Source organism: Sciurus carolinensis, chromosome 2, assembly GCF_902686445.1.
Source record: "Sciurus carolinensis chromosome 2, mSciCar1.2, whole genome shotgun sequence".
NCBI lineage: Eukaryota > Metazoa > Chordata > Mammalia > Rodentia > Sciuridae > Sciurus > Sciurus carolinensis.
This window is the reverse complement of record NC_062214.1, coordinates 14,967,317-15,252,557: the sequence shown is the minus strand read 5'-3', so window position 1 is coordinate 15,252,557 and position 285,241 is coordinate 14,967,317. Positions and strand designations below refer to the sequence as shown.

Sequence of the window (285,241 nt, the reverse complement as noted above, 5' to 3'; positions counted from 1 at the left end):
GGCTGAACACTGCCTCCCGCTAGCTCCTGCCACTCAGCAGTCCCCGCGGGAGTTTTTACCGCAGGAGGTGACAGCTCTGCTCACCTAGGCAGGAGCCAAGTGGGACTGCATGGCCAGCAGCCCCAGAGCTGCTTGGCTTCTCTCGTAGGGAGAGATCCTGGGTGGTTCAGATGACATCCTTGGCTAAGTTTTCACCTTTGCACCCCAAGCTTTTATTCGTGTAGGTAAATTCCTTGAGGTTCGAGTACTGGGTCAAGGGCAAGAGCATTTAAAATTCTTATAGATGCTGCTGCCACACTAAAAAGTATTCTGAGCCTGGTGCCCTGGTTCACGCCTGTCCTTCCAGAGGCTGGGGAGGCCGAGGTGGGAGGATCGCAAGTTCGAGGACAGCCACAGCATCTTAGCCAGGCCCTGTCTCAAAACGAAAAAATAAAAAGGGCCGGGGATGTGGCTCAGTGGTAGAGCACCTCGGGTTCAATCCCACTACTGCAAAAATAAATAGATAAATAAATAAATTTTTAAAAAGTATTTTCTATTAGAAGGTAATGTTCTGCTAGGATCGCAGCAAGCCTCACTCCCACCCCGGGTGGGTGGACAGGTGCTGTGGTCCCGGGGCAGGAAGTTGGTCGAGTCGGAGGAAGAGGGCTGCTGCGGGGATGGGTGGGTTGCTTTGCAGAAAGGATTCTGGGGCTGGAGTACTTCAATCAGGACGGCAGGGGACAGTGCCTTCTTCCACACCCGCAGACACCTGCTTCCCATTCGTTTTCTCCTGTGGGCCTCATTGGTCGCTGGATAAGAGGGGACATCCAGGGCGAGGCCAGTGTGCACTCCCTTAAAATCTGCACCTTGTTCCAGCCCTGGTAAAACCACAGCCCTTACTGAGGAGGAAGTAAGACTCGGGCAGTGGCCCCGATCATCCACGGTTCCCCAGCAGGTCTGCAGGGTCTGAGGCTGGGTCTGCTCCCAGGTGACTCCCGTGGAGTGTGAAGGAGGCAAGGCAGGCAGGGACGCTGGGGGGAGAGGGCAGCCGGAGCCTGAGGTGGGGGCTCTGGAGGAGGTCAGGACGTAGTTATGTGATCGCGGCTGCCTGCATTTCAGGCCACCTTTAGGGCGTCTGTAAAATGGGTGGGTAGATTTAGATCAGGGGTCACCAAAGAAATGCCATCCGGGGACCCGGAGACGTGCACGCAGACCTGGCTAGTACGTGGATCTGACATTTCGTGGAAGATGGGGCCTGTGGCACTGGGAGGGGGGCATGGCAGAGCCTGGGCACCAGAGAGAGGAAGCCCCTGCTGGCAGGGCAGGATCTACTTACGCCAGGGGCTGGATTCCAGGAGGGGAGGCAGGGCCAGCGTTGCCAGCACTTCTCAGGAGAAGGTGGTGACTGATTTTCCTGCCAAAGATGTCGGGTTGTCCAAGGTTGGCCATTAGGGGCATTATTGGGCCTCCCAAATGCTCAACCTCTTGCCATCTTCCAGATCAAAGATTCCTAACCTTTCTGAGCTACGGACATCCTGAGCACTTACGTAAGATAAGATACATTACGTTACAAAGGATTCCCAATCATATGGAAAGACAGTTATCAAATAGGAATGATGGAGCAATGTGTCTTTTTATTAATATAGTAAATAACAAGAGCCAGGGACAGCGCCAATGAGCATCGTTTGGGATCAGGGATGAGTGTCAACGATCTCTCAGATAGCCGCAGCGACTGTGATACGATATGAAAATATCCGTGACTTCTAGACAAAGTCAAGGGCCCCGCTCCCGGGACTGTGGTTGGCGAGCTGACATTCACAGACAAGGAAATGCTGAATCTCAGCCAGATGTTCCTGGAGGGACGGATGTAACACGTTTTTTTCTTCCTTCAAGTTTACTGATCTCACCTGCCAAGGTCCCTGGTCATTGTTGGGGATCCGGGTGAGCCGGGAACCCAGGATGCTTCGACAAAGGAAGGTGCTCATGACCCGTGCACCCTCCATGGCTGAAACGGGGGGCAGTGGAAGCCGGTCCCCAATACAGGCCCTGGCAAGAGCAGCCGACCTGAGGCCGGAGGAGGGGGCCTGCCACTTCCTCCCTGTGGCTGGTGAGTCACACACCGTCCTTTCTCAGGAAGACCAAATATAAACAGCTGGGGATTATCTTGAGGACAAGATGTTTGTTTACTTTGTAAAATTGCAGACAAGGCAAAACGCTGAGGCTGCCACTGCAATTAATAATAATTTAGGTCAATTTCTCCCGAGCGAAGCTGCAGCTTCTCCCGTGTGAGAGACCAGGAGCAATCTTCTCCTTGTTTCCTGTCCGGGTAACATTACATTGATTATTTCCTCTTAGTCATAGATATTTTTTATTTCTTTTATCCTCCCAGATTATACAGGCAGTACATGCTTATTGTAAACATTTTGAAACACTACAGAATGTCAAATCCCCCCATTTCAATTTATTCCCAGAGAGAACCCCTAGGAGATGAGGCTACCCTTGGCCCCTTTCTCGTAAGATGTCAAAAAATGCTACGTGTCTTTGCCTCTGTCTCCTCAAGTAGGATTGAGTTTCAGAAGGGGAGATCCTGTGCCTTATTAATCTTTTTTTTGGGGGGGGGGATAGTTGTGAATATATACAATATCTTTATTTTGTTTATTTATTTTATCTTATTTTTTATAACTTTTCTATTTATTTATTTTTATGTGGTGCTGAGGATCAAACCTAGTGCCACACCCGTGCTAGGCAAGCGCTCTACCACTGAGCCACAACTCCAGCCCTCTTTATGAATCTTTATGCACCTAATACCTTACCCAACAATTGATACACAGTAGGATTCAATATGTACATTTGCTACATTACTGACTGTGTGAATTTATTTTCAAAGATGTAGCATAAGCACCGTGGTACATCTACTAAACACCACTTCATTGTTGCAGTAGCTGAGAACTAAGTTGTAGGGACGTGATGAACTTCTTTAAGGACCATCGGGGGGACTTGCTTGTTTCCAATTTCCAATCAGCCTTATATAACACACATGTCTTTGCATACCTCTTTAGGTAACTTTAGACTCAGAGAAAGATGTTGCCCAATGGCCCTTTCTGTAGGTTGTGCCAAATGGCAGCCAAATTACAATCTGTCATCAGAAATTTCTCTGGTGCTCTTTCACTAGCATTGAACGTTTATTTGGCAAAATGTAAGCACACTTTATGCAACAAAAATTAAATTCACTTAGAATATAGCAAAAGTGCTTCCATAATGCCACTAACACTTCTGACAGGATTCTTGTTCTTTTGGATATTTTAAAAGGTAATGTGGAAATAATTTTGAGCTTACAGAAAAGTTGCTAGAACAATACAAAGAACTTTCACAGGCCACATTTGAATTCCCAAATTGTTTACGTTTTGTGACATTTCTCTCTTCTTCTTCTTCTGAATCTTTGGAGGGCAAGGGCAGACATAACGCCGCCATCTCTGAGCACTGCTGTGTGCATTTCCCCAAACCACGTCCCTTCTCTACATAAACCCCTGCAACCCTCCAAACGGAGAAATCAACATCGGTGCAGATACCACCATCCGATCCCCAGCCCCGCTCCAGTTGTCCCAATGATGGGTCCAGAATCTTCTCCAAGAAGATGGGTAACCTTAGTTCTGAAGTGTTTTCAGTCTCCTCCGTTCCCACCTCTTGCCGACCCTCCACAGCCTTGAAGGGTGTGGGCTGCACATTCCCCAGCTCGACCCTCAGACCTTCCTCTGGTGTTTCCTCCTGTCCCGCTTCCTGCGGGGAGGACCCTGGGAGCGGCGCTGTCCTCCAGTGCGTTATCTAGGAGCGCAGCATGGCGACCCCCCACCCGAGGTGTTAGCCCTGACCACCTGGTCTCCCCGTCTTAGACTCACCAGTTCCCTTTTGTAATTGACCGATGCGTCACAGGCAGGTTTTCTGAGGTGACGCTGAAGTCCTGTTCTTGTTAAGCCTCCTCCAGGGGTGACTCCTGAAGGAGGAACCACTTCTGTGATGGGCGCCAAGTGACCAATTTCTACTCCCATCCCCACTCCCACACTTATTAGTTAATATTCTACTCAAGGGAAAGCACGTGTATGGGTGGCTGCTTGAGAATCCCTGTCTACCATGTCTGTCTGGATGCTCAGGTTGTCCCCAGTTTGGCTGATGGGAGGCCCTCCAAGAGCACAGCGGCTCCTATGTCCTCTACCATGACTCCATCATTCATGGGTCATGTCCTCCTTTTCTGGCACCATGATACACTGTAAGTTCATCTTCTCATCTTGCATTTTCTGTCTTGGCCTAGAAATGAGTCATTTCTTTGAAGAACTTAGATTCATCTTCATGGAGAATGATATTTAAAACCAGTATGCTCATTGCACCTGGGGTGTTATTGCTTCCAGGTATGTGCTTGTGTGTGTGCATGTGTGTGTACACACGTCCTCATACATTCATCTATAAATTGTACCTATATCTTTATCTTTCTATATATTACGTAACCATGAGTTCATGCCCGTGCCTCCAATGCTTCCAATGCTGATCCAGCCCCTTAGAGCTCACATATATGTACACACACGCACACACACACACACACACACACATTCATGTATTTATATGAAATCTCTCTATGTACACATGTGTATATATATATATATATTTGTAAATATCTTCTTAGGCAGCAGGCATCTTATCTCTCATTACCGTCAAGTAGGAACTTATTTGCATGACCTAGCCCATCCCCCAGGCTGGTCTGCTGTCTTATCACCACCTCGACTTCCTCTTGCCAGCCTGCACCTCTGGTTCCAGTGACAGTGCCACACCTCCATGCAGCCCTCAAACCCTCCTCACCACCCAGCTCCCTCCATCATCAGACCCACAGGCCCTGTACTTATGATCAACTTATTTCTAGAATTTTCCATTTAATATTTTGGGACCATGGTTGAAGCATACTGTAATATGAATTCTGTAATCAATTGTGAGGTTGAGAATCTCTCAGGTTATTTCTTATTCAGTGACTTGTTCACTTACTTGGCCCATTTTTCTATGGAGTTCAGTCATTTCTTATTGATAGGAAAGTGCTCTTTGTATAATAGAGGCCTTGGATCTTGGTCACATGCTATAGTTTGCTTTTTAATTGTGCCTATAATCTTCATTACCATTTTACAAAGTTCACAGATACACTGGGGGTGTAGTTCAGGGGCAGAGCTCTTGCTGAGCACATGAGAGGCCCTGGGTTTGATCTCCAGCACCCCCAAAATTACATGATAAGCTCTTTTTAGAGCTTTATCTTCCCCAATTTTTATTTAAAAATACCTTCCCCAGCATTGTGGTTATTTTGAATAGATAAATCACTAAGCTCTCTAGAATGTATTTTAGTATGAAGAACAGGTTTGGGATCTCCCCCTCCTCCAACTGGCTAGACAGTTATCTCAACATTTTTTTTTTTAAATAATCTGTCATTTTCTGGTCAATTCAAACAGTGCCTTTATTATCAAGTAAACTTCAGTGTATATTTGGATTTAATTTGGATCCTCCATTGCATTTCACTCATTGGTCCATCTCTTTAGGCAACGGTCTGTGGTGCTGATTAGTCTGGTTTTACAACACATCTGTTTGTTTTTGTTTGTTTGTTTGGTACTGGGGATTGAACCCAGGGGCACTTAACCACTGAGCTACATCCCTAGCCCTTTATATATATATATATATATATATATATATATATTTTTTTTTTTTTTTTTTTTTTTTTTTTTTTGAGACAGGGTCTTACTAAGGGCCTTCCTAAGTTGCTGAGGCTGGCTTTGAACTTGCAATCCTCCTGCCTTGGCCTCCTGAGCCACTGAGATTCCAGGCACTTACTTGCCACTGTGCCCAGCACAGCATGTCTCAATACCTGACAAAGCAAATCCCCCTACATTTTTCTTTTTAAAGAATTTTTACAGCTTTCTACATTTATTTTTCCTGGCAAAAATTTAGAATTATTTTACTGAGATTTCCCCCCAAAATGGTTTTGAGGTTTTAATTTGGATTGCATTGAATTTTAGATTATTTTGAAGAGAAATTTATATTTTTTATGATATTAGACGTACCTAGAAGATACCTATCACTATGCATGCAAGTTGTTTGTTAGACTTTATGTCCTTGAGTGGTTTTTATATTTCTCTGGACGGTAGGTTCTGTACATTTCTTGTTAAGTTTGTGCCTAAGTACTTGTTTTGGTCGCTATTAGAAAATGTCTTTTTCCATCATATTTCCTAACGAGGATTATTCATCCAGGTGGAAATACACTGTGAGGAGGTGCGAACTGATGGTTAAACCTATGGGCTTTGGAACAGGACAACCTGTCATTCACAAGCTGTTTGACAATGGCCAGGTGAATTCACTTTTCTGAACCCTAGTTTTCTCATTTTTAACACAAAGATAAAAATAGTACCTATTTCATGGAAATGTCCCTAGTACCTGGTAAATCCTTAACAAATATTAACTACAGTTTAAAATTCACTAGTGGGATGGGAGCTGGAGGGTGTTAGCAATTTGAACCCTGACATAAATTTGTGGCCACAGACTTTGGAAGAGAGAACATATCGGTTAACAGTTATTCAGGCTACAACTGTTTAAGCCTATGAATTTCCTTCTGAATACAGCTTTAGCTGCTTAAGTTGATTTCTTCTTTGAGCCAGGGATTGGGAGGGAGAAAGTGTCTCAATTTCTATTTTCTGGTTTGCCTTTACTATTAATTTAGGTTTTTATCATATCAAGGTCAGAGGTTGTGAACAATAGAATGTCCTTGTTCTTGATGTGGGAGTTTAATATATCAGATACACATATCCAATCAATTTTATTAATTATAATATTTACATTATCTACATCCTTCCTTATTTCACTGTTGAAAATGGAGAAGGGAGATTAGTTTCTACTCTTGAGTTTTTTACTGATTTTATGTTGTATTTCTCTGGAGTTTTTGCTTTATGTATTTTTTGGGGGTGGAGTACCAGGGATTGAACTCAGGGGCACTCAGTCACTGAGCCACATCCCCAGCCCTAGTTTGTATTTTATTTAGAGACAGAGTCTCACTGAGTTGCTTAACACCTCACTTTGGCTGAGGCTGGCTTTGAACTCATGATCCTCTTGCCTCAGCCTCCTGAGTTGCTGGGATTAAAGGCGTGCACTGCTTCATGTATTTTTGAGGCTACGTTATCTAGAACACAGAGTGTCATGACAATTATTCTTATTGTGTTTTATATCCTTTATCATTATGGGCGATACTTTGTTTCATTTAAGAATTTTTGGTTTCAAGTCAACCTTGCCCAAGGTCAGTATGGTAGATCCTGATCTTTCAGTTTGAAATTACCCGGCAGCTCCTTCAAAATCATTTTATTCCCAGTTCCTTTCCTGTCCTTTTCCTTCCCTCCCTCTCCCTCCTGCCCCTAATACTATCAACAAGTTATTTTCTAAAAAGACATGTTTAAATCTTTCTTTTAAGAAACAAAAGAGCGTCTGACAGAACATAGCAGCAACTCTCCACGGGAGAAGTTACAGCCTCTGTGGGTTCAGACTTCTTCCTTGTCCCAATTTTGCTATGATCTGAGATTTTTATTCTAGTCCACCATAGGTATTTTACTGTTTCTTTTTACATAATATGGATTTTCTTTTAGGAATTATGATTTTGAGTTAAAATTGAGCTTCACAGTTATCAAGGATTATTTTTACATCGAGAAGCCTCTAAGACTCACTTTTTGCTCCTGCTTTAAATAGCCTCCCCATTCTCTCTTTGTTTTGAACCATCTTTTGGTTATCTGAGTTCTGCAGTAACACACACACACACACACACACACACTTTTTAAAAGAGAACTGTTGGGCTGGGGTTGTGGCTCAGTGATAGAGCGCTTGCCTAGCATGTGTGTGCCTAGCACTGGGTTCCATGCTCAGCACTGCAAATAAATAAATAAATAACTGTCCATTGATAACTTCAAAAAACAAATTAAATTAAATTTTAAAAAGACCTGCTGATGGAGCCCAGAGTCCTGAATGCATGTGAAGGTGGACTTCAGTGGCGTGAAGGGAAGTCACACCTAGACTCCCTCAAGCTTGGCAGATATTACTCCTCAGGTCTTCTGACGTCGAACATCAGTGTGGCAAATGAAGGAGGACAGTGAGACGCTCTCCCTCTGGTTGGTGACTCGTGTTCCTGGGCAGGAGTTTTTACGATTCCTTCTCGGGTCCATGAAACCGAAACCGCTTCGTCAGAACCTATCTGATTTTCGTCTCTCTGATGTTTTCTGAATGCCATTTACTTTTTAACTCTTCATATTTGTTTTTTTTTTTCCTTTAGTTTATACTGGGTTATTTTGTATGATGGATTTTTTTAAAGATACTCCTCTAAGATACTTTCTTTTCAGACGTCTATAATCCCGGTGGCTCAGGGGGCTGAGGCAGGAGGATCACGAGTTCAAAACCAGCCTCAGCCAAAGTGAGGCATTAAGCAACTCAGTGAGACTCTGTCTCTAAATAAAACACAAAATAGGGCTGGGGATGTGGCTCAGTGGTCAAGAGCCCGGAGTTCAACCTCTGGTACCCCCCAAAAGACACTTCTCTCCTTTGGGGGTTCGTTTTCCTGCCACGGGCTCTGACCTCACTGGGTCTCATCTGTTGGATGAGCCCGGGGTGGTTTTGCTCCAGTCATAATGTCTTACCTGGGCTCTGGCACCCTCTCGTCTCCTGTTGAACTGCCACCTGGTCTTCAGTGTCTTCGAGACAATTGTGCATTTATGGTCTGCTGTTTCCTGTTTCCTAGGCCATGCCTTTTCCCCAAACGGACTCTTTTTGGCTCTTCTTTTCCATAACGGACTCTATCTTCTGCCTGATCTCTTTCTTCCTTTTCCTCACAGGTTTTGTTTGAAAATTCCTGTGGCTTCGATGTGACTTTGTCATTGCTGTGTTTATCTCTGGAGCGAGGCGATTTTATCAGAGTCTGTAGTTTGCCCAACACAGAACACCAGAGTCTCCCCGTTCCCTTCCCCGTCTACCTGCTTCTCTGTGCCCCTGTGACGTTGGGCTGCAAGTCTGCTCTCTGTGGGGCCTCAGGCATCGGTAGTGAGTGAAACTTAAACCCGCAGCCCTGCAGGGAAGCTGGGCACCCATATGTGCGGGTGGTGCAGGAGGGACACTTAGTCTGGGTGGGTCTGTCAGGATTTGGCCAATTAGCTTCTTCTTAGAGTGAGGGAGGATCTTCTAAACCAGCGATTCTCATCTGGGGGCAGTTCTGCCTGGACATTTGCAAAAGCTGGAGACATCTCCAGTTGGCCTGGTCGGGAAGGCTGTTCCTGGCACCCAAGGGTGGAAGCTGGGTGCTGTTAAACATTCCACACTGTGCAGGACGGCCCCCGACAACAGAGACTGCTCTGGTCCAAAGTGTTAACAGAGAGGCTAAGAAGCTCAGCTCTGGATCTCCATTCCCTAGCCTCTCTTTTGCACTGGGCATTCTCCCTGTCTCTGCCCACCAAATGGAGTGATGTCCATTTGAATTCCATTCTGAAGTCTTTCTGGATTTCATTTATCCAACATTTTACTGACACAGAAATGATCCATAATCAATGATCAGAGCCTACTTCCAATTTGGTCCAAACTGTCCTCTTTCAGGAAGATAGTTTGTAAACTTTGACCCATGTAGTGGATCCTGCCTAAGTCTGTTTCTGCTGCTATAACAAAATACCTGAGAACTGGGTAATGATAAAGAACAAAAATTTATTAGATGAAGTCATGGGTATTTAATATCTGGTGAGGGTCTTCTTGCTGCATCCTAGGGTGGGAGGCACAAGAGGACATAGGGAGGAGCACAGTGGGAGCTGGAAGGGCCAAAGGAACACTGCCACTTCTTCAGGCCCAGTTACCAGGGTACTAGCCCATTCCAAGGGTGGAGCCCTTGTGACTTAATTAGCAACAAAGACTCTGCCTCCTGTCACCCAAATATGAATTTTGGAGGGACACACACCTTCCAAGTATAGGGGGCCCACCCTAGTTTTAGGTCTGCTCTAGTATTCTTGGTAGTTTTAAACTTATTTGTATTTATTTTGTCATTCCATTCAGTGTGGGGAGAAGGACATTTGGAAAGCTGGCATCTACCTTACCATCTGTCCTTGGAGGTTTCAGATCATTTTAAAGAAAAATCTCACAAAATAATTGAGTCATTTCAATTTCATATTTCAGAAGTGGCTGTAATTCCGATTTGGGGCACATTTGCCAATCAGTTTTTCCTGTGCATTATCTCATTTAATTCGCTGGCAACAGTGAATAGGTATTATTAGACCCATCTCATGGTGACTTTCACTCACCCGTGGTGGGTGAGCTGATGTGGTTTAGATCTGTTCAACACTATATTTTGTGTCTTTTCTACCGCACTGTTCTCCTTTCCAGCAAATGAAATAATAACCTCCTTGTATCCCGGAGAGTGTATTTGTCAGAGAAATTGAATTCTGTAAGACGTTGCTCACCATATCTATTCTACCTAAGGGCATATTTAATTGAACTTAATTGTAACAACTACCCAGGGTTTTAAATTGTTATTATTTTTTTTTCTATCTTGCTGTTAAGCAACTCCAAAATCTCACCATCATTAAAAGCAGGTGTTAATAGAAGTGCAATTACAAATGAATTGGTTTTCTCCTCTGCCTATTGGAAATGGAAGAAATCTAACCGTGCTATAGACTTCCCACTGTTTGATTTCTCAGCTTGTAAGTGTTTTCTGTTCTTCTGCGAGATGGACCACTTCATTGTGCAGAGGACGGAACGCTGTGATCCTCAGAGTGGTTGTGTGACCCATCACAAGTCACTTAACTTCCCTGAGCTTCACCCCTCTGCTTGGAATGGAAAGTATAGAGTCACAGACTCTTCCTACCTTAAAGTTTGCAAGTTCCTGAAATCAAAATCTGAGAATTGACCCCAGGCATAATTCTAGCCTCCGGAGCTCCTGGACTATTGGATGACCCTGTACAAGTTTCTCGATTTGCCCCTCTTTCAAATAACCTTATTACATAAACGCAGTGGTTTTCAAACTGTCTTCAAGGGACCCTAGGAACCTTGGAGGAGGAAACAGAAAGACCAAGCATGTGCTTCACACATTTGCAAACAATGTTCCATTGGTAACAAACAAAAAAAATTGTTCTGAGATATTCCTTCCCACCCAGCCTCCCCTGGGTGAACCCTATTAGAAACTTACTCCTTTAAGGCATTCTTTTGGTTTGATATTGAATGGAAGTCAACAGAATTAGGTGTCCTACCTCATTTAACATAAGGTACTGGACATTTTTTTTTTTTTACTGGTGCAAAGGGTTATGGATATCAGTGTGACCCAGGGATATAATACAATGTATCACATATATGTGTGTATACACACACACACACAGAATTCTGATATGATTCTGAAGCTACCTATACTTACAGGTGGAGTGTGGAGTGCTAACCATGCTTGTCTGAGGCAACTACAAGTCCTGAATAGTCCTATTCAAAGATGGAGAAAGAGAGAGAGAGAGAGAGACTTTTCAAGAAAAAAAAAAAAAAAAAAGAGGAAATGAACCCAGCTGCAGATGAAGAATATGTTTTTGAAAAATTGAACCCATAAAACAGACGAAAATTTTGGACAAATTTACATTCCACTTTTGGTAGAATGAGAAAAGAAACATCAAAGAAAAAGTGATGAAGAGTGAGATCCCAGAACAACCATCTCCAGTGAGGCTGGCGACATACGCCGCCCCCTGGCTCCGGCCCATCCCTCGAGTAGGCTTGCAGGTGAGCTCAGGGTGTTCAGCGCAGCACTGATATTATTAGGAAGAAAACAGGAAGCAGCCTAAATGCCTATCAGTAGGGGGTTGGACAAGTAAATTTAAAACATTCTTACACTAGAACGCTCTATTAAAGCAAATGAACTAGATCTACTTGGAAAAGGTAAACAATTCTTAAAAGCTCATGTTGAGTAAAGCTGTGTTACAAAAAGACACGTAGGCTAGGCATTATTTTATGCAAATACCAAGAGCCTACCCAGTAATGCTGTGTTCTCTGTGATCATACAAAATGCAGCAAAAGTTCTAGAACATGGGTAAGACCTGTCACCCTTCAAGCATGCTAGTGACAGCAGCCACCCTTGGGGATTGGGATGAACCTGGCTCCAGTTATACCTACCTATTATGTTTAGTCTTTTTAAAAGGGTTCTGTAAAAGAGAGTAAGAAACAAGGACAAACTGAAGCGAATGTGGCCAAAATGTAACATTTGCTGAACCCTGGCGATAGATTTGTCAGTATGGTTCTGCAATATTAATCTCTGATACGTTCTGGGTGGTTGTAATACTTTTGAATTTAAAAGAGAAATTATTGAGGGGTTGGAAAGGTTCTGCATCTTGATCATGGTGTTCGATACATGAATATGAACATCAGCCACATTCATCCAACTGCGTACTTGAAACGGGCACCGTGTATCATATATAAATTGTAGTAAAGTTGATTCTAGAAGAGAGAATTAAGGGAGATACGGGTCAGCTTCGGTGCTGGTATCTCCTCTGGCACCTGGTTCTGGATGGAAGTCGGGGGAGGGAAGAGATACCACACACTAGGTCAGGCTGGAGGATCTGGGCTGCCCAGACCCTCAGGGCAAAGGGGTCACCCTTTGCTCTGCGGGGAGAGTAGACCTAGTCTTCCTCTCAAGGTTTGCAGAGTCTTGATTCAGAGCCAGGGGGTGGGGCAGAGCTGTCGCCTCCTCAGAGTTCATCATGTTCTCTGGCACCTCAATGTTCTCTCCATTTAATTTTTCAGAAGCACCAACAAATCAGAAAAGAAGTCTGCCCTGAAATTGCTATTTGGATGAACGTGACATTTGTAGGCCAGCGACAGGAGGTGGAGGAACCATGTGTTTGCAGCACACAGCCCCCCGGTTCCCAAAAGATGTGCACACTTGCAGGGGGAGAGCGGTTGCCTGGGTGGAAAAATACAGCTCCGTAGCCAGCCTCTCGCCCAGGCGAGGAGGGAGGAGGGACAAGGGAAGACAGGCAGCCAAGCCAACCTATAACACCCTGCTATTGCCAGCCCACCCTCTCCTCCGACCCTGCAAATATATATTGTCACCCCCAATTTAGAGATGAGGAAACGGGCTCAGAAAGGGAATGTGTTACTTTGCCAAGGACACAAAGCTGAGAACTAGCAAAGTTGGATTTGATCAGATCTGTTTGATGTCAAATTCCTGATTTTAGGCTTATAGCAAAGAGAAGGAGCTCAGTCAATGTTTCCTTATCCTTAGCTTTCTGTTCCTTTATTTTATTTTATTTTTTTCCTTCCTGAAGTTCAGAGAGACCAGGAGATGTGTTAAAATGTATCGAGCTGTTTGGGGGCAGAGCCAGGACGAGCCAGGGTACTAATTGGGTGGTGATGCTGGGGAAGATGGGACAGTCCAGGACATGTGGCAAGTTTGTGTCCTGGGTGTCGTGTGCAGGGATAAGGAGACCTCACGGGAGATGGAGCTGTCACTGGGAAGGGGTGGGAGGTTGCTGTATAGGAGGTGACTTTGCAACAACCCACAGAGCAGTCCTGAGGGAGCGGGGTGTCTGGCTCTAGACTTGCAGAGAGAGGCAGGTTAGAAAGATGGGGATCCCTCTAAAAGTGATCTAGTCGTTCCTGGACTTTCTTCTCAGGTTTAGGGTGAGCCCTTAATGCATGGACATGGGGCAAGCAGTAATCGTGCATGTGCGCGCGCGCGTGTGTTTGTGTGTGTGTGTCTTAGAGAAAGACTTGGAGGACTACAAAACCATCAGAAAACATTGGTTACTGCAAGGTAGGGTTGGAAGGTGAGAGAGACTATTACCTTTCTATTTTAAAACATTTTCAACAGATAAAACATATAAGTGACTAAATCACCATGTTAAATAATACTTGACCTTGCTGATGGCCAGTGGAATGAAAAAAGTCAAAGTGAGACATTAGTTCTTGCATATCAGACTGGAAAAAATTACAGTTTATAATATTCAATATGGTAAGGGTGTCGGGAAAGATGCACTATTTTAAGACATTTTTTAGAGGGTAACTTGAAGACTGGATCTTGTAACTTAAAATACCATTTGGGGCAGAAATGGTGTGGACAACATAGGTTAGTTAGTCTTTGTGTATTTTGTTTTCACTAAAGAAATACTTCAAATTCTTTTGAGATCACTTATGAACAAACTCAAGATCAGACTTTATTTTGCATTAGGATTGCCTTCACTTTTTCTGTACTCCTATGTTTTGCCGAAAATGCTGATTTTCTCCACTGCCTTATCAAGAGCTAGACTTGACCAAGTGTATCAGCATTATAATATAAATACACAGAGCTTGGGGGCTTCGAGTTCCTGTCAAGGTGACCTTGTAGCCCATGTCAATGGCTCATCCTCAACTTCTTCTCTGGAAAAAACACAGTAATGGGAGGAAACATGAATATGAAGAATCAGGAACTGTTTGAAGCCCCTGGGTGGTCTGAAGGCAGCTTCGAGCTGGAGGGTGTGTGTGTGTGTGTGTGTGTGTGTGTGTGTGTGTGTGTGTGTTCACACGTATGCACATTCTCGTGCAGGCTGGAGGGTAAGGGAGGGGGTGACCAAAGGCTGTGGTGGGAAGGTGGGTTAGAGCAGTGACTCTCAGTCCTGCTGCACATCAAGTATCATTGGAAGTTTTTTAAAAATATTCACACCAGATAACAATGATGTGTAGCAGAATGTCCTTGTTCCTAGGAGATTCATGTTCAAGTACTAGATGTTTGCAACTTACTTTCAAATGCTCCAGCTAAACAAACACCCACAAACAGAGAGAGAGAGAGAGAGAGAGAGAGAGAGAGAGAGAGAGAGAGAGAGAGAGAGAGAGAGAAACGGGGAGAGGGAGACTGAGAGGGAGGAAGGGAGAGGGAGAGGTAGAGGGAGGAGAGGGACGGGGAGAGAGAGCTGGAGGGAGGGAGGGAGTTGGAGGGAGAGAGAGCTAGACAGAGAATAAGCAAATCAGGTAACTTCTGGTGCATACAGGTAACAACTAGGGAAGTGTTCATTGAACTATAAGTCTGTCTTGCATGTTTCTTTCTTTTTTCTTTTTTCCCCTAAATACAATGTGGAGAAAATCAATATTCACCTCCAGTCCTCAACCCAGGTATTGTGATTTTCTTCGTCTGTGATGGACTGGGATTCTAAAAATGCTGCAAATGTAATTCTAATGCAGAACCAGCATTAAAACCCATTGGGTTGGTGGGAAATTTAAAAGCTTTGCTCTTACTGCTCCTCCTGAAATGTCCTGATTCCACCTTCGACTTTCACTTCGACATAGAAATCGGAAGCAAGGGCCCAGGTCTCCAGTGTTGGTAGGGTTCGTGCAGGAGAGCTGGGTCCTCTGCTGGGCGAGGAATTGATGCACAATGAAATACCAGTGACTCGTGGGTTACAATGCAGATAAGAGGAGCAGTGAACTTGTTCTGTGGTGTGTGAGCTTCCAGCCCAGAAGCTTACTTATCCCTCTACTTAGCTGATGCCAACTGAAGGGACACAGATGGGAGCCGGGCCCTTGGAAGTTCACACACATCACCAGACAAAGCAGCTGATACCATTGTGGGAAGATGAACTCACAGACTAACCCACCTGGATACCCAAAAGTACCTCACTTGTGAAGAAAAACAAGAAGCTGAAACATCCAACCCAAGGCAGAGTTATTGAGAGGTGGGTCCATAATTTAAAATAAACATTATAAAAATAAGGAAATAGGGAAGAACCTTGAAGCATGAAGAAGAACTAAGTGGAAATATTAAGTGTAAAAGCATAATAGTTGAGGTAAAGAATACAAGCGATGGGTGCCTGGCAGAGTGGACCAGCTGAAGAACAAATTAATGAAATGGAGGACTTGACTGAGGAATTCTCCCAAGGGGCGGCAGGAAATGATGACAAGGCAGAAAAATATCTGTTTTTAAAATGCTCTGAAATATGGAAGATAGGCACAGAAGTGCCAGTATTCAGAAAATAAGACCCTGGGACAAGAGCAAAATGGAGAAGATGAAATATTTGAAGAAGCAGTGAAGATTCAATTTTCTTAAAATTGAAGACAGGAGTCTGACTCATAAAGGCTTTACAGAACACCCAACGAAAGAAATAGGGAAAACCCTACACTTCCATTAAAGTAAAACCTAAGGACATCGAAGACAAATTCCAAGTATTTTTGGAGATAAAGCAGATGACCAACAAAGAAGAATCACTAACATCAAGAAGAGGGTACAAGTAATACAGAGAACAAGGGGTACTAGATATAAAAACTGTCAAGTTCAAGAAATAAATAAGGGTCAGAAAATTTGCATCTGGCTCTTAAATTAGTGGTAACCAACGTGAGAACAAATATGTAACTTTTGAACCAGCAAAAGAAAATTCTCTCTATCCAAAAGAAAGAGGAAAAAAGGAGAGAAAAATAAAACAAGAAGTCCCTATAAGTGTAAATTGTGAGATACATTCTAATATAACAATAATTGCAATCAAAGCAAATGAAGTAGACTCAATCTTTAAGACACTACCCATTAAATTACTGAGTCGATATGATTTATTTTTGAAAAAAATGAAACATAACTGTTTAACAATACAAAAAGGCAAAGAACATTGGAAAAAACAAAGACTGGATTCCATTCAAATAGCAAAAGAGACCTAGCCAAGTGTGATGGTGCCTGTAATCCCAGCTATGAAGGAGGCTGAGGCAGGAGGATTGCAAGTTTGAGGCCAGCCTGGGCAAGTTAGTGAGACACTGCCTCAAGATAAAAAATAAAGGGGCTGGGGATGTAGCTCAGTGATGGAGCCCTTGCCCAGCGTGCAAGAGGCCCTGGATTCAACACCCCTTACCTAAAAGACAGAGGTGGGCAGAGAGACACCTAGGTTGGCCATTCTGACATGCAACAAAATACCATCTAGTGTAAAAATATCATAATGAACACTGCAAAAAACTGATAGGAATAAAAGAAAATATAGTCAAACATGTGCACCTAAAATATGCTAAAAATCTGTGATGCAACAATAGGAAGATCCACGGGAAGCTTTGGTAGCTGTCAGCTCCTGTATGGCTGGCTGCTTCTGGGTAATTTCTCTGCTTTTCTTATCTTTTCATACCTGTTTTGCAGCTCTTTGTCTTTTGCTCTGATTCCTGGAGGCTTCGTCCTCTCTGTCTTCCAAGACTGTTGCTAACTTTCAAGCATTTCTCCTACCATATTTTTAACTTTAAGAGCACGTTTTTGGTCACAGAATATTGCTTTTCCTGAAATAGAATCCTGTTCCTATTTCGTGTTTGCAATAATACTTCATCCCTTTGAGGAAACTAATACTTTTTTAAAAGAGATCTTCCTCTCCCTGAGTCCTGTTTCTCTTGACAGCAGTGTCTTGGTTCTAATTACTGCGGTGAACACACACATGTTAGCGTCCAGTTCTGGGGTTGGATGTGGTGCCCTGAGCTGCAGGCCCGGCCTTGGAGGGACCCTCTCCTTCTGGAGTCTCTCGCGAACATTCACTCCCTTGCCTTGCCAGCCTGTAGAGACCACCTGCTCTCTGGGCCTCAGAGCCCCTTCCCGGCACCTTCAAAGCCGAAACCTCCCATCTCTTACTCTGCTATAGTTGCCACATCCCCCCTAGACCATGGCTCAGGAAAGTTCTTGGCATCTAAGCATGCACACGATTAGCTGGAGATCACCCGGATAATCCTGGGTAATCTCACTTCAAAGTCAGCTCATTAGCGACCTCAATGGCCTTCCCAACAGTAAGCCTGCGAAAGCTCCATGGTACTTGGGGTTAAGACCAGGACGTTTGGGGGGGCCATTTTTCTGCCTACCATTTTCTGTTTTGTGTTCTGATTTTCACGTGGGGTTTTCCTCCGGTGTCTGATCGCGGCGAGTCATTCACACATCCGTGAGAAGGTGGAACTGAAGAGGGTATTGGAAGCTCTGAACGGGCGTGGAGCTAATCCAAGGGCTGCAGTGGGCACTGGGCTGACTTCTTCCTTGGGTGATCCCATGTCAGTATCTTGGGGTCTTTCCCGTTGTGCTGGAACATTCCTTAGAGAAGACTTTTCAGTCTTCTGCCTGGAGGAAGAAGGCCTGACCCCCCAGCGGATGTGGACTGAACAGGGGAGAGGCTTCGGGACTTCAAGATCAAGGACATGCACCTTTACTTGATTCTCTTGTGTCCCTCAACGATGTCTGCTGTCCTTTGTGCAGGGACTTTGTGTCTGCTGCCTGCGCATGAAGACCTGGGAGGGAGGGGATGGGGCAGGGGTGCCCAATTGTCTCGCAAACAGATTTTCAAGCGATCCTTGAATCCCCACTGAGGTTTCCAGAAACACTGGATAACAGTTGGTGAGTTCTTTGGGGGCTGTTTAGTGTGTGTTCAGTGGGTTCTGGGATTTACCCTCTTAGGGGTTAGAACTCAGCTTCTTTTGTGCCAGCTGCTTATCAGCCTCCAAATTTTTGTTGTGGCTTTTTCTGCTGTTGGTCTGTTATTGTGCCTCTGTATTGTCAATCCCTTTGCTGTTGCTTTAATGGGGCTTCTGAAGGGCCACTTCCCCCCATATTTGTTGATCCCACGGTGCAAAACAGAGCTAGACAAGTGCCTCGTCCCACCGTGGGGGCCCCTTCCTGATTCACAATTTTCCATTTTGGGGTGGACCAACCATATCCAAGAGACACGGAGCAAAAGGAAAAGTTTGGAACCACAGGCTATCTTGAAGGCCACTAGTGTCCCTCCCCAACAGGCTGTTGATGAAGTTGTCCTGTGACTCTGGAAAATAGCTCCAGAGTGACCTCTCCCAGCCCCGGATTCTGCTTCAGGCTTTGGAACAACAGTGTGTACAGGTGTACGCACCAGCCTGCACACGTGTACACACCGGCACACACACATGTACACACACACACACGTCCTCCTCCTCGGCAGTGACCCCTCAGCAGTATTAAGGGTCCAGATCAGTAACCCAGAACATGGGCACCTCCATCTGGTCTCTGAGAATACATTCCAAAATTCTGACCCATTTAAATAGAAAACAAACTTCAGGACATGTTGAAATAGATGCTTATTTATAACTTTTCTAGGAATAAGTTCATCACACATACAATTTTGTCATAGATCATATTATAAAAATTGAGTTTACTGCTGCTTTCCCGCTCCTGTTTCAGCCAGTGATCTCGCTCACATCCGTCACCTGCATTGGACATCGTGTCACGACTTTGTCACGGTGGAGCCACTTGTTGGACTCGGGGGGCAGCACAGCATCTTCACTTCCATCTGGGGCACCGAGCTCCGGCTGCATGCCAATCTCCATCTTTCGCTATTGCAGACATTTCTAATCCAAGCCAGGGCCCCACTGTGTCAGGATGGGGTTGGGGGTTCCATTTGTCCTGGTGGGGTGTGAACACAGTTTTCAGGCACCCGTTTCCAGTATCGATTTTAAAGGGAGCTTTCAAAGGCTTGTTTACAAAGACGTCTGACCCTGTCGGTGGTGAGGTGGTCCCTTCGGCAATAATTACTAAATCTGTGTCAAACTTCTTTGCCTTCTTTATTTACTGGCTCTGGCAGGTGACATCCCCAATCATCACAAACCAGCATTGATTGAGGTCATTTCAGCCTGAGGTTTCTTCCCCAAACAAGAGTTTTGCTCAAAAAAAAAAAAAAAAAAAAAAAAAAAGAAATCCAGAGTGCATTTCTGTGGGGTGAGAGATTTCTGTAAGGACTCAAATTCAGGGCAGTGCTTTTCCAAAAGTAAGATTTTAGAATCTACCCTATCTGGGGTTAACTCCACAAAAGACGGTTTCATTGCTCACTGTCGGCCCCTCGTTGTCGTGATTTTTCTCTTTGTTTTTGGTGCTGGGAGCTGAACCCAGGGACACTTTAGCACTAAGCTCCCAGTCCTTTTTATTTTTTGAGACAGGGTCTTGCTAAGTTGCTGAGGCTGGCCTTGAACTTGCAATCCTCCTGCCTCGGCCTCCCCCGTGACTGGGATCCAGGCCTGCACCACCAAGCCCGGCTCATCATGACCTTCTCATTTCTGGGTCCAGTGGGCTCCAAGAACGTCACTCACCCACTGCTGCCTCTAGGTTTTCTTCCTCCGGTCTTGACGTGTGTGTTGATCTCTAGTTTATACATTTGTCTGGCAGCTCAACCCTTCAGATGGACCATGACATGGAATACGGAAGTGCTGATTGAAGCCTCCCGCAACCTCTTCCTGCCTCAGTTTACCCTACCTCAGCTGCTTGCTCAGCCCTCCCCCTTGCTGCTCAGGCTGAGACCCCTGAGAGCCATTCCAGATTCTGGAGTCTTCTCTTTCCCTCATCAATCCCCACCCACCGTTCATCCCAACCTCTGTGAAATCTCTCTTCAAAATTTGCCATTCATTTGATCCTCGGCCACTCTTCCCAGCCTAGTTGTGCGTCTCTTCCTCTCTGTACTTGTTTCTCTCTCTGTCTCTCTGTCTCTCTGTCTCTCTCTGCTGGGAGAAGCTGCACGGCTCACCTCCCTGTGTTCCACTTTGGACCCCACCCGGATTGTTCACACTACAGCCGAGAGATACTTTTAAAACCTAAATCCTCGGCTCCAATCTGTCCAGTGGCTTCTCCTCACAGGTAGAGTAAAATCCAAAGTCCTCACAGCGCCCACGGCAGGGCCTCTCAGTCTTCTGATGGCCAACACGACCACCAGGGGATTTGTCAAACCCTGATTCCAAACGTCCGTGACTTCGCATGGAGCACCGGGTGAGGCTGGTGCTGCTGGCCCACAGAGCGCGCTCAGATCAGCGATGGCCTTGAGCCAGTCGATCTGGCCCTGCCTCTCTGATTTCACTCCTGCCACCGTCCCTCCTCCACTCATACCGGGCACGCTCCTTCCTTGAAAACGCCAAGCCTACCTTCTTCACACTTCCTAGTGTGAGTCCCTCTTTCTGGAACACTCTCCCTGCAGCTGCCCCCGGGACTCTCCACCACTCCATTGAGGTGTCTCCTCCCGAGCTCCAGGTCCCCAGCACCCACAGCAGGCTCTCGGTGGCCCTGGTTCTGTGTCCTTCTCGGCAGCACTTGCCATCCCGAGACAGCCTCTCTGGGGTAAGTATGTGCTTGTGACTTACAGGGTCCTTACCCGTCCACAGTCTGCATGCCCACCCCAACGTGGGCTGCTCCAGGCAGAGGCTGGGCGTGGTTCACCCTTGCTCAGACCCAGCGCCAAGCCTGGGCTGCATACGGATGTGTGGAATGAATGAGCGGACACTCACCTTCCCTGGGAACCCCGTTCTCCTGGGGCGTGATCGGTTGTCCACACTCCACCTCCTCCCTCGTATTTTCGTCCTTTAGTCCCTGCATCTTGACACCTCAACACGGATGATATGCTGGGCTCTTTTCTCACTTCTGTACTTCGTTCCTTCTGACACAGTTTAAAGTTCTGCTGTGGCGTTATTCATGTCTTACCTCATAAGTTCCTCACAGTAAAACGAATCTCAACCAGACTTCTGTTCATCCCATCATACTGTGTTATCACATAGGTTCCACGTGTATTTTTTTAAAACTTTGGCCTTAACCTTTTCTTTTAATAAAATGATTTTTTTTAGAAGATTGTGTGTGTGTGTGTGTGTGTGTGTGTGTGTGTGTGTATGTAATGTGGCAGAAGGTTGAACTTGAACTTGTGTCCACAGGGAGCACCAAGGCAAAGGATAGGAGAATTATTGGTCCAGGGCATTTAAGGAACCCTGTTCCATCATTAGTGGCTGAGCTAACCAAGCAGACACGTTGGTGATGATGTGTAACAAGGACTATAGACTTCACAGAATGGCAAATTCTGTGTCCTCCAAATTTTTGTGTTGGAAACTTAATCCCCAAATGTGTATGTTGACCATATTTGGAGTTGGAGCCTTTGGGAGGTACCTAGGATTAGACAAGGTCATGGGGGTGGGTCTCCATGGGATTAGTGGCTTATAAGGCCTGAGCTAGCCTGTCCCCTGTCTTGCATATGCTCGCTTGGCCTTCTGCCATGTATGTCACAGATGAAGACCTTGCCAGATGTCACCACCATGCTCTTGGATTTCCCAGACACCAGAACTATAAGAAATAAATCTCTGAACTTACTGGTTCAGAACTTACTGGCTTTGAACTCACTGGTAAATTACTGGTTCTGTGGTATTCTGGTATAGTAACAGCAAACAATAATTTAGAAAAGACACTAAACAAAGTGTCTGAAGGGGCAAAAAAAATGTCATTTCCAGAATTGCCACATCATTATTTAAAAGGTCCACTTTTTAACAACAATGACAAAAATACAAGACATACAAAATGTGAGATTATGACCCATAAATAGAAAAAAAATAAAAATAAAAAAGGCAATCAGTAAAAACTTCTCTGAGGAAGCCCAGATGTTGGACTTATTAGACAAAGACTTTAAGTTGGCTATTTAATATATACTGAAAAAAACAAGGGAATCATATTTAAGGAACTAAGAGTCTGAGAATGCTGCTTCACCAATTATAGAATATCAATAAAGAGAATTTATAAAAGAGAACCAAAGGAAATTCTGGAGTTGAAGTAATAATTCCTGGAACAAGACATTCACTTAGAGAAGCTCACTAGAAGACTGGAACAGGCAGAAGACAGAAGAATCAGTAATTTTGATAACAGGCCAAGTGAGATGGGCTGGGGAACAGAAAGAAAAAAAATAAAGAAAAATGAACCAATACGTACAAGGCATTATCAAGAATATGAAGATATGCATAATGGGAGTCCTCAGAGTTGGGTGGGGAGAGAAGGGGAGGAGAAACTCTAGAGTAAATGGTGACCCAAACTTCCCAAAGTTGATGAAAAGCATTCATCTACATATCCAAGAAGCTCAACAAATTCCAAGTAGGATAAAGTTGAAAAGATCCACACCTAGACACATCCTAGTCACACTGTTGAGAGGCAAAGTCAAAGCAAGTATCCTCAAAGCAGAAAGAGAGAAGTGACTCATCACATATACGGGATCTACAATGAGCTGAACAGCTGGCTTTTCACCAGAAATCATGAGGGGTGGAAAGCAGTAGACTGGCCTATTCAGAGCACTGAGAAACAGAGACTGTCAGCAAAGAATTCTATACCCAGGAAAACTGTCCTTTAAAATGAAGGAGACATTAAGACATTTCCAGAAAAACAAAACCTGAGACCATTTGTCTCTAGAAGATTTGCTCTACAAGAAGTACTAAAAGATGTTCATTTCTTTAGGACACTAGACAGAAACTCAAATCCACAAAAAGAAATGCAAAGCACCAATAAAGGTAACTACATAGGTAAATACAAAAGGCAATATATGTTGATTTTTCATTGTGACTCTTTTTTCCCTCTTATTTGTTTTAAAATACAACTTCATGCAGCAAAAATTATAAATCTGTGTTGATAATCATAGAGTGTATAAAGATGTAATTTGTATGACAAAAATAGCACAGAGATTGGGGGAGCAATGTAGCTATATAGGGAAACAGTTTTTGTATACAATTGAAATTGAAATGGAATTCATCCAAGTTGGATTATTGTAAATGAAGAGGCTCACTATAATCCTCAGGGAAACCGTTAAGAAAATAACTATACATATATAAAGAAATAACAAGGAACTACTAGAAAATATATGTTTAGCACAAAAGAAGGCAAAAATGAAGGAACAGGAGAATATGAAGCTGCATGTGGTGGTGCACACCTATAATCCCAGCAATTTGGGAGGCTGAGGCAGGAGGTTTGCAAGTTCAAAGCCAGCCTCAACTGGGGGTGTAGCTCTGTGGTAAGGCATCCATGGATTCAATCTCCAGTACCACAAAAACTTCTTTTAAAAAGATATATGATACATATAAAAAACAAACAGTATAATGGCAGATATAAATCCTAACTTATTGGTAATTATATAAGATAACATGATCTAAATAAAAAACTTCTATGCTTCAATGACCACAATCAAGAAAGTGAAAGACAATGCATAGAATGGAAGAAAAGTTTGCAAATCATACATCTGAAAAGGGAGTTATATCTAGAATATATAAAGAACAGCTATAGTTCAGCAGTTAAAAGACAAACCACCCAATTTAAAACTTGTTTGAAGGATCTAAATAGATATTTCTCCAAAGGAGATATACAAATGGCAATTAAAACCTAAAAAGATGCTTGACATCATTAACTATTGGGGAAATGCAAATCAAAACAACAATGATATAGTATTTCAGATTTACTAGAATGTTTCAAATAAAATTGATAGACAATAATAAAAGTTGGTGAGAATCTGGAAAAACTGACTTCTTTTTTTTTTTTTTTTCCTTTTGGGTGCTGGGAATCAAACCCAGGGCCTTGTGCTTACAAGGCAAGCACTCTACCAACTGAGCTATCTCCCCAGCCCCAAAAAACTGACTTCTGGTAGGATTTTAAAATGGTGCAGCTGCTTTGAAAAACAGTCTGGAAGTTCCTAATAAGGTTAAACATAGAGTTACCATATGACCCAGCAATTAATTCCACTCCTAGGTATGTACCCATCCCTGCTCCCACCCAAATAGAAAAACTAGGTCCACACAAAAAACCTTGTACATGAATGTTTATAGCAACATTCATAGTAGCCAAAAGAGAAAATCACTCAAATAACTATTTACTGATGAGTGGATGAACAAAATATGGTATATCCAAACATGGAATATTATTCAACCTTAAAAAGGAATGATTTACTAATGCATACTACCACATGGAAGAAACTTGAAAGCATTATACTAAACGAAAGAATCCAGACAAAAGTCACATGTATGATATCATTTGTACACAAGGTCTGGAAAGGTCCCAAAGGGGAGCTCTTGGTCCCTTTATTAGGGTTCTCCAGAAAAACAAAACCAATTAGATATTGATATTGATATTGACATGGATGTAAAGAGGGAGATAGATTTATAGATACAGAGAGCGATCAGCCCACCACCCAACCTGCCGTTTTTTATACCCTTTGGGATCTTTATCTTCCCACTTACTAGTTAGGATCTTGTATTATCAGCTTCTTGTTGCTGTAACAAACACCTGAGAAATACTTAGAAAGGGAAAGTTTTTTTGGCTCACAGTTTCAGAGGTTTCAGTCAGTTGGCTCCATTGCTTTGGGCCTGAGGTGAGGCGGAACATCATGGTGGAAGGGGAGGGTGTGGCAGAGCGAAGGTGCTTTTCCCAGGGCATCCAGGAAGCATGGGGGTGGGGGAGGACAAGATAGAGTCCCTAAGAACACGTCTCCAGCGACCTACTTCCTCCAGCCACGCCCCACCTGCCTGGTTTCCACCACCCACCCCCGGTGCACGCAGCTATCAATGGATCAACCCAGTGATGGGTCCAGAGACCTCAAGAGCCAATCATCCCCCAAGACCCACTTCTGAACATTGCTGCATTGATGACCAAGCATTTATCATACAAGTCTTGAGGGACATTTCATATCCAAATCATAACAGATCCCATAACAAGGATCACCTAATCCCTCCTGGCTGGGAGATTAGAGAGAGAATATGTATAAAGCCATTGAACTCAGAACTGGCCAGTCTGGGGACTGAGGATGTCTCGGAATAGGACTCGCAGACAGCTGCTGAGATGGAGAAGCTGAGACGCCAAGGTCTGTGAGCAGTGTGGCCAACCTGTGGCCTCCCAACCCTGACGGCACCTGCCCAGCTCATACTAAAATCCAGTATTATAACTGCTCCAAGACCTTTGTTGATTCCCCATTGCATTCTGAACGGGAGCCTATGTTTTAGTCTAATGTTTAGGTCTTTCTAGAATACAATCTCAACTTACCTGTCCAGTCTTCTGAGCAATATTCCCACAGCTCTTCTGGCCCTTTCCTGGGACACTAGATGGAATATTCCAGCAAACCCAGACTTCTTCTTCAGGTATCTAACATGCCACTCAGCAAGACACAGCTGATAGCATGGTCCTGGGTTGCAGGGAGACCTGGCCAAGAAGGCCAGCCCCACCACCAACTAGCTGGATGACTCTGGGAAGGTCACTTCAACTTGCAGGGTCTTGGTTTCCTTATGCGTCAAAACGAGGAATGAGCCCATCTGTCTCACATTTCATTTCATGTGATTTTCTTGCTTCACAGAATGGTCTTCCTTTGAATTTTCTTCTTTTTATCTGCTCCAATCATTTGAAGGTACATGGACAGACCGAGGCAAGTGATGGGAATGTGAGGTTAAGGGACTAATTCTATAAAATGGGCCACGGTGCTGACCCCCACATGTTTTCTTTTCCAAAAAAGCAACTTACCTGCAGCCGTGCCTGGTTTAAGTGGACAGGATATGTCACCTTCCTCAGCAAACCAACTGTTATCTGCAGGAGAAATGCAGGCCCCAAATAATGTTGATAAGAGGAACCTGAGTTTTTCTGAAGGGGGAGACTTTCGTGACCCTTTTCACAGACCAGATCCTGAAACTCAGAGAGATAAGGAACATTCCTCATAACCATAAAATCTGTTAAGAATTTATGGTTAAGAATCCAATTAGAACTGGTCAGCTTGGTCCAAGGTGACCTAGAATTGTCATGACCATGGGGACCTGAAAATCTGATGTCATGCTGCTGTAGGAAGTCAAGAGGTGGAGCAGGGTGGGACTCTCAGAAAACTTCTCTGGGATTCCCAATAAAACAAGGGAGGAACACTGTCCTCCTCTCTGAGAGACCCACTTTGTCCCTTGAGAGTGTCCCCTTTCCCTTTTCCTATCCCTTCAATAAACTCAAGCCTGTCACTCTGAGCAACACGTCTGAAATCTGTCTGACTTGATCCCAAGAATCAGGGTTTGAAGGGGGAGGGTCTTCGTGCTGCCTCAGTTTCCCAGGAGGCCCCAGCCCTGTAGCCATGAGTGGAGAGAGTATGTGACGAGCTTCAGAGAACCAATTTTGCTTTGCACAGCATTCCCTTCTAGGGGGAAGAGGATTCCTCTCTATTTCCGGCCTTTCATTCTGTGGGCTGTCAATCATTGAGGTTTACTTTCCTGGGCACACAGGTGGGGACACGGGTGGGAACTTTCCGACTGGGGTAAAAGGATGGAGGGTAGCCTCTTTCAGATGGAAGAGCTTGGAAGAGGCGTGGCAGAGAGTCCAGGTGTCCAGGTGGCGCAGAAGGCCAGTGTGTAAGAATGAAGCCTAGAGAGGGGCCCCGAAGATTTAGCTTTGCCTTCTCCTGATTTCTACCGCCAAATGTGGCCTTTCCCACGTGAAGCAAGCCCACCCACTGGTTAGCCTTTTTGCCAGAGATGAGTGGATTCAGGTAGGTTTCTGATCCTTTCGTGAAGTCCCTTGATTGCTTCACAGGTGGGAGTTTGGGGGACGTCAGGTAAGATCACTTTTTTCTTCCATTCTTTCCCCACCTCACACCGGATTTAAATTTTACTCTGCATCTGACTCTTCCCTGCCCTGCCAGATCCAAGGAACTGTGATGCAGGGAAGTAATCATCCTCCTGGGTCTTCCTGCCAAGCTGGGGCTCAGTCAGTGTTCAAGGACGTGTTGATTAACTCAGGGCTCAGGCAACACCCGCAGGGCATGGAGGGCCTTGCCTGAGCCAGGCTCCCTGGGAGCCGAGGTACTCAGGAAATATCAGTGTGGTTGCTGGGACTTCCACCAGCTTCCAGAGGGCTAAGTTTGGACATTTACAAAATACAGTGGCTAAACCCCTTCATTTCCACTCACAAAACACCAAATCCAAGTTTCTGAACGTCGAACCGAAGAATCTGCATGTTTTTCAAATATTCGGCTGATTCCAACGTGGCCGGAATGGGTGAATCTTCGGGCTGAGTCTTTTATGATGCTCTGAGTCTTTTATGATGTTCTGAGTTAATGGTCTTCAGACTCCTGAGCGGAGCAGCGTGGGGAAAGTTAGGACCAAAACAAGCCAGTGAGCTTAGTTCTTATGATAATGGTCACAAAGGTCTCATAATTACAGGACAACACAAGTATCCCCTAATTAGCGTCTGCTGTTCTGTTCCCGGGGGTCAATTGTTCTGCAACAATGGCCGTGCTGAGCCCTGGACCACCAGCATCCCACATCCCGCTCACCCCCTCCACATTCCAATCTCATGAGAGAAGAGCCCCAGGTCCTGGGAGCATTAACCCTCTCCTGCCAAGGCCCCAAGGACCAGTGCTCAGAGGGTGGATTGAGAGGCACAGGATCTGAGGCTGGGCATCCAGGGGGAGGTGGGAGAAAGAATTATGGAGTGAATGAATATTTGGGGCAGCTTGCAATTTGCGTTTAAGACTGTATTTCTCGCTCAGACCTCAGACCTAACCAAGCGTAACTTATGGGGTGGAAGCACAGCCCTCCCCCACCCCCTCCCCGCCTCCCCTGGGGATTCTGATTGTACTAGGATTTGAGAGGCACTGACCGATCCTTACCTCTTTCAGGCCCAAGAGTTGGCTAAAAGGGCAAGGGACTCCATCCTGACATGTATCCATCACAACCTCTCACAATAGCGTTTGCCTTCTCAGTGGGATTATGAGTGACCCAGCCCAGGAGGCAGCATGGTGTGGTGACAAGAACATGCATTTGGTCCTAAAACCTGTGTCAGTCGTGGCTGCCTGTCACTAGCTGTGTGATCTTAGGATCTTTTCATCCCTGCGCTGCAGATTCCCGGCTATGAATAAGGATAAGAATACCCATCCCTGTTATTGGGCTATTCAGATTTTCCCTTTTTTTTTTTTTTTTCTTTTTACAACATTCTTGGACTGAGAGTTTAGAATTCAGTTTTGACCCATGACTCATGCCTCAGAGGTACGTGAATATCACCATGGGGCTTTGACAAAATGAAGACCTAAGTCCATCGAGCTGGAATCCATGAGGGCACAGCTCAGGAATGTGGTATTTGCAGAAAAGTCTCCAGGTCTTCCTCCTGCACACTGTTTGTTCAAACCCATCCGAGAGGCCTGGAAGGACTTGAACGTGTTTTTTAAAATGTGTGATTTTGTGGAAGCATCCGTTTAAATTGTACACACAGATACACTGGAGGGGGTCAGTTATTGGGGAGTGAGCCTAGTCAAGTGCCCGGTACATGTCTGTCTGTCTCCTTTCTGAGGTTCAGAAGGGCTTTACTTGTATCATCTTATTTGATCCTAAATTTGCATCACTAGTCTGTGTCACTGTGCTGACCTCCAGGCCCATACCTCTGGCTAGCTACAGGATCTCTCTCTGCTTGGACAGGATAGACATGCATTCGGGACAGTGTACTTGTCCCATTTGAGCTCTTGATCTCTCCCTGAATCTGCTCCATCCAAACCCATAATGGCAACTTTCTTAATGGCAATTCAGGGCCTTAAAGTTTCTTGGGCAGTTCGAAGCTATCCTTAACTTTTATCTTTCTCACACACCTTTTATTCTGTTCATGAGCAAATGCCATTAACTCTACCCTCGTGAGATACTCAGAATCCAAGAATTTCTAACCATACTATGGCTACCGCTCTATCCAAAGCCACTGTGCTCTCTCCTGAATCACTGCCATACTATCTAAGTAATGTCCCTACTTCCACCATTGACCTATTTTAGTCAAATGTCAGCATAACAAGAGTCCTTCCTGGAACGCCCCACTTCAATGCAGCCCTCTTACCCGATCCATTTCCGCTTAATTTTTTCTTTTCAGTACATGCTACTAGGTCTTATAATTTGTTTCCTTATTTATCTATCTATCTATTTATTTATTTTTGTTATTTGTCTCTTTGAAGAATGGAGGTTCATATAAGGCATGGTTTTTGTCTGTTTTTAAAAGTGCTGGCTCCCCAAGTGTTTAAAAATAGTAGATGGCAGTCTTTCTCTCATATATATATATATTTTTTTTTAAATGGTATATATGGTATATGTATCTACACACACATTCATATACATAAAATATATCCTCATGACATCTTGATATCATTTTCTTCATTTTACAGATATGGAAATGGGACTCAGAAGGCACCCGCTCCCCCCAGGTCAAAGGTGAGTGTTGAACCCAGGCCGGAACTGGTCAGAGGTCATTTTCCCACAGGTGGAGGAAGGGCCACATTTTACAATCTACCACAATGTCCTGCTCAAGGTAACGCTCAGGCTTATATTCCAAATCAAGACTGCTCTACTCGTTGATCAGCTGGGAAGCTGAACCTTATGATCTTTTAAGAGATGGGGTCTCAGGGCTGGGGTGTGGCTCAGTGGTAGAGCATTGGCCTTGGCCTAGTATGCTAAGAAAAAAAAAAAAAAAAGACCAGGAAATGGTCTTTATGAAGAAACAGTGAATCTCAATGGAAGGAAATAAAATAGGACTTTAATAAATGTAGGCACATCTTGGATAGGAAGATTTAGTATGGTAAGCATGCCCATTCTTCTTAGATTAGACTTTAACTCAATGTAATTCTATAAAAACACTCCACTAGAATCAATGGGAACTTAACAAAATTATCATAAATTGTAAACAATGGAGTGGGTATGAAGGAAAATAATGGAAACTTCCTGAAAAACAACCTCCAGTACCATTTGCCCTACCTGTTTACCAAAATACACTGTGAAGTGTGAAACCAAGTGGAGCAACAATGAAAGGGGACTCAGAATGTAGATCGTACCCCAGGACACATCGTCAGGCACGTGGTGTTTCATATTCGAGGAGGAGATGATGAATTATTCATAAATTGTATCTAAATTGGCTAGCTATTTGGATCAAAGGTGAGGCTAGAAACTGCCCAGTCTTCCTCCAAAATAAACTTCAGAGAGATCAAAGATGAAAAGAAAAAGAAAGAAAAAAGGTGATTCATACAATGTAGAAGAAAACAAAAGAATATTTTAGTAATCTTTAGGACAGTGAAAGGAAAAGATGGACAGATTTTGGTGGGCAAAAAGAGAAAAGTTCTATGGAGAAAAGAAACCATAAAGTTAAAAGATACTTACTATTATGGAAGAAAAAATTTAAATATGTATGAAAGCTTAATATCATTAATTTCTTTTATACCAGGAATTGAATCCAAGGGTACTTAACCACTGAACCACACTCCCAGCCCTTTTTATTTTATTTTATTTTGAGACAGGTTCTCACTAAGTTGCTTAGGGCCTCACTAAGTTGCTAAGGTTGGTTTTGAACTTGTGATCCCCCTGCCTCAGCCTCCTGAGCCACGGGGATGATAGGCATGCACCAGCACACCCAGCCTCACTAATATTAATTTTGGGGTAGGGGTGAAGTCCAGGCTAAGTGAATACTTCGGTGGAGAGAGGAAGAGTTTTAGCCTTGTCCCCTCCCCCAGTCCCCAGCTACCCCCAGCTGTTCCCCTCCCTGCCCCCACCCCCACTAGGCCAGGCTGGCTTCCTCAGTACCAGGGACGGAACCCCCCACCACTCCTCCACCAGATGGCCCACCCTGGACCCTCCCGTCCCCCCTCTGCCCCAGGCAGCTAGAACGCAGGACCAGGGTCCAGGTGCCGAGGCTGAGGGAGTCTCCCTCCAGGTCCCAGAGCTGCTACTTCGCTTGTCCAGATCCAGGGAAGGGTCCCTCACGTCCTTATTTTCAGGAAGTAATACGACGTGTGAAAGTGCACCTTGACTTCTCTGGTTCATTCCTTCACCAGGCCCTGGGAATACTGTCCACACGCGTATGTTTGCAAGTTTGAAGGCAACGTGAGAAAGCTTGGGTTTAAAATGGGAAACCACAAATAACGGCTTTCCCTGCCAACTCTAATCCGCTGCCTTTCAGCAAGGTCAGAGAAACCCAGGGTGTGGGTTTCCTACATTTACTGAGCCTGCCTTGGACCAGGCACCGTGCCAGGCGCCCGGGTTCGGTGCTGACGATGGCATGCATTCATTAAGCTAATATGAGGCCTGAACGCAGGGCACAGAGCATCCAAAATGAAATTACCTTCAGACTAACACGGCCTATATGGAAGCTGCTGAAATCTGTTGCCTTTTTGGTGTTTGATTTTTTTGGTGCTGTGCCAAAAAAGGGCGTGTGTGCTGGTGGTGGTGGTAGTGGTGGTGGTGGGGTCTTATTGTACATGCAGCTATTTCATCTGCTATCCGTTTGTAAGAATCCCTTTGAATTTTTTTATGGAAAAGATGTTTTGGGCTGGGCCCCGCTTCAGGACAAAGGGAAATGTAACAAATAGAGCAGAGTTGATAGTGTTTATAAATATGTTCACAGATCTATACTTTATAACAGAGTTGCTGAGCAATAATGGAAGAATCCCTGACGCAGCAGGGCCAGCCAGGCCAAGCCCCGCCCCTAGGGCCTGGGCAATAAAAGCCCCTCCTCTGGGCTGTCATTGAAAGAATGGCCCAGCCTGATGGCCATGGGCCACTCTCCGTGCTTGGGAACAAAATTGTGATGTGCCTTGCTATACTGGTTTTCTGGAATCGTACAGAAATCTCCATGGTGTTCTGGAGAATCATTTAAGCCTAGGGGACCAAATGAACCATCCCAAGACCAGGAACCCAGGTCCTGGTTCTAGGCCTGACTTCATCCTGTGTGACCTTGACCTTGCTCTTTGAACCTATTTGCTCATCTGTAAAAGAGGAAGAATAAGCTCCACATCCCAACACTACATGAGGGTCGAGTGTAGCCACCAGTGGGGGAGACGGTCACTATGTCTGACACCCACCCCCCACTCCCACAAACACAAGTCATCTCCAGGTTCCAGTTAGGAACTCAGGCAAAGCCAAGAACTGAATTCAGAGTCCACTGGTGGCTGTGCATGTGCTGGGTCATTGCCACCGTGTGGGCCCTGAGGTCCCATCTTCCTCCTTCCTGTCACCTCCTATGTTGGTACACCAAAAATCTGTGCTGCCCCTTAAATGGTGCAAAGTCATTCTGAGAAGCTGTCTTCCAGCCCAGGACTACATTTCCCAGCCTTCCTTGCATCTAATTAGCCATGTGACTAGTTCTCATCGAGGGAAGGGGAGCAGAAGGGATGTGTCACTCCTGGGCTGGGTTTATATGAAGCAGCTCAGGTTTCTCAACTCTCCTGGCCTTTACCTTCCTGTTGGATGCAGAGGGCTACAAGGCCCCAAAGGACATTAGCACCTGATAGAGGACCTGGATCCCTGAATCTTCACATGGAGGAAAGCTGTCAATCAACAAGGCACATCTAGATTGGCATCTTCAGTGAACAGGAAAAGACTTCTATTTTGAGGGTAAGTCACTGCAATGTGGGGTTTATTTGTTATAGCAGCTAATGCTACCCTGACAGATATACACTGTCCATGTACTCATGTACTCACCTTCCCTGGCACAGGTGCCCCTGCTTCCCTCCTTTTCAAGCCTCTCAGGCATTCACAGATGACATCCACACAGATCTGGGGAAATTGGATCAATGATGTTATCAATTTTGTCATTGTTTGAAAAAATTTTTTAAGAATTTTTTGTAGTTGTAGATGGACAGCAAGTCTTGATTTCGTTTGTTTATTTACATGTGGTGCTAAGGATGGAGCCCAGTGCCTCCCATGTGCTAGGCAAGTGCTCTGCCGCTGAGCTGCAGCCCCAGCCCTTGAACAAATATTTAGAGCTCATTACTATGTGCAAAGAGCCGGGCCAGGCGCCCGCAACACAGCACCTATTCCACCGACCCTTCCCAGAGGAGGTGATGGTCTGGTTGTCTCCTCAAGTCCAGCTGCTGAGCTCAGACATGAGGCCATCACTCTGCCACCTCGGGATGCAGCTCACCCTGGCTTCCTGGTCCTGGACCTCCTCTTCTCCAAAGACCAGCTCCTCCTCACTGCAGAGTACACACCCTAGACGTTGTCACCCCTCAGGACTGCTACTCCCCCGCCTTTAATGACAAAGTCCACCTTGAAGCCCCTCACCATGACATCTTCAGTCTTCTCACCTGGGGACCTGGGTCTCCCATGGAGACCTCCCAAATCAGAAGCCCCTCTCTTTAACGGCCTGCCCCCCACACCCCGCCTTCCCTTCTTCCTTAATCTAGGACACCCTGAAGCCGGAGGGTTTCCGGTGCTCCTTTGCAAACGCCCTCAGCCTTTGGTGCAGAAGCTTGGAGCACCTGGTGAACGGTGGGCTACCTCTGCAGCCATCCCTGGAAACGCCTAATTGTTCTCCAGGGCCTGCTTATTTATCCTGACTCTTGTCTTGCCTCCCTTTGAACTTGGCAACAAACACACACACACGCACACACTGCCATAAACTTGGACTGAGGACACTACTGTACCAGGGAACAGATATATGGGTTACTTATGCCTTTGGAAGTATACCTTGCTTCCTCTTTATCTAGAAAGATTCAGGGCTTGGCCCAAACAGCACAGGCTAGATTTCAGTTCTATTCACTCTTTTATATAGTAAACAACCCATACAACTGTGCATGGTTGACTTGGCTTGGAGTTCCTAAGCCTAGCTTACGGGATCCTTCTCTGACTCGCCTCTCCAGCTATGTCCAAGACCATCTCTCCCTTGCCCTGTATCCCCTACTAATAGACAGCATCATGGGGAGCCCTGCACATAGCAGACCACTTCATACCACCCTGCCTTTTCTCTTGCTGGGTCACTAGACTAAAGCCCTCTTCTCTGCTCGGCCAGCTCCTGGTCATTCTTGTGACTTTGTTGCCAGTGTCCACATCTTGGAAGTTCTACTGGGTGCCTTCTTGCCTCCTGTAGCTCCCGGGTACCCCCCCTTGCCACTCATTGCCCTCCATGATAGCATCTGCCTGCACATCTGTCTCAAGAGAGTCCTCCTCAGGCAGGGACCTCTCTGTCAACTTGGCAGCTTGCCTCAGGTCTGGACCTGCAAACAGGACAGGAGGGAATGGGGCGGAGGAGGAAAACGGCTCAACCTCAGATTGCTTGATAGGATGCAGAGTCCATCCCAAGAGACGCGCTTCCGCATGGTGGGCGGGGTGGACAGACGCTTTCTGGTGCACAGATCGTGCCCAGTGCTGTGCTGGCCCCTGGGGCACAGTGAACAAGACAGACCCTGCTCTGGCTGTCTTAGCTTTCACATCCATCGTGGGATCAGAAAGAGAAGTGGGAAATGATGATGCTGGTGGGAGAAGGGACACAGGAGAGGGATACAGGACCTAAACGGACCTCGCCTGGCAGGATTCGGGGTGGAGGCCCATGACTCTGAGGGCTGAGGGAGGCCATGGCTGCAGCCGAGGCCTGAGGGCAGCTCCCCACGCACCTGTGCCTCAGAGAACCTAGGCACAGAGATCAGGCTGCTGGACTCCTGGCCTGCGCTCGTGGAAGAGACAGGCCACGGTTTAATGAAACTGGGTACATGGGGTACCTGACCGTAGCACAGACCCCTCGGGCACAGAGACCCCTACAGAGCCAGGGGTGGCTGGGACACCTTTCTGGGACAGGGCTTGGTCTTGATTGCTATTTTGTTTTTCATTTTGGTACCATGGATTGAACCCAGGGACACTTAACCACTGAGACCCACCCCCGGCCTTGATTGAAGCAGGGTACTTAACCACTGGCCCTTTTCCTTTTCTTTCCCTTTTTTAAATTTTGAGATAGGGTCTTGCTAAGTTGCTTAGGGCCTCGTTCAATTGTGGAGGCTGGCTTTGAACTTGTGATCCTCCTGCCTCAGCCTCCTGAGCTGCTGGGGTTACAGGTGTGAGCCACTGTGCCTGGTTTGACTGCTAAAATTTGAAGAATCCATCAGCTCACCTGCTGCTGCTAGAGTTACCATTTTAATATGGGAATTTAGGAGATTCCATTAAGATTGGGAGCCTCATCCCTCTTCCAGGGAGGCCTTGCAGTCGGTGTTTTTCTTTGCAAGAGAGCGAGTGGGGCCCTGTGCAGGGGTTTTTGTAGAGCAAGTAGCAAAGAGAGAAGAAAAAACAACTTTGATTCAAAGATGCCAATAATAGGGGGCTCCTTTTCCCAGTCTCCCTGTGGAAGGTCGTCAACAGTACAGGAATAATCGGGCCAGAAACTGGCCTGCTCAGGCAGAGGGACGTGTGTGCCTTTGTTAGGATGGGCTGAATAGGATGTCCCTGCACCCAGACCTGGCCTCCCAGCGAACAAAGGGCCCCTTTGTCACTCTGGGCAAAGAGTGCTGCTGAGGTTGCCACAGCAACTCAGGGACACAGACTTAACGTGCAAGTGACATTTCAGATGGGAAATGGGCATTCAAAAATTCAAATTTCTTTTTGGAGAGTGGTTTCCTTCTCTGAATGTTTTAAGGGAGCCACGTAACAAATGAAAGAAAAAATAAATAAGCCAATACACACGTCGCCGGGCCAACAAAGGGTCTTGCTTTTCAGCACGCTGGTCCCTCCTCTCTGCCTGAGGAAGTTGGGGGGACAGCCTTGCTGGAGGTGACACTGCAGGCCTGGGTGAGTGGCAGTAATTTAGAATAAGTTACCTTGAGCCTAAAGGTAATTGGACACCATGAAATAGTTTGAAAAAAAAAATCATCTGGAATTTCACCCTCTGGACACAGGATACCTCTTCCTTGGCTCTGTCTCTGTGTTCACCAGCGCGGCTGGATGACCCCCTGCGCGCCGGGCCCAGGGCTGGGAGTGGCACCAAAGGCACTGGGTTCTCGCTGTCCAAGGCGGAGGGTGTGCAGCTTCCCGTCCGCTTAAGTCTCCGGGGCCTGTGCTAAGGGATGGGCAGTTGCCCATCAGAGGCAATGACCCACCCTGCGCAGAGCGAGGTGAGCAGGGCCCGAGGGAGGAGGGGAGAGAGGGACCCGGGATCCGCCACCAACCCAGCCTTGGTGCTTGGTTGCTTCTTGCTGTTTGAAATGAGGGAGGAAGGGAGGGAAGGAAGGAAGACAGGGCGGAAGGGCTCTCTCCGCATTCTTTTAAAGGGGAAAGCATGGTCAATGGCAGGATGCAGGCAAAAGTGGCGGGCACAGATACGGTCACACAATCGCCACCGTCACACACCATGTTGTCCCTTAAACTTATCACGACAGCTTAATAAACAGCGTTGAAAGAATATCGCGGGGAACGCTTGTCTGTCCACCACCTGGACTCCAGCCTCTGGACACGTCACCTGCTGCTTTATCACCTATGTCTCCACCAGTCAAAAGCTGTCTTATTTGGGGGTTACATTTCAAATTTCAAACATCTTTTCACTCCCCTGAACATATATTGGTGTGGGTGTCAGAGTTTTTACATTTCCTTTTGATTTGAAATTTACAGGCAGCGAAATTTTACCTGTGCCTTCGCTGAATCTTGACAAATGCTACCACCTGAGTAACCCAAACTTCCTCAAGACGTAGAACATTAAGATCACCCCAGAAAGTTTCTTCATGCTCCTTTCTGATTAGACCTACCCCCGACTACACACCCTAACCAAAGCATTTTTCTGTTCTCTCCCCCAATTTGTTCTTTGGTCACCAGGGTCTATACTGTCCCAGGCAGTGGGCATGAGACCCCACGTGTTATAGTGTGTAAGTGCCTGGAGCATTTTCTGGTTTGAATCTCAGGGCCAGCATTTTCTTAGGAGAGTCACCTAACCTCTCTGAGCTTCTCTTTCTTGACCTGTAGACTGGGGACAGTGACATTAGCACCCAACTCACGGGTTTGTGGGGTGGGTTCTCTGAAACAGTCCAAGCCAAGTTCTTGGTACATACTAAGTGCTCAATAAACATTTGTCTCAAGGGAGGCCACAACTGGGTAGCTGGTCAACACTCCCTTTCCTTCCTCATACTCGTTAACTAAACTGCTGTCTCTTGTCCAACTTTAACCCTTAAAAACCCCATTTTACTGAATGATTTTGGATTGGGAAATTTAGGCAGTTACAGAATGATTTGCCAAGGCCCAGAGGAGACTTGGAAGGGAGTGGACGGAGAGTCATATATCTTTTATTTTTGCGTTTTTGTCCTGATGTTCCCCCTAAGGTGCACCTGTTTGCAAAGCCACCAGCTGTTGGAGGTTGGTTATTACAGGTGGGGCTTTGCTGAACGTTCTCTTCCAGGTGAGAAGTAGCAGCCAACCACATCTTCATTCTCCTTTGCCTAAGCTGGTGCATCCCTGAGGTCCCTGCAGGTGATGGAACCTATGGGGTCAGTGCGGTGTCTGAGAACAAAGTGGAATAGCGTTACCCTTAGAAGGGGTGGCAGACAGTCTCAGTGGAGGTGAAGGAGACTTAGACTCCCGAATCCCGAGTCCAGACAGCCCGTCCCTGCTCAGAGCTGAACCAGCCACTGATGAGCCCAAGGGCAAGGCCAGTGCACCATCTCCTTCCCCTGCCGAGCTCCTGCTCATCCTGCAGTGCCAGCTCAGTGCCACCTCCCCCAGGAAGCCCTACTCTGTGTCCCATTCTGCCCTGCTCTCAGTTCTGTCATGTTGATCGGCTGTATTTAGTTGACTATTTACTGGCCTGTCTGCTACTCAGCTATAAACACAGATTGGGTCCCTGTCAGTTAATTTCTTGTCCTAGCGTGTGCTCAAACACATTTTTCATATCTTAACTGAACAAATACTGGCCAAACACTTTCTAAGTCCAGGTAAGTGACACATATTATCTTGGTTTTTTTTAAAGGCATTCATTTCTAAAATCCTCTTAGAGTAGAAAATATGGAGAGAAGAGAATATAAAAAATAGAAATATAGAATAAAATATGGCCTAATGACACAGAGAGATTTTGAGTATGATTGGTTAAGGAAATAAGAAAAAAAAAAAAAAACCAGAGATAATAAGAACATTAGAGTTTTTAAAATCGTAAAATAGGCCAGGTGCAGTGCCACACTCTTGTAACCTAAGCTATTTGGGAGGCTAAAGCAGAAGAATTGAAAGTTCAAGGCCACCTGGGTAACCTGTGAGACTCTGTCTCAAAACATATGGAAAAGGGATTGTGGATGTAGCTTCCCTAGCACATGCAATGCCCTGGGTTTAATCCCCAGTAATCCACCCTCCAAAAAAACCAAACAAAACACAAGGTAATATTAAAAACACTTTTGCACCAATACATTTGAAAGTTAAGGGAAATTAAAAACTCTTGATAGAAGTATAATTTACCAAAATATACTTAATAAAAATATGAGACATATTAATTAAATTATAATTTAAGAAGTTGAATTGTTATCAAAGTTATTCAACTCTTGAGACAAAATCAGTATAATACACTTTTTTTTTTTTTTTTTTTAAATATAGTGCTGGGGATCAGATCCAGAACCTTGTACGTGGTAAGCAAGTGCTCTATCACTGAGCCACATTCCTAGTCTGTAAAACTAGTGTATTCTTGATATATGATTTTGTCAATAACAGCAAAAAAGAATATTGGATCAATTTTGTCCATTAATATAGATGCCAATGAAATGTAGCAGTGTATTTAAAAATAAATTATTGTCAAATAGAAGTCTCAAGAATTATCTCAGGAATTCAAGGATGGCTCAATGTGAAAGTATATGATTGTACTATTAGTGTACTATATAATATTAATTGGTTAAAAGCTAAAACCTGGATGATAATTTCAGATTACAAAAAATTTATAAACAATAATTAATTCATTCCAAAACAAATCTCTTAGCAGACTAGGAATAAATAGAAATTTTATTACTTGATAGAACATCACCAGGCACTTACAATTAGCCTCTTCCTTAATGGCTAAATGATGAAATATAAGAAGTATCTTCATTAAAGTAAGAAACAGAAATCAATGCCAGAAATCAGTACTATTTAACACTGATTCTAGAGGTGCTGGACAATGTAATAAGACAAGATAAATATTAATAATGATGCACTGTAGCCTTAAAGATTGCTAAGAGAGTAATCTGAAATGCTCTCACTACAAAAAAGTGATAATAATGTGAGGTATGCTAATTAATTTAGCTCAATTTAATTATTTCACAATTTATACATGTATCAAAACATCACATTGTACACTATAAGTATATACATTTTTTCTTGTCAATTTTACTTTTTTAATAAAGTTGAGAGTTGGGGAAGAAAAGACAAAGAAGTGACAAGATGGTTAGAAGGGAAGAGCATAAGTTTTGTCTGTCTCTCTTTCTGGCAATACTATGATCTTCTCTACAGAAAATAAAAGAGGATCTACAAAAAATAAAGTATTAGGACAAATAATAGACCTTGGTAAGTTTTCTGGATACAAGATAAACATCTAAAACTTTAATAGTATTCTTATACGTTAAGATAAATAGATATGTTTTTCATCAAATATTTCACTTCTCCCCAACTTAATTTAATAATATAATTCTAATGAAAACACTAACAAGCTTTTCTCTTTATCTTAAGTAAACCTGAAATTTATATGAAAGGTCAGAGTGATGCAGTGAGGTCCAGCGGCTATGAGTGGAGAACTTACGGCCAAACTAACTAGTTGCAAATCCCATTGCTCCGTGTACTAACTTTATTCTAGCCTCTGCCACATGCTAACTATAGGTAAGTTACTTGGCTGCTCTGTGCCTTGGTTTCCTCATTGGGAAAATCAGTATAATAGTAGTGCCTACCTCATGGAATTGTTTTCAAGATTGAAAGAGGGAATAGATAGACGACCAGTGCTTAGCAGAGTACCTCACAAACATCTGGCATTCAGTAGTGCTTAGTTGTTAGTAGTGCTTCTTTTTATTTCCCTGTAGATAGCAACACATGAGAATTCCTATTTCTTTTCTGAGTGTGATCCATTCACATTTAACTTTTCAAATCCCTCTCCCTACATAACTAGCACATAGTAATACACAGGTAAGCATCATCATCCAGCTTTGCAGAAGCAGAAACAGGCTCAAAGAGGTATAGTGACTTGGTTGAAGTCAAATAGAGAGTTGAGCAGAGCTCAGGACTTGAATCCAGAGTCTCTGACGTCTCATCTAGTGTTCTCCTCTTAGGGGCCTGTAATTTGATCTGTCCAGCAGGTACTGTGAGTGAAAGTCACTGGCTAACTTGGACAATTGTCAGAAATAATAGGTTGGAGCTATATTGGCCTGGATGGGGGTATAATAGTCAAGGTCCCAGCAATGCCCAACTACTGTCCTCAGACATCAGCACAGACTTCAACCACATTCCTGAAGAAGACGCAGGTGTGCACGCACACAGAGCAGGTGTCTAGGTAAAGCAGAGTTCTGCTCTGTGATCACGGAGAGCTGAGTCTGTGACGCCTACTGGTGCTCTGCCCACATGCCCACAAACCTCACCATTCCCTGCATGCAGATCCAATTTCTTTTCAATTTTTAAATTTTTTATTTGTTCTAATTGGCTATACATGACAGTAGAATGCGTTTTGACACACTGTACACAAATGGAGCATAACCTCTCATTCCTCTGGCTGTACATGGTGCTGAGTCACACCAGTAGTGTAGTCATACGTGTATGTAGGGTAATAATGTCTGTCTCATTCTACTGTCCTGCCCATCCCCATCGTCCCACTCCTCCCCGCACTCCCCTCTGCACAATCCAAAGTTCCTTCATTCTTCCCTACCCCACCCCATAACTGCGGATCAGCATCTGCTTATCAGAGAAAATATTCGGCCTTTGTGTTTTAGGGATTGGCTTATTTCACTTAGCGTGATATTCTCTAGTTCCATCCATTTACCTGCAAATGCCATAATTTCATTTTCCTTTAAGGCTGAGTAATATTCCATTGTGGTATATGTACCACATTTTCTTTATCCATTCATCTGTTGAAGGGCAGCTATGTTGGTCCCATAGCTTAGCTATAGTGAATTCAGCTGCTATAAACATTGATGTGGTACAGCCCCAATTTCTGACTGCTGATTCCTGCGTCTCTTTGCCTCAGGGATTTCTCTGGTTGCCAGAGCCCATCTGCCTACCAGGATGAACTTCCTGGCAATGGATGCTCTGTGAGGAGTTGGTGAGTAAGGACCCCAATTCCTTACCCCTCAAGAGGGATAACTGAGGACTGTGTTCTACCTCACATTCCAGAACTTCCCAGAGGAGTTAGGCTCTGACTGCTCACAGTGGTTGTTTTATTGAAAATTGCCCTTCCGTGACTGTTCTTTCCTTTCTCATTTTCCTCTACCTGTGTGTCCTGGGATCACTCTTCAGTAAACTACTCACGGTAGCATCCTGGCCTCAGGATCAGCTTTTGGAGGGCCCTAACCAAGAAAGTTGAGCTCTCCCCAGTACATCTCCATTGTCTGCACCTCAATCCAGCTTAACATACCCCACCACACCTAATCCGAGTCAGATCTTATGCACATTGACTATGGGAAGGAAGAGACGGAGACAGGTGCTGAACTTGGCTCTACCCACTTTTTTCTGTGTCCTGGAATCTGAACAATCCAGGAGCTACTTCTTCCTGAGAGAGTATGTGTAGCTAATAGGGTCCTCAAAAACTCTACCTCCCCTAAAGGTGGGCATGAGGCATCTCTGTTGTGTTAGCCCCTGTGTTTGTCACTAGGGACCCCAAGATGGGGGAGCCATTGTCCCCACCTGGAGACACTCATAGGGCACATGTGTTATAACAGTTTGGTGAAGTTGACACTCATAGTTCTGTGTGCAAACAGCTATTGGAAAAGTACATTAGAGCAGTCGAGTTGGGGTCTCTGAGAAGTCTTCACCAAAGAAGTGTACTTGAACTAGGCCTTAAAGAAAGAGGTAAGATTCTATAAAAGAGGTGTGGATCTGGATAGTTGTTTATTATTATCAGGCAAGTTGTTTATTATTTCTAGAAATTGACCCTCACACTCTGGGTTACTATCCACCTGCCCCAGTCACCCCTGGGTCAGGTACCAGACACCTGGGGATAGTCCCTAACCCAAGATCTACTGAACTCATTCATATTAGCCAATCCTGAATCTGCTTAGACTACCTGCCAGTGCCTTCCTGCCAAAACCACGATAAACTCTCTTACCCACAATTCTCCCTTCTTTCTATCTCCTAGCTAACCCATGTGGCCTCCCGTGGATGGTATCTCCACTCCTTTGGGGACCCTGAGTACCAAGCAATCTTTTCCTTGGCAATCATCTCCTGATCTGTTAACTTTACCACATCCAAATAATAATAAACATAGTAAAACACATCTCTTTCTTAATGTTTTTATCAGTGCATTATAGCTGCACATAATAGGGGGTTCATTCTGACACAATCACACATGCATGGAATGTAATTGGTTTCGTATCAGTCCCGGGATCTCCTCCCTCTCTCCCTCCCTTCTCTACTGCACTGGCCTTCCTCTCGGTTATTACTTTTATAAATCAGTACTCCATAGGTATATACAGAGATGGGATTCACCCTGGTATATTCACGTCTCTATTTTGATTGTCACCTATTAGAAGCTGAAAGCTGGAAGATGCATGAGCAGGTGCCTGGGTCTCCACGCTGGGTTGCTGCAGGCAGGGCACAGCCACGTGGCCTGTGTCAACCTGTGCACTGTGGCAGGACTGAGGTGAAGGGGAGGAGGAGGGCTCAGGCCACTCCCATTCTGAAGACGGCACGTGATGCCAAGCTGTGGCAATTCTTTAAGGGAACCAAGTCATCAGCTTTCTATCTGATCAGCTGCCAACATGAAAGGACAAGGCCAGGTCTTGGGGCCTGTATGGCTTCCCTTTGGACTTTACCACTAGACTCTCCAGATGCTTCTCCCTTCCTGAGGAGAGGACAGAGGTGACCAGCAGGGTTAATGGCTGCTGTTGCTGGCATGCTCCGGGGAAGCCCAGTGTCTGTAGCAGCTCACTCCTTGCTCCTGGGCCCTGGACTCTGGCAGACATCCTTTCCCAGCTCTGGCCAGAGCTGGCGAGACCAGGACTCCAAGGCAGTGCTCCAGGAGAGAGTCCCAGGCTTAGCTAGAGTTCTGGCTCTGCTATCACTCTGGGGAATTGGGCATTCCTCACTGGTCCCTTCTCATCTGTAAAGTGTCACAGCAGCCTTATTTTCTGACCCAGAGGGTCTTTGTGAAGATCAACCTCCTCAACCCGCAACAGAGGTATCTACAAAAAAGCCAAAGAAAATGAAACAGAAACAAAAGTACAGCAAGCACTGTGATTAATGGTGCAATAGTATTCCTTCTGAGATCAGGTAAGAGACAGGATGGCCAGTATCACCCTTTCCATATTACACTGGTGATACTAGCCAGTGAAACAAGGCAAGGAAAGAAATGAAATGCATAAGGATTGAAAAGGGAAAGCAAACTCTCATTTTTCCAGATGAGATAGAAAAATGGTTTGTTTTTTTAAAAATTCAGAAAATCTACAGATAATTTATTAGAATTAATAAGTTTAGTGATTTTGCTAGGTACAAGGACATGCTTTAAAAATCTATTTCTACTAAATTCCAGATCTATATTGATGAGTAACAAGTCACTCCAAAATTTTGTGGCTTGAAATAACAGTAAGCACTTATTATCTCTCATGGTCTCTGTACATTTTGGATTGAAGAAGGGCTGAGCTGCAGATTTCAGATTTTTTTCACGTGGTTGTAGAGAAGCAATGGTCAGAACTGAAACAGCAGGGGTCAGCTCAGCCAGGGACCAACAAGGAATCTTCCTCTCCTCATTTAGTTTCAAGATCTCTACTTATGGTTTCTCTGTGTGGGTTAGTTTGGAATGCTTTAAAACCTGGCAGCCTAAGACCTCTTATACAGTGGCTTAGGTCTCTAAAGACAAAGGTGACAAGAGAGGGAGCATATATCAGCTTCTATGCCTGGACTCAGAAGTCACACAGCATCACTCTGCCACACTTTGTAAAACACCTTCACTAACACCAATGCTTTTCAAGGGCAAGGTTATTAGATGCCACCCCTTGGGAGCAGTGTCAAGGATCTGTGGACTTGTAAAACCATGACACTGTACGGGCAACAAACAGAACATAAAATAAGGAAATTATTTGTAATAGCACCAAAACCATAAAATATCCAGGTCCAAATCTAATAAAAGATGTGGAAGATTGCTACATGCAAACTCCACAAAACATTGTTGAACTTTTTAAAAAATCCTGAAATAAATGGCACAACATACCATGTTCATGAATAAGAAAAATTCATACTGAAAATGTCAGTTTTCTCCAAGTTGATTTTTAGATTCAATGTGATATCAATCAAAATCCTAGTAATATTGCGTGTGTAAAAAAAAGAGCTGGTTTTAACATTTCTATAAATGGTTAGTAACCAACAGTCTTAAAGAACAAAGTGGGTGAACTTATTCTATGGGACATTAAGACATTACAAAGATGCAGTAATCCAGACAATGTGATAATGGCAAAAGGAGAGAGAAATAGGCTAATAGAACAAGATAGAGAATTCTGAAGGGGTCTCATGCATATATGGACTACTTGATTTATGACAAAGCCCTGCAGAGAAATGTGTGTGTGTGTGTGTGTGTTCTTTTTAACAAGTAGTGCTGGGTCAGTCCTGTAACCAGATGGAATAAAAAGAGAGGGGTCAGTGGGAAATTCCTTTTGATAAGGTGTGGCACCGTATTTCCAGAAACAATGCTGACATTTATTTAGAAGTTTTTTCCTTTCCGAGCTGTAATTTCCCTCCGTTGTTCCCCAACCTTCGGTGAAAGGCTGTTTCCCACACCTAGCTTGTGTTCCTGGGTTTTTATGGTCACAAATAGTGAATCAAGCAGCGGTTGGGAAAGAAGTTTCAAGTGGTCAGGAGGCTCAAGTAGCACTTGAGTTCTCCCACCACGGGAGAATCCACTTCTGGCTGACTTCAGCCTCCGGGCCCTTCCCAGGCAGGGATCATGCCAGGGCGGGATGGGAGATGCTGAGGGGCAGTGTGTGGAGCAGCGAGTGGCAGGTGAGGGAGTAGACCGCAGGTGTAGACGATTCTCTGATACAACTGCCTCTCGAAGGTCTAAAACATTGTGAGAAATTAGGGGCTTTTTATTTTTAGAGGGAGGGAGCCCGTTTCACAGTCACCTCTGGGGCCTACAATCAGAGCCCTTCTGTTTCCTTCCTTTTCTCACCCAGGAGACCGTGAATGGGGCAGACTCCTGACCTTGACTCTGAGCTTCGAACTCTAGGCCATTCCTAGAGCCCTTGCCCTCCCCATTATCAAAGGGCGTGGGGTTCCTCCCCCTTCATCAAGTGCTTTCGGTTCTGGCTCCCTTGGGGTCAGTGAATCCCACCCGGCAGGAGCTCCGTTACTGATGCCGAAAGTCCGTGCCTCAGTTTCCCCACAAGTAAAATCAAAGTTTAAGCCCACCGATTTCCCTTGGGGACCCCTCTCGCGGTAACTCAGGTCAGCGGGGCCAGGAGGGAGGGCTTCCTAAGATCAGCCTCCGGCGCCGGTCCGCGTCCCCAGACAGAGCAGCGCTCATCTCCGAAAGTGTTCCCGACTCTGCCTTCCTCCCCTGTCCCCCACGCCGCGTGGGGGGTGGCGCCGCCCCAGATATTTAGGGCGGAGATTGTCCCACTTCTGGAGAGGGGTGTCGTGCCGGCTTCTCCTTCCCGTCACCCTCGGTGGAGAAAGGCGGGACGGGGAAGGGCCGCTTGGACAGGCGCGCAACCCTCGCGGACCCTCAGGGGCCGAGAGCCGGGCGGGGAACCCGCGGCCGCCCGTCCTGGAGGAGGGACCTCCGGGCCGCGGGCCGGGCCCCCTGCCCTCGGCTGCGCCTGAGGCCGGAACAATAGCGCGTGCGGGCGGGGCGGGGCGGGGGCGGGGCGCTCCGCCGGGCGCCGCCCCCGGCCCGCCCCCGCGCTCGCACACCCGCTCGCACCCGTCTCCCACCGCCGCCCGCCCAGGCACTGCCCGCGGGAGCCGCCGCCGCGCCCGCCATGGACGTCCGCCTGTACCCCTCGGCGCCCGCGGTGGGCGCGCGGCCCGGGGCCGAGCCCGCCGGCCTGGCGCACCTGGACTACTACCACTGCGGCAAGGTAGGCGGGGTGCGGGTGCGCGGGCCGGGCGGGCTCGGCCCGCCCGCGCCTTCGGACCCCGGCCAGGGCCCGAGAGTCCCGGGTCGGAGCGCTGGGCGGCAGTCACCTGGTGGTTCGCGAGGCGGGCACTTTGGGACGCACACGGGGGGACACACACACTTCGACCCCGCCGACGGGCACGTGCCGCTCACACTGATACCCTCGCGGCCACATACACGCCCTGAGTTGTTGGGATCACAGGCAGAAGTCACCCCGACAGCCATCCGCACGACGACACAGTGTCTCTCACTCACCTCCGTCTCCCGACAGCCGCACATTCATTCACAAGCAGACACACAGTGACCTGCTGTCACAGACAGCCATGAACTGCTTGCACTGTCTTACCGTCCCACACAAGTCACCCTGACAAGTCATTTATACACAGCGACACTCAGCCACTCGCCCACGTACATTGTCAAGCCGCCACATGCAGGTCACCCATCAACACACTACGATGCCACACACCGTTACATGCCCCCATCCGCTGTCACACCCAGTCACAACTGGGGACAGTCACACAAAGAAGTCGCTTCGACAGTCACAAGCTCACAGTATGACTCACATAAGCGCACACTTGTCACACACAGCCACCCCCGAACGGTGAACCTCAGACAGATCACACTGACGTCGGTACAGTCACACGGAGTCACACCCAGGGACAGCCACAGGCTCCGCACTGCCCTTAACTCCCACCCCCACACCTTGGTCATCTACACTCGGGCGCCGGGGTTTAACTTCACCGCGCCACCGCGCACTAATTGGGCCATTTACTAATTGGCCATCACTGCCCGGCGGGGCCTCGGATTCCGAGTTGCAATGGCCAGTCGAGGCCTGTACCCTCTCGGGAACTGAGAGCAGGGTCCCCGCAGACGGGGGCTGCAGTGGGGGGCAACCCTTCCCCATTTTTTCAAAATCGCCGCCCCCACCCCAGCCAGATTTCTTATGCTCGGCGCTAGGGCGCGTCCCTGCGCTCAGGAAGCTTGCTTGTCCTGATCCCCCGACCCCTGAGGCGTCCGATCCCCGCTTCCCCGCTGAGCTCAGCCGGAACGTTTAGGGACAGCCGCGCGGTCCGTGTCCTCCTCTCTTGCGGTGGAGGGAACTTTCAAACTTAGTTGGGAAGCCAGACCATCTGTGCGTCCGCGGGTCGGTGCGTTGGTCCAGGGCCCGCTACAGCAGAGCGAGGCTTTTCGTCACTCGGAGCCCGGATTGAACAGCGCGCGTGGGTTCCCCCGCTGCCCAGGCGCGGATGCGCGGGTTCCACGGCGCTGCGTGGTGAGTGCGCGTCGGGTGGCTAGATCCGCCTCTCGGGATCTGTCCCCTTCCCCACAGGCTTTTCGTCTAGCCCCTGGCCATGGGGATGCTGCGGGAGGGGGCCGTCCGGCTTGGATCTCGGGGCCTCCTGAGCTGGGCCTCTCCAAGTGCGTCTTCAGGCCCTAGGGGAACCGCTTCTGGCACAGCTTTCTTCATTTCGCCCAGGGCGGCGGACCGGGGGCTGGACAGGAAGGATTTGGGCCACCACACCGACCTGGGACGTCCTGGGGCGGTGGTGGGCAGCAAGCGAGTTCTTGCTAAGGGTAGGAGTGATTATCTTTTGTCCGGTGACGGGGAAGTTAGCAACCGGAGAGGGGGATGGTATCCTGAAGATAAGGCAGGTTCGTGAGCTGCTTTCAGCCTGATGGAGGGAAAACATTAGAAGTAGCAAGTGGAGTTTTCAGGAGGAGGAAGGTTGGGTGTGGGGGCAGCTGGTCTGTCTTCTGCCTTTGGCTTTGCTGTTTTAGAACATGAAGTGGGCAAGGTAGATTCCAGCCTCTGCTTTGGATGCCTGAGTGGAGATTAGTACCCTAAAGTCTGGGTGGGTGGGTGGGTGGGGTCTTAGACAAGAGTGCTCCCTTTGGGGGTGGTGTTTTCTTTAAGCCACACCAGGCTGGGGTGGCCCCAATTATAGGCCTTTGGGAGGCAGGACACTCCTGAGGCCCCCCGATTTATCCGGAGACTCTGTAAACCTCTGACTCAGCACCAGGACCAATGTGAAATTGTGCAGGGGGCGGGGCTGGGGTAGTTATGAGAAGTGCGTGATTCTGGTTTCTATTTGTAATCTAGGGCCCCAGGCCCGTAGCTAAGGATGTGTCCAAAGTGGAGGGCCACCAGGATGTATGAAAGGAAGATCTGACCATGTGCTTGGATGTAAGACCTGCTACTCAGTCCTTCAGGCTAAGGCAGGGGAGGGCACTTGACTCAGCAGGGTCCCAGCATTGGTAGCAGATCCCTAGTGGGCTGTGATCTTAAGTGGTGGTGGTTGGGGGGTAGGGGACCACTGTGACCAGGAGCGCTCCTTTTCTGGCACTGGAAGCCAATAGGGGTTGGGGAGAGAAAGGCCCAGGTGCCACTCTTACAACTGGTCACTATCAGAGCTGGAGGGGAAACTGAGGCCCAAGGTGCAGCAGTGATGGGCACTTTGCACCTATAGGCTGCGCAGCAGAGCCAGGACACAGCCCACACAGTGGGGACTCTGTCCCTGGAGCCAAGACAAGAGGCTTGTTCCTCGGGGGACCCAGGCCTTAGGAACACAAGGACAAGCATTTACCCAAGTGATGCCAGACAATCAAAGGGCAGATGACCTGGAAGGGCCCTTGGCGACCGTCCCCTTGGAGACCATCCCCTTGGTGACTGTCCCCTTAGCAATTCTCTACACAGTTTCCCAGCCTCTTTAAACCAAAGTCATGAGCAGTGGTTGTTCTTTTGGTGTCTTTTGTTTGAGAAAATACACAATGTCTAAAAGCTGCTGTGGTTTCATTTTTGCTTTGGAATAGTTGTGTGTTTTATTAATCGCAACATTAGCAAGTCTTAGGAAAATAGCTTACCAGCTACGAGGCACGCACATTACTTCTTTAGTGTAACAGTGCTTGGTGAGCATAGGGGCTTGTGGCCCTGTGGCCCCCAGGATCTGGTGGCACCTCATCCTGGCAGCCTCTGATCTCCTTCTTCTTTGCTTCACAGAGGGGAAACTGAGTCATGGAGTGGCATCCTCACAAACAGAGAGCACAGCTGAGTCCTGAACCTAGGTTTCTTGACTCCCAGCCAGACACTGTCTGGCCTCCTTGGGAGCCTGTGTGTCAGGGTTTGGGGTTGGGAGCCTGTGACTTCCTTCCTAGAGTAACGGTGGGTTCCTTTCATTCAGGTTTTTGCCTAGGTGCTCTGCCAGGCTGGGGGGAGGGGGTCACTGGAAACTCCCCGCTCAACTCTGTCTGACTTGTGTGCACTGGCCATTGGAATTAGGTGAACCTGAGCTCACATCTCCATTTGTGACTTCATGACCTAGGGCAAATGATTTTTAGCTCATTTTTTTTACTGAATGTGGTTTAGAACAGTAAAATACAGATTTCAAGGGCTTGGGTCCATGAGTTTTGGTGAATGTAAACACCCACATAACTACCACTCCAATCTAGATGTAGAACATTGTCCATCCCCCCAGAGAGCCCCCTAATGCCCCTTCTGAATCAGCACGCCCATCCCCACTTCCAGCAGTGGCTTCTTATCTGACTTCTATTACCGATGCTTTATTTAAGTTCAATTTAGTTATATAACTATAATTAAATTCTAGCACTTCATATGCAGAATAAACATCTTTCTGTCTGGCTTCCTATGTTGTATCTATAGTTTATTCTGTTTTATTACTAAGTACTATTATATGGTACACATGTATCACAATCCATGATGGATATTTGGATTTATTTCCTGATTGGGGCTACTATAAATAAAGCTGCTATGAACATTCTTATACAAGTCTTTTTGTGGGTGGGGCAAATTATTTTAATCACTGAGCATAGGTATCTACTTGAGAACATGACCTGCCGCTGAGGTTCAGGGAGGTCCTGCAGGTGATACAGGCTAGGACAATTCTTGGCACCTACAAACTGCTAATTAGATAACAATGCTATTAACCATCTGGGACCGAGTCCAGCAGGAGGCTTAGCATCTCTGTTCTAAGCATCCTTCATTCCTGGACTAAACCTCCTTCAAGGCCAGCCTGAGTACCACTTTCCCCGTGCCATGCTCCATGGCCACCAACCTTCTCTTTTTCTAGGTACCCGTAAGAACTGGTACTGTATGGGTTGTGGCTTGTTCTATCATCCATCATTCAACTGACAAATCTTTATCGATTGCTTCTTTGTGCTGGCAGTCGATGCCACAACAATGAACTAAAGTGACTCGACTTGCTGCCCTCAGAAGAGTCACATCACTGTGGGAAGTTTTAAATGTGTGGATGAAGTATATGGTATTATAACTGACGGTGATACAATTTTGGAGAAATATGAAGCAGGAAAGAAGGTTGGGGGAGTCACAACCTGGGGCTGGTTTGTAATTTCAAATAGGGAGATCCGGGAGGGCCTTCCGATCTAGGCCAGCGTCCCGCAGAAGAATGTGCACATTTGGAATCATCTAGCAAGCTTGAAAAAACAGATTCTTGGGCTCTACCTCTAGAGATTCTGATTCATTCGGTCTGGGGTGGGACCCTGAGAATTTGCATGTCTGGTGAGCCTCCAGGCACTGCTTCTGCTGGTCCAAGGGCCACACTTGATGTATCTGTGGCTTGGTGGGTTGTGTGTGGTTTTCTTGTGGGCTCCTGGCAGGCACTGTGCACAGTGTCTGGCACGGTGCCTGCCCATGGTTGCTCATGTGCTGCCGGGTGCGTGGTTCCCCTCTTCCCCCACAGCACCCTGGGTACACCGCTGTGTCAGGATGGGGATCTGGTCAAACCTGTTAGCAAAGGATTGGAGTCTCCTTTTGACAGAAATCCTTGAAGTGGGGTTGTTGTTTCCGCCTCACCTGAACTGGAACTATGTGTGGCCTGCACAGCATCCGTGGGGGAAGGTTCCCAAACTTTTCATCTGTAAGCGACAGGTGCCTGCAGGGGGCTGGGTCCTGTGGAAGTAGCCTTGACCTGGGTGGGCTGTGAGCTGAGCTGGCTAGAACGAGGGGCCTCTGGAAGGATGCCTGCATCTCTGTTGGGAAGCTTTTTTAGCTTCCATCTGAACACATACCCAGGAGGGTCCTGCAGGAGCGTGCTTTGATATGTCAGCAGCAGCCCCGGCCAGTCTCTGCTTACCTCTACCTGCTGGGCATGTCAGGGTTCTCCTCTGGGTGTGCAGAGGGAAGCAAATCAGTGACTGTCAACCTTGCACCACAGTGTGGCAGGTGGTAGTGACAGAAAGGCTGGGATGTCTTTCTTAACTGGCGTTGGTGCACTCGGAGGGCGAGGAGGATGCTTTCCGAGGAGTGAATTGCTCAGCTCTTCATTCCCATAATGCAATACCTGAGACAGACTCACTTTATGAAGAAGAGCTCACAGTTTTAGAGGCTGAAAGTCGGAAGGACACAGTTCAGGATCTGAGGATCCCCTCTTGGTCTGCATCACCTCGTGGCACTGACATGGAAACAGAGACGGGGGTGGGGGCAGGCTTGCTGTTGTTATGATGAACTCTCATGGAAACTACCAAGGGGTCCCAGAGGACAACTCATGCCTGCAGTGACTGAGGACCACCCACTGGGCTCTGCTCTTGAAGGTTTCCACCACCTCCCCATACTGCCCCCGCCCCGGGACCAAGCCTCCAATCACACCCCTGGGGTGAGGTGGGGGCACAATTAAGCCATTTCCAAACCACAGCCAGGAGGTGGGCATCTTACGCAGGAGAAGGCAGGAGCCCCTGTCTCTGCCTTTGCTTTTGTACAGGCAAAACTCTTATCTGAGGTTTTATTGCCTCTGGTTTAGCTACTTGCCATCAATCCTGGTCTGGAAAAATTAGATGAAAAATTCCAGAAATAAACTATAAGTTAAAAATAACTTTGATTACAGTATATCTTTATAGTTATTCTAGCTTATTATTAGCTATTATTGTTAGTGTTTTACTCTGCCAGGTTGACAAACTAAATTTTAACATAGGTCTGTATAGGAAGAACCGTATATATAGGGCTTGGTACAGCCTGGGATTCTTGGCATGTATCCCCCTCAGAGCTAGTCTGGCACATAGGTGCTCAACAGGTATTTGCTGAATGAATGAACAAATGAATGAGTGACTTTGGGCTGGCCAGTTGTCCCCTGTGCTTGAGCACTTAGCTTCTGTTTGGCTCCTGTATTCTGAAGACTTTGTGGTGAGCACACAGAGTCCAGGGCAGGGTGGGACTGAGAGTCTTTGGGGACTGGCCATTCCCGAGGGGCTCCCCAGAGGAGGCCAGAGGGCAGAGCCCCACAGGCAGAGCAGCCAGCAGGGTATAAGAGCTGCAGGTCTCTCCCCACCCTTCCCCTCCTGTCCCCGGGATCCCAGGCTGTGTGGCTGTCTGCCCCTTGTGATCCCTTGGGGCGATCTGTTTTGCTTCTCTGCTTTCCTGCAGCTGGTCTCAGGAAACCAGGGCAGGTGGGTTTGGAACCAGCAGACCTGTGATTGAGCGCGGCCGTTATTCAAGTGCTTCGGTGTCCTCATGGGCAAGATGAGCAAGTCAGCTCCTCACCCATGGAGTTGTTCCGAGGACTATACAGCCCGGGGGCCCCAGCAGGCAGGAAGCGCTCTCCCTTCCATTCACAAAGAGCAGCAAGAGTTGAAATGTGAGAGGACCCTGTTGTTCCGCGGGGAGGGGCTGCCGGAGGCCTGGCCGTCCCCTCCCGCTGTGGCCCTGCCCAGCCCTGTGAGTGACAGACCTGCTTTCCTAACCTTGGGCCCTTCCCTCCACAGAGAGGAGAGAAAGTGGGTTTTGGACGCAGAGAATCGGTTCCCGTGACAGCTGCATCATTCGCTGGCTTGGGCTGGTGACTGTGCATGTCATTTAGCCACTGTGGGTCTCAGTTTTCTTGTGTGTACCAGGGAGAGTCCCCTCGGGAGCAGCAGGTGCTGGGCTCACAGGCTGCTGCACTTGGGACTTCTCTGGGGCCGAGATTACTGGCCCTGGCAGCTGCCTGCAGTCAGTGCCTGGATGGTGCAAGAGTCAAAGGCCAGGCAACCTCCTTGGCAGCCTCCTTGCCTCCTCTGGGTCAACTCTGAAGAGCTGGATGGCTTTCTCAGCAGTCACCTGCAGGGCCAGCCCCTCCCTCTGCCCAGTTGTGCTCCCCTCATTCCCTTCCCAAGCATCCCAACTTTCCCCCTTCTGTGAGCAGCACTCCATCTCAGAGTGCATTTGCAGGGTACCCAAAGAAAGACTGTCCCCAATGCTGGAGAAGGCCACCTGACTGAGCCCCGGCTGCGGGCCCCAGGCCAAGGCAGGCACACCCTTCCGCTTCTATTCTGGAACTGGGTGGTCCCTCGGTGCCACCCCACCCGTTAGCCGTGCGGGTTTCCAGCCCTCCGGACCTCGGCAGTCAGAACTCTGGCCGGCAATCTGTGTTCAGCTGCCCTCTGGTGCTCCCGTCCGACCAGTGTTTGAAAAGCCAAGTGCTCCTGGGATCAAACACAAGTCATTAAACTTTCCCCTCAGCAGCAGACCAAGAGAGTCACGGAGAGCAGTGTCAATCAGCAAGGGAAACCTGTCCTGCGAGCTGTGCTCCTAGGCACCTCCCTACTGAGACCCTGCAGACTGGGGGCTGCGTGCATGATGAGCCTCCCCTCCTGGGCTGGCACAGCCCCAAACCACCTCTCCAGTGGCTGTGCCCTCTGCGTGGGACACCCTGCCACCACCGTATGCACCTGCCTGGTGTTTTCCGGAAGACTCTGCCTTGGACGTCTTCCCCCACATGCGGGCGCTATCATTGCTCCCAGCCATTTTAGGTCTGATTATTCCTCTGCATTTTGAGCCCTAGGCTGCAGGTCCACCTAGGCTTTCATCCGGTGACTGAAACATTTTCCTGTTGAGTCACTGAGCTTTCAAGTTGGAGCTCAATCCCCAGCACTTTGCACACAGTAGGCACTCAATAAAAACCTGTTGAACCTCTAAGAGACCCAGCCGTAAACAGGTCGTTAAACAGGCCATTAAACCACACTCTTACTGCTCTTTCTAGCAGGCACCAGAATTCCCAGTTGTACAGTAGCAAGTTCTAAGCATCAGGGTAATTGATCAAAATTTATTATCCTGTGTTATACAACATCTTTTCACTAAAATATAAAATTACAATTTACCATGACTCATTAAGTTAATAATTACCTACCATATGTTTTTGCTGCTGCTCCCAAGCCATGCTGAAAAGTCTCCCTGTAGGCTTGGGTCCGTGTAAGTAAGAGGACTGTCAACCACGTGGATATGGTGACGGAGCCTTGGGACTGAGATGCTGGACAGAGCGCAGCCCCAAAGCTCTGCCACTGCTTCCCCCACCCTCTGCGGTGCGCCTGCGCCACACTTAGAGATCATTGGTCTCCTCCAGGGCAGCGTCTGGGGCATTTTGGTAGTCACCCTGTCCCACACGCCCCCTTGCCTTTACTCTTGAGGCACTATCTCTTCTGGGACTAAGGGGTTCCCAGCGGGGCCTCCTGCCTCAGATTTCAACTTCAGACATCATTTGCCCGTAAGATGCCTTCACATTACAACTAATTCAAACGTGCTTATCTCGGAGTTGGGCCTGATTTGCAGGAATGATTTAGAAACTTGTTAGAAATGAATCTGACTTGGCAGTATAACCCAGGGTCAATCTCATGCATATATTTTATTGTTCCATTGTGCTATGTTTTGACTTGAACTGAACTTCGCAGTGTCTTAGGTGGACCCCAGGCCTTGTTGCTCAATTATGCTGCAGGTATTTACTGAGTGCCCACTGGGTGTTAAGTTATGTCAGGTGCCCCCCTGCCATGTTTTCTCCCTTCTCTATATCCACTTGAGATGTAAGTTAATTTTTATGCAAAGTCCGTGGATTTGCATATGACTGAGTTTGATAAAGGTGCTTAGGTTTGTATCCTGTCACTTATAAGCTATGTGACTTTGGGCCTGTTGCTTAGCCTCTCTGAGCCCTACTTGGTTCACAACCACACTTGAACCTCAGGTTGTTGGTGAGCATCTGGGAGATGAAGTCAGTCATCCCTTTTTTCACTCTTGCTCCTGAGTGCTGTTCAGATCCTGGTTCCTCCAAAGAACAGCGAATGCAGGTTCCATCCTGGGATTTTATGTCTGTTTTAAATTACAGAATCCAGGGGACTTTTTGGTTGAGGAAAGTCTGTTTCCTCTCCTGTAGCAGTTCCCTTTTTCTGACTGCAGGAGGCTTTAAGGATCAAGTATACATTTAGACTCACAGAACCAACACAGATGACCCTTGGCACCACCTCTGGAAGCCTTTGGAGAGGGGTGGCAGCCTGCCAGGGGGGCACAGAAACAGCCCCTCTCTGCAGTGGTCCCTGGCGTGGCCAGGACCAGGAGCTCTCCTCTGTGCTGCCCAACCCCCATCTGGTTCAGGGCAGAGGATGGGCCCCCAGTAGGTGGTCCGAATCCCCCCCTGGCTTGGAACCCCCACAGCACATCTCTCCAGACAAGTCCCTGGGCTTCGCTGCAAGGGCCCCCAGTGACATGGCGGGGACGAGGTTGCTGCACCCAGGACTCTAAAGCGTGGCTTTCCTGGAAGATGCTTAGGACACACATGCATCTCCTCCCTGTCCAGCTGCCTCTTGCTGTGGGGGTCATTTCTGCCCTGAGCAGAGTGCCTCCCAGGGGCTTCACGGCCTCCTTTCCAGGTCCCCAGGGGAGTGGGGCTGGACTGTCAAGGAGGGAGGGACTGTCTTCCAAGGAGGAGCCAGGTGTGGCTGACCCTGCACACTGGCGGCAGTCTGGTCCCCAGGAGGGGCACACGTGGTGTCTCTTGGAAGGACGGCTGAGTCCTCAGTGTGCCTCGTGATCTGCCACAGGCCCTGTGCACGTTTTCCACTGGTCTGTAACATACTCCCTTCCTCCCCTCGCCCCTCTCTCTCTGGCCAAGAGATATGCCTATCACATTGACTCATTCAGCCATCAGCAGAGCACCCACTGCCCATGGTGCCCAGAGGTCAGTGCCAGACCTGGATCAGGGGTTCAGTCCTGGTTCTGGCCCAGAGGAGCCAAGCTGATTAGAGAGATGGACAACCTTGCCTCCATCCCCAGCCTCCCGGCCATCTGCCTGGACCCACCGAGGGCCTTGGCCTGCTGCTTCTTGCCTGGAGTGTTGTCAGCTTCATTCTTCATGTGACTGGCTCCTGCTCATCGTCTGGTCTCAGCTCGATCCCCACATTCTCAGACTCTGACCCCTTGATGCGTTACCTTCCCTACTCTTGATCTTTGGTCTAGGGTATTTTTTTTTTTTTTTTCATGGCATAAGAGATCTGTGAGATTGCTTGATAGTTCTCCCTTCAGGATGGTAGACTTAAAAACCTCTGGGCTGGTGTTTGTTCTGTTCTTCCCGGATTAGGTCCCCTGTGCCTAGGGCCTGCTGTGGAATGGTGCTCAGTAGAAGGTTGTTGGAAGACTGAATGAATGTGGCAGATTCTGTTCTCCAGAGCTGCGACCATAACATATCCCAGGTTGTGTTTCCAAGAAAAACCCAGCCACCCTCTCTGGGCCTCACATACCTTGTCTGTACATTGTTACCAGGAGGATGGGACACATCAGGTGAGGGACACAGTGTTCAGGTCTTACAAGGCTGGCGAATGCGAATCTTGCAGCAATAGGCCAGGAGCGTCTCCATCAGAGCCCAGGGGGGACAGTTGGAATCAAGAGCTTGGGTGTTGGAAATCCTGGTCCTTGTGATTTTGAATCAGTTCTTGACTTTCTGGAGCAAAGGCCAGCAGCCCCTGTTTTGAACACTTCCGTCTCTGTGCTGGGATGACCTGACCTTCGGGAGGGAGGCTTCACTCCCGTTGCTTGGGCTGGGACACCGGGCACACACGCCTGGCCTTCAGAGATAACGCAATCTCTCTCCAGCCCCTGAGAATGCTTCTGTTGACCAAGCAGGACTTTGGGGGTGGCTTCTCTCCTGAAGTGATCACCCTCCTCTCTTTTTGTGTGTGTGTTTGGTACCACTGATTGAACTCAGGGGCACTTCGCCACTGAGCCACATCCCCAGCCCTATTTTGTATTTGATTTAGAGACAGGGTCTCACTGAGTTGCTCAGTACCTTGCCATTGCTGAGGCTGGCTTTGAACTCTAGATCCTCATGCCTCAGCCTCCCGAACTGCTGGGATTACAGGTGTGCACCACCCCTCCCTTTTAATTTAACTGTAGATTCTAAACACCATGTTACCTGCCCAAATGTGTAGGAAATGGGGAGAGATCACCTGCTCTTGGCGGCTGTGCAGATTTGGGAATGCTGTTGGCCTGGGAGCTCTCCTTGAACATGTCCCCTCACCCCGGCCCACCTGGTCTTTTTCTTTTCCCTTGCAACAGCGTGTCATTGACCTGTTCCTGTGTGTCTTGGTCACCGCCCTCCCTTTTTCCCTCTCTCCCCCGTGAGGATGTGGCCTTCAGGAGGGGCTCTCTGTTGGGTGCTCCGCCCCAGCACCTCTGTGGCCCTGCCCCCGTGTTGGCATTCCAGATCCATGGCAGTCTCCTGCGGACACCTCTCAGGTTTCTGCTCCAGGGCCACCCCTCCAGGAGGCCTCTGCTGCTGTCCTGACCCCGCTAGCTTCCTAAAGCTGTGGGCTCCCCGGGAGCTGGGCTGCACCATGTCCCCAATCTGGGAGTGGGGCTTCACTCGGGGCAGCTGGGAGCTGTGGATGTTTGTTGCAATTTAGAACAATCTTTGCTGCGGTTTTGTTGGGGGAAATTGGACGAGGGACAAGAGCAGATCCAGGACAGCAGTTGGGGGGTGACTTCTGTGGTCTAGGAGAGAGTCCATGTTGGCTTGTGGCCGCACTCTCCAACATGAGAGCCACTAGCCACATGTGGCTGTTTCCATTTAAAATATGATAAAGTAAAATTTCATTCTGTGGCCACATGAGCCACATTTCAAGTGCTCTGTAGCCACGCTTGGGTAGCTGGTCTGGGGCAGGGCTGGTACAGAGAATTTCCATCGTGCAGAAAGTTCGGTTGGTCCACCCTGGCGGGTGTGAATGGAGCGGAGCAGGGGAGATGGGAGGAGGTAGAATGTGGGGATCTGGGGATGGGAGGGATGAGGTGTGTGACAGAGGGATGGATGTCAAAGATAAGACCAGGTTGTTGACTGTGGCCAACATAGAATTCCTGAGTCAAAAGAGCGAGCATTTTTGTGGTTCCCCATTCATGTCGGCTTGTCATTTTCCCAAAACGGTCAACCACAGTCACCAGTAGCCTAAACTTAGGTGCCCATTTTTCATGCCCTCCTCATTATCGTTTGAAAAATCTTGGTTGTGTTTCTGGCTCTTGCCACAACTGCCTTCATTTAGGGTCCAGCATGTGGACCGTGAGGTCTTTGTGATCAGGGAATTATATGTATATTAATGCAGATTCAGTGGACAGAGTTATGTTTGCCATTGTGCCAGGATCTCAGGCTTCTTAAATGCCTTTGGTAATATCTCCAATCGGACGGCAAATAGAAAACAGGAAAGTTAGTAATAAAAAATGAATCAGGGCGATTAGCAAAAGGTGAGCCGCTTCCCTCCTCGGGCGACAGGCAGAGTTGACTGAGCTTTGCAGGGTGCCTCCTGTCCAAACAGGATTACTGCAGCCTCCGGGGCTGGCCCTGGGGTCTGCTCAGCACATAGGACTTGGTTATTGCATTTAGTTTTGCAAAGGTCATGGGTATCCCCTCGGATGGGGGGCTCACACCCTGGGGGTCTCTGAAGAGGGGTTGCTGCCCTCCCCCACCCTCTGACTCAGGGAGGGCCAGAGGCTTCTTCCTCTAGCAGAGACATCTGTGGGCCTGGCTTCCCTCCTCTGCTCCAGGGTCCTGGGGAATGTAGTCACCCATATTTCTAGCATCTGCCCTCGGGGTGCTTTTGGGGACCCCTTCCTGGCTATCTGGTGGGGGCCTGAGTTCCCTTCAAGAAGGAAGAAGAGGCAGAGGCTTTAATTGACAAATGCCAACGCTGGGACTAGTTCCTCTGTCATCAAAAAGAAACAGAATTTTGGTGGCCAAGTAAGGCACGCGGGGTTTGAGCTCAAGCCACCTGTAGCTTTGGGATGCACACGTGCCCAGAGCAAAGGGCCATGTAGACCCCTGCTGGTGGTCAGGTGGTTCACAGCCACATGAAGAGGCTCGGCTCTGCAGTTGCTGACGGGTAGGGTAATGTCTTAGTCTCTGCAGGCTGATAACAAAACCCCGAGATCAGGTGACTTTTAACAACAGAAAGGTATTAGTGTTCTGGAGGCTGGAAGGTGAGATCAAGGGCCAGCAGATTAGGCGCTGGCAAGGCCCACCTTGATGAAGACAGCACCTTCTCACTCCGCCTCCTGTGGTGAAGGGCCAACTGGGGTCTCTGTGAGGGTGCTGATCCCAGTGACGGTATTCTGCCCCATGACCTACTCAGCTCAGCACCCTCAGAATCTCAACACGGGAATCTGGGGGACACAAGCACTCCGACGACAGCGGATAACATCCATGTGATTTATACGATTGCCACGACAGATGGGAAGGTTTGGGTGATACTTAGTTCACTAGTCACCACAGCAGCCTGGTAACCAGCCTAAACCAGGACTTCTCAAACTTCAATGTGCACGTGCTTATGGGGTCTTGTTAAAATGCAGATTCTGATGCAGTAGTTCAGGGCGGGGCAGAGACTCTGCCTTTTTGGAAGGGTCTAGTTGATGCGGGGTGAGGCCCTGACTGAGCACCAGTGTGCGTGTGTGCGTGTGTGTGTGCATGTGTGTGTGCACGTGTGTGTGCACGTGTGTGCGTGTGTGTGCATGTGTGTGCATGTGTGTGCATGTGTGTGCGTGTGTGTGTGCATGTGTGTGTGCATGTGTGTGTCTGTGTGTGCGTGGGTGTGCGTATGTGTGTGTGCATGTGTGCATGCGTGTGTGTGCATGTGCATGTGTGTGCGCATGTGTGTGTGCATGTGTGTGTGTGTGTCTGTGCGCGCGTGTGTGTGCGCGCGTGGGTGTCTGTGCATGTGTGTGCATGTGTGTGTGCATGTGTGTGTGCGTGTGTGTATGTGTGTGTGTCTGTGTGCGTGCGTGTGTGCATGTGTGCGTGTATGTGTGCATGCGTGTGTGTGCATGTGTGTGTGTGTCTGTGTGTGCATGTGTGTGTGCGTGCACGCGTGTGTGCATGTGTGCATGTGTGTGTGTGCATGTGCGTGTGTGTGCGTGGGCGTGTCAGGCAGAAACGCCTGTGTGCAGAGCCCCAGTCCGGGATTCCTGTGAGGGGCTCGGTGGGCGTGCTCTCAGGAGAGCGGGGGAGCGGCTCAGGCCTGGGAGAGAGCGAGGACGTGGCCTCCCCTGCAGCCCTGCTTCAGCCTGGTCCTGGGGAGCCCCGGAGCAGGAATGATGCCCAGCGCGGGTCCCATCTCGAGGCCAGGGTGGGGCCTTTTGTGGCCCCCATGCCAGTCATTGGCCAAGGGCTGCAGGAGGAGGGTAGGAGGAGGTGACAGGCTCAGGGCAGTTCCCCAGGGGACAGGCACCTGGGGACATTGGTTTCACAGCCATGGGGGGATGGCGACAGCCTGGAGGGCAGGTCTGGGTGGGACCCCTCAGCACCCACAGTGTCTGCCTGACAGTGGCCTGAGGAACGTGGGCTGGGCCAGGCCCTTGGTGGCCTGGGTGGCCTCTTCTCTGTGGGCACTGCTGTGTTGGAGCTCAGGAGGCTTTGGTCACAGTTGGAGCTTGGTCCTGTCCTTGTCCTTAGGCTGTCATGGAACCTGACAGGAGGGGTGGGTGGGGGTCTGCACAGGATGAGGGGCAGACAGAGGACGGGGAGGGGACAGCCATTTGTTGGATGTCCTCGGATGGATGTTTCATGTGTGATTTATTTGCTGGGTACACACCCCTTGTAACGCGCTGTCCTCTCCACCGTGCAGAGGGGAGCCGAGACCCCAGAGGGGAGGGGACTGGGCCACGGGCACGATGGGACCAGGGTCCACGCTGCTTGCTGGGAACAACCCTTCTCCTCCTGCAGGGGTGGGGAGGGGCAGCCCTGCCGGCGAGGCGGGTGGGAGGGCGTGGATCCAGGCTTCAGGGCTGGGATCCTGCAGTGGGAGCTGTGTGCTCGGAGGTCGTCCAGGGTCGCCCCCTGCTCGGCGGCCCCTTCCTGCCCCGCCTCTGCCGTCTTCCCCGCGCTCTGTCCCCCTGGACTCAGACCTCTTCCTTCCCCTGCGTCTGGGTGTGCGTGTGCGTGTGTCTGGGTGTGTGCTGGGTGGGTGGAGCCCCCTGGACCCATCCATGTGGCACACCTGGGGAAGGTGGGCATCTGCTTTCTCAGAAGGTGCCTTGCAGGACAGAGGCCCTGAACCAAGCTGCTGTCCAGGCTCCTGACTGACCCCCTTCTGTCCCCCTCCATCCTGCCCCATGGTGTGTGCTGGTGCGTTGGAGGTGAATGAGGAAGGGTCACAGATACTTGTTCCAAATGGAGACACACGTGGCCCTGCGTGTGCGAGACCCTGGGGGCCAGGATTCAGTCTGCGTGTCTGCAGGGGTGCGCTGTCTCCCACCTCTGTGGGCTTTTCTCTCCCAGTCGAAGCTGACCATGCCCTGCACTCTCCTGTCTCTTCCAGGCAAACCTCTCATGCAGGGTGTTATGTAAGCTGCAGTCACAACTTGGTACTTGGTGCACGATGCTGATACTAAACAGGAGATGGTAGCTGCCACGCTGGGTGGAGTGGGGGAGGGCGCTATTTATTGAATATCCACTGTGCACCAGGGGAGGGTGCTATTTATTGAATACCTACTGTGCACCAGGCAGTGGATGTCCTTTGCACACTATCTTATTCAACCCCCACCGTAGCTCTACAAGTTATGCATTATTGTCACAGACCTGATACCTGAAGCTCAGAGAGGTTAAGAAACTCTCCCAAGGTCACGCAACCTGCAAGGAGCAGACCAGGTTATGCTCCTGGATCTGCTTAGCTCTGAGGTCTGGGCTTCATTCTGCACCATGTCCTCACACGTGCAGGGTCTGCAGCTTCTTTTCACGGATCCTTTCTCAGATGTTCCCCACTGAGCGGTCTTGGGATGGGATGCGCTCTTCCTGCCTCAGAGACAGGCAGAGCTGGGCAGACATGAGCACAGCCCTGTCCAGGTCAAGCCAGGCTCCTGGGCTACTAGGTCGCAAGCCCAGGGACCTGCCCCTCCCTGCCTCTGTTCTTTGCCAGGTCCCCAGAGGCTTCTGTTGTTTTCAGCTTGACGTTGCGTAGACCAGGCACGTGCTCTTGGCTGTGGGCGCATCGTGGCAAATGTTCTTCTCTGAGTTCCTGCAGTTGTGGATTGCTGTCTAACATGCCACTCAAAATTAGTGGCTTAAAACAGCAACAATTTGGCTGAGCTCGTGGTTCTGTGGGTTGGCCGGGAGGTTTTCTGGCTGAGCTGATTGATCTCTGCAGGTGCGTCCCGCCTCTGGGAGCTGGTGGCCCAGGGTGCCCTGGCTCACGTGGCTGGCGGTGTGGCTTGGCTCTCTGGCAGCCTCGCTCTCCAGAAGGCCAGCTCGGGCATGTGCACCAGGGACTCCCAGGCTTCCTGGCGAGCAGGAGGGAGCAGGTCCCAGCGCACCAGCATTTTCAAGCTTCTACACATGTCACATGTGCTGCCGTCCTAGGGGCCAAAGTCCCCTGGCTGAGCCCAGACTCCAGGCTTGAAGAGGAGGATTCCCTTTCTCACGAGAGGAGCCCTTTCATCCCAGGGCAGAGGACGTGCGTGCAGGGTGGAGGATTCGCGCTCATCTTTGTGATCGACCCCAGCTGCCCCACTCTTTCAGACCATAAGCTCGTTGAACCCCTCTTCTGTGGCAGGCACCCCATTCTGTGGCGGGTGAACAAGACAAACCCAGGGCTGTACTTGGCGACCTCTAGACCCGCCAGTGAACAGTCACATGACGAAAGCCATAATGGAAGCAGGACGGTGTGATGAAGGCCAGCTGCACGGGCTGGGGGATGGGCGGGAGGACTTCTCTGATTCTTAAGGGGAGGCTGCAGGAAGACGGGGGCTTCCAGGTGGTGAGGACAAGGGAAAGCACTCCAGTCAGGGAGCAGCACGTGCAAAGACCCTGTGGCACATTTGAACACCCAATGAAGTGCTGGTCCCAGCAGCCCGGAGCTGAGAAAGGGGCTTTTGCCTCCCAGATGCCCCGAGCAGCTGTGTGTGATGCGGCAAGGTGGCTGGGGAGGCCTTCCCTCATTGTGGGCGGCTTGGTGGGGCAGCTGCTCACGTGCGGCCCCTGGAAACCCCTGTGGAAGAGGGCTTCACACATTGCAGCGGACATCACTGCACAGGGGCAGCTTGGGCAAGGGCCCCGAGGGAGCGGAGGGGGTCGGGTGCACAGGGACGAGGAGGACAGTGATTGAGATATGTGGGCCAGGCCTTGGGCTAGGGGCGTGGATTTAGTTGTCGGACAGCAACCATGAACGGAGAAGGACGGGGTCAGATCTGGTGGGAGACCCGTGGCAAGGGCACCCAGCAGGAACGCCTGGGCACTCACCTCCCCAGCCAAACCTGTGCCCAGCCCTAAGCCAGCCTCTGGTGCCTGTGTGCCAGGCTGGGAGGGGGTACCCGAGCATGGGATCCCCCGGAGCTGCCTGCTGCCTCCCCTGGGCTCCCACACTTTTAAAAGGGTCTCTCTCGGGATATCGGGGATATAGCTTTGCAGAAGGCCAGGGTCAGTGAGAGCCAGACTCATGATCCTACATGACCCAGAACGGATCAGAAGAAGGAGAACAGTCCGACACGTCTGTGTTCGAATCCCCGCTTCTCACTTACGTCACATGAGACTCCGGGCAAGTTGCTGCCCAGCCCAAGCCTTGGTTTTCTCAGCTGGAAATGGGGCTGGTCTTGTGTTTCCCAGGGCAAGTGAGGAGGAGCCTGGGGCCTGAGTGGTTGCCAGCGCCTTTGCCCGTGTGCACAGCAGCTCCTGCCCGTGTGCAGCCGAGGACAATGTGGGGACCCTGTGACTGCACAGTGAGTGGAGCAGACCCTCCTCCCAGGCCCCAGATGTCAGTGACGCTGTCTTCCCAGAATAAGCAGAAACCATGGAAACCGGGATGTGTCACCGGGCCAGGCCCTGCCCAGTGATGGCAGGAGAAGGGCCTGTCACCCGGTGGGCCACTCCGAGTGCAGCCGCGGGCTCACAAGGCCCTGCCTTCCCACCGAGGCAGGACGGAGAAGTGGTGGAGAAGTCGTTCCGACCGGCCACCCTGCTTGTTGCTTTGGTTTAGATTTTAGACTTGTCCTGAGATAGGATGAGACAGGTCACCTCCCTCCCTGTCATCTCCTGACCCACGTGCTGGAAGGAGTGGCCAGGATGCTGCAGGCGGCGCCCCGAGCAGGACGCATCTACCCTGGGGGAGGGCGGCGCTGACACCCACCCGACAGCCTGGGCCCGTCCCGGGGTTCAGCTAGCGAGGGGCAGGCGGGACCTGATCTCTCCTCAGCCCCAGACTCGGCCTGCACTGCCCCTGGCGGGGGGCTCCCAGGGGGCAGCCGCTCCCAGCACGTCCACGGTGGGGCCGTGAAGACCGAGGGGCCAGCCCTTGTGTTTCTGCTTCCTGGCCTCCGGGAACAGCGCGGGCAGGAACAAACTCCTGCCTCGGCCCCCGGACCGTCCATTGTCTTGCTTTGGTGCAAGTTGAGGGTTGGGCTTTGCCTTCTGTGTCTGGAAGACTCATGTCGAAGCTCCAGCCGGGCAGGCTCCCATATCTTGGAACCTCAGTGTCCTTACCTATAAAATGAGGGAGTCTGTGGCTCAATGGACGGTGTAGCATAGTGGTAGCGAGCATGCATGGGTGGCCCAAGTCTATTTTTCTAATCCCGTCTCTGACAATTACTTGCTGTGTACATCTAGTAAGTTGCTTAACCTCTCTGTGCCTCAGTTTCCTCCTCTGTAAAATGGGGACGGTTATTGCATCCTCTTAATTTGTGGTATTCTGTGCAGGGATTTCTTCACATGAGGATTGGGAAGAGTTGGGTGAGAAGAAAGGACAAAACCCAGTTCTGGCTCCTGAGGCTGAAGTCTGCCCAAAACCCTCCCCTTCACGCTCTGCCAGGCCCACCGTACAGTTCCGCCGTGGCCCTGCCAGGAGAGGGCATGTTCGTAGAGTGGCTAGGGCAGGTGACGAGCAGGGCAGATGCCAAGGCCAGCGGGGCCCTTTAACAAACCAGGCTGGGATGTGGCGCTGCGTGTGGGTCCCCCAGACCAGCCCCGGGTGGGGCTGGGGCCCGAGTGAGGGCGCGTGGGGCGGGACGGGTCAAGAGTTCTGACCTGCCTCACGGATCAACCACACGCTCCTGCCTCGTGCCTGGCTGCGTTTAACTCTGATTTTGGACCCTGTGATTGGACAGCGTGTGGCCCCAGAGCTTACTTCCTGTCCCTGACACCTGAAAAGAAAAGTCACTGATCTCCTCTTGCTGGATGGTTGGAGGATCCAAGGGGAGACAGAAAGCGTCAGTGCCTGGCATACAGTAGGTGCTTCCTAAATGCCCAGGGAGTGTGTTATATGATCCAGCCCAAAGGTTCGGCCAGTGCTCATACCGAGCGCCTTGCGGGGATTTTCTCCAGAGGCCCCTCCTTTTCCCGAGGCTGGGGGGCCAAGTTTCACGGAGAGCCGGGCCGCAGGGGCCTGTTTCCCTGGCCAGGACGGGAGGCTTGGGACTTGTTGGCAGCAGGATGTCCCAGGGCCTGAGGGGCGGGGACAGGGAGTCCCAGAGCTTGGGCAGGGCTCACTCCTGGAGAGCCTTACAAGGAATCCCAGTGAGGACTTTGACCTTGAGGACCGTGGGGGTCGGCAAAGGCTTTTTCTTGGGACCAACAGGCATGGAGTCACTTTGTCTTTTTTGCATGAAAACTCTGCTGCTTGACTTGGAAGTGAGTAAGAGGGTCAGGCGAGCCAGGCCGATGGTGCGGGCAGTGACTGGGGAGGGTGGAGGGACAGGGCACCCTGACCCCAGCATCCCAGGCCAGGGAGCTAGACAGCCCCGGGAGGCACAGGGCGCCTTTGGTCGCCTCCCTGGGTGGGGCGTGCTGCTCGCAGCTTCTCAGCTCTTAGAGGCGCTGACGGGCGTCACAATATTGTGACGTGAGGCCCCGGAGCTGACTCGTTACCAGCTTACCTGGCGACGAGCAGCCGCCTCAGCGCCGATGGTTGGGCCTGACAGAGCTAAAATTGAACTTGGCAATTACTGCTCCTGAGAGTGCTCGCGCCGCGAAGGAAGGTTCCAGGGAAATCAACCCTGGTAATCACAGGGCTTAAAATTAGTCAGTTACTATTAAGGTCGCTCTGCCAGCGCGGGCGTGGGGGGCGGCAACTCCGGGGGGCTGGCTTGGGTCCCGGCGCTCGCCTGCCCTGGGTGGGTTTTTGGTTGTTGTTGTTTTGTTTTTAGTTTAATTAGTTCCAGGATGAAGGCTGGAGAGACCCAGTGTTCCTGTCGTGGCGCAGGGTGGCCATGTGGCCGATGGGTGTTTTTGTATTTTATTTATTTTTTGCAATACTTGCGATTGAACACAGGGGTGCTTTCCCACTGGGCTACGGCCCCAGTCCTTTCTATTTTATTTTGGGACAAGGTCTGGCTAAACTGCTGAGGCTGGCCTTGAACTCTCGATCCTCCTGCCTCAGCCTCCTGAGTCACTGGGATCACAGGTGTGCGCCACCCGCCCGGCTCTGATGGCCATTCCCAGGCTCTGCTCTCGTTACCTGAAGGAGTCGCACCCTGTGTCTCAGCTTGGGTGTTGGCTCCAGACCCTCCGAGGGGGTTTCCACCACAGCTCTGGGCCTCCCCTGGGGACGCTCGAGGCACAGCACTTGGTGACTCCTCCTTGTCCCTGGGAAAGGAGTGGTGTGACGTGGCTGGTGGCTCCTCAGGTCTTGGAGGATGGTCTCCACAACCTCGGGATACCTGTTCTCATTTTGCAGATAAAGAAAGTGAGGGCCCAGAGTGCAGAGGGCGGCAGAGGAGGAAGCCTCTGCAGACCTGGTCGTAAGCAGCTGGGGTGTGTGCAGGGACCCTCGTGAGCACAAAGACAGAAACCTGGGCCACTCGTTGCTGGGAGTCTCGTTTCCCTCTTGTCAAATGAGGACTTGTGCCATGCAGGCCGAGAATTAAACGAGAGCATCCGGCGGCTGTCACTCATGACAGGACATCTATGGGCCACCTACTTTGTGCCAGGCACTGGATCAGACCCTCTCCCTGGGCAGCAGCCTCTGTGCGTGATGATCCCAGGAAGGGACCACTAGTTCCGATGTAAACAGAGGCGCCGCGAGGGTCTGACTGTCCAGGTTGTCTGGACGAGGGAGGGTACGGTCACAATTCAAACCCAGGCGGGCTGGCCCCACACCTGCCCGTTGTCCCTGCCCCTCACTCTGGGGACAGTTGAACATCAAGAAGGCAAGGCAGCCTAGATAAGCTGCCTCCATGGCAGAGAAGAGAAGCTTTAAGGCAGAAATATCTTTTCTGAGAGGCTGCGGCTCCTCCGCAGGAAGCTGAGTCATTTCTCTCTGTTTGGAACCGTAACCATCCAGCTGCCTCTGAATCTGAAAGCTAAAGCTACAAACTGCTGCGGTCCTCCAAGGTGCGGGGCTCCTTCCTGGCTCCACCCCAGGAGCGGCTGAGCGGAGGGTCTGGAGAGATGGGACCCCTCCAGCCGCACGGGTACTTGGGCCCAAATGTTCAGTGCACAGCAGAGCGCACTGCGTCTGGAACAGTCAGGTCCTGGGGGCGCTTGCTGAGCCTCAGTTACGGATCCCGTCCGGCCGGGGCACGTGCCCCAGCCCTGCCTGCCTCTGGGCTGGTGCTGTCGGGGCCTGAGTCACGGTGGGGAAGCTCCTTACCCCTGCACCGCACAGTCCTGGGATGCAGCCTCCCACACGGGGGCAGAACCAAGTCCAGACCCTGCTGTCCCAGGCTGGACTCCCTTCCCTGTGCATGGATGGCCGAGTTCAGCCTTCGGTGGGGAAGCAGGGACTTCCTGTCCTGCCCGCAGCGGCCCACCTCTGCCTCTGGAAACGCCCGGTCCCTTCTCTGTCTGGACAGCCCCCGACTTAGGGTGGCTCCATTCAGGGTGGATTTTTTTTTTTTTTTTTTTGCGGTACTGGGGATCGAACTCAGGGCCTTGTGCTTGCAAGGCATGCACTCTACCAGCTGAGCTATCTCCCCAGCCCATCCAGGGTGTTTTGACTCTGAGAACAATACACTCTTCTGATTTTCACTTTCAGCATTCAATAAGTTACATGAAATTGTCAATATTTTTTTATTAAATAGGCTTTGCATGGATAATTTTGCCCAACCATGGGTGAATTTAAGTGATCCGAGCATGTTTAAGGTAGACTGGGCTAACCTGTGACATTCTGGAGGGTAGGTGTCATAAATGCAATTTTTTTTTTTTTTTTTTTGCTACTGGGGATTGAATCCAGGGGCACTTTACCACTGAGCTACGTTACCAGCTCCCCGGACTTTTTATTGCCCCCTTGAGACAGGGTCTCACCAAGTTGCTTAGGACTTTGCTAAGTTGCTGAGGCTGACCTTGAACGTGTGATCCTCCTGTCTCAGCCTCCCAAGTCACTGGGATGACAGGCGTGCGCCACCGTGCCCAGCATGCATAAATGCATTTTTACCTTACACACGGTACCTTCAAACTTTGATGCACTCAGCAGGACTGAACCTGGTCATGGGTCGAGGTGCACCTGCACACCTGAACCCTGCCCCTCCTTACACCCCATCTTTTCCAGGAAGCCCCTTGCCCAGCTGATGACTCTGAGGCCCCTCACTGAGTCCCATCTCCCTTAAGTCATAATTTCTGACCTTTGGGCGAGCAGGATGCCTTTGAAGGCAGGGACAGTGTCCTGTTCATGCATTGCTCTGTCACCTGGAACCATGACCCCTATGGAGTAGGGGGTAGGCAGAGGGCAAGGAAATGTTTGTTGAGTAAATGAATGACTGAATAAAGGCTGACTGAAGGATTTTTACCTTCTTGCTTTCTCTGTGACAGTCAACTAATTTATCGGAATTTCTGGTTTGCGACTAGCAAGTTCAACATTCAGGAAGCAGTATGGGCATCTTTCCACCAACAAATGCCATTTGTTTTCATGGCTGCATAGTATTCCTTGGTAAGGAGAGCCTTGATTTATTTAACTACTCCTGTATACATGGGCTATCTTATCATTTCCACATTTCTTATAAATAATGATGCAATAAACATCCTTGTTCATCCATATGAATTTGGATCTAGAAATTTCTTTCTTCTAAGTTTATATAAATATTCACGCATAGTTTCTTCTCCTTCTAGCACTCTGACAGCTTTGTGTGGGCTTTTAAATTCTCAGTAGTCCTGAAGTTTTTATCCATTTTCGGATCCTGGTGCAAAATCTGCCTCTCTTTTTCCTTCAGAAGAGCTCTGCGTGCTTGAGTTTGGCCTTGGCTTTATGGGCTGTATGTTCTATTTCTTGAGCACCTACTGTGTGTCAGGCCTTGTGTTGGTGCTGGGACTCAGAGATCATGGTCTCAGCCATCAGGGAGCTCAGAGCTGAGTGAGGAAGATGAGCAGTAAACACAGAAACAAGACCAAACACCCCACAGAAACCACGGCTGGAGGAGCATGCGGTGGAGCCGGCAGTACTGGTGCCGGTGAGCCGAGGAACCCGCACTGCGGAGGGAGAGCTCTGGGCAGGGCCAGGAGGATGAGGAGGCAGCTGAGGGAAGGGCGGGGAGAGCTTTCAGGTGGAGGGAACGGCAGGAGGAAGAGAAACGGACACAGAAGCCCTTCCAGAAGCTTCTCTAATCATCCTCACCCTCTCCCTCCTCCTGGGACACGCTGGGCACCAGCCCCTATCACATGGCATCTGCTATTCCCTGGCCCTTCTCTGCCTCCTGGTTCCTTCCCTTCCAAGGGTCCCGTGGCGGAAGGATTCCCCAGCACTCGGCTTGCTCGGTCCTGGACACGCGTCCCCAGTGGCCCTTTTCACTTCTCATACGTCCAAAAACAGCACTCGGCAGGGTGCATGACCCTTAATAGGTACTGCTCTCCCCGTTCTACGGACGAGGAAACCGAGGCTCAGGGAAGGCAGCTGCTGCAGCGGGCAGCACTGGGATTCGCACCCAGGACTCTTGTCCAGCACTCTCTCTTCTCATGGAGCCCTAATTTAGTGACATTTTGGTGAAAGCTAATGAGACTTCTGGGGTTCCACCAGGCCTGGAGCTAACATGGTCCCAAGCCCCATCTAGCCTGTGGCGAGTGACCTTGTCCCGCACCTAGGACTTCAAAGGAGTGGTAAGGGGACGGAAGAGTGCCCATGTTTCTGGGGGCTTTTCGTTTCTGTTTTTTAGTACTGGGGATTGAACCAAGGCCACCTAACCACTGGGCCACACCTCCAGCCCTTTTTATTTTTTATTTTGAGACAGAGTCTAACTAGGTTGCTTACAGCCTTGCTAAATTGCTGACTGACTTGGAACCTGTGATCCTCCTGCCTCAGCCTCCTGGGCCGCTGGGTTTACAGGCGTGGGCCACCGCACTGGGCTGTTTCTGTTTTAAATTGCGAATGTAATACATGTTTGTGCAAAAGAAAAAAAAAATGAAACAAGGCAAGAAAGAAAAAAAGTAGCAACTGAAAATACCTCCTTCTGCTCCCTGGGGTAACCACTGTTAAAACTGTGCCTTCTCCCGTGCATTTCCAAACACACAGTTACTATTTTTGCAAAAGTGAGATCATGTCCTTGACCTTTGGTCCCAACCATTCCGAGCCGGCACCCCAGAGCCTCCTCATCCATCCTGCTCCGTAGAATGGGTGAGTTTCTGCTTACCAACCAGACCGGGGTTTAGACATCCAGCTGGCCTGCGTTCCCTCCGGAAGGAGCAGTGTCCTTGGGCAGCATCTGCGCCGGGCACAGGTATTCTGCAGGATGGAAGCCCGGAAGTCTAATTGCTGAAAGAGGAGGAGTGCCAGTTTCCCACGTTGACAGGTGCTTCCCGGGCCCTTCCTGGGCACACCTGCTCCCAGGCAGCCTGCGAGGGTGGGCACGACTTGCGGAGATGCAGAGCTGTGCTCTGTGGGGGGGCTGCCTCCCCTTCTGCCCCCTGAGACCCCGTGCGGAGACCCCGTGCGGAGACCACCACCAGGAGCTCCCCTCGCGCGGGCCCAAATTGGGATAGGAGATGGAATTTGATAAAAGAGGTTAAGTAACAGGTTTTTTCATTCCACCTTATAGGAATGGGATGGGGGGGGCGGGGGTGCCGGGCCTCCAGCCAATAGAGGACCCAGAGTTGTCAGGAGGGCTTATAAAGCTTGCTATTTCTGGCACTTTTTCTCTTTCTCTGCTGATTATGCAGCAGAATCGCACAGAGGCTGTGGCGGGCTCATTCTCTCGCTGCCTGGGCTTCTGTGGAATGAGGCTCCGGCTCCTTCTCCCTGGGAGACGCATTGCAGGTGTGTTTCTGCGGAAGGTAAGCAGCAGTGCCCGCCACCTCGCCCGGTGGAGGTGGTCGGACCGGTGCTGTGGGGTGAAGACAGGTGATGCTGGGTGGGAACAGACAGGGACCGACGGGTGCCTGTCACGTTCTGGAATGAGGATGCCCCGGAGAGCCCAGGACCTGCAGTTGGCAGCTCTCTCCTGAAAACGAATTCTGGAGGTTGGTTGGTGAACTTGACTCTGCAGAGCAGGCTCGGCCCCTGGTCTTGGTGCCCAGGGCATCCTGGGGACCCAGGGTACTCAGCAGACATTCACTCTTGCTTTCCTTCATCCTCACGCCACGCGGGAGGCCTCTGCCCAACTCTGACCAGGAAGAATGAGAGTAAGATGGGACAGTCCAGGGCATGTCACCCAGAAGATACTGGGCTGAGCAGTGGGAGGGGCGAGGAGTAGCGGGGACGTCACCAGGAACAAAGTCAGGTTGCTCTGCCATTGGATTTGGAGACTGGGGAGTCAATAAAAATTCCTCCCCCAATTTAGTGACTGTCATTTTTTTGTTGTTGTTAAGTAAGGAGGTGGACAAATAACCGGTTGGGATCTCCACTCACCATCCCATTATAGACAACAACAAGTGAGGAAGGACAGGTCACAGATCGAAGGGAGACTCCTGCACATAAGGAGCAGAGGAAATTTTGAACGCAGATACCTAACATGAGTGGCACTTTCCAGCTGCGCCTGGGGGACTGTGCCGGGAGTTGGCTGAGCTGGGGACTCGTTACGATTGACAGCTCTGTACCCAGCCATCTAGGAGGCCTGACCTCTTCTGGTGCTCGGATTTATCACAGTCACTGTTGGAGATCTGGCTTTGGGCACCTGCATCCCAGGAACGGAAGCTGCCTGCCAGGATCTGTTTCCCCTCCCTGGGGAGCTGAGGGACACCAAGAATCAGCTGCTGTCCTGGGAGGACCCCTCCTCATCCACACTGGGTCTGGAAGCCAGCAGGAGGCAGTAGGCCCAGGGCTGCCAGAGGGCTCCCTGTGCAGCTGGCAGGGAGGAAGTGACCCTCAGAGCCTGCTGCATGCCAGGATCTGGTCAGGGGCTGCCTTTTCAGCTTCACTGTGGCACAATACAGTCTGTGACAGCGGGAAATCTCCTTCCAAGTCTCAGTCTCCTCATCCATAAAATGGGACCCTGATTCCTGTCTGCCTGCCTTGTGATGGTTGTGTGTGAACGTGTATGTGTGTGTGCACACACTCAGGCACACACGCGCTGCCTCGCGTGTTTCCCAGTGTGTAGAAGGACCTTTATTCATGTTGCCTTGTTAGATGTGCAAATGACCCAGCACATGGCTCGGGTCAGGCGGAGGCTGAGGCTCCTGTTGCTGTAGACGTCGGCTGTGTGCCTGGAGCCAGGCTCCGTGTTCCCTGAAAGGCCTGGCTGAGAGCGATTTCTCGGGTCTCTGGTCATTTCCAGGGGGTCCCAGCTGGGAAAGGAATTCATCAAAGGACTTACTGACCCGGGAGAATAGTCTAGGGAGGGGAGGAAGGCCTTGGGAGGGAGACTGTGGCTGGAGGGCTGCCACCCCTTGTTGCCCCCTGCCCAGAGAACAGGAGCTGAACCCAGGTTTAAGTCCTAGCTTTGAACCATGGCACTGTTCCTTGCTTGCTGTGTGACCTCAAATCAGTCGCCTTACCTCTCTGAGTCTATAAAATGGCAGGTTGTTAGGATGACATGGGACAAGATACATAAAGCACATTGTTTGTGCTCAGTAAATAAAAATGTTCTCTCTTCCTGGGGAGCTTGTGATTGGAATTCAGTGTGTCTGCTGCAAATGGGCTGGCACCTAGTAGGCACCCACTGAATACTTCTGGGAAGAGCGAAGGTGCCCAGGAGTGGGACACCTGAGTCCTTGCTGGGTGAGCCGGGCAGGTCTTCGCTCTCACCTGGCCTCTGACTTCCTCCAGAAAATAATTCAGGCTGGTCCCAGCAGTTCCTTCTGCTCTACTGTCTTGGAAATCGGGGGGTGGGGGGCCCCCAGAGGCCGGCAGGCCCCTTCTCCACGTTAATCTCCTTTGCTAGCCTGCGGCCTCCCCGAGCTCCCCTCTGCTCCGGTGCGTCATGGAACCCTGGCCCGAGGAGGCAGCTCGGGCACAGTGGCGCCAGAGGCCCGCACACGTTCACAGAGGGGCTTCTCCAGCTTCTCCAGGTCCGGGCCGTTTTCCAGGGAGCGCCGGAGGTCTGGATGGGTGTCGGTGGAGATGAGATTGGGACGGGAGCCCTGGGCCTGGGTTCGCTCCCGCTCTCTCGGTGTCTAGCTGAGACTCGGCAGCTCACTTACCCTGCCTGTGAAGACGGTTGAGACCCTGTCCCCACCCCCCCCACCCCCAGAGGGCCCGTCTGGAAGGAGGCAGGGACGCTCCACGGCCTCCTCTCGATTCCCCATCCTCACCCCCGAAGCTTCGGCCACCGCTGCAGTCAGGCTGGACCCTTTCTCTGCCGCCTCCCTCATCAGAGCCGCCTGCGGCCGGCGTCTTCAGGGTGCAGTCACCTGTCCTTCCTGTCGCCGGGGGGCCTTCAGGACCCTCTTCCCAGGCCTCTCTGCCTCCACCCCTCCCCTAGAGTCTGCTCTCACTGTAGCGAGGAATCGCCGGGAGCTCCCGAGGTGCTCATCCCTCCCCAGACCCCTAAGCGCCTTTTGCTGGGTGTCCTCCTGACCCGCAGGGGTTGGGGGGCCATGCTGACACCCTTCATGTGCCCCTGAGGCTGGGGCGCCAGGCCGATCTCACTTTTTGCAGGTCTGCCTCCTCCGGAGTCCTGCCCTGTGCTCGCTGACCGAGCCGCCGGGCCTCTTCAGACCTCTCTGTCCAAACGTGCTTCCTTTACCCTCCACCCTGCTTGTTCCTGCAGGTAACATCATGGCTTCCCAGAAGCTTGCCCTGATTGCCCCCTCTCTCCATGTCATGGTCCTTCCCATCTGTGGTGACGCTTTGGAGGATGTCACCCATGGGCAATGCCCCTTTATTCTGATGCTTACTGGAAAGCCGGGGAGCACAGAGTGTCCACTGGGGAGAACTAATATGGGCAGCAATTGCAAGAACTCTCTGCGAGTTAAGGCCCTTTAGACTTAGACAGGATTAGAATCCTTGGTCTGTGGTGTGATGTGGCTGTGTGACTTTGGACAAGCCACCTAACCTCTCTGAGCTTGGAAAGTCATGACAGCTGACAAGGAGATACATCTAATAAATTTTCTCTTCCACTTGCTGGACACTAAGTGTCCCCAGTTGGAACATTGAAGTGACCCCTCTCCCATTTGCCCCAAGCAAAGCAAACACAAAGAGGGGCCAAGCGCAGTAGCCCCAGGGCCCTGCACAGAGGAACGCACCACACAACCCCAAGCAGGAACAAAAATAGCAGCCGTCAGGCAACCTGAGATGCGGAAGCCACGGGAAGAAGCCGCAGGCCAAGCGGATGTCAGCCGCCTCAGGTCCCCGCTGAGGTTCCTCAGATGTGCCGAGGCGTGCAGCCCCCACGCCCGCCCTGCCGGCTCCTCCAGCCACACATCAGATAAGCGGGTGGAAAAAGCGCCAGCTTCCTCCCTCTGGGGAGGGGTAATCGCTGTGCCATCTGTGGGCTGCATCGTCCCCAGTTGCCTCCCTGGTCCCCCCTCGCTTGCTCTGCCTGCCCGACCTGTCCTAGCTGACTGGGATGACATGGCCATTCCCACGTAGGGACTTGGCACAGGCTGTCCACTGCCTGGAATGTTCTCCCCGGGCATCTGCGGTCTCCCTCGGCCTTCCTGCAGCCTGTTCCTGTGACTTCCTTCCTGAGACCCAACTCCACCACCTGTTTCAGCTTGCAGGTCCTCCCGGTGCCCCACCTCGTCCACCCCTGCTTCTTCCCACAGTGCGAACAATCTTCGGAGAGCTGCTCACTTACTGAGAGCATTGCTTGTTTTCTCCAGAGATCTGTGTTCACTGCCCTTTTCCAGGTGGCCAGGACAGCACCTGGCACAAATAGGTGCTCAGCAAACGCTCTTCAGCACAGGGATGCGTGAGGTGTGAATAAGAACTGGCCTGCCTGTCATAAAGGGTTTGAGCTGGACTTGCAGGGCTGCAAGACTCAGGGGTGCATTCACTTTGTCACTGGGGATTCTGGCACCAGGATTCATCTGCTCTGACCAGAGGCTCCCACTGACCCTTGAAGTGACAGCTTTCTGGGACCAGAGAAGGTTCTGGAAGCCTCTGGTGCCTTGTAGGAGGGACCTTGCAACAGCCAAGTTTGTCTTTGAACCACATTATTCTGGGCTTGAATTCCAGCTCTACCGCTTCCAAACTGTGTGTGTTACCTCCACCTCTTTCTGTTTCAGTGTCCTCACCTATAAAATGGAGTAGATTATTCTGACCATACTTGAGTGATTATGCGGATTGCATGTCAAGGATGTAAGGTGTTTGGGTCATGGTAGATGGTCAGTAAGTGGCTGTTTGTTGAGCCCATTAATTGAGTAGATTAGTTAGATCAGGCTGGGTATGCTGCAGTGACAAGTAGCTCACAAAAATCTCAGTTGCTTATTGCAAGGGAGGTTTATTTTTGCTCTTCTACATGTCCCATGACAATCAGCAGAGAAGCCGGAGGTTGGGCTCTGCTCCCTGTAGTCACTCAGAGCTGCAAACTGGTCAGATCTTCCCCTTCCAGAAAATGTTGGTCTTACAGAGACCTGAGGATCTCACGTGTGCTTCTCTGTGCTTCCACCTAGAAGGGGTCACGTGGTTTCTGCTCATAGCCTATTGACCCCAACTAGCTCAATGACTAGGAAGCCCAGATCATGTGTCCCCTGTGCTAGGGAGGAGACCCCAATATTGGTGAGCAGCAGTAAACTACCACAGCAGGCACATCCTTCCCTGTCTTCTCCAGAGAAGAGAGGGGAACATGGGGAGTCTGAGACGCTGTCAATCAATAGCCTCCGTCAACTTACCTGCAGTTGACCGAGTGGTGTCCCTAAATGTATCCAGCTCCTAATCTCTGAAAACTGTGTTATCTTTATGTGCAAAAGAGGCTTTGCAGATGCCAGTAAGTTAAGGATCTTGAGGTAGGGAGACCATCTTGGGTTATCTGAATGGAATTACAAGGATCCTGACCAGAGAATGCAGGGGGCCTCAGAGCCGGGGGAGGTGATGTGAGCTTGGAGCGGTGTGTGCTTTGAAGATGGCGGAAGGGGCTGTGGACCAAGCCGTGGAATTGAGGAGAGAAGGAAGCACGTCTTCCTTTGGAGCCTCCAGAGCAACTTTGACCAAAGCCTGGTGAGACTGATTTTGAACTTCTGGCCTCCAGAACTGTAAGAGAATAATTGGTGTTATTTTAAGCCACCAAGTTTGTGGTGATTTGCTGCAGCAGTCACGGGAAACTATCACCTCACCTTAAATCAGAAAGTACTTTGAAACAAACCCAGTGCGCAGGAGCCTTCTCTGTCTTGTTGATTTTGCTTTTTACATCCCTCTGTCCTTCCTTTTGTGCAGAGTCCTCCCTTAATGTGGTCCCCACTTCCTGGGCCTCTCGTTGCCGGGGAGAGGGCCAGTCCTGGGGGTGTTCATCCAGCACCAACCCTCCCCTGCCTTCTGGAGGCTCTGGTGATGCTGCTGCAAAGACCTGTGCTCTGGGCAAAGGGCCTGGCACCATCCAGGAGGGACCCAGTTGACAGGAGAGTAGAGGCCCATTTGGAGAGGGTGAGGGATGGGACTGGGCAAATGAGCAGGGACCAGACCAAACAGGACCTAGGACCAAGTGCTCCTAAGGCCAGTAGCGAAGCCTTGGAGGAGTTTAAGCAGGGAAACCACCTGTGCAGGACTTAACACTGGGTTCTCCTGGTGTGTGGTTCGGCAGGAAAACCTGGTCTTTGTTCTCCCACCTTCTGAGGGTCCACCCTAGGCTAGACACCTCATGAACCCATTTATAGATGAGAAAACGGAGACTCAGAGGGTGTCCCATGGATTCTGTCCTCCATGTGGCTGCCTGAACCATCTTTCAAAATATAAACCACAGCATGTGAAAACCAGAGCATGTGACTCCCCCGCAAGTCCCTCAAGGGCTTTCCCCGGGATAAAATCCAAGTACCTTGGCCTGGCTCTAGGGACCTTTCATCTCATCCTTGACCCTGAGCCTCTGCCTATAGTGCTCCAGTCCCTCTGTTCCCATGTGACCTCGGGACTTTGCATTTGCTGTTCCCCACCTTGTGTCTGAAGTGCCCCTGATCACTGCCTGATGGCACCCCACTTCCTTCGGCGCTCGCCTCTGGAGAGAGACCTTGTCGAGCCTGTTTCTTTCCATTCCCCCTCTGCCCTTTCTTGTTTTCTGCTTGGCATTTATGACACTTTGAAGCCACTGTCTATTGGCATGCTCATTGCCTGCTCCTGCGGAGGACCCTGAGCCCTGTGGGGACAAGAACCATGTCTGCCTGGAGCCTCTGTGTCCCGGCCCTGAGGATGGGTGCAGAGGACGTGCGGAGCTCTGGGTCTCTAGGGTGTCCGGATGCTCCTGGACCTGCCTCCGAGGCGGACGTCCTGCCGGTGGGGACCATCTGAGGAGGGGCCGTGGGTGGGGGCGTGTCTGCAGGCACTGAATGACGCCATTCTGGTGACACCTGCTCTTAACCCACTCGCACATTCCCTGGCATTTTGAGCACCTGCTTGGCATCTCGGCCTCCCCAGGGACCCATGAGGGGCTGGGGAAGATGTCAGACTGTTCGCCTCCCAGGCCAGCCACTTAGAGCTGCGACACCTTCACAGCTTCCTTTACCTTTCTGAGCCTGTTTCTTCATCTGTACAACGGCGTGCAGAGGGGTGGGCTCCCAGGGAGGGACAGCACATTCATACCATTTCAGCCGGAAAATCCCTCATCTGACCCAGGATGCACGAGGCCCTGGGTGGGGTCCCCAGCAGTGCACACGCATGCGTGTGCACACACACACGAGGAGGAGGAGGAGGAGGAGGAAGATGAGGAGGAGGAGGAGGAGAAAACTCCTATATCCAAAATCCAGAGAGCCCCACAACCAAAAGTTGTTTTGTAGGCGTCCTGCCACCTCGGTTGGCCCAAAGCCTGCCCTGCCCTGTCGCCTGGCACTCTGTGCCCTGTGCGCGTGTCCACGGGTCTGTTCCCCTGTAGGACGAACGCGTTTGGTGGCAGGTATTACCCCACTGAAGCTGCTACGTCAGCTGTGGCGTCTTTACATCACTGCTTTTCTCAACTCCAAAGAGTCTGAGTTCCGCAGCTGCTTGGGTCCTGGCTGGTGCGAGCTGCCCCTGAAGCCCCTTCTGGAACCCCGGTCTCCACGGGGCCTGCAGCCTCTTCTTGCTTCCTCCTGGCGTATTTCTCGGCAGCCCACATCCTCTCCGTCACCTGGGGTTAAGTTGGGTTCTGGGGCCCCGGGGTCAGAGGTTAGAACTTGGGGTGAGGGTAACCTGGCTGCCCAGACATTTCTGCTATGAATTTACACGGGGAAAAGCTTTTTCTTATGAATCATCAGAAAAAAGAAATCAGAAGGAAGTGTGCGCGACCAAGGAGAGGAAATTAGGGTTTGTGGCCTGTGTGAGCCACCCCGCTCTGACTCCCGGCTGATCCCTTGCTCTTAGCAACGCTCATTCATCCCCGAGACTCTCAGTGCCTGATTCTGCAAAACCCCTGGGCTCTTGGGGTTTTCCTCTGGCTCCAAACCTGTGTCCATCTCAAAACTTCCCGTTCGAGTCTCTGCGTACTGTTTTATTCCTAATGCTTTACCCGGTGCGCCTTTTCGGCCTGCTCTGCGGGGAGTCCTGTTTCCTGGCCCCTGATCCTCACAACCACTTCTGCCTGGCTTCCTAGGCAGGCTCTGGTCTCATCTCCAAACCACTCCCCACCGGCAAGCCAGAGGCCACCGTCTCAACTGCAGCGCACAATCCAGGCCTCTGCCTCGGCTCCCCGGGGTGGCCCCGTTGGCCTTTAGTCCCCTCCCCGCTCCATACACAGGTCCTTTCCTCCTGCTCCGAGGCCTTCAGTAATATTCCCCTGCCTTCTCCCGTCCGTCCGCCTGGCTAATTCTGCTCATCCTGGGGAGGGCTGCTTAGAAGCCACCTCCCCTGTAGGGTCTTTTTATGCATGGCCCATCTCAAAGCCCCCGTGTACTTATCACTCACCCAGATTCTAACTCCTGCTCCTGTCCCCTGCTAGGCCACAGGCTTTAGGAGGTAAAGACCATGCCCCACAACTTGGGAACCATCCCCGGCATTAACAGCAGAAGGCTGTTTGCAGCAAGTCCGGGTGACTGGAGTCAAATAGGCAGTGCGGCCAGCGCGGGGACTCCTCAGCAGCAGGCAGTGGCCTTGGATCTTGTCTCCCCTACTCCTGACTGGCTCTTTGCCCAGTGGTGGCCGCCCTATTGCTTGCCAGTAAGCTGGAAGCTGGCTTCCATGTCGGAAGGGGTGTGAAACATCCTAGTTTCTTAATGGGTTTATCGCGTGTGCGTTTCTCCATTTGCCGTGAATCCAGCGTACGTCCCCCCAGCCTGCACGCGTTCCTTGGAATATTGCCTCTCGTGTGACTTTTCTGTTTGAATCTTGTGTCTTTTTGTCTATCGGCGTCTTGCTTTCTGTGTAATTTGACAGAGCCATTTCTACTTCGTATATATTAGCTGTCTTCGAGTCGTTGCTGATATTTTCTTAGTCTGATGTCCTTTTCATTTTGGTTTTATTGTGTTTCCTTCCACAGAAGATATTAATGCATATATATTTGAATCTGTCAATCTCTCTTCCTCTGCGACTGCTTCAAGGGCTGAGGACGTTATGCCGCCTCCACGGAGCTGATCAACATTCTCTTCTGTTTTCTGATTGTTGCTCTCTAATGTGCCTTTTTACACTTAACTCTTTAATCTGGCTGGAGTGTGATTTGGTGGGTGTCTCGTCTGGGTGTCTAGTGCGATGGTCCTTTACAGGATAACCCTGTTGTCCTCAATCTCTTTAGTAAATAATTGGTCTTTGTCTCTTTCTTTCTGAAAGGAGAGACAAAAATAGAGCAGTTCTTATGCAGCTGGCCTTGTCACTTTCTGGCCGTGTGACCCGTGAGCATGTGGGTCACATTGAGCCTGTCTTCTTCTCCGTGAAATGGGTGGTTACTCGCTCCTTCCCAGAGTTGTTGCGAAGATGGACTGAAATGCCACGCGCGAAGCACATCACACTGCTCCTGGCGTGGAGTCCACGTGCCCTTTGTCACGGCGTTTCCATGGCTAGTGGGGGTGTGGTGCAGTTCCGTCGCTTGCCTGGGTCTGTTCTTGTTTCAGTGAATCGGAGTTCTCGCTTTATGTCACCACCGCATGGAGTTCATTGTTGCGTCATAGAATGTTTTACTTCCTGGTCAAGCCAGGCACCCCTTCCATCTCACTCTTGGAATGATGCTTTCAATTCTCACCTGTAGTGTGTTCCAGGGCTCGTTGGTTCCTCTGTCCCCCTCCTCACTGTCCCCTACCTCCCAGGGGACTTGGAGCTGCTCCTCTTCCCCAAAACACATGCCAGGATTCGCTCCCTCCCAGCTGCCTGGCCTTGGTGCACTCTGGCCCTCTGCTGACCCAGAATTCCCTGGGGACTTGTCCTGTGTTCCAGGTCCCCCTCAGAGTTTGGCTCCTGCATGGGGACATCATGGGGTGGGCGGTCTGGTCTGGGACTGGGGAGAATAGGTTGCTGTCCACGTCCTTCAGCTTTGATAGTGACCAGGTCCAACCTGCTTCTCCTGGAAGCATAGGCTCAGGGGATAGCAGGTCGTAACTTGTGACCTGCTGTGGTCAATAACTGTGGGCCGTCTACTAGCCCTGGCCTCAGTGTCCCACGGGAATACTGAAAAGTCTCTGACACCTGGCCACCATGACACTGCATGATTTTCCTTAAACTGGGTGACTCTGTTGTGAAGTTGAGTTAGAATAACTCACTGGCACATGCTGTGCCTTAGAATGCAATTTGCTCTGTTTTCTGAGAGAGAAGATCTGTTAGGACAGGGACACCCACCCCCCACCCACTGGATCTCCAAGACAGAGCCTGGATCTGGGGCACAAGGGCTCAGTGGTCAAAACCAGAGAGGGGTGGCCCTGGGCCTGGGCAGGTGCCTGGGGTGAGGGGGAAGCTGGCCTTTCTGGCCCACGGCCACACAGAAGCTGAGTGCAGAGTCCAAACTTGAACCCAGCTTGCTTCCAGGGTGGAACCGCGCCAACGTTCTCTCTGCTGCTGCTCCAAAGGCTGATTTTAATGTGGCACTTTAAAAAATATATCAGCAGTGTTTACAAACACCGTTTCCTGTGTTATCTGATACTCACAGAAGGAAGCGAGCTGGGTCCTTAGTCTGTGTTAGGTTTTGGGGTTAGATGCAGAAGTGCCAAGTTCGGGTGACCTAGAAAAACCTTTCTAGGTCAAATTACAATTTCAAAAGATTGTTTTTTCTTTTCTTCTCTTTTTAAACCGCCCCACGACCCAGCACTGTCGTTGACATATCTCCCTGCCACCACTGCAAGCCCTTGTGCGTGATGGAGGGCTTGGTTTGTAATGCTGGGGAGAAAATAGCTGCCAGATCACCTGCTCTTCACTGTCTCATTTGCTCTTGCTGTCCCCGCTGTCCCATGCCACAGCCCCACTCCATGTACGCTCAGGCGGCTTTTAGTTGATTGTCTTTGGCAAGAATCACTTTTGGGACTTGTTCCCAACTGCTCAGAAGATAGATCATTGTTAGGCACAAATATTGGCAGTGCGGGGCAACCCAGGGCTCTAGACCACTGACCGCAGTCTCTGGGAAGCGGCCGGGAGTTGGACAGTTCCTCACGTGGGAAGGAACGGAGCAGGACCCCAGAAGGGGCTTAGTCTTGCTCTGGGAGCAGGGGCTCTGCAGTGTGACTTCCTGGTTCTGCATCCTGATTCTGCCACTTACTAGCTGTGTGGCCTTGGGCGAGCTGCTTACCTTCAATTGACCTCAGTTTCCCCATCTGTGAAATGGGAGCCCTAGTCATGCTAAATTGCTCCACAGGATTTTAAGGCTTACCTGAATGAATCTTCTCAATCAGTGAAGAGTACCTGGCAGGTAGCAAGGTCTGTGTCCAGGTCACACAAGTTCATTACCCTGAATAATCCATCGAAGCTGTGTGGGCGCTGTGGCACGTGGCCAGCTCCTCCTCGGGCCTGAACACTTGTTCTGCCAGCTGGTGGCTGCTCGCGCCGCAGCTGAGGCTCTTCTCCCCAGGTACTGCCTGTGGCGCTCCCCGGCAGACTTCTGCCTGTGGATTTCGCCCTCAGTGTCTCTGGGGAACCTGCTCTAAAACAACAGGTGACCATCTGTTGCTGAACGGATTTCGATTTCCATTTTAAAACACACGTTTGTTTTATATGCTTGTGTTTCCAAAGCTTTGGGAGGACTGGCCTTGGGGTTCCCAGCCTCCCCATCTCTGCGCATGCTCTTCCTGCCTTGGTGATCTCCACCAGCTCCGGGGGGAAGCTCCTCCCCATTCTCCAGGTGGGAAGAAGGAGGCTGGGCTCCAGGGTGAGGCACAAAATGGAAACCGAGGGACCGCTGAGGGACCCCCAGAGCGCCTGCTTCAGGCCCTCTGGGTGCAAACGAGGAAACCAGGTCCAGGTGCCCTCCTTTCACCCCTTGGGACCTCAGGACATGCTGGTCCTAGCGGACACTCTTGGGGCAATCTGTTATGGCACTTTGGTCCTCTCGATGTGTTAGTAAGTGTCCCCAGAACACTTACCAGTGTTCTGGCCTGACAGTGACCGTCAGCAGTGGCTTCCTGGAGAGGACAGCATGGGAGTGCAGTGAGCATTAGCTGCGTGGAAGGGGAGGAGAAAGGCGTTTCAGAGGAGATCTGGCCTGGCAGGGTCTGCCCTGGACGTGGCGCAGGCAGGAGGCCGGAGCCATCTTGGAATGGCAGACGTGGGAATGTGCCGGATGGGAGGCAGGCTGGTCTGGATGGTCGGGCTGGCGGGGCAGATTCTCACGTGCCTTGAAGACTGCAGTGAGGACTTCGGACTCTGCCTCCGTGGGGGAGTTGGGGCGTGGCAGAGTGACCTGGGCAGAACCACGTGGAGGCCTCGTCTGTCATGGGTCCCTCTGGCCCCTCACTGACCAGCTGACGCTCTGTAAATAACTGTGCACTAAGTGGGTGGATGAATAAGGGCAGGGAAGATGGTGCTGGAGAGTGGGTGCCAGCTTTAGTGTGGGGAGGGAGTGGGAGCAGGGCTGTGGGCCCCCATCTTCCTTCCACCCCAGCTCCTGAGAGGCCCGTTGGCATCAGAGTAGACAAGACTAGGGACCAGCTGAGAACACACATGTTGGGCTCTCCCAGGGCAGAAGCCAGGTGGAAGGCCACAGAGTCATGAACCCAATCTGATGGGGTCCCGGCCTGCCCCTGGGGCGCTTCCTCTGGGTCCGCCCTGCCAGCTTCCCAACCCCAGCTCCCTCCAGCACGGGCTGTGGCCCCCTCGGATCCATTCCCCTCGCAGCGGCCAAATGAAAATGTTTGTTGAAAACAACATGTGCATAATTAAAGCTTAATGAGCGCTTGTCTGTTTGGAATGTGCAATTAGATTTATAATCGGGGATGGGAGCTAGCTCCAAATGTCTTTAAATGGAGCTGAGAGAGAGGATGATTTTTGCCATAAATCTGTGGTAATGCAGTCGCTGTGAGTTACCAGTGGCAGCACCAGGAAGGAAGCACAGGCTGCCAGGCTGTTCCACTGGGCTGCCCTGCCCAGGGCCCTGTTGGCAGCGGCGGCTGGCCAGTACCCTGTGGTGGGACCCAGTGGCCTTGGAGTGGATCTGCTCTGGGTTGGAGCTGGAGCTCCTGCAGGCTCAGAGCTGTGGTTGAACCCCTGTCTGGAGATGGGTGACTGGTGCTGAGTCCCACTGCCCTGGCCCCTGGGTGACTTGGCCAAGCCAGGAACCCCAGGTGCACTCATGCTGGCCTGCAAGCTGGCAGCAGGGCAGAGCCTTGGACTGGGATGTGACCCCTATTTTATTCCCTGCCCTGTCCCGTCACTCAGCGCGCAGAGGATGTCAGTTAGCATTTCCCCGAATGAATGAATTCCCCTTTACCAGACTGTTGCCTTAAACAAGTCTCTCTCCCTCTGTGGGCCTCAGTTTCCCCATATGCACACAGAATTGGACTTGGCTGTTGCTGATGTTGGCTCTTCTGTGTCCACGGTTCTGGATCTGGAACAGACAGTGGCTGGGGCCGCATCCAGACCATTGCTGTCCAATAGAGATGTAATGCAAACCACGTGTGTGGTCATCAGCGTAAAAGACCCAGGAAGAACAGCTTTCACGACGCTTTTCCTTAGCACAGGCATCGCAGTGTCCCGCCGACATGGGAGCAGGATCAGGCGTTGGGGCGTCTTGCATTCTGTTTGTTCTGGGTCTGGAGCTCCTCTGCTCAGTTTACCCTTACCCACGTCCTAGCGTGGGCGGGCCGTGTTTCAAGCACTCAGTGGCCACGTGGCTGGTGCCCACCATTCTGGACAGCACATGTCTAGAAGGAGCACTGTTAGAGCCAGGCCAGGCCACTTCTGAGAAGTGGGCAGAGTGATCTCACCTTCCAGAGGAGCCAGGAACCTGGTGGCACTTGTCCCTGGTAATGACTGCCTATTTTTGCTTTACCTCTTGATGTCTTTTATTGACTAGAAACAAGTGACACCAACTCCTGTCAGCAGTGGGGACAAGGGTCCTGCTGAGACCTACAGCACTGGGCTTGCTCACAAGGCACATCCCTAGCCGCTCTGGCAGGCTGGGCCCAGGCTTACCTCCCTCCTTCTATGAGTGGATAAGGCTCAGGCTCAAGGGTTGGGAGGTCACCTGCTCTGGGTCACACAGCCTGTATGCAGTCAAGGTGGGAACCCAGTGTGGACTTTTGGGGGCCAACATCCTGGACTTCAGACTCAGCCTGGGCATGGCCTGTGTGGCCTTGGGTGGATTCCTTAACCTCTCTGAGCCTCAATCATAGTGCTGGGTTTCCAAGTGGGCAGAATAAGGATGCCCCAGCAAAGCAAAAACATCCATCAGGAGCAAAACATTATTGGAGAGAAAATTATATTTGATATGTCAGGAGCAAAGTCTAAAAGCCATCATCATGGGAAACAGGAAACCCTCAGGTGGACTTTCTGACAGACCTCCATTGAATCTCAAATCCCTTACAGTGGGCAGAGGGCTCAGGCCTCTTTTGCAGGCTTAAGACCTCAGAGACTTGTGGGAAGCACCTCAGTTTCTTCATCCACAGAAGAGAGGGAGTTCCAGCAACTTGACAGGCTTGTTTTGAGGATTAAATAATAAAATAAGAAAGAGTTCAGTCATCGAGTGCCTTCCTCCACTGCTGGGCTATGTGCGAAGCACTTCCCATATTTTAACTAATTTAACCCCGTGGCAGTCATACCCATTTTCCTGATGAGGAAAGTGAGGCCCTGTCATTTAGTTAAAGCAATAGTTCCATGGGATGAAAGCAGTAAGCCCAGGACTCGAGTCTGGCAGCCCTGCACGGGGGCCGTGCTTGTGACCTGGGTGCTCTTGCACTTGGCGGGTGGTGAGGGCCTGGAGCTGGGCACGCGGGCTGGTCTGTGTGAGCCGGAGGCTTCCCAGGCCCGTGGCTCGCTCTGGTCCTCTTCATCCTGCAGCCCCGCCGCCCCGCCCCGGCGTCTCCCTGGTCCTGATGCGTATCTCACGTGAGCCTCTCACGTGAAACCGCACGCTCAGCGGGGCCCACGCTGCAGCTGCCACCTTCCCTGCCTCTGTCTTTTGAGCTGCGCTTTATCTGTGCAGCGTGAGCGTTCTCACAGCCCGCGAGGGGCCGGCAGGAGCAGGACCTGCTGCTTTGATTGTTTCCCCTTTAGATCTCCGTGAGGCGCATCTCTGGGGCTCTGTGACCAGCTGGGCTGAGGGCTGTGCATCGTTGGTCTTTGATCTATGTCTCTGTGCAGAGGGGAGGAGCAGCAGCTTCTTCAGAACAACTGTTGCTTTGGTACCTGGGGTCAAGGCCAAGTTCAGGAGGGCTGACTGGCTTTCGGCAAGCTCCCAACCACCCTGGGCCTCGCCTTGCTCATTTCTACTGTGGGCTGGTTGTGGCAGCCTTGGGGTTCCAGTGAGGTGACAGGGCACAGCTCCAGGGTAAGGAGCTGGGCACACAGGCTGGTCTGTTTGAGCCCGAGGCTTCCCAGGCCCGTGGCTCACTCTGGTCCTCTTCATCCTGGTATACAGTCGGTGCTCACTGGCCGTGCTCCTAGCAGCCTTCGATGTCACGTTCGATGTTCTTTGCTGTCTGCTTTCTGTGTGTCCTGCAGCCTCCCAGTCACTATCTTCAGGGTGCCTCCTCCTCGCTCTGTGCTAACCTCATCCTGGCTCTGGTCACAGGTGTCAGATGAGGCCAAATTTAATATCCGAATCAAGAAGCCGAATTCCTTGCTGTATGTCACACGGCTCGTCTTTCCAAATCAAGCGAGAGCTGGTCTTTGCAGCACCTTGGAAGCCTGAGTCCTGGGATAGGACATTCAGAAGTCGGAGGCTCTGGGGCTGGGTGTCCCCAGCTGTGGACCCGTGGCCGTTGGAGTAGGGCGCCTACGGATCACTTGGCTTTCAAAGGCTGGGTGATTGCAAAGCTGTTACTGGCCCGTCAGAATGGACCTTAAACTGGTTTTGTGATCATTGGTTTTGTGGCTTAGGACACAGAATGTGGACAGAGACTGGCCCATCTCCTCCTTTGCAGAGTTAGAGAACAGGCAGGAAGCTGAGGGACTGTCCGTGTCGCTGGAGACTCGTGAAGGCAGGGCTGTCCCCATCTCTCTGGTGTGCCTGGCATGGAGCCCAACACCTGGCATAGCACTCACTAGGTACCAGTGGACCAATGGCCATTGCCCACTCTGTGACCTCCTGTCTCTTTGCTTTTATCTCTTTTCAGTGTCTTGTGGTTATTTACTCAAGTTTTTGAATTCCCAGGGGGCCAGTGACAGTATTCACTTATTATAAATGCCCAGTGGTTGGGAACCTGTTCCTTGGCACATAAGGGTCCTTGTACGTGATCCAGCAAAGGCAGTGGCTGATCTCACTGTGCTTCATCACATTCCAGTTAGATCTTAGAAGCAGAAGCAGAAGGAGTCGGGCGAAGACGTGGAGAAACAGGTCAAGGCAGAGGGGCTGACCTTGGACAGAAGGGAGGTGCCGCACCTTTCAGACTAAGGGAAAGAAGTCAGGAGGGTGTGAGGCAAATATCTGGGGAGGGCTAAGGAGCAGGGGGGACGGCCGATGGCCTCGGTGTTCAGAGATGTGGGAGACAAGGTCGTCTGCTAGATGGAGGGGTGGGGACTGCTAAGGGGTCATGAGTTCAACAAATAATGACAAAAACAGGGAACACTTACTCAGCATTTGCCAAGAAGAGTTAACTCTATTAGACATTGTTACAGACATGAACTCACAGCAGATGGCTGTTAACAGAGATTATGAACCCTGGGAGTTGGGAACCGTTCCTGCCATGTCCCTGCCCCACACGTGAGGAAACTAAGGCAAGAGGGGCACACAGCCAGTATGTGGTGGAACCAATACTCAGACTCAGGAGTCTGTATGACATAGTGTGTCACACTATGCAGAAGCGAACCAAGTCCAAAGCTGATCTTAGAAGGACCCAAGAATATGGATTTATAAAAACAAGACTGTGAGATGGAACATTTTGCCAGAGAAAATGTGAACCTAGGAAGAGTTGGATTTCAGTAAGTAGAGAAAGGAGGAGAGTGTTCTTGGTTGACAAAGGGGCAGTGTGCCAGGGAAAGGGCACAATGTCAAGGACTCTGGGAGCTGAGGCTCGGGACTGCTTGCCGTGGAGGGTCCTGGATACAAGCCTAGGTGAGGTGCAGTCCCAGGCAGGGATTTGATCTGAGGAGTGAAGTGAGGACCCGAAGGCCACTGGTGAGAGTCAGGGGGAGGATGGGTCAGTGGAGGGGCGGAGCAGAAAGTTCTGTCACGTGATTGGATCAGGGGATGCAGGAGGAAAGGAGTCCAGAGTCCTGTAGGCATCCTGACGTGATTGGGTGGAAGGTCCCACCTTCTGTATGATAAGGGAGTGCAGGAGAAGTAAGTCCATGCACATGTCAGGAGCTCAGGGTGGGAGGTGTCGAATTCAAGGTGCCAATAAGCCAAATGGGAGAGACGTGTCCGAGGGAAACTGCACATTGAGATTTGGAGATGACTTAGCTAAAGATGAAGATTTAAAAAAAAAAAAAAAAAAAAAAGATGAAGATTTAAGAGTTGGTGACATGTTGCAACCCTGAGAAACCATGACATTATCCAGGGAAAGTGTACCTAGAGTAACAGAAAATACCAGAAAATACCCACTTATCTGCCCACCAACCCACTCATTCCTTCATTCTGTCTACCAGTCACTTGCCCATCCAGGCATCTCTCTGTGCATCCAAACCCAGCCATTCATTTGTTTATCTTATCCCCCATCCCAATAATCTTCCCGTACACCTTTCACTTAACACTCATTCAGCTGTCTTCTCATCCATCCATTCATCTGCTCCTTCCTCTCATCCCAGACATCTAATCTAGCTCCCCATGTACTCACCCACCCATCCATGCTTTCCATGTGTCCATCCATGCATCTATCATCCTTCTATCCACTCATCATCCATCCATCCATCATTCCTTCATCCCATTCATAAACCATCTCATTAACAATTAAGAGCTTATACTGATTACATGTTGAAATTATAACATTGCAAATATGTTGGAATGAATACATCATTAAAATAATTTCTCTTGTTTATGTTTACTTTTTAAACTATAAATACTAGAAGATTTAAAATTCCACATAGCTCACATTTATGACTTACATTACATTTCTATTGGACAGTGCTAATTTATACCATCCATCATCCATCTATCCATCCATCCATCATCCATCCATCTAGCCATCATCCATCCATCCATCATCCATCATCCATCTATCCATCCATCCATCCATCCATCCATCCATCATCCATCCATCTAGCCATCATCCATCTATCCATCCATCCATCCATCCATCATCCATCCATCTAGCCATCATCCATCCATCCATCCATCATCCATCATCCATCCATCCATCCATCATCCATCATCCATCTATCCATCCATCCATCCATCCATCATCCATCCATCTAGCCATCATCCATCCATCCATCCATCATCCATCATCCATCCATCCATCATCCATCCATCCATCATCCATCCATCTAGCCATCATCCATCCATCCATCTAGCCATCATCCATCATCCATCTAGTCATCATCCATCCATCTAGCCATCATCCATTCTTCCATCAATCCATCATCCATCCATCCATCCATCTATCCATCTGCATTCATCCATCTATCCATCATTCATCCATCCACCCATCCATTATTCATCTATGTATCCACCCATCCACCCTCTCATTCATCCCATCATCTATTCCTGTTACCCCTTTCATGTGCCCACTTACCACACATGTCCATCCCACAGATATTTAGTTTATATCCATCATGAATCAGTGGCTCCATGGGTGAGAGGAACAAGGAAACTGAGGCCTGGAGCCATGAAGGAACTTGCCCAGAGGAGGAACAGAGGGAGCTGGGCTCTGACTCTAAGATCAGGGCTCTTTCCCTCTTCACTTGGCCATGCATTTATGCTATGTTTCCTTTAAGATGAAACAAAACCAAAAACATCCTTGGGGGCAGGGAGAAGATGGTGTGCTTAGGTTGGGGGATGACTATTGGAGTAGGGGCCCAGGATCCCCGCTCGCCGATGGGAACCACACAGTGTAGGGGAGACCGACGTTTTAGAAGCCTCCGTGAGCCGTGTCCCTGGTGGCCGTCATGAAAGGGTTATCCCCACACATTCGATATTTGCAAAAATGTGGGTTCTTTCAGATTCCAAAACTCATTTCCATGACAAAACTCTTGGGAAGAGAAGATGAAGGCCTGGCTTTTGCAGCACAATCTTCCAGCTGTAATGAGGACTGAAGATGGCAGTGGGAAAAGGAATTATAATTAGAATATGAAATGGGGAAAATTAATCTATTCCAGTCAGTGGCGAGAGGATGTTCTCCTGATGTTTCATGGCAATTCTTAGGCTGTTGTTTCTGCCTACATTTTTTTCCTTCTCATTTTATAGCATGCAGAAGGTTGTGTGGTGTGAAAAAGGATTTTTGGCTGAGAGGTTGATAAATTGTGAAATAGGCGCGGGGTTTCTGTTCCTGTGTGCCTTCGCTTTGCACGTCTCTGTGTGCACGTGGGGCGTGTGTCTGCGTCCACCCTGGTGTGGTTACACCTGCGGTTCAGAGGCATGGTGTGCCTGCACGTGTCTGCCGACGCTCCTCTCCTGCGTGTGCCCGTTGTGTTGTGCACCAGCCACGTTCAGCGTCTCTGAGGCATGCGCGCTTGTTCTGCCCTGACGTTGGTTTGTGCAGGTTGGTGTCACCCGTGGCCATGGGACATGTGTGCCTAAGTGCTTGGTTTATGGTGCGTGTGCGTGCTTGTGCACACTGCATAGGTCACATGCCTTCGTGTTCACCTCAGCGTCCACTGGGTGGGTGTGACACGTGTCCCATCTGTGCACATGTGCAGGGTAAGGCCACCCTGCTGTGTCTGCAGGAAGAGGCAACTCTGCGACCTCCTCCTTGGCTTACAAGTTCTTTCCCAGAAAGAGTCCCCTGCAGGGAGGGCTAAGGGTAATCCCCAGGCCATGCGCACTAGCAAGTCCTCCTTAGATGCCAGCTGGACAAACGAGTGAATGGAGTGTCACCAGAGTCACACCTGGAGACCTCCCAGGAGTCCGCTATCCCAGCCCCTTGCCTATTCCACGCTGCTGGCTCCTGCGACTCCCAGTCCAGGGTCTTCCTTCAGAGGCCAGAGCCCACCGCTCACAGTAGGCAGTTCCTCCCTCTCCTGAGCCGCGGACGCATTGTCAAGCAGCTGTTGTGGGCTAGGCCCTGGGCTAATGGTTGGCTGCATGGAAGGATCCAGATGGGCCTTGGTCTCTGCTGTGAAGGGCTCACAGCCTCATGGGGAGGTGGAGCAAGAGAAAGCAAAGCAGAAAATGACACTTGAGCCCCGTCTTCCCTCCAGTGTGTGACCTTTGGCAAGGCTACCCTCCTCCAGGGAAAAGAACTTTCTCCGTCAGGCTGTTGTGTAGCTCAGATGAGATCCTCTCTGTGAAGCCATCTCTCTGTCCAGGTGTATTCCTGCGTTCGCCAGCTCTGTGTCCACTGCCCTCTGTGCATGTCAGGAGTGTTTAACAAGTGGCAACTGTTACACAGGTTTTGAGGACACCTTTCTTCTCTGTTCCTTTGTCACATCTTGTTATGCTTCTAACTAAACCTTCCCTTGGTTCCTACTGCCCAGTTAAACTTCATCCTCCTCCATTTCCAGTTATTCTGTTAGGATAGATTTATACAGTATGTATCCTTTTTGAAAAGATTTTGCTTTTATCAAAGCTGGCTCAGTGGCCATGGTGACAAATCAAGTGGTTCCCAGGAGCTTTTGTTGGAAGTTTTTCCACCCTCCCCAGTTCCTAGTCCCTTTCCTGATGCCAGCCTCTGCCAGTCATTGATGTTCAGAGGTGACCAGGACTCAGCTCCAACCCCCACATTACTGCTACGCTGGGGCATGTGACAGATGTGGAACAGACTGGGCCGTGAGAGGGACAGCGGGAGGAGGCGGTCCTCCTGCAGGAAGTGGCCTGAGCAGGCCTTGTGGTCTGGTGGGCAGAACCCTGCACGTGGGGTCAGTGTCCTGACTTGAGGTGTGGCACAGTCTTTTCTTTTGCTGATCATCAAGAACACTGCCCATCTGTGCTGTTGAGATGTGTAGCCGGGTTCCACTTGCTCGATGGAAGCCTGGCCTGTTAGGAACTCTCTGCTTGTCGGAATTGGCTCCTTTACTCGTTCATTAAGCATCTACTCTGGGCCACGCGCTATTCTCAGAGCTTGGGAGGCCTCCGTGTACAGGCAGACTAAGATTCCTGACTCTCGGGAGCCTCTAATTTAAAAGGGGAACCCAGCTGTAAGCAAAGAACGTGGTATTTTTAGTCAGTTTCTTTTGCCTCTCTGACCAAAAGAACTTGACAAGAACAATTTTTAGAGGAGGAAAAGTTTATTTGAGGTTCAGAGGTCTCAGTCCATAGATGGTCAGCTCCATTTCTCTGGGCCCAGGAGGTGAGGCAGAACCTCATGGCAGAAAGTGTGGAGAAGCAAAGCAGCTCGGGACACGGTAATCAGGAAACAGAGAGCTCTGTTCACCAGGACAAAATATAAAGCCCAAAGACATGACCCCAGTGACCCACCTCTTCCAGTCACTCCCTACCTGGCGACGGTTACTGCCCAGGTAGTCCATATCAGTGGATTAATGTGCTCAGCCGGCCAAGGTACGCTCCCTCCTTAGTACGGAACTCCAGGTCCTGATGGGAAGAATTATGTCCTGACATAAAGCACTTTCCAGGACGCACGAGAAAGTTGGGGGCAGGGCAGCATGCTGTCAGTGTGGGGGAGCTGACTGTAACACGGACATGTGCAGACTGTCTCGGGGACCCCAGGAAGCTGGGAGGTGCACTTCCTCAGGGGAGGGCAGCAGGTGACCCGGGGAGGGGTACAAAGGAGGATTCTCACCGCATTGCCATTTGTACTTTTGGAGTTTTTCACCATGTAAATATATCCTAATAAATTGTTCAATTTAAAAAATGGCCAGCTGTCCCCAGTGCTGAGCACTGGCTGCAGATGGCTCACAGTGGGTCCTCTGGATATTGTCCCTGGCCCAGTGCGGGCCACCTTGCTCAGAAGGTTATATCTCCCCATATCCCCCAAGGGCCACCCATAGCCAGTGACCAGTTTGCAGAGACCACAAAAGGCCACCCCTTGCTCCAAGCTGGGACTCACTCTGCAGTGCAGTTCACACCCTAGAGCTGCGAGAAGCGAGTCTCCAACTGATCCTGTCCTCACTGAGCTCCACCACTGCCCTGTCCCCTGCCCTCCCTCACAGGTGACGCCTTGAACCCTTGCCTCAGGCTCTGCTTCTGGGGAAGACACCCCTGGGAAGGAGGGGACCACCTGGAATCAAACAAAGGGCAGCACAGGTGATGGGTCCAGTCACATGCTCTAAATCGCGACACGCTGTGAGGAGGGACGACGGTCCTTATGTGCCTTTGGCAGATGAGGAACCTTAGAGGTTTAGAAACCAGCTCAAGGTCACACGTCACTGGGAGGAGAGCAGGTGGCCCAAGGCCCTTGCTTCTCCTCCTGCACCTGAACCTTTGTTGCGAGAGAGTCCACACCAGCCGCTTCCTTGACATGGACTGTCCTTCCTCTGCGTGGTTTTGGTCCTCATGGCCTGCAGCCTCCAGTGGCCTTAGGGGGAGGGGGCAGAGCCACTTAGGATGGGCAGACCTGGGGGCCTGACTGGAGCAGACTGTCTTAACCCAAAGGCTCTGGAGATCCTGGCCTCGCCCGGCAACTGGGGTTCCAGCTCTGGCTGATCACCTGCCGAGAGACGGGTCTGCAGACTTCTAGGGATGGGGGTCAGAGCCGGCCAGGCAGCCCTCTGTCTGTCTGTGCACGAGGTATGGAGGGCAGAGAGGATGGATGCCTGTCTTGGTTCTGCTGGTGATGACTGGCGCTAACTTGAGCCTTCAGGGTTCCCAGAACAGGGGCTGCTCCTTCCACCCCAGAGAGCCCTGTTGAAATGAGGCCTCGGGCATCCTGGACTCCAGAACTTGCACCTTCAGGTTCCACGGCCCCCGCCCCTGGACGCAGTCCCCTGACCTCCTCTGGCTGCTTCTCCAGGTGCCGCCCTGAGAACACGTTAATCAGAGCTGCTTCTCTCTCTCTGTTCTAGTTTGATGGTGACAGTGCCTACGTGGGGATGAGTGACGGAAACCCAGAGCTCCTGTCGACCAGCCAGGTGGGTGCTCGACCCCCTTGAGCGGGGATCTAAGCCTTGGGCTGGCTGGAGCCCAGCTGCTCCTGGGGTACAGAGGCTGGAGGGCACAGAGCTGGGGGTCCTGGCTCTCTGCTGTCCCCTCTCAGAATCTTTATGGATACCAGTTGAGTCCTTGCAAAGGACAAACTGGGACTATAGGGTTTCCCGTAAATCAGCTTCCTGGCGACCGTTGACTTAAAATGGACATCATCAAGAACTTGCTGAAAATCAGATGTACTTCCCACATTCCCCATGCACATGGCCAATGTCCACCCTGTGAGCAGAGTGTCTGGCGCTCCCTGTGCTGCCTGCCTCGAGCACGGCTCCCTGGGGACGGGCTGTTGTGGACGTGTCCATGCCCGGGCACAGGGCTGCAAGGCTGTCTCACTCTCCTGCGGTTAGTTGTCCATGGCCACTGGAGAGGCTGGTGATGTGGCACAAAGGGAGGAGAACAGACGCTTCCTGTGGGTCTTCCTGGTGGTGGAGGTGCCAAGCGCTTCCTGGCGTGGCTGTCCCAACCCTAGCCCTGTCCTCTGGGGGTCTCGCATGCCTGCTGGAGTCAGGTTTTCCACTGAGAGCTGAAAACTAACATTTCTTTTCCTGGGAGCATCCTCACTGCCAAGTGGGCCTCTGGGGACTGTCCTCACTACAGGCCAGGGTGCTGGGGAGGGTCCTCCCTGTGACCCCAGGGCGAGTCCTCACTGCAGGCTGTGGTGTCACAGAGGACGGCTCCCTAAGGCAGTGGTGGCCGCAGGGTGGCACTAGCTCAGGGTGCTGGAGTTTCCTGGCTGCTGACAAGCCTGGGGAGCTGGAGGACAGCCTGGCGCTGGAGCTGACCTCCACCCTCTGTCTCTGCAGCCCACTCAGTGGCACGCCAGCCTTCAGGCCGGTCCCATATTGTCCAGCTGGCAAAACAGGAATTGCTAATCCAGAGATGTTTATGTGCCCTGCTCCATACAGATGTGTAAGATGTGGGCCTGTGACCTTCAGAGAGCCCTGCCCTTAGTGAGAAAGGCACTGTGGTCCCCCCGGGGGCATGGAAGTGCTGCTGCGGTGTGCACATCCCCTCCCTGCCTGGCCAGGGCACCCCTACCGGGCCACCACACCATGCCCGTCTTGGCTATCCCTGTATCCAGCTGGTATAGGAACCTGAGCAGTGGGTCTCAGACAAAGCCCCACACACTTACCCTGCCCTCCTGCGGGGAGCCCATCTCCACCTCAGACCACCACCAGCTTGCTTCAGCCTACATGTCACTTCCTCAGAAAGCTCTTCGTGACCTCCAAATCCAAATCCCCTCCCCACGATTCTCTCTCATGGCACCATGTCATTTTTATTGAGGTGTTTGTCACTGTCTGGTCATTTGCCTATCTGTGTGATGACTTAGTTAATGTCTGATTTCTGCACTGGACTGTGACCTCCATGGAGGTGGTCCAGGCCCTCTTACTGCTGTGTACCCCAGTGGGGCAGAGTTTGGTGCATAGAATGCACTTGGGAAATATCTGTGTAATGAGCGAATGTGACCGTTCTTTTTTCTGGACCTCACTTTCCTTGACAATGCAACAAGTGTTGAACTTCCTGAGGGTCCTTCCAGGTCATTTGTGCTGTCAGCCAGAGAGTCTCCCTAACTTGAGACTTCACGATGAAGACATCAGGATCCTCTGAGATTAACTAAGTCCATCCAGTGGCATGAGGCAAACTGATTGTGAGCAACTTTGGCAAATGCACTCTAGATTTCTTATACAGAATCAGTTTTTCTGCACAACACACACACACCTCGAAAGGTAGTGACTTAAAACAACCAATATTTATCTAGCGCCTGGTTCCATTGGTTGGCAGTTTGGCTGGGTTCAGCTGGGTGGCTTTTCTGGTCTTGCCTGGAATCTTTTCAGTGGCAGCAATAAGCCCCAGGGCAGCCAAGGACTGGTTGATCTGGGGTCTGCTTCTGCTCCATGGGGCCTCTCATCCTCCAGCTGGCTAGCCTGAGGCCACTCACAAAATGGGACAGGGTTCCCAGAGCAGCAGGGGCAGAAGTTGTAAGACCTCTTGAGCCCAGGCTTGGAAGTGGCACATCACTACCTCCAGCTCTTTCTATTGGCCAGAGCCAGACACAGGCCTGCCTGGATTCAAGGAATGGGGAAATAGACTCCACCTCTTGATGGGAGGGGCTGCAAAGCATTGTGGTCTTTTTATAAACTACCTCGTCTAGGAAACATAGGGATCACTTCATGCTGATTTTGCTGAAGAATATCTCAGACTCTTCCCAGAACTTCCATGCCCTGTGTGTGGCTCAGTGGGACTCTACCGGCCTCTACTCTTTAATGACAGGAGTTCTGTATATTTCCTTCCAGTCTTTTCCCTGAAGTATCTACTGGAACTCACACACGTGGACACTCTGTCACTGTGCGCTGCCTCATGGGCTATAGGAATTGTACTGTCCCAATTACTGAAGGACGGACAAATGCATGGGCAATACAGCTCTCATAGCCAAGAGCAGGTCCAGAGACTGAACCCTCTAAATGTCACAACATGGATTTTATTTCTGTAAAATACATTTTATAGATATAGTTAATTAGTAGATCCACCCATCCAGCAAATGTGTGTCGGGCCCCTGTGACAGGCGAGGCTCTGAATGGGAGGAGGAAGCCCTTTCTGAAAAATGTGTACTTCTAGGATGTCCTGTTTTATCATTTCACATTAAAGACTTGCTCTTTAATGTAACACTTCTCCTGAAACAGCATCTTCTTTACTTGGAAACCGCAGCCTAGACTGAGGGTCCCAAGGGTACATATTAGCCAACCATGCCCCCTTTGAAACATTTTCAAGCCAGCTCTTATGGGCTTGAAGTGGCTTTTGCAAATGCATGCTCCATTGTTTGGCTTTTGCAAGTCTCCACAAAATTCCTGCATAGCTGCCTTCGCTTTCATGAATGATCACACCCGCATCCCTGGACCTTGCGCTTCTTTTGTGCCAGTCTTTCCCAGGTGACCTAAGAATGAGATGGTTGGTTCTTAGGTAGGGCTGCAGCGTGTGGAGACCAGCTCTCCTCCTGCTGAGAGCAACCTGTCGGGGAGTTGCAGGGATTGTTATTTCCTGTTATGACGCAGGAAGAAGGAGACTTCCCGGGAAGAGGTGAAGAGGAAAGAGAGGAGGCTTGGGCCTCTGCAGACCTGACTTCGAATTCCAGCAACAGACACCCACCTGCAAGTGGAGTCGCCTTCCTGTTGAGTGGAGAGTCAGCCTGCCTCTTGGGGTGCTAGGAGGAGGAAATGAGGTGCAGGCAGTGTTCTGTGGGTGCCTTTCAGGGCTGCTGTGGAGTGCTGACTGCTAGCTACTGGTAGCTGCTTCCTCTCTGGAACAGTGGCCTCTGCCCATGGGATCTGTGCAGCAGAGGAGGCGTGGGTAGGGGTGTGGACGCCCGCCTACTCATCAAAGGGCGACTCCCCATGGAGGCCAGCTGAGGCGGTGTCCACGTTCAGCCCCTTCCTGGCCCTGTCCTGCTCCTTTCCCCACCCTGCCCCAGAGCTCTTTGCACTGTCACCTTTGCAGGAATCCCCACCCCAGACTCTAGTTCCAGGGACTCTGAGTGTGCAAAGCACCACTGTTCAGAAACTCTAGCTGGGATTCGTTTTTATTGTTTTTATTACCATAAATAATTCTCTGGTCACAGGAGACAAGTCTCTGGTCACACCTGTGTCTCTACAGACACCATTTCCTCTGGTGAGGACCCCTGAGCCCTTTTCACCCAGTAAAAGCCTATTTGTTCCTTCGGGGACACTGCAGATGTCAGCTCCTCACTGCAGCTTCCTGCCAAGGGCAGCTTTCCACATAACTTTTCCTAAGGATTATTGAAAGAACGTGTGTGTGTGTGTGTGTGTGTGTGTGAGAGAGAGAGAGAGAAACAGAGTCAGGAGATGGACTGAGATTGGATAAGATCAGACTTACAGTTTTAAAAGCTCCCTGTGGCAGGAGTGGGTAGAGGGAGACAGTTGGGAGGGTGTGCTCATAGGCCAAGCGAAAGAGTATGTTGTCCTCGATTGCGGTCGAGGCAGAGGAGACAGGGAGAAGTGGATGCTCTGGTCGTGTTTTGGAAACAAAGTCAGCGGGTCTTGGTGGTGACGGATATAGAGGAAGAAAAATGGAGGAGTAGTGGATGCCTCCTAGGCCTCTTGCATGGGCCCATTTTCCAGCATTTTCTGAGTTGGGGAAGACCTGGGGAGGTGCAGGTTTGCTGAGGTCAGACTTGGACTTGTGGCATTTGAGATTCTCATTTAAGTTAAGTCCAAATGAGTGCAGGATCGTCCAAGTCTCAGCCCATGGCATCAAACCCCTGGCAGTGAATGAGAGGTACGGAGAGAGAAGGAAGAGTGAGAAGGGCAGAGGATCAGTGACCATTAAATGCTGAGCGCCAGCATCTGAAGGCAAAGCTGGAGGGGGCAGACGGAGCTTGAGGAGTGGTTTACAAAGTCGGAGAACACGAAATTTAAAAGCCAAGGGCAGAGTATTTCAAGGAAAGAGATGCTGGGGAAAAAATGTGGGATCCACTTCCTGTCAAAATGTAAATTTTAAGTAAATAAAAGATTTAAATATACTCAAAGGGCTGGCACTGGGGCTCAGTGGCAGAGCGCTTGCCTAGCATGTGTGAGGCAATGACTTCGATCTTTAGCACCACATGAATATAAACAAATAAAATAAAGGCGTTCTGTCCATCTACAACTACAAAAAATTTTTTTAAAAAGATTTAAATGTACTCAAGGAAAACATAAAGGCACCAGCAAAACAACCTTTAATATGCTTTACAACTTTGGAGCAGAAAAGATGTTTCTATGACTTTAAACCTTAGAAGAAAAGGTTTAAAAATTGGACCATAAACTAATATAAGTTTTGTATGGCCCAAACAGCACGAGTGAAATAAAATGGAAAACTGGACAAGAATATTTTCAGCTAACAAAGTAGTTGGAGGACTAACTTTCTTAACACTATAAAGAGTTACTAGAAATCAATTCAAAACTGTGGTAGAAAAAAAGGGAAGGAGATGTTCAATAGTTTACAAAAAATGCAATACTGATATAACTTAAATATATGAATAGATGTTAAGAATAATTCATAAGAGGGCTTGTGTTGTGGCTCAGTGGTAGAGTGCTTGCTTAGCATGCATGAGGTACTGGGTTTGATTCTCAGCACTGTATATAAACAAATAAGTAAATAAAATAAAAGATCCATCAACAACTAAAAATATTTTTAAAAAAGAATAGCTCATAAGAGAAATGAAGTAAAATTACCATTTTCACCTATCAAATTGACAAAAACCAAAAGGTCTGATAACACACTCTGAGTTCTTGTGGGAAAGCTGATTTTCTACACTGCTGTATATGGAGAATAAACTAGTGTAACACCTAAGGAGGGCAACATCTATCAAAGTTACAAATGCATTGACCTTTAGCCTAACAATTCTCCTTTGAGAAATATGTGTGCACTGATATGTGTGCATCCATGAAAAATGACACATTCAAGATTATTTTGATATTTTGATACAAGATAGGGAACAACTCAAGTGTCCAACAATATGGGACTAGTTAAATAAACTATGTGCATCTATCAAGTAGCATGCCATGCAGTGCTCATGAAAGAGTGAGGATGCTGAAGTGATGTAGAAGTTCTTGAGATACATTACTTATCGAAAAAAAAACAAGGTATAAAACAGTAGGTTTACTATGTTACTATGTATGCAAAAAAAAAAAGAAAGGCATGCTGTATGTGCTTATATTGGATTAAAGTAACTGGAAGGATATATAGAAACTAGTATAAGTGACTTTGTGCATTGTGTGTGTGTGTTTGTATATGCATGGGCATATGTACGGTGTGCATGCACACGTATTTGTTATAGAGGGGTAGCAAAGACTTTTCATTGTTCCTTTTAATATTTAGGGGTATGTTAGTCATTTTCCATCACTGTAACAAAATACATGAGATAATCAACTTAAAGGGAAGAAAGGTTTATTTTGGCTCATAGTTCTAGAAATTTCAATTCATGGCTGCTTGGCCCTGTTGCTTTGGGTCTATAGAAGCACAGTAGATCAGGGTGGGAGTAATATGGCACAGGAGGCCTGGTCACCTCATGGTGCTGGAAAGCAAAGAAAAACAGGAAGGGACCCAACATCCCCTTCAAGGCTACGTTCCTAACAACCTAACTTCCTTTCACTAGGCTTCACCTCCTCAAGATTCCACCACCTACCAACAGCACCACAGGCTGGTGACCAAGTATTCAGCATATGGGTCTTTGAGGGACATTCAAGATCCAAACTATAGCAAGGGGGCTTTACACCTTTTATAACTTCAAAAGCTAAATGAAGTTGAAACAAGAAGAAGAGGTATTCAGGTACCGTGCTTCTGAGGGACTGGGGAAGATAAAAGTTGAAATCAGTCCAACGGTTTTAGCAAAAAGAAAGCCATTGTGGTTTGAGTAGAAGTGGTGTTGATGAGAGGGGACGTGCTGCGGGTCCTGTGGGAGGCAGGGAGGGAGCAGGAGGGGAGGAGCTGAACACTGAGTTCAGATGCAGTGAGGAGTCCAGCTGGGCAGGGCCAGGGCGAGGGCCAGAGCTCGGGGAGGACTCCAGAGAAGGACTTTTCAAGAGATGAAAGTCTTTAGGAAGTTCAAACATCAGTGGAAGGTGTCCCCGGGAGTGTGAAGCCGGACTCAGGGGCGGGGATGGGGGATTGAGTTTTAAGAGCAGGTGGGCGGGGCGGGTCCTGTCCAGAGGAGGCCGAGCCTTAGCTGGGAGCGCGGGGGTGGGGGGGAAGAGGAGAAAGAAGTGTGGCTTTGTGAATGGGCTGGCTGGGCACCCAGAACCTGGGGGCTTCTGTCCTCATGGAGGGTTGGTGGGAACTGGAGAGTCTGAGGAGGGGCAGAGGGTCTGAGGTGTTTGTTGTGGGGCATGGGAGATGCCGTGGGGACGGACAGAGGGGTAGATCCAGGACGAGGGGTTTACCAGGCAGGCAGGTGTACCAGAAGGACACTCACCCCCCCAGAGAGAGACTGACAAGAAGGACCAGAAACCCAGGCTGGGTGCTGCGAGAAGATGGGCGAGCCCGGGGTTCAGAGGGTTCAGCGCGGCAGAAGGGGCACGGGGGAGAAGCTGGGCAGTGAGGACCCTGAGTAGAGGGGAAAGGGGGCCGATGATTTTGAAGGCGGCCCGGCGCTTTGACAGGCTCCTGGGTACATTCTGGGAGCAGAGAGCGGAGGCAGCTAGGAGGACAGGAGCCAGGGACACAGCATCCACGTGCTGGCTGAGCTGAAGGGACTGGGAGATGCGGGGTCGGGTCCGTGGGAAGCTGGAGCCAGGGGCTGAAGGCTGGGAGTCTGGGGGGCTGGATGCTGACAGCTGGGTCGGGAGGAGCTGGGGACTTGTAGGGATTTGGATGGAGGTCTGAATGGGGTGGTGGAGAAGGAGGGATGGCAGGTAGATGTCCTGCGAGTGGAAGGCGTGTTCTACGACAGCTGGGAAATAGGGGACTTTATTCTATCTACAGCGAGAGCAAAAGTGGCCTAGGAACTGTTTGCAAGACAGAGACTGCGCAGTAGGGCCTGAAGGTTGTAGGTAGGGGCTCATGGAACCCCAGGGTTTCTAGAGCTAAATGAGTACCCCCAGATATGAGCGCAGCTAGGCGCTAGCATCCTGGAAGAGGTGCAGTGCCACCCCCAGAAGCCCCGCCCACCACACCATGGCCCCTCCCCCAGCACCTCCCACTGGTGCTCAGTGCACCTCCGTGTCAAAGGCTTCCCAGGGCCTGAGCCACACCTGGAGCACTAGACCTGCAAGAACTTTGACTCAGCAGATTCTTGCTTCTGGTTCTGAGCACAGCAGACCTCTCTGTAAGTCCCCAAGAATGCCTGGCCTTTCTTGCCATTCGGATCAGGCATGGACCTGGGGTGGGTGGATAGCACAATCAGGAGGCCAGAGATGGGGCTGGCCCACCTGTGGAGGAGGGAGCTGGCACCTGCAGTTCCTGGACACAGGTCCTGATGGTCTTGAACTGCAAGCCTCCTTCCAGTAGGGGTCAGTGTAGGATGCCCAGAACGTGGTGGGAGGAAGGATGAGCCAGAAGCTCCGAGTCTGAAGTTCTGTCCCACCATTTTCTGCTGTTGGTTGGTTGGTGTCTTGCTACGTTAATAACCAGGAAAGATGGTTGAGTTTTCCCAGACCTAAACAACCACAACTTTGATGCTGTTTTTACTTCCATGCCCTTCTTGGGGCTCAGGCACCAGGTCCATGTTTTGTCTGGCTAGTCTAATTTCCTCCCCATAGACTCTCAGGTAGGTACTGTTGCGGTTCCCATTTTGCAGATGAGGAAACTGCAAATCACAGAGGCAGGTGGTTGAAACTTCTCAAAACAAAACCACTCTCCAGTAAATGTATGGGAGGCAGGAGACCTTCCTGCTGTTCCTGGAATCCAAGACTCTAGGCTTAGTAACTCTGGCCTCTGAATCTGTGTACATTGTAAAGGGCAAAGATGACATGGCTTTTATTGCTTTAATTAAAACCTGGGTGAAGAGCTTGCAATTTATATTAAAATGAAATTGTGTTCCGCCTGCTGTGGTGCGGAGAAGGCAAGAGCAGCGATTACTGCTAAGATTACAAACAATCAAAGAGAAAAGGCCTTTTGCAAGCATTTCCTATTAAAGCCACAAACATCACACTTTAAAAATAATTATGGTTGTGTTATCGGAACATGATTCATGAATTCTGAATAAATACGAGGGGCCCTAAAGGAACCTGCTTCAAGACCACAGATCTTGTTCAAATCTGATGAAACTTAATATCATTTCACAGCAGGAGAATAAGATGCAAGGAGGGGAAAACCCCATCCCGTGTATATGGAGAGGTGAGGACATGTCACGCCGCACTAATGAGCCCTCCCCTCCCGCCCTAAGCGCCCGCTCAGGAAACATGCACAAGTCTCTCTTGTTTTCATTGTGAGAGAACTGCTGAGGAGTTGGTGCTTACATCTCCCGTATTAATTTTGCATCCCAGTGGCTGAAAGTGTATTTATGGTAGAACTCCAGATTCCTGCCTGTGACAAGGCACGGAGGCACCGAGGGCAGACTTGGGGGAGGACCTTGGTCTGCATTTATTGTGCCTCCTGCATAATAAAGATATTTTCCATACAATGCCCTGAATGTTTACAGCGTACAGTTTTGTTTCCTTCCAACTATTATAAGAGAAATTGAATCCCAGGAAACATTCACTCTCTCTAGAAGGGATGGAAACAATGAGGATAGTGCGGGAAGTGTACAGGCTGGGGGAGGGGCCAGCCCTGGGTTGGAAACACAGTTTCAAGGATTTTTGTAAAAACAGCATCCAGCATCCCTCCCCCTCTCTTGGTCACCTTGAACTCAGCATCCTCTGTAGGGCCTGGCTCTTGGCTGGGGAGTGTCAGAGAGCCCTGATTTCACACATCTGTCCATCAAAACTTGTGAGCCCACCCATGACTAAGAAATGAGTTGAGACATGGGGATCTTTCTAGAATGGCACTGGGCTCTTAGCTTCTGGAGGGTCAGGAAGCTGGACCTGGCCCCTTTGCAGCCTCTCCCATTGTGTGGCCTTGAACAGGTCATTTGTCCTCTCTGAGTCCTGGGTTTTGCATCTATTGATGGGCACTGATAGATATATCTCAGGGACCTTCCAGATTATGCCTGGTGGACCAGGGCTGGCCTCCTCCACCCCTGCCCAAGTGCCTGTATGACCTTGACCAGATTGTTTAACCTCTCAGAAGGCCAGTGACTGACCTTCCCTACCTGAATGAGACACACCAGCCCTGAGATGAGGCCAATGACTGAGTGAGATTCCAGTCAACCAGAGTCATGAGAAAATGCAGTTGGTTGGATGTGGATTATGGAGCGATCACATGAGAAAACAGGATTTCTAATCTTGAATGACGGCGGGAGCTTGGGCAAGTTAATCAACTTTTCTGAGACTTCAGTTTCATCTTTAGAAATCCCTCACAGTGAGTCAGGGTGGAGTAAATAAGATGCATTATACCCAAAGTGCTTATTTGGGCGCTTGGTTCATAACAAATGGCAGTTAGCCTGAGGTGCTATTAAAGTCCCCTTGCTACAGATGGAAAAACTGAGGTCACAGTGACATTGTGAACCCAGGAGTCAGACGCCACATCCAGTCAGCAGTCTTAGCTAATAAAAATCAGATTGTTAAGGTTGAAATTGAAAAGGGGCTGTCTTGTTTTAAAATGTGCCAAGAAAAAGCCCATAAAAATCACAAAACTAGTAACAATGCCTCCAGATCATTTTAGTGTGTTGAAGACCAGCAAGCTCCCCCCAACCCAGCAACCGCCGCCATCTGACCAGTCTGGTTTGCCCAGGCTCCTTGACGGGATGGCTCATAACACTAACAGGCCTTCTGGGGTCCAGACAGCCGGTTCTGCATCTCTCACACCCTCCCGCCGAGGCTCTGAGGGAGAAGAACGGCCTCTGCCTGAGGCAGTGCCCCACCAGGCCCGGCAGCTTCCTCCTCCTGGCCCTCAGGGCTCTGGTGAGTGGATGGTGGCTCTGTGCTCTGTGCACTCTGCCTGTACTGCCTGTGTGACCTTGGCCAGATTGCTGAACCTCTCTTGGCCTTGCTTTGCACCTGTGAAAAATGGAAGTGGTAGCACCACCTCATAGGTTAGTGCACACAGCCAGAAGGAGGGGTGCGGTGACTAGCTGGGCTGCACAGGTGAAGACAGGAACATGATTGAGTGATTTGGTTAGATTTTGAAGTTTGGGGAAGAAAAGCAAAGTAGCAGAGGAGCTAGGGGAACGTTCACTCCATGTTCTTTGAGTATTTTTGCCTTGGACTGGGGTGGAATGGAGAGGGGAGGCGAGGCTGGCGTTTCAGGCAAACAAGTTCAGCCCAAGACCCTCAAGTCAGGCCAGCACCGTGGGCCTTAGCCCATGTGACCTTTTGCCAGGTGGCAGAGTCTGTGCCACACACATGCTCAGGGGTACCAAGCTTGATGTGGAGGGCAGCTCACAGGTCGGGGAAGGGTGCAGGTCCTCGAGAGGAGGAAGGGCGGGGGTGGCCGTGTGAGCCTTGGTTGGCTTTGGAGGGCACAGTGGACAGGAGGGATTGGAGGAAATCTTGCTTTGCATCTTGAGGTGGGATCTTCCTCTTCAAAGCCCCACAAGAAAACCTGCAGTCAAGGTCCCACATAATTGCTTAAGGGTTTTTACTAAAAGGCGAAAGGTTTATACAATCTGAAGAGAAACCAGAGTATCTCAAGGGCGTTCAGACATGACTCTGTGTGGCCCTGGTCCCACAGGTGGGTGGCTGGTGGCTGGTGGTTTTAACTGTGTGATGTATAAACACTGTTTTATTCTTGCTGCAGAGTTTTAAGAAATAATTGTTGGAGAAGTACAGCATGGGGAGGGGAAGGGGAGCTTTTTAAGATTTTCCAGTCAGATGGAGAAAATAAAAAGGACCAAAAAATTCCAAGTTAAGAAGGAGCTGGAGGAACTGGTTCCCTGATACACTGCTGTATACATTGGTACAACCATGTTAGAAATCCACTTCTCAGGATCAAAAGCTGAACATGTATCTCTACCACCTGCAAATCAATTCTGCAAATGCCCCCATGTGTTCACCAAGATGTATCAAAGAATATGTTCTTTGCAGCTTTTTTTTTTGTCACCAAAGCACAAAACTGGAAATGGTCCAAATGTCCATCAGTAATAGACTGGATAAATGTGTGCAGGGTAAAAATACTCGACAACCACAACATGAACAACTTGGAACTGCTTGCACTCACTCAGATCAGTCTCACAAACCTCTTATTGAGCAAGAGGAGCCGGACAATAAAGAGCATTCCGTATGCCCCTTACACAACACACACAAGCAGGCACAGCTAGTCAGTGGTGATAGAAGAGTGAACTGTGGTTTCCCTGGGAGGGGGTGGGTAGTGACAAAGGGGCTTTGAGGGTCTTCAGGGGTGCTGGACGGTTTTCTCTCTTCTTCTGAGCGGGTTACACAAATCCGTTTGCTTTGCGAACACGTATTTAGCTATACTCTTAGGACATGCTTTTTCTGTTGGTTTCCTCTGTTTCAGTAAAGAGAGAAGATCAAACTATCTTATTTGTACAGATGTCTCCATTTTTAGAGCCAGGCCGTGGCGGGGATGGGAAGGAGCCTGGCCAGGTCTCATTTGTGTCTGGTGTTAATCAGGTCACCAGGGAACTGTGTTCTCACTGGGAGCGTGGTCGGAGTAGCCTTTCAGGGCTGAACAGTTCATTTCACTTCCTGGGAGGGGAAGAACTCTTTAAGCTTCGTGATGGATGATGAGCTGTGAAATTGCTGCCGTGGTGGCAAGCCCCGCAGGGAAGCAGGCGCGTGGGCGTCCCAGCGCATGGGCGTCCCGGCTCGCCCCCGCTGCAGGCTCCAACCTCCCACTCTCATTTCCCCGTGGACAGAGTTTTCGGAAACGGCTGGAACATAAGCATCTCCAAGCACGTGCAGGCAGCGTGGGGCTTGGGCGATGCTCGCTGTGGTGCCGCAAGTCTTGTCAGAGGTCAACTGGAAGATGCCGTGGGAGTTTCTCCAGGCGCGCACGTGTGCAGACACGCGGCCTCTCTGCAGACACGGTCTTGCACAAACACCAGCCTAGGAGCCCCTGTGTTCACGCGGGCGTGCTCAGTGACACGCACCTCTCCACGCGTTAAGCGTGGCAGCGTGACTCGGGGAAGAAATGGGGGTAAGAATCGCACGTGGTTCCTGGGGCCTGGTGTGTGCACTCGCAGCACGAGTGAGATGTTTTACCTCGTGTTTGCTTAGTGAGGTTCACGGAGTTTTCACAGTGGATTAGGCAGCCCCTGAGGGTTTCATGGGCGCAGAGAGTGGGAGAGCGACAGCACACCCACAGGCTGACCCTGCGACGGTCACGCACGGGTGTGTGCAGCCACTTGTGCGTGTTTGCAGGCACATCCACTCGCGGGTGTGGACACACACAGGGAGGCACACCCCAGCCCGGGCAGACCCAGCGCTGAGGAGGGTGGACATGGGCGCAGTCTGGGGACTCGACTGGAAGTCAGAACACAGGTTCTGTGGGTGGCTCCGGGTGACTCTAACTTATTATGTGACTTTTGGGAGTCTCCCCTCTTCTCAGGGGTCAAGGACTCCCGGCTGGGATGTGAACTGGGTCTGTCTGGGTTCAAGGCCTTGCTGCCCGCCCTGAGGCGGCTCTGTTTCTTCCTCCACTAACTGGGTTTAATAACGGCGCCCGCAGGCTAGGCTGACACATTCGTGTGTAAAGGGGCCTAGAACACGTAAACACACGTGGTACGTGCTACGTGGCATTGCTGTTGTTATCTTTGGAACAAAACTGTAGAAAAGCAGAACAGACCAATGGGAGGCTCTTCTCACAGGTAACTGTCCAAGTCCCAGAACAAGCCTGGCTCAGAGTGTGTGCCCAGTAAACCTTGGGGAAGGGGATGAGCTCTGCGTCACAGCCCCCTGATGGGGTGCTTGGGTCATATTAACAGGAGCATGGGGTCCAGGCTGCGGAAGGAGCGGGCCTTGCTCCATTCTGCTCGGAGCATACCGGGCCCAATCCTTGGTTCCACACCTGGCAAGGCAGGAGGGTGTTGTGGAAGTCCTGTTGATATGTAAGTGTCACTTGGGGGAACAATGACCTGAGCCACTGTTCAGGCTCAGCACATCCAGAGGCGGGCAGGGTCTGGGGGCTGCAGTGGGCTCACTCTGACTGGAGTCAGGCTAGGTTGCAGGATCTGACCCAAGTGACCTTGATGCCAGACCAGAGCTGGGACCCTGCTCCAAAAGGAGCCAACCTTGGAAGAGTCCCAGCAGGGCAGTGTCCCCTGAGCATCCCAGACCGAGGGGCTTCCCTGCCGAGCTGTTCTCAGGGCACTCACGAGGGCCATCTCTGAGGCTTCAGTGCGTGCCTGCAGCCAGCTGCTGTAGCAAGGCTACTTCTGTCGTTTTCAAAGGTAGAAATGGAAAAGAGAAAAAACTGCAAATAGACATGATTTTTTCTAGAAGCTATTTTAGCACGGAAACAACTAGAGAGCCTACTCATCAATTTAGAAATGCTTTTAAAAGCAGCACTGCCTGGCATCTGCCTGTGTACCTGCAAACCAGTGGCATGGGCCAGAATTAATGGGTCTAGAAGTCCCTTAGCCCAACTTCCTCTTTTTACAGGTGGTGTATCAGAGGACCAGCAAGGGTCAGTGCCTTGGCCAAGGCTGCACAGCCTGTCAGGGGCGGAGCTGGGGCTCAAGCCTTCATGGGAAGACAGTTTCCATGATAAGGACAGGAACCAGGAGACCTTCCTGGACCGAGTTAGGATGATGTGCTAAGCAGCGACTCTCGGGAGGCTGCTCCCCACTGCCGCTGACTTCCTAGCGCTTGCAGAGAAGGAGGTGCAGAGCGGGCCCAGCACCATTGCGGGCTTCAGGAAACTCATTCATACATGTCTCCACTGGAAAACACATTTACTAAGCACCTACTGTGTGCCAAGCCATGGTGTAGGTGCTGAGATAGAACCAGGAACAAACTAGTCCAAAATCCCTGTCCTCATTCAGTCACATATTCTTGCATCTTGCATCCAGCAGTCATTTGTTAAAAGGCCTACTATGCGCAAGTCACAGTCAGTGATCAAATGCTGAAACTTACTTTCTAGCAAAAGTAATAATGAGTTTTAAAAACATTTTATTTATTTATTTGTTGGTTGACTTGTTTGTTTTTATGCTACTGGGGGTTGAACACAGGGATGCTGTACCACTGACCTGCACTCTGTGCTCTTTAAACTTTTAAAAATTTTGAGACTCCTGCTAAATTGCCAAATCTGGCCTCAAACTTCTGATCCTTCTGCCTCAGCCTCCCGAGTTGCAGGAATTACAAGCATGCCCCACTGTGCTCAACTCCAATGATTATTTTTAAAAGGCGAAATTTCTTGCATGTTAGGAAGTAAGAGTGCTGTGGGGAGACCCCCAGAGCAGGCGAGAGAGACTGGGTGTGTGAGCTTACCTGCAGGGGACAGGGGATCATACTGATGATCGGAGAAGACCTGCTAAGAAGGGAATATGTGAGCAAAGACTTGGAGGGGTGAGGGAGTGAGGTCTGGGGATGACCATTCCCATAGTGGGAACAGCCAGAGCAAAGGTCCTGGGGCAGGCTGTGCCTGGCACATTTGAGGAATGTGGCTGGAGTAGGGGAGTGAGGGAGTGTGAGGGGCTGGGATGGTCCAGAGTGGCTCCCGGCCACATGGGGAACGGGCAGGTGGCCCAGGCCTGGGTCAAGAATTACTGTGTAGGAGCCAGGACATCTGCCTTCCTGTCTTCATAAGGCCCCAGATCTGAGGCACGGGCAGGTGGGAAGCCCTTGGCTGCACATGACCCGACAGCCCTCAGTGATCAAAGGGAAGTCCCAGCATCTCAGAGCGTGTTAGCCAAAGCAGATCCTATTCCCAGGCTGCTGTTGGAGAGCATTGTGGTACAGGGCTGGCTCGTGGCCTTTAGATCCTGCCAGTCCCGAGTTCAAATTCCATATCTGGAAAAGCCACGACTGAGTCTCTGGGTAATACCAGCGTGGGGGAGCCATGTTCTAAGCACGATATGACAGCTAGGAATCATACAACATTCATGCACTTAATCTTAGCTGAAATGTAAAACCCTTAGTATGGCAAAAAAAAAAAAAAAAATCATAAGTAAGATAAGTAAGATCAAGTAGCAAACCGGGAAAGTATTTGTGGCACATGATATTCAAAGCCCTCTTTCAAATACATAGAAGACAATAGAGCAATGGCAAAAGTGATGGCAGCTTAAGAACGCAGAACACGTGCTGTCCGTAAAAGCAGGAGCGGGTACGAGTGTAGCCAGCCTCATCCTAAACTAGAGGAATGAAAACTCACCAGGCCTTCTTTTCTCAGCAGGCTGAATGTTCAGAACCGGGTAATGTGTGGTTACCTGGCACCTCTGCTCTAGGAATAGACCCCGTGGCGTCCCTTGAGTGGTGTGCAAAGATGTAAGAACAAGGCTATTCATCACAGGGTTTGCAACGTGAAAACCAGACAAGACAAGCGGAACCTCTGCTACTGCAGATCAGCTAAATAAATACGCTAAATAATTAAATTGCAGTAGTGTTGCTTGGTTCCTCTCTGTACCCAGCACTAGGCTACGTCCTGAAGACATGAAAATTTTATCTTCCTGACTGGTGGAGAAGACCAGCATTTAAAATATAATCTTACACGGTTGGATGTAGTGCTGCATGCCTGTCATCCCAGCTCCTTGGGAGGCTGAGGCAGGAGCATTGCCGGTTGGAGGCCAGCCTCAGCAAGTTAGTGAGACCCTGCCTCAAAATAAAAAAGGCTGGAGAAGTGGCTCAGTGGTAGAGTGCCCGAGTCCAATCCCCAAGACCACACACATGCAGACACAAATTGCTTATATATACATATCTCACACATATATATGTTATCTCACAAATAATTCCAGCTGTGAGAAGTGCCATGACTGAGGAGTACCAGACTGGGCAAGGACAGCAGTGGGCATGGACCTACTTTATTGGGGGCTCAGGGACAGTCTCTCTGGCTGAGATGGAAAGATGAGAAGTTGCCGGGGAACTGAGTGTGAAGAGGCTTCTGGCAGAGGGGACAGCCTCTGCAAAGACCCTGAGTTTGGAATGATGCTCTTGGAGCCTCAGAGGAGGAACCAGGGCACCAGAGGGACGAGAGTCTGTGAATTGCACCAGGTGGCGTTGAACAGGCAGGAAGACTTTGCAGTGGGTGGACACTGTTGAAATTGGGGAGAGGGCTGAGCTCAGCCCCTCAAGGGCGGCTGGGGAATTATGACCAAAGGTCAGGGCACGGGAGTCAGGATGGAAAATTGCCTAGAGGTACTTGGTCAGGCATCAGAGGAGGGGGATTCTTGCTGAGCTGGGCTTAGCAGGCCCAAGGTGGCAATCTGAGGAGGAAGCCTAGCAGGGAAGGACTCCAGGAGTCCCACTGAGTGTGCCAGAGAGGGGTCCCTGCCACTGGTTCTAGTGGGCCACAGGGAGGCGGCTGCAGAGGATGCTCGTTTGATTGTTCACTCAACAGCAGTCTTGATTTTCTACCACGCGCTGGGCAGGGCACCTCTCTAGGCCCTGGGAGCTCCGCGTGGAACAGTTGAACAATGTCCCAGCCCTCCTGGACCTTCTGCTCTGGTCTGGGAGACGGGCACGGAGCAGACAAGCAGGCCCCAGGAGCCGGCAGGGCCATAAAGGAGAAGCTGAGTGGCGGGTAGGAACTGGGGGCCATTGCTTACGGTGGGCCAGGAAGGCTCTCCCGGGAGCTGATGCTGCAGCCGCCGCCTGCAAGGTGGGAAGCAGGCCACGTGGAGTCCCGGGTCTTGTGCCCCATCAGGAGTGGGAAGGGCTGGTCCGCGGCGGAGAAGGGTGTCCTGGGAGGCAGGCCCAAGGGCAGCCGGGCCTTCACACAGGGCCCTGCGGCTTCATTCTGTGTCCCGAGTGCCACGGGGATGCCAGCTCAGGGGCCTCGTGATCGGATTTGTGCCTGTGGAGAGCCTGGACTGGAGGGAGCCAGAGAGGGTGGCAGCTGTCCATGGACCCCAGCGGCCACCCAGCAGGTGGACCCTAGTGCGTACGTTCGCGGGGACTTGGGCCAGCAGGACTTTGTGGCTGGTCGGAGGTGGAGTTGAGGGAGAGAAGGGAATCGAATCTCGTTCCCAGGTTTCTGCTTGAGCCACCAGGTGGAGGAACAATGGTGGGGACCCACGGTTGTGGACATTTTAACTTTCCCTTCTGTTAGGACAGGGGTGAGCAGGTCATGGCCTGGAGCCTCAATCTGCCTCCCCCAATTGTTTGCTTTTGTGTGTTTTTTTTTAATAGATGAAGCTTAATGGAACATAGGTGCGCTCTGCAGCTTAAACCTCACATACGGTCACTTTCACGTTTCAGTGGCGGAGTTGAGTCGTTGAGACAGAACCAGAAATGTTTGTTGTCTGGACCGTTGCAGAAAAAACTTGCTGAGCCCTCCTCTAGGTCACCCGAGGGAAAGTGTCCCAGAGGCAGATGGACCTATGGTTTTCAAAATGTTATTTAACCAACTACCCCAGCAACCCCCCATAAGCTGGGACAGGAGCTCCCTCCGCTGCCGGATGGGACTGCCTGGTCACGCTGTCCAGTTTCACCCCAAAGCCACAGGCCCTAGTCACCACCCCCCAGCCTTCTGCTGGGATTTCTCCTTCCTAAAAACAAGGACACCCCAAAGCCCACCCACCAGCCTTTCCTCTTCCTAGAACCTTCTTCTTCCCCAAGGTGAATCCCCCAGAAAGCTGCCAGAACTTTGGAGTGAGCGTGATAATTTCCTGAGTGAGAACACATGGGGATTGTGATGTTTGTTTCCAGATATGGTTTTGGTAAACAAAGCTCATAGCTAACGTGACTGCTGTCATAGACCCACTACGAAGCTTCTGTCTCCATAGGGCGCACCCCAGAGCCACCGTGGCTGACAGCGTGGCAGGCAGACCACCATGGAGGGTTTTCCCTGCCCAGTTTGGAGGTTCTGCCTGCATCCAAGGGCATAAAAATCACCTGCCCCTCCCCCACCCTCTGCAGAATGCAGGTTTGGTTTGAGCGGCATGGCTCTTCACTCCCGTGTGGTTTATACCAGCTATGAGCTCTTACTTATTTTTTTAAAGAAGCATTTTTAGTCCAGGAAAACGCCAGGCCCATCAGAAAGCATAACCGTGCTGATTGTCAGAAGGGTAGCAATCCTCCAGATCTGATGTGCTGCGAGACTCGCATCTGAAAGATTCTATTAAACATCTTGGGGACGGGTGATTCAGGGGTGTTAGCCAAGATGATTAATTTGACTCGGTCATTATGGGCACAGACAAGTCTGACAAAATTGCATTTCGTTCCTCGCAGAATTCATAAAACCCCTGCTCACATGATAAGAAGTTTCCGCACTGGGAGCCCTGCTCCTGTTGATGGGGTTTGGGGTTCAGCTACGATACCGTTTTCCTCGTTCCGAAGACAGAGTTGGGAAACACTGAATTGCGCTGTTGTCCTTCCATGGAAATGCTCTTACAGGGCGTGAGTTTTCCTGGTTAAAATGGGAGTGGAGCTCAGTGGCAAAGCACTTGCCTAGCATGTGTGATGCCCTGAAAAAAATTAAAAAGATGATAGGATGAAGGAGAACACTAAATTAAACATGACCTGGGACAAGAGGTGAGGCGGCACCGCCCTGGGCTCTCCAGGGTAACGTGTGTGTTGTGTGGGGGTGGACGTGGCTGTTGTAGGGCGGGCTTTGGTTCAGGTCATCAGAACTGCTCCGTTTGCACACGTCAACGGTGGGACCTCAAAGTTATTTTGCCCTGTTGAACCTCGGTTTCCTTCTCTGTAAAATGGAAATGCTGCTTAATCTGTGGTCTGCTCCCCACGAGGCCTTTTTGTCCTTCCCTGTCTCCCTTGGGTGTTGGGAGGGTTCATGTGGGCTTCTGTCTGTGTCCCTGCCTGACTCTCCCAGCTGGCAGGTGGGGTTTCCAAGGTGAGGAAACAGACATAGGCCTTTTGGGTTCTTGGCTGAAAGTCACTCAGCAAGTCTCACTCCAGTGCCCGGGTCCTTTCTGCAGCTCAGATGGTAGCGCTCACTAATTTCTCCAAGGATCTCCCAGCTGTGTTGAGGGCATTTGGAACCAGGGAGTCCTGCGTCAGCATCAAGTACTGTTGGTGCAACTGAGTTCCTTCAGCGGGTGGCCCCACAGGGGTGCAAGGAGGCAGGGGCTAATCCCCCGCTCCATCCCATCCTGCAGCTTTTTGAGTGTTTTCAGTTATGAGAATCACAAATTCAGTCTCAGGGTCAAGCCCCTCTCTTCCCCCCTAACTCATGGCCTCCGGCACCTGCAGTGGGGATGGGGTGGTCTGTGCTCCTGAGACTCAGCTCAGGTCAGAGGAGGTGAGATTAGGAGAGCCCAATTGGCACTGTGCTGTCCTTCCGTCTGGGCCCCTGGCCATAGCAGGTCTCATGGCTCTGTTCCATGAGGGACACTGAGCTGGGAATCACTCTGCAGCTCACCTCTGTGGCCTGTGCTGCAGCTGGTACACCTGTTGTCACCAACTGCTGAGGTCCCCTTGCCCTACCAGACCATCATCGTGGGTGAGACCCTTTGGACACCTTCAGCCAGCCTCTGCCTTTAGCATTCTCCTGACCTCCAGAACCCACATTACCTTGCCTTGCTGAACCATGTAATGCAGATTGCTCCCGTTTCTATAATCTCTCTCTCTTGTTCTCTCTGTCTCTCTCTACCTGCCCCCATCTCTCTCTGTTTCCTTTCCCTGCCATTTCAGGCAGCTCCAGCTACCCTTCCATCTCCCAAAATCTCTAAGTGACAGACCAGTCCTAGCAAGTGTCCTTGTAAGCTTCTCAACTCTGGGGACACAAGTTGGGTTTTCCCAGAACTCTTTCTCGTGGCTTCTTCAGGGAGAAAGGTGCTGTGTACCCCTTCATGCTGGACTCTTGAGTCCAACAAGCTTTGGAAAAAGGCAGATCACCTTTTGCCCCCTCAGCAAATCTTCACCTGTCTCCCCACCTCACTGGGGTGGGAGTGGAGATGGTAGTCAAAATGAAAGTCTGAGAATCTTTAGTAAGCTTTGAGTGAGCTAAGTAATAGGAAGTCATCAGATCATGAAGGGAACGCTTCACCAAGTGGTTATGCTAATAATATGTAAATACTTAACAACATAGCTTTGAAATACATAAAGCAAAGTGGACAGAAATATAAGAAGTTGATAAAAATCACAGTCACTGTGGAAAATCTGAACACACTTCTCTCAGAAACCAGTGGTTAAGCAGAAAAAGAAAAGTAAGAGTTATTTAGAAGATCTAAACAACAGCATTAACAAACTTGAAATTATAAACATTCACCAAAATTAGTCTTGTACTGTGTTACAGAGGAATTCTCAATGATGTTTAAAGAATCAATTTATTTGTCATTCCTTTTTGGATATCTTCTTTTTTCTTGTTGGTGGCTAGCTATTTTACCAACTTTTTTTTAAAGCTCTGCTTTATATTATCTAAAATGCATTCACTGTTTTATTATTCCTCTACTGACTGTTGGTTTATCTTGTTATTCTGTTTCTACCTTCTTGAGTTGACTCCTGAATTCATTCGTTTTGTCTTTCTTGTCTACTAATAAACTGATTTAGGTAAAAGGTATAAACTTTCCATTGTTCACTTCCTGGGTTTTGTCAGGTCTTCTTCTCGTAATTTCTGTTGTGGTTTCCTCATCAGCCCAGAAGTTGCTTAGATGGCATTTGCTCTGATCCCTCTTTATTTCCCTGTTCTGTTTTTTGTTAATAACTAGGAAAGTGCATTTAGAGCTTGGAATATGGTCTATATCATTTCCACCTTTCAGAAAACTAGAGATTATCTCTGTGGTTAACGCATGCCTGTGTTAGTAGCGTTCGTGGATACTTGAAATGAATGTGTATTCTTTAAATATTGAGATAAGTCCAGGTCAATTATTCCATTCAAATCCACTATCCTTATTTCTATCTGATGGATTGGTCAGTTTTTGAAGAGACATGTTAATGTGTCTCACTTTGCTTATGATTTTATACTTCTGATTCTTTTCATACTTTACATTCCTCTGGTCTAGCAATCCACATAAAAGTTTACGACTGTCATTTCTTCACAGTGGGTTACATAATTTATCAACTTAAGTATTCCTCTTGACCTCTTTAATGCTTTTTGCCTTAAATTACACTTAATTTGTTATTAATTTTGTTACTCTGCTGTTTATTAGCATGTTTATTTTTAACCTCCCATGTCATTTTATTCCAGACATGTGTATTATAAATGTTATATGCTAGATTCTTTTATTTATTTATTTTGGTACCAGGGATTGAAGGTAGGGGCACTTAACCACTGAGCTACCCCCTGAGCCCTTTTGTATATTTTATTTAGAGAGCGGGTCTTGCTGAGTTGCTTTAGGAACTTGCTAAGTTGCTGAGGCCAGCTTTGAACTCGAGACCCTCCTGCCTCAGCCTCGCCCGAACCACTGTGGTTACCCGCATGTGCCACTGTGCCCAGCTTGGATTCATTTATTTTTACCAAAATATTAATCTTTATTTTTAATGGTACAATTGAAATCATACTTATTGTGACTCCTAGTATTTGGTCTTAATACTGCCATTTTCAGAATTTTCTTTATTAACATGTTTCATAGTTCATTCTGATTTTCTTTTCATATTTTTATAAATTTGATCAAGGTCTTTTTTTCCTTCATTTTATCTTTTGCTCCTTTAATGGTTTGGAATTTCTGCATTCCCTTAAAATTATGACAAATAGTTTACAAATGAATTTAGCAACATTTCAAGGTATAAGATGAAGGTGGAAAAATCAGCTGTGTTTCTACAAAGCAACATTGAACAATACCAAAAAGGACACTAAGAAAATGATTCTATATATAATAGTACCTAAAAGGATGAAATATGAAGGAATAAATTTTCCCGAGGAGGTAAAAACCTGATGAATTGGAAATTATAAAACATGACTGAAAGAAACTAAAGAAGACCTAAGTAGTAAATGGAAAGCTGCCTTGTGCTTGTGGATTGGAAGACTTAATATTGTTAAGAGGCAATACTGCTCAAGAAATCTATAGGTTCAAAGCAGTCCCTATCAAATTTCCACTCACCTTTATTGCAGAAATGGAAAAACTGATCCGCAAGTTCATATGGAATTGCAAGAGGCTCTAAATAGCAGCAATACTCTTAAAGAACAAACTTTTCCAATTTTTATAAAGCTGCAGTAATTAAACAATGTGGTACTAGCATAGGGACATACGGACAAGTGAATTAGAACCGAGAGTCCAGAAATAAACTCATACATCTAAGGCCGGTTGACTTTTGACAAAGGTGCTAAGGTCAATCGTAGGTAAAGAAGAGTCTCTCCACCAAATGGCACAGAGAAACTGAAGAGCCCAGGGAAAAAGAATAAAAAGTCAACCTTACTTCATGCTGTACCCAGAAATTCATTCAGAATGGAACCATGGCATAAATATGAAGTTCTTCGAAGAAGACTTAGGGGTGACTTTATTATCCTGGATTTGGCAATGGCTTCCTGGATATAACAACAGAAGCATGAGCAACAAAAGATAGATGAGTTGGACTTCATCAAAATTAAAAACTTTTGTGCATGAAAGGATGTTACCAAGGAAGGGAGAATGGAAGAAGGTGAGCAGAGCATATGTCACAAGGACCCAGTACCTAGAATCCTTAAAGAACTCTCACAATGCAGCAATAGAAAGGCAACCCAATTAAAAACACGGACAGAAGGCGGGAATAGACATTTCTCCAAAGAGGATATTCAAAGGACCCAGAATCGCAGGAAAAGATACTCAGTAGCATTAGTCTTCAGGAAATACAAATGAAAACTTCAACATGATACCACTTCACACTAGGATGGCTATAATTTTAAGAAACTCAAATAAATGCTGGCAGACATCAAAACCCTCAGACATTGCTAAGGGGTTGTAAAATGGGCAGCCACCGTGGAGAGCAGCTTGGCAGGTTCTCAAAAAGTTAAACATCTTATTATCACGTGACTCAGCAATTCCAGCCACAGGTATATACCCAGAAGAATTGAAAACAGGAACTTGGACAAATACAAGTCCACAATGCATTATACTAAGGAGAATGTGGGTCATCCTTGAAACCATGCTAAGTGAAAGAATTCAGATACAAAAGGGCCTGTATTAAATGATTCCATTTGCCAGGCACAGTGGTACATGCCTATAGTCCCAGTGACTCAGGAGGCTGAGACAGGAGGACCATAAACTCGAGACCAGCCTCGACAACTTAGTGAAGCCCTGAGCAACTTAGCAAGACCCTGTCTCAAAATAAAAAAGTTAAAAGGGGTCAGGGATGTAGCAACCCTGGATTCAATCCTCAGTACTTAAAAAAAAAATCCATTTTTATGAAAATGTCCAGAATAAGTAAATTCATAGAGGCAGTGAAGACTAGTGGTTACCAGAGGTTGAGGGAACAAGGGGATTGGGGGAAACTGCATAGTGGGTAGGGGATCTTCTTTTGGGATGCTGAAAATATTTGGAACCTAGATAGAAGTGTGATATTGTGCAACATAGCGAATGTAACAATTGCCATGGATTATTCTCTTTAAAAATGGTCAATGTTATGTGCAAACCTCAATAAATATTAAAATATTATAGCAAATATAAATATTAAATATTTTAAAATATTATAGCAAAGATGCTTATATTCTCCTTATAATATAAATAATGAACCTATTTCTCCATTAAGGAAGACACTTCTTCCAGCTGAAACCCCACAGTTGTTAGTCTGGGGTCAGTGTGAACATTAGAGCCCTGTACCTCTTCTCTTTTAGGAATCCTCGTTCTGAGTCACTTCATGCGTGGCCATTGGGAGTCATAAGCCACCGAGGTTTTGCACCTTGCTGCTCTTTCTAGAATCCCTCTCTCAGATTCACTGTTCAGTCTCTAGGTTCTAGCTATGAGTAGATTTCCAGTAAGGATTATTTAAAGGAATGTTTTTGTTTTACTTTTGCTTTTAGTGATTGAATTTTTCACTAATTTGTCATTTTATTTCACTGTGGTGAGGAAGGAGTTCACACTGATTGTTTGCTAGAATGTAAGGTCATTGCTCTGCTGACTGCTGACCCACGGGACCTTCTCCAGCTGTCCTCCCACCACTGATGCAAACCCAGAGACTCTGCCTCTGCCCGTTTGCTCTGCTGCCTTGAAAACTTACTGCCTGCAGGGCGTTAAGTTGCCTCCTCCCAGGAATTCCAGGACCCCAGAGGAAGCCCTCAACATTCTTCCCTTCCTGGAACTGGTGTATGAAAAACCCAACAGATGTTCCATCCTTGTGGACACGCCAGAGCTCTGGCCGCCGGGCAACTCGTCATCTTTCTGTAGAGCCAACGAGGCACATTGAGTGACCATTCTCTTAAAATAGGAACCTCAGAGATGTCTGGGAAGATGCTGGATTTGGAGTCACAAGTCCTGGGTCTTGAGTCTCACTAGCTCTCTGACACATCCATTCTCTGAGCTCCATCTTACGTGTCTGCACTATGAAGACGATTGGCACTTATTTGCAGAACATGCGATTAAATGGGGAGGACACGCAAGCGCCAGATGCAGTGGCTGGCACACAGTAGGTACTCAGGGGAGTCAGTAGCTAGCTAGGTTGGTTTGTGCTCAGGGGCTTAGGATTTGATTGCACTTGGAGGAGGCATGTGTGTGTTTGCATGCTTATTTTTAAGTGTGCTAATTGCCTCTTTAAATGAATTGTCATAATTGTGTTATTTCAATATTTTGATACAACATATGCTTATTTTTTCAAAATGCTTCTGGTTGCTTGGGCCAGTTCCAGTGGATGGAGGTTTTGGATTTTGACTGAAAAGAATGGACTTGGGCAGTCACTTGGCATTGGTTGGGCACCTGCCACATGCCAGCACCTGTTCTGATGCTGGCGGACAGGGAGGGAGGTGGCAGTCAACAGATATGAACAGATTGCAAGGCCCTCTGCTACCCGTTGTTCAGCTCTGCTGACTGCCACTCACCCAGCTGGGCCGTTCCCCGTCTCACATACTCACTTACTACCTTGTGACTGAGCACTTGATAGGTGCCACACACTGCTAGGCACTGGTGACAAGACAGACTGTCCCCTGCCCTCACAGAGCCTGGGATCTGCGAGGAGGGCGAGAGCATAAGGTCAAGGAGCCAAAGCTAATTGCAGGCTCCATGGGGGGTGCACCCAGGAGCTGCGGAGGGGCAGTTGCAGGAGGGGAGTCACTGGAACATAGGCAGGGGGCTTGGGAACGCTTCCTGGAGGAGGTGACTCTGGACAGGAAGGCTGGCAAGGGGACTCTGCTTTCTGGGGCAACATGACACCATGGCTGATTCCCTCTGACAGGCAGTTGCTGAAGACAGGCATCCAACCCTGGCATACAGACCGTGGCACCGAGTTAGGGATATTAGGCCAGGATGCTGAGGCAGTGAGCTGCTCTTTACTCACTGTGTCCTTGGGGTAGCCTCCTGAACTCCCAGCAAGGACATGAGGATAGTGACAACAGCCAACACCGGGATGGCTCACGGTGGGGCAGGCACGGTCCTGCACGTTTACGTGTGTTTGTTCTTTTACTCTTTGCAACTCCATAGACACAGACTGTCATTACTCTCATTTTCACAGATGAGGAAACCGAGGCAAAGAGAGGGTGACTAATGGACCCCAGATGCAGGTAGTAAGTGACTGGGATTCAGACCTGAGCTGCCTGGCTCTTAACCATCACACTGCCCTCCCTCCTGTGTAATAGGGACCACAGTACCCCACCCCAGTCCACTGGCGGCCTTGGCTTCTGTCCATGAAATTTTTTGAGCTCATTTTGGTGCCTTTTCTTTACACCAGGTTCTGGCCTGAGCACTGGGGTACCACAGCAGAAGTCACATTGCATGTCAAACAGATAGATGCGAAGTCGGTTAACTACAAGTTTGATGTGCACTTCCAGGGAGAAATTCTGAGAAATCTTGGGGTGCAGTATGGGATCCCACCTACTTTAGAGTATCAGGAAAGACATTTAAACCGAGCTCTTTTTTCCTTTGGAATTGTTTTTATTTTTGATTGTTTTAATTGGTGCATTATAGTTGCACCCAATGGTGGGACTCATTATTGCACGTTGGTATCTGCACGTGATAGAATTTGTCCAAGCTTCCTCTCTGGCACTTCCCTCCTCCCTCTCCCTGGTCCCCTTTCTCCATTCTACTGAGCTCCCTTTGCTTTTCATGCAATATTCCCCCTCCTGTCTTTTCCTTTTTCCTCTCTAGCTTCCATATATGAGAGGAAACATACAATCCTTGACCTTCTGAGTTTGGCTTATTTTGCTTAACATAATGGACTCAAGTCTTATTCATTTTCCTGCAAATGACATAATTTCATTTTTCTGTATGGCTGAATAAAACACCACTGTGTATATATACCACATTTCCTTTATCCATTTGTCTGTCAGTGGACACATAGGCTGGCTCCCTAGTTTAGCTGTTGTGAATTGTGCTGCTATAAACATGGGTATTCATGAATTGCTGTAGCATGCTGACTTTAATTCTTTAGTGTAAACATGGAGGAGCGGTATAGCTGGGTCATGTGGTGATTCCATGGCCAGTCTTTTGAGGAAACTCCATACTGATTTCCATAATGATTATACTAACACACAATCCCACCAACAGTGTAAAAGTGATCCTTTCTCCACATCCTCTCCAGCATTTATTATTATTTGTGTTCTTGATGACTGCCATTCTGACCGATGTGAGATGAAATTTCAGTGTAGTTTTGATTTCCCTCATTGCTAATGATGGTGAACATTTTTTCATATATTTGTTGGCTTTTTGTATTTCTTCTTTTGAGAAGTATCTGTTTTAAATCCTTTGCCCACTTTTTAATCAAGTTGTTTGATTCTTTAGTGTTGAGTTTTTGAGTTCTTTATATATTCTAGATATTAATCCTCTAGCAGAATAATAACTAGCAAAGGTTTTCTCCTATGTTCTCTCTTAACATTCCTGCTTGTTTTCTTTGACATACAGAAGCTTTTTAATGTATTTTTTTAGTTGTTGATGGATATTTTTTTATTTATTTATATGTGGTGCTGAGAATCAAACCCAGTGCCTCACATGTGCTAGGCAAGTGCTCTATCCCTGAGTCACAACCCCAGCCCCTACAGAAGCTTTTTATTAGATGACATCCATTTATTAACTCTTGGCATTATTTCCTGAGCTTCAGAGGCCTACTGAGAAAGTCGTTGCCTGTGCCTATATGCTAGAGTGTTTTCTTCTAGGACTTGCATAGTTTCTGGCCTAATCGCAAGGTCTTTGATCCATTTTGAGTTGATTTTTGTGCAGAGTTTAAGATAGAGATCTCGTTTTATTCTTTCCATATGGATAACCAGTTTTCTCAGCACCACTTGTTAGAGAGACGGTTTTTTCTCCAATGTATGCTTTGGGCACCTTTGTCAAGGATCAGATGGCTGTAGATGTGGGTATGTCTCTGTGTCTTCTATTTGGTACCATTGGTCTGTGTGTCTGTTTTTATAACAGTACCAGGCAGTTTTGTTGCTCTAGCTCTGTAGTACGATTTGAGGTTGTAATGTGATGCCACCGGCATTCTTGGGCTTAGAATTGCTTTAGCTATTCTGGGTCTTTTATTCTTCCAAATGAATTTTAGAACTGTTTTTTCCTAGAATGTGAAGAATATCATTGGTGTTTTGATGGGGACTGCATTGAATCTGTATATTGCTTTTGATAGTAAGGACATTTTAACAATCTTAATTCTACCTATCCATGAACATGGGAGGCCTTTGCACCATGTGTCTTCTTCAATTTCTTTCTTCAATCTTCTGTAGTTTTCCTTGTAGAGGTCTTTCACCTCCTTGGTTAGATTTAGAACTCTTTTTTTCCCCAAAGCTCCTGTGAATGGGATTGAATGTGGTTGTTTTCAGGATTTCTTTCTCATGTTGAAAACCAACGTCTTGTGAGGGATGAGTGGCAACGAGATGGATGAAGGGAGAGTGTGCAGCAGGCCTGGAGCCAAGTGTGGTCACTGTGACTGCAGAGGTGATGGGCCAGCCATGTGAGAACATGCAGTAGGACTTGATCCTAAATGTAGGGGGAGCCATCAGCGTGTTAAGAGTGGGAGTGACATTGTGAGAGGTCCCTCTTTTTAAAGACCACTCCAGTGACGGGAAGGAACTAGAGAGACAAGAGAGAGTCTTAGCAGACCAGTAAAAGAGGCCCTGGTCATTGTCAAGATGGCAGGGTGGGAGTGTGCGTGTGGCCTGGCTAAGATAGCAACAGTGGAGATGGAGAAAAACAGGCAGACTTTAAAGACATACTGGAGGAGTTGCATTGGATTTGAGAGGTGACAGCGTGAGTCCCAGGTTTGTGGTTTTATTAACAGAAGGAGTAGAGTGCCATTTACGGGGATAGAAGGACACAGGCACAGGTAGGAAAATGGGACCCTGGTCATGGGCTGGGGATATAGAGTGGCATTGAGATACCCCCCCCTGGAGCTCCAACCAGTGACCAAGGCTGGAGACAAATGTGGCTGCCAAATGGGAATTGGAGCTGAGAGCAGTTGAGGTCCACGTGGGGAGAGGGTGTAGGGCAGGAAGAGAGGAGAACTGGGACCTGAGCCCGTAAAATGCCAACAGGGGAACAGGGACGAGGTGGCCAAGCAAGAAGGTAGGCAGGTCACCCCTTTCCCCAGCGCAGTTTGCCCATCGGTGGGATAATCCCAGGGCAGCCTGCAGAGGGGGCCAGTGAGCAAGAGGCCACGTAGGTTCTGGGTCCCAGGGTGGGTACCAGTGTGGCAGGGCCTCGCCCTCTCAGAGCCCTGTGGTTAAGGGCCATCTAGGGCTCTTCCCCGCGGGATTGTGAGGCTACCCCAGGAGAAGGTCCTGGGCACTGATCAGGTGTGTAGGCGTCCCCACCACCCAGGACTTCATCCAGCAAACAGGGAGGACCCACCTACCGAGAAGCAGGTGTGGCGTCGGACCCCAGCGACCTCGCTAGGGTAGAGCGCATACTTGATGTATCTGACGACACAAGATGTTAGAAATGTTATTTCTTATATGCTGTTGTGGTTTAAGGTTGTTTTTCCTTCTCTCTCTCTCTTTTTTTGACTGAAGTTCACTCTCACCTTCACCAGTACCTTTGGTGTCCTTCATTGGTTCCAGAATATTCTCAACCAGTACCTCTTCAATTACTCCTCTGGTCCACGCTCTCATTCTTTTCCCTCCAGAATGCCCATCGAACAGGCGACCATAGACACTCTTACCTATCCTGTGTGCTTGCGGTCTCTCTGACATACGTGCCTTCTTGCTCCCTCTATGCTGAATTCTGGACGGTTCCTGGACCTGTCTTCCAACTCATACATCCCTTTTCTGCTAGGTCTAAGAATAGAAAAGTATATTTTTAAAAAACTCAGAAAAGGAAGACCAACCATGACCACCAAGGTGGCAGGAGACAGGAAAATTGAGGCCAATTCTACTTGTGATCCAGATACAACAGTCCTAAATAAATTGTCAGCCAACAAAATTTAAGGTGCATAGAAAGAATACGGTCTCCTAAGAGGGTTTATTCCAGGAATGCAGGAGAAAAAGTCATGTACCATGTTAACTGAATTAAAGGAGGAGGGGCATTTGAGCCTTTCAGTAGAGCCAGAGGGTAAGAATTTGATAAAATCAAAAATCAATGCACAATAAAAAGTAGTACTCACCTAGACTGGGCACAGTGGCACATGTCCATGATCCCAGTGATTCAGGAGGCTGAGGCAGGAGGATGGCAAGTTAGAGGCCAGCCTGAGCAACTTAGTAAGACCTCATCTCAAAATAAAAAACTCAGAGGTTAAAAAAAAAAACAAAACCCTGCTGACCTTGATACACAGGGAGCTCCTTCCTCCTACTGAAGAGGGCCTGGGAGAACCTGGTGCAAAGTACAAGCTCATCATACTTTTCAGTAAAATATTGAGACCATGATGATAAGAGCAAAGCAGCTACATCCACGCTCAGCCTTTCTGGTCACTACAGTCCCAGAAGTTCCTGGTCAGCTCAGTGAGGCTGGAGAAACACACAAGGACTGGGAGGAAGCGGCCAGCATCGCCCCTGGCCTCCAGCCTGCGCTTCTGCAGGAACGTTTGTCCCTTGACCAAGACAGGAGCACGTGAGAGGCCCAGGTTGGGCTGGTTCTGGGGACCGCATAAGAGAAGAGCATCCAGCTGCGTGGAATGACCACCAGGCAGGGCTCAGGATACTTCCACTCCATTCCCAGCTCCTCTGATAAGATTGGATGGTCCATTTTCCTCCTTGGCCTCGGGTCCCAATCTGTAAAATGGGTGACTGGGGAAAGATGGATCCTGGATCCTGGCTGTGGTGGAAAACAGAGGGAAGCAGGTGACAAGAGCCAGTCCTGCTCTCCAGGAGGGCAGGTGTTCGTGCGTGGAGCCCCGGGTGGGAGGGAACATCTGCTTGGGGATGGAGCAGGAGTCCTTCCAAGTCAGGGGGCCACCTAGACCCTCTGCCTTGCGGAGGAATCATCCCTTCTCTTTGCCCAGGGGTGGTTATTATGGTGTTGCTGAGCATGTTCTGTAGTTTTAGGACACTGACCCCCACCCACGTGCCCTTTTGATGTTTCAGACCTATAACAGCCAGAGCGAGAGCAACGAAGACTATGAGATCCCTCCCATAACGCCTCCCAACCTCCCTGAGCCATCTCTCCTGCACCTGGGGGATCACGAAGCCAGCTACCACTCGCTGTGCCACGGCCTCGCGCCCAACGGTCTGCTCCCTGCCTACTCCTACCAGGCCATGGACCTCCCCGCTATCATGGTGTCCAACATGCTGGCCCAGGATGGCCATCTGCTCTCAGGCCAGCTGCCCACGGTGAGTCCTGTCTCCGGCCCTGCTTCCCGCCAGCCATGGCAGGGACGTGATGAGGGCCCCACTCCTGTGTAGGGTGTGGGTGCAGCCGGTCATTTGTGGGAGTCTGCAGAAGCTGGGGCAGCATGGAGGGAAACTTACTGCACTTCCTGGCTCATTTCTGGACTCTGTTTATAATGCCTTGAGATTTGTTTTATTATTCGTTAATAGTATAATCTCATTTAAAAATTTTTAACAGCCTTTATTGAGATATAGTTCACATACCATATAATCTACCCACTTAAAGTGACGGTTCAGTAGCTTTTCATATGTTTATGGTCATAGAATTATCTAGACAATCAATTTTAGAACAGTTTCATCACCCTGCAAAAGAAAGCTGTACCTTTAGACAAGTCCTAGATAACCCCTACTTTCTATTTCAATAGATTTGCCTATTTTGAACATTTCATAAACATGGAATCAGATTTTAAAAATAATGTATCTTGCTTAAGCAACCAGGAGGGAGGGTGATTACCAAGTTAAAGTTCATGAGACAGGGAGAAGTTCAGCAGGAAGGGTTCTTCCAGGCTGGGGGAGCAGTATGCACCAAAGAAGATGATGAGGGTCCCCATACCGTGCTTGGGAATAGCCTGTGGCTCCTTCTCTTCATCAGGCTGGAGAGCAAGGCCTGAAGTCAAGGAGGGAAAGAGGAAGTGAAGAGCTCAGCAGAGCCTGGGTCCCCATGGTCCTGGATTCTGTGCTAAGGAGGTTGTGCTTTCCTAGCATGAACACCGACGTCCACCATCAAGGTCTAGAGAAAATCAGTAGATCGTTTTTTCATACAATAGAAAAGGGTCTGTAAGGAAATTTTGAGGACTTTTCCTGAACAACTGATTTGTGTTTTTGTTGTTGTTGTTGTTGTTGTTTGTTTTTTGAAAAAAAGGAAAAAGATTTACTGCTTTGCCAGCAAAGGAGAAACACAGGGGATTCCTTTCCCAAAGGCCGTGATTCTCCTGATTCCTGTTTATTTTTGCTTTTCCCCTACTTCACAGCTAATAGTATAGTTTAGTCATAAGTCTTATATATTCATTTTTAAGCAACAGGCACCAAACTCATACTAACTGAAGCAAAAAAGCCTGAAATATCCAAGGGTTTCAGGCATGGCTCCATCCAGAAACTCCAGCTGTGTCATGAAGGCCCCATTGAATTCCGGTTTCCACACAGATGGCTGCCAGCCTACTCCCTGATGTCTCTGGCAGGTCCCTGTCTCCCAGGGACCACCGTGACTGAGCAACGCTGGACCTGCCACTGCATCGGAGGAGAAGGAAGTCCTTACTTTAGTCAGTGTGGGTCACACACACCCCTGTGGCAGGAGGAGGGGCGGCTCACTTGACTTTCCCGTCCGAGTCCTGTGGGGTTGGGTGGGTCACGTTCACCTCTCTGTGGCTGCTCAGAAGCCACAGGCCAGCTCGTGACAGTGCTGGGAGCCACGTAGGACCTCCAGACAAGCCATTCATTTCCTCGCCATCTCGACTCGCTTTGATTTCTTAATCGTTTACTCTCTTATTACCTGGTGTTTGTAAGCCACTTGCATTGCTGTTGTATTTTGTTTGTGAAGCCAGGTGAGAGATAAAAGGAGAAGGGGCGGGGGACCGCATTTTGTGGTGTTCAGCTCCCACAAAAGAGCTCGGTGAAAATCGATGCTGTTTCTTGAGGGACCTTTCCTTTGGGGGTCTTTGAATAAAGCAGGTCCTCAGCTGCTGCTTTTAAGAGACCTTCCCATTCAGGCTCTGTGGTCCACGGCCTGGATTCCCCTGCAGTATAGTTTAGTCGTAAGTCTTATATATTCATTTTCAAGCAATAGGAACCAAACTCATACTAACTGAAGCAAAAAAGCCTGAAATAATCCAAGGGTGGACAGAGGGCTTCAGGCATGGCTCCATCCAGGAACTGCCCAGCTAATTACTCACAACACCCTCACTGCTCCAGAACACCTTGTTCAGGACTTTCGGTAACACAAACAAGGACAGGACCGGAGGGACACCTTGTCATGAGAGCCAAGGTGCAGGGATAGCTACAGTCCTGGGCCTCAGGTTGCTGCCCATGGTGCCGGTGGCTGAGGGAGACAGGGTGGGGGCGTGGTTAGTGCGTGGACAGAGGTTCCATCCAGTCTCCACCTCTGGGGCCTCAGTTTCCTTGTCTTAGAATGGTAACCGTCCCGCCTCAAGATCATACCGAAGTGTGTCTGAGATAATGTACGCAAAGTCTTAGCAAATGTCCGGCAGAGGGTAAATGATCAGGGAACATTCGCTATTGTTATTATTAGTGATCAGTACGAATCCCCACTGTAGCAGAATCAGAATGGCTGCGTTCCCTCTTTAGTCTCCTTTACCCAAAGGAACAGGTTGCAGATACTCCCAGGTGCATGTGGAAGACCCCAGGTAATAACAGCTCAAATAATTACAAAGCACATTATCTGTTTATCAAAGATAACCCCCCCGTGGCCCCTTCTGGAAATGCTTATGTTGGGCTCCGTCCAAACAGGCACTTTGTAGTCGTTTTCCAGATTTCTCTACAACGAGTTCATGTTTCATATGCTTCTTAAATTCAGATAGCCTTAATTCTTCCATTAGTCTGACTTTGCAAGGGTTCACTGGATTTTATATTCGCTCGTTATGTAACGAAAGATAAGCCAAACCCTATTACCAGGGAGAGGCCGGCACCAACTGGGAGACCAGATAAGAGCATGTGCGTACTCTGGGTCTGTCTGGAGAGGAGACAAGAGGCCCTTAATGACAGAGCTGTTAAGTTCGTGGGAAGGGCAGGGTGAAGGGGATAGCCCGGGGTGTCTCGCAGGCTGCCCCAGGATGCTGGGGTTTGCCTCAGCACCTGCTGGGTGTCAAGAGCCAGGCAGAGGGCTCGCTCTCACACGATGCTCCTCCCAGGGAGGGAGGCTGGGAGGTATTAGCCCAGGGTAAGGAGGCTCCCAGGAGGCCGGTGGGTGTGCGTTCCTGTGGCTACTCAAATGCCGCCCCCCACACACACGGCTCAACAGGGATCTGTTCTCTCACAGCTCTGAAGGTCCCACATCAGGACCCTGGGCTGTAAGGACGGTGCCAGGAGGGCCACACTCCCTCCAGAGGCTCTGGGGGAGAATCTGTCCTCGCTGCTTCTAACTCCTGGTTGCGGCCACTCCCGACCTGGCCTCCATCCCATACTGCCTTCGTTTCTATCAGTGGAAGCTCCCTCTGTCCCTCTTCTAAGGACACTGAAGATGACATTTAGGATAATCTTTCCATCTCAAGATCCTTAACTTAGTCACCTCTGCAAAGACCACTTTTCCTAATGCAGTGACATTTATGGGTTCCAAGGACTACGGCCTGATATCTTTGGTGCAAGTGGAACTTTTTTTTTAACCTAATCCAGGTTCCTGTATTGAACACCTACTAGATACCAGCCATTGCTCTTTATTGAGCACCTACAATAAAGTGCTCTGGGCCCAGGAGCTGTTATAAGATGTCTGAGGAACTCTCTGCAGATGGAGAGAAGGCCACCTATGATTTGAGTATGGATGGTGTCCCCAGGTGTTGTCCAACTTGGTCTCCAAGATGGCAGTATTAGGAGGTGCTGTAGACTTTTAAGAGCAGGGACCTAGGGGGAGGTCTTTACATTCTTGTGGGTGTGCCCTCCAAAGGGCATGTGGGACCCTGGTCTCGGCCTCTCTTTCTCCGTTTCCTGGCTCAAGATATAACCACTGCTCTCACCAGCCCTTTTGCTGTGATGTACCACCCTTGCCAGAGGCCTAAACCAATGTGGCCCTTCTATCTTGGATTTGAACCTCCAGAACTGTGAACTAAAATAAATCTCTTTTCTTCATAAGTTGCCTGTGTCTGGCATTTTGTTAGAGTGACACAAAGCTGACTAATACAATCTGTTTCCAAAAAAGAAATAAATATTCTACTAGGGTCAGTGTACGGTGCTCTGTGTGCCAACTCAGATGTGGGGTTATCACTTCCTAACCGGAGACTGTGCCTTTTGCAGGGAGGGAACATGGTAGAAGGAGCACAAATATTCTAATGAGTTCAAAGAGACAAAGTCTCATCAGTGCCCCGAACCTTGTCCATTCTGTACAATGGGACACTAATAGTACTGAGCAGGCTACTAGGCCCTGGAAGTGCTCAGCATAGTCAAGGGTCAGCAGGGCACCTCGGAGAAACTGTCATTAATGATCACTTAATGAGTGGATTAATGCCATCGAGTTCTTAAGCAGCAAAACCTGAATTCCAGCCCAGCTGGGTCCCCTCCTGTCCCCCTGCCAGTTTTACCAGGTGTCTAAGGGATGGCGCAGCCTGCTGCAGGTGGCTCGGAGGACACCCTGAAGCCAGGGTGCTCCAGGCATTGCTACAGAATGCTGTACACCACAGACGTTGTCCCTGTAGAGGGGGACAAGGCCAAGGTGTTTGACTGCCGTCTCCTAGATGCCAAGCCCCCCCAGGCTCAGACCCCAGAGGCCACCCATTCCTCTGGTCCCCTGCCTGGTTGGCTCGGCCTCTGTGGCTCGTGTGGCTGCCAGCAGGAATCATGTAGAGTATTGGAATCAGGCCCCTTTACAAAATTAAATATGCTCAAGGCTTCTCCCTCGACTTCAGCGTCTTAACTGATTAAACATTCATTTCCAAGACAAAAAGAGTCAATTTAGTATGAAAGATATATTTTGCCGGTTTAATTTAAAGCGCTGCACCTCCATCTGACCCCTATTTTCATAACTCAATAATTTTATCCTGTGTTGATTGTCTCATTTTGAGAGAGATATTGTATGTATAAATCAGTTTCTAAAATACCCAAAGAAACTCGAAGAGTGGAATTTATTAAGCAGCTTCTGTTAAGTCTGAAATCATTTATTTTGGAGTTGTCCTTGGGAAATGTTGGCGCTTACGGTCCTGGTTTACCCAGGGGAGGATTATCCTGGGAAGGGATGGAGCCTGACGCTCTCAGACGAGTTCCCAGGGAGCCTGCACCTTCCCGGAAGCCAGAGAAGCTCCTGGAAGAGCTTGGGCAGGTAGAGGCCGGGCCCAAGGGGAAATGGGTTCTGGAAAGGTCACCTCGCACTTGCCGTGGATTCTGGTGATCCAGGAATCTGGGCTTTCCCAGGCTGAACCCTCTGGATCACTGGGGCTTTGGTGGTCCAGGCTCAGGCCCCAGTGAGCACACAGATGTCCCTCGAACATTGTCCCCCCAGCTTCCTCTGGGAATTTACACAAGACACTTCTCTCCCAACCTCAGTTTTTCCATCTGTGAAATGGAGATGGACATTCCAGCTCCGGTGAAATCACAAACAGGAAAATGGGTAGAACCTTTTTGTCAGCTGGCCACACTGGACAAGCATATGGCTTGGCGGTTCAGCAGACTTGCCCACTGCCATCACCACCCATGCCACTGACCTGAGGCTCACATCCTGTCAGCTTGGATCAAAGTCCCTCATGCTGAGTTTTAGATCCTTTGTGCTGAGTTCGGTTCCCTGTCCCAAAGCAGCCTGCCAGAACCAGTCCTTCTCGCAGCACCCCCAGAGCTGGGGCCAGGCCCAGGGACTCCCACCCTAAGTCCTGGGCTAGTGTTCCAGGGTGGGCAGTCGGGGGACAGTACCTTAGTGGCCACTCGCAGCTGGCTGTAGAGATGGTTTCCATGAGATAGCCCACAGCCCTGGGGCAGGGCCATGTGTGGACCCCGGGAGTTCTTCACAGACCTAACCCCTCCCGCCAGCTCTTCCTGCTGGGCACTGTTCCCCTCCACTCTCCCTTCCTGCCTGATCCCGCCCCCTGCCCCAGATGTGCTCCGCCTCTGTTTGATTCAATGAATTGAGACACAGGAACCAAAGCCCCCCCACCTTTGTTCCTCTGGACTTCTAAGTCACAGGGGGCAGGAGAGATCCCCTAGTCCAATGGATTCTTTTATAATTCTTAATGCATAAATGTGTTTGTTTTGCTTTATGATTGCATCAGTTAGCTTTGCTGTGTAACAAACCACCCTCTACCGAGGGTCTGATAGCAACGCATTCCTGTTAGTTCTCATGATTCTGAGTCAGCAGGGTAGTTCTTTTGATTTGAATGACTCAGGTGATTTCTGGGGTCAGCTTGCAGCTTGCCTGGGACTGTTTGGGACTGTTTAACATCTCAGTACTTGATCCAGTGTCAGCTGGGACTCATGGGGTGACTTGGCCTCGTGTCTCTCGTCCCATGGTGACCGGGGCTTGTTCAGATGGTGAAGGTGGCAGAGTTCCCAGGAGCATCCAGAATGATGAGCTCCGTGGGCAAGCGCTTTCCAACCTCTGCCAGCTTCCTGTTTGCTGTGGTCCCAGTCACGTGACCAGAGTCCCTGGGTGTAGAAATAGACCCCACCTCTTGAAGGGAGAGAGAGTAGCCACACTGTGGAAGGGGTGGATGTAAGGAGTTGTGACCATGTGGCCCCTTTTGTCATCTGCTGCGATGACGTTTTGTTTTCCTGTGTGCTTTTGTTGTGACATTCAGTATCAACCAGTAGAATGGATGATACTAGAAGAATTAGAAGCACAGGTCTGTGCTGGGGTCCCCTAAGATCAAGCCCAGTCCCCCATTGGTTCCTCCCCCTCTGGCACAGAGCAAGAGAGCCCTCCTCCCTGAGCCACAGTTTCCTCATCTGTGCAATGCAGGTAAGGTTCCTTGCCTCACAGGAACTTAGGAAGTTGCTGGAGGTGACATGGCGCACAGTAGGCTCTCCATAAGTGCACGCCACTGCGTTTGTTCACTCATTCACTGTATTGATGGGGTTAGGTGGCTTCAGCCTCGTCTCTAAGCTTGTCCAGCCTGACCTGCGGGGCATGGGCTTTGCTCACAGAGGTGGGTCCAAGAGGTGGGCATTGGGAGGACAGAGCAAAGGCCCAGGTGGCTGGAGACAGGGGCAGCTGGGGGCTGGCGGGGGCGGGATGCATATCACTTACACTAGGACCTTGATCAGGACTTGGGGCTATATAGCAGCAGAAAAGCGACAGTTCCCCTGCTTGCCAGAGCAAGGCCCCAAGACATCTCCTCTTGGCCTTGTGACCAGGGGAGGATCCATCAGAGTAGAAGCAGGTGTGCCATGATTTTGTCTGGGTTCCTTCTGGGCTGGGCCTCGGGGCACAGGTCTCCACAACGGCCTCTGAGGGTCCTAGACGGGGGTAACCCCAGGCCTGGGATTTCTTTGTATGCATCAACGTGTGGATAAAGCCCCTCCCCCTGTTTTTCAGAGGCAGTAAGCAAAAGAAATATGTCTTTTTACATTTTATAAAACTCAGAAAAATGGCTTTAAACAGCTTTTGCTCCCCTGCTATAATTATTTATTTTCAAACACTCCTGCAGGGGACTGCTCCGTTTTCTCATCCTGCACTCCTTGTGCTCATAAATGAACCATCACTTCAATAAATCATTATGAAAACAGAGACTAACACCGGCTCTGAAAGGTTGAAAGATTTATGTAACACATTTATGTTCCCCATTTTCTCATTCTGGTACTCGGCTGCAAAAGCTAAGCTAATAAAAGCTGCTATTAATATTTCTTGTTGCCTAGCAACCCCAGAGCGGGAGTAATAGCTTGGGCTAGAAAAATAGATGACCGATAAGGAAAAATTCAATTCTTTTATTATCTCAGGGGAAATGGCCTTTTACTGGAACATTATGATGTACGAGTGTGAAGTTGAACACAAAAGATTTTTGTGTGTGTGTTTGTTTTTCTATTTTTAATGAACATTATTTTACCTCCACTAACTCTTTTAGGCCACTTTTATTTTCTTCCGCACCCACCCCCCCCATCCCTCATGCTTAATTTAGCAGCTATGGTAGTTAAGAATCTGTCAGCGTTTTTTAGTTTAAAAATGATTTCTGCAAAGGTTTACAACTCGGTCATAAAAATTCACTCCCTGTTAAAACTCAAGCCAGTGATAAGCCCGCGCACAGGCTAGCTCTCCACGCTTGGGATCACATTTGTTGGGAGATAAGATTCATGGTTTTCTCTAGAAGGAAGGTCAAAGAAGGAACAAAACATGCTCTTTTCTGTGTGGAAGTTTTCTTTGGAACCTGGGGGCGTCGTCTCTCTTTGAGAACCATTTGCTCTTAAGTTCCAGATGTTTCCAACATGGGCCTGGACATTTATTGAACACATGTATTTATTTATTATGCAATGGTGGTGCTGCTGCCTCTTCCTGGTGGCCCTCTGACAAGGCATCATTCTTATTCCCATTTTTCAGAAGCAGAAACTGAGGCTTAGAAGGGCTAAGAGGTCGGCCTGAGGCAGGGCTGTGTGCCGCGATGTGGTCACCTTGGTTCTCACACGTGGGATCGCTCAGCCTCCGCACACTGACGTTCAGGATGGATGACTGTCTGTTGCAGGGGGCTCTCCTGCGCGTGGGTAGGTGTCTAGCACATGCCTAGCCTCCACCCACTATTCCTGGCTTCTGGTAGCTCTTCCCTAGTCAGAACCAAAATTTAAAAATCTCTCCAGATGCTGCCCCATCCACTGGGGGTCAGAATCACCCCTGGTTGAGAGCCACTGGATGCTCCTCCCTCGGCTTGAAAGGTTCTCTCCACCCCAACCCTCCTCGTCCTGGTAAACTCCTATTCCTGTGTTAGAACCCAGTTCAGAGTCTTCTTCCTGGGGCTCTCTGGACCCTCTGGGCTGAAACCAGGAAGAGGCATTTGCGGTTTTTGCCTCAGTCATCAAAGTAGTGCCCCAAAACTTAGCAATCAAGGTAAATAATATTTTAGCATAATAGTTTTTGTTTGTTTGTTTTTTGTTTTGGGATCAGAAATTGAACCCAGGTGCGCTTAACCATTGAGCAACACCCCCAGCCCTTTTGATTGTTTATTTCAAGACAGGGTCTCACTAAGATGCTTAGAGCCTTTCTAAGTTGCTGAGGCTGGTCTCCAACTTGCAATTCTCCTGCCTCAGCCTCCCTAGTCACTGGGACTTATAGGCGTGGGCCACCAAACCTGGCTTAATGCAACAGTGTTAAGAACCAGAATTAACACAAAAAAATCATGATAAACAATGTATCAAAAATTTACATAAATGTGGGAACAGTCTAAATTCATGAACCTTTGTGGCTGCTCATTTATGCTCATCTGCGCCATCAGCATGGGACAGATGAAGCTTGGCACCTTTCTCTGGCACCAACACCTGCCCAGGGGCCCAGCTAGTGGATCACCTTCAATATTTGTTGAACAATTGGGAGAAGAGAGTAACTTGAGCCAGATCACCTGGCTAGGAGCAGGGCAGAGCCAGAACTTGAACTCAGACTTCTGACTCCAAACCCAGAGCTCCTGGCCCTGTGGAAGGTGTGTGGGACCCTGTGAGTGGTACCCGGGCCAGGGGAGATTTGAAGAGGCCCATGGGTGCGCAGTCTCAGGGAGGGGCGGAGAACCGCAGCCACTGGGCTTTCCCCGAGTAGAGGGCTTCACATCTCCCAGGGCAGCCAGGGGCCAGCTCGGCAGTGCACCAGTGTGGAGCGGCCTCCCTGCAGAGCCACCTCCGCCAGCCCCTTAGAACTGCTCCTGGATGTGGCCAGATGTCTTGTCTTGGCCTCTGCCGGGCCTGGGCCACACCTCATCCACCCTTTTGGGAGCTTTTCTTAATGACCGATGAACGTTCAAGAACCGCTGTCCGCTAACACTCACTGAACACCTCCCGGTGCCGGCCCCACTTAAGCAAGCCCTCTGAATCTGTCTCTCCTGTGATCCTCAACCCTGGGAAGGAGCCTGGCTCCATCTCTCAGCCACGAAGCCTTCCAAGAGGAGTGAGTGAGTGACAGAGCGAGCAAGGCGGTGAGATGAGCCACTGAGGCCGGGGGCTGGGGCGGGCTCCAGCTGAGCCATTCACGCGCATAGGCAACCGCAGCGTGAAGCTTAGAGCTTGCAGTGAAGTTCTGCGGGGCTCAGGGGTGCCTGGTGGGGGCAGGGAGGGCTTCCCGGAGGCGGTGGCCTTGGGGCTGGGCCCTGGGGACCAGAGGACAGAGGCAAAAACCAGAAACAGGAAACTTCACGCCTGTGCGGACCTTTTCCGTTCAGACTGATCCTCCACTTCTGCTGGAATTCCGAAAACGGTTTGTGATGTTTTATGGCCACTTAGCTGCCCTCGGAACCCGGCCGCCCCGCCCCCTGCCAGGCTGCTAATCGGAGCCGCGACCCCGCCCCCAGAGTGCAGGGCCAGGTGCTTAACTCCGTTCCGGGCAGGGAGCCAGGCCTGCAGCGGGAGGGAGCTGGCGGCTGCTCCCCGTCACCGCATCCGTCAGCCCGGCCGCCGCAGCTCCGATATTGCTCCGTGTAATGGCTCTTTCCTCCCAGCGCATATTCAGAACCATGTTTGGGAAAATGAGCTTTTAATGTACCGTCGGCTTTTCTGAGCAGCCATCTCTGGCTCCGCCGAATGTCTGGAGCGCATAAAACTTGAGATTCATTGGAGTCATTTCCCCCTGCTCTGGCTGGATAATAAAAAGTCGGTTTCGGCGCTCTTGCTCTCCTCGTGTGGCTTTGTCCATTTAGAACTCGGTGGAGTCTTTATAAAAGACAGCAAGACAAATAAAACTCATCGAAATACGAAGGCTCCTGGGGCGAGGCTCCAGGGGGCGGGAGGCTACCACGGCCAGGAGGAGCTCACAGTGAGGTTCCAGCCGGACTGCGGGCTGCGCTGGGCGCAGCCTGGTACTCCCGCCAGGGCACTGAGCTGGGAGCCTGCAGTCCTGCAGCCCCGGCTCTGCCTGGTGGGTGATCTTGGGCACTTCCTCTCTGAGCCTCCTGTCGGATGGAGCCAGTTTTATCTGCTGCATGAGGTGGCTGTGGGAACCCAGTGTGCTAGTAAACGTTCCTGGTGCCTAGCTTCCTGGGTGGAATACAGCAGGTATCTGAAGCAGGTTTGTTGATTGACTATATGAATGAATGAAAATTAAGTGCCTGTGTAAACACCTCCCAAACTGTAGAGTGCTGTGTTCATCATTGCTGGAGAGTGAGTCGGATGGTGCCCCCGTGGCCTACTCTAACAGTGCAGCCCACCGCTTCCCATCCAACCCTCTCAACTTTGGGGGGAAATTGAGTTATCCTCATTTTTCCGATGTGTACCTGAGATCCAGAAGGTCAGGTGGTGCCCGTGCATGGTGGCACATGTGTGTAATCTCAGCTATCTGGAAGGCTGAGGCAGGAGGATCACCAAGTTCAAGGCTAGGCTGAGCAACTGCGAGACCCTGTCTCCAAATAAAAAATCAGAAGGGCTGGGGCTGGAGCCCAGTGGCAGAGGAAAAGGAAGGGAATGTGGGGTAGCAGCAGACGCCCGTCACTGTGTGCTGGCGGGGCTCTCTCCCAGGGAACGAGGTGTTCTTAGCTCTTCCTGTCACCCCAGAAACTGATACCCAGGCCAGGAGTCAGGAAGCCCGGGTCCTCTTCCTGTCCCTGCCCCATGATGGATTGCCCCAGGCAGGTCGCTTTCCTCCAGCCTCACTTTCTTCATATGCCGAATGGATTAAATCCAAGTTACCCCAGGGCACTGTGGTGAGGCTGGAGGGAGGCTGTATCTCTAAATTGGTTCTTGAATGGGTCACTGAGAGGCTGTTGATCCTCAGGTTGCAGTTCAGGGTCATGGGTCAGGAGAGCCCATTGGTTAGGAGAGAGGGCTCTGGGGTCAGACAGTGTCTGCTGCATGTGTAAACAGCTGTGTGACTTCAGCCAAACTCCTTAACCTCTCTGTGCCACAGTTTCCTCATGGGTTGTTATGAAGAGCGAATGAAGCATTCTTGATATGTCCAGATCTGTGCTGAAGGGGTTCTGCCTGGCACCACGGGGAGCTCTGGAGTGGGAATCGGACCACAGAGTGACTGACAGGTGCATCACCACGGGAGTGCAAGCCAGTGTTTGGTTGCAGACAAGGAGGGAGAAGAGCTAGTGCACGACTTCTGGGCAACAAGACTCCGTAGCCAGGGACAGTTTCCCGGATGAGAGGGCAGCTTGGGCCTTGGGCAGGCAGCATAGCCAGGGTGCCTCTGGGTGGGGCTCCAGCCGCACTCAGGACCCGCTGCTTCTCAAACTTGCTGCTCAGCCGTTGGCACCAGACTCACCCAGAGCTTGTTAGAGATGCAGGTTCGCAGGCCTCTCCCAAGCCCAGGGCCTCGGGTCTGGGCTGCGGCCCAGCACTCTGCTCAGCCAGCTCCTGGGGGTGGGACCGGCTTGGAACCGCTGGGCAGCGGCATCCGTCCGTCGGCTCAGGCCTCGGAGCGACACTCTGCTGTAAAGACAGTTCCCAGCCTGTGACCACCAGGAGTCCAGGTCTCCTTAAATTGCAGTGCGCCTTGTCCTGCGAGGCTTCCTGGGCACCTGTGCACAAAGGCCTTCTGGAATCAGGAACAAACGTAATGAAAACTCTGGGATCGGGGGCATTCCAGGGGCCTCTCTACCACCAGGAGCTAAAGTCCCGCTGACTGCTTGTGGGGGTGGTGTGATTGTTCAGGTTGGGGCTCCTCAGCAAAGCCCACCTTCAGGATCATGGGAGCATGAGCAGTTGGACAGGAAGACTCAAGCTAGACCTCTGTAGCACTGGCAGCAGCTGGACCAGAGGAATCAGAACCCGGTCAAAAGCAGAGTGATAACAAATTGCAGGACCCTCAGCCAACCTCCCGGGCCCGAAGGGTCAGCCTGAGATGGTCACCAGCCCATCCCACTGCACCCCTCCTCTCTCTTGGAACCCCAGGCTTCAGACCCCTGTGTCTGAGCACACGAGACTCCCTTCAGCCCTGCCTTTTGTCTGCCTGTGAGCTGACATGTTCTTACTCGCTGCTCCTGTGTCCTGGCGTGGAAGCCAGTCACCTCCGGCAGGCAGATGGGCGGTGCCCTTTGGCATGTGCCCACTGAGGTGACCCTGATCACATTAAACTGGAGCTGTTTTCCCATAAGTGCCTGCAAAGTGGTCCCCAACTATGGGAGGGATCCGCTCACTTTGCCCCAGCATGCGGTGGGAGGTCAGGCGCCCCGTCAGGGGTCCGCAGCATGAGCAAGCAGTGACCAGCCAGCTATTCTGGGGACAGAACTGTCCTCTGGGCACAGGAGCTTGGCCTCCACCACAGCCCCTTAGCCTGGACACCCTGGCTATGTCTCTGTGCCCTGCCCTGCCCAGAGGGGCTGCCACACTGCCCTGATTGCCCTCCCTGCTTTGAACTTGGACAGACCTGGGTTTGGATCAGGCTTCTCCAGCTGCTTGCCGCGTTGAACGTGCTTGGTGGAACTTTAATTTGCTTAGGTGGAAAATGAATGTGTTAACAATCCGTACCTTATGGGGTTGTTTTGAAAATTAAATGCTTATAAAGCGCTCAGCACGGTGGTCATAAAAATGCTGCCATTTGTCTCTAAGTACTCCCTGTGTGAGTGTCTTGCTTTCTCTCTCTGCTAACCCACGTGGAGGACTCTGTGCTCTCTGGTTCTCCCAAAAGACCTACCTGCCCCAGTATTGGTAAGCCAAGTTGTGGGGTGCCCCCCACCCCACGGTCTGCACGATCCTCTGTCCCCATGCTCCTTTGTGGCCACACTGTCATGGTGGCCACCTCTCATGCCCGGGCCAGGTCAGCCTCCTGCCAGTGCTGTTGCCCGTGGTGATCCCACACCCTGGACATCTCCTCCAGACCTAAGATCCAGACTTTTCTCTGGAGAGCTGAGCAGAGGACCCCCCGCCCATTAACAGCATCCCCTGCCTTCGAAGTTGGTTTAGGGAGCCTGGGGTCTCACTGGGCAGCCTCAGCCAACCCCAAGCAGATTGTCAGTATATTTCCATCAAACAAGTGCAGCTTTCTCCCAAAGAAGGTTCTGGTCCTGTTAGTTCAAGTCCACCAGGAAGCAGCCTGCGAATAGGCCTGGGCACATTAAGAGATCTCCCTGTGGAGCAGGGAGAGGCGGAGGCTGGAGGTGGGGGAGACCAGAGACCTCAGTGCACGTCGGGCCTCTGAGGACGGCGGCGGGGACCAGGAGAGAGGGGCTTCTTCCCCGTCTGTTAGTTGATGTGCTTGTCCCCACGTCCTTGCCACACTTTCATTAAAAATTTTATGTGTTCTTTTGAGAGATACATGACAGTAGAGCTCACTTTTGAAACTCGTTGGGCTTTATCGTGCATTTTAATATCTGGCAACACAGTTTTCCCAAAGTTCTTACTCTTCAGTTGTTTCCTGGTGAAGTGCATCCATTTCTTCTTCCACGTTGATTTTTAAGTCATTTTTATCAAACTATTGGAATTTCATCAACAATTTAAGATGGGGACAATGTGTATGGTATCACTGAGTCATACTGTTCAGAAAACACAAGGTGAGTGTCCACTTATATCAATAATGTTTGCCTCTCCTTCTAGTTTTATATATTATCCATATTTGCATGTGTGTGTGCATGTATGTGTGTGTGTATGTGAATCCAACATGTTTCTTTTTATTTTCCTTTTTTAGAATTTTTTAAAAAATCTTTTATGGTGCTGGGGAAGGGGACCAAGGCCTGGCTCATGCTAGGCAAATAGCCATTGAGCTTCACTTCCATCCAGCCTTCTTCCAACTTTCTTCTTTACAGCTTTATATGTTTGCTTTATTGTTATGATTAGCGCTTTATGTTCGCTAACTTGTTCACTGATAAGTGGGAGGTCACTGTGGTAGGGGAGGCAAGACGCAGGCGTCGTCCTTCCCTTTTACTGTGTCCCAAAGACCTTCGCAGAAGCAGCCACTCTGAACTGCTGTGGACCTCTCTTGTATCTTTTCTCCCCCTTCGGCACTAAGGATTGAACCCAGGGGTGCTTAGCCACCAAGTCACATCCCCAGCCCTTTTTATTTTTTATTTTGAGACAGGGTCTCACTAAGTTGCTCAGGGCCTCACTAAGTTGCTGAGGCTGGCTTTGAACTTCTATCCTCCTGCCTCAGCCTCCCAAGCTGCTGGGACTACAGGCGTGGGCCACCGTGTCCGGCTCTTGTATTTTTGTCTGACTGCCTCCGATTCTAACTTCCGAAAGTCTGAGGGTTAGGGATTTGGGATGTGCTGTCACAGCCACCAAGAAACTGCTTTCCAATTTCTTGCATTGCATCAGGTTGAACTGTTACTTAGAGTGATGGATAGCAGTGATAAGTGGCCTTTGTCTTTTGTCCTCTCCCCTGTTTATCTGCACTGCCCTTCACACTTGGTATGAAGTCAACTTTCTTTAGCATATTTTTAAAAATTCTTCATTTTTCCACTTACTCATAATTTCCGTGGAGTTTTATCAGGTGCCTGTTAACCTTGCACTGAAACACTGATATGGTTTTCCTTCCTTGACTCAGTGAGGTTATGAATTTACCAATAGTTTCCCCAGGACTAATACGGTCTCCTTGGTGACCGTTTGCATGGACACAGACATACATAAACATACAGCCAAACACATATTTTTTAATGAGGCGGGATTTAATTGACCATTTTACTTAGGATTTTTCTTGTACGTTTTTCATAATAGAAGGGGTCTGTAGCTTTCTGTTTTAGTCAACTTTTTTGAGCTGTGACTCCAAGACTCAGCCAGAACAACTGTAAAGGAGGAAAAGTTTGTTTGGGGGCTCATGGTTTCCGAGGTCTCAGTCCACAGACAGCTGGTTCCACGGACATCATGGCGGAAGAGTGTGGCAGAGGGAAGCAGCTCGCATGATGATCAGGAAGCAGAGCGAGACTCCCTGTTCAGATACAAAATCTACACCCCACAGTCACGCCCCCAATGAACCACTTCCTCCAGCCACACCCCACCTGCCAGTTACCCCTCAGTTGATCCCATCAGGGATTAATCCACTGAGTAGGTGAAGGCTGTGACCCAATTGTTTCTCCTCTGACCTCCTTTCATTGTCTCCCACGTGAGCTTTTGGGGGGCACTCATCTAAACCATAACACTTGCTTTTTATAGACAGCGTCCATATCCTTCTGTAGTAAGGTTATACCATCTTCCTAAATGAATAGCTTATTACACCGTTATCTATACAGTTATTGCCATTGATCATGTATGTTATTATCTCATCATTTTTGTAGCCCTGGTCCCTATCATCACACCCCTTCACGCCTCTGCATCCGTATACGTGGGGCTCCCTCTTTGCGCGTGCTCAGCTCTCCTGCTCTACCCGTGTTCTTGGTTTATCTCTTTTGGCTTATTGGTTTTCTTCAGAGAACTCTCAGAGTTATGTTTCAATTCTGTTACGTTTCTTCCTCTTAATTTATTCATTTCCCTTTTATGTTTATTAATCTCTTCCTCTTTCTGTAGATGTTTAAATTTTTCATTTTCGATGCTCTAGTTCATTTACTTTTATTGTTTATTGTTTAATAATAAAAAGTTTATTGCTGTACATTTTTTTTCCGAGTATGGCTTCGTATCCTGTAAATTTTGAAACGAAATGTTCTCGCATCTTTTTCTTCTTTCTTCCCAAAACATAGCTGGGTGGATTTTGTTTAAAAAAAAAAAAAGAAGTTTGTTGTTTTAAAAAAAATTAAGCACAAGCAAATAGCAAGAAGAAATAAAATTCATCAAAATGGTACCATCTGCAATAACCCCTATTAACCTACCATTGGCTAGGTACCTTCTCAGTCATATCTTTCTTGCATTTTGGTACATGAAGGCAGTACGGTGCCTTCTGTTTCTAGCCTGTTCCCTCGGAGCTGTTCCATGGCCTGCTGATTTCCTGCAACAGAACGTCCTGGGTGTATGTCCATAACTGGAGGTCCTGTTCTTTTAGCTGCTCATAACTTCCCATTCTATGGGTGTTGCGTTCTGAACTTGACCTTCTGTTGACGGACATTTGGGCAAATGCTGGTTTTTCCTCTCTCATACTCTCGTGGCGTGGGTACCGTAGGCGATGTGGACGTGACTTTTTGAGGATGGGGTCTCAGGAGAGGGCCCAGGAGTGTGTTAGGGCGGCCGAACACGTTTCCCTCAGCTGGGGGAGCCTCAGCCTCAGCTCTGGAGCATGAATGGCACCCTTGCTTCTGAAGATAAAGAAAGCGGTTGACCTCCTGTGGCCCAGTGTTGGTTGGTCACGGGTTGAGTAGCCTCCTGGGGTCAGTGGCATCTGTTGACCAGGGGACGTGTGCTGGAGAAGGGACTGCAGTGAGACTTGACCAACCAGCATTCCCAGCGGCTGACGGGTGGGGAGCTGGCCCAGTGCAGGGGAACTGGGCAGGGCCCCAAGAGCTTCTACCGCGTCAGAGGTTCTTAACTAGAACAGTTTTGTCCCCAGGGAACATTCGGTGACGTCTGGAGGCACTTTTTGAATGTTATAACTGGGATTGATAGAGGCCAGGACAGCCCCTCACCACCAAGAATCATCCCAAAATATGAGCACCAAGGTTGAGGAACCCTTTGTGACAACCACAGTAAAATCTTCAAATAAACATTTTTGTGGCTTTATCTTTTCATACTGGCCTATTTATATACCACTTCCTTTGGAGCTTGACCCTCCTTGAAGTAGTCACCCGACTGACCTCCTCCCCGTTTTGTGCTCTCACCTCTCTTGATTTTCATTCCACCACCTCTGTAGAAACTGCCCTCGGTGTGGTTTGCTGTGACTCCTGTGGCTGACATCTGTGCCAGTTCTGGCCTTCGTCTTACTTGCTGGGTCACCAGCCTTTGACACAGTTACTTTTGCACCCTCGCTCACTCTCCTCATTGGCTTCCAGAATATACCCTCTCCTGGCTTCTCTCCTCCCTCCGTCTTGGTCCTCCAGGTTCACCTGTGAGCCCCAGACCCTGGGCTTCTCCCTTATCTCTCCTCAGGCATGCGACGATCCTATCTAGGCTCGGGGCATAGATACACTCTATGTGCTGATAACTTCCAAATTTTAATCTCCAGCATGAATGACTCCATGGATGTGTAACTCTGGGCCATGGTGGCACAGCCTAGAATTCCAGCAGCAGGGGAAACGGAGGCATAAAGATCTCAAGTTCAAGGCCAGCCTCAGCAATTTAGTGAGACCCTGTCTCAAAATAGAAAAATAAAAAGGACTGGGGATGTGGCTCAGTGGTAGGGTCCCTGGGTTCAATCTCCAGTACCAAAAATAAATAAATGAATAAAAACCAGCCCAGGGCCTGGTACTTGCTCCGCTGCCTGCTCCCGGTCTGTGTGTGACAGCTCCCTTCTCTCAAACATCTGGGTCACACTGGGGTCCTCAACTCCTCTTTGTCTCAGTGAGGCTCTGGCTCGGAGCCTTCAGTGCCTCACACCTGTCTCAGAGGGAGGCACATCCTTAGGCACAGCCTGCGCCCTGCCTGCCCTGCTCGCGTGGCTCTAGCCCCCTGGCCTCCTCCCTGGGCCAGGCATGTGTCTGACCCCAGGCCCTTTGCACTTCTTCCCCTCTGCCTCGAATGCTCTTCCTCAGGTATCTGCATAGTGTGTTCCCATGCCTCTTTTGAGTCTTAGAAGACGAGACCGATGTCACCTTCTCCACGTGGCCTTTTCTGGCCCACCTTTCTAAAATTGCATGCCACCCCCACCCGACACCTCTCGTCTTCTCTGCTGTATTTTCCTCTGTATCACTGATGACTAACTAAAATAGGACACGTTTCTTTGTGTGTCCTGGGTAGCTCCCATCTTCCTTGTGGGAACACAGGAGCCCTGGGAGCGGGGCCTGGTCTGTTTTATTCCCTGCTGCATCCCCAGCACCTCAGTCAGAGCCTGACACATAGTAGGTGCAAAATAACCATTGTTTAATAAATTTGAATGGGTGGCGGATGGGGAGGTTGCACATTTTGAAGGACGTTGGCAGGTGTTTTAGATCAGGGTGACCTGGTCACGACGGGGACAGCCGGGCTGTGTTCCAAACGAGGTGCATCCTTATTGCATTACTGAATCCTCGCACAGCCACCCGAGCCAGGCCCTAGTATGACCCTGTCGTGAGGGTGACATAACTCAAGGTCATGGGGCTATGCAATGGGTGGGGAAGTGCTCCAGCCAGGTCCCCCTGCCCAGTGTTGCTGCTCCACGCCCTCCGAGCTGCCCAGCAAGGGGGCACGTCGGCTAGCCCCGACCCACAGTGCCAAGAGGCGGGTGTTCCCCACCCATGTCACCCCCGGATTGTGTAGGTTGGAAAAGTTTTTACAATCAATGTGGCGCCTGGGAAATGTTACTTTCCCTCACCTCCACGTTCCTGGATCCTTACAAGGAATGAGTTAGAGCCCACCGGGCCCCAGGACAGAACTCTGCCCCTAGTGGAGGAGGAGTTGGAGACAATGAGGAGAGGGGCCACGGGGCCAGGGGGCCCCAGCCCAAGCCCAGCCCTACCCGGGACCACGGCTTGGCCTTCAGAGCCTCAGCGTCCCCATCTGCAGAGGTGGGCGTCACTGTAGCGCCTGCCCCTGGCGAGGATGGGAGGGTAAATGAGGAGCTGTCCTGGAACTCAGAGATACCGGTGGGCTAGGAGGCCTAAAGCTCAAGGTGAAGGTGGGACACACAGCCGTGGAGGGGACAGGAAACAGCCTTGAACAGCACCACTGGTCAGGCTGGGGAGCCTGGAATGCCCAGCTTGCTCTGCCTCTGGACACTGTCTCGGAGACCAGATGTCCCCAAGCCCCCTTTGCCAGTTAATTTGTGGCAGAGTTGGCAGTACGAACCTCCCCAGAACTACAGGTCCTGTCTGTGCATGGGATCCACTGTGTGACCTCAGGGCTAGTCCTCGCCCTCTCTGGGCTTCAGCAGAGCCCCTCCAGCCTGACCAGCCACGTCTCTGCCTCAGCTCCGCCTCCCCCGCCTCCCCCACCTCCTGGCACTTCAGTCCCAGCTTAACCCGGGACTTGAAGCAGCCGCGGTGCTTTCCTAGAGAGTTCATAAAAACATGTAAACACGGATGAGGATACAAAATATTGAGCGGGAGGCAGTAAAACACGCCGGTGTTTGCTGTGTTAATTGAATATTCATGAGCTGACTGTTTAAATTACAGTTCACAACTGTTGTGGGGCCTGATGAATAATTGAAAGGAGGGTGGCCAGAGATTTCAACACTGCATTAGCAAACTGCTCGGGATCAGCTACAGAGAATTTATAATTAGCTCAGAATGTCCTGTAATAAATTCTTTGGAAAGATGGTTTTAATTAGCACACGTGCTAATTCTGAGTGTAGGACTCGGCATCAAGGCGGAGGGGTTGGGTCACCCTCACCTTCTCTCTCTCTCACGTGGGGTCCCACCACCTGCCAGGAACCTCTGAGCATGCTGAGCCCACCCTCAGCCCACCCTGCAGGCCCTGCCTGCTCCCAGCTCCCCCAGGGCCGTGGCAGGTTCAGACCTTCTGGCCTGGCCTGTCCCCTGCTCTCGCCCATCCCCAGTGGGGCAGCCAGAGGGAGCTTTCCAAATGCAGGGCTGAGTCCATCCTTCATGGAGGGAGCCCAGAGAGATGAAGTGGCCAGTCCAGCTGCTGTGGGACCAGGGGCCAGCTGACTTGGGCTAGTGCCTTGCTGCTTGGGCTGAGGAGGCAGGAACATTCAGTGTGGGGCTGCTGGTGGCCAGCAGGGTGGGGAGAGACGTGGGAGGAGCAGGGCTAGGGTGCGGTGTCCCTCTAGTGCTTGGAGAGGAAAGGCGTAGGGGGCAGGTCCCACTCTGGGTCTGGGAAGCTGCCCGTCTGGGGCTCAGAGCTGCTGGGCTCACTGGCACATCCCTGGACTTTCACTGAGCACCTGCTGTGTGCCGGGCCGGGTCCTGGGCAGCAGGGAGATGGGGGGCCCATCCCACCTTCACACCTGGAGCGCACAGCAGAGTCCTGCGTACCCCCTGTGAACATGCAGTTGGAGTTGCAGCAAGATCCCTGGAAAGACAGCAGGGTGCCATGGGAGGAATCACCGGGGACCCTGATGTAGGTGGGAGGGCCAGGCAAGGCCCCCTGGAGGCTGGGACATTTGAGCAGAACCCTGAAAAGCAGTCGGGGTGAGGGAGGCAGACTGGCCCGGTGAGGGAGGGGCTGGGCCGGGCAGGGAGGAGCCCCCCGGCGGCCTGGGCGGGCGGGGCTGTGCTAGGAACGGGTTGTCTGTTCTTGTCTGCTGGAGGCCGGCAGCGGAAGTGACCCTGGCTCCAGGCCGAGACCCGAGCTTCCGGCGGCTTTTCACTAGGATCCCTGGTGCCTGTTCATCCATTCCGCCCGTTCTCGGGGAGGCCTCCCAGCACCAGGCCCCCTCCAAGCCCTGTGCAGCGAGAGAGCAGCTGGCCACGCTGGCCGTGGAGCTTACTCATCCCCGTGGGACAAACGGACAGACAGCCAGCCGAAGAAGGACAGTGCGCCCTGTCATCACTCAGATGGGGACAAAAGGCTCCCTGCCATACACACAGACCCGGCCTTCCAGCCCCCCGGGCTGTGGGCAGGGCCATTAGGCTCCCTTCCAAATGGAAACTGGAGCTCACGTTGGAGGTTGGAGAATTCCTAACTTGGATGGGCCATTTCCAGTTACTGGCCCCCTGTCCCAGGGCAGCCGATCCCACCTCTCTGCTCCGCCCTGCCCTGCCCTGTCCATCAAGTCTGCCTCAGGTGTCTCCGGACTCTGCCTCTAGCCTCACCCTGAGCACAGGAGACAGCTGGGCCATCCTCCACCCACACCGCACCCTGGCTCCCCGTCCCCACAGGACAGAGTCCTCGCCCCTCGGTGATCTGTCTTTGACACCCCCAGCTCTGTACCCGCAGGGCCTCAGTGAACTCCAGGGTCCTCGCAGTACCCCGGCCCTGGCAGTGTGGCCCCGAATACCAAACCTGCCCTGGGGGTTGCTGTAACCCCTGCGGTTCCAAGGAGACTCGTCATTGTTTGTGTCCGGCAGGCCCTCCTAAAGATACAGAAAGATTAGCCACAAAGATGAGTCAAAACAAGACAGAGAATTCTGGGCCGAGTCCCCACCCGGTGATAACAAGACCAGACCAGTCTGTGGCTGCGGGCGAGAGGATGTGGCGAGGCCAGCCCAGCCACACTGACCCCTCTGCCCTCAGCAGTGGTCAGAGCTCACACGTAGGGGTCAGCCAGACCTGGGCTCGGATCCTGCCCTGCTCCATAGGAGCTGGAGACAGCGAAGGATCTCGCCAATCGGACACTCCACCGCCCATCTGTGAAGTGGAAGCAGCGGCGTCTGTCTCACAGGGTCGTTGAGAGGGTGGCTTGGAGGAAGGTGAGAACATGGCCCCGCTGTGGCCAATGAGTTCTGCAGTTAGGGTCCCCTGGGCTTGCCAGGACGGGGCAACGCCCCCACAATAGCGTTCTCCTTCCACACCTAAATAAAATCCACCCGCTGACACCTGGCCCCTGTCTGCCCCTCGTAGTCCCAGGAGGGGCCATCCGCCCTCCCGCTCACTTCAGCCTCTGCCTCCCTTAGAGCTGTAAAGCTGCTGTGGTCGGGGGAGCTGGTGGCCTCACGTTGCCGTCCTGTCATGCTTGGCTTTGGCTGTATTAGACCAGCTGGCCGCTCCCTTCTGCCCATGGGCACCACCAGCTGCATGTGTTCCCTCCCTCCCTCCCTCTTTCTCTCTCTCTCTCTCTCTCTCCCTCCCTCCCTCCCTCCCTCCTCCCTCCCTCTTTCTCTCTCTCTCTCTCTCTCTCTCCCTCCCTCCCTCCCTCCCTCCCCTGATTCTTCACCTTTGTGCTATGGGGAAGCCCAGGCCAGTTTCTGCTGCTTATTCTTCTCTTCTGGACACCAGACTGTTCCAATGGGGGACATGGTCAACCTGTCCCCACCGGGAGACCCCCACTTGGATATGGTGCCTGAGCCCAGTCTGTTCACAGCAGACCACTCCTCCCCACCTTTCAGACAAGCTTCTCCTCCCAGCGAATGGCCTGTGAGAACCATCAGTGGTCTTCGGTCACCCCTGACCAGCTGCCATGGTCAGTCCCAATCCTGCCTCTGTCCCCGGCATCCGCCATGCCCACGTCATCTGAGCCTCACCTGCCACGCCATTGCTCACCTGCCCTTAGCAGCCAAACTGGACTTCCTGTAATACACGCCTGCGACCCCCAGCATGAAGGCCAGTGCCGTTGCCTGGCACTCGAGGTCCACCCAGCCTGGGCCCAGCTCTGCTCACCCCTCCCCACGGTCGTCCACTCCAGCCAGTCACAGGCCTTGCTGATCCTGGTCCACCCGGGCCTCCATCTTGCAGCCTCAGGGCAGTGCATTGATGTGGGTGTGGTGTTAGCTCCACCAGGCAGGGCCACCTGTCAGTCACAGTGAATCCCCAACGCGCCGCCCAGTACCTGGCCTATGGCAGCTGACTCTAGAGGTGTCTATGCTAACGTGACAGATTCATTCCTGAAAACCCTGCTAAATCCTAAAAATAACAGAGTTCAGAGGAAAAGCAGCCGGAGCAAACCACTCACTGTCTACGCCAGCAGACCACGCAGAGAAACCCATGGCAGTCCTTGAGTGACCAGCCAGAGTGAAGTTCAAGTCTTGCAAGGAAGTCGCGGCCTGGACGGGGCGGCAGAGGCGGCGGGGCTGTTGAAGACCTCCCCGCTGCTGGGGTGTGGGGTCCTGGGCAAAGGGTGTAAAGACTGGGAGAAGCCTGTGGTCACCGCTTTCACCTGGAACACGTAGCCTCCCTGGACACTGGCCGGGAGGAGGAGGCAGGTGCGTGGTGACAGGTGACAGGAGTGGCCCCATCCCTCCACTGCCCGCTGAGTCTGGCTGTTTTAGCGCCTTCTGTGTCCACAGCTGTTTCTCAGGAGCAGAAAACATTTCTGCACCGGACCAATCACAAGAGCCCGAGCAGGACTCCCAGGCGTGGGGACCTTGCCTACCCCAGACAGGATGGAGTACCAGGGTCACACCATCTGCTCAGCGGGGAGTTCCAGGGGAAGCAAGCCCTCGGTGCCCGTCACTCTGCACGGCCCGGTCAGCTCGCCCGTCTGTGTGCTGCTGGGTGTGGTGGCCCTACCTGAATGGTAAGGTCCATGCCTGCCTTCTTGGTAGCCCAGGACCTGCGGCTGTCGGTGTGGACCCCAGGGCTATGACGGTTCGCAGGCCTCTGTTTCTGCCCTCAGGGAGCTGAGAAGGCTCCACTCAACACTGGGGAGTCGGGCAGAAACCTCCCTGGAGAAACGCCTGAGCAGCCCAGGAAGAGACAGGCATTGTCCAGGAAAAAGAAATGGGCTGCCAACCCTGACAGGAAGGGGTGGGTTTGGGGGACGCTGAGGAGGCCGTGGGCACTCTGCCTGGAGGCTGTGTGGACAGGAGAGGTGAAGAGAAGAGTCTGCGGACATTCTTCAACAGACATTCATGGAACAGCTAGGTGTCAGGTGCTGTCCTAGCTACGGGCAGTACATCTGCAAACAGGGCGGAGCCCTGTGCCCAGGTGGAACTGACCTATTCGCAGGGGAGGAGCCAGGGGCAACACACTAAAGCAAGTCCGACCCTACGTGAGCAGGCATGGAGTGCTTTGGAGGAAAGCAGAGCGTCAGGGCAGGGGTAGGATGGCTGGCCCCTGTGTGTTGGGCTTGGGGGTGCAGCTAAGGCCTCCCAGGAGAGGTGAGGCATCTACACCATCGTCTTGTATATCAACACTTGCAGGAGGCGAGAGAGTGTGCAGGATGAGTATTCTCTGGAAGGAGAGAACATTCCATAAAGTGGCAATCACTAACTTAGCATCTTCCAGCCTCACCATGATTGACATCGGGGGTGGGTCTCTCTGTGCCTTAGGGGGCTGTCCTGACAGTGTAGATGGTTCTCAGCTTCCCTGGCCTCTATTTACCAGGTGCCCCAACTATAGTCATGCTCCCAATTGTAACAACCAAAATGTCTCCAAATATTGCCAAATGTCCCCTGGGGGCAAAATGCACCAAATCTTAGAAAGGCCCTGGGACTGGAGCCCACCTGGGCATCCAAGGATCAGCAGGAGATGAATGTGCTGGGTGGGTGAGGCCAGAGAGGTGCCAGGTCGGGAGGAGGGGACCTTAGAGGGGCGTGTGGCTCGTAAGGACTTTGGCTTCTACTTGGAATGAAGTAGGGAGCCAGTGAAGGCTCTAAACAGAGGACTGAGGGTCTGCATCCCAGAGATGGGAGGCCTAAGGACCACGGCCCCATCCAATCTGAACAAGAATCTCACACCTTCACCTGGGCAGCCCAGGTCTAGCAGCTCAGCGACCTGTGTCTACAAATCTGTCTTCAAAGACAAAATCAGCCTTGAAGGGAACAAATTGCTTTCCATTCACATTCTTCTCTGCTGGAGGTACCATATTCATAACAGGATGATCAGTCTAACCAGGAACGGGGCTGTTGCTTTAAAGGATAAATTAGTCTGACTCTTAACTCAATAATTAAAACCGTGATGGTGCTCGGCCTGCAGGGATAATGTACTATTATTATGGTCGTTTGTTTCAATTAAATGCTTACTGATTTTACAATAGCAGCTGGGCACCTGTGTGCTATAGCTATTACTCTGAACAAGACATCTAAATTTCAGGAGAAATTTGTCAGCATGCAAAGGATCTCCTGCCAAGCGTGAAAGTTTATTAGAAATACTTACCAACGAGGCTTGCCAGCAAGGGCAGGCCCTGGGGAAGGCTTTCCATTGGCTTCCTTTTCTTCTCTTTCGCTCTGGAATTTTTCGTTCTAAAAAGGGATAATTTTCAAATATTTGGCTCTTAAAATCTGAGGGTATTTCAGAGAGCAGAGCGCCACTGGGTAAGTTGGCGTGGAGGGCTTTGGTGGCGACTTCTACATCACTGATTCCCAGGTGAACTATGCCTCTCTCACCCTGAGACTTCCACATTCCAATCCCTGGGAACCGTGAATATGTGACCTTCTAGAGCCAAAGGGACTTTGCAGATGTAATTAAGTTAAATATCTTAAAATAGGGAGATGGCTCTGGGTTATCTGGATGGGTCCAACGATGTGATTTCAAGTCCTTATCAGAGGGGGCAGGACAGCCCAGCACACAGAGTGGAATGGAAGCAGAGAGAAAAGACCCGTGTCCTCTACTGGGCCCTCTGACTGGTGTTGCTCTTCAGAACTGCTTCTGGGGTCATTTCACTGTCGGGGCCTCTGGGGTCTCCAAGCCCGTTCACATTATTCATCCATTCACTCTGCCAACATTCCCTGAGGAATGTCCAGGCAGAAGTGGAAGCTCAGACTTGGAGGACCATGGCTAACTTCCAGGCCTGTGTCACCAGCGTGGCCTGGACCCTGGCTCTGACCTCTTCTTCTCCCTCCTAGACTGGCCTGGGTGAGCTTTGGCAGTGACTTCTCCCATGGTCGATTCAAGTGTGTAGGGTGAATAGTGCCCACAAAGATGCCCAATCTTAATCTACAGAACCTGTGGATATGTGAGGCCCGTAAGTACCCTGAGGGCTCCCCAGACTTAGCGCATCTCCACCTGGGCTCACTACCTGTCCCCAGTCTTGCTCCTCCTCCTACATCTCACCTCAGGCAACTGCAGTACCCACGCCTTACACGGTTTCATCCTAAGAGACTTGCTTGACTCTGGGGCACTCTTGGCCACCTATGGACCTTCCTCAATACCTCTCACTTGGTAGACTGGTCACCTCATCGTCCCCCTCCTGAACAGCATGGGCACCTCCTGTCCTTATTCCATCTGTGTGTAGCCAGGATGATCTTTCCAAAGTGAGGTCCTGAGCCCACCCCTCCCCTGCTTAAATCCCTTCAATGGCTCCCCACTGGCCTAGGAGAAGCATCCCAGCCTGGCACTCAGGTCCCCACTGTCCATCCCTCCTGCTCCCTGAAGCCACGCCAGGCCCATCTCAGTGTCAAGGCTTTGCCCAGGCTCCCCTCCTCCTGGACGTCCCCCTCTTCTCCAGCCCTCCTCAGGCCACTGCAAGGCCCAGTTCAGAGCCCTCCCCTCTTCCTAACCTCCTGGCTGTGGATGGGTGTGCGCAGGTCATCTTGAAGGACCGAGTTCCGGTCCCCCCTCTGTCCTCTGACCCAGGGTCTGCACTTGGCACCTGGGCACACTCAGCAAGGCTTGCTGAAGGCCTGGAGAGAGGCGTGGCCAGTGCATCAGGGAGAGGCTGGCTGTGTCCTCAGTAGGACCAGCCCCGTGCTGGGAGGTGCAGAGAGCTTGGCTGTGCTGGGTGACGGGGCTGCCAGGCGCTGTCAACAGCTGGGCTCCCTAGAAGCAGACTCCAAGGTGAGTTTAATCAGGGAGCACTCTCAGGAGCATCACCCCTGGGCGGGGGTACCGGAAGCAGAGTTGTTCAGAGAAAGATCATGAACCAGAAGCCTCAGCCAGTTCCAAGTGAACTCTGAAGTTCCTTTTGAGATGTCCCAAATTGAGTCAAGGGGACTGGGTCTTTGAAGTCCCACTTCACTGGATGTGAGGCCACCCCTTGGGAAGGGTTGTGACCTTGAGTGGGGCAGCTCCATCAGTCGAAGGCAGTTCCTGGAGAGGGATGCAGCTATAGGCCTTGTGGATCAGCAGACCCAGCCTCCTGGGAACAGAGCGGGGTGGTCCTGCAGGGGCCAGGGCTGTACGCATTTCAGAGAAAGGCTGCAATGCAAGGTCAGAGCAAGAGCCCTGGTGGTGGCCAGGGCGGGGCTTAGTGGAGGGAGAGCACCTGAGCAGGTGGAAGGCTGGTGACACAGGCTCAGGACACAGGCCTGGGAACGGCACGGACCTTCCTGTGATCCCAGCTCTACCACCTGCGACTAAATGACTTCCCGTTCTGAGCCTCAGCTTCCTCACCTGCAGAATGCTTAGGATAGACACACTCTCCTCCCACGTCTGGGTACAGGTTCAGCCTGAAAGTCAGGTGGCACACAGCAAGTGGTAACTGCCGAAGGAAGGTTAGCGCTTGTACCGTCATCTTTACCAACATTCAGTTAACACTGTGCTCGGCAATCTAGGCCCATGGGTCGAAAGCACTCCAGGTCTTCTTGTAAATAAAGTTTTATTGGCACACAGCCACAGACATTGATTTGCATATCATCTGAGGCTGCTTTCTTGCTACGATTTCAGAGTTGGGTAGTGGCAACAGATACCATCTGGCCCACAAAACCTAAAATATTTAATATCCAACCCTTTAGAGAAGTTTGCCAACTCGGGAAGCCCTGGGCCAGGCCATGCTGTTATTATCGTCCTGGGAGTCTCCCTCCTGCCTCCCCTCTCCTCTCCTATTTCAGAACCTTCTCTTGTTTCTGACCTCCTTTTAGCCCAGGCGAGATCCCCTACAAGCTCACACCGTGAGCAAGTGCGTGGGGGATGAAGGCAGGGAGGCTTGCGCTGAGTACCTCCCATGCGCCTGGCACTGCAGAAATTACCTGTCCCTTTGGTCCTCACCGCTGCCCTGGCAGGGCAGCTTCATTACTGCCCTGGGCTCCAGGGAGCTGTTGAGTCCGCAGGGTGCTGAGAGGATCGCAGGCTGGAAGACAGGCAGAATTTGGGCTTTCCCACTGCCCGACTCTGTGATCCTGGGAAATCCACTTCATCTTTCTGAGTTTCAGTGCCTGTGCTGTAAGTTGGGAATATCAGAGTTACTCACGCCGCCCCGGGCACCACGCCTGCCCACGGGCTGCGCTCAGTACACTACTAAGCATGATGACCTCTATCACCGTCGCTGCTGTCCTCTGGCAGAAGGACACCGGTGTCCACTGGACAGGGCTACTCTCAGACAGTAGAGGGGCTGTAAAATGCTGATCAGTGGCTTCAAATCTCCCTTTGGAGTGTAACGATGCTCAGAAATTAAGAGTTTAGGGATCCTCTCGAACCAATGCAGGGGCTGAAATGGTAGAACACAGTGAATGGGAGGCACCATGGCCACCAGGGGAAAAAGTCCTGGACAGAGTGGGAGGCTGTTTAACGATACCTTGGTCCCCCTCCAAGGAAGTAGGGTGGCGTCAGTTCTGTGAATTGACAGAAGTCGGGAAGGAGGGCCGTGTGATTTCTCACTGTCCCCACTGTGTGGTGTCATGCCTCGCACAGGGCTGCTCTCCGTGGAGAACATGGGGGACATTTGTGAAGAACACATTGTGTCCCCACAGCCCTGAGAAGCTGTTAAGCCCAGGAAGCCTCATTACCTTCCCAAGGCTGCCCCGTCCTGCCTGGAGAGCGTGCAGATGTGCACGTGGCCCGTGGATTGGCCATGCTTCTGTGCAGGGGCACAGGAGCTGTTTCGTTCAGTTCCCAGACTTCTCCTGAGTGGGGGCTGCAGCAGGTGTCTCTGCACCTGAGAAGATGTCCCCTGTGTGCCACCAAGGACAACAAAGACAGACAGCCAGGGATGGGGAGGAAAGCCAGGGCAGGGAAGGTTTCTCAGAGGTGACGTTTCAGGGAAGCTTCTGGGTGACACAGAGGGACGACCCCATCTGGAGAGAAGCCCTGTGTCCCCAGGGAGCTCTGGGAAGGGACTGGAGAGGTCAGGAGGAGATGGTGCAGGTCTTGATTATGGCATTTCAAAGGTGAGGCCATTGCTAAGAAGACCCGGACTGGAGGTCGGCAGTCGGGGGACAGTTTACACCCCAGGAAGTTCGCTCTGGCTGGTGACCAGCATGGCCTGGGACTGGGAGGAGATTGGCACCGTTGTTAGGGTGCCAGTTGTTTGGCTGGGAGTTGAACCCAGGAAGCCCCTTGGCCAGTGACACTTTGCTGGAGAGGGGACAGGTCCAATGTTCCCAGCACGTGGGGGATGGGTACAGCAGCAAGGTACCGGGAGTGGGGTTCAAGCACCTACAGTGTCCATGGAGTGGACAGCCTTGGATAGCATGCCCCCAATTCAGGGCCTATTTTTCACTGAGGGGAAATTAGAAAGAAGTTTGTCAAATGCCCTGATACTTCTGGGACACATAGTGACACAAGTCACTACTACTGACTTAGTAGTTTGTATCTAATAACAACCAGTCACATACTGTCTTATGTAGGGCTCTGTCTTCCTAGTTGACTGAAAGACCCTGAAGGACTTCTTGTCCCTGGAATCCTGTCTGTCACGATGCAGAGGCTCCTGTGAGGTCGGGGGTAGTCTGTGGAGGATACAGTTCTAAGGTCGGTGAGCCAGGCACCTGTGTGGAGCATTTGGGCAGGGTGGCATGTGTGGTGCTGCTTTTACTTGAGATCCAGCAAGCATTTGCTTTTGCTGTGGGCAGGTCCTCATCGAGAAATTAGGATTATAAAGAAATGTCACTGGACAATGATTCAAAACCTGGAGTTGTAAAGAAAGTGCCTGCCGAGGATCCTACTCCAAAAGAGGAGGAGACAACCCTCGTTCTGAACAAACTTCAGTGACATGCATGTCCATGTGATGAGGAAAACTCAAAACCAGGAAAGATTGCTTTCAGCCAAAATATGTGATCATTGGATTTAAAAAGTCAGTGAAAATTCTGAACGGCAGTACTGATAACCTGGGTAAGAAAGGTGATCAGCTCAAGACTTTCCCCCAAAACTCCAAGAAAGAAATTTAAGAGCTCTAAGGTACTGCAGAAAAGATAAGTTTCTGAGGACTCAGTGTTTTCCATGGGAGGTTGGGAAGAAAGGCAATAGTTAAGTAAATGATCACAGAAAATGTCACCCACCTGAAGAAAGTAGAAAACATTCAGCTCACAAGAACCTGCCAAGTACCACAACAGGCTCCATGTATAACTATCTTAGTGCAAGCTTTTAGTTCAAAGCTTTTAGTTTCAAAACTGAGGTTTAGAAAGCCATTATTATTATTGTTATTTTTGGTTTTTAGAGAAAATTTTATTCTAAAAAGTTCAGGAAGCCTATGAAGGATTTTAGGGGGGCTAGTGATTTACCTATTTGAGAGGGTGACAATGACCTGGGAGGAGAGATGTGAGGGAGCTCCACACTGACTCTGCAGCCAACTGGGGTGCATCCGGGGCAGGGAAAGGGAGGAGCTGAGGCTGGCGCCCTGGTTGGTGACTTGGACAGCTGCATGAATAAAGGTGCCGTTTGCAGTTTTGGTAAAACTGGGCAAGGAAAAGATTTCAGGAGAACAAAGGGTTCCCTTTCGGCATGTTCAGTCTGATATGCTGCTGGTGGGGCGTCCAGGTGAAGATGCCAATTAGGCAGCTGAATGTGGAGCCTGGAGCCCAGGCCAGAGATTAGCAGATCAGCCTTGCCTTCTCTGAGACATTTCATGGTGCATAATATGGGCGTTGAAGTGACGTGGCTGGCAGCACGTCCCCAGCCCAGACTCCCCGAGTCCTTGTGTTTGAGTTCTGAGCTTCGCTTTGAAGAACCACCCCACCCCAGTCTGTGATTATTTTTTTGCTTTGGATCTGCTTCTGAAGAAATAAATATTACAGAGAGCGAGTTCAGCTCCTGTTCCAGCTCTTTTTCTTTCTCAGAAGGAAGTAGCCTCTATTCCAGTGTAGGTGTTTTTATGCTTTTACTGAATTTTTACATATCCTTAAGCACTTTATAGAAATGCTGTGTGTTTTAAGCATGCACATAAAGGTTCTGGATGGTGTGACTCCTTCTGAGATGTTTCACACATTGCTAAAGTGCATTCACAGTGGTGGGTGTGGTTGCAGGTCAGTCTCTCCCTTTGAATGGAATTCCATTTTGTGAGAATACCAGATTTTCACTAGTTCCCAGCTGGTGAACATTCAGATTATTTCTAGTTTTTCTGGAATTAAAAAAAAAATGCTGCCAGGATCATCTTTGTTGTAATGTATAATGTTCAGAATACAATATGATTCCCAAATATAAAATGAAAACATGTCAACATTTTCTTCAACTCAGTATTAATGAAGAAGTTAGTACAATAGAACAATTAGTTTTCCAAGGGGAATCTAAAGAATAAACACATTTATAAACAATCAGGAATGTTGAAATACATTTTCTAGTCAATACCAAACTGGTTAATATCTATACAGTAATGGAATATAAAGTTTGGAATCCTCTTTTCTGTGGAGTGGGTCAGTTATATCTCTACCAGACAAAATTTATTTGCTTTTTTGTGGATAAGAATCATCTACATTCTACCTCACATCATTAGGAGGATTTCTAGCAAAGAGAGAGAGAAAGCCAACAAGTATTGGTGAGGATGTGGAAAAATTAAAATACTTGGAGGATGTTTGTCACCTTTCTGCCACTGTGACAAAATGCCCGAGAAAAACTACTGAAAGGAGGAAAGAGTTACTTTGGCTCGTGGTTTCAGTGGTCTCAGTCTGCAGTTAATTGACCCCCTCACTATGGGTTTGTGGTGAGGCAGAGCATCATGGCGGGTGTGGTAGAGCAAAGTTGTCACCACATGGCAGCCAGGAAGCAGAGAGAGGAGAAAGAGAAAGAGAGAGAATATTACATCAGGGAATGGGGACAAATATACCCACCAAAGGCAAGACCCCCAGTGACCCACCTCTTCTAACTAGGACACCCCCCACAAAAGTTTCCACCACCTCCCAGGTGAGCCACCAACTGGGGACCAAGCCTTCAGTACCTCAACCTTTGAGGGACGTTCCATTTCCAAACTATAACAGTGGGAATGCAAAACAGGCCAGCCACTGTGGAAAACAGTGTAGTGAGTTTTCAAAAATTAAAGCTAGAATGACCATATGATCTATCAGTTCCATTTCTGAGAACATGAATACAATGGAATATTATTCAACTTTTAAAAGGAAAAAATTCTGACTTACATTATGGCGTGGATGAATCTTAAGATATCATGCTAAGTAAAATACAGCAGCCGCTAAAAAGTAAGACAGCATGATGCCATTTAAACAAGGGACCTAGCGTGGTCAACTTATAGAGACACAATTTAGCACAGTGATTTCCAGGGGCAGGGCGAGGGGGAATGGGGAGTTATTATTAAACAGGTACAGAGTTTCAGTTTTGCAAGGGAAAATTTTTCCTGATGGATGGTGGCAATGGTCATACCACAATGTGAATGTATTTAATGTCACTGAACTGTACTTAAAAATGGTTAAGATGGAAAATTTTGTGATCCATATTTTAGCAGAATTGAAATATTTTTAAATAATACAAAATCAGTTGCATTGATATCATTTTTCTACAGCTTACAAAGTTGTAAAATAGCCTAGTCAAAAACAAAGTCACCCTGACAGAATCCAGTGACCCCAGAGGTCCACTAGGTCCCTGCAGTGCTTTGAAAGGTCACTGATCTGCCCCTTTCAGGGCCTTTCACAACATTTACTCCAGTATCTATCACTTCTTGTCCATGTAGGAAAGTTCTTTATAGTAAGTACATTGGAATGGCATCCAGGTTGTAGGAGTCTGTGTCTTTGATATACTGGGTGCTGTCAAATTGTTTGCTGAAGTGTTAAGCTCTGCTACTTTACCCTCGAAACAGCAGCAGAAGCAGAAACCCAAATGGTCCAGTAAACTTATAAAAACGTGTTCAGCCTTGCTAGTAATCAGAACAGTGCAAATGAGAATGACTTTGAGAGCATTTCACCCTTAAAAGGTTTGCAGAAATTCAAAAATCTGCCATTATCAAGAGTTGGCAAGATATTAAATTAGAGTCAGGAGTATCTGACTGAAGAATTCTAAAGCATGCAGCTGGGAAGAAAATAGCAAATCCTACCACAGAGCCCTACTACCAATCTTCCCAGGAGGAAATAATGCCAGACTCTTATTTAAGATTTAAAGAAGGAAAAGTACGTGCTTGTTAGGGTGGAAAGAAGGTCTTGAAACCTCTTCCTTTTAAAACAGTTCACTTTAAGTCTAATTTTCAGGTTTCTCTATGATTAACAATATAATATGTATGACATAATATATTAAGAACTGTGTTAGAAACCAACATCTACCTAGATGCTGTTGACCAAATGTAGGATCTTCAGATCCTACAGTGGGAAGAAAGTGGTAATAACAATAGATAAAATAGGATTTAAGACAAAGATGAATTGAGACAAAGATATGAACAAGGAGAAGCCTTAATGAAAGCACAGTACTCTCAGACATTAAAGGGATGAACTTTACGTCAATATATATGAAGAAAGCCTACTTAAATTTTATGGAGATACTGATGGGAACGCAATGGGAATGGCAGACTTTTCCTGGTTTTTCTGAGCTTTCAAAGCTAAAGTAGTCAAAACTGCATTGAGTAGACATACCGAGAAATCCGTATATGACTGAGATTTCAGATGTTCATGAACATTTTACAGAAATTTATCATCTTCTAAGCAGTATTGGAAATCTGTGTATATTCCAAAAAAGTAAAATTCCCAGAATTCCCATTTTCTGACCACAATAACCAAAGGAGATATTAAATGAAAAATACTCTTCTGAATAACCTTAGAATAAAAAAAGAAAAACCAAGGCTTCAGTTGTAGAATAGTTTAAAAATATGTATATGGTGCAGCTAAAATTCTCCTCCCACAAAAAAATCATTGCCAGAGAGCAGGGGCTTCTCTCCTCGTTTAGGGAAGCAGAGTTCTGTGTTCAGGGACAGGTTGGAGAGGAGCAGCATGCACAGCCACCACCACCAGATGCCAGGAGCAGCCTCAGCTGTGAGAACCAAAAGTGTGCAGACATCATCCAACGTCCCCTGCATGGTGCCGTGCTCCTGTTGGACACCCTGCCCCAGATGCCTCTGTACTACAAAAGCAACGTGCAAAGAAATAAACTGCTTCATTTGAAAAACCTAGATCAAAAACAAATAGCAGAGGGCACCTGAGATCAAAGTCAAGAGGGAAAGGGAGTCCAACTGATAATACTCACAAAGTTGTCAAATTGATTTTTTTAAATATGAACTGGTTCTTTTGATTGACAGTTCAGATACATAAGCATTTGAGAAGAAATTTTTAAAAAGCAACATGCCTCAACAATATTACAATTTAGAATTTTAATTGTAATATTGTGATATTTAGGGATCTAACTACAAAAACCATAACTAGAAGTATAGTGTTCCAGTGTTAAAACCTGAATGAAATGGATAGTTATATATATATATATATATATATACATATATATATATATATATATATATATATATATACATATATATATATATATATATATTGCCAAAATTGACTCAAGAAAAAATGGAAACAAGAGCAGACTGATTAGCGTGGAAGATATTGCAAAAGCACTGGGCCTCAGACAGTTTCATATCTAAACACTTTTGTTTTTCCCAGGCAAATGTAATATCTATGCCATATATTGTTCCAAGGTGTAAAGAAAAGGAAACATCATCTCATCTCTCTTTTTAAAGCTGACTATAGTACATACACCAACATTTGATAAAGATAACCCTAACAAATAAAAACTAAGAGATAAAGACGTGCCAGATTCACAAAAATACATAGGCAAGGGCAGCAATAGCAATATCAGACTCCAGTGAATTCAAGGAAAAAGTGAGATAAAAAATGAGACACATTATAATCATAAAAAGTTTGATCCTTAATGAAGATGCGGTTAGCTATCTTCTTGCAGTAAAACCCAACTTCTACCAAAACCAAACCTTTAAGCATTAAAGGCAGATTTGGATAGATACAGAAGACTCAGGGAACACTAGGCAAGCCTGTGTCAGATTAGAGCCACAAAGTAAGAAAGGAGCCTAATTAATAATCACTGCTGATCCAATAGATCAAGGTTATTCTGCTGCGTTCATCTGCCAACCCAGCCCACACTTAGCCTATAAGTACAGTGGGATGTGTGTGAAATTTCATTGTATTTGGGTCCCCAAAACACCTTAACAAATTCTCAAAAGTGCAAATGGTACACTCCACGTTCTTTGACCTCTGTTGTTTCTAGAAATTAGTAGCGAAAGGAAAAGAAGGAAAATGAAATGAACCACTTAGAAATTTCAGAAATCTTCCTCAACAACTCTTGGGTTAAAGAAAAAAAAATTAGAAAAACAAACACCTGCACATAAAATAAAGAACAACAACAAAATCCTTACATGATGAAGACTGCAAGGGATGTTAAAGCCACGCTCAGAGGAAAATTCATAGCATTAAACCTAGTACTGAAAATTAAGAATGAGAACACGTGATTCAAAATGTGACTCAAAATCGAGGGAGAAGCCGCAAACCATTAAAAAGCAGAGAGAGGGATTAATAAAGATAAAATATAGAGGGATGAATTTGGGATCTGATTCTTTTGAGGAGGGAACAATCTACATGAAATTGAAAGTCCATTAGCTTGCCTAATGAAGAAAAAGTGAGGAAAGTGCAGATATTTAACATTGGAAACTAGAAAGAGGAAATAATCACAGATGCAAAGGAAATAAGAATAATTACGAGTGTGCAAATTGTCCAGCCTCACTGAAGCGTAGGTGTGTATACAATGTTGGGGGGAGAATGCACAGTGCTCTGTGTTTAGAACTAGGAAATGCTCATAAGTACAATCAGTAGCTTCTTTAATTCTGAAAATAACTAGTTGGAAAATATCATGAGAAATGAAGCAAACAGGAAAATTGCTGACATATAGGAAGAAAAGTGCTAAACATTTTGAATTCAAAGAATTGAACAAGTGCTTCTGTGATCCGGGGCTTATGACATGCCGGGTATATTTGATCCTTAACAACCTGAGAGGATAGGTTTGATTTTGTCTACATTTTACAGTTGAAAAAAGCTGAGGCACAGAGAGGTTAAGTCAGCTGGCCAAAGTCACTTAACCGCTGGTCAGGGGCAGGGCCAGGCTTCAAAAAAGCTTCAAAATGCTCTTGGCGTCCAGCATCTGCCCTCCTCGCTATTATACTGCGCAGGGGATCAATGCAGAGATGCATTCCGGGAGGGAAGATCAATACTATAAAAGGATCATTCACAGCTGGGCGGAACTCTCTGGCAAGGGTTGAAGTGCTGTCTGTCCGGGATGAATGTCTGCAAAATGGCCAGCTGCCAGGGAGCCCTCGTTACCCGCCACGGGCTGCACATCATGCAGAGGTCAAAGCAGAACAGGACTCCCCGTCTCAGCACGGAGCCGGGACCCCCGCCACATCGCATCCGAATGCCCCTCCCCTGCGTCCTGTGGTGCAGATGTGATGGCGTGTCCGGTCAGGTCCTTCTAACACAAATGCCCTGTCCTTCCTAGATCCAGGAGATGGTGCACTCCGAGGTTGCGGCCTACGACTCCAGCCGGCCGGGACCGCTGCTGGGTCGCCCAGCCATGCTGGCCAGCCACATGAGCGCCCTCAGCCAATCCCAGCTCATCTCCCAGATGGGCATCCGGAGCAGCATCAGCCACAGCTCCCCGTCACCGCCAGGGAGCAAGTCGGCAACCCCCTCTCCCTCCAGCTCCACGCAGGAGGAGGAGTCTGAAGCCCATTTCAAGGTATGTGGGGCGGACAGGCAAACGGTCAGATGCCCTCCCATCCGTGCGGACGGGCCCTGTGGGGCCATGTGGCACCACTTCACCCTGGAAAAGACTGCAAGGGTGGCTCTGCCCTTTGTTGGAAACCAAGGAGGGAGAGACGGGTCAGGTGGCTGGAGTCCTGGTCATCGGGGAGCACCAGGGGCCTTGGGACACCGGGTTTCAGCTGTCAGATCTCCCGGGCACCGTTGGCAAGCTCGCCCTCTGTTCCCTCAGCCTCACATACAACGTGGAGGCCACTGTAACAGTGTTGAAGGACGGCAGGAGGAAATGCCGTGGGAACAGGTGAAGGCTCCTTCCTGGTGCCAGCGCATGGTGTCGGTGGCATCAATGACATTAGCAAGATCCTCAGGGTCTGGTCTCATGCCACTTTGACTTTTAAGAGAAAAAACATTTTTTTTCCGTTAACTATCACTCACAAAAACATTTAAACTTCTGGACAAATATTAATCGTGTATTTTTGTGGGCTGCACAGTCGTGTCGATATACAACATGGGGTAGTTGAATGGAGCTGGTTAACGTATCCCTCACGTGAAATACTCTGACAAAAGCGTGTGGTCCCGCAGAGGTCCTCGGGGTGCAGGGCGTTCTGCACTGACCTCTGGGATGGGGCGCTGAGTTGGTGGCCCCGTTGTGGGGATGCACCCTCTCCCTGCACCCCTGGAGTCCACAGACGGCAGGACATCAGGGAGCAGAGCTGCCGCCTGGCCAGGCCCCGTCCCTTGCACGGACCCCGGGCTCCTCTCTGTTGACAGCATCTTGTTTTGCTGGGGAGGCGCACAGATGCCCAGAAAGGCTCTCCCGTGAGCCCGTGGCAGAAGGAGGGCTTGGCGGGTGACCTGCCTCCACGGCCTGGGTGCCTTTCTTCTTCACAAGGACCTCTCTGCAGAGTGAAGGACTGAGGCCTGGAGAGCTGGGTGGCTGCAGAGGGGGACGCTAGGACAGAAGCGGCGTCCGTTCCTTCCCTCCCTGTGCCTCAGACACCAAGGCCCGAGTCTCATCCTCTGGCCCCTGGTTTCATGGTGTCACTGTCAACTTCTCAGCACACTGAGCCACAGACTTTGCTGCAGGATCCAGGGCCTTTGCAAAGTCCCCTGTCCTGGTGTGTGCGGCCTGAGTGTGCTAACAGAGCCCCAGAGGTCTGTGGGGGACATCTCAGTCCCCTACCCACTGGAAACCCCAAGTGGGATTGTGATCCTACAGCCTCTCCAGGTGTCCCTTGACTCCAGGACTGGCCTGATGATGTCAGATTAGGCTCATCCCTTCCCACCCTCCCAGGGGGCCAGGGGATAGCCACTTGCCCAGAGTGGCCCAGCAGCCACACGGTAGGGGGCTGACCTTTTATAATCAAGGGCAATCTTTGGAGATGGTTGTGATCATGGGGAGGGGGGTGCAGAGGGAGAGCAGTTAAGAAAAAACCCACATCTAAAACTTGGAGGTGGCCCGAAGTCCACAGTCTTCCAGAGCCAGACCCAAACGCCACCTGACAGGCCACCCTGCGTCTCCCTCAGAATGTGCCTTTGCCGTGACTCGTGTTCATGCCGATGAGGGAATTTTGCAAAGAAAGACCTTAACTTGGGGGCTGGGGGAAGGGGTGAAGCGACAGAAAAGCTGAAAGAAAGCAGGTGCAGTGGTCATGCCTGTCATCCCAGCGGCTGGGGAGGCTGAGGCAGGAGGATCGTGAGTTTAAAGCCAGCCTCGGCAACAGAGAGGCACTAAGCGACTCCGTGAGACTCTGTCTCTAAATAAAATACAAAACGGGGCTGGAGATGTGGCCTCTGGGTCCATCCCTGACACCAAAACAAGAAAGAAAGAAAAAAATTTAAAGCGTGATAAAGACACAAGGGATTTTTGTCCAACAGAAGAGGTTAGAAGTTCATCCGGATGGAGTGGACAGGGCACTGGCCAGTTTCACGTGTGATTTTGTCACCTTGATCAGCAGTCAATCATGCAGGGACTTCTAGATTTCCCCAAATCTACTTTCCAGTTGCACTGACTCTCTTTGATGCGTTAAACCAATACCCAGCCTCCTACCCAGGTTGTGTGTCTCCACGTGTCAGTCTTTCTGTCTGTGTCTGTGTGTCAGTTGTCCATGGCCTCCCCACCTAGCAGTGGCCAGTGCATGAGTCCAAGCGGGCAGCGCCTGTCACTCCCTGGGTGTGGGCGGGCGGGACAGGCCCACGCGGGATGCCGAGCGGAGTCCGGCTCCTAAGGCCGGGTGGGCAGCCGTGCAGGAGGCGCTGGGGCTGGTGTGATTCCCTGACTCCTCTCACCCGGGCAGATCTCAGGAGAGAAAAGACCCTCCGCAGACCCAGGAAAAAAGGCCAAGAACCCAAAGAAAAAGAAGAAGAAGGACCCGAACGAGCCGCAGAAGCCCGTGTCGGCCTACGCGCTCTTCTTCAGAGATACTCAGGCTGCCATCAAGGGGCAGAACCCCAGCGCCACCTTCGGAGATGTGTCCAAAATCGTGGCCTCCATGTGGGACAGTCTGGGTGAGGAGCAGAAGCAGGTGAGCCACGGTCCCTTTCCGAGCCACACCTGAGGCCCTGGGGTGGAGGGCAGACTCCGAAGGTGTGAGACCAGAGCCGGCCCTTCGGGACCAGAGGCTCCCGAGTTAACGGTTCTGCAGTCTACTTTCCATCCTTGAAGTGGTCAGAGTTGTCCCTCCAACTCTTCTCAAGTCTGAAGTCCAGGCCAGAGCTTCCTGTCCCCCTAGCTGTGTGCCCATGGCCCCCTCTAAAGGCCTCTGGGGAAAGAGGGCACAGAGCTAGCTGCAGTAAGGCTGCAGTTACCAGCTGTGCAACTTCAGGGTAACTACCTAACCTCTCTGAGCTGTAAAACAAGAATGATGGCTCCTAGTCTCTGAGCATGTCTGGGCTGAGCTCTCTGCTGGGCCTCTTCTCCATGACCCCACTCATCCTTGTGGTAACCCATGGAGTGGCCATCGCTTGCCTTTAGGACAGGAGGAAATGGAGATACCAAGAGGCTAATGTGTTGGAGGGCACTGTCGTGAATCAGCCTGGAGTCAGGATCTGCACTCAGATCTGTAGAACCGGGAGGCTTGGTTGGGTTGTTGGCATAAGAGCAGTTAATCCAATAATCAGATAAGTCAATGTAAGTGGCGATTGTGGTTGTGTCACGTGCCCACCTGGGAGCAAGAAGAGGGGAGCAGACGAGTCCCCTGAGACCGAGGGTGGGCTGCCGGGCCGGGGAGCCTTCCAGGCAGGGGAGCCGGGCTCACAAAGGCCTGGCGAGGGGAGGGGACCGGCAAGTGCCTGGCATTAGGACTCTGGAGGGGCCACATGCAGAGGCAGAGCTGGGAGGGGGCAGGGCCTGGGGGGTGGCAGGTCCCTGTCAGAAGAACTTTCATGCAGAGGAAAGGCCAGTCTGGCCGGAAGAGGGGAGATCCAGGGTGGGATCCAGGGTGGGATCCAGGGTGGGATCCAGGGTGGCAGGCCCAGGGTGGGAGATGACGATGGCGGGGACCGGGCAGAGGGGCAGGGGTGCAGGCGTGTGGACTCTGGCCTGCGTTCTGGGTGGATGGAGGCGCCATCTGCTGAGACGGGGAACCGGGAGAGCAGCGGCCCCGGCCTGAGAGAGGCCGTCCGGGTGTTAGAAATGCCTCCTTCATCACCCTCTGCGGTTCGGCGGCTTGGGGATGTCGTGCCAGGAGCGAGGCAGACGCTTACTGGGGAGGTGAAATGGGGAAAGAAAGGCAGTGCCTAGGGGCCATGGTCTGGGGTCCCCACCCGTGGCCCCCGGAGCGCAGTCCCACCTGGGGACCGGGCCAGCCGAGAACCCCGCCGGAGCTGGCCCGCTAGCTGCGAGGCCGCGGTGGAGCAGCATCTCATCCCGGCTGGGAGCGGCTCCAGGGGACGTACCTCTCCAGCTGTGTAGCCACCTGGCACGAGTGGCAGATAGGCTCCCGCTGCTGGTGCCCCGGCCCAGGGGTCGCCCGCTGCCGTTGGAGGTTGACTGTGCTCTGCGGTGCCGGGAGGTGTGGCGGGCCCGCAGCTTCTGCCGTAGGGACCTTGGTCGGCGTGTGTCTCCTGTCCCAGGACGTCCTTTGTGTGGTGGGGGCGATGTCCTCTCCTTTTTGAGCAGTCTTGGGGGCACAGTGTCCTCAGGCGCCCCGCCTCTGAAGGCTCCGCCCCCCAGCTGCCCACTCTGACGCCGTCCAGCGCAGCCCCGGGCAAGCCACGCTGGTGAGAGTCTGACCTCCCACACTCTCCTGTTTTTTGTTTGTGTTTATTGATTTCAGTGCTGGGGGTTGATCCCAGGTCCTCGCACACTCTAGGCAAGCGCGGTACCGCTGGCCATTCGTGCGATAATTCGTAGGAACCTAGGTCCAAGATCCCTCATAACAATATTAGCAAATATAAATCCAGCCTAAGACACTGAACAAGTAGGGTTCATGCCAGAAACAATATTAAGAAATGTGCACCGTGTTGGGTCAGAAGAGGGGGCTTCCAGGAACTTTGTCTTTCTGAAGTCAGTGGGGCTGATATGACCTGGAGGCCCAGAGAGGTGAAGCATGTCGCCCAAGGACACACAGCAAGATGGCTGAGGGACTGGGACATAGCCTGGCCTCCATACTCCCTGTGCAGCCCAAGAGGGGCTAGTGGGTGCCTGACCCAGCTTCTGACCACTCTGCCCTCATTCCCACACAGCCCTGGAATCATGCTTCCCGTCCCGAGCTCTGCACTGTGACTCCTCTAACATTCTCCTGGTTGTCGCCCATGTCTTGGGTTTTTCAGGCCTACAAGAGGAAGACTGAAGCAGCAAAGAAGGAGTATCTGAAAGCTCTGGCAGCCTACAGGGCTAGCCTCGTCTCCAAGGTAACCGGATCCCTAGGTAACTGATAAGAGGGACAGTACAAGAACTGGGACCCATGGGAATGGCCAGCTGCATGGGTTTGGAACAGCTGGGTGAGAACCTCAGATCACGTCCACGGCGCACCTGTGGCGTGCCTGGCCCATGCTCTACATGCATTGTGTTCCACTGAGCTTCCATGTGAGCCCAGCACATAGAGGGACCCACGCAGGGGCATAGAAGCTGGGGAGGGGCAAAACCAGAGGACAACCCTGGTGAGGCCCAGGAACATGGAACTGCCCCAGGGGCAGGGGGCCATGCAGGTATAAAAGTGGGGGTGGGAGCTGGATGTGGTGGTGCATGCCGTAATCCCAGTGGCTCGGGAGGCTGAGGCAGGAGGATTGCAAGTTCAAGGCCAGCCTCAGCAACTTAGCGAGGCCCTAAACAATTTAGTGAGACCCTGTCTCTAAATAAAAACTAAGAAGGGCTGGAGATGTACTGGTTGAACTCCCCCTGGCTCAATCCCCAGCATCCAAAGATAGAAAATAAGGCAGGGGGCCGGTTGCCGGGTCAGAGACAGGAGCACTAAGGACCCAGTGTGGTCATTGCTGGCCAGTCCACAGCCCACAGCGCTCCCCGAGGGCCAGTGGGGACCGTAGCAGGGGCTTGCAGGACACCCCAGTCTCACAGCCCAAGTCCTGGCTTGTCATTGCCTCTTCTCCTGAGTCACTGGCTTCCGTCTCCTTCCAGAGCCCCCCAGACCAAGGCGAGACCAAGAGCACCCAGGCGAACCCCCCCGCCAAGCTGCTGCCCGCCAAGCAGCCCATGTACTCCATGCCGGGCCTGGCCTCCTTCCTCACGCCCTCCGACCTTCAGGCCTTCCGGAGTGGGGCCTCTCCCGCCAGCCTCGCCCGGACGCTGGGCTCCAAGTCGCTGCTGCCTGGCCTCAGCGCGTCCTCGCCGCCTCCGCCCTCCTTCCCGCTCAGCCCCCCGCTGCACCAGCAGCTGCCACTGCCGCCCCACGCACAGGGCGCCCTCCTCAGCCCACCTGTCAGCATGTCCCCGGCCCCCCAGCCTCCCGTCCTGCCCACGCCCATGGCGCTCCAGGTGCAGCTGGCCATGAGCCCCTCACCCCCGGGGCCGCAGGTAAGCAGAGCCGGGCAAGGACTGGCCTCCTGTGACCCCTTCAGGACAGGGGAGGCAGCCATGGAATGCCCGTACCGGCCCTGCCACTCGCCAGCTCTGGCTCTGGCTCTGGCCTCTCTGGGCCTCAGTTTTCACCTCTCTGAAATGGGTATCGTGTGCCTTGCCTGCCAGGCGTTGGAACATTGCCAAGTGGCCAGTTAGAGTCCTGGGCTCTTCTGGGGCCTCCCTCATCTGTGTCCACTTCCGCTTCTTGGCCTGAGGGCTGAGGCCCCTGCTGCTTCTGCCAGATCAGACCCGGTCCCTGCTCCCTGCAAAGCCCTCCAGGCCTAAGCCCCACCGACAGCTCCACAGAGGCTGCTCCGAGGCTCACGCTCAGCCCAATCCCTCCATTTCACAACCGGGAAGCTGAGGCCCAGGGAAGGAAAGCCACACCCTGGTTCCGCTAGGCAGAGGTGGGATTTTTCCACTGGGGAAAAGGAAGAGGCACTGGAGCAGAGTGGACCTCTTGTGTGACCCTCAGGAGGTGCCTCTGGGGAGGTGGACACCCTCAGGCACAGGTGACACCCTCAGGAGGTGTCCCTGCAGAGGTGGACACCCTCAGACACAGGACCTTACCCTCAGGAGGTGTCCCTGCAGAGGTGGACACCCTCAGACACAGGTGACACCCTCACCCTCAGGAGGTGTCCCTGCAGAGGTGGACACCCTCAGACACAGGACCTCACCCTCAGGAGGTGTCCCTGCAGAGATGGACACCCTCAGACACAGGACCTCACCCTCAGGAGGTGTCCCTGCAGAGGTGGACACCCTCAGACACAGGACCTCACCCTCAGGAGGTGTCCCTGCAGAGGTGGACACCCTCAGGCACAGGACCTCACCCTCAGGAGGCGTCCCTGCGGAGGTGGACACCCTCAGACCCTCGCCCTCTCCGCTCATGGCCCCTCCTTCCCCCGTAGGACTTCCCTCACATCTCCGAGTTCCCCAGCGGCTCGGGACCCCGCTCTCCTGGGCCATCCAACCCCACAAGCAGCGGGGACTGGGACAGCAGCTACCCCAGCGGGGAGTGTGGCATCGGCACCTGCAGGTCAGTCCCCGTCAGCCTTTGCCCGCCCCCAGGGAGAGTGGGAACAGGGTCGGCCAGGGGCAGGGAGCAGCTCAGGAGAACGTGGCGCAGGGCCATCAGCCCTGCCCGAGGGACGCATGGAGCCTGCAGGTGGCACAGACAGCAGGAGCCCAGCGCCCTCCGCCAGCCTGATGCCCGGGCCTGCTTGGCACACTGAGGCCGCCTTTCTTCCCGCTCTTTCTCCTTCCATCCTGTTTTTCCCAAGATGCTTCCTGTGACTTTCACAGGTGGGGCCCATGTCTGAGGCCAGGCTCCCTGGAAGCAGAGCCTAAGGTGGCCCTCGGTGACTCCAGGAGGGCTTGTGGGGGGAGCGGGCGAGGAAGGCCAGGCGGGTGGGGGAGGGCCGGGCCAGGACGTGCTCTCAGCGGGACACTCAGTTCTGCCCGACCCCAGGGGAGCCCTGAAGCCAGGCTGATGGCAGAAGTGGGTCCCACCAAGAGCCGTTGGCGAGGGGCTGCCCACAAGCCCCAGTGCAGCCCTGGGAAGGGTGGGTCTCGTTCAGCATGGGGCATTCAGCACGGGCAGTTCCCTAGAGCAGGGACAGCAGAGCGTGCAGGACCTGGTGCGGCACCCCAGGAGAGGGCCAGCGCTCCAACCCCAGGATCCCCTGGCCGAAGGAGCACCTGCTCCCCAGACTCCAGCATCTCCTGGCTCTCTCGGTCCACCTCGTTCGCGGCCCCTCCTCTGGAAAGCTTCTTGGAGCCAGGCCACACCAACTCTAAGGCGGAGTGACTTGATTTCAGCCCGCAAAAGAGGAAGAGTGGGCAGGAGGAGGAGCTCCGGGTCCTACCCTGCCTGCCGGTCCCCACCCTGCCCGCCGGTCCCCTCTCCCCAGGCAAAAGCGAACCCGCGGCCCCAGAGACTGCGGCCCCCCGCAGCAGGCCCGCAGCAGTGCCACGCTGTGGAAAGCAGGGCACTAGTGTTCAGTGGACGGGTGGCCAGCTCTGCCACCAGGCAGCTGCCTCCCTGGCTCTGGCCTTGTCTTGCAACACAGGACACCAGTGCTGCCGGGCACTGAGTGGACCCCACACGCCCCGGGGCAGCTTCTGTGCGGGTGGCAGGTCTGTCCCACAAGAATTCCCTTCCCTGCAGACGTTCTCTCATCAGCAGTTCCCTTCCCAGAAGTCAGGGTCCCTGGGCGGGAGGGAGGTCCTTCACACTGCCCGAGCGTCCCCAGGCCCACTCTTGGCACCCAGCACGGATGTCGGGCCACAGCCGAGTCCTATTCTAAATCCACAAAAAACACCTGCCGCCTGTCCCGGAGATTGAACTCAGGGCACTCGACCACTGAGCCACATCCCAGCCCTATTTTGTATTTATTTAGAGACAGGGTCTCATTGAGTTGCATAGCGCTTCACTTTTGCTGAGGCTGGCTTTGAACTCGCCATCCTCCTGCCTCAGCCTCCAGAGCCACAGGGATCACAGGCGTGCACCACCACGCCGAGCTGTAGTTCAGCTTTGAAAATATACAGATGAAAATGCCGTGGTTAAAACCTGCCACGAGAGCGTTGGGATGTTGGAATGGGCAGCTGTGAAGGACAGACGCTCGCTGCCCTCTCCCTGGAGCTGAGAATGAGGCTGTACCACGGAGATTCCAGGAGGGTGGTTTGGTTCAGCTTGGTGCACAGCCAGGAGGACCCTGGCCATCCCTGATTTGACCTCAGAGGGGCAGCTGGTCAGGGTGAGGGGCAAAGGGCCAGAGCGCAGGGTCCTGGGGCTCCCTGGCCTGTGTTCCCAGCTCCTGGGGGCTCCCAGCAGCTCTGACAGCCCCTCTCTCTCCCACAGCCTGCTCCCCAGGGACAAATCGCTCTACCTCACCTAACCCCGCCTCCCTCCCCTCCCCGAGGCTGGCTGGAAGGGCAAGTCAGAGCCAGGAGGGCTGACCACAGCAGAAAGCCCGTGGCAGGAGGCAGGGTGACCGGCCAGCATGAGCAGTGACCCACCAATGCCCTGGACTGAGTCTCTTCCTCGACCTCCCGCCAGACTCTGCAGAGGCAGCCCTTTGCCCACCACCAGCCGGAAGAACCTGCAGGAACCTTCTGCCCGCTGACCTGCTTGCTCCAGGGTAACCGCGGACCCCGCTCTTCACCCTGCACACAGTCCCTTCTGTCTGGACGTCTGGCCCCAGCTCACCGGGCCACCCTGCCGGGGTCACTTACCAACAGAAACCCGCCCCCAGAGGTGCAGCCTGGGGCTGGTCCAGCCACAGATACGGTTTCCCAGTGTGAACTAAAGATTCCAACCCTACAAACGGTGGGCTCCGTGTAAGTAGTCAACTAAGTGTTTTAGAACTGTGCTGAAGACATCCGTAAAATTATTTTGTGGGGGAAGAGAAGTAGTTTCCTTTAAGGTACAAAGCGTTTTATATGACCCTTAGCACATCGTTTTTCAGTTTTATCTTGAGGGAGACGCGTGCACAGCAGCTGTCAAAGGGTCTCTCATCTGCGCCGAGAGCCGGACAAGGTCTAGCCCCACTGGGAGGTGTTCTTTATTTTTTTGTAAACCATATGTCCATCTATTTAAAATTGCCAGCCACAGTTTTTGTTTTTTTGTGTCTAGCTATTTATGAAGAAAACTTGAGAACAAAGTTGCAGTTTATGCTAATCTGTGCGTGGTTTGGGGTTTGGTTTTGGTTTTGGTTCTTGGCCTTGTCTGCAGCTGTATCCTGGCCCGGCAAATGTCTGTCTTGGTGCCCAGTCCTTCTCTCAACTCTCTTTATAATAAAACGTCTGAAAAGTTGCAGATAAGTCTGTGTCTTCTTGCACTTTGTTAAGCCAGGGCCTCCTGAAGGGGCATTCGGTGGTGGCTGGCAAGGACAGGCAGAGCCGTCATGAGGACAGACTGGTGAAAGTCCTGTCTGCCCCTTAGCCGTTCGTGTGGGCTGGGTGCCTTGGCACAAGCCTGCAATCCCAGCGACTCAGGAGACCGAGGCAGGAGGATCGCAAGTTGCAGGCCAGTCTCGGCGACTTAGTGAGACCCTGTCACATAGTAAAATAAATAAATAAAAAGGGCTGGGGATATGGCTTAGTGGTCAAGCGCCCCTGAGTTCAATCCTCGGTAGCCTCCTCCAAAAATTAGACAATAATGGTGTGGACACACCGGGTTCTCATCAGGACGATGCAGAGTACCGCCCCTGAGCAGGTGGTGGAGGTGAGTGGTGGGAAGCGGGCATTCTTCACCCCGTCTGCAGACTGCGCCCTTCAACCAGCTTTCCCAGCAGACATTGGGGGACAGTCCTTAAAACCAAGAGTAATAATGATGTGACTACGTTAAGTCTACCTGGGAAGGTGGGGGGGTGACTTGGGAGGCTGAGACTGTCCCCCGATGTGACACAGCTCTAAGGCGGGAACGGTGCCCTGCTCTGAGCCAGGCCCACGACCTGGATAATGGACCCTCCGGGCTTCTCCTTCCCGGCCACAGTCCTGCCGTGCACAGTTTCCTCCCTGGAGGGCATCTGATAATCCACTTTGGAAGAAGAAAACCCCAAACACACCAAAGCGACCTGCTGCGTGTCGCGTCGGCAGCGGCTCCGCGAGGTGCAGCGTCAATATTTCATGTGGTTACAATTTCCTCTCCCGCGTGGAGCTTGTCGGAAACAGCGCGGTGGCCGAGGCTGTTTAATATTCCACTCTTGCTTTTACAACGGAGGGAAGAGCGCTGCTGAGATCCACGCAGGCAGCCCGAGATGACGGGTGACTGAGCGTGAGGTCACTGGATTCTTCCCGGGAGAAGCCCTCCCGCCATGCCATCACCACTGCGCCAGCTGCTCAGGGTCACCTGGAAGTGTCCACTGCCCAAGCTACCTCTTGACGGCAGGGATGCTCGGAGACCCCACACAGAGTCTAAGCAGCTTCCCGCAGACCAGGGAACTGCCGTGGGTGTGATCTGCGGCCCCAGAGAAGGGGAACACCCTGGGTCAGTGAAGGCGCTAAAGCTGAGTTGAGGGTCATGAGTGGACATGGCTGTCCTCTTCCATTCGGGTTACCATAACAGAACCATAGACGGGGCGGCTTGTGAACAACAGAAGTCTGTTTCTCGCGGCCACAGAGCTGAGGGATCCAAGATCAAGGTGCTGAGGGATCCAAGATCAAGGTGCTGAGGGATCCGAGATCAAGGTGCTGGCAGTTCCTGAGTCTGGAGGGAGGCTGCTTCCTAGTTCATGGACGTCCATCTTCCTGCTGTGTCCCCACAGAGCAGAGGGCCGTGGGCACTCCTGGGGTCTCTCTTAGAGGGCCTGAAACCCTGTTATCAAGGCTCCACCCTGGAGACCTAAGCATCTCCCAAAGGCTCCGCAGCCACGTACCATCGCATTAGGTTTAGGATTTCAGTGCCTGAATCTGGGGGGACGCATGTTCCGTCTCCAATGATGACATGGTTATGTCCCACCCAGGCCTCCCGTAGTGGCCGGATCCCTTTCCCAGTCATGAGTGATGACGACTCTGCTCTTAGTCACGGCTGCCACCCTGCCCAGTCATGCCCCTGGTTGGGCGGTTAGGACCCTCCCCCAGAGCCGCCCACAGCTGGTGACCAAACACGGAAAAGCCCCATCCACGCTCCGATCTCCCTGGGAGAGCAGGCGGCAGCAAGTCTCCAGCGCATCGTCCCCGCTCAGCCCGCCTGCCCTGACCACTCGACTCCCTTCCGAAAGCCCCCTCAGTACACCCCTTGGGCCAGAATCCCCGCACCTCGGTTCTGCACCTGGTCCCGCACGTCCCTGGGGACATGCGCCTGGGCTGCCAGCTGAGTCAGGCGGATGGCGGGGCCGCTTCAGTGACGCTCCGTTGGTTTTAAGGGCTGTGACCCAACGACAAATGCAAGACGTTCAGCCTCCCAGCACCAACTCAAGCCTCCTCTATTCCATCCTGCCGCGACGGCTCACTGGAGTCCCCGAGAGGCAGCACTGATGGCTTCGCCCTGGACGCACCCACCCTGTCTCCGTGTGCCTGAATCTGCCAACCCCGCACCCCACAGCCTCGCCAGGGGCCCGCGAGTCCTGCAGCTGCCGTGCCCTCGGTCCACCAGGCCCGGTCTCTGGTCTGGACCCTGTGCAGTAGCCTGACGTCGTGAAACCTTCAACCGCTGCCTGCAGCCCACTCCATTGCTCACAGAGCTGGCCCAGGACCACGCTTCCTCCCCAGGTCCTTTTCAGACTCCTCCACCCTCACGTCCCCTGCCGACACGTGCAAGTCCTAGCAGGAGGCACAGCTGGGGCGACATGGCACAGATGGCCTTCCAGTGGATTTGCAAAGCCCGAGATGCAAAAATTCAACTTGTTCAATTCAGCAAGAATATGAAACGGAGTGGCTACTGTCACCAGGCCCTGGCTGAGCACGGGGGAGGCCAGGCAGAGCCAGGCACAGCGTCGGCCCCGGGAGCCGAGGGTCCAGTTGAGGAGGTAGAGAAGGAAAACACTAATATTTAATTAGTTACGAACTATAACTTTATTTTCTAAATCATAAACATATGAACTTAAAAATACCAAAGGGGGCCAGGAGAATGCGGAAGAGGGGTACCGGGTCCCGCTGGGGTCTGGAGGGCTTCCTGGGGGAGGCGACCCGGGGACTGAGCTCCCGTCGGTGACTAGAGTGGGGTTCGAGTTCCGATCGTGGTTGGGGTTTTTGTTAGGGCTGACGCTTCCCTCCAGAGTGCCAGGCTTCCCCGCTCCCAGGCTCGCGGAGCATTTGGTGCTCTGACGCGGTGCTCCTGAAGAGTTCTGGAGAATTCCCCCGGAAGAATTGCAAAGAACGCACCCGGCTGCGTGAGGAACCAGAGCAGGGCTGGTGGTCGCCAGGTTGAATGAGCCCCACGCAAGGTGCTCATCCGGACCCTCCACCTCTGCCTCCGTCCCCCGGGGCCAGGCCTGCTCTGACCCCCCACAGCACGGGCGGCGTAGAGTGGCGGGTGTGGATGGCGTGAGAGCAGCAGGAGTTTGTAACGTGCCCACGCGTGTGGGACTGGGTGTGTGCCTCTGTCGTGCGTGTTTGTGAGGAGCACGTGCGCGTGTTTGCACTCCACGCATCTGTGTGTGGCGGGCACATCTCCTTGTGCATGGTGCTCGTGTCTGCAAGGTGTGCTCGGAGAGTGCAAGGTCCACGTGTGAGCGTTGGTGCACAGGCGTGGTTGGTGTGCCTGTGTGAGAGCACATGAATGCCGCCCAACATATACACACGCCACACAAGCACACATCAAAAGGGCACGTGACACACGCTCACACCACACACAAGTGCACAGGTATAGCACATGGTTGCATGCCACACACACAATATCCATGCATGCACGTGTTCCACACCTACACCTTACAGTGGCACACATCCCCACGTAGATGTGAGCACACGCGTCACACACATGCGTAGTGTGTTCACGCACGCAAGTCCACTACATGTGTAAACACCATTCCACCTGCACACAAGCATGCTGTACACACCCACAAGACACAAACATGCCCATCACATGCACACACTCAAGCCACACAGCTGTGCATAGTGGTGTACAGCACACTCACACACATGTCAATACGAGAATTCTCTGTTCTTAAGAGTTTGAAAGAACTCAGATGCAAAAAAGCCCTGACATGCATCATAGAGCTGGGATTTTTTAAAAAAAAACCGCTGTACACACCAGTTGTTACTCAGTTCTGCTTCTCAAATTGTCCCAAACGATTCACCTGGAGCCCACTAGATGCTGGAGGGCAATGATTCAGAGTGTCAGGCAGTGTGGTGCAGTGGGTGGGGCAGGAGGGTGTTGGCCCCACAAGGTGGATGGAACTTGGGTCTGTAGTCTCCTCTTCCAGGGTCGCAGTCACCATTGGGTGCCTGGATAGTCACCAGGACCCTCATTACCACCACGTCCTCTCCACACGGAAGCTCTTGCCAGGTGTGGTGCCCCGGAGAGGAGGTGCCAGGCCCCACGGTAGCACCAGCTCCTGCGTCCCAGTGGACGTTTGCCCCCGGCTCACGCTGGCACTGGAGCTGCTGGTTGGTCCTTTCCCAAAGCCCAAGAAACTCAGGGAGCCAGAGTTCCGCTCCCTAGTGGCTCTGCCACCCCTCAAGCCTCAGAGTCCCCGCTGGGTCCCCAGCAGCCAGCCAGCCAGTGGCAAGTGAGCAGAGGATCCTGGGGAAGTTCTGGGGACCAAGGCCTAGAGGTTCACAGGTCACTGCTTCCGGTTTTCTGGTGGCCCTTGTGAGTCTGCAGGGTGGGGAGGTAGAATTTTCCAGAGGAAGTGCGCCCTGGAGGAAATTGCAAGCTGGGACACTCGCCACAGCCACGGATCTGGCCACGGCTACACCACGGTTCAGATGCAGGGAACGTGGGCTGGAGAGGGCGGGTACCTGCCAGAGGTCCCGGTTTCACAGGACTGAGAATTAAGATGACACCTGTCAGACCCCAAATCGCTTCTCTTCCCAAGTTTCTTCCACTGCACCCAGGAAGCCAGACCCTGAGCTGAGCTCTTGGGCACGGGAGCTCCGGGCCTAGACTCACAGGAACCGGGATCAGCCCTCCACCCATGACCCCGAAAGCCTGTCCTCCAGGTTTCTGCATCGCAGGAAGCCACGAAACACTGTCCCTGGAGACACACCAGAAGCAGGGGCAGCGAGGCTGGGCAGTGGGGGGAGGCAGGTCTGAGAACTTGGTGAGATACTGGGAAACTTGGAGGTCTGGGGACGCTTGGTGCAGGGTCAAAGTGTCCTACACACACGGCCTCCCCTCAGGCAGTGACGCAATGACTTCAGCTCCAGGAACGTTGGGAACAATGGGGCAACAGCATTTGGGAAAGAATTTTGTCCCACCTGCTTATGATTTTTTTCAGTATTAATGTTTGTTTTGTTTTTGGTACTGGGACTTTAACTCAGGGGCACAATCACTGAGCCACATCCCAGCCTTTTTTTTTTTTTTTTTTTTTTGGTATTTTATTTAGAGACAGGGTCTCACTGAGTTGCGTAGGGCCTCCCTAAGTTGCTGAGACCGGCTTTGAACTTGCAATCCTCCTGCCTCTGCCTCCCAAGCCAAAGTATCAATATTTATTCAGAACATTGTGAATTATTGGACACATTTATTTCTATAAAATGGTTTCTACCCCAGTAAAGTGGACCTGGGGATCTATCACTATCCTATGAAATCAAAGATGGGGGGCTATGGGCATGGTCTAGATGGGATGGCTTAATTTTCACTGTGAATTCCAGTAAGGCAGGACCAGAGAGGCTTTAAACACAATAGAGGTTGCACAGTGTCTGAGAAGAAGCAGAGACGGGGTGGCACAGTCTGTGGGTTCACTAACTGACTGTGAGACAGTCTGCTTAAAGCTTTGCTCTCTTCATGTGAAAACCTGTTTTGGTAATAGCAACAGTTCAGCCTAGCAATTAAATGTGAGTGGGAAAGGGACAATCTAAATGGGACAATGTGATCAATGTTGCTTGCCGGTCTTTCTCTAGGCCTTGTTCTCCTCATCTGCAAAGTGAGGGTACAATTACATACCACACAAGATGGTCGTTAGGATTGCAGAGACGGTCTGTGCAGGGGGTCTGGCTCCTGAGAACTCTATGCTTGCTGACTACTATGTTGTAGTTTTGTTAGGAACCTGGGCCGAGCATCAGAGACCGCTGTAACCCTGAGTCACTCTGCACACAGGGGTAGAGCTGCCCTCTCCTGCAGTCTTGCTCTAGAAAATTCTCTGCCTACCACCTACCTGCCCGGCTCTGCTCCCTGTCTTTCCCGGGCCTGTCCTTCTGCCGGGAGAGCCGTGGAGGAAGGCTGCCCCCCAGAGGGCCGTATTAAATGTGGACCCCAGTTAGTTGGCATTCATTCAACAGGTACTTCATAATACCTGCACTTAATGCTGAGGCAGAGGGATAAAGAAGAGACCGGGCAGGTCCCACCCCCTGGGACCTGCTCTTAGCGGAGAAACAAGCAGTAACCAAGAAAATGCACTTAAGCCTTCAAGTCGTAAGGAGGCCAGAGGCAACACCAGGTCTGGGAGCCAGAACAGGTGCCCATCAAGGGAGGGGCAGGGGGACAGGCCTCTCCTCCAGGGCAGCACGACTGGCACCTGCCAGCTTCCCTCTGCTGTTACTGGGCCAAGTCCTCTGCTTCCTGGGGTGAGGGGTCCTCTCTTCTCGGGTCCGTCCCCTCCTCGTTCTTGCTTTGCTCCTTCATTGCTCTGGAACCGCCCTCCTCAGCGGTCTAGGAAGGGCCTGCGGGGTCAGGGCTGGGCTCTGCAAAGACCTCCACCCTCGCGCTGATGGCCGGCTGGACTGGGTGATGTCCTGAGCCTCAGCATGGCTCCGGCATGGCCCTGGGAGTGCCGAATGCTATTCCTGGCCTGCTTCCTGGTCTGTTGGATTGTTGCTTCTTTCCCGTTCTCTGGAACCTTCTGGATCTGCTCTCTGCCCGCCGTGTCTTGAAGCCTCGTGGGGAGGTGCAGCCTTTCTCACTCCCATGGCCCTTCCTGTGGGGGGGGAGTGCTAAGTTGTGTCCCCCTCCCAGCTGCTTCTGTTGACTCCTAGACCAAAGCTGGGGACTTGGAAACCAAGTCTGGCTTCTGCGTGCTCTTGTCCGTGGAGAAGCCATGGTTCTCGTCCCTAAGGGTAAGTGCGCAGGGAACCAAGGCCAGCCCTTGCTCCCTCTGGCTCCTGTCTTGCCTGGGGAGGGGGCGTGGGAGGTGCCAGCTCTGGGCCCCAGACTCCCAGCTCAGCCAGCTCAGCCAGCCCTCCTGAAGCGCCAGTCCATCTTCCCTGACGACGGCAGATTCATCTGCTCGGGCTGTGGCTGGGAAGAGCCGCACACTCAAGGGTTAAACTCATGGGATTTCTTTCCTCTCGGTTCCTGAGGCTGGAAGTTCAAGATCACAGTGCCAGCAGGGTTGATCCTTCTAAGACCTCTCTCCTCGGCTTGCAAGTGACACCCCCTGACTCTGACCTCTCATGTCACCCCTCTGTGCACACCCCCGCTCCCCGTGCTGCTGTGTCCAAATTTCCTCTCCCAGGAAACCATGCGGGTTGGATTCAGCCCACGCCAGCAGCCTCATTTTAACTTACCCACCTCTTTAAGGCCCTCTCTCCACATATGACCATATTTGAGGTCTTAAAGGGGTTGGGCTTCAGCCTGTGAATTTTGGGGAACACGATTCAATCCATAACAAATGGGATGCTCAAGAACGATTAGGAACACAGTGATGCTGGATGCGTCTGACCACGGGATCATGGGCCAGACAAAGGGAAAAGACATAATCAGGACGGATAGACTCTGTATGGGTGCAAAAAGTCACCGGGTCCCTCTTCTGGGAGGATCCTGTGAAACAGAACATGCCACCCCTCCAGCCCGCCACTGTTCATCCCAGGGAATTCATATCAGGGGTCGTGCGTGCTTGCCAGGGCAGAAATGGCAGTTTCTGGTAGGTCAGGTGTGGGCAGCACAAGGCAGGGCCACGTCCCCACATCCCTACACCTGTGCCACCTTTCCCTCGTGCCTTCCTGAAACTCCGAGCTTCCCCTCAGGCGGTTTCCTTAGCTCCTTTGACTCCAGTCCACAAAATATTATTAATATAATGGAACCAAGAAACTGTTATCAGCACAAGTGGAGTCGCAAATTCAAATGTCATCAGCGCCAGGCAGGTGAGAGGAAATGCTACTCAAAACCACCCTCTTCGCCACAAACAGACAAAAGCCCACACTGGCCAGCTAGACGCAGCCTCCGAGCATCTCCAGTGTGATCCCCGCTGAGCGTACGGTTGAGGGTGGGCTTTGAAGACGGACACTCAGACCTGGTTTTCAGTCTTAACTTCTTATCTGTGAGACACAGTCCTGTCTCAAATCCTAGAACCACAGTGAGGAGGATATGAAATAAAGCATGCAAAATACATGGTGCAAGGTCCGGCGTGTTGCAAATGCTTAAAATTAATAGTAGCTATTATTGTTGTGCAAAATCAGGAAGTGGGACAATGATTTTGAAGAAGCCATCTCTCCTGGAAGCAAATTTATGACAACACTCGTGTGTAGAGCGGTGGCGCCTCCTGGTGGTCATAGGTGAGAACTGCAGGGCAGTGTGGCAGGCCTAACAGGTTAGTAGCCAAATAAACCTTCAGGGTCCAGCTATAGGTTTGTACCAGATCTGACACAAGCAAGCAACACAGGCCATTCACCTCCCTGCTCAGCTTCCATATTCACCCTCGCCAACGATGATGACCCCACGAAGTGGCGCTATTTCACATGACAGTATTACACACATGGCACATGGTAAGCCCTTCATAAGTGCTAGCTATGATCCTAGGATGACCCTAGCGTGCCTCCAGCATGTTCCCAGCTCAGAATTCCCCTGGTTCCACGTTGCCAACGCCCCTTCCTCGGGTGAGCAGGTGAACCAGGTGGGTTTATTTTTTTCCTTTTGTCGGGAGGTGGGAGAGAGGGGTCACTCTGGATTACAGCCCCTGACCTAAAAGATAGCGCGCCTGAGGCCACCCAGAGCTTCAGTGGAGCAAGATATTCCTTTGGCTTATGCTTTGCTCTATCCGTGCTTCTCTTTTAAATTGGCAGTGCCCTAGGGAGCCAGGTACAGTGGCACTCGCCTGTAATCCCAGTAACTGGGGAGGCTGAGGCAGGACCATCACCAGTTAGCAAAACCCTGTCTCAAAATAAAAATTGAAAGTACCCTACAAGGGTGACAACATTAGTCCCAAAGACCAAGAAAGGATGAGTGGATCATCGATTTCCCTCCTGGATGGGAGGGCCTGGGGTCACTGGGGACGGGGGACACTCTGGTCATTACCTCCAGTTGGCTTCTGCTCCACTCCTACCCCTCTGTCCTCCTGCTGTTGCTGGGTGGCAGAGCTCACTCCCTACCTTCTCGGAGGCTCAACAAGGCTGCCTGGAGTGGAGACTCAGCCCTTGGGCTGCCGGGATGTCCCCAGGTGGTGGAGGACCTGACCATACCCTGCACGGGCTCCCTCCTCAATGGCCTTCCTGCCACAGCCTGTGCATGCCTGCCTCCAAGGCCCTGGCCTCTTTTTCCAGCAAATCACTCTCTGCCTGGAAACTCCGGCAGGGGGCCTCCACTTGTTTCCAGAGCATCCTTTCCTGGCGCCAGATGGGAAGAAGAACAGGAGTGACATTCAGGTTGATGAGCACCGTGGGCTGGGCCTGGGCTGGGCTCTCTAGACCAATCGACTCGCTCAATCATCTGGTCAGCCCCGTGCAACAGGTAAAATGGTTATCTGCCTTTCACAGGTGAGAACGCTGAGGTTCCCGGGGTGAGTGACCTGCCCAGGGTCACAGAGCTAGACAGCGGTGGAGCCTGGGTGGGGACCACGCAGTCCAAGGCTGACTTTTCTCCACAGTTGGGCATTTGTCCAACAATGAGTCACTCCATCCACTCCTAAATCCAGGCGGCTGCAGCTAACTAGTCTCTGACTAAGAATCCAGCCCATTCGCCCTGTCGGATTGATCAGAAATGAACAAAAATTAATCATTCGACTGACACTCCGACCCATCCTAATGAAGGTAACCAGTTGACTATGTGACTGGTCATGACTAGCTGCTGAACAAGCATTTGCCTTGGAAAAGCTAAGGCCTGACCAAATAATTTGTGCTTTTAAAAGTTACCTTATATTTTATTAAAAAAAATTTAAACCTTTTTAAAACAAACAACTGAGGTCTAAATTACATATTCTAACATGCCCAGTTCTTAGGAGCACAGATCCATGCATTGTGACAAACAGTGAGTGTCACCACCATGCCAGGCACGATCCATGCCCCTGAAATTCCCTCCTGCCTCTTCCCAGCTGATCCCCAAGCCCACCCCAGGCAACCACTTTCTGGTTTTCTGTCACTTACAGCTTGGTTTTGCTTTTCCTAGAATTTCATGTAAATAGATGCACTGGTAAGTCACCTTTAGGTGTCTACTTCTTTCACCTAATATAATGGCTTTTAAATCACCCATTTCCCGTATCCGTAACTTGTCCTTTGCTGTTCCTGAGTAGGATGCCTTTGTCACGGTAGATCAAGGTTGTCTTCCATCATCCTGATGCCGGTCCCGTGGGATGTGACTAGTTTCGGCAATGATGTCTAAAGCTGCTATGGACGTTCCTGCTGGTCTTCTTGGGCATTTGCTTTCGTTTATTTTGACATGGGACTGAAGGTATGTGTTTCACCTGCCCAACTGTCTCCCAAAGCGGGGATACAATCTGGCCAACCCGTTTTAACTACTCATATGAGAAACCAGAACTAACGACTAACAGACCTCCTGTCCAGACAAATAACCATCTGCCTAACCAGCTGGTTCTGGGGCCCGGAAGGGCTACTGGAGACAGGCTGGGCACTGACCAGAAGCAAGGGGCCGGCTGCCCAGCCTCCTCCTCAGTCTCCCCCAAAAGCTTCCAAAGCCAGAGGACTTCTGAAGGGCCAGGGCCCTCAGTCCCCTGTGAAAAGGACAATTCTTAGATGTCCTGAATTTAACTGCAGAGTCTGGAGGGTAGAGGAGGGAGGAGGTGGGGAAGATAAGCCGTCAGCAGCTGCCGGGAAGCCACGTTCCTGAGTGGATGTTGAAGCCTGACTCACTGTGCTGAGAACCAGGCGAGCTGCCCTGTCCCCTGTGTCCCCTAAGCCCACCAGCACAGAAGCCACTCTTGGTGGCCCGCCCCGTCCCGGAGCTCGGCCTGCTTTGTGTGACCCACCCTCCGAGCTGCCGTCAGTGAGGTTTGGATGTAGACTCCTTTTCCGCCCGTATTTCACAGAAAGGCTCTCGACTCCAGGCCCGGACCCATATTTCCGCCTGCTGCCTGGCCCTGCTCTTGCTATTGTGGGAACTTGTCCCAGGACCTGGCCTTTCCCTTTTCTGGTGGCATCACAAAGGCTCAGTTGCACAGACTCAGGTTCCTGGGTCTCCAGAGCCATGGCTGAGCAGCCCTTGGAGGAGACCTCCAGCTAGGTGCTCCTTCAGGCCCTGGAGAAAGGACAGGAAGGGTATCCCGAGGCTGCCAGGGGCAGGGGAGGTAGGCGGGAGACGCAGGTCCTCTCTGGCGCTCAGTGCTGTGCGCGGGGAGGGAGTCCAGGGGCTGTTTGGTGTGCTGTGGCGTGTTTAGCAGAATCCCCAGCCTCCGGTCACGGCTTCCAGTGGTCCTCACCTGCTCAAGGTGTGCTGAGCACAGAGATCGCCCAGTGCCCCCTGGAGGGCAAAAATCGTCCCCAGGGTTGAGAGCCACTGGGTTAAAGGAAGTCCCAGGTTTGCAGCGAGGAGACCACAGAAGCACAGGGACACCTGGAAGTTCACTGGGGGCCACCAAGGGACCCCCCAGCTTCCAGATCACCTGCAGCTCACTTGAGACATGCAGGACCCTCCTTCTGAGTCTTTGTGGAACCTTCTCCACCTTATGAACTGGAGCCCCGGGTGCATCAGAAGCCAAAACTTGAGTCAAGTGCCGAGCCATCCTGTGACTCTGGGGACATGCTCACACTCCCTGTGAATCTGGACTGGGGGATTCAAACCCCCACGCAGCTCCTCTCCATACCAGGTGACAAGCGTGGGGACACGGTCTGAAATCAGGCAGTTTGCCTGGTGGTTTGAGGAGTCAGAATTTTTCTAGAGCAAAGGCAGGACCACACAAGGGGCCGTCGGGGGCCCAGGAGAAGCAGGACCCTGAAGGCAAAGGGGCGAAATCTCCCGGGCAGGGGAAGTGGCACAGGCAAGCTCGATCTCAGGCTTACGGGGTTCCCAGGCATACCAGGAGACGAGGAGTTAAAAAGCAGCCCCGTCTCCAAGGCTTTAGAGTCAAATCACAAGCCAGGCGTCCCGAGGCGGGGAGTCAGCGGGCCTTCTAGGACTCCGAGGTCAGCGGAGATCCCACGGAAAACGAGGTGGTTAAAACCAAACCCACTGAGGCAGGGCAGCTCCAAAACCCAATTAGGAATTTCCCAGATGATAAGGAGCAGATTCCAGAAGTAAGAGACAAACGCACACATAGAAGAGTCACCGAAGTAACCCACGGTCACCTTCACGTTATGAGCACAGTTAAAATCGCTCCCAAGGGGAGACACGATGGCAGGGAGCTGTCTGTGGCAGGAAGCGGCATGGCGAGAAAGAGCAAGAGACTGGGTCCCTCCCCACCCTGGAGAGGCCAAGCAGCTGCCACCTTGGTCCTTCGTTTGAGTCGGCCTGGACTTCCGCCCGGGTGCCGCCTACCTGGTACTTGAACATGATAAGAGAGTCCTGATCTGCGTGCAGTGGTGTTCTTAGCAACGAGAACCCATCGAGCCGATGGCACAAGTGTCCAGGTTGAGCACTGCCCAAGGACGCTACGTCTAGGCTAACATAGCGGCTCACACCGACGTGCGTGAGTGACAGAGACGAAGATTCTCCAACTCCCACCCGAGACTCGGAGGAGCCCAGGAGAGCCCTGGCCTACCCAAAGCCTCCCTGGTGGCCCAGCCACGACACACGCTTGGGGGCGCACACTCACTTCACTCCGAGGTCTGAGCCTGACGCGGTGACCTCGAATGTCATGCCGCTGTGGAGTCACGGGCACCCATATGCATGTCGCTGGGCGTACCTGCGGGGGCAGCTTAGCGTCCGTCTGCTTCCTTTCAAGTTGCAGATCTCCGGACCCCGATTTTAAAGGGCAGCCTTTGGTGTGCTCGGTTTGTTCTTAACTGATGGATTCAACACCGGCGCCTCTGTAGCCACTACCCAGATCAACAGCGGGCGGTTCCATCACCCCCGAAGGTTCCTGGGCCCCTCTTCTTCATGACACCACCCTCCTCCCCACCCCTACCCCACGGACCACTACTCTGACTCACTGCCACACAGTGAGGCAACCTTGTATAAATGGACTTGTTTACTGTTTTCTTTTTTTATTTTTTAATCTCATTTTAAAAGCTGCATTCATGTTTGTGTATACCACTCATGTTTACTTTTCATGGGTGTGAGTTACCATAAAAATAAGTTCCATTTATGAAATTGTCGTTAGTAAGTTGGATACTGCTGTCGATGCTCCAGCCCCTCCCACTGCCTCCCCTTCCCTTCTCCTTCCCCCAGCTCTGGCCCTGACCACCATCACCAACACACCTGGAGGGAATGTCCTAGCTTGGTCCAGCAGTCCCCCAGGGCTGACCTTGACTGTTCAGTCTATGTGACGACATAATGACTTAAAAATTACTAGAGGGAGCTGGGCATGTTGTCTCGCACCTTTAATTTAGTAGCTCAGGAGGCTGAGGCAGGAGGTTCACAAGTTTGAGGCCAGCCTCAGCAATCTAGTAAGGTCCCAAGAACTTAGTGAGACATTGTCTCAAAATAAAAAATAAAAAGTACTGGGGATGTGGCTCAAGAATAAAGCACTCTTGGGTTCAATCCCTGGTACCAAAAATTTTTTAAATAAAAAAAATAAATTATTGGAAGAAAAGATACCCTTTCTGATGTGCATCCTGGCTCTGTCTGGCTGGCAGTGGCCATCAGTGCCATGTCCACAACCTGGAACCCGTTAAGGGCTGTCTGGGCTGTGATGCCATCACTCCAGCTGAAATGGCACAGCTGGCTGACGGGATGTGCTTCCAGCTGTGCGGAGGGAGTGAACTCCCCTCACCCCCAGCACAGCTGCTCTGCCACTGGACTCTGGGTTCCTGGTCCCACCCTTGGAGACTCAGGGGAGTTCTGTCCCAACACATCCCTGACACTGTTTCACTGTTGTCCCCTCCCCTCCCCCAGGGCTGCCTCCAGATTTTGGACATCATCTGGTGCTTTTGAAAAGGAGCCTGTCTCTTTGGGACCATGGCTTGTGCATGGATGGTGTTCTCTGGTCAAGTAACAAGGAGCAAAGTTGATCTGGTGGAGCTATCAGACGTCCAAGTGTATCAGTCAGCTGTGCAGTGTAACAAGCCACCCCAGCTTTGTGAATTAATACAACTATTTATGTAGCTCACGGTTCTTAAGGGATCTTGTTTTCATCCATTTTTCATTACTATAAGGAAATACTTAAAGCAGGCTAACTTTAAAAAGAGTTTATGTAGCTTGAAGGTTTGGAAGCCAAAGATCAGGCAGCCTCATTGAAGTGGCCTCTGGTGAGGACCTCATGGCAGGTGGCTCTTTGGCAAAAGCACATGGAGGATTGGGTGTGGGAGGAGAGGTCACATCACTACACAGGAAGCCAGACGGCCCTTCCAGTGTGGGGTGCACTCATAACGTCTCACTCTTACAAGAGGTCAGGGGTCCCATGAGAGCAACTGTACTCCCTTCCAAGGGTGGCCCCCGCAGTGACCTCTGGACCTCCCACAGGGCCCACCTCCAAAAGGTCCCGACACGTGACTACTGCCACCCGGGACCAGGCCTCCAACACATGAACCCTTGGAGGACAAAACATGTCAACACCTATCAAACCCCCTCCTTCCTTCCCGGAGCTCCTTCAGGATCAGGATCATCTTGTCTCAGGATCGTCTCGTCCACTCGTGTCCAGTATATGCACTGCCCTAGTGACCATCTTCACCCAGCTGGTTCATCTCCAGCAACAGGGTGCTCACTCCTCACTGAGGGAGGGTGTGTGGCTCAGTGGAGAGTACAGGCTCTGGGCTCTGGTTCCAGTCGTGCCCTTCCCCCACCACGGTACCAGAACTTACGGCCCCAGCTCGCCAAGCCTCAGTTTCCTCATCTGTAAAACGCAGGGACTAATGTCCGCACAGCGGAGCTACTGCAAGTTGTGAACAAGAAGAGCCTGCTCACACCGAGCTGGGCATTGCTCCAAGGACTTGATTCACAAGGTAACCGTCGCCCTGGAGAACTCTAAGAAGTGCCAGATGGGAAGGGGCCGAGCGGGATTTGAACCAGCAACCTGAGCCCAGGCGCTGAGCCACACTGCCGTTCTGCCCCCAGATGGAGGAAGTGAAGGGCTTGACCCGGTGCGGACATGAAGCCAGCCAGCAGAGCCAGCGGGGAGAGGCAGGAAGGGGCCGTGTGACCTCTGACGACAGAGAACTTGGCACGGAGGCAGCTTGGGGCTCTTTTAACTTCAGCATACGTCAGTTTTGCTTTTTGCATTTTAGGGTTTTTTATTGAGTTACTTATGGGGGCGGCAGGTTCCCACATGGCTTTGTCAGGTTCGTGACCTCCAAAGGTCATCACTGGGCCTGCGCCGCCCCGCCCAGCCAGAACCTCTGTGGGTCCATCAAAGATTAGGAAACGTCCCTTCTTGCCACCAATCCCACATCGGGATCCCATAGCTCCCAGCTCCTTCCCTTCTCGGCCCCAGAAGAGTGCTCCCCTAAGGCAGTGGTCAGTGATTGCAGGCCCAGCAATGTCCACAATTCCTCGTGGTCCCCACATGGCATAGAACACCTTAAACGTGACATGGCAGAGGGCTGGTCAAACCTCCGAGAGCACCAGGGACGGAGGCCCGAAGAGGAGGTACCGCCAGGCGGGTCCTGAGCCGCTGGGAGAGCCCGGCCCCACCAACCTTACCTGACGGCGAGTCCCATCCCAGGCTCAGGAAGCCACCTTCTTTGCCAGCCGTCCAAGGTCATTCTGAGGAGCCAGCCCCACGCTCCCTAAACTCCAGGCTGTCTGTGGGCGCCCACCAACTGGCTGACCGCCCACCCCGGCCCCTCCGGGTGTTTATCAAAGCATTAAAACATTCCCTCCTCCTTCCCACACCCTCCAGCTGCCCCCAACCCGCCCTTCTCCCCGGGGATTCTCAGGGTCACTGAGACCCTCTTCACCACCCAGAGTCCACCTCATTTGATCCTCGGACCTGCACTTCCTGGGAGGAAGGCCAAGGGCAGGGATTAGAGTTTCCTTGGCAGAAGAGGAAACCGAGGCACAGGAAGATGGAAGGAGGCCAAGGGACACGTGCCAAGCCAAGGGAGGCTCTCGGGAGAGAAACTTGGCTCCTGAGGACCCGATGATTGAGCCTGGGTCTGCTAGTGGGTGAGGGACCCTGCCCTGCCACCCCCTCACTGGGCCACCCACTGAGAGAGAAGCTTAGGGGACAGGGCTTATTTCCAAGCAAGCTACGAACCACGTCCCTCCACAGGCTGGAGTGACTTGGGGCAGGTCCCCTTCCCTCTGAGCCTCTGTGGGTGTGGAGATGCCATCAGGCTCCCCTCTGACTGAGACATGCTGGGACTGAGTAGCTGGTGCCTAAGGCGATTGCACCCCTTTGGGGTTTCGGGTTCCTCCATCCAAATGCAAGAGGGGGTGTGACAGGGTAGTGACGGTGACAGTGCTGTGATGTGCTAACAATAAGGACGCACCTCTCCGTCTCCCAGCTGCTTTTGACAGCCGGGTTCTATGTAAGTGTCAACGTTGAACGTGACCCGGGGAGGGAGGCAGTGTCCCGTCCCCATTCTGTAGATGAGGAAGCTGAGAATCTGAGACGTGGAGAGAGTGAGCCAGGACCGGAATCCCGGGGCCTCTAAGGGCAGGCTCCTCTGGACGTCGGTTTAGACAAGACTCTGCCTCATGAGGCCTGCAGTCCTCCAGCACCGAAGCCCTTCACCGGCCCCTCAAGAAGCATTATGGGAACTTCCCAAGCAAGTGAGGACCAGCAGGACCCCGCTTCCCTGCCTCTCCTTCAGCCAGTCCCTTATCCTGGCCCATAAGCAGACGCTGCAGCGGGGTCACAGAGCCTGTGAGCAGACGCAAGTTTATTACTGCACAGCCTGTAGCACCTGAGCCCACACCCCAACACCACTTCCAACCAGGCCCTGCGGCTCTGGCAGCCACAGGCTTGTCCCAGCACAGCCCAGACCCCAAAACCCAGAACAGGAATCTCAGAGTTGAGGCCTGGAGCCTGGCAGCCCTGAGCAGCCTTACCCCACCCCCTCACCCCTAGGAGTCGAGAAAAGCCCAGACACAGACGCAGAGCGGTGCCCACAGCTGGCTGGGACGGGAGCACCTGCAGGCTCCTCTCTGCAGAAGCTCAGTTCAGGATTCCGGCCATGCCAGAGGCTCTGGCAGGGCTGGAAACGGCAAGTGTGAAGCTGGAGGGGAAGGTTCCCAGGGACTGAGGAGGGGGAAGGGAAAGCTGACCCCATATGTCCAGGTCCTGCCCTGCCCTGGGGGAGCCTGGCACTGTGCGCAAGTCCCAAGGTCCAGAGAAACAAGTGCAGAATAGCAGCAGCACCTCCGGCTCCGCTGGGACGCTGTGGCCACATCCTTCCCCAGGAAGGGCTTGGAGGGGTCTGGGAGCTCTTGCCCTCTGTCCTCCTGGAGATGAGAACCACAGCCCTCAGTCCCAGGCCACCCACAGCAAGCCTGAGGGCCGGGCGCAGCGTGGTGCAGACATCTTTGAGTGAGGTGCATGCGAGTGTCGTCTTCTGCCAAGTGCACGGAGGGGTTTTCTGGTGCAGACTGCACCCAGCTGCTCTCTCAGCTTCTACCTGAGAGTCTGCCCAGGGAAGTCTGCCTCCCTTCCATGCCATGCTACCCTGAGCCCGCAGTGGCCCTGGTGGGGGAAGGGGACAAACCAATTCATAGGGCACCATACATACCAGAACTTCTGTACAGTGACCCGAGGAAACCAGCAGCTCTAAATGCAACCCCAGCCTCAGACACGCCCACAAACAGAGGCCACCACAACTGCCCCTTACCCTTCCTCCCACCCCGCCCCCCACCCCTGGTCAGTGGCCTCCCAGGCAGAGGCTCCCGTTCCTCAGGTCTCCCCTGCTCTACTGGGTCAGGAGGGAGGCTGACTGGATTGGCGGGAGACGGTGGAGCACTGCATGCTGGGATATTCAATCGAACTTGTCCATTTCCTCCGCCATCATCCAGAGCATCTGTAACCCCAGGCCAGCTGTGTGCTGGGCACGACATGGTCCAGGGGACTTCAGGATCCCCTCAGCTTCCCGGGCAACCTCAGACCATCAGCCAGGAGACTAAGATAAAAAACAGGAGTGGCGTAGGAGGAAGAGGGAGAGATTTAACTTCAATATCCTGCTTAGGTGACTTCTCCCAAAACACACGAAAGCTCAGGGATTGGGTGATGAGGGGCAAGGAGAGGGAGTGGGTGAGGACAGGAGACAGGAGCAGATGGGGAAGGTCAGGAGACCAGGGCTGTCGCCTAGGGCCTCCCTTGCCCCTGAGCAGAGCATTCCTGGGGGGGTCCCAGACATTCGACTCCTCTGGCCCCCGACCCCCAGCACGGGCCCCCGGGAGGCCTCCTTCAACGTCTGTGTGGATGTGAGCTGGGCCAGAGGCTCCAGGACCAGAGTCTAGTCCTCAGCCACCTGCCTGGCGCTGCCAAAAGCTGGCTCCTGGTGTCCTCCGCGGAACTCCTGGCTCTGCAAAGGGACAGCAACGAGATGAGATGAGGGAGGGAAGAAGGCACTCCCAGGCTGGCCACCCAGGGAAATCAGGGCTTGGGCTCTGTCTGATCCTCTCTGGGGCAGCCCCGGCCCCGGGGTTCTGACAGCCCCCAAGCCCCAGCCACCTCTTGAGGTCTCCCGAGGCCCCAACGCCTGCCTCCTCTGCTTATTTGCACACGCCATCCCCCTTGCTGCCACTCTTCCCGTCCTTCCCTACCCCACTGTCACCTGGCTCACTCCTTTTCACCCTTCAGATCCTCGGAGTCATCAGTGCCTGCAGGAGAGGCTCCCAGATCCCCATGAGACAGGGAGCCCACAGAGCTCCACGGACACCCCAGGGCGGCCCTGGCTAGTTACACAGTGGCGGCCAGGATTTCCCTCTCCTGCAACTGGGGAGAAAACTCCAGCATACTCTAAGCGAAGAGGGTTTTTCTTGGTGGTTGTTTGTTTTGCAGAGGGAGGGGCAGAGGACAGGGGCAACAGGCAGGAACTCGTCAGCACCGCCAAGCACTGGCTGTAAAGGCCGGTCCTAGCAGGGGGACACCTGTCCCCCTGAGACCAGTGCCGGCCACTCTCCTCCAGCCCATCCTATCCTTTTCCACAGTGTCCAGTCCCCAGTTCCATCATGGGGAGAAGACCGAGATGGAACTAACTGGCAGGAGAAGGGCGTGGAGGGAGGGGCGGAGGGACTCAAGATGGAAGCTCCACCGGCCCCGCTCAGCTGAACTGTCAAGATGCAGCGATCTGGGGGGGGGGGGGGGGGGGCGGGGGTTCCAGAGCTGCTCCGTGTGGCGTGGGAACCGAGAGGCTTCCCCACACGGGCTGTGAGTTAGGAATGACCCTCCACCTTAGGGCTGGAGAGAGTTCCTGCTGCCCCCGTGGAGGCACTGCTGAGCAAAGTGTGGGTCCAGGGAACAGATGGGTGAGTGAATGAAGCTCGTGCCCGAGGGAGCCCAGGATCCGTCCAAACCAGGGCCCCTGCTTCCACTGGGGCATGGGTTTTAATCATCCGCAGGACGGGCTGAGGATGTGACTCAGTGGCAAAATGCTTGCCTAGCATGTACAAGGTCCCAGGTTCAATCCCCAGCACCACAGAAAAAAAAAAAACAATAACAATAATTAGCCTCCGGATGGATGCCCAGTCCCGAGCGGATCCCTCGGCACCCTGATGCCACCCTGATGCCCAGATCCCTGTGGGCTCCTCCCTCCCCTGCTTCCCCTGGCCAGCCGCACCTGGTGGGCGAAGGTCAGGTCAGGAGGTGAACGAAGAGGATGGCCAGACCGATGTTAAGCAGGATCACCATGCAGATGAGAACAGTGTTGGGGACCTGGAACAGCAGACAGAGGCTGCCTGAGTCCCAGGGGCCTCCGAGCAACCCCAGCCAGTTTACAAGCCTGGGCAGAGGTGCAGAGCTTCTGGAAGGATCCTCCTAAGACCATCCCCTGTCTGGTTCACTGTGGACCCTGGACGGTAGACCAGCAGAGCTAGAAGGATAAGTCCTCAGGGTCCAGAAAGGGACATGCATATATTCCAAACCACAGGGTAGGAGGGACTCAGGCCTGGTGGACTGCTGATCCCTCCTGGTGGCCTTCCTCAGCCCCTGAGAGCCCTCCTACACGCTATTCCTGCAGTTTGGTGCCCAACCTCCCATGGATGGAAAGGTCCAGAATCCAAGACCCGTTGGGGTCTTCCTCCACCCCCAGGAAGCCGTCCCTGCTACACCCTGAGCAGGTGCTGCTGGTGGCGCCCAAATCCTCCCCACCAGCAGGTGCGTCATCCTCCCCGGCTGACTGCTCCTGAGACCCGCCTCTGCAGATAGGCAGATAGGTCACCAGGGCCAAAGATACCTACCTAAAGGTGGGGGTGCCTTGTCATTTGGGCATTGGCCACAGCTACACCATCCCCCATTCTATCTCCTTTCTGGCCCCCTAAATGCCCTGCCTCCAGTCCTGTGGCCTCAGCTGCCCCTTCCGCCCATAGCCTCACCTCTTCTACCTCCACCTCCGCCTCTGCCGCCAGCGCCGCCTCCTTCCGAGCCTTCTTCTTGGCCCCCGCCTTGGTCAGCCCTCGGGCCTCGGTCTTGCGGGCCTTGGCCTTGGGCTCGGCTTTGGGGACGATGGGCTTGGGCTCCATCTTGGAGGGGGCCTCGGGCGCGGGCTCGGAGACTCGGAGCGCTGGGGCCTGCGCGGGGGCGGTGGCCGGGGACGCTGGCGCGGAGTCGGTCCCCGAGGCTTCGGGCTCCGGCTCGTCCTCGCAGGGCGGAGGCGCGGGCGGCCCGGTGCGCACGGCGTAGCTGTGGTAGCCGCGGTACAGCGCCACCTCGGGCTCCCGCGACGGCGCGGGCGGCGCCTGCAGCGCCTCGATGGCCATGTGTTCGGTGGCCGGGCGCGCGGGGCTGCGGCGGCCCGCGCCCTCGGACGGCGTGACCGGCCGGCTGCCCTCGCCAGCCGGCTCGCCGTTCCAGGCGCCCGGGCCCAGCAGGCCGTCCTTGGCCGTCCCGGGCCGGGGCCGCTTGGGCTGCGGGGGCGTCCCGGCCGGCGACGGCGGGCCCCCTTCGGGCCGCGGGGTCTCGCGCTCGTGCAGCTGCGGGCTCTCGCGGGGCGGCTCCGGGACGCCCGCCGCGCCCGCGCCCCGCTCGGGGGGCTCCAGCAGGCTCTCCGAGTTCTCCAGGATCTCCTGCAGCAGCCGGCGCTTCTGATACTCCGGACCTGCCGGGCGACACAGGGAGGCTGCATTCGAACCCCACCGCCGGATCCTGGGACAGGCACTTCACCTCCTGGAGCCCAGTTCGTTTCTTTACTCAGCCAGCACTCAGTGCATTGGCTGATTCCAGGCCCTGGCCTGCGCAATTTCCTAATGTGAACTCATTCGTTTTAATAATCCTATGAGATTGGTGCTATTGTAAACCTCTGTTTTCTAGATGAGGAAAGGGAGAACCAGAGAGGTTAAACCACTAGCCCAGTGTCACACAGCAAAGGGCCGAGGTGATGCTATAAACTATGACATTGGTCTTTTCACACCCCCTTGACTGAAAAATTGGCCTAATAATACCTATTGTATAAATAGTGCTGGAAGGATTAATGGAGAAAAATGTATGTAAAATGACAAGCTCAGATCCTGGTAGAGTCGCAGTCATCCTATTATCACCCAAGGAAGCTAGTGTCCCTCTTCCTGAGTCAGCAGGGGGAGCACTGTGACCAGAAGGGACATCTCGGGGCACAGATGGCACTCCTAGGTCTTTCATCTAGTGTCCTTTTTGCTCCCTTAAGGCAACCAGAATCATGTGTAGAAAACACTAATCACGTCGCGCCCCTGAAAACCAGCCAATGCGGAGAACTCCAACCACCTGCCCTCGGGGGCTCCCCAACCCTGCAGCGCAGCCTGTGTGAGCCGGGTGGCCCTTCTTACTCTGCACCTCCCTCACCACCTAGCTCCTGCACGTGCCTCTGTCCCAAGTCACTGTGCTTCTGTGCCTGCATTCCCTCCCCTCACCTGTCGCGCCCAGCACCACCTGGTTCAGTCTTTCTCAACAGGGTGGCCCCAGACCAGCGGCATTGGCATTGCCTGGTCCTCTGGGCCTGGGTGCCACCCCAGACCTACTCAGTAGGATCTGGGGACGGGGGAGCCGCAGTCTGTGTCAAGATCAGCCTCCAAGGACCTGCTCTCCACACCGTACTCATCACACTGGGTGGAAGTTAATCTTCGTGGGAGACGTGAGACGACAGCTTTGTTTCTAAGCATTTACTGTGGCTTTTTCATGTGCTTAGTTCAGGCATAAAAGAAAGTAGGCCCTATTCTTATGCCCACGTTACAGATCAGAACATGGAGGGTTACCAGCTGCCTTGGAGGAGGTCGCACAGCTGGTGAGCAGCGGTGGGATTGAACACCTGTGGCCTGTGTGCCTCACCCCATGCTGTCTTTGTGAGCTCCTGGGGCCCAGCAGGGCCTGACACACAGGCAGTGCTCAGTGCGTGCGTGACAAACTGGTGGGCAGGAGCAGGAAGCCCCGTTTGCCCCCTCATCCACCAGGGGCCTTCTCTGAGCTCACCAGCCCCAACCAAGAGGGCCAGGCATGGAGGCAGAGATGTGTCCCCTCCACATCTCTTTTTCATCATCCCATCCTTTGTCTGCTTCATGCCTCACAGTTTCCAAAACTTACAGGTACGCAGGAGCCCGCTGAAGCAGCTCAGCTTCCCAGCAAGCAAAGGGAAGCGGCCATGCCCCGGGGGCCCTACCTGGCTGGTAGAAGTCCGGAGCCAGCTCCCTGGCCAGCGTGCGGGCGATGCTGGACTCCTGGTTGGCAGCCAGGGCAGCCTGTTCTGCCGCCTCAGCTTTGGCCTTGGCGTGGCTTGTCCTAAGGAGACAACCGGGCAGAAGACTTAGGATCCCACAGAAAACCAGTCCTTGCCCCTCCTCCCCAACCCACGCAGAGACGCCTGGATCCAGCATCCGTTCACTCGGGCTGTCCATGGATAGCTCCTCGACTCTCTGGCCAAGGACAGACCTCATGTCCCAGCCGCCCCTGCAGTTAGGTGTGATCAGGTGACTGTTCTGGTCCATGCATTGTGGGAAGAAGCCCTGGTGTGTGCTCTTTCCAGGTCTGGCCCATAAAACCCTTTCTCTGTCCTGGTTGGATGCAGAGGAGACCAATGTCCCACAACAGGGTGTTTAGCTCCTTGTGTGTCACAGAGTCCTTTGGCAGAGCCAAAGGTGAAACCTGCAGATCCTTCTCAGAACAATGGTTTTTGTTTGTTTGTTTTGTTTTTGGTTTATTTGTTTGTTTGGTTGGTTGGTTGCTTTTGGGGGGATACTGCAGACTGAACTCAGAGGCACTCAACCCTGGAGCCACGTCCCCAGCCCTATTTTGTACTTTATTTAGAGACAGAGTCTCACTGAGTTGCTTAGCGCCTCACGGTTGCTGAGACTGGCTTTGAACTCATACTCCTCCTATGTCAGTCTCCCAAACTGCTGGGATTACAGGCATGAGCCACTGCACCTGACTCTCAGAACAATGTTTTTAAAATGCATAAAATACAAAGAATTACAAAGTTAATCTGCAGTTACATGACACACTGTTACCAAAATATTTAAAATAACAATTTTGTAATATACTAGTGTATGTTCTTCTTTATTAATGCATTAAACAAAATGTCTACCAGGCCTACTATCATAATTTTAAAGTATAAATTAGCATAAAGGATGTTTCAAGACATCTGCAACAACAGTAATGTGCTCTGGAAATCTGTATGATTTCTGCTGAAGACAAACTCACAGATGCTGATAATGGCACCAGGCTATGTGCCTACTTCCTCAAATGAAGAAAGGCTAAACTTCAGTTGGAAGTTGGTAAACATAAAAACATAGTTTTCCCATCCCCAGTAGATATTTTTGGTGCCCAGCCCAGATCCCTTTACTGGGCAAACTGTCATTGAGTGTGGGCTGCTAATGCTCATTGCTACCCAAAAAATCGCAACCAATGGATATCCGTTTGTTCCAGATGTTTAAAATGCCAGTCCCCCTACCCTTGCCCAGGCAGCCCACACCAGTGACTGGCTGACACCGATCAGCCCCCTCTCACCCCAAGAGCAACCCCGGGAGCACAAACCCTTGCTCCAGAGGCCCCTGAGCCTCAGGCTGCAGCAGGGCTCCAGAGGAGACCATAGCCCTGGCTCAGCTCCTTCCCTGTCCACCCTAATGCTCTCACCCCTCTTTCCCAGAAGCCTTCCCTCAAGAAATCTCTGGCTCAGGAGTCCCCATCCCATGCCATGTTTCTAGAGTCTGTAACCTAAAACACCATTCAAGTTCATGGGCCCTCCAAATTCTAGCCACAGACTCCCGGGTGGACTCCAGATTAAGAAGTGTAGTGGAAGGAACCCATCTCCATCACCGAAGGCCCCTCCCACAGTCCTGAGCTGGAAGGTGACAAGAGCAAACTTTAAACAGTTACGAAGCACCTGAGATTTGGGAGATGTCTGTTTCAGCTGCCAGTCTCGCCACAGTACCAACGGGCCAGGCCCTGTGCTAAGCGGGTGAGGAAGATCATCTGCCTTGGTCATCGTAACATCTAGGGAAGCCGGTGCTGTTATTCACCCTATTTACAAGCGGAAACTGAGGTACAGACAGGCTGAGGAACTGCCCCAAGGCCACAGAGTCATAAGGGCAGGAGTTGGGATTTTGAATCCTAACCTGCACGCTCGAGCTACTCTTGAGCACGCGACAACTGTGGACAGACGCTGAGGCTTGAAACTCCTGTGGACCAGAAGGCGGGGACTCTGCCCTCACCATTAAGTGGAATATAATTAAATAGAAAGTATTCATTTACAACCATGAGCGGTGCCAAGAAGGAAGAGCAGAGAAGAAGGTCCTGGAAACCCCAGACAGCGGGCAGAGGGTGGCTTGGTGGAGGAGGCTTCCCTGAGGATGAGGCATTCAAGCTGAGGCCTGGAGAAACATCCGTTAGGGCCAGCAGTGTGAGCTGGGCAGAGGGACAAGCTCCTGCCAAGGCCCCGTCCTGGGGCGGGAGCTGGACTTCCCTGGAGAACTCAAGGTGGGCGGGAGCCAGCACAGGACTAACTCCTTGGCAGGTTGATGTGCTCCCTTCCCCCGGCCTCCAGCCCACACTGCGCCCCACAGTAAAGGAGATGAATTCCCTGCAGCCCCTACTACGTGCCAGGCCTTTGACCCTCGTCATCCCTTTTGACCCTCACAACTGACCACAGGGAGGTTTGTATCCATCTTACCACCTCGCAGGCAGGGGCACTGAGGCTGAGAGCTGTCTCGTTTAAGGATGCAAAACAGTCCCTAACTTTTTGTGCCCAGGGCCTTACCGAAGCCATGGTATTTAACCCCTGCCCCCGTAGCTCTACAAGGTGGACCGAAGCCTCCCTCCCTCCGTCCAGGGGAGAAACCAGAGGGACAGAAGATGCTGAAGAACCGGAGATCGTGCAGCCAGCACCCTGGGATCAAGGGTCCCCTACATACGGGCTCCGCTCCACTCAGCAATGAGCAGTGGAGTAAGGATGGCAAACCCAGGCCAGCGGACGTCCAAGCCCCTGTCCTCTCCCCCGGGCCACGTCGCCACGCTGAGGTTCACTTGAACCATGAGCGCGGCAGCAGAAGCGCACGCGCGTGCGGGGTCAGGCGGGGCCCCAGGAACAGACGAGGGCACGCGGGGACTCAGCAGCCCTGGATTCCGATTCGCGCTCTGCCCGCTCTGGGGTTAGGGTGCCGTGAGTGTGAAAACTCAGTAATCGAGTTAAGTCATAATTTTCATATAATATTTTAAGTCGAAAGTGAAATCCTTGGGAAGTAAATTATTTAGAAAATATTCAACGGAGACCGATGGGACTCTGTGCTGCGTCCCTCCCTCCCCGCGCCCCAGCCCTCACCCCGAGGACCTCGGGTGTGCGCTCGCCTCTTCGCGTCTCAGTTTCCCCATTTGTAAATGGAGACAGAAGTTCTCCCCGGTGGAGCGCCTGTGAATGTGCAAAGAGCCGCCACTGGACGGCTTTGCTGATGACACAACGGGTGGTGGAGGAGGAGGAGGAGGACAGGGGAAGGCAGAGGACATTTGCAACGTCCAGACTCCGTGTGGTACGTGCGGAGTGTCAGGCTCAGTTTGGCCCGCGTGTGGGTTTGTGTGAGACAAAGTCCTAAACTTTTCAGAGTCACTTCCAGGGGAACCTGAAACCCCAGGTCAGGGGAGGAGGGAAAGCTAGGCAGGAGAACCTTCCAGCTGAGAAGATGCCCTTTTTTGGTCATGTGAGCTGAATGAGGCTCATTTCCTGGTGCCTAGAGGAGCTGGGTTGCAGGGCTCTAGGCTGGAACGCAGCCTGCACCCAGAGCCTGGGGAGACTCTGGGGGTCCTCCAGGGCAGCCAGCCCGGGTATTGGGTCAGGGGTGGCCACACAGCGCCAGGCATGAGGGCTGCTGCATTGGAGGCAAGCACAGGCACTGCCCACCTCTGTCTGCCTGGCCGCTGGCCACGGAACCCCATCCCAGCCTTCTCCCCAAGCCCACATCTCAGCCCAGGATGGCTTCTCTGCTCCCAGCCCTCAAGCCAGGAACCCCAGGATCCTCCCACCCCGCCTCCCATCTCCTTTCAGCCCCACAGCGGATCAGTCACCCACTGCTGCTTCTCCTGGCAAGCCCCGCTTCCAGCACCTTGCTCCACACACTGATCTGCACGCAGTGCCTGCCCTCTACGTCCCAAGGCCTCACTTCCTGCTTCAAATCCTTGCAAGCCTTCCGGCCATGCTCACAGTGAGGCCCAACAGCACGGCCTCCAGGGCTTTCCACGTCCTCTGCGAGAGGCAGTCTGGATGGGGCATCCGGGGCAGCCCCAGGGTGAAGGACAGGCAGAACTGCTGTCTCCCAGAGGCCACCACTTCCGCCCAGTGCCACTCAGTGTGGGCCTGCACACCCTTCAGCATCCTCACCGCCAGGGTGCTTGTCAGCCACGCAGATTCGCAGGATCCACCCAGACCTTCTGAATCAGAACTGGGGGAGGGGAGGGAGCCCAGGAACCTGGGTTCCACAAGCCCTCCAGACACCCGCCCTCACCAAAGACTGAGAAGCGTGACAGAGGGAATCAGCGCCGCGGGCTCTTCCCAGCCTGCCAACCCCAGGAGCCTTGAATGCTTTCTTTAAGCCCCGAGAGCCCTCTCTGAGTTAGGCCCCGCCAGGGCGACACAGCGACCACCCCTCCTCTGACCACTCACCACTTCTGGGCTGACACCTGTGGGTGAGGGTCTCCTAGGATGGCGCTGAGCCGCTGGGGGAGGGAGTGGCACCGTAACTGGGTCAGGGGGCGGGGCGGGGAGAAGCCTCTCTTCTTGATGGCATTCAGATGGATTGTCTTTCATCAGCAGTGTTAAAAATAAGGCTGGTGGTTCTGGGATGGGGCAGGGCTGTCACCCAACAGAGCCACTTTGGGGTGCATCCACCACCACCTCCCCCACCCCACAGCCTCCTTTCCCATCCCCAGGCCCCTAGCCACTTGGTTATAGCTGGCCTTGTTCCCCAGTTGTCTTTACCAGGCATTGGTGGCTTCAAGGGGCTAAAAGGGGACACTCACTGGACTCACCCTGACTCTAGGACTTTGCTCAGGCTGTTCCCCCACCTGAGGACTGTCCTTTCCCTCCCTCCACGCTTATAACCTTAAAGGGTCAGCCAAAGACCCATGTCTCCTCATTGGTTCATTTATTCAATACAACTTTATGGAGTGTCTACCGTGAGCCAGGCACTGTTCTGGATGCTGGGGACTCAATAGCAAAAAGAATCTTGGTGAGCTCCCTGGACTCAGTGCCAGCAGCAGGCTGAATCCAGCCCATGGTCTGTTTCTGTACTGCCCTTGAACTAAGAACCGCTATTATATTTTTAAAGCGTTGAAAAAAAAAAGTCAACGGAGTAATATTTTGTGACAAATGAAAAGTTTATGAAATTCCAATTTCAGTGTCCATATAAAGTTTTATTGGAACACAGCCACACTCATCCGTTTATGTACTGTCTGGAGTTAGGTGGTTGCCATAGAGACTGCATGACAAGCAAAGCCAAAAATATTTCCCATCTGGGTCCTTTACAGAAAAAGCTCACCACCCTGTTCTAACACGCTCGCTCAAATGTTGCTTCTGCTACTATGACTAATAGCATTAGTTGGGGTTATTTCTTGGGCACTTTGTGCCCAGCTCTGGGCTGTGGCCTTCTTGATAGACATGACCTACAGAGGTATAATTAGTTTACGGTATCCAGCTTGACAAGACTGTGGCCATCTTGGTGGTAGCAGCCATCTTACCCTCCAGGTGACCCTGGCACTCATCCCAAACCCTATAGGACAAACAAGTCATTAAGAGAGTCAACCAGGCATGTTGTGCCAGGCGCTGAGGCCTGGACTGTTTCTTAACTGACACTTGGCATGTTGATAGCTTTTGAGAAAGGTCAGGTACATACCGCTTGGCCAAGCCCACCTTTGTTTTGCTTGGCGTGTGAATTCCTTCTTCCTGCCTTGGAGTGAGGGGACTCTTTAGTCTTGCCACTGCCCAAGGCACGCTTCTGTCTGCAAATCCTAATAAATTGTGCTTTATGGGATCCTGGACCTGTCCGCCTCTTTCTTTGGTCTCACATCACCTTCCACCTTGGGTGACTGATGCTTCTACAGGGGGGCCGAGTTTGTCCAAAACATACCTTTCTCAGTTAGAGAAACTGAATATGGCCAAGCTCTTACCCATGACCCTGAGCCACATCCCTCCGGGCTCAACACTGAAGTAGGCTGAGCCCTATCCTCCTTGGGAAGGAGCCAAGCATGGGGAGAAACAGGTCCCAGCAGCCACGTGGGGAGCCTTCTTGCTGGAAATCTGTAAACAGGAGCGAAGTGTCTAAATGACACCATGGCGTGGCTCTCAGGACAGTGAGGAACACATGAAGTGCTATATGTTTGCTTGTTAAATAAAATCAACGAGAAGCATAGTTTTTTTGGAGAGGACTAATCCAAAGATCCTGAATATGCTAAATGTCACCAATTGTTCACTTTAGAATGAAAAACAAACAAACAAACAAAAAACCCTGAACAAAGACGTTTGGCAGAGTGGGCAGATAATTGTTCCCAGCTCAGGCCTCCGCCAGCGTCTCTGGCGGCTGCAGAGGTGGTTACGGGGACAGTGCTGCCAAGTGTCTTCCTGAGGGAGGATGCTTCAGATGCCACGGCCCTGCCTTCTCCCGAAATAGCCCCTCGCCCCCAGCCCTCACGGACAGGCGCTTCCCTAGAACGACCATGGTCAGCCTACTGAGAGGAGGAGCCCAGCGAGCCGCCCAGGAGAAAGCCCTCAGCCTCAGGAACGCAGGCAAGGCAGAGTCGTGGCCCCACGGTCCTCTCCCCCCACCTGGGACACTATTTGCTCCCATTTGGCAAATTGATACTGAGCCCCTGCCACGGGGTGGGGGGGGGGGCAGAGCTGGGTGCTAGAGAGACAGACAGTGGCCAGTGAGTAGGCGGCACTATACCAGGAAGCCCCTCACCCAAGAGGCTAAGGATGCCAACTCAAGCCCAGATCATAGCACCATATCCGGTTCTGAGTAGCTGGCCTTTGCTCTCTGGCCTCAGTTCCTTCAATGGTGAAATGGAGATAATAATATTTACTCATAAGATTACTGGGAGTCCGAAATAAGATAGCAAAAAAGTGTTAGGCACAAACTGAGCACTTAACAAATGGTAGTTACCATTATTATTGTTGTTGGTTTTGTTCTTATTGTCACGATGTTTACCAGAATTCCCTTCCAAAATTCTATCTGCTGCCAACAAAGGGAGATACGCTGTCCAAACAGTGTTCTGAGGTCCACTCACACTGAACACCCATCAGGAAGCCATTCCTTTCTATTGCCAAATGATATTCCATTGTGTGGATAAGCTGTCAATAGGCATTGGGGGTGGTTTCCATTTTGGGGTTATTGTGATTTCTGCTGCTATGGATATTCATGTGCAAGGTTTTGCATGGAGGCATGTTGTCATTTCTCTGGGTACATCTCTAGGAGGAAAACTGCTGGGTCACATGGTAACTCTGTTTAACATTTCACACACTGCCAAGTTATCTTGCTAAGTGGCTGCTCTGTTTCACAATCTCCCAGCAACACCTAAGGGCTCCAGTTCCCCGTACACCTGTGCCAACACTTGTGATTGTCCACCTTTTAAATTATGAGCATACTGGGGACTTGTGAAATGGCATCTCGTTGTGGTTTTGAGTTATATTTTCCCCTAAGGACTAATGATTTTAAGCATCATTCCATATGCTTAATGGCCATTTGATTATCTTCTTAGGAGAAATGTCTATTGAGATCTTTTTAAAATCTTTTAAAAATCATTGAGTTGTGAAAGCTCTTTATATATATTCTAGACACACATCCCTTAGTAGATATATCATTGGCAGGTATTCTTCCCATCCTTCTGGTGGACGTTTCACTTTCTTGATGGTGTCCTTTGAAGCAGGAAAGTCTCAATTTGTTGTTGTCTATTTGTTTGTTTGTTTTGGAAGTACTAGGGATTGAACAAAGGGCCTCTCACACATGCTAGGAAAGTGCTCTATCACAGAGCCACCTTCCCAACCCCCTTTATTTTATTCAGAGACAGAGTCTCACAAAGTTGCCCAGGCTGGCTGGGAACTTGGAACCCTCCTCCCTCAGTCCTCCAAACAGCTGGAAGTATAGGCATGCCCCACCACGCCCAGCAAAAGTTTCACATTTTAATAAAGTTAAATTCACCTATTTTTTTCTTTTGTCTTCTAGACATTTGGTGCCATATCTAAGAAGGTTTTGCTAACCCAAGGTCACAAAGAATTCCTCCTGTTTTCTTCTATGAGTTTTACAGTTTTAGTTCTCCCATTTATGTCTTCGAGCATTGCTTCACATAAGAAAAAATGAGAGATACGCCAAGGGTTCATACCACCTGGCAAGGTGGATACCACCTCCATTTTACAGATGGGGTGGTGGAACAGAGACATTGTGTCATTTAACCATGATTATTAAAGTGCAAGTTGAGCCAAACATGGCCCCTGCTCTGGAAAGATGAGGAGTCTGTTAGGAGAGAGAAGACAAGGTGAGAAGTCTTGAGCGCAGAATGAATGGAAGGCCAGGGGCTCTAGAAGCCCATCTGGGGGGGTATTTTATTATTTGTGTTTTATATTCACAACACATTTACAAATACATATGTACATACATGTACTTTATTATTTCTATATTGTATATTATAAAATGTATCATATAAATATATACATATATTATAAAAATAATATGATTTCCTTGTAGAAATTTTTGGAAAACAAGCAGATTTTTTTTTTAATTCCTGTTTACACTTTGGTGCCCGGAGGTGACCTGGGTGATCTGCTGAAATCCTCTGTGCTTCGGCTTTTCCATCTGTAAAATGGGACTATGAACAGCCCTGCCTCAGAGTGTCTGGGGTGGTAGAGCAAATTCATACAGAAAACCCCAGAACAGGACCTGGCCCAGAGTGAGCCGCCGGCCAGTGTTCTACCGTGGAAAGCGGTTTATTCTAGTTGAAGCGGGGTGAGGGGTGGTGTTGGGTACGGTTTCTGAGATGGAGAGGAGGCGGGAGCTGTGCAGCCCCCCACTGTCCTATGCAGAACCGACCCACCTTAGCAACCAGCCAAAATCCCCTGGCCACAAAGATAGCCCTTCCAGATCACCTTTCATGGCAACTCTCGTTCCCTTACAGAAGAGCCTCCAGCCCTGTGAGAGTGGGGACATGGCCCTCCCAGCCTAGATGCGGAAGGCAAAGCCACAGGAGCGTGTTTACCACACGTTAACTCTGTGCCCGTCGCTTGACCTTGAGGCTGGCTGAGAAATTGCCCCAAAGAGATCCAACTCCTAATCCCGGGACTCTCTGAATGTCACCTTATATGGCAATACAGCCTTGGCAGATATGATTAAAGATCTCAGGATGGGGAGAGACTCCTGGATTACAGAGCAGCCCTGAATGGAATCACACGTGTCCTGAGAGGGAGGCGAGGGAGATTAGGTAGAGAGGAGGGAGACGCCAGGTGCCGAGGGAGACACCAGGTGCCGCGGACACAAGGCTGGAGTGCTGAGTTTGAGGGAAGGCCCTGAACCAGGATCAGGGTGGCAGCGAGGGGCTGGAAAGCAAAGACAGGCCCTCCTCAGAGTCTCCACAGGAGCCCACCCTGCCGACAGCCAACCCTGTCTCCAGAAGACAGGAGTCTGTGTTGCTTGAGGCCACCCCATTTGTGGTCACTTGTTACAGCAGCAGTCGGAGACTAGAACTACCCGTGTGATCTCATTTCATCCTCGAATGACTCACTTTCCTGGAGAAGGATGGCAGGCTCAGGAAATCGTTTGCCTAGAAAAGCAACCTGCACGCCCTCATAGCTAGAAAGTGCCAAGACTTGACCCAAGTGGGAAGCCAGGTCCACCTGGCTTTGCTGACGTCCCCGACTGCTCCAGTGCTTCAGTTCAGCCACATCCACAAGGGCTGAGCAACCCGGCCTCTCCTCCCGGGGCCCTGTGAGGCTCCAAGCTTTCTGTTCCCAGTGGCCCTGCCGCCTGCCGCAGTCACCAGCCCCGCTCCCCTTTCCTGCCCCAGGAGGGTGGGCTGGAGGAGCCCAGCAGTTCCTGGCTGACGGTAGGACTGAGGAGACGTGCCACGCTTCAGCAACTGGTGAAGTGACAGGACGGGGCCCTGCGGTCCAGCCTCAGCCCCTGCCCACAGCACCCTTCATTGCACGGGCTTCAAAGCAGTACCGCAGAATTTCCTTTCCAAAAAGCCACTCTAGATTTTAAAACACTTTACAAATCGTCAGAAGAGTGCTACCAAAGCAGCGTCACTCAGAAGTCACTTCACTAACATGACAGCTATTCTTCACTTCTGAGCATCCTCTCTAGACTGTGTGTGCACCTATTTTTTAACAGGGTCATGGACACAATAAAGACTTAATTGGAGCCATCATGGCTAAGAGCACGAACTCTGAAGTCACGCTCCCTGGGTTTGAATTCCTGACTCCAACATTTCCTAGCTGTGTGACCTGCACAAGTCACTTAACCTCTCTGTACACTCATTTCCTCTTCTGCAAAACAAGGGTGGCAAGCAGATTTCTCAGATAGCTCCTGGGAGTCACCCATGCATAATTCCCTCCCTTCAAGTGGGTATTGGACCTTGTGACACACTTCTAATATAGAGTACAACAAAGGTGATGTGATGGCCTTCCATACTAGTTTATGAAAGCGTGATTTCTCTCTTGCTAGCAGATCTCTCCCTGCTTTGATAAGCAAGCTTCTGTGCTGGAGAGCCCACCTGGCCAGGAACTGAGGGTGGCCTCCAGCAAGAGCCACGGAGGAAATGAGGCCCAGAGGCCTGTGGGACACAGAATCCTGATAACAGCCAAGTGCATGAGCTGCCAACAGGGCCCTCCCCAGCACAGCCTTCAGATGAGACCACCGCCCTAGCCGACACCTCGGCTGCAGCCTCGTGAGACCCTGAGCCAGAGGGTGTCAGATAATTAATGTGTGTTTTGTTCTGTTTTGTTTGTGGTGCTGGGATTGAACCCAGAGCCTCACACATACTAGACAAGAAGTCTATTCCCAAGGTCTTTTGTTCATTTATTTTTATTTTGAGACAGGGTCAAGCTGAGTTGACCAGGCTGGCCCTGAACATGTGATCCTCCTGCCTCAGCCTCTCACATAGCTGGGATTGCTGTGTGTGTCACGATGCTCCTTATGTGTGTCGTTTTAAGATGCTATGTTTGGCCAGGTGCAGTGGCAAATGCCTGTAATCCCAGCGGTTCAGGAGGCTAAAGCCAGAGGATCAGAAGTTCAAGGCCAGCCTCAGCCACTTAGCAAGACCCTGTCTCAAAATTAAGAAAAAAAAAAAAAAATTAAGAAAACACAAGAAGGGCTGGGAATGTGGCTCAGTAACTAAACACCCTGGGTTCACTCCTTGGTACCCCCCCAAAAAAAGTTTGGGGGCAATAACTAATAGCAGATAAATAATACTTGGCAGATAACTAATACAATGGGAATAATAATAACAATGTCCACCTCGGAGGGTGTTATGACAATTAAATGACTTAACATCCAGAGAATAGAACCTCCCACCCTAAAAATGTTAGCTATTCCGATTACACATTTTCAGCTTAAATAATTCTGCAAGTCTCTGTACACTCAGAGCTATCCTTTCAAAGTGTTCAATCTTTTTTCTTCCTTAGAAATTGAGCATCCACCTATTTTCATGCTGGTGATTCCCCTTCTGGGAAGCTTGCCAGCAGATATGCTCCAACTGTGCAAAATGACACAAGAGTGTTTGCCGGACACGGTTGGCAACAGCAAACGACAGGAAACAAAGCCAAAGCTAAAGCCAGGAACTGGTTAACCTATCACAGCGCAGCCATCTGCAGGACTGTTAGGTAGCCACGTCCAAGAATGGGGTTGATCTTTAGACAGACACAGACTGGTCCCAAGATATGCTAAGTTAGAAAGCAAGGCGCAGCACTTAGGTAAACAAACACGCCTGCTGTTCTGAGTGATAAAATATTTATGGAAGATCGGGTAAAAAAGCAGGGATGCCGACTGCCACTGGGAAGGAATTTTGGTGTCAGGGAATGAAGTGGAAGAAGGAAAAGAAGGAAGAAGGCAAAGGAACCCCACCCCACTCTCCACCCTGGGGCGATGTCCCCAACCAGCATCACCTAGCTTCCAGCTGGGTCCAGCCAGTTGGGGGCAGGGGCACAGCAAGCCACGGGAGGGTGGAGGAGAGGGGTCTGGGTATTCCTTCCCCTCTCCCTCCTCCCCACCTGAGCTCTTACCCACCAACCTCTAGTAATAACACCATGCCCACCCTTTGCCCCTTCAGAACTGGGGTACTCATGACTTCCCATTGTGCTAGTCCCGGTCACCCCAACACTCCTTGTTAATGTCCTGCCTCATCTCTGCAAACACTGCCTTCAGTAAACTCTTCCATGACTGGCATGACCCTCTGAGACCTGGATATGAATATAATGTACCCATTCCAAACACATAGATAAATATATATCATAAACTCTATCATCTCTTGGTGCGAGGACTTTTTAAAAATTTTTTAAATTTTATTTGTTCTAATTAGTCGTACATGACAGTAGAATGCATTTATACATTTTGGTAGATCATACATAAATGGAGTGTAATCGCTCATTCTTCTGAGTATACATATTGGACTTTCAGTGGTGTGGTTTAATTTATTCCTTAAAGCAGTAAGGATAACATAATCCCTAAGCAGTAGGGATTATGATGTCCACGTAGTAGACAGGAAAACCAGGCTCCAAGAGGCAGAGTCACCTACAGGAGGAGCCTCAACAGCCAGGAAGCCCTGGGCTGGATCTGCAGGTCCACTGGACCCTGTGTCTGTGCTAAGCCTCGCTGTGGGGCATCAGGTGTCAGTGCAGGACGACGCTGGGGTTCTTCTGTCTAACCTCCTTCCTACCAGTGAGGAACCCAAGTTTCCTGCCCCATTGGAGGTTCTCTAATTCCTCCTTGGAGCTGAAGGCTCCGCTGAGACATAGGCAGGGAAGTGATGCGAGACGAATCTAGCAACGGGTGTGGAAAAGGCAGGGATCCACCAGTGGGAACGGCCTGGAGGGGCCGGGCTGTCCAGGTGGCTAGCCATCGAGCTGCTCAGGGCTGGGGAAGAAAATGTCCTGGGCAAGAGACCAAGTAGACAGGACAGCAACAGGGGCCAGGGGACCCTCGGGGACTCAGAGCAGCTGCTAGTTACAAACCAGGACAGAATATTTGGAACCTTAACAACTGGTGTGATCCTGCTGGAGCGTCCAGCTGGATACTAACCCTGGAGGTGTGTTTTTCTTCTGATTTCCCATCTGATCTCCAGAGGCCACCCCAGCAGATCTGATCTTGACCCTCTGCATACGACCCCACAGTGTGGAAGTTTTTAAATATGGATTTGTGAGTTAGATCCCACCAACCTCTCCAGTCTGACTCCAAGTTCAGCCCTCCAGACAGACAGAAGTTTCCAGTTCCTTGAATGTGCCCCATCTGTTGTTTTCTCTTTGGGGTTTCACCTAGGCTGTTCCCGCTCCTGGGCATGACGGCCCCTCCCCCTATTCGCCACTTCTTGATCTACTCATCCTTCAGGGTGCTGAATTCCTGGGACCTGTGACCACTACCTACCACCACCGTTAACAGACCATACTTGCTAAGCGCCTTCTTTGTACCAGGTGCTATGCAAAGGCCCTGTGCTGTCTTTGCTGTCTCACTTCATCCTTGCAATATTCTCTAATGCAGGCATCACTGTCGGTCCTCATTTTACAGAGAGATGGCCATGGAACCAACTTACACAGCCAGCCGAGGGGGAAGCCAGGAATTCTACTGGGTTTACTCCAAAATAAGAACATGGAGGGTTGGTTAGCACTGGGTCAGAGGAGCTTGGTTTCAAACTCCAGTTGCCCACTCCTGATTTGTGTGACCTTTGCCAAGTCATGGAACCTCTCTGAGCCTCAGTTTTCTCATCTATAAAATGGGTCAATATCAGCACTTGCTACCACTAAAACGACCGTGAGGATTAAGTGAACTGTGGTAAGTGAGGTGATGCTCATTCAGCTGTGACAAGCATTTACTAGGCACCTGCTGTGCGCTAGGTCCTGGGCCAGATCTGGGTACCACAGTAATGGAAGAGATACTTCCCAGGACCTCCAAGTCCGCTTAGCATGGTACCTGGTACAGCAGGCTCCCTGTGAATGGCAACTGCTACTTTTGTTATTATTGCTTAAAGGGTGATTTTTTTTTTTCTCCCCATGGTTTGGACTTTCCACCCTGGAGAGTCCAGGTCTGTGGGCACTACTGCCCAGGAGCCTGCTGACTTAGCTCTGGGTGTGCCCAGCCCCTGCCCCTGTCCCATCCTGCCCCGTGAGCCGGCCTACAGTGGCATCCCACAAGGCCCAAGTCAGCAGACATCTCCTGCCTAAATAAGGACAAGGCGTCCAGGAGAGCTTGCTGAGCCCAGGAATGTGACAGCTGAGCCTCCCTGCCCCGCCCCGCCCCCGCCTCCGGCCCCTCCCCAGGTGGGGCTCGCTTGGCATTCCAGCTTTTCCCAGAGCAGCCCCAGCGCCCCCACACCCTCGCACCCCCACCCCAGGATGACTGGGAACTGATAAGGAGCTCTGGAAGGAATTCTAGGCAGCTCCATTTGCTCCCCGGGGGCGGGCATCCCTTCTGCCACAGAGAGGGCAGGAAGAAGCCGCAGGAGGGCCACGCCCAGGCCTGCCCTGGGAAATCACGTCTCTGGGTTGCAAAGGCGTTTCCCGGTCTCCACGGGAGATTCCCACTGCTGCTGGCTTCCGGTCACAGAAGCACCTCTCATGGGGGTGCCTACACCTCCAGGGCGGTGGGAAGGCCAGATCAGGGAAGATCTGTCAGACGGGTCTCACTGAGCTGGTGGCTGAGCAGGACAACTCTGGCACCAGACGGCCTGGCCCTAGCCCTGCTTCCCAGCTCTGAGTCCTTGGGCAGGCTGCTCTCTGCCTCTGTTTCCCTCTCTGTGAAATGGGGACAATAAAAGCCACCAACCTTATTGGGTTGGGAGGATTGTTTAGCAATCCTCCTTATTCAGGGTGACCAGAGAGTTTGTCATTCCAACCAGGGCATCTAAAAGTGAGAGGCAGGCTGGAGACAATCGTACCTACACACAGTCCGGGACACCCAGGCTGTGTGACTGTCCTGCTCTTGACCACACCAAGGAGACCACTGAGGCCAAAGATCAGGGATCGTGTCTCTGATTTTCACCTACCTCTGCAGCAATGGACATCATACCTGGCACACAGTAGGTACCCCTGGAGGTGTGCAGGCTTGATTTGGTTTAATGCTCTGCATGAATCTGAAGAATGAATAGCCTAGTCAATGTAGGCACTAAAACTAAGACATGAACTGGAACCATTACGGAATTCGACACATTGATTCAGAGAGAGGCATTGATGGAGCTGTGGGCCTGGGCCGGGGCCTGGGATGGCGGGAAAGGGCGCAGCACAAGGAAGCAAAGGATTCCCTTCCCCATGATCAAACGTGATTGGTCAAATAATGAGGAAGGATTAGAAAATAAGGTGAGAGGCCAGCAGGGAGGGATCAGGTCTTGGGTGGCCTGTGGGATGTGTTCACAGGGAAGAGGACACTATGGGAGGATGAGGGAGGGACCAGCCTGGGCAAAGGCAGAGAGGAAGGCAGGCAGGGGCAGGGTGGGGGATGGGCAATGTGAAGGCCAGATGCCTCCATGAGTCCCCTATTCACCCCACACACACCAGCTGACCCTTGGCGACCCATATGACTCGGCTTCCCGCAGCAGTAAAACAGGTTGCCCAGAGATTCGCAGGATGACACCTATGAAATTCCACTCGGTTCAGGCAGGTTGTGAAGGTAGATGGCAAAGGCTACGAGGAAGGGTTATTTGTCTGTTTTGTTCATTGATAAATCTCAGCAACTAGATCAAGGTCTGGTGCAGAGAAGGTGCTTCGTAAAACAAAATATGCTGAATAAATAAACAGTCGCTATTACTATCATCGTCATCATCATCACTGAGAGGCCTGGTCTGGCCGCAGCAGAGGAAAATAAGAAAAGGGCTTTTACAGATGAGGAAAAAGGCCTAGACAGGCAAAGGGATTTGCCTGAACTCACACTGCCAGAACGTCACAGGAACTGGTCCCCAGGCTGCTGCTCCTCAATCCCACCTCCTTTGTCCTTCATCCTGCCTGCCCTCTGTAGTCACGTGGTGTCCACCTGAGGTAGGCATCAGACAAGGCAGCAGGGGTGGAAAGAAACTGAAAATCCAAGTTCTGCCTTTCAAAGAGCTTATAGCCTAGTAGGGATGATCACTAGAAAAAGAACCCAATTGAGAACCTTTCCCTTCTAGAAAGCCCCACCCACCAAAAAAAAAAAAAAAACGAGGCCTGCAAAAGCGTCCCTGAAGAGAGACCTTTGAGCTAAACTTGCAACAGAGCCAAGAAGAAGGGACCAACCCTGTGCCAAGCGGTGAGCTGGAGAGGTGCTTGCAAGCTCCTGTCTGCTCCAGGAACCAACTACTCCCACCCCGTCTGCACCCAGAGACTGCACACTGGTAGCTTGAAATTGGTCATATTTACACCACAGAGAAATCCAAGATGGCGGACTAGAGGGAGGCTGCGTTCCTTGCTGCTCCGTAACTCCGGTTTCAAGCAGAGGATATCTGTTTCTCAGCAAGGCAGTTTTTGCTGCTTATCGATCCCCTGCTGTTTACCCCGTTTGTCTGCTGTGATCACCTGCAGTCTGCCAGCATATCGATGCCTTTTTTGAGTGCAGATTGCTCACTGTCAGGCGCCTATCATCCGCCATGTGCCTGCCTCTCGCCTGTCCATCACCTGCCTTGCACCTATCCATCACCCAATGCACGAGGTTCACCTCCCGATGGTCCAACTACAGTCAGCAAACTGATGGCCAACCGCCAGTGGAGCACCAGCTACCTGCTGTTGCCTGGAAGTTCACTGTTACAGTCCCTGCAGGTTTGATTACACGTGGCTGCCGCCATTTTGAGACAACAGCCAGGCCCCGTAGGACCCCTGGCTGGACTGACTGAGCACCATCTCCAGGATCCCTCAGCCCGACCGATCACTCCCTGCCTCTGGGGCCCTCACATCGACTGACTGCTCCCTGCCGCCAGAACCCCCAGACCAACTGATTGCGCCCTATCACCGGGACCCCAGACCGACTGATTGCACCCAGCCTCCAGGATCCCGCAACCACACCAAACATGCCGGACCTCCAGGACCCCTGCCTGACCAACTGCACCCTGCCTCCAGGACCTCCAGCTGACCACGTCCACACCCTGAGCTGCAGCTCCCCATTTGCCAACACATTTCGAAGCCAGAGCGGCCATCTTGGATAATCCTGGAAGCCGGAGCTCCGATCTTTGGGTGGGTCAAATCCCATCCTGAGACTCCTGCTGGAGGCTTGAAGCTCATTGTCAGGTACCTCTCATGCATCAGGCTACTGAACACTGGGAGGTTTCCTTACTATATGACTGTTACACAGTAGATTTTCTTTTTTCTCCTTTTTAAAAAATTTAAGTTTTTATTTCTTTACTTTTCTTGCTCTCTTTTCCTTTTGTTTACCAGTTCCCTCAGAGTCTCTTTCTCCCTTTTTTGCATGCTAACATCCGATTTCTTTTGATTACACTCTCACCCTTTCTATTTTCTAGAACTTCTGTATATTCTTTTCTTATCCCATTAACAGTCACATTCTACATCCCTCTGCATCCTCTTTGTCCTCCATTAGAAACTGCAGACCTTATTGCAAATCTGTTTGTTTTACCGAAGATAATATTTGAACTCATTTTGTTTACTATGACAATTTTGTTATTGTCCCCTTAGGGGCTATTTGGTCTAGGATTGCATAGTGTCTGATTTGGGCACTGCTAATATTGATCTCCCCTTAAAGAAAGGGTTTTGGAAACCTATAGGGCCACTATAAGCCTATAGGGGGAAATCTGCAATACCCCAGATCTGCACTGCTAGAGGGGAAGATACATGAACAACATGAAACAAAAAGGGAAAAAAATGATCCAAACAAATCTAGATTCTATATTAATAGAATCCAATGACAGTATGTTAGAAGAAACGTCAGAAAAGGACTTCAGATTATACATGATTAAGATGATTCACGAAGCAAAGGATGAGATAAGAGAGCAAACGCAGGCAATGAATGACAATACCAATAAGCTGAAAGAGCAACTGCAGGAAGCAAAAGATCATTTCAACAAAGAGATAGAGATTCTAAAAAAAAACCAAATGGAAATCCTTGAAATGAAGGATACAATAAACCAAATAAAAAACTCAATGGAAAGCATCACCAAAAGACTAGACCACTTGGAAGACAGAACCTCAGACAATGAAGACAAAATATTGAATCTTGAAAATAAAGTTGCCCAAACAGAGAAGATGGTAAGAAATCATGAACAGAATCTCCTAGAACTATGGGACATCATGAAAAGACCAAATTTAAGAATTATTGGGATTGATGAAGGCACAGAGATACAAACCAAAGGAATGAACAACCTATTCAATGAAATAATATCAGAAAATTTCCCAAACCTGAAGAATGAAATGGAAAATCAAATACAAGAGGCTTACAGAACACCAAACGCACAAAATCACAACAGATCCACACCAAGGCACATTATAATGAAAATGCCTAACATTCAAAATAAAGATAGGATTTTGAAGGCCATGAGAGAAAAGCATCAGATTACATATAGGGGGAGACCAATACGGATAGCAGCCGACTTCTCGACCCAGACTCTAAAAGCTAGAAGGGCCTGGAACAATGTATTTCAAGCTCTGAAAGAACATGGTTGCCAACCAAGAATCCTATACCCAGCAAAACTAACCTTCAGATTTGAAGATGAAATAAAATCCTTCCATGATAAACAAAAGTTAAAAGAATTTACAAATAGAAAGCCTGCACTACACCACAGAAATCAGTCAGTTGGAAGCGGGGCTTTTCCCATCCGGGGAGCTATTTGCTCAGCATGCTACTGCTTAGAACAAACATTAATTAGGGGGAAAAATTGTCTCAGCAAATTCAGGCCCTTGCATTTCACCTGTGTCCTAGATAGTTTCTGTGATTCCCCTTTGAAAATCAAGTTACTCGTTCTCTTGATAAAAGCTCCTGAAGTTCTCCCTCCATGATTATAAGATGGCCCCTACCCTACAGTCACAGGAAAATTCCCAGCGCGGATCTCAGGCAGCATCCACGTGTAAGAAGCCTGTCATTTGCTCTATGAAGGAGCTGAGGGCCTGAAGAGGCCCCTTCTGGGCTGAGGACAGGGCTCTTCTCCCTACGTCCCTTAGAAAACGACAGTCTTATTTTAAATTCCAAGGTGGTGGTTTTGTTTTCCACAACCATAGGAGCAGATCAGTCAGAGAAGAGAGGAAAGACTCAAGGAAAGGGTGTTTTAACTAGAAGCAGCAAAGGTACAAAACAGTGTTTTGCAGACAGACACACACAGTGTCTAGGAGACCGAGAAAAGTCCAGCCTGGCCTGCCATGAGTCAGTGAGAGCTAGCATGGAGGCCGATGACAAAGGACCTTGATGTAATGTTCACCAGTGTAGCTGAGACCAGTCAGCAGTTCACCAGCCAGTCTCCTCCAGGCACACGCCTCCCCGGCAGGAACGTGGCCACTGGTTCTGACCCATAGACTGTGAGAGCACAGAATGTGCCCACTCCCCAGGAAGAATCTTCCACCTGTCTTCTTCCTGTGTTTCCCTCTTCACCAGCTTGCTACAGAAGAGCAGGTGGCCTTGGGAGCCAAGGCATTGAAGGCAGCGAGCCACAAGGTGGATGGAGCCTGGGCCCCCCGTCATGACATGGAAGAGAGCTGCCATTGAGGAAGGAGCCCAATCTGGACCTCAGGTGAGCAGGAAATAAACCTGTGCTGATCTACTCCAGGTGTGCGTTGGTTCCCTACGTAGCACAACAACTAAAAGGATGAAGAAGATGAGGGAAAGATGGCAAGAGGGTCCTGCGTTCCTCCCGTTCATTACAGGGGGCCTTATTCCAGGGCTCTGGCCCCAGGCCTCAGCTGTGAGAAAAAGCCACTGATCCTAGGAGGACAGAGTGAGGAGGACAGAAAGAGGAAGACAGGTGCTCTCTTTGGATGAGATTCCAGAAGACACCTCTTTGTCTGAACGTCCATTTTTCTTTCATAAAAGCCTCTTGGACCCACTAAGAATCAGTCCCTGATGAGCATTTAGTGAGTGCCCAGTGGTTGCAAGGCCTGTCCAAGGCTGCAGGAGTGCTCCTTTTACCCAAAGCCCCCACGAGTCTACTTCCTGGAGAAAAGACCCTTCCATATCTGTCTTTCAGGCTGGTGTCTCCATAATTCACTACTTGTCATACCGAAAATGATAAATGGTACCAGGCTGTTCATTAAGTAACACCATTACGTTCCATTATAGTTGAATTTCAGCCATTCTGACAGCATCAGTCTCGTTGGATACTCATGTCTTTTGTTTTTTTTTTAAACAAATGGGATACATCTTATTTCTCTGTACGTGAAGTAGAGGCATACCATTTGTGTAATCATACATTTACATAGGGTAATGATGTTTGATACATTCTGTTATATTTTTCCTTCCCCCCCACCCCTCTTTTCCCTCTATACAGTCCCTTCTTCCTCCATTCTTGCCCCCCTCCTACCCCCTATTATGTGTCATCATCTGCTTATCAGTAAGATCATTCATCCTTTGGTTTTTTGAGATTGGCTTATCTCACTTAGCATGATATGCTCCAATTTCATCCATTTGCCTGCAAATGCCATAATTTTATTATTCTTTATGGCAGAGTAATATTCCATTGTGTGTGTGTGTATATATATATATATATATATATACCACAGTTTCTTTATCCATTCATTAATTGAAGGACATCTAGGTTGGTTCCACAATCTGGCTATTGTGAATTGAGCAGCTATGAACATTGATGTGGCTGAATCTCTATAGTATGCTGATTTTAAGTCCTTTGGGTATAGGCCAAGGAGTGGGATAGCTGGGTCAAATGGTGGGTCCATTCCAAGTTTTGTAAGGAGTCTCCACACTGCTTTCCAGAGTGGCTGCACTAATTTGCAGCCCCACCAGCAATGTATGAGTGTACCTTTTTACCCACATCCTCGCCAAAGCCTATTGTTGGTTGTATTCTTGATAATCACCCTTCTAATTGGGGTGAGATAGAATCTTAGGGTAGTTTTGAAAAAATATGGAACGCTTCACGAATTTGCGTGTCATCCTTGCGCAGGGGTCATGCTAATCTTCTCTGTATCGTTCCAATTTTAGTACACGTGCTGCCGAAGCAAGCACCTCATACGTCTTTAACGCTTCTCCTATGCTCCTGGCTTTCAGTGCTGGGAGTCAAACCCAAACCCGGTACATGCTGGACACACATTCTACCACTGAGCCATCCACAGGCCCAGTGCCCCTGCTGGAGCGGAGGGCACCACAGCAGCAATCCCGAGTCTGGGCTTTTACTGAGCAGTTGAAAGATGGTTTAATGATGCTTCGTTGTGCATTTCTTCTTTCTTTTTTTTTTTTTTTTGGATAACGTCTTTTAATCTACTATTGGATTTCTATTTTCTATTTGTGGGAATGATCTAAAGTTCCTTTATAAAAATAAATTTAGGTTTAATAAAGTCGAAATATGTTTTAAATAGGGAGTAAAAATCCAAATGGCGTGTGGATACAACATGACTCTGGAAGGCCCGTCGGTGACTAGCACTCGGGACACCCTGCCTTGACCACGCTGTCACACCTCTGGGCCTTCGCTAGGCTGGTCCCTTTGTCTGCTTTTCCATGCTGACCTCACAGGGCTGCCCTGGACTCCCTCTGGGCTGAGTCACCTCTCCACAGTGGCCACTGAAGGACTCAACCGTGGTGTGGCTACATAGTGGACAACTGTGTAGGAGTTTAAAAAATCTGACGAAGTTCTCTATTTGAAAAGATGTGGGAATATCTCCAACAAACACACAGCAAAGAGAAGAAAGCAGAGTTTAGAAGACTGTGTGTTATCTGCAGCTCTGGACAGGATCGGCTGATACCAGGTGTTTCTCTACGAAGCTGCCATTTTGTAGGTCGAACCTGGTCAAAGGTTAGCGATCTCACACATTCACTTGATTGAGGCACAAGGCACCCCTGGGAGGAAAGAAACCCAGGTAATGCTGCCTACAGTGTGTGGACGTGGTCAAGACAGGGACAGCGAGAGGACACCAGACTCTACACTTTTATACGTGGGGGACAGGAGTTGGGACCAGATGAATGTACACAATTCCTCCAAATTAAAGAAAAAAGATCGTGAGGGCCTTTAGTGCAGGTTTTCTTTGGCACAATGCTTGTCTCCACACCCCTGAGCTGGGGAACTGAGGCAATCAGGGGAGAACCACACTGGCTGGAGCTGGGGACTAACCAGGGAGCTCTGACAAATCCCACACTAAAGGACCACTCGGTGGCATTTACCCGCTCCACTCAGTGGGTCAGAGCCCCTGAGGCCCCAGCCCTTGGCCAGGCTTCAAGCCCTGTGGGGTTCCGGTTTGACACTGGGTTGCTGACTTTGTGGCCCCTTTCCCTGTGGGGAGGCAGGAGGCAGGGTCTGGTGAGAAGGAAGTTCCAGTCCTCCTGCGACAGGCCGGCCGCACAGGGGCTGTCCCCAGGGCAGCCCGCCCTCCTGTCTGTGGTCCCACCACATACCCCCTCGCTTTAGGAGGCAGGATCTCCCTGGTTGGCCTCTGGGATTACAGACCCACTGAGTGATCCCCGCCTAGAACTCACTCTCGGCTTCTTCAGTCAAAAACACCAGGAGGAATCACTGGACTAGAGTGACAACGGTCGGCAAAAATCTCAACTGCCACCAGGAGTGGTGGCACATGCCTATAATCCCAGTGACTCGGGAGGCTGAGACAGGCGGGTCGCAGGTTCAAGGCCAGCCTCGGCAACTTAGGGAGTCCTTGTCTCAAAATAAAAATTAGCCTAGAATGCACGAGGCCCCGGTTCTACCCCCAGCACTGCAAAAAAAAAAAAAAAAAAGACCCCAGTAAAAATAAAAAATAAAAAGGGCTGGGGATGTGGCTCAGTGGTAAAGTGCCCCTGGGTTCAATCCCAGTACAAAAAAATAAAAAAGACAACTGCCACTATTGGTGGCCACTGTGCCAGGCATGGTGGTCAGTGGCTTGTCCAAGAAAAAGTGCTATCCAACCCCAGAACCTGTGCTTCCGAGAGTAAATGATGTCTGTGCTTCTGCTTCTCCATGTGGAAGTTGGGGGACCCGAGGGGACTTGAAAACAGACACGCCGTAAGGGGCAGAGCAAATGTTTTGTACAGAGCACGCTGGGGATGTGAGATGGCAGTTTTACATCTCGAGGGACACAGGGGCAGGTGTCACTAGCCGCTCATCCCTTCAGGGGAGCCAGGTCTGGCTAAACCTACCCACCTTCCCAGATCCCGCGCCTGGGGAGGTGGAGTCCCTGGGCGGGCCTCCCGTGCCCACGCAGAGAAGCCCTGGCATTCGGACCTCTGAGCTTCCTCTTCTCCCTCCTGGCATGCAGAGGTGAATGGATGGGGCGTGCGCGGTGACCAGCTCTGAGCCGAGGAAGAAAGCCACTCTCTGAGCACAGCGGGAGGGAAGGACAGGGGAGCTGGGTCCCTGAGGGCAGCCCTGCAGAGTCTGTCCGGTCCTGCCCAGAGGCTGAGGCCCACGGGTAGTTTCTGTTGCCTGCTGGCCTGTCAGTCCTCAAGGGCAGCACTGAGGTCCACAGGTAGAAGTGTCAGAGAAGCCAGAAGCCCTCCCGCTTTAGCAAATCCAAGGTCAAGGCTGTCCAAAGTTGGCCTGGACCATCTGGAGAGATGGCGAGCGCCCCGTGCCTGGAGATACAGAATGGAGACGGAAAGAGCGCTTGGCAGGGACAACGGCAAAGGCATTTTAACTTTGGCTGAGGTTGGACCAAAGGGCCTTGCGTGCTTCAGTCACGCCCACTTGGGGAGGTGAGGAAAGGACCCCATGACACGGGCCCAGTTATAGATGGGCAAGTGCGTGTGGCCTGCGATGACCTCGGGGCCACTCAGGCCAGGTCCAGCTGAACCTTCAGCGATGGGGAGAACATGCTGCAACGGCATAGCGTGACTTGTCAATGGCCTCCCGGCACTTGCAAGGTGGCTGCTAAAACAGGAACGGAACTTTGAATCTATTGAATTTAAACCAATTTGGATTTAAACCACCACAGATTGCCAGGGCTCCTCTACTGGACAACAGAGTGACCTGCTTCCATCCCTGCCCACACTGTCTCTGGTCACCTCTCTGACTATCGTCCTCCCCATCACTCCTCATTGGCCACACTGGTGTCCTGGCTGTCCTATAGCACCTGGGCACTTTTCCTGGTTCTCCTCCCTCCTGTGGCTCTCCTCTGAATATCAATGAGGCTCACCCTGGCGTGTCTCCCCATCTAGGATGGAGACGTCGGGAAGGCCAGGATCCTCTGGCTTTCTTCCATGAGCCTGGAACACTACCTGGCACATAGGTCACTCTTCATAAAGGTTTGCAGAATGTGTCTGAAGAATTAGATGAGTAGAACGGAGGCCGGCTCCTTCTGTGTGCTCTTCCCCACCAGCTGTCCGTCAACCTCCTTCCTGAGCCTCACGTGTGCTGGGTACTATGCCAGGAGCTGGTACCTTGACCAAAGTGCCAACACATAAAACAGGGCACCCAGACTAGAAGGGAGCTCAGTGCTTCCCAGGGAAGAAAGTCTGAGCTGCGTGAGGCCAGAGGAAGGAGCCGGTATGGTCGGTGAGGTCAAGGGTGAGGGAAAAGCATTTAGGGCACGGGGGACAGCATCGGCACCCGACCATCAGCAGGGAAAAGAGTGGCCCCTGGAGGACGTGTGGCTGAAGGTAAGTGACAGGAAGACTGGCGGGGTGAACTAAAGCCAGACAGGAAGTGGGCTGAAGGAAGGAGTCTGGAATTTGTCCTAACCGCTGACATCGCGGTACCTCTGTCACATCTCTGTCCATTCCCAGTTTCACCTTCGGCTACGGAGGACTGGGCAGCATCACCAGCACTGCCAGGGTCACACAGCACAGCCATCCGCAACCTGCCCAAAGCCTGCTCAGGCGCTAAAGGGGGCTCCTCACCCCCGCCCAAGCCCAAGCCCAAGCCCGCGGTGGGGGAGGGTCTGCCCAGGGGAGATTTTCAGTAAATAAAAAGGCAATCCTGGGGGTACTGGGCTCCCAGCCGAGTCCAGTCCTGGTGGCCTGCAGCACACACTTGTGCCCGCTCTGCCCCCGCCCCACTCCCTGCCTCTCGCCTCCTTCCCTGGCATCGCCTCCTGAATAAAGCACTTGCACCAAATCCTTGCCTGGGCTCTGCTTTTCAGGAAATTCAGACTAAGGGTCCCAGGGAAGTTTTGTCCAGCAGAGTGGCAAGGTCAGGCTGACATTTTTCAGGCTGCTGTGTCAGCGGGCAGGAAGAGGAGCGGGGAGCTAGGAGGGACCCCGGCAGTGGGCCAGGACAGGGGCTGGAGGTGGTGGCAATAGAGAGAAGGGGCTAGAGACACACAGGGGCACCTGGTTCCCCTAGGACCAGAGGTTTGAGGGGCCAGTGGGGTGACACTGAGGCCCGTGGCGGCCAGGCCTCCCTGGGAGAGCCAGCCTTGCCACGCTCCGTCCCTCGCGCCCCGCCTGGCGCTGTGGACCTGCTGCGAGGGGCTATTTTTAGGGAGCTGGGTGTTTACTTGAAGGATTCGAGGCCTGGCTTTATTTTTATCTCCCCTCCTGGTGGCAGAGCCTCGCTGGTGTGGATTTGGGAAGGGAAGCGGAAGTTGGAAACCCAGCTGAGCCAGACCGCGCTCAGGGAAGGAGGGTCGTGACGGAGGAGCCTGCTGGCTTCCCTGTGTCCCACTCAACTCTGTCCTAGGGGCACAAACGATGGTAAAACTAGCCCGGCCTGTATGTACCTACCAAGCACCACAGAGCGACTCGGACACGCAAAGCCCTTGACACACCCATTTCATGGGTCTTCACCAGAACCCCAGGAGGCAGGGCTGTTGCTGTCCCTACTCTACGGATGAGGAAGGTGAGGCTCAGAGAGGACACAGGATGGGCAGGTGACAGTGCAGGATTCGAGCCTCAGTTCCTCAGTCTGCCCACTGCCAGGCACCGAGTGTCAGGTTTCCATAGCTGGACAGGAGCCTGGTGCGCAGGGGCCGAAAGGCTTTCTCTTCCAAGGGCTCAGAGGGCCGAGTCTGGGTCAGAGAAAGTGAGTTTGGACTAGTTTCCTCATCTGTGAAATGGGCTAATCTAATAAGCAGCTCGTTGCTCATGAGGATTAATGAGATGGATCCCATAAACCACCTCAGCCTGGAGCCTGGCAGGCGGAAGCGAGAGGGCACTGTGGCGTCCCTGCCCCCGTCCTGCGCCAGGCTCTGTCCCAACACTGCACACTGAAGAGCATCCTGGATCTTCTCTCATGATCCCCTTGTAGAGATGGCACACAGGGGGACGAGAGGCTTAGAGGGAAGCATGTGCCCAAGGCCACATGACCAGCAGTGTGTAGGCCTGAAGCCCGCCGCCTGACACTGACCCTGACCCTGACCCTGAGCTCTGGGACACGCACCCTGCAGCAGCTGCAGGCGTCCTTACCCAGGGTTCCTGTGTCGGTGCCCTTCTGGACTTGACCCCTGAGTCCCTGGCACTCAGCTCGAAGTGAGGAAACGCTCACCTTTGGGGTCGAGGGGCCCTTTTCTCTCCAAGGTGCAAGCTGTCCACCTGTCTGTTCTCTGACGCTGCTGTTTGGGTTAAAAAATAAGGAGGGGAAGACTCTGTGGCTGGGTCACAGGGTTGGGGATGACGAAAGCCTCCTCCGCCCCTCACAGAGCGCGACCTCGTCCTGCTGGATCTGGTCACATGGCCCAGAAGCCAGTGAGGCCTCGGGAGCCCTTAGTCACCCTCCCTCCAGCCATGCCCCTGCCGCTCCACCCCGCTCACCTCCACCCCGGCCAGGGCTCTGCCCCTTCCTGGGCCTCAGTTTCTCCATCATGAGATGAGCACATGGGGCCTCTCCCTGCCTGAGGTGACTTCAGCCTGACTGGCTTTTCCTGAGGGCTGGTTCTCTGCTCTCCACGCTCAGAGGCGTCCCCGTCCCCCAAACACACGGCACCCTGGTCTGATGTCTCCCTGCTGCTAGCCCTTCTCCCTCTCCCAGACCTCTCAGCCTGGAGTCACAGCTGCCTCGTGTATGTCACCAGAATCCCGCCCCGACAACTCAGGAAATTCCATTGACCCCAGTCCTGGGTCTCTGGGCGCCAGGGATTTTGTCCATCTGGTGATTTGGGAAGGAAGGACATGAGGGAGGGCAGGAGTCCCGGGCCAGGGCCCCTTCTGTCGTTTTGAGCCCATCCCCAGGGAGTTAAATACACTTAACGGAACCTCATCTCCAGGAATCTCAGGAGGCAAGCTAGAGACAGAGAGGACAAGGACACAAAGGCAGTTGTCCAGAGGGAGCTGAAGGTGGTCACCGGGTTCATGTTTCACCTGAGGATCCTCAAACAGCGGCCAGGGCTGAGGAAAATCACACTGGTAGGCTAGGTGTATGTGTGGGGGCTCTATCTGGAGCAACCTTTTGGAGGTCAGTGGGGGTCCCCATAATAATTACAATGCAAGGGGCATGTGGCACACACCTGTAATCCCAGTGACTGGGAGGTTAAGGCAGGAGGATCACAAGTTTAAGGTCAGCCTCAGCAACTTAGTGAGGCCCTAAGCAACTTAGCAAGATCCTGACTCAAAATAAAAAATAAAAAGGGCTGGGGATGTAGTTCAGTGCTAAATTACCCCTGGGTTCAAGTCCCAGTACCAAAATAAATAAATATATAAAATTCTTTTCCACCTAGAAAATCCACCTCTAGGAATTTAACCCACACGTGTACATCTGTCTTCATTGCAACCATCGTTTAAATCTTTGTTAACCATATATTGGAGGGTGGTTGGGATGCTGGGCAGGGGTGATTTAGAATTTTGCTTTTTGTTTATGTTCATCCACTCAAAGGTACTGTGGACCCCATGGGGAGAGAGTCCACTGAATGCATTTGGCAGTGAATGTCAGGAGTCAGTCCCCTGCAGAGACTCAGGTGAGCTGACATCTCCCGGTAGTCCCTGCTTATCTGCAGTTTCACTTTCCAACTTCAGTTACCCAAGATCAACCACGGTCCAAAAATATTAAATGGAAAATTCCAAAAAGAGCAATTCATAAGTTTAAAATAACTTCTATGATAGCATATTGTTATAGTTGCTTTATTTTGGTATTAGTTGCTGCTAACCTCTTACTGTGCCTAATTTGTTAATTAAACTTTATCCCAGATATGCAGGCATAGGGAACAAACAGTCTCATGCACTCATTGGGGGTCTTGGAAAGCAGCTCAGTGGATAAGGGGGACTTCCGTATTTCCCACACATGCCAATGGTGTTCAAATGTCACTGGTAGGAAAAGTCTCCAGTCTGTGAGCAAAGACATGGGTCCTTGGATGCTCAGTGCAGCCTCATTTGTGATCATGAAAAGATAAAATGGCTTCATTCTCCACCGGGAGAGATTGGTTGAAAAAAATCATGGCACCCCAAACTTTGGGATATTCTACCACCACCAAAAAGAGTAAGGCAGGCCTACGAGCATAAAAGAAAAGGACTCAAAACATGAAGTCAAAAAGGTAAGCTGCAGTTCTAGTTTTAGGAAAAACACAAGCAACAAACCACAGCAGAAGAGGCAAATGGAAGAATTCTTCAGGTGAACTGTAAATGTCACTTAACAAGTGCAATCCGGGCAGAAGTAGGACAGGGATTTTATTGCCTCTTTCTTATTTGGATCTTCCTTGAATTTTAACAAGTATGTTGTTTATAGCAGTGTTAAAAAGAGCAAAAGAAGAAAAGAGACAGAGAACCCCACTATGTTAAGTAGCAGACGGGTGCCGTGGCTAGAACAGTTGCATTTATAATAGCAGCTGAAGGAGCAGACGCTGGGGTCAGAATGGGCCCTGTTCCTTACCAGCTCTGGAACTCTGGGCATGTTTGAAAAAATCCCTTTGTGCCTCAGATGGGTCGACTCAGTCTGCCACATACTAAGTCCTCAATTAATGCCACCCAATGAGAGCCATTATCCCCAGGACCCCGTGTGATCCCGGGAGACAGGCAAGGCTGAGAGGTTAACTGCAAGTGTTGCTGAGCGCCAGGGTCTCCTGACTCATGTCCCAGCGCTCCTACCCCACTGGCCTGTTCCTGCCACAGTGGCCTCTCCCTAGTGGAAGAGGATGAAGGGATTGTGGTGAGAAGCAAAGGATTCTTGGTCTCTATCTCAACTGCTGACAATGTCCTGCCTGTGCAGGAGGAAAATGTGCTGGGCGACCTGGGGTTCACCACTGCCCGTCTCTGTGCGTCTCCCCCACACCCTTCCCTTCCTCTGCCCACCCCACCTAAGGTGCATGTGGTCCCACAGCTGCCAGCCAGGCAGAGCGCCACCTCAACCGCCTCTTTCCTTCAATAAAAAATAAAACAATAACAGAAGGATAGATTGACACTTCTGGAAATCCAAGTTCTGGTTTGCTTCCTACTGATGCCCCTTCCTCCCACACCCACTTCCTCCCTGCCACATTTACAACAGCAGCAGAAAGGACAAAACACTGAGGAATAAATTTAACAGAAGAAGTGCAAAATTGCACACTGAAAACCACAGAACATTACGGGAAGAAATCGAATTGAATTGCTCATAGATTGGAAGACTTCAAATCGTTAAAATCACAACACTTCCCCAACTGATCAATGGATTCAACAAAATCCTTATCAGAATCTCAATTGCCACACCATTTGGGCGGAAAGTGACCATCTGATGCTAAAATCTACGGAGAAATGCAAAAGACCGAAGATATCCTAGATAATCCTGAAAAAGAACCAAGTCAGGGGATTCGCACTTCCCAGTTTCAAAACTTAGTACAAAGCTGTAGTAACAAAGAGCAGCCTCTGAGAGGCCAGGTACAGAAATCAATGGAATAGAATCAAGAGCCCAGAAATAAATCCTCACAGTTATGATGACTTGATTTTTGATGAGATAGCCAAGAAAAAATGGGAGAAAGAATAGTCTTTTCAACAAACAGTGCTTGGAAAACTCTACAGCCACAAGCAAAAGAATGAAATCAGACTCTACCCCACACCATCGACAGAAATCATCTCGAATCACAGAGCTTGACATAGGAGCCAATACTACAAAATACTTAGAAAAAATATATACAGGAGAAGATTTCAGATTAAACAATATTTTCTCAGACATGACACCAAAAGCATAGGAATCAGAAGAAAAATAGATTAAACTAAACGTCATCAAAATTTAAAATGTTAGCACTTCAAAAGACTCCATCAGGAAAGTGCAAAGATAATCCACAGAATGAGAAAAAATTGCAAAGCACACATCTGAAGAGCCTCTGAATTCAGAATTGACAAAGAAGTCTTACAACTTGATAATAAAAAAAGACAACCCAATTTTAAAATGGGCAGAAAGTTTGAATAGACACTTCTCCAAGAAGATATATGAATGGCCAGTATGTTCAAGGAAAGAAAGTCAACATCATTAGTCATTAGGAAATGCGAATCAAAACCACAAGGAGACGACCTCCCATTCGAACAAACCAGATGTGAAATACATTGGATAAAACTGAGAAAGCCAGACACAGTGGTCCATGACCGTAATCCAACAGCTCAGGAGGCTGAAGCAGGAGGATTGCAAGTTCAAAGCCAGCCTCAGCAACTTTAGTGAGGCCTTAAGCAACCTAGCAAGATCTTGTCTCAACGTTTTTAAAATGCCTTAAAAAGGGCTGGGAATATGGACCATGGATAAAGCACCTCTGGGTTCAATCCCTAGTACCAAAAAGAAAAAAAAAATTGAGAAAGAAATAATTTATGTGGAACTATTGTTGACTATTAGGTGGAATAATAGCTTTAGGGTTATATAGGAAATACCCTTATATTTTAGAGGTGCATCTCAAAGTGCTTTGAGGTGAATTCTTTCATAATATCTGGAGTTTAGATTTGTTATGCTTTGGATATGAGGTGTCCCCTAAAAGCTCCTGTGTTAATGTTCAGAAGTGAAATGACTAGGTTTTGAGACTGTAACCTAATCAGTGGATTAATCCACTTAATGAATTAATAATTTGAAAGGACTACTGTAGTAACTGTGGGCAGGTGGGGCGTGGCTGGAGGAGGAGGTCACTGGGGATGTGCCCTGGGGGGTTATATCTTGTCCCTTGGTTCGGCCCTCTCTCTCTCTGCTCCCTGGGTGTCCTCCGCCATGATTTCTGCCATGTTCCACCACCTCACCTCCAGTCCAGAACAGTGGAATCAGCAAACCCTGGACCGAACCTCTGAAACCAGGAACCCAAAATAAACCTTTCTTTCCTTTAAACTCTTCTGGTCAGATCTTTTGGTCACAGACATTAAAATCTAACTAACACAGACTATTTCAGGAAAAAAAAAAAAAGTTGTATATAAAAGATAAAGCAAATAGACCAAAATTGCTCACAAGTTTTTGAGTACATGAGTCTTCATGATACCAGTCGATTTTTATGGATGTTTAATTAGTTCCATAATAAAAAAGTCAAAAAAGGGAAGATTTAGGGTCACCACACAAATCTCTAGTTTTCTTGAAAAATCAAGAGCTGCACTAACACTGAGTCCATGATCCTGTGGGCGGTCATTGGCCATAGCCAGGAAGTGGCAGGCCCTCCCCAGGGGACTGGAGGAGGCCAGGTCCCGTGTCCTACCACCTCTAATAGTCTACCAGCTCCTTATACTACAGACCCCCCCCTCAAGGCATTCAGATGGTAATGTCAGGCACCGCTCCTGCTCCTGGCCTTGGAAGCTGACCGGCCTCATCTGGAATCTCCCCTCCCTGCCAGCACTCAGTGACTCACTGCTCCCAAAATACTCCCCACACACCCCCACCTCCCTGCTGTCGCACATCCCGGTGCCTCCACCTGGGACGACCTTCCCTCCCCACTATGATGAACCCCGACCAGAGGTGGCTGCCTGCAGGGAGCTCTCCCTGACCCACCCCTGGGGCCACAGGCTGCTCTTGGCTTTGGGACCTCACTTTCAGCTCCTTCCTCCCTTTATTCCACCACCCACCGTTTCCAATCCCTGTCTGTTGACACCATGAGGCTGTGAGTCCCTGGAGGACGGTGGCCCTGATGATCCACTCTGTGTGCCCAGGGCCTCCGCACAGGCCCCGCACTGAGCAAGTGCTAATCAGAGCTTGTGAAAGGAGACCCAGTTCAGGTCAGGAGAAGGCGAAGAACATTCCTGACCCGCTCACCTGGCTTCGACGCCCATAGCTCTGCCATGACGCCGCCATGTGTGACTATTTTAAGACACTTAACCTGTCTGTGCCTCAGCTTCCATCTGTAAAATGGGAATAATAAGACCTTCATAGGCCTGTTGAAGGATTGCACAATGTAACAATCTATTACTTAGACCTTAGACTCATGCCTGGCTCTCAGAAATAAGAACAATATCGGTGCTACCTACAAATAAATTTTAAAAGCACGCTCAAACAGGGGCAGTCACCAAGACCCTCCCTTAGACCTCGTCCAGGGCCTAGCCCTCCTCCTGGGGTAGCCTGGTGTAGAAATAGGTGTGGGCAGTGTGAGGTGGTGACTTGAAATGGCATCAAACCCAGTTCCTTTTTTTGGTTGTGGGGATTGAACCCAGAGGCGCTTTACTGCTAAGCCACATCCCAGCCTGTTTCATTTTTTTAATTTTGAGACAGAATCTCACTAAGCTGCTTAGGGCCTCACTAAGTTACTGAGGCTGGCTTTGAACTTGCTATCCTCCTGGCTCAGCCTCTGGAATTGCCGGGATTACAGGCAGGTGCTACCACACCCTGCAGTTCCATTCTTCTTTCAGTGGAGGAGAAAGTCCTGCGGAGGTGGCTAAAGCTCTTTCAAACCTCCAACCCCTTGCCAAGGTCTCTTTTCAGCCAAAAGAACAGTCTTCAGACGCAGCGCCTCTGGCCATCAGCAGCCTGCCTTGGATTTGAATGACACTGTTCTGTTTTCAGCATGCCTTGGATATGGGTTTCCCATTTACAAGGGTGATCGGAATGCCCTTCTAATTTTTAAGTAATTGGTTAAAAGATGAAGATTCAGGACCTAAGTGTGTGTGGGGGGGTATAATATGGATGTGACCAAAGTTGGGAGCGTGGCTTGCAGGAGGTGAAAGTTTGGAAAACACATTGTATGAACTGAGAGAGGAGAAGGCCATTCCCCAGGTGACTTCGATCTCAGGGAGACCCAAAGCTCCACACAGAATGAGAGCTGATTCATAGTAACAACCTCTACCTCCTGTTTGAAGAGGAAGATTAGCCCCAGAGAGGTGCAAACTTGCCTGGGGTCACACAGCTTCCAAGAATCTGAACCCAGATTCAATGCTGGGCCATCCAATGCTTCAGCCCGAATTCTTGGCCACTGGGCCACCTGGCCGCCCACACACAAGAAAAATTCTGTCCCTAGCAACTTGCAAAGCCGCCTCTAGTCCTGCACTCAACTTGGAAGTTCTGAGGGCCAGCCTGGGGAGGAGCTGCAGGTGGGGAGGGGTCTGTGGGGACAGAAGACAGAGCAGCTCAGTGATGTCACCCCGGCACAAACCCTGAGACATTCTGAACGTTTGACCCTGGAGTAGCTGAGAACTCTCCAAGGATATCCCTCGCCAGCGCCACCAGGGACACAAGAATACCAGCCAATGACAATAGCCGTTGACATTGATTGAGGGCTTCCTGCTGCTGGCCCTGCGCAGAGCTGCATAGGCAGACTCCGCTTTAGCCCTGAAGACGCTTCAAGGTCAATACCATTTTTCTCCCTTTAGAATTGAGGGTACTGAGAGCCCTGGACCTAGCCACCTCCTCTGCTCCTTCCAGAAGGGAGTCACTTAGCAGGGTGCTGGTGTAACAACCAGAGAAGTTCGGGCACCTCTCCAAATGTCCCAGCTTCACTCCACAACCCAGCACCCACGACCTTAAAAGGCATTACCAAGAGTTCCTCATCACAAAATGAGAAGGCAAGGGTCTAGTTCCACCGCCAAGCAGCCGTGGCTACGTCTTCATCCTTTCTGTGCCTCGGTTTCCCTACCTGGTCGGTGGCGGGGCTGGACTATCTCCAGGGGCCTGGATGGATCTAGAGCAACACTGCCAATAAAATGCAATGTAAGTCACGTGGGCGGTTAAAATGGTTTCTATAAGCACATTCGAAAAGTAAAAGGAAACCGGTGGAGTTGATTTCCATAATCTATCTCCTCTAATTCAATATATCTAAAGTATAACATTTCAACACAGTAATAGATTACATCCTTTTCATACTAAGTCTTGGAAGTCCAGTGCGCGTCTCACACTCGGGGCATCTCAACGCCGACCAGCCACATTTTGAGTGCCCCCAGGCACAGGCGCAAGGGGCTAGGACACTGGAAGATGCAGGTCTAGAATCTTTTTCCACCTCTGGTCCATTTCAAGGATGAGATGTGTCTGCTTTCTCCCTTCTCCTGGGAAAGGTGTCCTGATGGTAGACTGAGCTGGACACACAAGCCCAGGGCCAAGAGCTGGAGGCCGGGATGGAGAGAATCCCAGGCCACGCAGGCTCCAGGAAGCTGCTGGGGACGCTCCCTGTCCCTCTGTGGCCAAGACACTCACCAAAGCCCCAGGGAAGGGGAAGAGCCACAATCCCGAGTTTCCTCTTCACTGAAGACTCCCTTAATTGGAAATTCAGCCTGAGCTGGAATCTGCACAGAGCCACCCCAACACACGTGGCACCAGCCCCAGGCATAGGGACTTGCTCCTCACACATAGGAGGACTCCAGACCTCGCCTGCGCTCCGCTCCCAGGAGCACCAGATGCAAGGTCCGGCACACCAATGTCTCACTCCTGAGGCTTGGGCGGCTGGGAGCCCAGTGCCCTTCTGCGCAGGGAGAGCTCAACACCTCCACGTTCAAGGGTGCAGGTATCAGCAGGAAGGTGAAGGGAAGGCAGGAAAAGTAAGGAGGCAGAGAGGGGCAAGACTGTGCCCCAGGAGAGAGAGGAAGGGGGAAATCCCTCCTTCTTTCCAGCCTTCTATTCCCTCGCCTTTACATTCAAACACATGAGATCCTAACAATGGTTTTTTTTACGGCTGGCTGCTTTGTGCTGGGCACTTTACAGGCCTGAGTTCATTTCCTCCTTCTAACAATCCTGTGAGGAAAGAGGATCCCAGGGTCAGAGTGGTGACTTGGGTAAGATCACACAGCTAATCAGTAGAAGAGCCAGAGTGGTCTTCCGAACCCAGAGTCAAAGCTCTCCCCCATGTCCCAGGATGGTCCAGCCCAGTCCTTGGCTTCTACCTGTCATAAGCATAAACACCCATTGTAATCTATTTATGGGTTGGGGTTTAGCTTGGTGGTAGAGTGCTTGCCTAGCATGAGCAAGACCATGGGTTCGATTCCCAACACTGCAAAAACGTGAAAAAAAAATGTTCTCTTTAGAAAAATGAACAAATCTCCTACACAGAAGAATCTCAAATAATATATATGGATATCCCCCCAAAATGTGAAGCTTCATTCCAGACCCTTCTCCTTGATTGTGGGATGAACTTAATGTCTGCATTCCAAAGAATGCAGTATGGAAAGGGGAAAATGGTAACTTTACATCAGAGACTCTTGGCAGACTCTGTCGGAACCAGGTGATGATGTCTTGTTTTGGCATGGGTAAGTCACGTGGGTTTCACTTGACCCTGGTGCGATTCAGTGAGAGGGCATCTTAATTCTGTGGTCTACTCCAAAACCTACAATCTCAGACTGATTATGAGAAAAATAATTTGACAAAGTCAAACAAAGGGGCAGCCTACAAAATATCTGAGCAGTAGACCTACAAAACTGAAAAGGAAGGACTGAGAAACCATCAGAGATCAGAGGCCACTAAGGAGACGAGACAACTTAATGCAATAAGGGATCCTGGACATCAGTGAAAAAATTAAAAAAAAAAAAAAACTAGTAAAATTCTTATCAAGGCTGAAGTTTAATGAACAGTAATGTGCCAATATTAGCCCTGATGAATGTATTACGGTAATGTAAGAAGTCGGCACGAGAAGAAATGGGGGTGGAAGGTATACGGGAAGTCTTGGTACTATCTTCGCAACTTTTCTATAAATCTAAAATTATTCCAGCATAAGAGTTTTAGTTTTACAAAGTTCTCCCTTTGATTCATAATAGTGTCCAGAATTAGACAATAAGTTATAGGCTACCTGGTCATAAATGTGGTCCTGTCTCTTAGTTCATTTATGCTACTACAACAAAATGTCTGAAACTAGATAATTTATAACCAACAAGAAGTTACTGGCTCATAGTCCTAAAGGCTGAAAAGTCCAAGGTCAAGGTAAGGCAAGCTCAGCATCTGGTGAGGCCAGTATCTTCTTCCAAGATGGAGCCTCACACACTGTGCCCCCCAGAGGGGAGGAAGTCAGGGTCCTCACGTGGCACAAGACGGAAGGACCAACAAGTAAAAGGAGACAAACGCACCCTTTCGTAATGGTATTAATTCTACCCAAGAGGACAAAGTCCTTCTGGCCTAATCACTTCTCTAAGGTCTCATCTTTTAATACTATTACAATCAATGACAATTAAATTCCAACATGAGTCTAGAGGGGACAAACTATAGTAGCTTCTAGCCAAGAAGTTTTAAGAAAATCACCCCTAATTTCTTTCCCCCTAATGATACAACTTTTCCAGGTTCATAGCGATTTAAATCTCATAAAGTTAAGAAAGAGCGAGATGCTCAGGTTAAAACTTCAGAATCAGAAAGCAAGGGGCTGGAGCGTGGTTCTCCCACTTGCTTGCCAGGTGGTCTGGGTAGACTTTCTTTGGACCTTGGTCTGCACATCTGTCAATAAATGAATGGCGACAATAACTAGAGATACCTACTGAGCGGTGGCTTGATCCAGCACTGTAGTGGACACTGTGGTGTGCCATCCAGCCTCCCCTTCAAGACTGAAGGGTTGACTTCTCCCATGCCAGCTGCTCAGAGAGCAGTACTCTCTTGGCTGAAGAGAGTGGTCCAGTCCTGATCTTGCTCTTTTTTTGGAGGATCACCTGCACAGTGCTAAGGGCGAGACGCCCCAGTTCCGTCGTCCCAACCTGGGACATCTTTGAAGGTCATCTCCGCTGCAGAGCGCCCCTTGTGGTTGGACAGGCCTTGTGGAGATCTCATTACTGCCCAGGGTCTCCCTCTACCCTGTTCTGCTTCCTCCCCTTCCCCACAGGTGTGCTCCCCAGGAACATCCTGCCATCTTGGATCTCCACCTCAGAGTCGACTTCCGGGGGAACTCACCCACGGCAGGACTGAGAACTACTGGGCCTCACTATCTTTCTTAATCCACAGACCAACCCTGTTTTTATAAATGAGACAATTGAGGTTGGGGAAGAAAATAAAATGAGCCAAGGACATATAAGAAATTATGATACCATCTGGGAGAACTGGAACTCACACAGGCAATCGGATGAGCCCAGGTCTTTGAGCCATAAAGGACAGGAGTACCGGGGTTTGTCTCTAAGTCTGCTTAACTCGGGAGCCACGAGCCCCAACCTCCAAAGCAGACCCAAATGGCCACCAACAGGATCCCCAGCAGCACCGGCACAGTACCATTGTCATGCCACCGGCATGACTGTCCCTGCGGCTCACTCCAAAGTACCTAAGTGGGCAGCAGGAGGAAAGGGGAGCAATGCAGGAAGAAAACCCAGCGTGAACACAAGTCCTCCAGCAAGAGGGACTGGTGGAAGATAACAAAAGGCCCAAGTGACCAGCATAGAGGGAAAAAAATCCAGGTCCAAGATGAGAACGGTAGAAGGTGAAGCTGGATCAGAGGGCAGAGCCAGATGACAGAAGGCCATTCACTAACTGGGTGATTTTGGAGAAATCACCTTAGCTCTCTGACCTCACCTGTAAAATAGCAATAAAAGTAGTCTCTAATAAGGTTGTTGAGAGGACTGAAGGAGTCAATATTTGTCAACCACTTAAAATAGCCATCACATAGTAGGTGCCATAAATGTTTGGAGACAATACAAATCTTCATCTGAAATAAAAGGAGAAGACGTGGAGGAATCTGAATGTAAACAACAGGGCAGGTGCTTGGGGGATGGCAGGCAGGGTGGATGGGTGCCTGGTTGGGGGTGGGCTGGGAGAACATGGGTCAGTGGCTGGAGGTGTAGTGGATTGTTGGATGGAAATATGGTGATGGAGGTGGATGGGCTGATGGGAAGGTGGTTGGGTGAGTGGGTAGGAGGGGTGTTATTTCAGTGGATGAAAGTGTGATGGGGAAAAAGGGGGTGCAGCTGAATGGTTGGGCTAATGGAAGCAAAACTGATGTTAGGCTGGGTGGCTGGGAGCAGCTGAGCGAGTGTGGGGGACAGGTGGATGGGGGACAGACATGGGGCTGAACACAGGTCTGGGCACTTGCCTGGGTGGCTGGGTGGATGGATGGGTGGAGAACTGGATTGTTGGGTGAGTAAAAGGAGGCACGGTTGGACGGATGGGGGAGGACAGATGAATAAAGGGTTGCCTGGGGGTTGTCCAGGTGAAGGTCAGAGAGGTCAAGCAGCTGGGATGGATGGAAGGGCCAGGTGGACAGAGGGGTTGCTCGGGTGGGTGTTAAAGAAGATACAAAACTGAAGGGATTGGATGGAGGCTGGATGGTGGACTGTGACCGTGGGTGCCTGGATGGTTGAGTGGGGAGCTGGTGGGTATGAGAAAGGTTGGGTGGAGGAGGTAGGAATTAAGTCAGCCAGGGTGCTGGTGATGGCAGGAGTAGGGGGCGTATGAGGGTATGGATGGATGGATGATTGGACAGACTGACAGCAAGGGACACCAGCTACTGAAGCCCCCCCAATTGACCTCACAAAGGTCACGAGGGAATGTAAAAGCAGCAGAAACGGGCTTAGAGATGGCCTGCTAGGCTGGCCCGCTCCAGGACTGGTCCCCCACAGCCCCGTCCAGCGAGGCCCCAGCCAGGCCTACCTGGAGGCGGCGATCTCTGCCTTCTGCCGCGCGATGGCGGCGGCGCGCTGGGCGCCCTCCACGCTGTGCTCCACCTTCTGGCGGACCTTGTTGCTCTTGAGCGGCAGCACGCGGCGCTTGGTGCCCTTGACCAGCACGTTGTGGCGGTACTTGCCTTCCTCGCGGTGGCCGTCGGGCAGCGTGGTGCAGCCGTAGCCGTGGCGCAGGTTGTCCAGCCACTCGCCCTCGTAGCGCAGGCCGCTGGAGCGCTCGCTCACGCCAAAGCCCGAGCGTTTGTCATTCTTCCACTCGCCCATGTAGGTCTCTGTGGTGGTGGCGTCGATGTCCGCCTCAAAAGGCGCGGCGTCGTCGGCGCCCTCGGCGCCCTCGCCCAGACTGGCGGTGGAGGCCGCGTCGCTGGCACCCGAGCTCAGGTCGCTCTTGAGGAAGCTGACGCGGCTGCGCTGGCTGCCCAGGGACGTGCGTGACTCTGTGCGCCGCAGCTTGCCCAGCAGGGCGCCCCGCTGGAAGAGGCCACCCCGGGGTGCGCGCGCCCCCTCGCCGCTGGCCAGCAGGCTGAGCGCGAAGCCACCGCGCGGGATGGCCGGCGAGGGCAGCGTCGGGCCGTCGGAGGCAGGTGAGGTGGGCGAGTCCGGGGCCACCGTGCCATTGCTGTGCTCGCTGCGCAGAGATGACAGCGACGTGCGCAGCGGTGAGCGCACCACCACGGCCATCCCGTAGGGCACACTCTGACGAACCCCGTAGCCATGGCGCATGCCATTGGTGAACTGGCCTTGGTAAGTCCCTGTGGACGAGGAGAGCTCACGTCAGTGGGTGGCACCAGGTGCCCTGCATGTGCACAGTGTCTGGGTGTGTAAGGACCGGAATGGGCAAGGTGGGTGGCTCTGAGTGGGAAGCACAGCCACCTGAAGGGCAACTGGTGCAAGTTACCGTCAGTGAGGTTGGAGAGGGTTTGCCCAGTGGTGAGAATATTTCTGCTGGTGGGAACATGGTAAGTTCACAAGCGCACAAGGTAGGCAAGTTTTGTGGGTCAGGATGTCACTGTGTGAAGTTGTGTGTGTAGTCGAGGCCCTGGGAGTGGGTGAGATTCAAGGACTGTGCATTCACACAGAAGGAAAAAGCCAGGAGGAATCTGCAGGGTGGTGTGAATGTTTCCTTTCGCGGGAACATGCTAAGGTCACGAGTATGCAAGATGAGGTGTGTGGGTCGGTGTGCAAGTATTATTATCTGAGCAGGCGAGGCTCTGTTGAAGTGAATCTGAATGAGTGTGCACACATTTTGGATCACACACTGGAGAATGTGCAAGAGCACGAGTGGGCAGAACAGGGGGTTTATGCAGTAGCGTGGCTGCATTTGTGGGAGTGTGCAAGGCAGCGTGTGCTCAGAGCGTGAGATCGTGTGAGTGAGACACGAGGGGATATGACCTAAGGGTACAAGAGTGTGCGAGGTCTTGACTGCAAGGAAGGGCAGAGTGGAGGGAGAGGGCAAGACCACTGGAGGGTCAAAAAGTGCCACTCTGGGTGAGTTGGCAAGGTCCTCTAGGTACATGAGGTAAATGCACGTCCAAGGTCATGTGAAGGTTCAAGGTCATGAACAGACAGGGCAGTTCGTTTAGTTACATGAATATTGGAAAGCATAATATTGTGAATGCATTTATGCAAGAGACTTTTGTGGAGCTGAGTGCCCCGGCACACCCAGGTAATCCCAGTGACTCGGAGGCTGTGGCAGGAGGATTGTAAATTCAAGGCCAGTCTCAGCAACTGAGCAAGGCCCTCAACAACTTAGACTCTGTCTCAAAAATGAAAAAATAAAAGGAGGATAGGGACTGGGGATGTGGCCTGGTGGTAAAGTGCCCCTCAGTCAAATCCCCAGTATCGAGAGAGAGGGGGGGGGGGAATTTTGTGGGCACATGTGTTAGGTTTTTTACTATCTGTGATCACAAGTGTGAGGACAGTGCGTTCAGAGTGAAGGAGTGCCTAGGGTCCCATGGAGGTGACATTAAGGGTATGTATGAGGTTCTAAGTGAGCAAGGCCACCTGAGGGGCTCAGCACAAGGCAATACGTGGCTGGAGGCTAAGTGAGTGTGCGGTGTGGACACCGGTGACACTGGGACCGTGGAACACCACTTGAGCAGGACAATGACGTCAGCAGACACAGCCCTATGGGGACACCGTGGGTGAGCTACCCAGAACAAGACAGCTGAGGTTAGTGAGGGACCACTCAAGTCCTCTGTGAGCAGAGAGAGGAGCACAGGCTCCAAATACTGCCTCCGCCCTTGTTAGCTGTGTGACCCCGGGCAACAGACTTGAACTCTCTGTGCCTCTGCTTCCTCATCTGCAGGGATAATAATTACCTCTTACTTCATAGTATTGCTTAAGGGTTAAATGGGTTAATACCACTGAAAAACTGAAGGAAAAGACTGATTCTGCAAAGCTGGACTAGCTCCGGAGGCCACCTGAGCTGTACAAACAAACTGACACAGAGTTGCCAAAATGACTTCACCCTGCACCCACATCCTTTTGGCGGTTCTCCCCAGGGCTCCATCCCAAACCCTGTCTGTCTTCCCTGATTGCGTACCTCATTCCTATATATCCTACCGTGCCCCCAAAATACATTCCCCACCCCTTCCCCATCAGCGTCCCTCTGCGGCTCCAGATGTCAGCCCGGAGGTGAATGTCCCCCAGATGCTGCACAGCTGTCTCCAGCTCATCACCGTCTCCGGCTCATCGCTGTCTGCACACACCACCTGCCCCACCGCTTGTCTTTGCCTCCCCCAGCAGCACTGAGACTGGTGCTGTCCCCACCTCCGTGCCTCCAGCAGGCAGGGCAGTGCCCGACGTGCGTTCACTGCACTGAAGGTGGAAATTCAGAGCCCCGGCTTTAAACAGCACGACCCTCCCCTCCCCACCTTGAACAAAAACTAAATGGCCTTTGCTGTGGTTGGATCTTAATTGTCCTCCGACTATCCATGGCAAAGTCTGGTGCTAATGTGAGGCGGAGCCTGCGAGGGGCGGGGCCTTGAGAGGTGGGGCCTTGAGAGGCGGGGCCTGTGAGAGGCGGGGTCTGTGAGAGGCGGGGCCTAGTGGGAGTCTTTAGGCTCCAGGCCTGCTCGGGCCAAGGGGCTGAGGACTACTGCCCCTTCCTCTCCCTCTCTGACTTCCTGGCTGGGAGGTGGGTGGCTTTGCTGTGCCACGCACTCTGCCATGATGTGCTGCTTCTCCACAGGCCAAAGGCAACAGGGCCAAGTGATCACAACCTGGAACCTCCAAAACCCTAGGCTAAAATAAGTCTCTTCTCTACAAGCCCTGTGCGGGTATTTGTTACATAGTAACAGAGGCTGACGAACAGCCTTCTTCCTGACCAGTGTCCAGGCAAGGAGAGGGGCAGCCATCTGCTGAGCAGAGGGCACAGCTCAACCACCAGGCCCTTTGGCATTGTCTGTTCCCACGTCCAGAACCTGTCTGACCGCTCCATTTAAAATCAGCCCGCCTGCCCCGCCCGCCCCGCTCCCTGGTTCACTTTATGGTTCCCGGGGCATTTATCCTTCCTGATGTGACTTGTAGGACTTGATTACTACCTTCTTTGGTTTTCTTCCCCAGCTAGAATGGAAGCTCCATGACGGCAGGGGACTTTTCTGCTTTGTTCTCTGAAACAGCGCCTGAAACCTGGAGGTGCCCGTTAACTGGCTGACGCTGTCTGGAAAGGCCACCACGCGTCGTGGCCTCGGGCAGCCCCCTTCCTTTCCAGGCCTCATTGCCCACTTGAGTGGACGTTCCCTAGGGTCGGGCCTAACTCCAAGATGCTGGGCTTCTGGGCACAGGGGACAGTGACTTTGGAGGTATCCAGGGGCCTCTACACTGTCCAGTCCCTCCTAGAATAGGCTGCTGCCTTTGAGGGCCCCTCTGCCACCTGCCCAGCCCTTTCTATTAAGAGCCCCACTAAGGGTCGAGGACGATGCTGAAGACCCACTTAAAGGTCTCAGCAGTCCTGTGAGGCAGCTCCCTACTTATGCTCATTTCCAGGAGAAGCAGATGGTCTGAGACATTCAGCAACTTAACCAAGCCTGCCTTCTGCAGAGGCTCATGGTTGGAGCCTGTGGCCATTAATCCTGGTGCACAGTTGAAGCACGGGGAAACTTCTTAAAAACCTACTGATCCCTGGGCTTCACCACTGGAAATCCGGCTTTAATCTGGTGGGCAGAGTCCCTAGTGTTTCCAGCTCCTCTGTCCAGCAGGCAAAGAGCAGCTAGGGGTGAGAGACACGCCGGTCCTTACCTCCCTTCAGTGACCAGCCACAGAAAACCAGGACCATAGTCCTGGACTGTCAGCTATACCCAGGCCAAAGAGAAACCGAGAGAGACCAGAGAGGAGAGCATGGGATGTGATCTCAGGAGGAAGGTGTAAACATGACCTCCATTTCTTATGGATGGAAGGATGTGCAGAGAGGTTGTGTGACTGACCCCAAGCCACACAGCAAGAAAGCAAAAGTGAACAGAGAGATGAGAGAACGGGGCGATGGACAGACGAGAGCGAGGCTCCACTTCCCAACTCGTTCACACGTGAGCATGCTGGGCAGGGGGCAGAGGGGCCGCCCAATGGGAGCCTCTAAGCTACGGAAGCTCGGCCGGTTCCTCTTCAGACTCTCGACTTCATCTGAAAAATGGGAAGTCAGTCCCCACCTTCCAGGGTTCCTGAAGACTGACCGTGAGACAGCAGAGGATGGGGACACCCAGCGTCCTGGGTACGGGCGAACTGCAGGGTGCCACCCGGCGGGGTGCAGTCATCCAGCAAGACGACCAGTGCGGTCAGCAGGGGTGGACCTCACGGCCAGGCCACGCAACAGAGCCAGAGCCGCACAGCACGGAGTGCTGGGTTCCAGTTACACGAGCGGCTCAAATGCACTAACCAAAGGGGCCAAACAGGTCTGTGGCTGCCAGGGGCCGGGTGGCGGGGTGGTCAGCCGCACAGGAGGAAACTGAGAGGACAGCTCCCTTGACCGTGCTGGCGTCAACGAGGCGTGTGCATCTGCCAGGACTGACCACTTGAAATGCATTTCGTTGTATGGAAATTATGCCTCTGTACAGTTGATTCTTAAAAGTTTAGATAGATAGATAGAGAGAGAGAGAGAGAGAGAGAGAGATCGGAAATAAACTTTTAAGAAAACAAGAAATGCCCAGCATCATATATTCTAAAACTGTCTATCAGGGCATCTTGCAACCCATCTTTCCAAGTGGACCTAGACTCTGGGTACTTGTCAGCATCTTCACTTGGACTAGGTGGTGGCAGGAGCCCCCGTTCTCTCTCAACTGGATTTCAGCAGGAGGCCACACTGTGCCTTTGCCCCTTCTGCCTAATCCCAACACAGTAGTCAGAGGGATCTGTTCAAATATGAAGAAAGTCAGATCACACCATTTTGCCCCTTCAAATTCAGAAGAAAAGCTGAAGTCCCTAGCAGCCCACAAGACTACCTAATCTCATCCCCCTCACTCCATTGTCCTCAACTCCTCCCATTCTCCCCTTTCCCTAACTCTTCTCTAGTCACAGAGACTTCTTGTGTCCCCACCCGTGGTGGTCTGCCTCAGGACCTTTGCATCTGCCACTCCTCTGCCTGGAATGCTCTTCCTTCCATATCTACATGGCTCACCTTTTGCCATTGTGAAGCCTTTATTTATCTCGTCAGTGAAGCTTCCCCTGACCACCCTATTTAAAATGATAGCCCCCCAATAGCTTTTAATTTCCTTCTTTGCTGTGCTCTCGTAGCATATCTGAGACAACATTCTGCTTTTGCTTTTTTCTATTGCCATCTCTGTCAATCTCACGCAGGTTCCATAAAGGCCAGAATTCCTTTCTGCGTTGTTTGCTGCGGTATCCTCGGGCCTAGAACATGCCAGTAGGAACTGGTTAAATACTTGCTGAATGACCAAATGAACAGCCTGCGTTCTGAGGCTGTGGGTCTCTTTCTGCCTTACCCATCTGAAAGCAGCCCTGTGCAAGGCCTGGCGAGGTGCTTGGTGGCTCCCATTTTACAGAAGAGGAAACTCTAAGGCCCAGCCGGGATGAAGGACCTGCCGAGATGACCTAGTTAAGGTGCCAGAGCCAAGATTCACGCCCGTGCCTGGCTGTGCCCCTTCCGCTGCCGCTCAGAAGAAAGAAGAAATAAAAGCAAAGTGAGGAACTCGGCAGGGGAGACAGGGATGGCGAGGGACAGTGACGGAGAGAGAGGGACAGTGACCCCGGCGTGGAGGAGTTGGCGCAGTTAAACCAGCCAGCCTCCTCTGGGCTTCAGCTGGGTGTGGGGTGGGCTGACATGGTCCCTTTAAGTCCAAGAAAAACAGGTTACAGCAGAAAGCAGCCCTTGGCCACCAGAGGAGGAAGCTGCCAGGCTGTTTTAGGAAACTTACAGGCAGTGGCAGGAGGCACAGACCCCCAGGGGGGGCCGAGGGCGACAGGGCCTTGGGAAGAGGGCAAGGCCAAGCGCAGGGCCAGCTCCCTAAGCCTGTCTCTCTAAGACAGTTCTCCCTGGGGACAGGAAGAACACATGGGAAGGGGAAGAGAAGGAGGAGCCTGCCCACCGTCATCTGACTAAGAAGGGCCGTCTCTGGAAGGAGTGTCTCCTCCCACAGCTGCTGAGCTGCCCCTCACTTGGTCTTGTTGTCCCTGCAGGACATCTCAGTGTCCTCAGAAGAAAGACCAAGACCCCAGCAGCCCGCTCAGCCTGGTATGCCTCTCCTTTCTCATCCTGAGTTGTTCTCTAGCCTGAATAACTTTCCAGCCTCAGGACCTTTGCACATGCTTTCTCCTTTTCTTGACACGCTCTTCTCCTCCTCCTTCCCCTGGCTGATTTTGACTGACAGTTCAAGCTTCAATTTAAACGTGATTCGACCCAGGAAGATTTCTCAAACCCCTTCCCCAAGTACTGCCAGAAGTGGCCACATGTTGTCATGTCACCTTCTTAGCACTTTCCAAATGCTGTTGAATCACGATTATGCTTCTGAATTCATGGTAAGACTTTCCTTCCTGTCTTTGGCTTCCAAAAGGAAGGAAGCTATGGTCAGTTTCTTTCTGTCCTGGTCCCAGCATCTACACCGTTCCCAGGGCCAAGGAAGCCCGCGGAAAACATCGGATGACCTTGCGGCTGTCTTTTCCAGGTGACACCTTTGTCATCTCGTCCCCCTTGAGACTCAGTTCAGCGGTGGGCGGCACTGGCTGCCTAGGGGTTCAGCTCCAGATCCGGCAGCTCAGCCCTGGGAGTTACGAGGTGCGTGAAGCCTGGCAAAGGCCTGAACATGGTAGGCCCAGCCCTGTTCCCGAGACAGGGCTCCTGCACTTCATAAAGCCGCCGCGCAGGCCTCCCTGCAGGGCCTGGCTGGTTTATCACAGACCCCGTGCATCTTACCCTCGACTCTGACCCCGAGTGCTCCCGAGGCCGTGATATGTGTGCCTGTTCCCGCACTGCTTGCGTCTGACGAGCATTTGCTGTGGGCCACGCGTCCCTCAGGCTGCGGTCTCTGCTCACAACAGGTCTGGAATCCAGTGCCGGCGAGAGACTAAGGTCAGCCGATCACATGCACACGCACATATTGACACACGCACATGGACACACACATGTGCCAGCCACAACAATAGTCCCGATGAGAGGTGACGGTTCAGGTCTTGAGTGGCGTGGGTCGGTCGCAGATTAAAAGAACTACACGGGAGGCAGCTGGCAGCCCGGAAGAGCTCTAGAAAGGCTAGTTTTCTTTAAATGTTTGCTTTTGGTGCTGGGCATGGACCCCAGGGTCCCGGGCCTGCTAGGCCAGTGTTCTGCCACCGAGCTGCACCCCCAGCCCCCAAGGGCTAACTTTTTGGCAGGCCAGAGTCTTTGCTCAGAAAAGCTGGCCCAGGAAGGATTAGCTGTAAAGATGAAAAGAAGCCAGGAGGGCAGAGAGAACGCGGAGGGAGGGGAGGCGCCCAGCTCCAACTTTCTACTTCCTGTGCTGCTGTGGGGGTCACGCTGTGCCCGGGGCCCTGAGGCATTCTGCTGCCTCGACCCTGGGAGAGGCCTCGGAGCTCCCGTCCTTGGGGGAGAGAAAATGCTCACCTCTGTCCATCTGCCTCCAAGTCCCTGAACTACAGAGTCGTTTCTGGAAGCCACGTCTATTGGACAGGATCCTCGCCCTGGCCAGAGACGATAACCTAACTGACCTGGACGTAGTTTTTTAAAGCACTGCACTGCTGGTGTCCAAGGGTCCAGCGTGACTCAAGGCGTGGTCCCAGGGGAGGGACCCTGTTGGGACAGAATGGAAAGTTTGGGAGGTGGATCCTGGCAGGAGGGCCTTAGGTCATCAGAGACATGCCCCTAGAAGGGACTCTGGGACCCCAGTCTGACTTCTGCTTGGCAGTATAAGCTCTTACACACACACTGCTGCCCTCACTAAAGGCCAGATCAATGTCCTCCCTCTGCCTGATCTTGGACTTTGAGCCTCTAACACTGCGAGCTAAATAAACCTTTTTTTCCTTATAAGTAGCCTGTCATGGATTTTGTTATAGTGATGAGGAGACTAATAGGACCAAGATGCGGCTCAGTGGTAGAGCACCTGCCTTGCACGCACGAGGCCCTGGGCTCCATCCCCAGCACCCCCAAAAGTGCTAACTAACACAAGCATCTCCATGATTCTAATACACAACTGGGGTTGGGAGTGGTAACACCTCTCCTCTGACCTCCAGTTAACCAGCCTGCTCCATTCCTGTCATTAACCGTGCTAAGGATGCCCTTCACACATGGGTACTCCTGCTGGCGGGCCATGTGAAATATCGATTTAATATCTCCCTAGAAAAAAAATCTCAATAATTATATATCATTATACATAGAAATGATAGTGTTTTTTTGATAATGGGTTAAAATATATTATCAAAATTAATTTCACCATTATAAAGGTGACTACTAGAAAAATGTAAATTACATACATAGCTCGCATGAGATTTCTGTTGAAAAGTTCTGGTTCCGGTCATTTGGAGTTGGAGTCCCCAGTTACCTGCAGACAGGTAGATATATATGTACATACATAACATATATATATATATAGGTCTATCTTAGTGGACACAAGTGCCATCATTTTAATTTTAGAATTGGAAAAACTGAATCAAATTTAAAGGACCCTCTCAGGACGACACGACATGGCAATTGTAGGCCACCATACCAAGTGTCCCTGACCAGTGCTCTCTAAGAATTAGAGAATATCTTCCAAGTTAAAGAGCTGTAAGTTCTCCGTCGAGTCTCATCTCCAATGGAGGTGCGGTCATTTCAGAGACCCAGGGGAAGGCCAGAGACCTAGAATCCCCCAGGGCCAGGGAGGAGGCCTGTGGACAGGCCTGGGACTCTGCTTCCTGCTGCAGAATGGACACAGGCCAGCACCCCCTGGCCAGGACACCTTCCTACTTCCAGGACACTGTCTGAGGTTGGACGGGCACTGTCTCTGGGGAGCTGCCCAGAGGTGGAGAGAAGGGAACGAGGCCGAGCTCCCTTCCAGGGTCCCCCTGCTCTGGAGTCCTCGCCTGGCCGTCCAGCCCTCCCTGGCCTATGGCAGCTCACCTTCCAGCCCCATCGCCGACGCCCTCCACGGCCCTACTCCCTGCCTCCTTCCAGACACGGCTTTCCAGCCTCCGGACTCTCACTGCCTGGGGGTCCTCGTCACCGTCACCTCCCGGCTTCTCCTGCTCTCTCCTTTGTATCCTGCCTGTGCTCTCTAACCGCGGCCCTGGTCCTTCTCCAGGTCCTCCCATGTAGGACCAGAAGTTAGCACAAGGTCTTAGGGCAACCCACGGAAGTGTCATCAACAGATTTCAGACAGGGTTTAAGACGGAGCCTGGCAGGAGTGAGCACCAGGGAGCCCAGGGGTTGGTGGCTCTTGTCCAAGCACACCACGGTCAGCTCAGGCGTGGATGTTGTGGTGAGCATATGTGCCCACGCCAGAGGCACCATCTAGATGCTTCCATGTATAGCAGGCCCAGCTAGGCTTGGCTCTGACCCATTTCGTAAAGATCAGGAACCCAGCATCCCAGAGAAACAAGTCAGGGCTCCCACGTCCTTGGGGACAGCAAGAATGACGGAAGCTGCAGGCTTTGGCATCAGAGACCTGCTCGGCAGCTTGTTAATGGGTCCATTTCCTGGATCTCTTCCCCACCCCCACCCCTTCTAGTCCCAGCCTCGTCCACTCCCTCTGGCCGACACATTGGTCCCCTCCCTGGTCCACCTCAGTTGACCTGCTGCTGTTGGCTCCCCGAGTCCTCTTGGTAAGATGCAGATCCCAACAGGTATCTTCCCCCAAGCTCCTGCGATGGCCTCCCAGTGCCCGGGGGTCTTGGGCCAGGCTCCCTAGAGAACAGATCTGAGACTGAGATCGCAGGGGGGCCGGGGCAGGGGTCTCGGGAAGAACCCTCACGAGGAAGGAAACTCCTGAAGAAGGTGGACATGACTGCAGAGGGCTCCACGGATCGCGCGCGGAGTCTTCTGGGCTGGTGTAGCCTCCAGAGTTGTCGGAATCCAAGCAAGAGGACCGGGCGTCTGCGCTGGAGGGAAGCAGTGTCCAGCTAGCGCTGTCAGCAGCCCGTGCCCCTGGCAGATGGGGGACGAGGGCCCATGCGGAGGGGCGCTTGAGGGTGTCCCCCGAGCCTCTCATACGATGATGTCCCAACTGCTCCGTGTGACCCACGCAGCCTCCCGAGCTGGGCTCTGCCCACATTCCCGGCCCTTCCTCTCCCCCTGTGGTCTCCGCTCCCATCTTCTCTGGAACCCAGTGTTCTCTGATCTCACCGTGAAGTCAGGTCATTCCCTCTGCCTGCCACAGCGGGCTGTCCCTGCCACCCCGTGAGCCCCGTCCATCCCACAGATCTCCGCTCGGACTCGGGTTCCTGGAGGAAGCCTCCCGAGTCGCTGGGCCAGGCCAGTCCTCCCGACCCCAGCCTCCAGTTCTGCCTTCCCTCTAAGTCACACGTCCCGCGTTGTGGTGCAGGAGCCTCTGCTGTTGGAACTCCTGCTCCCACGCACCAGGGCCGTTCCAGGCAAACTGAGAAGCTTGGTCACCCTAAGTCAGGGTGAGAAGGGCGTTTCATATTAGCACGATATTCAGTGTGTGCTGGTAAACCAGCTCTTCAGGAAAAACAAACAAACTTGGTTTGTAGCATCAGCCAATTTCCACCGTGCGAAGGCTCCCACCCTGGCTGGTCCAGATGTCGAGGGTGGAACAGCTACTTCCAAAAACTCTTGAAGATTCAACAGCGGGCTTTTGTAAGCCAGTGGGAGACAGTCCCGGCACCCCATATTCTATCTGGACTCTCACCTTCCTGGGACTTGTGAATGTGCTACACAGTCGTAGGCACCCCAAGTCTGGTGGACATGACACTCTCTCAGTCCTAAGGCCACAGCTGGAGCGGACCTTGGAGATCAAATGGTCAAGGTAACAAGTAATTGGTCACATGGGCCACCTCTTCCCCACCCTGTGTCCACAGCTGACATCACGAATCTATCATGATGCTAAAGGTCCTCATGTGACCTCAGAGTCTCCTCACCACATCTCCAGGTAGCCACAGCCAACAGGTCAGTGCTACATATGAGAGAAAAACCACTTATCTTTAAGAGTAAGTATGGTCCAGCTCCTCCTAATGCAGAGGAGAATCTTAGGCTCAGAGAGGTAGAAGGCCCTGCCCAAGGTCACACAGCAAGGCTGTAGCTCAGCTGGGACAAGGGTACAGCTTTCTTGCCTCACTTTGTCTTTCCATCTGGCCATCCCTTAAAAAACTGAGTGTCCCAGAGTAGAGTAGGAGCAAGGAGGGAGGACCATTTGGGATTCTGAGCCTTGATTCTGGGAAACTCCCCAAGCTCATTTTTGTGCTTTGAGGGCTTCTTATCATGTCTATGTACAGATCTTGTTTCTTGTTTCTATGTTGGGGAGGGAGACCTTTTAAAAATCACAAAAGTCATATATGCTAAAAAAAATTCAAACAGATGAGAATAAAACAAAAGACCTCCAGGTGTCTTCCCGGGGGAAGCCGCAGAAGCGGGGTCCCTCCAGCCTCCCGCTCACCAGGCAGACAGGTAACCGGAGGCTGAAGGGGCAGCTGGCCACGGCTCTGCCACTCTCTGCCCCGTCTCTGAGAACTAGCACACAGTAGGCACTCCATAAACAGAGTCCAGCAGCTCTGTCTGCTGAAAGCCCCTGGGATTCCTTCCTGTGAGCCCAGGGGCTGCCTCTGCTGTCCTCATGGCAAGGTCTCATGAGCTGATTTCATGCCCTTCAGTGAGCGCTTGGGCTGCATTAGGTTCCCCAGAACAATCCCAGGCCTGGCTCTCTGGCTCACCGTCAAGGCTGGCACCGAAGTCCCTTCCCATGGCTTCCAAATGCTGCTGTCCATCAAAACTCCGCAGTGTCTGGTGTCCTGGGATCACTGACAGACAACCCAAAGCGGAGGGGCTGGCGGCATTTGTGACAGCTCCCGGGAGCAGGCTTGGGTTGCAGCAGTGGGTGACAAGTCCCCGTAGCCTGCAGGCTCCGCCACCCCCACATCCAGAGGCTGCTGCCCCGGATGACGCCCCACGGCTCACACAAGAAACAGAGGATTAACTGGGCGACATCGCCCGGGTGCTGACAGCCGGGGCCTGCGGCTTGGGTGGAAGCCCCTTTGCCAGGTCCTGGGTCAGCTCAGCAGCCTGAGGGCTGCCAGCACCAGAACTATTGGGTGTGGGAGAGGCAGAAGGGGTCCTTCCTCCAGGCCCTGCGCCATCTCAGCTTCCGCGCTGAGGCGCAAACCTGAAACCAGTCCTGAGTCCCCTTTCTCTTTCCTCCTGTCCAATCCATCTATCAGCAAAATCCATCCGGTCGCTCTTCCTTCAAAATTCCACTTCTCACCGCATTGGCTGCGGTAAGATGGGATCCCAGCGGCCACGGCGTCTCACCTGGACTGTTGCCTTCAGCGCCCTAAGGGCTCAACACCCATCCTAAGGTGTCTTCTCCACACAGCAGCTAAAGGAATCTCATTAAATGAAGGAATCCCTCGAAACCAATCCGCTCCTGTCACTTTTACCGTCCCCGTTTTCCTCAGAGTAAAAGCCAAATTGTTACAAGGGCCTAGACAGCCTTGTGCCAGATCCCCATGTGTCCCGGCAGGGTGTTATCTGGATAATATCGTTTCCCCTGTATGTCCCATCCAGGGCACACACTGCCCATCTGTCCTGCCACTAAGATGTCACACTTGGTCACGTGGTTAAGACGGCATTCGCTAACGATCCCAACTTAATTACAAGTAAAAGCAGGAAGAACGTGCTGCGAGCCCAGTGGCCTTTCCAGCAGGCCACCCTTGCCCCTGGCCGCTCCACATGCTCTGCAGCAGCGGTGAACACTGTCGCACAAGGTGCCCACGTCGGGCCCCAGGGGACGGTGCTGGAGGCCGGTTGCCCCTGGATTGCTCTGTGGATTCTGCAGGGCACACACTTGGGCCAGTCGTCTCTTGCAGTTACCCTGAAGTCGGGACCAGAAGTCGCACAGGAGGGACGGCGGCCAACCTCACTGCCCACCTACTTGGTGGCTGCGGCTTGGGAAGGGATAAGAGGGAACAGGGACAGCCCGCTGGTCCATGCCAGGAAGCAACCCCGTCCCCCTCACCCTTCGCTCTCAGCCTGGGCCTCGGGAAATGAGACTCCCCGTTCCTCCTGAGGGCGTGGCAGGCCAGGGAACAGCTGCTGGTGGCACGGAATTCAGGGGCCCTGGAAACAGGCAGGCTTCATGAATCGCAAGGGCCTGCCTTGGACAGGGCACTCGGCAGGGATGTGGTCAGTCAGACTCATGAATCACAGAAACAAGGCCACGCAGAGGAAGAGCCATGTCCGCTCCTGTCCTGCGGAGGGGCCCCTCTGCTCCCCTGGAGCCTGCAGATAAAGCCAAGAAGCCACCAAGACAGCGACTCAGCGGGCTGTCACCCTGACCCCTGGCTGTGAACTGGGACATGAGATTTTCAAGATGAGGTTAAATTATGCTGATTCTACATTGGAAATGGAATCATGCCTGGCGTGGGTTCCGACGGCGCTGGCAGATGCTACGCGGAACTAAGCAGAGTTGGCTTGTTAACTCCTCCAAAGTCAAAGCTAGTTTTTGGGCTCAAATCTTGTCCCAAAGAAAAAGACAACTATAGCTGTCCTTAGGGATATTGAAGGAAATAGAAGAAGGAAACATATATTTTGGCATTTTCTCTGTATCAGGCATTATGCTAAGTACTTTGTATGTATTATCTCATGTCAATGTCTCAAACATATTTTAAGGGAGATTTTAATACTGTAGTGAATAAAAGGATGTAGAAGTGCAGAGACGAAAGTCCCCAAGTGAGTAAATACCATGTATCTCCCTTTAGTAACATTGAAGTCTCTTAGGATCTGTATACTTCATTTTTAATAATAATCAAGAAATTTTAAATTAAAAAATACTTTATAATCTGAAAACCAAACATCAAAAGCTCACTAGAACTAAAATTAATTAGTCAAGATAAAAGGCTTCAAAGTCAAATTGCAAAAACAATTGTATTTCTATAAACTAGCAAAGAAAGATTGGAAAAAAAATCAAATTCAAAATGCCATTTAGAAAAATCACAAAAAAATAAAAATACCTAGGCATAAAATTAGCAAAAGATATGCAAGTCATTGAAAACTGCAAAGCATTGCTGAGTGAAATTTAGGAAAACCTAAATAAATTATGATATATACCATGTTTTTGGACTGGAAGACTCACTATTCCAAAATGTCCATTCTCTCGAGCTGATCTATAGATTTGATGGCACTGCAATCAAAACTCCAGTAGGCTTTCCTTCTTAAAAAATAAATTGACAAACTGATTTTACAATGCATATGGAGATGGAAGATATCTAGAATAAGAGAATCTTGAATAAGGAGAATGTGCCCCTATCCAGGCACATTCACTGAGCTCCTGTGTACAGAGTCCCCTGGACTAAAATGAGCTTAAGTCATTAACTCTGGCCAGGAGAAAGTAAACTGACCCAGGGTGCAGAAGCTGGGGTTTTGGACCCAGTTGTCAGAGATAAACATAGAAGTCTCATCTTTTCAGTGTGCAGTGATAACAATAAAGCACTAACGCAGGCCACACTCTGTCCTAAGAGCTTTACATTTATCAAAGCATCATTCAATTCTCCCAACAAGATAGGGTAAGAAAGAAAGTAGCCAGCACTGTGTCCAGGAAGGGGAATACTGTTTCACGATGATGTGGTTCTGTTCTCTGTTGTTGCTGATGTGTGTAGACATGGAAGTACAATGTGCAATATGTTACAGTTGGATTGCAATTATAAAAGTTGGAAAGCCACTAGTGCAGTAGGTGAGAGGATTTTAAGAAGACTAAAATAATATAAAGCATGTAAAAGTCTTAGCACAGAGCCTGGTACATAATAGAGACTCAGTAAATGGTAGATGCAGTTAGTTGTTACTAAGGTCAAGGTGAGCGTTGGGTGCACAGGGCCTGGCTCTTAGTTTAATGCTCTACTGTCCCTGTCTCGAAAGTCTTCAATGATTTTGAAGAAGAGTCCCATATTTTCATTTGTGCTGGGTCCCACACATTATGTATCCAATCCTACTTTTATCATCATATATCATTTATTAAAACATTCATAATATGAACTATTTAATTATTTTTTGCTATTATCAAGTTCCTCTCTGCCTCTTACTAATCAGAAGACCTGGAATAAGAATAACATACATGATCTGTCTCCGTTTCCTCATCTGTAAAATAGGGTGTTATGGTTTAGATATGAGGTGTCCCCCAAAAGCTCAATGCAAGACAATACAAGAAGGTTCAGAGGAGGAATGATTGGGTTATAAGAGTCTTAACCCAATCAGTTATTTAATCCCCTGAGAGGGATTAGCTGAGTGGTCACTGAAGAGGTGGGTGTGGCTGGAGGAGAATGGAATTGGGGTGTGGCTTTGGTATATATTTGTATCTGGCAAGTGGAGTCTCTCTCTGCTTCCTGATCACCTTGATGTGGGTTGCTTCCCTCTGCCAAACTCGTTTGGCCTCGCCTCAAGCTCCAAGGAATGGAGCTGGCCTTCTATGGACTAAGACCTCTAAAACTGTGAGCCCTCAAATAAACTCTTCCTCCTCTATAATTGTGCTGGTCAGGTCCTTTAGTCACAGTAGTGAAAAACATAGGGGTAGTAGCAATGTTTTCCCCATAAGATTGTTGTGAAGGTTTAAATAATACACCCAGTGTTAGGTGCCAAAAACAGTACCCGGTGCACAGTAAGCACTTCAAAAATGGTAACTACTGCCAGGTGTGGTGGCCGCACCTGTCATCCCAGCAGCTCTGGAGACTGAGGCAGCAGGATCACAAGTTCAAAGTCAGCCTCAGCAACATAGCAAGGCCCTAAGCAACTTAGCGAGACCCTGTCTCAAAATAAAAAATTTCTTAGAAAGGGCTGGGGCTGGGACTCAGTGGTAAAGTGCCCCTGGGTTCAATCCCTGGTACCCAAAGGGGAAAAAAAAAAAAAAGTTAACTATTATTATTGTAAACTTTATTTTAAAAAGTCAGTCTTGGGTCTGCTTTTCCGCTGCACGTTTTGATGATTGGACTAAGCAATGGTTCTCGAATTTATTTGAGCATGGGATTACTTTTAGAAACCTTTAAGTATCTGAAAAAAATATCGCCCAGAAAAACACAGATCATCCATGCACTTATGGACACATCTTGCTTGCAGTTTAAGGGCATTTCCGGAAACCCTGAAGACAAGGCAGAGGTGCCGGGTCAAGACCACTGGGAGGCCAGGATCAGAGTGGCCCTTCCGGTGCTGGAGGGAGCGAGTCTGTGGGGTAGGAAGAGTCAGCCCCCCGGGCCACACACTGCGACTTCAGGGCTGGGGTGTGCTGGCCGCTTTAAGTCAGCAGCTATTTTTAGCTCTGCTTTATATGGCCAGGGGAGGCATGAGGACTATAGTGGGGGAGGGGGCCGAGTGGGGGAGGGAGTCGAGGGGCGGGCAGCAGGGTTTGGGAGGCTGGAGCCCAAGCCTTCCCCACCGCCCCCTTCCCAGGCCAGAGGTGAAGAGCTTAACCTGCAACCAAAGCCATGGCGGCCGAGAGGGAGGCTCTGCGGACGTAGGAGGGGCGGGGCTTCATGGAAGATGCCAGTCAAGACTTCAGAACAAACTTTTTACCATGACCTGTAGGAAGAACTGAATTATACCTCACACACACACACACACACACACACACACACACAACTAATAGGAAGAACTGAATTATACCTCACACACACACACACACACACACACAAACTAATAGGAAGAACTGAATTATACATCACACACACACACACACACACAACTAATAGGAAGAACTGAATTATACATCACACACACACACACACACACACACAACTAAACATTTCAGGAAATAATACTTTATCTGATTTTCTGTGAAATACTCTCATCATTTCTATTCTAATCTTTCATTTTGAAGAGCATAAGTCCTGACCCACTAAATCAATTTCATCTTTACATCTTCAATCCGGCCACCCGCTCTTTCCCTGGGTGCCCAGGAGGCAGTGACCTGTAGCATGTACTGCCAGGTAAGGTGGGGAGCAGGAAATGCTTTTCAGTGCTGGGGATGAGAGGCACATCCAAAGTTGGGCACAGTGGCGCACGCCTGTAACCCCAGCAACGTGGGAGGCTGAGGCAGGAGGATCACAAGTGGGAGGCCAGCCTCAGCAACTTAGAGAGGCCCTAAGCAACTTAGTGAGAGCCTAAGTGACTTAGGAGACCCTGTCTCAAAATAAAAAATAAAAAGGGCTGGGATGGGGTTCAGTGGTAAAGGGCCCCTGGGTTCAATCCCTGGTACCAAAAATAAATAGATAAATAAGAAAGCACACCCAGCCTTATCTCCTCTTGAGCAGCAGGTTTGGGCCTCTTGACTTGTGCGGTCTCCGCCTTCCACCTGGAGTCCTCGACTTGCTCCCACACATACTTCAGGGCTCTGCCGGCCGCTTACTTCAGGAAGCCTCCCTGGATGGCTAAGCCTGGCCGTTCCCCACGCGGGCGCCCTTAGCCCCTTGTCTGCCCCGGCGACATGCCCAGCACCGCACTACAGCACGCGTCCTGTTGGATCCCGGGTGGAGGCAGAACCCGCCACTCAGTCCACTTCTACGCCTCCCGGTGTAGACGAGTAATTATGCAATGTGTATTAACTGAATAAATTAACAATTAGCAGTAATAATAATAACTACCCTTTTTGAGTGTCCTCATTCATCCCTTGAGAAATCTCCTGAGGTTCGATAGGTCCACATCATGCATGAGGACATCAGGTGTGAAGGACCCGGGGTAACCCAGGAGGGCAGGTGACAGCCCAGGGCTGTCCGACTCCCAGGGATCCCAACCACAGGATCTTGTCCACATTCCTGCTCAGTGCTCCCCAGGATAGGGCAGAGGGCAGGTCCTTAACACACCCTCAGGGACCCGATGACAGGTTGATTAAAGAGATTTTCCGAAGCAGTGGCCACGTCTAATTTTGGGCAGTTACGCCTCGTGTGTGGCTTGGGAGAGAGAATCTGTGAGGTTTCCAGGGACCCTGCCTGTGGGGCCATCTCATTCCAGAGAAGTCTGGGCCTCTGACAAACCAGAGCCGCAGGTCTTCGGTTACTGTCCTCAAGAGCTCCTGGGCACACCTGGAAAGCCAGGGAGGCCCGGCCCATGTCCACAGTCCCAACTGGCGCTCACCCTGTACCCCGTTCACTCGGGGTCCTGCCACCCCGGAGTTCTTACCGTGCCTCAAACACGCCATGCCCAGACCTGACCCGGCTGACCTTTGCCTCTGTCTGGAGGCTGCCTCCTCTCTGGCCTCCCCTTCCTGCTTCTGAGGCCACCTTATCCAGAAACACCCCTCTCTTCCCTGTGCTATTTTTTTCTTTGCCACTAGTCACTTTGGGAAATCACATGCGTGGCTGTTTTCTGGTTTATTTCGTCTGTTCCATGAGACAGGGCTCCTTGAGGACCTGGTCTTGCTCACGACTTCAGGCCCCAGAGCTTGCTGTGGGGCAGAGCCTGGCACAGGGCAGGTGCTTAGCCTCAAGGGGTGCACAAGGGAAGGATGAACGGGTTTCTCACATTCCAACATTTTGGGAGGTCCGCCTATTGTTCGTCATGCTCACTCGACCCCACAACACGTGTCCCTGGGACTCACCTCCAGATCCACACTGACCCTCTCCCTGGTTTGGAGGGAGCGAAAGGGCACATGCCTACAATGCACCTTTGCACGGGTGACGGACACCTGTGAGTGCTCAAGGATCTCTTCGTTTTACAGCTACGGACATGGAGGCTGGCTCTCTGCTGTGTCCCCGAAGCTGAGCGCGGCGCCCGGCATAAACATCAGGTGAGCTGAGTTGCACTGAGTTGGAGAGATTCAGCTAACCGTTCAAGGTCACTAGCAAGTGGTGGAGCCAGAATCTGTCCTTAGCACTGTCCAGTTCCAGCTAGTGTTTTGAAGTTGCCAGATGTGCACACCCCCAAAGACCCCAGAGATGCAGTCTCCCTGTCAACCTCATTAGCACGCAGCCGGTCCTGGGGCGCTCCCCACTCCGACCAGCCCTCCCCCAGCCCAGGCTGTGCTCAGGGTGCCCCCTGGCCTCGGCGTGAGCCAACCTTGCAGGCCCCTGCTGGCTTCAGCAACCCCCTGGCTCCCAGAATGCCCACTTCCCGTCTCCTGTCATCAAGCGGGTGGACTGGTGACAAACATAATATCCTACAAATGCCTTCTGGTGCCCATGTGATTGTTTTCCAATTAGCCGCAGTTTTGAGCGTCCCAGCAGCTGGGAACACAGCACGGATTATACGGAGTGGGACAGGATCTGGAGGACCATGACCAGCAGGAGCAACAGACTTTTGCTATGAAAAGTCCATAAATCTGCAGAACATCAGGCAACACGGAGGACGTTATGTAGGACTTTCCCGTACCACGACGCAAAATATCGTTCTTTTGATTTTTTTCAAATAAATAAAATGTGAAAGGGCTCTCAGCGCACAGGCCGTACCAGACAGGCAGCGGGTCAGTCTGTGATCTGCAGTCCGCTAGCCCCTGATTTAAACCAGGACCTTTTTTTTTTTTTTTTTTTGATGCGGTCTTGCTGCACTGCCAGGGCTGAACTTCAGCTCCTTGACTCCAGCACTCCACCTGCCTCAGCCTCCCCAGGAGCTGGGACTCCAGGCAGGCGCCACTGTCCCCAGACAGCAATACTCTGAAATGTTAACATGTTTACAATTTGCCTGATGAGCTTGTTAAAACAGCTTCCTCCGCCCTTGCCCAGAGATTCTGGTTCAGAAGATCTGCAAGAAGCCCTTGAACTTGCATCTGCACCTGTCTGTCCGCTGACCACCGTTTTAGCAGTCCCGATGTTCTGAAGAACCCCATGTCATGAACGAGGACACTGAGGCTCCAATAAGTGACAGGTTTCAAGTCACACCAGCAGATGAGGTCATGATATCAGCTCTGCCACCTCGCAGGGCTGTTTTGCCACAGAAGACTGTTTTCTGAACCCACAGTTCCTCTCATGCTCCTGAGCCCCGGTACAAACTCCCCTCTCTGCTGGGATGGTCCCCACTGCCACTCCTACAGTCACCACTTTCCCATTACACTGCAGTCAGGTGTCACCTACTCTAAAGTGTCCCCTGCCCTCCTCAAACCTGACTGTTCTCTGTTCTGCCACAGCTCTCCCTGTGTGTTGGTGTATGGTCATTTCTGAAGTCAGACAGTCTTCACATCGAATCCTTTGTACAATGCCTGCCAAATGGGAAGTACCCCAGAAATATCCACTGAATGAAAGAATGCATGGAGACTGAGGTAGGAGGACTGCAATTTTGAGGCCAGCCTCAGCAATTGAGTAAGACCTTCAGCAACTGAGCAAGACCCTGTCACAAAATCAAAAATAAAAAGGACTAGGGATGTAGTTCAGTGAGACAGCACTCCTGGGTTCAATTCCCAGCACTGGAAAGAAAAAGGGAGGGAGGAAGGAAGGAAGGAAGGAAGGAAGCAAGGAAGGAAGGAAGGAAAGAAGGAAGGAAGGAAAAGAAAAAAGAAAGAGTAGGTGAGTGGGTGGTGGATGAATAAAAAGGTAGGTGGGTGGGGGTAGGAGTGGCAGGTCACTGGGTGAGTGAATGAATGAGTAGACACGTTTCATGATCTGTTACTTGAAAATAATTTTTACGGCAAAGTCGAGACCAGACTCCAGTTCTGCTAAAACCTAAGCTACAGTCTAGTCCACAATTGCTTACATGCCTAGCATGCAAAGAGCAGTAGCTGCGTGTTATTGATTGTGCCTTGTGTATTTGTATAATAGGCGTCTTACTAAGCATTCCTGCCAGCCTACTCAATACGCCCTTTATTGGCCCCACCTTAACAGGAAAATAGATGCTCAGAGAGGTAGAGTAGCTTGCCCAAGGCCACACAGCAGATTCCATCCTGGCCCACCTGCTTCTGTGCCAACTGCCCTCATTGCTCCCACCCTGGTCAGTGCTCCTTACCCTCTGGCCCCATCCCAGCTCTGCAGGCCCCAGGGTGGGCTCACCTCCGTCTGCATAGGTCTCAGTGCCATAGCCATCCTGCAGGCCGTTGTTCCAAGTGCCCTCGTACTTGGCACCGCTGCTGGTGCTCTGCCGGGTTCCATAGCGCCCCTTGAAGCCATGCGTCCACTCACCCTTGTAGAGCCAGCGCCCCTTGGTCTCTATGCCCAGCCCGTGCCTTTTGCCCTGGCTCCAGTATCCCTCGAAGGTATTTCCGCTGGGCCAGGTGTAGACGCCGGCCACTTCGAAGCCAAAGTTCCAGGAGCCTGAGTATTCGCCCTGGCCCTTGGGGCCAGTGCACAGTCCATGCCCGTGGGCCTTTCCCCCCTCCCAGCCCCCACAGTACGCCCCGCCATCGTCAAAGTCGAAGCGGCCCCCGCTCATCTCATCCTCGCACGCCACAACCTCCCCGTCCTCCAGCTTGGGTGCAGGGGCGTGGGGGTACCTGACACTCTCCAGGCACCCTCAGGGCTGGGCCTCCAGACTCACCACCATGCCCCGGGAGTCGGGATGCAGGACGCCAGCGGAGGCTGAAAGAGTCCCAGAGCCAGGTCAGCACGGGGGACACTGGGCAGTGCCATGCCTGGGAGGCTCTTCAGTCAGCCCCAGGAAGGAAGGCTGCCTCTCGCAGAGGAAACAGGAAGGAAAGACTCAAAGTCCCCACACAACGTCCCAAGTCTGGTTTCCATGAAACCCAAGGAAAAGCGGTCTGACCCCTTTAAGAAGAGAGTGAAAGGGGTGGGGGTAGAGGGGTCCCACTGGTTCAAAGAGGGCGATCCCTGGGTGGCAGCCCCAGCGAGGCCAGCGCTGGCCCCCTTCTCGGCCGGCAGTGGGTGTGCGGGCTGCGATCTCCCAGCGCTGCCCCGCCCCTGCTCCAGCCCTGCCCTCCTCCTGGGACAGAAAGGTCAGTGTTGCCCTAACAAGGCCATTGGATCTCAGAAGCGGCTCCCAAAATAACCCCCCGGCCAACCCAGCCTCCTTCTGAGCGGGAGGGAGGGTGTTTCAAGTGGCGCTAGTGGCTGCAGACCCAGGTGGTGGCCGGAGGGCTGAGGCAGGAAGCCGACAGCTAAGTGTGGACAGCCCCGGCCCCTTGGTGTCCTGTGTCCCCAGGGCTAAGAGCTCCCTCCACCCTGTCCGCAGAAAAACAGCAGAAGGCCGGGGTCTGGGACACTTCAAATTCCCCAGGGCACAGAGGTTGGCAAGGGTCACCGCCACCCCGCTCGCTTGCCCTAACCGGACCTGGGGCTGCAGCGTCACTGCCAACCCCATCAAGGAATCCGGTGACCTAAAGCCAAAGAACGGGGACAGGTTCACATATGCTTTTGACAGCAAAGAGGAGCTCGTAAGGAGAGGTGGGGTTCTGGTGGCAGACTGGAGGATTCAGCAACTCTGAGTCCAGGGCTCCTGCCCAAACTCCAACTGCAGCCTGGGCGCGGGGACAGCCCACTCGTTCCTCGCCCGGAGCAGGGCAAGCCCCGCCCTGCGGAGGCTCCGCCCCCTCCGCGCTGTCGCTGGGTTGGGGTTTGTGTTGGGACGACGTCCCCTCGGAAACACTCAAGGGTGGTGACTTTTTTTTTTTTTAATTTCCCTTTCCAAGCTGTCTTTAGCTCTAGTGCCCTGCGAGCCTGGGGGGCCCACCCTTCCAGAAAGTTCCTGGGGCAGGGTCAAGAGCCAGGGGCTTGAGTGCATTCCCAGCGCTCAGCCTCCCACCAAACTCCAGGGAAAAAAAGAACACATACATTTCCGTGAGAAGCTGGGCCGGGGCTGGCGATGGTGAATTCCACTGGAGTCCAGGGTAACCGGAGGAGAGAGTAGCCCTGGGACAGATAAGAACCACTAAGAATAGGGAGCCCAGTGGGGTGTGTGTGTGTGTGTGTGTGTGTGTGTGTGTGTGTGTGTGGTGGGGGAGGGGGTAGAAATCACCAAAAAAAGCCAAGGCCCTGGAGAGAGTTTCACTACTATCTGACTTTGAACCTATCTGACATATTTCTAAATCCATGATGACTCAGGCCCCTTAAAGTCACTGCAGATCTGTCTGTGTTTCAGAAATGGGTAGGAGATGTCCTCTCCTTTCCACCCGGCTGATCAGCTGTCCTCTGGACCTGGTTCCTCCACGTGCACACCCAACCTCACAAAGCTCCTGCCGCCTCCACATTTCACTGCCAGGTAGAAACACCAGCCTTGTAGCAAATGGCAGTGGATTAAAAACTGTCACCTGGGCAGGTGGACCGAGGGCCTGCTCTGAGGACACAGCACCGCCTCCAGGGCAACAAAACTACTTTCCCCACTTCCCTGGAGGGTCTGAGGGTGTTAAGAATCACAGGTTTCTTTCCAGCTCTGCCATCAAGGGAAGAGGAATGAACGAGCATGTAAATTGAAACAAGTGTGAGTCTCGAGTTCCATGGTCCCGGTCATTAAGTACAGGGTGACACACTCGAATGCTGTTCTAAGGTCAGGTGGGCCCCAGTGAGTGCAGCCACTCTTCATGCCCAGGAGCAACCTTCCATGGACCCCCAGGCGGAGCACAGACAGAATCACCTGAACAACTTCAAGCCAGACTCCAGAGCCCACCCTAGACCTAAGGAATTCCATGGTTCTGGGAGAGGACTTGGGTAGTTGTATTCTTTTTAAAGCTCCCTAGACAATTCTGACCCTCATCCCTGGTTAAAAACAAATGGCAAAACTATTCTTATTAACATGGATACATTCATGAGTCCACATACTGACCACAGGCTGCAGGGTAGATAGTTTGGGAGTTAAATATGGATTCAAATCCACACTCCTGAGCTGTGTGGCTTTGGAAAAATTGCTCACTTTCTATAAACCCTAAATTCTTCATATGTTGAAGCACCTACCTCAAAGGATCATTGGTATTAAGGTTAATTGCATCTATCTTATAGGGCTGGGTGACGATCACTTGAGTTCACACTGTAAAAGACAGGGTAACCCGGTGTGATGCATACCTTTAATCCCAGAGGCTGAGGCAGGAGGATCACAGGTTCAAAGTCAGCCTCAGAAAATTAGAGGCCCTGAGCAACTTAGTGAGATCCTGTCTCAAAATACAAAATAAAAAGGACGGGGATGTAGCTCAGTGGTAAAGTACCCTTGGGTTCAATGCCCCATGCAAAAAAACAAAACAAAAAACAACAACAACAACAAAACAAGTCTTAGATGCACTAAATACCTAAGAAATGTGCACCTAATAAAAATATCTAGCAAATAATAGCTATGACTATTATTCTCATAACAAATTCCTTTTCATGCTTAACAAAATAGTTGCCAAAGAAGGACTATTTGATTATTTATTTATTTATTTATTTATTTATTTATTTATTTATCGTTTTGGTACGGGGGATGGAACCATGGGGTGCTGCCACTAAGCTACATCCTCAGCCCTTTTTATCTTTCATTTTGAGACAGAGTCTCACTAAGGGGCTGATCAAAGGGGGACTAAATATTAAATGCCTAGATTTGGAAGCATTCCCCTCCCACTACTGTTCACTCCACATTACCCTGTGGTTTCTTGGTTTTTAACTGCTAAACAAAGTCACTTATAAAGGGACACTTTGACTTTGCAAAAGTTTAGGTAAAATTCAGATTACCAAATCTGGCGCTGGCCTTCCCTGCCCTGCGGAGCTTTCCAGCCAAGTCATCAAATTTCTGTTGGTCCCTCCAATCCTGTGCATTTCAGGGAAGGGGGACCTCTTGTGGCCATATGTATGTTACACAGATTTTCCTTAGGAAAGAAGTCCACACCAAATGGAATTGACTAAACTTGAAATGAGCAATCAACTTGTTTTTAAAGGCAGCTATCACCTTCTTTCTTCTTCCACAGTCTTGCTCTGGTTTGCTCAGAGGCAGACACCTCCTCCCTGTTTCCTCCTCTACTTCTCAAGCTGGGCTCCTTCCCAGGGGACCTGTGGGGAGGCGAGGTCAAATCCAGAGCAGGGAGGGGGATGGAGTTTGGAGCCACTGAGGGCCCAGCCAAAGGAGCCTCTCTTCCCACGAACCTTTCCTTGCTGGATCAGCTGCACTTCCCACAGGCTGCCTCCTCTCCCAAACCAAGAGACCTTTCAAGAAGGATTATCTTTCCACAAAAATACAAGAACACCTCCTGTGGAGTGGAGCCAGCCCACCTATGTCTGCACACAGTAGGTGCTCCCCATCAGTTGAGGACTCTCTTCTCAAAGTGCCTTTTCAACTGACATTTAGGGTCTGTCCATTTGGTTCTGCTCTGTCCTCCTCATTCCCTGATCTTTGTACCTTGGGAATGTTCTGGAGCTTAGTTGTTTTTTGTTTGTTGTATTGGTACATTGTAGTTGTACATAATAGTTGGGCTGGTTTTGACATAATCATACATGCATTAAACTCAATTTACTCCATTTCAGTGCCCAGGGCCTCCCTCTCCCTTACCCTCTATTCCTCCCTCTTCCTATTTCCCTTCTTCTACTTTACTGGTATATATATGTATAATTTTTATTTTATTTTTATTTTTGGCAGTGCCAGGGATTGAACTCAGGGCCTCACACATACTAGGCAAGCGCTTTACCTACATCTTTAGCCACATCTCCAGCCCATCATTTATATATTTTTAATTGGTGCTTTATAGATATAATATAAAGATGGAATTCACCGTGGTATATTCATAATGCACATAAAGTAATTTAGTCAAATTTATTCTGCATTTCCTCCCGTTTGCAATCCCTCTCCCTCAGTCTCCTACTTCACGGATCTTCCCTGTTTTTTGACATCAGAATCCCCCTCCCTCCTCTGACTTAGTGATGTACATTCTCTGCCTTGGTGACCTCTAGTCTCATGGCTTTATAAACATCCAGGTACTGATGGCTCCTAGCCTGTCCATCCTGTACCTCTCTCCTGCTTTTGGTCATTATCCAACCACCTATTTGATATCTCTACCTAAGTCATAAGAATCTGACTTGATAAGAGGAAAACCCAAATCCCATTTCCCCTCCCAAATCTGCACCAGTCAACTCCCAATGTTCTGGGGAGCATCCTCTATACCTGTCTTTCTCATACCCTGTACCCCTGCATCTCCTGCACTGCCCATTGTCCAACCACCAAAAAGCCATTGTCTGATTCACGGCAGCTTCCTGACTGCCCTCCCTCTGGGCCTTTCCCTTAGTCCACAGTCAACAACCAGTGTTTTTAAAAAAAGGTGAGTCTCCATCTCATCTCTTCTCCACTCACCCCCCATCTCATTTGTACTAAGAGCTTAAAGCCTTTGAAGCAGCTACCAGGCCCTCCAAGATCTGGTCCCACCTGCTCATTCTACATTAATATTCTCATGGCTCCTCTGCCAAAAATGTCTTTCTCCCAGATGTGTCCCTGTGCTCAAATGTCACCTTATCATAGAAGCTTATCCGATGACCCCCAATAAAATCAGAATCCCAATCTCCCAAACCATCCTATCACCTGATCCTTCTTTCCTCTGTAGTGGTTATGTGTGCATCAGCTTTTCTCTACTGAGAGCAAGGATGTTGCTCTGCCGACGGTCCTACTCCCAGCACCTGCACAATGTGCCTGGTGTGTTGCAGACACTTAACAAACACCTGGGTGAATGAATGAATGTTCAGTGAAGAGTGGCAAAATAAAGGCACTTGGAAATCAGGGTGCCATTCTGCAGAGCATCAGCGAGCAGTTTAAGCAATCCCTCAATTCACAAACCAAATTCATTTTCCAGGCTGCATCAGAGAAAGATTAGGTTGGTAAACAGCATCCACAAAATAGAGTCAACAGTTCTGATGGGGACACCAGTACTGAATGAAGTGAGCCCAACTGGGTCTGAGCAGAGTAATGTTCAACTTCAAGATTTGTATTTTGAGTTTCCCACAAACCTGGAATGTCTAAATTTTCATCCAAGCAGGAATTTAACTGGTTTCCAAGGTCATTGAAACTTTGTTGTTTTCAGTCCTTACACTCTACCTAACAACACTGTGCAAAAAAGAACAGCACCATTTTTCATTCTCTGGTGATTGTTGTATTCATATATAGCATTAATACCAGACCCCTGGTTTGAAAAGCAAACCAAAAAAGAACTTACAGACTTAATTCCTTTCACTCAGTGAGTTACTTAATTACAGATAACTCCCCTACTCTTCAATAAAAAAGGTGAAATAAAACATTACTTATGGAAGGGTGGATGGGGTAATACTTTTGCAACCAACATGGCCTATTTGAGTTGTTCTCAAATTATGATCTGTTAACCACCAGGCATCTTGAGACCCTATTAAGGAATCTGAGAGGCCAAACAATTTTCATGGCACTAAGACATTATTCATTCTCTCACAAGTATACGATGTTTACTGGAGATGAAATAATGTGATACCCCAAGGGATTGAATGCAGGAGCAGATATTAGAATTTGTCTTCTATTAAGCCAAACAAAAAGACTTGCAAAAATGTAAAAGGATTCCATGGTGAATGCCATTGTTCTCATCAAAAATTTGTTTTGGAAAACTATTAAAAAGTTTAAAATGTTATTTATGTTAACTTGTAATATGCTCATTATTTTTAAGCAATATTTAAAATTTTAGTTTTGATTTCAAATATGATAAATATTGAGCTGTAATCCACATAACAATCTCTGTGGGGTCCTGAATTTCTAAGTGTAAAGGAGAAAGAAAAATTTGAGAATTGCTGCCTTATAAGTACAATGCAGTGCACGCCTTCTGTCACCATTAAGAAATGTGAAAGCATTTAGTGCTGTCATGGTGTTTTGCTTCCTTGCTCTAACCACAGCTTCCACACTAAAATAGAAACTAGCAGGGGTCTTCCATGACAAGTGCAGAGCTTCCCAAGTACAAATCACCCACTTATGAAGCCGTGACCCCACTGTCGCAAATCAACTGTACGACCAGTGGGATGTTTTAGTACATAGTGAAAACTTATTTTATAATCTAAAAGTAAAACAAATTTCCTAACCTCATGTTAATGTGGCTACTAGCATTTTCACTTATATCTGGTGAATACGCATAAGATGGTGTAAGTTTAAAAAAAACCTGAGATATATACAAACTCATTTTGGAAACATCTGAAAAAGATAAGGATTTGTCCTTCTGTTGAAACTGAGGGTTTTTTTATTATTATTTTTATTGTATACCAAAGTTTGGAGAGAATTTTGGGGTGGTTGGCCAGAAATGTATTAGGATACAGCATGTACAAAATCCTTTTGGGGCTACTGGGCTTAGAAGACAGTTCAGAGATAATAAACATCTAGGCCATTTAAAATTGAGGTATGAGACCCTACACTACAACTGATGGCAAGAAACGTGTCACATAAAAACGCCAGAGACAGAGAAAATGCACGCTAATTTCAAATACTGCACTCCCTCCTTCCAACTGAAGCACACCTCTCCAAGCAGCTTCTTATGAGAAACTTCACATAGCATGTCTCAGGATGAGTACTACAGCAGGGTTTATTTAGTGATGGTTACTGACTCTCAAACAATATAAGACAGGCCAGCCAGTTTATTCAAATTGAATCTAAACCTTAGACCTCTGGCTCAAGAAACCTTTAATGACATAAATCCTCCACTAAATCTGAAATGGTTTAAATCAGTCTTATAATTTCTAATACTGCAGGCTGGCAACTACAACATGACAAATGTTTAGTTCAGTTACAAACTGACTTTCCTTGGCTACCAAATCTTAAACAGTAAAAAATGGTGTTTTACAAAAGGCTTTCTCCATATACCCACTGCTACCAGTCTCAAGTAATTACGGTTTCTTCATCCCCCATGAACATTTCTAGATGAGGGGGATTTTCTTTGATCTGTTTACCTTGATGGGTATGAAAAAACTCAAGAGTAAGTATAAAGAATGAAGATTAACTGAGATGCCAAGAAAAGTTTTTATTGCAAGCACAGTGAGCAGAAAGATGTCTTCTCACACAAAGTGGCCACAAGGTCTGCCATTAACTAAATCTCTTTGACAACCCTTCATTGGTTTAAAGCATGTGAATTAGCCTTTTGCTATCAGGTGTACATCATTTCTGCCATGTGGGACATTTTCTTGGGAATATACAAGTAATATTCCATGTAGCCTGATAGGTCCTCAATGGTCACATCATCCACATAGACTCGAGCTTGCTCAGAACAGGAACGGGGAGAGCCAGACAGAGTTCTGGTATGCAGCGACTGAGAGTAGTCCTCAAGCGTGGATCTTCGTTCTGGGGCCAAGGGAGGGACGTTCTGCAGGCCTGAAAAGGAATACACTTCCATATCATGCCATCTCTTACACTGGCACTCCTTGCCTATGCATGCACATGGCTTGCCCTGGTTTAGCTTGGAAACAGATTGAAAGTCAGAGAGATCGCTGGCCTTGAGACTTGTGTGGGAGACTTGGGTAGCATCAGAGGAGTCTTCTGTCTTACTCTCTGATGACAGCCTTGGAACTGAGGTTCCCAAAGGCTCAACGACTCCCCCTGTGTGATTGGCATCCAGCGAAGCAGAGCCTTCTCCTGCACTGAACTCTTTAGGAGTTGAAATTCCCAGCCCGCTGCTGCCATCAGGGGGGTCAGTCTGGCTTCTGTGCTTGAGCTGGCTGCTGGAAGGAGATGCTATTGTACTGCAGTGTATGAACTTTGGAGGATGAAGGACAGGAGACTTAGAACGTCGACGACGCTGGGTTCTCACTGCTCCTCGTGAGGACTTCCTTGTAGACCTAAGAGAAAAACATACAGAAAAATGTTGGGGATACAGAGCCCTCCCAACAGATTCTTTATGACAGATGGAAATTTATCTTCTCTCAGGTTTACAAAGTTATAAATTTCCCCCAAAGAAATGGACCTCCCTCCATTTTCAAGCTGCCTAAGTGTTCATATCTCAAAAGCCACAACATCCCCTTGTTAGCAAGCTATAGAAAAAGGCGAGATAACTGAATTATTTAGGACAAATATGTGGTGTGGAACACCAGCCTTGTCTCCACCCTAGGTTTGTGAATCTTTGACCAGTGGGAATCGGGAAGTGCACCACACAGACAAACTGAAGCCCAAAAGCCTAAATGCTGTGTCCTAAGCCTGAATATAGCTTCAGTGCCTCTGTACGGCTAATTACAGTACTAGTAAACAAAACTTAAGATTTATCACTCATTATGCTAGTATGCCAGTACTAGTAAACAACGTTTAAGATTCATCACTCATTTTATCATTGGTAACAACCAACAAAAAAATAAATAATAAATAAAAGGATTTAGACTCTGAGGTTCTCAGATATTCGGAGAGCTCTCAGACACCCTATATAAGTTAACTACTACTTGTAAGATATTTAAATTTAAAAACTGAGCAAAGAAAAAGAGACTCAATACTGTCAAGCAAATTAGAAAAAAGAAAGAACCAAACAGGACTTTGGAAAATAAAATTATATTTGGAATTAAGCTAAATGAATAGGCTAAACAATACACATAGCAAAGGAAAAGAAATACTGAACTGGAAGAAGATCTGAATTATTTGTAACAGGGACCAGCAAGTTATAGCCTGTGGTTCAATTCTAGCCCCCAACTTAGTTTGGTGCTGAGAACTGAACTAAGGCCACATGCATTAAACATGTGTTCTGTCACTGAGTGACACCCCATACCTGTCTCTGTATAGCCCATGAACACTTCTCCAGTGGGCTAGAACTGTGAAACGTGGAGACCAGGGTAGGGCGGCACCCGAATCCCTCTGATCCCCTCTATTCCCCACTGCCTGCAATGGGCATGCTACAGCACTGCCCAGAGCCCACATGGTTTATCATCTACATACATACTAGCACCTGCTGGGCATCACAGTCCAAAAATGTGACCAGTATCAGGATCTCTGTAGGAGAGATGGGCATGCTGGGATCTAGGAGTTACTGAGACAGAGTAAAACCAACTCTGGTGCTTCCCACTACCCACCTCTTCCACCAGGCTATTCATTTCATCCTGAGACCATCTCAGCAAATGAGCACAAAGTATGTCCACCAGGCAGAACGACCCACCCTAGGCAAAGAGCATGGGGCAGGAGTTTTCTCTCTTAAATAAGTACCTGTAAAATATCCTTGGATTTTGTCTCTTGGCCTCCAAAGCCTAATATATTTACTATATAATCTTTTTTTTTTAATTTTTTTTTTTTTACTATATAACCTTTTACAAGAAAGGGTACCAACTCTTGATCTAAAAGGTATACAGAGATAGATTTGGAAAAAATGAAGAAGTTAAGAGAAATGGAAGACAGAATAAGTCTAGTCTCTGAAGTAAAGAATACAGAGAATGGAGGACAAGTGATTTGTGAAGACATAATGGCTGAGAAATGTTTCTAAATTGATGAAAGAAAAAAATCTATATAGGAAAGAGATTAGAGTAGGATAAAGAAATTCATATCTAGTCTCTGTAGCAAAACTGTAGAAAACCAAAAACAACAGGAAGATCTTAAAAGCAGGCAGAAACAAGTCAGATTGTTTCAAAGAGAACAACAATTAGATTGGAAGTAGGCCTTTTAATGTCAACAAGATGAAGCCAAAAGACAGTGAATAGTATCTTCAGGTGCCAAGAGAAAGTAACCATCAACCTAAAACATGATTCCATGTGTACCAAATCCACCTTTCAAAAACAAGGATGAAAAAGATATTTTCAGGTAAACCGAAGATATCTACCAACAAGACATAATGTTACACAACTCCAGGAGGCACCACTCATAACTATCTGTCTACATATTTATGCAGTCCTGGGGATGGAACCCAAAACCTTGTAGGCAAGAGCTCGGCCACTGCGCTATACCCCCAGCTCAGGGAGGCACCAATCAAATGCATTTTCTGTGGGGTTATGCAATGCAAGGGGCCTTTTGCTGAAGGAGACTTTCACTAAAGGAACTACCTTAGGAAGAAAGGGATCCTGTATGGAAGATCTGAGGTATAAGAATGGTGAGCAAAGAAACTGTGAATATGTAGATAAACATAAACACATATTGTCATTTTAAATAAAAGTAACAAAAACTCAACTGTAAAACAAAGTAACAAATCTAAATTACTGAGCAGCTACACCATGAAAGGCAATGAGAGAAAGGGTTCTAAAGACCACGTTTATAATACTAACTTTGTCTTTGTTAAACACATGTATGATGATTAAAATTTCAAGGCTAATTAATAAAAGAATAAAAATATTGTATAATTTTCAAATCAGCATATGTGTAAGTGACAGAGGGAAAAAACAAAACCCTTTATTTTTTGAAAGATGGAAGAAGGAAGGTGGGAAGAGGAAAAGAAAAAGCAGGGTAAACAACAGAAAGTAAAAGGCAGAGGCAAGTTCAAATCCATCAATAATCAATAACCAAAATAAATGTAACTGCATTAAACTGGGCAGTTGAAAAAAATCCTGATGACAGGCCTGAAAAAAACAGGACCAAGTCACTGTTATTTATGTGAGACATACCCAAAATCCAAAGTACAGAATGACTGAAAGAATGGGAAAAGATGCTAAGCAAACACTAAAGAAAATGGGAGCTGGGTGCAGTGGCACATGCCTGTCATCCCAGTCGCTCAGGAGGCAGAGGCAGGAGGATCACAAGTTCAAAGTCAGCCTCAGCAACTTACCCAGGCCCTGAGCAACTTGGCAAGACACTGTCTCCAAATTAAAAAGATAAAATAAAAAGGGCTGGGGATGTGGTTTAGTAGTTAAGCACTCCTGGGCAATACCTGCTACAAACAAAACAAAACAAAAACAACAATAAGAAAAAAAACCCCACAGAGCTAGTCAAATTAAGTCCAGACAATATAAACTTGAAGACAAAAGTCATTATAAAACTACTAAAAATTTCAATTCAATGGGGGTAGGGGTGTATGGGAGGGGGTAGTGGAGTGGGACCCTAAACTTGAATGAACCTAGGTTGTATGTGCCCAATAATTCCAAAACAGAGAAAGCAAAACATAGAACTTGAGGGAAAAATAGACAAATTTACTCTAATGAGGGAAATTTCAACATACTTCTTGATAGGTCAAACCGACCAAAAAAACCTGAAAAAGACTGAAGTAACACATTTAAAGCCTAATTTAATGAACACAGAATTCAAAAACAACTGGAAAAGACCCACTCTTCTCTAACACACATAAACATTTATAAAAACTGACTGACCAGGTCAGACAGAAAGTCTCAATAAATTTACAACATAAATTTACAACTAAGAAAAAGGTGTTTCTTTAATTGCTGGGTCATGGATTCTATATCATGGCATTTCTTTTTCTGGACACTCAGGAAGAAAAATCCCACGGTACTTTAAGGTACTAGATAAAAATCATCTCAATTAAGAAGTTCTAGAAAAACTAAAAAAAAAAAAAAAAGAAGTTCTTACCCATGCCAACTGTCTTTAGATGCACAGGAGGTTTTAGGTTTGGGATCATCTGCTGCTGTTCTGACTGATGCTCTGACGCTCGGGCCTTCTCCAACAGACAGTGATACTATGGACCTGAAGATAAGAACAAAGTTTACTGCCATAGAAAACTATAAAATTATACTATAAAACTATAAAAAACTAGAGAACTTATTGCCCTTACCAACCCAAACACAACTTTTATCAATATCTTTATTTTCTTCTAGTTTATGTTTCTCAAAAATTGTTCAGCTTGTAAGGTAAAGTTTTCTCTAAAACTACATTTAGAGGATCTCAAAAGCCCATAGTTGCAAAATCATAAGCCAAGGAATGATTCTTAAGTGTAACCAACAGCGGGATATAAATAGACTTTTAGGCTGTTTATCTGGGGCAGATCGGGTCTTACATCCAGAGAGAATGCTAATGACACTGGCCACTCATTTTACGCAGGCAAATCAGAGCCCATGAACTAGGTTTAGCAGCAAAACCTTCAGGAGACTTAATTCAACTTGAAAATGAACACATTTAAATGTCATACAATATTTAGAAAAATATTCTAATTTTATAATAAACAAATATTTCTCAGAGTTAAATCTTTGTTTTAAAAGTATACAGGTAATATAGGTTCCCAGTAAAGAAACGTAAAAGAGAAAAAAGGAGAACCATACAAAATCTTATGATCTAGAGACTACCAATATTAACATTTTGGTATAGGCCCTTCCAGATTTAATATGCACAAATGAAATACAAAATACACACAGCTTTTACTATTATATGCTATGATGTTAATAAAAATTCCTTAGAAGGAGATATTAATTTACTAAACTAAAAGGTACTCACTGAAACACAATTTAAAAAGGCAACTTGGGAATAACCTAAACATCCAACAAGAGAAAAATACTGTACTATATAAATTATGGCACATCTATACAATGAAACATTAGAAACTCATTAAAAATGTACAAAGAACTGTTAATGATATGAGAGCATATTTATATTATTAGGAGAAAACAGCACAAACACTTCACACACTACGATCTCAACTATGTAAAACATGTATGATATTATGTACAAATGGTCTAGATGGTAAAATTATGGTAAATTGTGAGCCGTTTTCATTCTTTTTTTTTTTTTTTTTTTTTTTTTGGTAAACTCTTCTTTAATAAGCATGTTACTATTTTACAGTTAGAAAGGCTTATGTTGTTTTGTAACTAATATATAGACATTTGTCCTGATAAGACAAATACCATTAGGAATTGAAACCTGTTGAACAAGATCATGCTAAATTCCTGGCAAGGCTTGGTTACTTTATGAGTCACTCCCTTAGAAGTCCCATTTGTAAATCAGCAACAATATGAAATAACTAAAAATGTATGCTGTACCATGTAAGTCTTATTCTGCTTAGTCATGCTAATGAATCACTGCTTGTCTTCTCAAGTGCTCACTGCTCCTCTTCCTGTAATTTTTTCTCAAGGCAGATCACATGCTACAAATACCATAATTTTCAACCATATACTGTACAAATACTTTGAAAGATATTTTATAATGAGCCAAGTAATTTTTAGCAAACACCAAAATGACTCAATTTCACATTTCAATTTCTTAAAACATCAGGAAACAAGTCTGTGCATCAAGAGATAAACAAGGTTTACACATGAAGGTAATGATATATCTGTGTCTGTGTGAGTGTGTCTGTGTGTGTTTTTGTTTTCCCAGAATCTTCCTGATTTTAAAGTTACTCCTGTACCAGCAATCACAAAGCAATACACTACAACCACAATCTGGGACTATCTGCTTTTGTGCTTTATTTCCATTTCCCAAAATGATTTATCAAAGTATTGCTATGAATGGCAAGGTGAACATAAAGAAAAACTATTGGGAGAAATAATACTTTCTTGAAGTATCAAAAGAAGCAAATGTGAGCACCTTATCATCTGTGGTGAAAATTTATTAGCATAAATCTCCTCATTTGGTAGGTCAAAAATAGTACTAGCAATAGGCAGACACCTATAATGACTAATGTCAATTTAATTTTTACTTTGTGTTATGTATTACATGCATTTCTTTATATTGTCTTTAAGGTACTACATAAAGAAATGGTTACGAGCACAAGTTCAAAGTCAGACTATCTGGGTTCAAGTCCTGGCTCCACCACTTCTTACTAATGTGACTGGTAGAAAGTGACTTTATTTATATAGGTCTCATCTATGACAGTAGTGTCTTATCTTCAAAGGTGATAATGAAGATTAAATTATGTGCACGAAGAGTTTGAGGAGAGTGAGTAATAAATGTTGATTATTATTATTTGCTATTGTGGAGTGCTCTATTCTGAGCTTCCAGTGTTTGGTTTCCACTCATAAAAAGAAAAATTCTTATATCCCTTAAAAATTTTAAGATTTCTTCTGGCTTGGACAAAGAATTGGAGCAAGAGGAGACTTGCACAGAACATTTTGCAAAGGGTGAAATATTAACATTCAGAGAGCAGCTGGTCTGCAGGTACTCTAATTAGTTTGGCCAAAGGGTCCACGATTATTGATCTCAGTGACAGAACCCTACTGAATAGAGGTTTCCATAGTGATAGACTCAGCAATCAGAGACCATGAAATCAACAATGTCGCCACAGATCACTATTGGGCCAATTCACTTTTAGTGAAAAAATACTGTGATTCCCTTGAGATGTATTCCTGATATAATCCCTGATTGGATATTGCTTTTAATCTTTGATTAAAAGGGGGCCTCCTCAAAGTTAAAGCAAACCAAAACACTCAATGCGAATGAGTACAAATGAGCTGCTTTTCAAATTTAACATAAAAGAGATTCTTTAGAAGTAAATCAATATTGTGCAGAATGTGGTAGAATGTCACACTATTACCACTGATATCTTCTATAAATAATAAGGAATATTGGAAGAGGAAAAGCTCTTTAAAGGGAAAGGACTATTTAAATCTAGTAAATAATTACAAATAATATATGTTTAATTACCCTGATGCATCCACTCTTAATTTCTTGAAAGCAGTTTGTAGACTCTCCTCCTCTCCATCCTTGGCTTCAGATTTCATTGTGAAAGTTTTTGCACTACTATAGATGTTCCCGTTAATACTACAAAAGAAAATAAAAATAAGATGAGCAAAGTAAAAGTGGATGGGATCAAAAGGCTCCCTTTGGTTAAAAATCTGTATCTTTGGTTGGCGATATAGCTCAGTGGTAAAACTCTTGTCCAGCATGCTTGAGGTCCCATGGTTCAATGCCCTGCACTGAGGGGTGGGGGACGAGACACAAATATATATGCAAGAACACACACATATACTCCTGATACCATAACTTTGGGAGGAAAAAAATTTATTTCTAAATGGAAGTTTCAATGTAGACGATCAGGAGACTATATGTTTTATTTCTTACGAAGAAACCAAATGAATAATACAGAAAATGTATATGTATTATGACTATTTAAACTGTCCAAATACTTGATGCCCATATCCTATAAATCGGTTTTAGAAACCAGATCATCTGTGATATATGTTTCAGTAAACTTTTTAACAAGGAAAAAAAAATCTCTCCAATTGTAGATTACTAGAAACCTATAAGACACTTACCTTTACGTCAAAAAGTAGGGGGCTCAAATTATAGCACTGATTCTTTACAATGCTACTAAGCATTCATCTAACCTAATCCTAACAATTCTAGTTAAAACTGCATGGTACTTGATGGTATTTTTCTAAAGCAATCCTTACCCAAGTATCTATATGCATAAAGGAGAAATGTCTAAGAGAACAAGATGTTACCACTGTTTAAACAGGGTTAGAAACTTATTTCAATGATTTTTGATTATCCCACAGTGACACTTTTGTTTTTTAAAAACAGCTTTGAATACTGTAATTATTAAAGAAAAATAAATAAATGAAAGAAAAATAAATGAATTAGCAACTCAAAAAGGATAAGGAACAGAACTCCTCTTAAGTTGAGAAAAAATAGTAAGTAAACAACAAATTGCTGTTCTATACATGTGCAAAAATGACTTCTTATTAATAAACTAGTTTGATTAACCAAAGTTCTCCATTTCTTAGAATATCATGCTAAGTGAAATAAGCCAATTCCAAAAAACCAAAGGTCTGGCAGTGCACACCTGTAATTTCAGTCACTCAGGAAGCCATAGAGAATCTCAAATTTGAGGCCAACGAGGGCAATTCAATTAGATTCTCTCTCAAAATAAAAATTTTTTAAAAAGAGCTGGAGATACATTTCAGAGGTAGAACACCCCTTGTTTGAATCCCCCATACCATAAAAACAAAAATAGAAAGAAAAAAAGTGAAACAAAAAACAGAGAATTTTTGAAGCAAAGAATGTATTTCACTTCTTTATTTCTAACTGGTATCCCTGACCCCATTCCCCCACCCCCACTTAAGACACTCTCTGAAGGAGTAGTGTCAGTGTCCTCCCTATGAATCCTAGAGTTTTCTATGATCCCATATCTGCTCATTTCTCACAGGTGAATTTGGTGTTATTGTGAGATCTCTAATATTCCAAAGGTCAAGGTGTCATAATGTTTGATATAACATAACCATGTAGTATCAGTGGCAGAATAAAGCAACAAGGTATCACGACTTTCTATTCATTTATTTATCTAGGTATAGAAGTTAAACTATTCTTGGTGGATCTCTCTGGGGAAAACTGAAAATAGTCTCAAAAGAACTGGCTAGCTTTCATCTTAACTTCTTAAGGCAGAATATGTAAATACAATCTTCACACATATTTGGGGCTTATTAAACACAAGGAAACACTGTCAATACAATTTTGCACTTCACCCATCTCTAATTCATCTTGATTTAGAGGAAGGTCCCCATAAATAGGCAATGTCCTAAATATCTAAGGAGAGGGCTGAGCAAAGATCACATATTCTAATATATCTGAAGCTCCACAATATCTAAAAAGATGCTATAGTAGATTGTAAACAAATTTTTCCTGATGCCAGAACAAAATTAAAATTTGACTTATAGTTCTCCTTGATTACTTTATGACCAAATGGTTTGTTTATAGGCATGTACAGAGTTAATAAATCATCTGAGCACAGTATCCCCAGCCATAAGATCCCCACACAAACCATCTTGGGGTTCCTGTGGAAATCAATCAATATTTAAATACACATCACATCTAAGTATACACTGCTGGATTCTACAGGCAGAAATTCATTCCTTCCACCATTATTTCTAAAATTCCTACCATGTGTGTGCTTGGCATGAGATTGAATGCTAGGGAGAGAAGGGTAAACAGGGGCCCTAGGAACTCCATTTCTGTAAAGACTGAAATCTCATTCCTACCCTCCAGAAACTTAAAATAAATCACTGCCAGAGTAGCTCTGAACCCAGATTTGTAATTTTTAATTATACAGCGCTGACTTAATAGTAAGGCAGGTGACCACCCTCAGTGTTAATATAAACTTAGCTAAATTCTTATTGACATGCTAAAAAAGATCGAGTATCTAAAAACCAAAATAGGCCAAAACAAAAATCTTGGTTACAGACTAAAACTTCAAGAATGAAATACTGTTTAAACTATGTTCAGACTTCCAGTATTTCAATTACTCGCCTTTATTTTCTCATTTATTTTAACCCAGAGCAAAGGTGAATCTCAGACATGAACTTAAGAGCTAGATCAGAGCCTGCTTGTAATCACAAAAGGCTTATTATGCTCCTCTGTATGTCTAGCTTTCCATTCACTCAAGGCCAAAATTTGTACAACTTGCTCTAGACAACAACTAAATTGGTTTGCCCATCTTCATTAATATTAAATTTTTGGGAAACATTCTTTCCGTCTTCACTGCAGTTCTTTAAGTTGAACAATCCCCAAAGAGACTTAACTTGTAAAGGCTCATCAGAAGTCATTTTGCATTCCCAGAGACTTGGAAGGCTAAGACAGGAGGATCCCCAAGTTGGAGGCCCTAATCAACTCAGCAAGACCCTATCTCAAAAAATAAAGAGGGCTGAGGATGTAGCTCAGAGCCCCTGGGTTCAATCTCAGTACCAGAAAAATTTAAAAATTATAACAATAAAATAAAATAAATCACTTTCCACTGTTTTAAGCCAAATCACACACAATTTAATTCTGCTTCGGATTTTCCCCCAAACTTTCAAATATGACAAAGAAAATTCTTCTAAGTTCGGTCAAAAGGAAAAATTCCTGGTTTTCTCTGACTTTCGGCGAAGAGCATGCACAAAACCTATTTACATCTTGACGTTTTAACCGAGATCTCCTTAAACCTCAAGTCTAATTCCCCACTTCCAGGACGCTGAAAAGACCTGAGAACAAGTAATATGGGATCCGCACGTAAGCGTGTCATCACAATGTTAAAAGACCTCGAAACTTTTCCAGACCACCAGGAAGCATGGAGCCTGAGGAATAAAACCCTGCCCAACAACTCTCAAAGAAGCAAACAGGGCTGGGTGAAACAATCGGCCCCCGGGACAAAATCACACACCTCTCTGCACAACCACTCAACCCAACAATCTCAGGACTCCAGTCAAAGAACCAAATTAAATTCTTTTCAACCAGAATCTGGGCCTGTCGCGGTTAAACAGGATCAGAAGAAAAGGTTACGACCTGGGGCGGGGGTCTCGAGGAATGGGGTCCGCGCTGAGCGGGGAGCTGTCCAGGGCCTTGGCTCTGCCCAATCAGGCCTCCAGCTGGAAAACTGCCCCTCGGAAGAATTCCCGGGCTGGAACGAGAGCCGGAATGGGACCGAGGCGCTCGGGATGCGGGAGGAGACCGAAGCGGACCCGAAGAGGCAGCCAAGGAGAACCGGGCTCGGAGGAGAGCGGGAAAAGGCGGGAAGGGGCAAAGGGCGGCCCAGGAGGGCGAAAAGGGGAAGCTAAAGCTGGGCGGGAGACGCGCAGAAGCGGGGCGGGGCGGCGGGAGAGCAGGAAGCGGCGAGAGTGCGGAGCTCCGGCAGGTCCGGGCCGCCGCGGAATAGCCGGCGCCGAGAGGCGCAGGCCCAGGCCCGGCCCAGGCAGTCGGCGCCGGGAGAAGACGCGACGAGAGGCGGGCGAACCCAGAGGAAGCCGCCCGAGCCCGGGCAGGGCCTGAGGGCCGACACGCCGTCCCGCTGCCCCTCCCCCTCACGTCAGGGCACTTACCTCCTCGCAGCTGGGGCGCTCCGGTGATCCAGTCCCGTCAGTTCAGATCGTCTCTCCCCGACCGCCGCGCCTGACTGACCCGGATCCAAACCCGCGGAAGGGGCGGCCCGCGCCTCCGGAGGCGCACTGCGCCTGCGTCACTCGGGCAGGGCCCCGCCTCCTGCTCATGCCCCTCCCACCCCAGTGACTCGGCAGCGCAGTTGGCGGTGGCCGCGCAGGCGCGGGGTGGTGGCCTCGCCTCTCGAGCGCCCCGCCCCGCCCCTCTCAGAAGCACGTGCGCTTGCGTCATTTCCTGTTATTCTTTTCGCTCCCACCTCCTGCGCTGTGTTTGTTGGGGAGCGACTTTTGGGGAGTGTCTGCTTCCTCTTTTCTGTCAGGTGAGTGAGTAGGCGTAATTCTTCCCAGTCGCCCAGCCGCCTCCACTTCACCAGGGTCTCTTGGTGCTTCGTCCTTCACGTGGAGTCGCCAGGGCAACGGGATTCCTCCAGGGTGAGGTCCGGGTGCGAGAGTCTTCGTGCAGACCGAGCCCCTTCTGAGCGTTTGGTCAAGTCCCCTCGATGCCGCGGTCTGGATCGCCTGCAAAGGCCTGGGCTCGGGCCGCGGCCCTTGCCTCCTGGGATCTTTTCAGGGTCTTCTGAGAAGCGAAGAGGTATTGGTCATAGCCGGGACCAGGGATGCGAGGCCAGAATTAAAACTGAAGTGCCTTTGCTTTTGATGCCTGTTTGACTTAAGGCAACTGCTTTTCCCTCTCTGGGCCTCAGTTTCTTCGTCTAGTAAGTTAGGAAGTTGGACAGTATCTACGAATGACCTTTTTTCAGGCATGAACTCCTTTGGGAATCTGGTGAGACCTATAGACCCTGTCGCCAGAGAAATGCACATACACACCAAATTTTGACAGAAAGTTTAGGCAGCTAAGTTGGTGATTTCTTTTTAGGGCTCGTTCCCCATGTATGATTCCCATGGGTACCTACATAGAAGGCAGGGAAGGGGTGAGCCCCAAACAGCTGCTACCTCCTGCAGCACCAGGACTGGTACTGCCAATCTAGCTCTGCCGCTCCTCGCCGGCCATTGCCCCGCTCCACTTCTCAAAACTTCGTGGGAAAAGATGACCGTCCTCAATGCCGTTAGTTTTGACCCAGCCCTAAAGTGAGGGAGTCACTCTGAACCCAAACTGGCCCCTCTCACCCTTATTCCCCAGTCCCATCGGGGTGGTCACCTAGCTGAATAGGCAGCTGAAGACAATTTAGCCATATCCAGCTTAACTACACCCATGGGATCCTTGACTCTGGGAATGAATTATAATTCCTTGTACAGGCAGCCCCTTAACTGCTGATGGTTTGAATTAGGACTTTTTGACTTCATGATTATGGGAAAGCAGATGGCATTCAGTAGGAACCGAGCTTCAGATTTTGATTTTTTTTTTCCCCAGGGCTCGAAATATGCCCTCTTATGATACTGGGCTTAAGCAGGGAGCTGCAACTCCGGGTTGGCAGGCAGTCACCTAGTCAGGAAGGTAAACCACAGAGACTCTACAGTGTACTGTTACCCAACTTTGATGTTCAAGTAAGTTATATGTATCAAATACATCTTTTGATATTTTCAATTTATGATGAGTTTATCTGGGTGTAACCCCATCATAAGTGGAGGAGTATCTATATAAATACAGCCTTTTTTTGTAATTTTTGTAATATTTTTGTAAAGCATGTTGTAGGCATAGGTAAAACATTTTAGATTCTCCTTGTTTATATCAGTGGCTCTTATAATGAGATGAAAGAACCGTTAGTTTTATGATGATGATGATGTTAATAAAAATGACTGTCCTTTTCTGAGCAGCAGTTATTTACATACTCTTGTCTAATATTCCTGTGATTTTATACATTCTGCAGGTGAGGATGAGTGGGACTCAGAAAGATTAGGTAACTTGTTCTAACTCCCCTGGTAGTAAGTCAGGATTTAACTGTCTCAAAAGCCTGTTTATCCTCAGCTGCTCTTCTCAACATCTTCTGGAAAATAGGCATTTTTTTCTCAGAAGTTTCTAAGTGAATTGCATCAAAACCAAATATGTGTTATTTAAGCTGCCTTGAAATAAAATCTCATACATCCTCGAGAGTGGGGATTGTGTCTAGATCATTGCTGAATTCCCAGAATTTCACATAAAACCTTGGAGGTAGATGCTCAGTAAAGTTTGGATGAATTCTCATTTTACTTTACTTTTACCTGTTAAGACATTAAATCCTAAAACTTAAAAAAAAAAAAAAGTTCCTTTTCTTTCCATTATAAAGTTAGGTATTATCTGAGATGTGAATCATTAGGAGGAGCAGAAGGTGAGAACCTCTTGGGAACACTGAAGTCTGTTAACTCACACTTAATGTGGTCTTAACTTTCAAGTCATGTAGAGGACTGGCTCACTGTGTGGGACATCATGACTTGGAATGAAATGGAGAAGCTACAAAATATGATCTCTGTTAATTCCAGCTACTCAGGAGGCTGAGACAGGAGGATGGCAAGTTCAAAGCCAGACTCAGCAATTTAGCGAGACCCTGAATCAAAATAAAATGGAAAAAAAGCTTGGGGGTGCTGGGATGTAGCTCAGTGGTAGGTACTTGCCTCGCATGAGCACAGCCCTGGGTTCAATCCCCAGTAAGGAAAAAAAAAAAAAAAATCCCTGAGTGAACAAAAAGCTAGAGTTGGCCCCTGCACCAACAGGATCTCTTTAGCCATCAGAAAACTGAACTTTGTGGATCTCACGTTCAGGAAATTAGCTAGGTATTAACTTAATGCACATAGTGATGCTCTTTAGTTAAAAAGCTATTCTAGTTATAAAATTCCTGTAAAAGTGACAGATATTTTGTAAGTGATTCTTCTAGCCTTGTGATAGGTGTCTTATAAGTGATTGAATAGGGAGGACTGAATTCCATCAAATGCTGCAAAAACAACTTATTTAGGATGATCTTTTATTTTTTTCTTCATTTTTAGGATAATTTTAAATTTTAAATACGAGTTTGGAGAAGGCAACTTCAAGGTCTTCTTTTTTTTTTTTTTTTTTTTGTAATTTCTCTCCATAGCGCCAGGGCTCAAACCCAGAGGCTCATGTATACTAGGCAAGTACTCTAACACTCACCTATACTACCTGCAGCCCAAGTGCAATCCTAAACATTTTTATTTCCCTAGTGATATGGTAGCCATCCTACCAGTTGGTAATCTAGAAAAGTAGTCTTTTGTTTTAAGGCTCAAATAAATCAATTTATTCCTTATTTTGATATAATTTCTTAAATGACTAGGGTAGAAGGTAGTGGTGATCTTATTTGTGTCTTAATTACAAGTGTGGTGTCTTTAATTTTACTAAACAACTTGTGAAACAGGTCCTTTTACTATGTCCATCTTACAGCTGAGGAAGCTAAGGCTCAGAATAGTTAGATAGCTTGTCCAAGGTTACACAGCTTGTTAGTGGCAGAATGGGGATTCAAATCTAGGCTGGCTGACTCTCAGCCCTCCCTCCTGATCATCCTCACACTGCTTTTCCTAGCCTCCCACACCTGACTAGACCAGGGATACCTGCTTTCACCTGTGCTTGAGGAAGCTGTCTGTCCAGGTCTAGGACTGTGTTCCAGCAATGCTTGCCGTGTGTGTCCTTGACCCTCACAGATCTGCATTTCTGGGAACATTGTTTACCCATGGCTCGTCTTTCCACTCCAGTCTCTGCTCACATCACTTCCCCAGAGGGGCCTTCCCTGGATGCCCCCAGAGGCCGTCTTCACCCTGTGTCCCTTTCCTTGTTTTATTTTTCCTTTTAGAACTTGTCATCTTCTGTCGATGTATATTTATCGTCTTGTGCCCTTGCTAGAATAGAAGCTACCTGAAGACAGACTTTTCTTTATCACTACTTTTTTAAATTGACTCTAAGATGCACTTGTTCCCACAATTTAGCACTCTGCAAATCTGGATATGTCTTATAATTGGCAATGTGACCTGGCTTAATTAGTTATATTTGGTGGTTGTGTTGTTTTGTTTTGTTTTCTGCTGTGGAGTGAATGCAGGGGTGCTCTACCACGGAGCGACATCCCCAGTCATTTGTTTGTTTATTTATTTATTTATCTATATTGAGACAGGGTCTTGCTAAGTTGCCAAGACTGGCTTGAATTTGCCATCCTCTTACCTCAACCTCCCCAGTAGCTGGGATTATAGGTGTGTGCCACCATGCCTGGTTGTTTTTCTTTTTTAATTGCACCTCCAGTAAATAGTCTTTAAAATGGCATTGTCGGAATGGGGGTCTAGCTCTGTGACAGAGCATTTGCCTAGGTTGTGTGATCCCCAGCACTGCAAAAATAAGTAAAATAAATGATAATGCCTTAGGAGTTTATGAAAATATCACCAGGGCCTCAATTCCTGGTACCACATAGTTGGCACTCAGTAATTACTAGTCAGAGGAAGGCATTGAACTGTGTGCCAGAACTATGAAAATATTTTTCACCTGCATAATTATTCTGTTATGAAATGCTTCCTGTTACCAAGCCAGTCTGGTAGTGAGGATTGAATGTGTGTTGATTATTTTGAAATGCTGCAAGAGTGCAGAGACCTGCGTCCATTCTCTTTCTGCTGTGGGACCTCAGCATGTCAGGGTGCCTCTCGTATCCTCAGTTGGACTTGCTCTTTCCACTGATCTTAAGCAACACCTGCTGCTTGCACAGTGCTGTGCAGAAGGCCTTGAGAGGCTCCTGGTTCTTTGGAGAGCCACAGAATCAGCAGAAGTACAGTGTCCTGTGTGGACACCGGAAGGGTTGCCTGGCCCACTGTGGGGTGCAGGATGGGCTCTCAGAGAAGGCCTCCTGGAGGAGGGTTTGAAAGGCAGGCATTGCCTGGGCAGTGGGAAGGGATGGGACAAGACTGGAGGGTGAGGCCAGGCGAGCACTAGGGGAAAATTGTGTTAAGGAGCTTGGATTTTATCCTGAAGATTGTGAACTATTTTCATGATGGTGACAATGGAAATGGGGGGAGCTGAGGCCAGTTAGAGACACTTGAAATGCTCTGGGGAATGCCAGAACTGAAACCACAGCTGGAGGGCAGTGAGGAGGACCTGGCGTCCAGAGAGACCAGGGCCTTAGACCAAGCTGGGCTGAGGCGTCCAGCTTGAGTGAAGCCCAGTAGGTGACCCGTTTACTAGGGGAGCAGATCCAGGGAGACCAGGCTTGGGGAGTGGGGGGAGAGATCGGTTTTGGGCATGGGGAGTTTGAAATGCAGTGAAGACAGGTATCAAGTGATGTGGGGTCTTGAAGGCCATGGAAGGGGGTTATCTTCGGATTTCCCCTAAGAAACATGGGAGTTATGAAAGAGAAGCAGCCGGATTAATTTTAGAATGATTACGCTGGCTTCAGCATAGGCTGACGTGGTGCACCAGGCCTGAGATGACCCTGATCTAGAGGACAGTCTCCTAGGTATGGAGAGCAAGCTGTGTAGCCAGGCTTTGGCACAGGATTCACGTGCAGGAGGACCAGGCTGAGGAAGTCCACAGTGACATTGGCTTTCTAGTTTGACAGCTGAATGGGTGTTGTTGCCTGTCTCTAAACTCTGCTGAAGTCAGTTGACAGGGAGCAAGAAGAAAAATAATATTTAAATGGGGATAAAAATAGCAACTAATACTTTGATAGCTCTTAGTTTGTGTCATAATTTTAATTTCTCATTTTAGTTCTCACAACAATCCTATGAGGCTACCATTATCCTCTTCATTTTTCAGATGAGGAAATTGAAGCAGAGAGCAGTTAAGCAACTTGCCTGAGGTTGCACAGCACACGTGTGGTGGAGCTAGAATCTGAACCCGGGAGTCTGCCTTCCCTGCCTGCCTCTGATGCTGTTTGAACATCTTGAACCGGGAAGACCTGCAGGCACCGTGGGGCGGTGTCCAGGGGCAGGAGGACATGTCAGTCTGAAGCTCAAGTAGGAGGTGGGGACTGGAACTAGGAACTATGGAACCCACATACCTGTGGCCACTGAAGCCACAGGATTGGGTGAGGACCCCGTGAGGGGCGGGGGAATCGTAGGTGAAAGAAGCAAGGGAAACGCTGGAAGGTAAACACAAGCATTTGTAGGGAGGATGCATTCCATCTGCAAGCTGGTCACTTGTCACTGTTTATAGGTACCAGTCAGCACTTATGAAGTCCACTCCCCTGAATTAGATCGGCTCTGGGCATCCTGCCAAAGTAGAGTTCTTGTCCCACAATCCTGCAGACCTACCCAGGATGGGGTGATCCTTCCTACTGTCTTCCACTGTGAGAGTCTACTTGGTGGCTTCACTGAACATCTGGGTTTGTCCCTCACCACCATAGCAGCAGAGCCTCTAGCCCTTCTGCTTACCGTATGCCAGCTCCCTGGGGACAACGCCCACCCCCATGTAGGTTCGGTCCGCACTATGCACACCATGGCTCTTCACTTACCCCGTCAGAGCCAGGCTACATCTCGGACCCCCGCACCTGACACAGGGTCTGCTGCAGAGTGTTGGTGAGGGTGAGCCAGAGTCGCCCAGTCAGTCAGTCAGTAGGTTCACTCTGGGTGGTTCCCTGGAGAGCCAGCTGGGACTGCCGCTTCCTTCAGCTGTTTCTTTGAGCTGCAGGGCCTCTCACCACTCTGTGGTTGGGGGAAGTAGGAATGGGCTGCTGTCTCCTGTTACTATCGTAATAGCCCTCAAGCTACGGTAGCCTGTTATTTTGATGTTTGCTTTCCTGGAATGTTAGGGGGCAGAAAAGGAAGTGAAGGAGGGCCTGGCCTTGCCCGCCTGGATGAGTGTCCTGGCCGTGCATTTGGGTCCTTTTCCAGGTTTCCACTGGTCACCAGCAGAGGGTGCCACAGGATCGCAGGCTCTCGCCTTCATTGGGATAAAGCAGAACTGTTGAAGAGCCGAGGTTAATGGATCACTTGCCTTCTCACCCACATTTTTGTTCATTTGAACTTTGCAGTTTAAACAGTAGAGTATATGTGTGTTTTCTGTGTGTGTATTTAAACTCCAATAAAAAGTTTGAAAACCCTAAGAAGATAAAGATAACCTCCGTATGTATGCCATGAAATAGGTATTGGGTTAGAGGGAGCTGGTCTTTTTTCTCTACAATTCTTGATCTTGTCTGAGCTATGAGAGTCCCCCCCAAGAGAGCCACAAATCCCAGGTTAAGACCTCTTACAGCAGTAGAAGAGGAAATAAGCAAAAAAGGAAATAAAATGGCCCTTAAGACATATGAAGAGATGCTCAGCCTCAGTTTTCCAAAGATAAATGCTTCTTGGAAGTGCACTGACACACCATTTTTAACCCATCAGATTGAAAGAAACCCCCAAGTTTGATGGCACACTGGCTGGGGTTGGAGGAGGAGCCGGGCATTGGGCAGCAGCCCCTTTCATACATTGCTGGTGGGATTGTGCAATGGACAGTCCCTATTGATTTGGCAGTATCTATCAAAACGGTAAGCCCAGCAGTCTCCCCTGTAGGTGACATTTGCACACACGGGCAATGACTTATGTAAAAGGTCAGCCATTGCAGCAGTGGTTACAACAGCAAAAGTGGAAACTACTCGGGCATCCATCTTGGAGGACTGGCAGGGAGAGCTGGTACATCCACACAGTGAGCACCACGTCGCTGGGGAAAAGCTCAAGGATGCTCTTTGTGGATGGGGAAGGAGCTCTAGAGCCGTAGAGCTGAGCCTTGGGGCACGCACGCTTCACAGCTGCCCAGTAGCATGGTTGGGTTTGGGTTTTCAAGCTGAATTGAGCTATTTCTTAGAGTCTTCAGCTGATTTTTTTCAAGTATTTCTTCATTCTCTGTGTATATGTTCATAAGCATCAAATTCTTTCTGAGAGAAAAAGGAAAGTTTTCACCAGAAGGTGTGCTGTGTCCTGGGATCCCTGAGTGGGAGATCTTGCTCTGGGTCCTTTCCTCTGCCTGTCTCCTCGTCTTCTCTCCTCCTCCTGTCTTGAGACCAGTTCCTGCTCCAACATCACTTGGGTGTCCTTTCCCATCTTCTCAGGAAATGCGTGCTGTTTTTTCTGTGCGTGCAAACACACATCATGCCATCGTTCTCCTCTCCCCCAGCCATTAGTTTTAGCTTTAGAGGTCTTAATTGGCTTTGCTTGTGATACTAGAATTGGTCAGCAGTGTGGACCCAAAATAGTTCAGAATGCCCTACTCTGCCACTTAGGCGGGTTATATTTATAGCCAGAGAGCTTTTCTCATCTTTAAAAGAGAGAAAGCAAAACCCAAACCCCACAAAGCTCCCTTCTACCCAAGTTCTCCCTAAAGTTGCTGTCCCCCGCCCCCCCCCCCCATCTCTGTGTCCCCTTCTGCAGCCAGACTTCCATTGCCACTGCAGCACTTCTTGCCGGGGTCATCGTAACCTCGTTGCTGAATCTGGTGGCCGTGGTCTTGGTTCTTCTGTTGCTTGGACGCTGAACAGTATCTGATATGTGCAGCCTCCTCCTGACTTAATCCCAGCCTCTATGTCACTGCTACTGGGCACGTCCTGTGACCTCTTCTTTCCAGTCCCCCCCGGCAGGCTCCTTTTCTGCTCACTTGCCAGTCCTCACAGGCCTCACCTCTGCTCTTATTTCTTCTTCACTTCCTGAATGGTTCAGTGTCAGAGAATACAGAAGGCCATTCTGACTTGCTTGAGTGAATAAAGGAATATACTAGAAGAATATCAGGAAGCTCACTCAACAAAAGGAAGAGCTGAACAGCCAGGCCTTATCATTCTGGGCACCGAAGCCCTGCCCGGGGCATTGCAGTCAGAATTGATTCAGGTCCTCACATTTTTGATGCCGATGCACCCCTCCATGTGAGATTCAGATTCCAGGAGAAGAGCTGTGACTGGAAGTGTCTGTAACAGGGTCAGAGTTTACCCACCCCTACCCAGAGGTGTGAAAACAGTGCAGCTTCTTCTGCTTTGTCACCTGGTCTCATCTTCCTTTCAAACTTGCGTTCTTCCCCCTGGGGCATTCCAGCCTTTCTGATTTCCAGCACTCTGTCTTGCGTACCCGTTCACTATGCCAGGGTTTTTCCTCCCTCCCACCTTTCTCTCTGCAT

At 50.4% G+C, this 285,241-nt stretch overlaps 3 protein-coding genes, 1 long non-coding RNA gene and 1 other non-coding gene across 9 annotated transcripts; 2 read left to right on the top strand and 3 right to left on the bottom strand.

Moving 5' to 3' along the window:
• The first annotated feature begins 46,545 nt into the window (after positions 1-46,545).
• Positions 46,546-173,505, top strand: Tox2 (TOX high mobility group box family member 2). 3 transcript variants are annotated; one of them, XM_047540490.1, is made up of 9 exons: positions 46,546-46,673; positions 94,976-95,041; positions 126,282-126,527; positions 163,413-163,652; positions 165,973-166,200; positions 168,449-168,529; positions 169,254-169,649; positions 170,603-170,730; positions 172,753-173,505. In XM_047540490.1, the coding sequence occupies exons 1-9, from the start codon at positions 46,575-46,577 to the stop codon at positions 172,817-172,819; spliced, it is 1,551 nt and encodes a 516-aa protein (XP_047396446.1). In that variant the 5' UTR covers positions 46,546-46,574; the 3' UTR covers positions 172,820-173,505. The 3 variants fall into 3 exon arrangements, with proteins under 3 accessions (XP_047396446.1, XP_047396447.1, XP_047396448.1); XM_047540491.1 differs by having other exon boundaries at positions 172,555-173,505; XM_047540492.1 differs by lacking the exon at positions 46,546-46,673 and adding an exon at positions 47,941-47,984.
• Positions 173,506-190,362: 16,857 nt separating this feature from the next.
• Jph2 (junctophilin 2) lies at positions 190,363-257,578 on the bottom strand. The gene is made up of 6 exons (XM_047540034.1): positions 256,726-257,578; positions 235,154-235,937; positions 196,275-196,393; positions 194,026-194,747; positions 193,272-193,366; positions 190,363-192,014 (listed from the first exon to the last, which is right to left on the bottom strand). The coding sequence occupies exons 1-5, from the start codon at positions 257,102-257,104 to the stop codon at positions 193,286-193,288; spliced, it is 2,085 nt and encodes a 694-aa protein (XP_047395990.1). The 5' UTR covers positions 257,105-257,578; the 3' UTR covers positions 190,363-192,014; positions 193,272-193,285.
• LOC124978323 (U6 spliceosomal RNA) lies at positions 217,313-217,419 on the bottom strand. The gene has a single exon (XR_007107361.1). It is a non-coding gene; the product is annotated as a U6 spliceosomal RNA (small nuclear RNA).
• Positions 257,579-263,865: 6,287 nt separating the features above from the next.
• Oser1 (oxidative stress responsive serine rich 1) lies at positions 263,866-276,341 on the bottom strand. 2 transcript variants are annotated; one of them, XM_047540525.1, is made up of 5 exons: positions 276,187-276,294; positions 275,654-275,768; positions 272,042-272,158; positions 269,042-269,155; positions 263,866-265,401 (listed from the first exon to the last, which is right to left on the bottom strand). In XM_047540525.1, the coding sequence occupies exons 3-5, from the start codon at positions 272,116-272,118 to the stop codon at positions 264,714-264,716; spliced, it is 879 nt and encodes a 292-aa protein (XP_047396481.1). In that variant the 5' UTR covers positions 272,119-272,158; positions 275,654-275,768; positions 276,187-276,294; the 3' UTR covers positions 263,866-264,713. The 2 variants fall into 2 exon arrangements, with proteins under 2 accessions (XP_047396481.1, XP_047396480.1); XM_047540524.1 differs by lacking the exon at positions 275,654-275,768 and having other exon boundaries at positions 263,867-265,401; positions 276,187-276,341.
• LOC124977177 (uncharacterized) lies at positions 275,946-283,593 on the top strand. 2 transcript variants are annotated; one of them, XR_007107114.1, is made up of 3 exons: positions 275,946-276,563; positions 277,616-277,749; positions 281,918-283,593. It is a non-coding gene; the product is annotated as an uncharacterized LOC124977177 (long non-coding RNA). The 2 variants fall into 2 exon arrangements; XR_007107113.1 differs by lacking the exon at positions 275,946-276,563 and adding an exon at positions 276,571-276,835 and having other exon boundaries at positions 281,918-283,592.
• Positions 283,594-285,241: the final 1,648 nt, after the last annotated feature.

Excerpts from the sequence above, each read along its gene's own strand:
- Tox2 (XM_047540490.1), top strand. The coding sequence starts at position 46,575 with ATGGACGTCCGCCTGTACCCCTCGGCGCCCGCGGTGGGCGCGCGGCCC. Across the intron at positions 46,674-94,975 it reads ACTACTACCACTGCGGCAAG|TTTGATGGTGACAGTGCCTA; the intron begins GTAGGCGGGGTG and ends TCTCTGTTCTAG. Across the intron at positions 169,650-170,602 it reads CCTCACCCCCGGGGCCGCAG|GACTTCCCTCACATCTCCGA; the intron begins GTAAGCAGAGCC and ends CTTCCCCCGTAG.
- Jph2 (XM_047540034.1), bottom strand. The coding sequence starts at position 257,104 with ATGAGCGGGGGCCGCTTCGACTTTGACGATGGCGGGGCGTACTGTGGG. Across the intron at positions 235,938-256,725 it reads TGAGACCTATGCAGACGGAG|GGACTTACCAAGGCCAGTTC; the intron begins GTGAGCCCACCC and ends CCTCGTCCACAG. Across the intron at positions 194,748-196,274 it reads TCCGGACTTCTACCAGCCAG|GTCCGGAGTATCAGAAGCGC; the intron begins GTAGGGCCCCCG and ends GTCGCCCGGCAG.
- Oser1 (XM_047540524.1), bottom strand. The coding sequence starts at position 272,118 with ATGAAATCTGAAGCCAAGGATGGAGAGGAGGAGAGTCTACAAACTGCT. Across the intron at positions 269,156-272,041 it reads TTAAGAGTGGATGCATCAGG|GTCCATAGTATCACTGTCTG; the intron begins GTAATTAAACAT and ends TCTTATCTTCAG. Across the intron at positions 265,402-269,041 it reads TCTAAAGACAGTTGGCATGG|GTCTACAAGGAAGTCCTCAC; the intron begins GTAAGAACTTCT and ends TTTTTCTCTTAG.